This window comes from Rhinolophus ferrumequinum, chromosome 11 (assembly GCF_004115265.2).
Source record: "Rhinolophus ferrumequinum isolate MPI-CBG mRhiFer1 chromosome 11, mRhiFer1_v1.p, whole genome shotgun sequence".
Taxonomy (NCBI): Eukaryota; Metazoa; Chordata; class Mammalia; order Chiroptera; family Rhinolophidae; genus Rhinolophus; species Rhinolophus ferrumequinum.
The window spans coordinates 40,495,100-40,768,667 of NC_046294.1; the positions used below are offsets into that span (position 1 = coordinate 40,495,100).

Genomic DNA, 273,568 nt, shown 5'->3' on the forward strand with positions numbered 1-273,568 from the left:
CAAGAAGCTACAGTTGATTGACCTGACGCAAAGAACTGCTAGTGCTTGACTGGAGAAGTCAATCTGATAGTCTCAATCAAGAAGCCGAACTAAGCTAGAGAGACATCAAAAGTGGAGCTCGGAGTGATGAACATGCAGACTTAAGACTGGGGTGTCCATTTTTAGGCACAGGCATGCTGATGAGTAGTGAAACAAAAGAATGGCGCCAAGAAGTGTGCTCAAGAAGTCACATGGTCTGAGTGATGTAAAGCTGTGGGGTGTAGCTGCCTGGACCTTGAATTTCTTCCCAGTGCCCACCTGCAGTTCCTCAGAGGGCCAGCTGTGTGTCCTTCCCAGGACACATTCCTAAAGCCTTTTAATAAACCATCAGCCTTTACTGGAGCTAATCAGAAAACTAACAAGCAACAATTCTTGAGAACAAAAATGTAACAAAGATGGTAAATAGATTCAGTGGAGTGTGTGTTCATTTTATCTTTGCTTAAGATTCCTAATTTTACCTTTTTTGAAAACTTACACTTTAGCTGGTGCCTCTTAACAGAAAGCAGGAAAGTCATGTGACTGCTAGAACTTGTACTCAGAAGCAGTGGAAGATTATGACAACCACACCCCCTCCTACCACCACCCTGGTCAATCTTAAAGATGTTGAGAAGCCAAAATAGAATTGTATTTTGATTGCATCATCAATCATTCTTGTTCAGGATATTGTATACATAAGGAATCTGCCAAATCTGGTCTCCAGCCCTAGGAACTTTGTTAAGGAATCATGAGAAACAATAGCTATGTTTGACTTTGGGCAAGTTAACTCCTGTTTCTGAGTCTCTATTTCTTCATCTACAAAATGAAATGGTGGAAGAGAATAGTGGTTCTCAAACCTGACTGTGCATCACAATTCCTTAGGGGAGTTTGTTACAAAGATTCACAGGCCTCATCTTTAGAAATTCTGATTCAGTACATTTGAAGTAAAACCAAGAGATAGGTGTTTTGTGACAGAAGTTAAATCAGGTGATTTTGATCCCCACACTGATGTTTGGGCACCTAAAACCACTTCCAGCTCTAACATTCAGTGGATCTCTATTCTTCACCACTTGCTAATATCTGTGTGCAGGGCTTAGGTCCTAAAGATGGCATGGTCAAAATTATATTACATGGAGATCTTTTAAATTGCTCACGCATGCTTTCACATATACAACCCTTTTCGGTAATTTTTATGAGTACTGAAGTTTGGAAGAAACTGAGCAAGACTAAAAGGAGGAACAGAGGAAAGTCTTGATTGTTGAATGCTGGCTCCCAGAAAATACCAGCATAGTAAGTTGTGGAGAAGGCAAAAGTTTGTTGCACACTGTGATAAAGAGAGCCCTGCCTTCACAGAGTCTTCGCAGCATCTTGGACTGGGGAAGAGCGTGGGCAAAGTGGGTATATTTGTAAGGTTTGGAATCTGGTTTAAGGCAGGTCTTTCAGTGAGGTGGTGCTTAGTTAATTTTGGCGAAGGATCGTGATACCGTTGTTCAGGATTAGTGGACATAAGCCCAGGCTTTCAAAGAGGCTTGGAGATTAAAGTCTGTTTAATGCTATCTATTGAAAAGCTTAAGGGTTTTACATTCATTTCAATGAGATTTGAGGGAAAGGTTTTGAAAAGAACCATAAGGTTATTTGTAACTTTTACTTCTTCTATGAAATAAAGTCGTGTTGATAAAGACAGGAGAATGGTCCGTTTCCATTAATGTAGTCGTAAGCAAGGCATGATTTCCAGGGTCTCAACATTATGCAGATGTCTTTTTATTCAAAGCTTTCTGCCTCGAAGATAATTATTATTCTTTCTTGAAAGCACTAGGGAGAAGGGATGGTAAATTATAAATCAGGGCTATTCAATGTCGATCAGCAAACTGAGTTATTGGTGCCCAATGATACAAATATAGAAAAAGAGTGTAGAAACTTTTATAGTAACTTAATGAAATTTTTATTTGTTCAATTTAAAAATAAAAATTAGAAGCGTATAGTTTTAATGTCTTTTCATTTTATTTTTCTAATAATTCGTTTTTTATTTTCTAAAAATATTGGTCTACGATGGACTGGTCCTTCACCACAGGTTGTTTGAAAAGCACTGTTCGAAAATGCTCGTTTGCTTACAGAGTTTATATATACTCCCTTTTGATATTATGCTTTTATAGTCCTTATGGATATGAATTGATCTGGTTTTTATACAAAAGATTAAAAAGAGATAATATATGGGGGAAAATGCCTGGGACAGGGCCTGGCCCTGGAGTAGACTGAGTCTAATTCTAGTTTTCAGAGACACACATCGCACATTGTTCTTTGATAAGATGCAGAGAAGAACTTGGCACTGGCTCCCTCCAGTAGGAACTGATCTTTACAATTTTGTCCCCACTGATCAGCTGCCCTTCTTGTGCTTGAACATTAGTTAGTCTCATCCTACCCAAAACTTAGGTGGTAAGAACAGCTCATAAGTTAAATGTGGGTTCGTGAGATTCCGCTGAATCGCTAGGCCAGTCTGTCCTTGAAATTTAGGCCTAGACAAACTGCACAGGGAGAGAATCACCTCAGGTTCCAGTCCTTGTTCAGGGGCTGGGTGACCTTGGACAAATCTCTGCCCTTTCTGTACTTTCATTTCTATCATCAGTAAAGCAAAGCCACGGCTGTCCCTTATGATCCACAATTTCAACCCAGATTACACCCAACAAAAATGAGTACATTTGTACACCCAGATACATGTTCTAGAAAGTTCATAGCAGCATCATTCAAATGCCTATTAACAGTTGAATCTATAAACAGTGATAGTTTCACAATGGACTATTACACAGTGATGAGAATGAACAATATGCAACCATAATACAAGTAGCAGTAGGGATGGATCACACAAAATAAGGTGGGGTAAAAAAAAAATCAGACACAAAAGAACAGATACTCTGTGGTTCTATTCATGTAAAATTCAAAGACAGGCAAAACTAATCTCTGATGTTACGAGTCAGGATAGTGATGAGCTCTGGGCGGCGCCATTGGGGCGGAAGGCACGAAGGAAGCTACTGGAGCGGCTACTGTTCCATTTCTTGATCTGGGTACCGGTTACACTTTGAAAATACATGGCGTATGCACTTAATAATTTGAGAAATGTTCTATATGTATTTACTGAAATAGATTGTACTTCAATACAACATTTTAAATTTATCACAAAATGGATCAATGTTTTCATAATAAATCCTTGGGACTACATGCTCTGCAGGGTCCCTTTTATCTCTGTGGTCTCCTTCTCTAACTCTCTGGGTGGCCCACATCACTCAAAAATCCATACATCCCAAATTAGTCCGTCCAGTTCTGACCCCAGCCCTCCCCTTAGGAGACCGTTTTTCTAGCTATCAACATGTGCTGCCCTCAGCTTTCTCACATTGGTTCAACCCTGGTCCTGTCTTCTTCCCTCAGCCATTCCAGCAGGTGGGCCTTCATGATTTACAAGGCAGGATCATGTAGTAGTAAAGGCTGCGGGTTCAAATCTCCATTCTGCAGCCAAATATCTGTACAACGTTGTGCAAGATATTTAACCTCTCTGTGCCTCAGTTTTCTCATCATCAGGAGAACAAATGAGTGCTTACCTTATCAGATCGGTGGTGGATCAGGAGAGTTAGTGTAAATAAACAACTCAGCTCAGTGTCCAGCAGATAAAAAGACTTACCTCAATAAATCTTCATTATTACTTTCTCATTTGAGACTAATAAATGATATTATCGTTGCCTCTATTTTACAGATGACTAAATTGAAACCCGGAGAGTTTCAGATTTCATTGCCAGTAGCTGAGAGACTAATATTATAGTCCCTAGAATCCGTTCTCCTAAATATCCATAGAACCCACACTTTTTGGCTAGGATTGTGGTCTCTCGGAATAAAGATGGTATTTTCCAGGTAATTGCAGTCACATGACTACACTTTGACCAACGGACTATAAGCAAAAGTGTTATATGACACCTTCCAGGAATCTTCGTAACAAATAGATGGGAAAAGGCTATTTGGCTTTTTTGTACCATCAGACTATGTAATGCAGGCCAACACTCCCACTGAGAACAACTGGAAAGCTGGACAAAATGTCAAGTACATCTACTTGAGACCACTGGAAAGCTAAGGAAACTCACAGAGCCAAGATCTTAAAGAAGGAGGAGTTCCACAAAGGTGAGTCTGTTACTTGGGACTACTTTCCCCTAGTGCATCTGCCACTTTCAGAAGAGGCAGCTGAGAAGCTAAGAGATTGAGCAGGGCAGTTGTCAACCTCATAAGGGTAAGGAGACAAATTTCAGGTGACTCCAGACTTACCTCATCAGATTGTTGGTGGACCCTTGCTTTGGTTTGAGACTCCACTCCAGTAGACAAAGAGAAAATAAAGGCATTTACAGTTAAAAAAAATTATACATACATATATATATACATATATATATATGTGTATATATATATATGTATATATATATGAGAAAAATCGTTAATAGCAGATTCAAACCAAAGGAAATACTAAAGTATACAGCAGAAGGAAAGTTGTTCCAGATGGAAGCTTGGTAACACATGGAGGACTAAAACACAAATAAAAGGGTAAATATATGAGTGCATCTAAAAGAATATTAACTACATAGAATAACAATAATAATGTCTTATAAGGTTTCAAAATAGATAAATCAAATTAAAATACACAAAACCAAAAGCATTTAAATTGAGAAGTGAAGGGAAGTGTTCTATGGCATTGTCTGGGAAGAAATAAAAGTAACGATTTATATTGGACTTCGATAAATCAGGAATCATGTTGTAACCTCTAGGGTAACCATTAAAGCAATACTAACTATAACTTCTAAGATAATGGAGAGAAAATTGGAGTCTGTGTGCTCCATTCAGACAGATTTCATAAATTGCATTTGCAAGCTATAACTGTCATATTTAGTCTTTTGTATTCTGTTTTCTTTTCATTTTGCTGTGTTACTTTTTTTCTTAAAAACCCAGAATAGAAGGAAACCAAGCATCTCAAATCAAATTAAGGTAAAACTCAAACTGGAAGGGGCTTTCACTGGGAAAAGTGTCACGTTTCCTAAATATGAATACCATCTGTTATGAGTTGAACAGTGTCCACCTGCCCACCCCCAAAAAAAGACATGTTGAAGTCCTAACCCCCAGAAACCCAAAATGTGACCTTATTTAGAAATAGGGTCATTGCAGATAGAATTAGTTTCTGTTAAAACAACAGCATGTTAGGTCATACTGGAATAGGATGGGCACTTAATCCAGTAAGACCAGTGTCCCTATGAGAAGAGGAGAGCTGGGACACAGACATGCACAAAGGAAAGATGATGTGAAGACGCACAGGAAGAAGATGACCACTGGAGTGATGTGCCACAACCAAGGAACATCTGGGGCTGCCAGAAGCTGGAAAAAGCAGGCAAATATGGCCCCTAGAGACTGGGGAGGAAGCATTGCCCAGCAGATACCTTTGGTTTGCACTTCTCGCATCCAGAACTGTGAGAGAATATATTTCTGTTGTTTTAATCTACCTACTTTGTGGTACTTTGTGATGGTAACCCTAGAAACGAACACACCATTCCAAGGAACAAAATGGGAGGCCCCTGAAGATCATGAAGAGGGTTTTACGAAAGGTCTGCATCCCGGTCAATAATTGGAGGTTGTTTAACCACATCAAAGCAGCGGGGGTGGCGGGGGTGGGGGGTGGTTGGGGAGAGAAGCCAGCCAGCGCCTCTTGGGGATCTCTTTGATCACTGAAAGCAAGGTATACTCTCAGGATGAAAAGAATGTGTGAGATGAAATGGCTCTGAGTGAGAGCTTCAGTGAGAATTCTCATTGAGTGTCCTCCTTGGGAACTCTGGGATATTAGCAGTGGTCTTGAAGGCCAGGCCGCCAGTGAGCACATCCTTCAGGAGTCTTACTTGGCTGGGCTACGGCAGCCAAGATGGCAGGGGTGGGAGGGGACAGAGCTTCTCTGGGTGGACAGAGAAATCATTGGGGCAGGGAGAGCTTGAACAACCTCAGCCTTATTGCATGGTAGGCTTGAGGGTGGGGATGATTTTGGAGATCACAAAGGATGATGCCACTCAAATCACCTCTGAATCACCCATGGGGGAATGTGCCTCAAGTTCTTTGAGACAGATGAGCAGGTGACCTATCTATCCTTCAGGAGTCCAGTAATGAACTGTAGACATTAGTAGAGGGATTTTCTTACCTGCGCATGAGGACCGAGTGCCAACCACCTGTAGAGGTGAAGCTCTAAGATCAGTGGCTCCTGCTCGAGGTGTCTAGCAGAGGAATGGAGGACACCCCACAGGGACAGCGGCAGGGGCAAAGCTTTTAAGGATAGAGAGGAGCAGTTGTCAGCGACTTCACACCCAGCCAAGCAAGAGTACCAAGGGTCCCTGTGATTCTATTGGTCCATGTCTCAGGCCACTGAGATTACTCCCAAGGTCTCCCCTCTGCCTTCCCAGACCAGTGTAATTGGAGGAGCAAGGTCTTCTCTGTCACCTTGTAACCCACCTGGTCCTCTCACACCCACCTGCTGACTTGTGCATCCTGGAAGAGAAAAAGTCTCTGCTTCTATATTTGCTGGGGAAGAAATTAAGGCAATTCCTATTCAGATGTTTCCTTCGGGACGGGGGGAAGGAGGAGAGGTCAGAAGTATTACATCTAACAGTGAGATGCAACCAAATCACCAGGGCCAGATGGTGTCTTCAGGGTGAACTTGAAGAACTGTCGGCCAAAGGGGTCTGCAAAAGGCTGCACATTTGGTTGGTAGAGGCCAGTTCAGAGAGAGAGTCCCAAAAGAGGGGTGACAATGCTCTGAGAAGTGTGTTTCCTGGCCTAGTTTACTGCTTATATCTCCTCTTGTGGAGACTGCCCATTCTTACCTGTTCTGCTGAGGTCTGAAGGGTTTTTCCTTTTTGTTGTTTCTGCTGTTGGGATTTGAACAGTTTGAGGTTCACCATGGTCATTCCAATGACAAATTTATGTCAGAGCCTATTACAGCAGATGGGCTCTTTCAAGGAACATGTGAGGCAGGAAGAGAGGGAGGAAGGGAGGGAGGATCAGCCCTTCTTCATATGAAGACACTGAGGCACAACTGAGTTGTTCAGCATCATCTACTGAGCGGTGGCGGCAGAGCTGGAATTAGAGCCCGGAACTAGCGACGCTTAGCCCAGTTTACTGTGTTTAACATGATTATACTGGTTGATTTTTTTCCTTGAGGTATTGATTTGTTTTCAAATGACATACATGTTTCCCCGAAAATAAGACCTAGCCGGACCATCAGCTCTAAAGCATATTTTGGAACAAAAATTAATATAAGACCCGGTATATTATATAAAATACTGGGTCTTACAGTAAAATAATATATTAATAATATTATTTATATAATATTATATAATATATAATATAATATATTATATATTACTATATATATTTATAATATTATTATAATATATAATAATATTATATTAATAATATAATTATATTATATTATATTATATTCCCAATCTTATATTATAGTAAAATAAGACCAGGTCTTACATTAATTTTTGCTCCAAAAGACACATTAGAGCTGATGGCCCGACTAGGTCTTACTTTTGGGGAAACATGTTACTTCTGGTTTGGGGACTACTCTATGCACACACACACATTTCCCCCAAATCCTTATGGAAACGTTTTCTATTACCCTGGGGATGGGATGGGGACTGAATTCGTGTGCCACCGGTGCATTCGGAGCTGCTGCTCAGTATCAGGTTGTTTGTTTTAGTTTCTGCAGGACCATGGGTGCCATTGCAGTGACTACTGTCCTGTTCCCCACCCGCCTTGCTGCCCCTCCCCTCCCCTCTGCACAATCTCCCCAAGAGCCTGCAGAAAGCAACTCACTCTCAGCTCATCCCCGACACACTCTCTCGGTCATTCCTCTCCCCTACCCTCCGCCCTGTGCTCTTGGTTCCCTACCCTTGGGACTGGGAATTTAATTATGTAATGCCATGCTTCTCAATTTGGGACAAAAAGGTGTCCTGGGGGTCCATGGCCATATGTCAGGGGTACCTGGTCACTCTGGGTAGACAGGACCATCTTTCTAGAGCATCATGTTTATTGAAGGATGATTGTGAGGAGTGGCAGAGATTAGGTGATTGAACTGTTCTAAACGATTGTTTTCACGTGAGAGCATGTAAGAGGCAGTGCACAATACAAAACACTGCCAAGTGGCAGCTTTGGCTTCTATCCCCAGATTTCCCTGAGCGGGGCTCTGCACTGGTGTCATGGGGGAGGGCGGTAATGGGCACTGATCTAGGAAAGGAAGGGAAGGAACAGGTACACACAAGGCATCAGTCCAGGTGGGGACCAGAAGCGATGCCACACAGCCTGATGGTCTAGGGCCCAGGCTTTAGAGGCCAACATCTGGGTCCAGCCTCAGTTCCACTACTGTGTACCTGGACTACCAGGTGAGCTCCTGAGCTTCTCTGTGTCAGTCTTATCATCTCAAAATGAGGTCATGTGGATCTTAAGGATTTGCTTTCAGAATTTGCAAATCTTAAGGATTTGCTTTCAGAATTAGAATAGTGCACGTACAGAGCTTATGACACACCTGGCAGGTGAGGCGAGCTGAACTCACAGGATCCGTTACCAGCACCAGGGTTGGAGGGCTCCTCGGGGGAGCCATTACAGCATTGGTTTTGCTTCTTTTTATTTCTAGAAATGAGCTGGGAGAGGGAGTGGGCATGAAATTACCACGTGTGCCCTGCAGGCTAAGGGACGGAGACTTACAGCTAATAGATCAGCTAAAGGCTGAGAGTCTGTGACTCTGAGCAGGAGGAGGACACATGAGCCCCAAAGGTGGCTGGCCTTTCCTTGGCACTTTTCCCTTGGCATGTTAACGCTTGCAAAACAGGAGCTCTCATCTGCAGTTATATTTATTTTGGGTTGGATGTTCAGTGGAAAAAATGAATCATTTCAAATATTCTATCAGGAGACAAAAGCTTTCAAACAATGGGGGAACACAGCACGAAATGAAGGGGACCAACCACGTCAGTAACCTGACGTGGCAATTCTGGTGTATGATGAGCTCATGTTTTACGAATGTACATACACTCGGTTTAAGAACAGAAAACAGCAACAACAACTCAGTCCTGAAAGAGGGTGAGTTGAAGGAAGAAGCCAGTCCTGTGCACATGAGAGCATTCTTGTTGAGTGAATGAAATACAAAACCAGGCTACACAGCGAAGAAGGTAAGAGAAACAGGAGGTGGCTCTCAGCTCGGCTCCATCTCTCCCCTCCCCAGCTCTGAGAATACTTTCTTTGTTGAGAGAATACACCTGAGGTGAGCCTTCTTCATTCCTCCTCCGTTTGATTCCAATTTGCTGGTCAGGTAAGTTCTTCCAGGTGCCCCAGTGGGAATAAAGCATCCAACATTAACTCACAGACTCCCACACAAAATCAAAGCTTTGCCCAGGTCCTTCCACTGAAAAGAACGAAATGAAATGGACGCTGCCCTCAGAGGTGCCAGACCAAGCCAAAGTGAAAATGTTTTCATTCCTTGGACACAAAACCACTTATTTTTGGTTCATTGGAGTATTTATAGCTATGGACATGGAACATATTTCAATCTATATGACTCGTTCCCAATTGTGGGAGCGAATTGATCTTTTACAAGCTACTCAGCAATGAGGTTAGAAGATAAACAGTAGCTGAAATAGCACACGCTCCTCTGTACATGAACCTTCTTATTACAATAAACTACTTTGGAGCTCACCACATCCAACGACTGCCGCTCTCTCTGTTGATGCGGCAGCCCCAGCTGCTCCCTGCCACCTCTGCCCTGCTGAGGCAGTTGTCTGATCAGCCACCTCGGTGGGACATGCTGCCATTTTCAGTTTGGAAGGAAAAGCCTGTAAATCTGCTTCCTGGGAAGACAGACATTGCTGAATTGTTATTGGCCTCCAGAATGCAGAAAACATCAATTTCACTGCAGCTCATCAGAGCTGGAAACACCTGCCACTTCCTTTCTCAGTTGCAATTAACATGCGGCATCTCAGCATTGATTCCAAGCAGCCTAACACGGCCATAGTCAAGGTTTAAATGAAACAGTTCAACCTGATATTATTTTTCACAGTTTTAGAAACACGAACTTACCCATTTTTATTGCTGAAGAAGCACTGCAACGGTTGGGGATATAAGTCTTTATGCTTGGGATAAATGTGAAAATAGGTTGGGGCTTATAATAACAATAGTTCTTTATCTTTGTATTTATTTGGGAGTGGTACTTTGTGGAACAACAAACTTCTTTCTATATCCCAGCACCTAGCGCAGGGCTGCAGAACCCCATGGGTATTCCAAAAATGTTTATTAAACAGATAAATAAGTGGTTTGGGAGAACAAGCTTAAGAACTGTTCCCTGGGTCCAACTTTTGTAAAATTCTGAACTTATAACTATCATGAACCCTTGGGTTTAACTTAGAAGCTGTGTGAGACTACGAAATATGACCTGAGGCTGGGGCTTTCTGTCTGGGAGTCCTCAATTGTTCAGACTTCATCACAAGTGTTCTTTCATGAGACAATGAAGGCTCTGCCTGTTTTCATCATAATCCTACTCACGTTGTATACAAAGAAACTGTCTTTAAACATGTACAACATTATACATTTTGAGGGTCTTAGAACATTCTCTATTGTGAAGAAGGAATGGAATCATTTAAAATAGTTCAACAACCACAATATTTGTGTCCTTTGGAAGTGATCATTGAAATAGTTTTTATATAGTACTGGTAAAACGGAAAGCCGGTGTAAGTAGAAAGCTGTTAAGTATGAGGTTTATGTTTTAACTTGGCCAGATAAGACAGCCACAGAACACAGTCTTTGGAAGAGAAAGTAAACTAATTGCTTCTTTCAGCTATTAACGGAATACTAGGGCCAAGAACCACCTTCTTTGTTGGCCCTCTTGGGAGAATCTTCCTTTTAGATGGAAATAGAACAAATTAAAATAAGTGGCAATTAATTCTTTTGCACAATAACAACTCCGACCATGTTTCCCCGAAAATAAGACCTAACTGGAAAATAAGCCCCAGCATGATTTTTCAGGATGACATTCCCTGAACATAAGCCCTAATGCGTCTTTTGGAGCAAAAATTAATGTAAGACCCGATCTTATTTTCGGGGAAACACGGTACTACACAGTTGAGCATCATCTGTTAAATGTATGCAAGCATCCAGTAGTGCACTTTTGTATAACTGACAGAAAAAATGGGGCTTGAATATTTCTACATATTGTAGAATAAAAATTGAAGTTATACATCCCCGTCTTAAAATGAGTTAACATTCCTACACAGCTGTTGTCTTACCTCTAAATGCCCGATGGCTGAAAATATTTTGACTATCTCCATAAATCTAATACTATACAACACACTGTCCCAAGTATCTGGGGTATTTGTATATTAAATAGCTTATATACCAATATCTTAGTGATAATAGGTCTTCTCCAAATTATAACACAGAAAAACTGAATTATGAGGAAATCATGTTAGCAATTTCCACCAATCATACAAATAAAAATAGATAGCCATAAGTGGCACAGATTTCATAGATAAATAGATGATAGATAAATAGATAACTTGTACATATTTCCTAATAATACCATGCAGGCACTAAAAGACCTGATTCTGAAAGAAAAAGGAAGGGAAGGGAAGGGAAAGGAAGGGAGAGAGGGAGAGAGAGAAAAGAGAAGAAAGAAAGAAAGAAAGGAAGGAAGGAAGGAAGGAAGGAAGGAAGGAAGGAAGGAAGGAAGGAAGGAAGGAAGGAAGGAAGGAAGGAAGAAAAAGGGGAAAAAAACCTTACAACTTTAGGAACTTGATATCCCATAGAAAGCTTGCATTTTAATATCACTCAGAACATTGGCTGACTCCAGAAACCCAGTTACACTTCTAATTTCTGGCTTGTCAGCTGGCCAGTTCAACGTACATAGACAGCATCTTAGACGGAAATAGTTCATGGGCAAACTTATATTGAGGAAAATTAGTCCTCCGGTCAGAGCCCACTGTTGCAAAGCACCTTTTTTTTCACTGACACATTTAAACACTTGCAGAAATGAGATAGGCCAAACACACAACAAAGGCGTTCTTCAGCCTGTCTCTTGCCAATGACAGACTGAATCTTCAAAGAATCCCATTGAGGGAAGAAAACAATCACTTTATGACAACAGATCATCATTTTGAAATCTTGTCTTTGATTCCGTATGAACCAGCAAAATGTCCCAGAAATCCCATGTCAGTGCACAAACTCCATCTCCCAGCTTTCTTTGCCTTTCGAAAAAATGTCATAACAAAGCCATGACCCATTGGTAAAGAGGGTCACGGCACTCAACTTCCCCTTGAAGTCAGACGTGGTTTTGTCCTTGTCCCACAGGGCTCCTGGGGCAAGGAGATTGTAGAGTCTCAGAGGCACTTCTCTGTTTGGACCTAAGAAGACCACCATTGGGAGGTATACTTGCCTTGGGTCACTAGTGAGTTTTTAGTAGCAGCACCAACCTCACCCATATTTTATCAACACATGAGTTTCCCTTTTTGCCATTACCAACAGTTATAAAAAAAGCACTTCAAAATTATTCGTTTTCTAAAAACGCCTTCCAGTATGTTCCAGGGGCTATAGGACAGTGCTCTGAGAATAAAAAAAGCTTTTCTACGCCAACAAAAGCTTTTCCCCTTAGTTTTGGGGAAAACTAAGGATCCTGCCGGTATGAAGTTAAGGTTTTATTTCCTTTTTTCTTTCTTTCTAAAAATAAAATTAAGGCTCCAATGTTCTATTAGACTCTCATTGCATATGTATATTATATTAAGGCTTATAAATACACCTGGTAAATTAAATTCACCCTGGATTGAATTAACACCTGCTATATGAGTTATTTGCTTTCTGTAATCAGTAATCTCGAGGTTTCTCCTCTTTCTCTAGAAACACAATTTAAATATTAACCTAATCTTTAAACTGCTGCTGCTTCCTTCTGACATTTGGAAACCACTCATCCATGCAAAAAAGGCAAATATGGATATATTAATGAAAAGGCAGCTTCTTTAAAATCTTAAGATGTGTAACTCAATGAATTGGGAAGACAAATGCTAAAAGCAGCAGGAAAGTCAATCTCCGTGTCACTTTCTAGGGAAAACAATGCTGATCCTCTGCCAAGTCACCTCCAATCAGAGAGACCTGCTGAATTTGACTGCCAATTTCAAAAGCGTCTTTGTATTTTCTTCATTATAACCTCTGGAAGGATCTGGGGAAGCTGGAGCACATATGACAGAATTTTAATTTTTAAAAACATATTGCAGTAGTGTATAACTTAAGTTGAGGGTATAACAAATCCTGCAAAAGGAACTAGGAGTGTGTGAGGTGTGCTTGGCCGGATCCGGTCTTCGGCTTCCTTCAAGGGAGGGGGGACCCCTGGGCCTGTTCACGTCCTGCTCAGCTGATAGCCCCTGGAGAATATGAAGCTTTCAAAGTGCTGGTCTTCAGCCTTTTCTTTTATGCGTTGTTCCTCTAAGGAATTCACGAGTTTGTCCCTCTGCTCAATCACTTGCATCATCTCGTTGAATATTTCTCGCTCCTCATTTAGATCTTTCTCATCTTTCTGGCTCTCTGGAAAAAAAAGAAAGAAAGAAAAACACTGGCCATCAGGTAAGATTTGGCCCCAGGAGAACTCTGAACCTGGGCATTCTTGATTGTTCTGGACTTGTTCTGCCCTTTAATTTCCACAGAGAAAACAAGGAAATGAATGGAACACCTGCTTCAATGCCACAGATTAGAAAGGTGGGTGCTTTGTGCTACAGTCAGCTCAGTTTCCGTCTTGAGAATATATAGTGACAGGGGAGAACCCCTTTGTGAGAAAAAGAAGTTAATACCAGCCAAGCCCTACCAAGTCCTCCAACCTCCCCTCCCCCACAAAAAACAAACAAACAAAAAACCTCATGAAACAAGACAAAAGCTGTTTTTCCTAAACATATCTGAGCTACAGCAAGAAAAGTTTCTAAGTAAACTGTCTGCATCAATGGCTACTATTGCCATGATGAGAATACTGTCTTCATTTGTAGTTAATGACACATTGTAGCCCTTTGGATAGAGACCAGGCAGAAGCAGAGTGAGGCTATGGCGGGCCAGTTGGAGGACATTTCCAGAGACTATACTTTTCAGTTGTGCCTTTCAGAGTATGTGGCCTTCTTCCTAAATAGCGCGAGGTATCCAATTGCCTGGGGTGCTAAGATTGTTATAAAAGCTAGGGAAAGAGAAAGAAACAGCTACTGCAATGATGACTTTTTGACATTCAAATAGGATTTTAAAGCCAGATTTCTGTCTCGTCAACCAGATTATTGCCTTAGAAGAGGACTCATAAGTTCAGAGGAAAGCTAGAGAGCCCCTTCCATTTAACACACGGGGGGCGGGGTGGTGAGCTCCATCCCTCGGAGAGAAGGTGCCCCTGAGTCATGTCAGGCTAAGTCCTATGACAACAGAAATAAAACGGCATCATTCCCTTTGCACCTTATGTTTTATGGGAGGGTGAGAGCCTGCCTATGCTCGTCTCTCCATCCTGGGCCTTAGAAGACCTCATGGTGGCAGGAAAGGTCCTATCATTTGATGGGGACATTGGAGGCCCAAGAACTCTCACCCTGCTCCTTTATCAGAAGACTGGGAAGAAGCCAGCTGCAAGGGCATCCTGTGTGTAAACATGGGGTAGGACTCTGGTTGGGCATTGAAGTAGGGAGTGAAGGTGGCCCCCCAGATCTCCATCTGCTCTGTATGGCATGGGTGGAGCCCAGAAGTGTCACTTGTCCCAGAACTGCCAAATGTAGCTGGCCAGTGGGCCTGCCCTGAGGTTCCCCCGTGATGAGGAGTGAAGTGGCCCCCCCAGTGGAGACTGTATTGTAGAATGCCTGGCCAAGCAGAATGGAGGACGTGCTGAGGAGAGTCTGAGTGGGGCAGGGAACATTACCAGGCTCCAAGCAGGTTGAGAGAATGGCAGGCTGTGGATTACCCCAGCCACACACCTTAGCTGCAAATGCCAGCAGAGAGAGTGGCAGCCTGACGACAGGAGACAGCTGTGTGGGGACTCAATGAATCAGTGCAACCCACTTAGATTCCTAATGCCGAAGTCACATAAACCTGCCTCCTACCATTACCTGGCAGTCAGCTTAGGGAGAAAAGCAGAAGAAAGGAGTGGCCACCTGCAAGACTGAACATTTTCATCCCAAAGAGACCAAGCATCTCCCTCAGGGACTGTTTAAAATATTGCATCAGACTAAGTTTACCAGAGAGGGATAAATAAAGGGTTTTTTTTTGTTTGTTTGTTTTTTGCTAATTAGTGGGATGAAGCTTTTGTGGAAGATGAGCTCAGTTACAGACAAGATGAAGAAGTTACTTCTTTTTTTTTTTTTTTTTGTATACCTGAGAGAAGTGAGAAAATGTATGACCATCACTTCTTAGTAAGAATTTTTTAAACAAAGAATCGAAGGTGGCTGATAGAGTCTTGGTATTTATTTCATTACCTAGAAACAGAGCTAATTAAAAATGTTATCAGATGTGTAAATCAAATATTAGTTTATATACTATGGTTTATTAATTTAGGTATATTGCAGTGTTGGTGATACTTATTTGATAATCAACAGAGAAAAAATTTTAAATTCCTCTGTTAATTTGGCTTGTCATTGTTGGACCCATCTGAGCCCCTTCCAACAAATAAAAGAAGATGTTTACCACTTTCATCTGTCCTGTGTAGTGCAGCCCTATAAGGATTTTGTTAGAAATAGAATTCTGTTGCTCTAAAGAAACAGTTTACAAATCACTACTATACACGGGAAAAAACAGGAGACCCTGAGTATGTGGTGATCTGTTCTTTACCTTGGGCATGCTTTTGAATTTCTCAGACTTCATTTTCTAATCTGTAAAATGGGGATGAAATGACCTAAATAAAAATATTCATGATGATGATGTCTAATATTGACTAAGAGCTTGCCCTGTACCAGGCAGCCCCATAGGTAGGTGCAATGTTTGGTCCATGAGGTATAAAGAAATTATTGAACATATCCTTTTAGACCTAGGTCTTAGTGTGAGAAAGCCAGGCAGGGATCTGGCCTCACAAACACACAGACACAAAACAGTGAATATAATATGCTTAGCTGGCTGGAGCCAATGAATGTATAAATCAGTATATCGTTTCAATTGAGTTTATTTCAATTCTCTGTCCTTTATGGTGAAAATAGTCTTCTCACATGTGATGCCCTGGCCCCCCACCCATGCTGGGAAGGATGTCTCCTTTACCATCTCCTCTGCCATTACCTCTCCCAGAGCACTTGAGCCGTGGCCCTCATCTCACTGTGCGACAATTACTCACCTGGGTGTTGGTCTACATAGTGAGACCATAGGGCAGAGTTGATCTCCATAAGCCAGAGCCACACTAGATTCTCCCCGAATATTTGTTAAACGAATGTATGGATGGGAGAACGAACGCATGAATAATTTTGTTCCCATTAGCACTTGGGATGGAGCGAAGTTCTGCTCTCACAGTCCAAGTGAACAAAGCTACATGGGGACCTGCTGAGTTGGTAGTGGGAGAAGGAAAGCTGGCTTTGGGCTCCACCTTGACCCCCAGGCAGGAAGGGCACTCTGCTCTGCGATTTGCAGCGTGCTCTCCTCAAGTGTTTTTCTGGGGAAAACTGTCTTTAACAAGGACCCAAAACATATCACCATACTCACCCTCTTTGAGCATTTTCTCTCTTAATTTCTGCTCCAGTCTGCTTTGGTGATCTTCTAATTCTAATTCTTGGGCCCTGGGGGGTGAGAAAATGTTCAAACTTTGTAAATACTAGAGATTTGTGTGACACCTTAGTAAATAAACCCACTGACAGTAGCTACTGCTTTCTTTTTTCTTTATTATTAGGTCAGTGCAAAAGTAATTGCGGTTTTTGCAATTATTGTTAACCTTTTAAACCGCAATTACTTTTGCACCAATCTAATAAAACTGGGTTCTTGGAATATCTCTAAACTGCAAGCTTTGCTGCTGCTGGGGTCATTGATGGTGCCGAGAAGTGCTGCGGAGACATGCTGAACTCAAGAGATGATGGAGAGCAGCTGAAGATTGTGATGCAAACTCCGTAGGATTTTGGAAAGCCACTCGGGCTACCCTGTAGAGATGGATCATGAAGAAATGACTAGAATAGTCCAGGGGGGAAGCAACCACAATCTGGAACTCGTCTCTCTTTGGGGAGGTGGGCGGGGGGAAGGCAACATGATTTTAGCTCCTCTAACCACTCCCAAATCTCTGATTGTGGTGGACAAGAAAACACGAAGGCAGAAACAGGAGTGGGACGTTTTGTCTAGGTGGAGGCAATCCCACGCAGACCACTCTCTGGTTGTCGGAGCTGTGGAAAGGAGAGTCCGTGGGGCTTTGGAGTAGCCAAGCAATAGTGGTGGGCATTCATTGTTCCCACTGATCAGAGCAGCAACATCAAGAAATGAACTTAGTCCTCGGTGAAGATCAATTTGGAACTTTCTGACCTTTCCAGGCCTAGGGATATCCCATGTGACTCACAGAGAGTGTGTAAGCTCCCCACGTGCTAGGCCGTGGCATGAGGTGGAGGTCCCCTAACCTTTGGGAATGCAGCTCTGGAGTTCTCAGGAGCAATGAGGACCACAGACAGCTGGCAGGGAGCCAGAGGTGACAGGAAGTCGTGTGATCCCTAAAAGCGAGACTCGAAAGAAAGAAAAGTTTAAAGACGTAAGTTTGGGAATGCCTACATTTAGAAGCCAAGCAAACGCAGTGAGGCCACAAGCCTTCTTTGCCTGGAAGAAACAGGCAAAAGGTTGGAAGGATCAAATAAGAAATGCAGCATGACAGAAACCAAGAGGGGACATTTTTGAGAGAGAAGAGGGAGATCCAGCGCGTTCACTGCTACAGAGACATTGAAGAGGGTGAGGACTAAGGCTCAGTCTCTGGCTCTGACATGGTGGGGACTTTTCTTCCAGCCCCATCCGCAGCCTGCATGTGCATCTGCTATTGTCTCGGGGTCACTTTGCTATACCCCGTTGTTGCTGTCATTATTGTTACTGCATCTACTACTACTTGGGGCACGGTCCCGCCTTGTTCAATATTCTACCTTTTGCTATGAACACTGAACTTCTCTTGGCCCAATGTGGTAGCCAATGGAGTTGAGCCAGTCATATCTTCCTTTAAGATTGAACTTTCTTAAAGGAGGGTAATGAGCTGACTGGGGCTGCAGAAGTTATTCCATGTCATGCTGAGCCCACACTGTTCCCATGCAGGTCCCAGCCAATGACTGAGTTCAGTGGCAGTGCTACAGCTGGGCCATTCCTGCCCAACTCTGATCTCTTTTGCTGGGCAGTCTTTGCTCTGCTGTGCCCACTGGCCTGGCTGAGACTGTCTCAGGGTTGCACTGCCGTCTGAGCCTCCTCCTGCCCAATTCTCCTTCCTTTCCCCTCTCCTTTCGCAGGTATCAGGACTGTAGTGTGATTTGCAGATTTCCCTCTTACTGCTGCATTTCCCTTTCAACCTTCACAAGCGTTTCCCCCAATATATCTCTTGTACTTCTAATTCTGTCTTGGCATCTGCTTCCCAAAGAATTTGGGTAGACATTTCTCTTGTTCATTCAGATCTTTTTCCACACTAAAACCTGTCCTTTAACAGAGCTCCTACCTCCCTTTGTCTAGCTCACATGCCTGAATTCTTCTCTTTGGCCTCTTGTAGAGAAGAAAAGTCCCTCGGCAGTGCATGGGCTGCGGAAGCCCGAGTCCCTGAGCAGCCGCCAACACCTCCCTGACTCCCCCAGGTGGACCCCACGCACTGACTGCTCCTGCTGCAAACCTCCATGGCGCTCTTGCCATGTTTTCTTATGACTGTCATGCTATGTGTTTATATATCTGTCTCTCCTGAAACCATGAAATCCTAGAAGATAGGGACTGTGGCCTTTTTTCATTGTTATTTCCACAGTACCCAGCACAGCTCCTGGCACATAGAATATGCTTGATACATTGTTGTTGAATGAACTTCATGATTCAGACCTGACCCACAGCAGACGGTATGGCTGTGTAAAAAGGGCTTTGTGGTCAGGTGGCCATGAACAAATTACATAGTTGTTCTGACTCTCAGTATATGCATCAACTTGAAAAACAGTGATAGAAAAAGAATAACTACAGATGAACCTCTTTTCCCCATTTCTGGCATTTTCTTCCATGTCAGTGGACGTCAATGCATATAACCCCTGGCCATTTCCTTAGGCCCTATTCTCACCCACTCTCACCCCAGGGGAGGTAAATTTGGGAGGAACAGGCTAGGTGAACATCAGCTACATCTCCTGGGATCAGCCTGTCTGCAGGAAACATGTGTTCTTGACTACTCTGAGCCTTGCCCTAGGTCTAGGGCAAGCGTTCTCAATCTTGACACTACTGACATTTTAGGCTGGATAATTCTTAGTTGGTAGGGAGAGATGGGGTATCCTGTACATCGTAGAATGTTTAGTAGCACCCTTGGCCTCTACTCACTAAATACCAGTAGCACCTGCTAGTTGTGACAACCAAAAATGTCTCCAGACATTGCCAAATATCCTGGGGGATGTCATGGATTGACATCGGATGAATAGTGACCCCCCCCCAAATATATGTCCATATTCTAAACACTGAAATTTGTGACTGTGACATTATTTGAAAAAAGGTCTTTGTGGACGTAATTAAGTTCAGGACCTTGAGATGAGAACATCCTGGTTATCTCAGTGGACACTAAACCCAGTGGCAAATATCCTTATAAAAGAAGAGGAAAAGACACAGACACACAGAGGAGGCCATGTGAAGGCAGAGGCAAAGACTGGAGTGATGCAGCCACAAGCCACGGGATGCCGGGAGCCACCAGAAGACAGAAGAGGCGAGGGAGGCTTCTCCCCTGGCGTCTGCAGCTGGAGCATGGCCCTCCTGACATCCTGATGCAGATGTCTGTCTTCCAGAACTGGAAGAGACTACATTTCTGTTGTTTTAAGGCACCCAGCTTGTAATTTGTTACTCCAGGAAAAGAAGATAGTTAGCAAACACCCAGACTCTCATATTTAGCCAAGCAATTATCAGTAATAAAGGCAAACTTTTGATTTTCCTGTTGATGTGGTTGTCTTTTTTCTCACCTGGTTCAGAACCCAGCTAGGGGAGAGGAATAGACTGTATCACACTTCCAAGACCCCCAAAAATGTCTTTCAGGATTGGGGTGAAAATGAAGTGAGACAGCTGAAGTGAAAGCACCCAGTACAACTTATGGCTCTTAGTTGCTTTATACGAAATGTTACTTTCTTTCCCTCTAGAACGGTGACAGGTATGGTGACCTTCAACTTTTTCAGACCGTGTTGAGATCCATCTCGACTTTCTGATTTCCAAATCAGGCTGCTCCCCTCATTCAGAGGGAACATCCAGACAGAGCTCAGTCCTTCAATCCGTTAAAGCCACAAAGAAGTGCCCGGGCAGCTCTCGCCAAGCAAGCCTTTTCCATGGTTTACACTCAGAGGCCAGACACATGCTTCCCTATCGCAGGTGTGTGACCTCAGGTGGTTCTCCCCCCTCCCCCGGTCTGGGTGACAAGGATGGACTGAAAATACATTATCCAAATACCCTCCAGCTCCAGACCCATTACCTGAAATCTATTTTAGACATAGGACTCCATAGAACAGACAACTGAAAATTCTCTGCTCTAACGCCAGCATGATATGCAAGACATCAAATATCAGTTTGCCTCAATCACAATTCTGTATGCATAAGGAGAAAAAATCCTGGGAGCGCAACCTAGGAGGGGGAGCCATCCCACTCCCGACACCCCCCCCCCATGATTTTAGGACTCGCTGTTATCTGTTGCCTTACTTACATGATCAGTAGCTCCGACTCATATCGCATTAATTTATTCTTCTCCAGAACCAGCTTAAACCATTCCTGCAAAAGCTGTGCTTCATCCTGTGTGCCTGAATCTGCTTAAGAAATCAACGGCAAATGGGTTAGATTGGCGTTTCTCGCCACATGATCAAACTGCTTTGGAGCTACTTTAGCGGACAATGTTTGTAGCGAAAAGGGCTCAGCAGGCAGCGGCCCCATAACAGCCTGTTGATGCCCATTTGTCATGGGCGTGACAAATAAAACCCACCGGTGTACGCTCTGGGGGAGGTCCCCTGGGACATTTAGGGCATGAATACTTCAGTTCCAAAGTCATATACCCTTGATAATGTTCTGGCACAAATGACCCTTCTCCTGCCTACTTGTATGTTCTCCATAAACCTTCTGTGTTTGGGCATCACATCCTTCGCCAAAGAAAACCCTAATACCCATGCTGGTTACTCTCTCCTTCTCCTCCTTTTCCTCCCCCAAATCAAATGCTTACCGAGTGCCCAGGTGGGGTGAGGCTCTCTTCATGTGGCAGAGAAGCTGCCACATTTGGTCATAAAGGAGTGTTGATTGGCATTTTGATTTTTTTGCAAAAAGAAAAGGCAAATGATGGGGAAATGTTATTAGCTTTGAGACTCATAGGGAGGAAGTCATATCCATATATTCTTGTAACTTAGATTTAGACCTTTATTAAACAGAAGAATAGGATATTCAATGTTAGATGCTAAATATCGAGATACTAAAATGTTAAAGTCTGGATATATTTGAGAAGTAGCAACATTGAGATGGCTTTCTAGTATTTCACCCTGAAATGAGAACACAAGCAAAGCTTATAGCCATTCTAGAAGGATTTATACTGGAGGGTCCTGTAGGCAGAGGGGGAAACAATGCTGACAGAAGATACGTGTGACTTTGGGCAAGTTGTTTGACCTCTTGGAGGCTCTGCTTCTTGGTCAAACTAAGCAATAAGACACACAGGTAATAAGCATAATGGGTTATTGTTTATTATGTAATTGTTACGTGCCAGTCAATGGGCTATGTGCCTTATACGCAGCATCTCATTTAATCCTCACAACAGACTCACCGGTAAGTTCCCATATTATCACCACTTGACAGGTGAAGAAATAGAGGTTTAAAAGATTAACTTGCTTAAGCTTACAGGAAGTGGCAGAGCCAGGGCTTCAACTCAAGCGAGCCTTATCCTAAGCCTGTGCTTTTCACCGCTTGTGTAGCATTCCCTCCTGTCTCCTTCCCTCTCTCTCCCTCTCCTTCTCAGAGGCGTGTAAAGTAAATAACGCCTCTAGCACATTTTGTTGCACATAGCAAATCGTCCATAAAAGAGAGTTCCCTTTTCTCCCTGTCTCCCTGACCACCTTTTTATTGATAAGGAAAATAGGGTCCACAGAGATTTATATGCAATGTCCCAAATTACATATTTAATGTTCAAACTATTGCTACAGTGCAGATCTTAACTTCTGTTGAATTCATTCATTCATTCATTCATTCAACAGCACCTATTTATGAAATAGGTGTTGGGTACTCCTTTAGGTACTGGAGATATAGTGATAGATAATGCTACAAATCAGAAGAAATTTGGAGATAGTGAGGCATACTACCCACTAAAAAGGGTATTTATTGTTAGATAATCTTTTGGATGAGATGAACCCAAAGAGCTAGAATAAAACAGAACATTAGAAAACTGTTACCACAAGAAAGCAGCCAAAAGGACTCTGGGAATACAAAGGGAGTGTTTTCCTGGTCAGGGCGTTAGGTTGGGCTTCCCAAGGGAGGTGGTGTTTGCACTGGGACATTGAAGAATGGATAACACTCTGAGAGGAAATAATGAGGATGAGAGAAGACTTATTCAAGAAGAGGGAATAAATGAGCAAAGATGAGGGAATGGGCCAGAAGGTGGTGGAGACAGAGCTTGGGAAGAGCAAAGGGGGTATAGCGGGGTGGGGATGTATGGCGATCTCAGCACAGAGGTCCCTGAACATCCTGCTAAGGCTCATGTGCTTTATGCTATAGAATACAAAGGGACACTAAAGGGGGTTGAGTGGGAGAGTGATATGTGGAGTTTCATAAAGGAAGGATTAAAGGGAGAAAGGAAGGAGGGAAATGAGTGTGCTGTTATTCTTTCTTAGGTTTCTAGAATGAATGAATCAAAGAAAGATTGAACGAACGAACGCACTTATAAGCCTGTTGAGACTAACATCTTTGTGGTGCTGAAGGACAGGGATGAATAAACATTGGTTCTCGCTCTTCAGGAAACTGGGAGCTTGCAGTCCAGTGGGGGAAACCAACACTACATGGCCAAATAGAATACAATGCACCCCCTTGCTATGCAACACAGAAGAAAAGCAACTAATCTCGGGTGGAGGAAGTGGGGACGAGCCTCAGAGAGGAGACAGCAGGTGAGCTCGTTCTAAATGGACGAGTAAGAGTTTTCCAGGGAGAGGAAGTGAAGAACAAGGAATCCCAGGGCATTCGTTGTTGAATAAGAGAATGAAGTATATAGACTAGGGATCATATATGACACAGAAGGGAAGAGCATATACTTTGAATTCAGATCTGGGATCAAACTTCCATCCTTTACCTACCACTACTATGTGGGGGCTTGAGCATTTCACCTCCCTGAAGCTCAGTCTCCTCATCTTTATGAAGGTGCAGTGGGACCGTGCACGCAAAGACCTGAACCCAGCCCTGGCACATAGTATAAGCTCAATGCTTGGTAATTGTCATAGGGGCACAGAGGGATTCCCGGTACCTCCCTCCCCTTCAGCCTCCCACTCCTTCCATTGATGGCAGAATTCCCTGCCGCCTAAGACGCCCACTGCAGGGCTGTGTACTCAAAGTATTGAAAACTTCTCTCTGGAGGAAAATAGAGAACACATCTATGTATTTTACATGAAAGACATTCAGACATTTTAAGACAGGTCTCATGATCCACTGAAGTGTTCTTTTTTCAGAGTCAGCACCTCCAGGTTATTTATCACTTTGTCATAAAAGGGCTGCCCACCTCTGCTTGCCCTCTAATTTCCCAGGATACTGGAAAATGCAGAATCAAAATATCAACAGCCCAGAGTAGCGAGACCCTGTCACACCTTCACCCTGCACCCTGGGATTGCAGAATTCTTTTTAGCAGCCATGTCTTCAATGGGCTCTTACTAACTTGCCAACAAATATAGTCTTTCCACACCAGTGGTGGTAAAGTCTGAGGACTTCCTGTTTTATGTATGCAACTGATCATTTTATTAACCTAATTCAAGACTTTATGTGCTACTTGTTAAATATCATCTTGTTTATTTTGTTCTATCGGGGGAAATCTTGTGAGTATTTTATCCATCTGACACATTTCTCCTAGGTTTGGGATTTCTGCAGAATGTGATATTGAAAAACAAAATGTCAGATGGGACTGGACCAAGAACAGAGCCATCTGGCCCATTAGGGACCTCCTCAGCCTTTGGGTGAGACTATTCTACAGACTCTAAATGCACCCAACTGGTATCATCCAACCCACATTTCTACATCTTGTCCATTAGGCTGTGATAGGAAATTTTGGTAACAAAATAATTTCCTGAAATCAAGTTTCACAATGTCTGCCATGTCCATTGGTACTCCAAACCTCACAACTCCACCCAGAAAAGGAAATCCCATTTTTCACAGCTTCTCAGTAAACACCACTGGTACCTTAGTAATCTCTAAATGTCTTTCTAAATATTCACAATTTCTTTAATAATCCTTTCTAGAATTTTGACAAGGATCAGAATTCATGTTTCTTTCCCATGTGAAAAGTAGAAAATGTACTCATCTCTAGTCTTTCGGCTCTGGAATTCTTCATGTGTTTTCAAAGACTGAGGTTTTATCTGCAAGTTCTTTCAACACCAGGGGGCTAATTCAGTTCATTCAACAAATTCTGATTGAGTAATGCCACATTCCAGACACCATGTATGTATCATCTTTCCCCTGGGCTTAGAAACCTGAATTCATGCTCCCCCATTTTTTCTCACCTATCCAGATTTCACTTCCTCTTCTAGATAGTTGTTTAACATTTCTAGATTGAGGATCATTTGCCTTGAAAAAGAAAACAGAAAAGCTGAGAGGGGCCGGCCCAGTGGCTCACGCGGTTAGAGCTCCATGCTCCTAACTCCGAAGGCTGCCGGTTCGATTCCCACATGGGCCAGTGGGCTCTCAACCACAAGGTTGCCAGTTCAACTCCTCGAATCCCGCAAGGGATGGTGGGCTCCGCCCCCTGCAACTAAGATTGAACACAGCACCTTGAGCTGAGCTGCCGCTGAGCTCCCGGATGGCTCAGTTGGTTGGAGTGCATCCTCTCAACCACAAGGTTGCCGGTTCGACTCCTGCAAGGGATGGTGGGCTGCGCCCCCTGCAACTAGAAAACGGCAACTGGACCTGGAGCTGAGCTGCGCCCTCCACAACTAAGACTGAAAGGACAACAACTTGACTTGGGAAAAAAGGCCTGGAAGTACACACTTCCCCAATAAAGTCCTGTTCCCCTTCCCCAATAAAATCTTTAAAAAAAAGAAAAAAAGAAAGAAAAGCTGAGAGCTGAAAATCCTGCTTTTCCCCATCATGTAACATTATACCATCTGCCCCAGCACGAGGCCTATCCTTTCCTTGTTCCCAATCCAAAAGAAACAGCACTATTTTGCTGTCTTTAGAGTATTTTTTGTTGTTGTTTTTCAGATTCAGCCTCTTTGCTGCATTATACCCACATGTTCTAGGCAGATTTTTTTCCCCTGAATTACATGTCCCTTTTCCAAGCTTATGTATTCTTCTAAAATCTGGTCCATTAGAGAGTTCCCTGTGTAGTCACACTGATTTCTATTGATGCTCTATTCACCAAACACAGGTTGAATTGAATTAATTTCCTTTTTTCAATGGAATAATTTGCAATTCTGTAGTGTACCGTTCATTGTTTTAGAGTCTTCCTTTCCTTATTAGTCAAAAATCTCTTTTGGGGATCTTTGAACATGGATTCATTCCCAGGTTCCTAGGAAATTGGCCTTCCCGAAGCACCGGGTACAGGTGACTGTGCCTAGCTTAGACTTGCCTTGCTCTCAACCCCAATAATGTACTGAGACTTCGCTCCACGATTTCCATGAACTCACTACCATCCAGCAGATAGCTTCCTACAGTAGGTCCTGATGAAGCCTAGACCAGCATTGCCCTTCACTGTAGATGCAGTGGAGTGAATGACAGAAGGCCTGGGCTTTGAGGTCAAGCAGACCTGGCTAAGCCACTCATGAATGTGTGACCTTGGGCAAGTAATCTCACATCTCTGCCTCCGTCTCTTCCTGTGAAAAACGGGGATGATGATAGTACCTGCTTCATAATTGGTTATGGGGATTAAATGAGATGATGGGTGTAAAATGCTTACCAGTGTGCTTGGCACATAGTAAACATTCAATAAACTGTCCCATTGTTATTACGGCTTTGTGGTTTCTTCCAGTGTGTAATTCTATATAGTGCCACATAAATTACTTTCTGTTCATCTTTAAAACTCAGCCAGAGTGTAATCTCTGACTTGATTATACATGCCTAAACTTTACCTTGTAACTTCACTCGAGGTTAATAAAAACTCTTAAATCATTCTTCCTCTTTTTTGGCCCCATAGAAACGCAAAGGTCATACGACTGGCTGGTTCGTCAGCACCTGCTTGGGAAGCCTTTGTGGGTTCTCCGTGCCTGCGTGGGTTGTTGGCTCAACCACGTCTCCATCTGGTCCCACGGCTGCCGCTGAACTGAAAGGCCTTTCAGGGCAGACATGTGATTCCTACATCTGGGAACCAGGATGCAGAACTAGAATGGTGTGGCCAGAAGGCAAGCAGACCCTGGCTGGGACTAGAATACCTGGGTTACCTAACCCTTACTGCCAGCCCCGCTTGTGTCTGCCATCGACTGGTTCTTATTAGCTCCTGTGCCCTCATACCATGCTTTTTCCTAGACAAAATGCAAGGTTTCCACTTGCTCAGGTGAAACAAGGTAATCAAAACTCAATACACAACAACTTTTTATTAACGGAATTCTTTAAATTGACCCACTTTCCCCTGAGTGAGCTCTCAAAAATACAAAGCAAATTTGGTTCCTCTTTATCGAAAATTCTTCAATAATTTCTCACAGTCAAGTTCAAATCAGCTACCCTAACAACACTCAGTCCCTGCTTACATTCGGCACTTACTGGTCAATAACTTTTTTCCCCAGTGAATAATAGCAGAATAAATGAACAATCTGTTCTTTAAAGTCATGGCGTTTTAACCCTTTTCTTTTGTCGGTAATGCTGAATACTTCTCCGATTATGTATTGGAGTGTGGTTTTTCCAAGTTGGGTCTTGTTTTGCTGTCTGGTTTTCAAATATCTAACTCTTCAGATGTGATTTCCTGTCTCCTTAGAGTCTGTGAGAAGTCCTGGTTTGGTGTTTGCTGCAATTGTGTCAATGTCCTCAACATCCTCACTGGTGGTGATCTGGGGCAGGAAAGCGCATGAGAGTAACTGCAGCCAGAACCCTCGGTAGCAGTGTGCAGGGCATCTCCCTGAGAGGGGCTGTGTTTCAGCCCGTCTCTTGTTCTCTGGCCTCCGGTCAGCTCTAACCCTTGTGCTCATCCACAGACATATTTCAGTGAAGTCTCTGACCAGGCCTTCTGTACTCAGTACTCTGGGTTCATTGACATCCCACAGGCTTCTCACGTATGATGGTGATAATCCAGAAAGCTGCACTGTGGGTCCGGCCTCATTCAGTCTTGACAAAGCCAGGATGCTGGAAGCTAGTTCATGACTCCATTCAGGGAGCCAGAGGCTGTAGCTGAAAAACGAAAATTCTAGTCCTTCCTTTTTTAAACACTTTTTTTTTTTGGTTCTGTTTTGCTTTTAGCTACAAATCTATTTATCATCAAGTTTTTCTTGCTTTTGAATTTTATTGAAATGATGTCATACTGTAGGTAGTCTTCCAAAACTTGCTTGTTTTAAATTCCGTATTATGTTTCTAAAACGCATCCATGCTGCCATTCAGAATTTTCACTGCTGTGTATGTACTATTCAGTTGTAGATGCCACAGTTAACAATACTGTAATTTATCTGTTTTCTTGTTAATGGATATCTAGGTTGTTCTTAGTGTTTTGCTGTTAGGAAGAATGCTGCTGCAAATATTCTCGTGTATGTTTTTTGGTCCACGTGGGCAAGAGTTTCTCTAGAATATACATTTTGGCAATGAAATTCTTGAGTAGTAGTGTATGCAAATGTTCAATTTTACAGCATGAAGCCAAATTGTTTTCCAAAGAGTTGTGATTCTTTACACTCCCGGTAATGTTGAATGAGAGTTTCCCTTGTTTCTCATCCCTGCCAAAAATTTAGTATTATCACATTTTATAAGTTTTGATAATTTAAAATAGTTTTTCATTGTAGTCTTAATTAACATTTTCCTAATTAGTAGTGAGTATTTTACTGTGAAATGTATATTTGTATCATTTGCCTTTTTTTATAGTGAGTTGCTTGCCTACGTTTTATTGATTTGTAAGAGTTCTTTACATAGAATACTGCTTTTTTTTTTTATTATATTTGTTGCCAACATCTTTTCCAAATCAGTAGCTTATCCTTTCTTTCTTTTTAAAATTTTTTAAATAGTGTTACAGACTACCAATATGAGGTAAAAAAAAATTCTTTTTAACTTTTCAGTTTCGTTCTGCATATTAAAGTTTTTAAATCTTTATGAAATTGATTTGTTTGCATTGTGTAGGCCATTTGTTTTTATGGTGTATGCATGGTAAGGCTCAATTTCATTTTTTCCTGTATGGAAAACCAGTTGTCCCAGAATCACTTACTTCCTGCGATCTGCAATGCTATATAGCAGGCATACATCAGGTTTTTCATGTATGAGTATGTGAGATAACGTGTGGCTCTTTTGGTGGCTTTCAGTAAAGTATTAAAATTGGCTTCATAAAGGTTATGCATACTTTTTGTTAGATTTATTCCATAATGTTAACATTATGCTAATGTTAGTGATATCTTCTTTGTTATTCCATTTTCTGCTTGATGCTGAGATATAAAAAAGCAATTGCTTTTTAAATTTTGCTCTTATATCCAATAACCGTCAATAGGCACTTATTTTTAATAATTTATTTGTACTTTCTTTTGGGTGTTCCATGTGGATAATCCTATCATCTGAAAAAAACAAAAATGTGTTTGTTCCTTTCCAAGCCTTATGCCATTTTTCTCCTTGTCTTACTATATTGGCTAGGATCTCCTGTACAATGTTGAAGAAGTGATGGTAGGCACCCTTCTCTTACTGCTGATTTTTTAAAAAACGTTTCTAATAATTTATCATTCAACAAAATGATGCTGGCGGTAGGATTTTGGAAGATATCCTTCAAATTAAGAATGTTCTATCCTGTTCTATTCCTTTTTTGCTAAATTTTTTTTTTTTATCCCAAATGAGTATTGACTTTTGTCAAATGATTTTTCTTTTTCTATTAAAAAAGACCATGTGGTTTTCATTTTTAATGTTAATATGGTGATTGTTAAATCACCCTTAGATTGCCAAATTTTGAAATCAATTAGATTACATGTCCATTATATTATTTTACCTTTTTGAATATTTGCTATACTGTCGTAATATGTGCTCCTTTCATTTCTAATTTATTTATTTCTGTCTTCTATCTTATTTTTTTAAATCAATGTAAGAGATTGACTCTAGCCTTTTATTAGTCTTTTGAAAGAACCAACATGTGGTTTGCTTGATCCTTCTATTTTATCTTTATTCTGTATATCATTTACTCCTGCTCATACATTTATTATTTTGTTTCTTTGGGTTTATTTGACTTTCCTTTTTCTAAATTAAATTGGACACTTAGCTCATTAATTTTCAGACTTTCTTCTTTTCTAATAAAAGTATTTAAGGCAATACCCCTAAGCCCCACATCCACTGCATCCCATGAGTTTTGATCAACTGTTTTCCTTTTCATATTTAGTATATTTAAATTTCCAAGTATTTTCTTTTTGTCTTTGATTCATGAAGAATGTAAATTTTTACTTTCTAAATGCATGGGTTTTTAAAAATATCTTTTGGTTATTGATCTCTAAGTTAATAACATTGTAGTATAGAATGGGGTCTGCATAATACAGCTTCTCTGAGATTTACTTTGTGAACCAATATGGTCAATTTTTATAAATCACCATGCAAAACTGAGAAGAATATACATTCTCTAATTTGGGGGTAAAGGGTTTTATAAGTGCCCATTACAGTAGGGTTTTTAGTTGTGTAAGGCCATGGGGTAGGGCACGTAACCCTGAGGCCTCAATGACCCTGGAATCCACACCATGGAAAGGACCCAAGTCATCTTCAGGAAGAGAACCTTCATCTCAGTTAGAGTGGGCCCATCTGTGCTATAAGGCCACTGACTTTCTACTGGGTGGCTGCTGAGGCTGGAAACAGGTGAACTCATAATAACTAGATGACTGACATCTGAGTGAGACAGTCTGTCATAGGCCTCACACAGCCTTGTTTATCTTTGCTGAGTGCCAACCTGCAAGATCTCACCATTCTCGGCTGCTGAGCCATTCCTACAACTGGTGAGGCAGGCAATTCAGTAGTGGGTCAGGGTACCACTGCGTGACTACTGTGAAACTCCGTGCTTCCTGGGAAAGGGGGACTGACTTGTTTGCTGCTTGCTATAAAAGCTGCTGAGTTCTTTGCTGTGAGTTTCTCAGCTGTGGCACAATCCACTGTGTGCGCAGCTGCCATCTGAACCTATCAGGTCACACCACAGGACTTGAGTTGAGTACAGGGCAACTTGTACCCTGCAGCCACTCGTGCTGTTTCCCATACTGGAAGTAATAAACTTGCTGCTCTGATGCATTGCATTTCACTGTTCACTTCAGCACCTATAGAGTTGTGGTGAATCCATCCAAACTCCTTACTCGCGTAGCCCTCAACTTTGAAGTCCTGTTACTCCTGGGCATTCTCTATGAGGTTGGAGTTCTTTCCTGATCATAAGCCGTTGTATTATGTGGTGACATAATATTATCTGTGCTTCCAGTTTTATGGCCACCCTGTATTCAGACGATCAGACTCCTCTAGGATCAGAGAAGAATCTCAGCCCTTTCTCTGCTCTGCTGACCTTTGAGGGCACAGCAATCAGCCACTCATAATGGTTGACAAGCCTTGGACTCACTACCTTGCAGTACAGGTAGGGAACAAATCACTGTGGAAGGAAGGTGACCTAAAGGATGTCCATTCCCTGAAATTTGTCCCCAAATTATGGCAGAATTTCAGAGAGGCATGTCTTAGAACCAGAGTGTCGTGTTCTCATTGTTGAACCGCTTTTACTGAATCGGGTGTTTTTGGATAACAGTATGAGTCTACCTCTACGCTGAGCTCCTCTATAGACCAGGCACTTGGAATTCATGCATTGCATATATTTTAGAAACTAGTTTAAATCTCTTCTAGGGAGTTATAAATGAATGTGAATGAATACATGAATAAATACAACCTGAGAAATCACTGACCATTCGGCTCTTATGGTCATTATCACTTTATATTGATAGGAATATGAAAGAAAAGAGAAGGGCTTAATCATTTTGAACACCGATTATATGCCAGGCAGTCTTTTTAGGTGCTTTACTGACATTATTTCACTTAGTCTTGTTTTTATACCATCCCTATCAGGTTAATATTATTAGTCCATTTTACAGGTGAGAAAGTTTGGCAAGAGGTAAATAATTGTTGTATAATAACCACATTGGGATTCAAATTTAGGAGTGTCTAACTTTAACTGAATTATAGAGTTGTGGCAAACCAACCCGAATTCCTTGCTGTTTAGCCATCAATTTTGGAGTGTTGTTACTCCTGGCCATTCTCTATGAAAGGCATCAGGATTCAGACTCAGCATCTGATTCTATTAGAATACACAGATATTCTAATATCTGTGTTCTTTGCAGGACACCTCACCATTACATTATGCAGGAAATTATTATTCCTTCTGTTCCTCAGCAGCCGTCAAGATAAAAACTACAGAGTGTAAGCCAAACTACTTCCCTCTTCCTGGCTAGGTTTTCATTGCACTTTCTGTTGTTATAATGTGTGCTCCTGCTGCCACCTGCTGGCAGCCTTGCACATTCTGATTTTTCTTTATAAACCACTCTTTTGAAGGAGAAGCCATCTGTTTCTAAAAAAAAAAAAAAAAAAAAAAGGCAAGAAGTTCAATGCAGACAACCAGGTGATAAAACTTCCCAGAAGCTGGTAAAGTTATAAGGGAGGAATAGTTCCCATACACCTCCTCTGGGGATAAATACTTTCTCCTTCAAAATCACTCTGTTTTCACCACATTTCATCTGTCACCAGTTATGGAAAGAAAGCACAAATTCCTTTATCCAGATCATCTAAATGTGAATGGTGGTCTCTTGCTAAATTGGGGTATTCCATGGCCCCGGTACACAACACTGCCACCATGTTGACAACCAACAAACCAGTAGGTAACAGAGCCTTGACCAAAAACAGTCTAAATGACTGGCAAAGCTCGGGTTGGTCTCCTTACAGAAGGGCCCAGGGCAATCAGGTGACAGCCAGGACCACCAGGGGAATCCACTCCATAATGAGCGTGTGCATGTACACACACACACACCCTACAGAACAGAATGACTTGCCTTCTGGGGTGGATTGCTGGATTTTTGCTTTTCTTTGTTTCCCTTTCCTTCACAAAATGGTGAGAAACCTTTCCTGGGGGTGGGGAAGCCTATTTCTGACGTTGGGAGAAAAGAAAGCAGGAATCGTTGACACGACAATTAGTAGCTCATCAAAGCCTCATTTCGCTCATCAGCCATCATTGCCCTCCATCCTGCACCCCCGCACGTTCTTCTAATTCAATGCTCACCTAATGAATGACTCCTAGGAACAAAAGACCCTTTCAGGCGGGCACACATAATTATTAGAGGAGACTTGCATAACTGTCGCAGACTACTCATGTTTTCAGGCCTGTCTCTAAATTTGGTTATTCACAACCTTTATAACTCAATATTATTGCCTAACTGTGATCATTTTCTAATTATCCTAATAATACCTATTAAATAATTCCCATTAAATTACTTGAACCAGAGCAGCACAGGCCAGCTCAAATACAACTTAACCTAATAAGCATTGGTCATTCATTAAGCACAGGGTAATCTCTTAAAAGGGGCTGAATAGAATATTAAACCGTAAAGGAATATCATTATTGCACAAATGTTATTACAAGTTAGAGTGTATTAATTTGGATGCCTGGTTTGCACATCTCGCATTTGGTTTCCTCTGGGGCCGCTCTTCTTGACTTGACTCTTAGTCTTCAGCCCCTGGTTGATCTGTATCTGTCACTCACAGAAGGACAATCAAGGACAAAAAGGCTCATAAACTTCACAGGGGAATTAAATTACCAAGGATATAAAGAAAATGAATGAAATCTATCTTCTGGCAGGTTAGCACACCTTTGAAAACACGACAAGCTGGCTTGGTTTCTTCAGCTGATAACTCAACATAGCCTTTCTTTATATTTGGGGTGAAGGAGATTATCAGAAACTTTAAAAATTTGGTTTCTAGAATTCGAATCTCAAGCAGTAAAGATTAGGGTGTCAATTCTTTAAAAGCATATGTGTGTGGATGTGGGGACAGAGTCCCAGAGAGCAGTTTCCAGGCTCTCGGCCTCACGTGGAAAGGTGCTGGCTCGGTTATTAGATGGCCATCCGCTGTGGCTGGGTGGCCACCAGCTGTTACCAGTTAGCTATTAGCCATTAATACAACTGCCGTGGCTATGCTACGGGGTGTGTGGGTGGGTTGGTTGGCAGAGAAGCGGACAGCAGATTGCGGATCATGTGGCTCCTGCTTCCTGTGTCTCCAGCGATAATATAGTGGTATGACTCCCCTATCTATGGCTCCATTGGTGTTCCTTTTTGGCCTCACCATATCCTGCGTTCTTGTACGACGAGCAGGAGCTGAGACCCTGTATTACAGTGGATATTTAATATTATTTTGTAAAGTAATATCAAGCAACATTTATTGAACGCCTATAATGTGATAGACACTCTGGAAGACACTTTGCCCACCAATACCCTTAATTCTCAAAATGATGTGGTAATGTGGAGACTGTTCCCTCCATTTTTCAGATAAGGAATCTGGGGCCAGAGAAGTTAAGTGATTTTTCTAGGACCACACAGCTTAAATGCAATGAAACAGAATTTGCACCCAATGTTCTTCGATGCCTGTAATTCTACTTGCCCACTATGTCACACAGCCTCCCTAGCAAACTGAAACATGCCCTAGCTGTGCTGGGTTAGCCTTTTTATTTTTAAGGTTCCCACTGAAATCAGTGGATTCCTAAAGAAAAGTACTAGAGCTTTCTTGATGGGGACTGTGACCAAACATCAAACAAGGGCAGTTCATTGTACCAAAATTTCCAGCAGCAGCTGTAAAGACAGGCAGTGACTCTCACTCCAAGCAGCAAGAAACAGTTATAATTTTTGTAGTGAAGCCTATTTCTGATGAATGGATTTGAGTTTTCTTTGCAAGAAAAAGAATAGTGTATTTTAGTAAGAAAAGGAACAAATATTTATTAACTATCTATCCCATCCATCCCACAATTAGGCGCTATGCTAGGGCTTCCACATAAATTGTTTTAGCCAATCCTTACCACACATCCAAGAAACAGACATGCTTACCACTCTTACTGTACCAACAAGAAAACTGAGGCACACAGGGGGTAAAGGCAGACCCCCAAAATTCCCTTATATCCAGAGACAACTTAACCATACAACTAATCAAACTGAAACCACAGGCCCCTCACTTGGATGGACCATTGCAAGGCTCTGGGAGCCGTCCTCACAGTATTGTAGGCATGACTTCGTCATACGGCCTTTGCAGGTGCTTCTCCCTCTGCCAGAACGATCTCCTCACCTCATTGGTTAACTCCTGTTCTTCCTCTGGGTCTCATCTTAATAGATCACCTCTTCCAGGAAGCCTAGCCTGACTGCCTCTCTCCCCAGGACCAGTTAGGAACCTCTTGATTCTGTTCCCATTGCACCCTAATGCTTGTTCCTATAACAGCACTTGTCCTCTTGTATTGTGGTTTATTTCTTTACATATCTGTGTCGCTCAATGGACTATAAACTTCTCAAAGGCAGAAACTGTGTCACACTCATCATTTTAGACCCACCATCTTCATGTCCAACACATGGTAGGCCTTCACCAGGTAAATTCTGTTTGAATCTGAGAATCCAAAGCTATCAGTGGAATAGTTAACATTTAGTGCCAGACAATGTGCTAATTCATATATATGTATGAATTATATATACGTTGCTTGATATATATATATATGTATATATATCCTGTTTCCCCGAAAATAAGACCTAGCCAGACAATCAGATCTAATGCATCTTTTGGAGCAAAAATTAATATAAGACTCGATATTATATTATATTATATTATATTAGACTGGGACTTATAGTAAAATAAGATGGTCTTATATTAATTTTTGCTGCAAAAGATGCATTAGAGCTGATTGTCCGGGTAGGTCTTATTTTTGGGGAAACACAGTATAGATAACATATATATGTAATTTCTTTTTTAATCCCTACATCAGCTCTATAAGGTAGAAAACTACTATTATCCCCATTTTAGAGGACAAAAGTTCATAAAGATTTAGAATGTGATTGGCCCAACGTCATACAGTGAGCAAAAGGAGAAACCAGGATTATGACTCCAGGTCCAGGTTATGAATCACTACCAACGTTGCTTGAATGCCCAAATATTTCTCCTGAATTTATCTCAACCCATGAATTTCAAAGAACATTTCTACTAGCAGTGGATAACTGGGCAGCCCAGAAACCCGGTGACAAGGTCCTCAGGCGGACCGGTACCCCTAGTAATTTCAAAAGGTTGATTGTGAAAGTGTGAAGCACCTGTGGATTTAGCGCCATCTGTCTATGCTGACACACCCACAGAGCGTGACACAGTCTCACTGTTTTGCCCAGATGGTTAGACCAGCACTATTCTCAGACCAGAGACCTGGGCCCAGGTTTGCCGGAAGCCTACCTGCTTCTCCTCTGAGCGCCTTCTCCAGCCTCACACCCTGGATCTCGGAAGCCCTCTGTCGTTCTTCCACCTCTTCCAGCTGCCTCTGGATGGCCTGCAATGCCAGGATTTTCCGTCACACGGGGACTTTCAATATGCTGAGCCACAGGAGGGGGCCCATTCTGCCACTTACTTTCCAAGAGGAAGAAGCCCTTTAATTTGTGATGTCACTTCTTTGATTAATTGGATCAGGACCTCCAAATCTACAAACAACTAGAACTTGACATTTTCCTTCTTTACTATGAGAACATAAAGCAAGGAGTCTGTGTATCAGCGCAGTCTGCCCCCAAGTAGACGTTAAAATGGTCCCCTTTGACGAGGCCTATCCCACAGATGTGCTCTTAGGCAGAGGCTGCCCGGCTCGGTGGGCGGTGATCATGGCTCCTGGACCTCAGAGCCTCAGCCTCTGACTGTGTCATGGCAGAACCACCGGAGCTGCAGCCGCTACTCAGAGTAGGACAGTTTGCCTATTCTGGAGGCAAACACAGAGCATGCTTACATTCCATTTTCCCAAGAAGAGCCAGTAGAGCCCTCCAAGAAGCTGATCTGGAGCAGGAGACTGGGGCCAACTCCTGGGGCTGGGTGTTTCTTTCTTGGTTTGTCTGGCTCCTGTCCCCAGCTACAGATTGTACCTATTCTTTCATTGCACCACGGGACTAAATGCCCAGGGGCCTTTTACTGTGCAAGCGTATGGTGGCTTTGTTACTAGCAGGTTATTAAGACACAAGATATTTATCCCATTAAGGGACAACCTCACACTCTCCTTAGATTCACCATTGGCACCTATCAGTGTTTGGGCCATGACTGGGTTTGCATTTTTACGTTTACTTTCTCTACTAGCTAGTCCTCTCTTGTGTATATTAGAAAGGAAAACGAAGGGAAAGCCTTTCCTATGTACATTTTGTTCATCCTGTCAATTTTCTCTGCTTTCAGACACCATGCTGCCAAAAGGCACCTCTCTTGGCAGAACAAATTTTGCACCTGGCAGGCTAGGTATATTAAAGAAACTGGCAGTTGTTGGGGCAGGTAGAATGTGTGTGTTCTTCTTCCTCTATCTTACTCCAGCTCTGCTCACTCTGCTTCCTCCTTAACGCCACTTTTTTTAAGTCTCCCCTGGATTCAGGGGTACAATTGCCAAAACACCTCCAATCCTATGAAGAGAATTGAGCAGGGTTGGGTCTCGAGCAGCCACCTGGCTCTTCTTGTGCCGGCTAAGAGTGCTTAAGCCCCAAACATAAAATCTGAACTAGACGGGAATTCTATCTAAAACTACTTGTAATTTCATGCCCACTTCCTCTCTGTGTTTCTTTTAGGAATAATTATATCTTTATAAATCCATCTCTTGCTGGCATAGTGTAGAATTGCCAAAGGAAGGGAAACATTTAAATAACTTTATTACTGATTACTTTGCAATTATGGCTATGCGGTTGTTATGGACTGAGTAGAGTCCCCCCAAATTCTTATGTTGAAACCCGAACGACCAAAAGGACTGTGTCTGGAGACAGGGCCTTAAAGGAGGTAAAAAAGGTTAAATGAGGTCATGAGGGCGGGGCCCTAATCTGATACGAGTGGTGTCCTCATAAGAAGAGGAAGAGACACTGGAGATTGATCTGTCTTTCTCTTTCTCTGCATGTGCACAGAAACGCAGGCCACGTGAGGACACAACAAGGTGGCTGTCTGTAAGCTAGGAAGAGAGTCCTCACCAGAAACCAACCCTGAAGGCAACTTGATCTTGGATTTCCAGCCTCCAGAACTGTGAGAGAACAAATTTCTGTTGGTTAAGCCACCCACTCTGTGGTATGTTGTTATGGCAGCCCAAGCTGGCCGATATAGTGGTCATTCTTTAGAAGCTAAGGATGAAAATCTCAAAGACTAACAAGGGCTTCAAAATAGGACTCAAAAGGCCATTGTAAATCTTCTCTTATCACCACCTACTATCTGAAAATAGAAGAAGAGGACATTGCTGAGTTTGCCAATCCACATCAAAAAGACTTATCTTGTTCTCAGAAGGCAAAGAAACCTGTTTCAGAAGTTGAGAGTGGACAGAGGGGGTTGATGGGAATTTTCCCTGTCCACTGGGAGCTCTCAAGTCAGCCACTATGAAGGGTAAGGGAGGTTGGGTTCAATGACTTCCGTCCTGCCAGAAACGACATATAGGTCTACATGGTCGGATAAAGGGGATAACTGGAGAAAAGGATATAAGCGTATACTGGATTAATATGAGTGGTTGCCCTGAGTCCTTTTGTCCTAAAACCTAACTGTTCTTCAAGGATAGCTTTGGGGTCCTCAGGGAGAGGGAGAAAGCCTTGACTTTCTGCTCTATGTTGCCTGTCTGTGATAGAGGTGGGCAGATCCACTTGGGCAGAAATGTTTGCAGTATGCCAGGAAATGGGATCGGATGCTGGATGCTTATGGTTTCAACGAATTTTGAAATAGAGGCAGCCCCTAATAGTTGTGACTTTAGCAAAGACACTGTCAGGAAGATGGAAGAAGGCTGTGCCCTCACAGAGGACAAAACTAAGGCCACTGCTACAAGGACGAAGTCAAGATCTGGGATGGTTCTCAAAGCCATGTGTTGGCTGTCATTTCAGGCTCAGTTTGCTGGAAACATGCCTGCATACGGCCTGGAAGTGGGCCAGCTCAATAGCTGGGCTCTCCAAGCCCCAGGGTCCCACCAAGGAATGAACCAGGGTCTTTAGAATGGCCACACACCTGGTGGCTCACAGAAGAGGAATCGTCTTTCTCCAGCCCACCTCCCTCAGTGCAATCAATACACAGACCTCCAAAGGGCTTTCCGGTCCAGATTCCCAGGATCCCAGACCCCCTCATTCATCTCAAGTTTATTTTCTGACCTGAGCTTTATGAAGCCTTTTCAACTCTTCTTGCTTAACCAATTGTTTTGTTGCTTTTTCCAGCTTCCTTCTTCTTCTAAGTGTCTTCTCCTCCTATAAAAACCAACAGAGAAGAAAAAAATTCATGTTTGAGAAGAATGGGGTTGAAATTTATCAAATACTGTCATAGGCTTCTGCCCTCTCCAACCAAATCAGTGCTTAGCTTCTAGAACAATGACATCCAATAGAACCTTCTGCAATGGTCGAAATGTTCTATATTTGTGCTGTCTAAAAGGTGGAAGCCACCAGCCACTTGTGGCTATTGGATACTCGAAATGAGGCTAGTGTGATTAAAAAATTTAATTTAAAATTTTATTTCATTTTAATGGGTTTAAGTGTAAACTTAAATCACCACATATGGCTAGGAAGTACAAGATTGGGAAACTGGTGTGTGTGTGTGTGTGTGTGTGTGTGTGTGTGTGTGTGTGTGTGTGTGTGGGGAGTAGCTTTATAGAGCACTGACTTGGTTCAGTTGAAGGAAGGAATATTATAAAAATTATACTCTAGATAGGTGTTCCCAGAAGGCCCAGGGATGATGATGAGCCTGGGACGGACACACACACACACACACACACACACACACACACACACACTACCTGAAAACAAGTTAACAGCTTTAAGTAGTCCTTAGGTTGGGTCTGCATGGCCTAATTAAACTTAAACCTGGGAATAGAGGAGCATATCTAAATCAAATGAAAGGGTTTCTTGGCTGGAGAGAGGCATAAGATTGCTTCTCTTCCCCACTTCACTTTGCTTGTACAAATACATCATTAATGTCACTGGGTTCTCTGTGTGCCTGGGCTTGTAAAATACAGAACTTTCCAAATTGATGCTTTTAAAATAGATGTCTACATTGTAATGGTGTCACTTCCAGGTTTTAGATACCAGAGAAAGAAGAAGTAGCAGTGAGGCCAGCTCCACATATTTGAAAGTTCAGGAGATAACTTCTGACTGGAGAAACAGCAGACGATAATGGGTAAGCACTGGGCCAGGAGCAAACAAAGCTGGCATCAATCCCCAGCTGAGCTGCGTGAACTTCAGTATGTCACACACTTTCGGAACTTCAGTGTCCTCTTCAGAGACATGAGTACGATTTAATGCCTACCTTGTAGGGATGTAATAAGGATTAAATGAGATAAGGTGGATCAAGCCCTTTGCAGAATATTTGAAAAATATATATGATAGCTATTCAGTAAGTGCCATTTATATTAGTAGTAGTAGTATGATTATTATATTATAAATGAGCATAATTATAATTTTTTACTACAATCTATTATTTTCATCTATTATATGAGAGTTGGGGTGTAACAGTATATATATATTATATGTGTATGTGTGTAGGAGTATATATATTATACATATGTGTACAACCTAGATATACAAAATATATGTTCAAATTGGGCTAGTCCTAGTATGCATTTGCTTTCTCTGAGCATACACACCAATATTCTACATTAGGGTGAGGATTAAAGCATGCTAGAAATTCCTTTTTAATGCTGGCAGAAACAAATATGGAATTAGAACATTGTTACAGCTAGGCTGGTGCCTGGGTATTCAATAACTGTGGTTGAACTGAATGTTTGGTCATTCAAAGGACCATAAATTTACAAGTGGTGAATAGACCTACCAGGGCTGACCCCAGATACTGCCAGAGGAATCTGAGTTCATAACAGAGGTTGGAGATTGTGCCTGAAAAGCATGTGTCTTTCCAGGGCTTCTTGGATCATTGTCATTCTGTCATCCATTCTCTAGAGAGACCATCACTCTGCTTAGGAAAGCATCCAGCTTCAGGGTTCAGAATGTCTATAGATCATTGGTGAAAACATCTATCTCAATGATGAAACTTGATTTTTCTAGAATTCTTACGATCTAGAATCCTAAAGATCCCATCCTTGGAAGGAAATTTTGGTTCTCAGAACTCAAACTTATTCCATATAATATCATCTCTATCTCTAGGGGGTGACTTCCAGATTGACTGCCAACCACTTTGAAAAGAGGTTCTGGGCCATTTGGGTGGGGGAACCCCTCTATTAGGCAGCCAGTACCCTTCTGGAAATGCTGGGGAGGGGGGCATGGTAGAGATCACTGGTAATTGTCATCCAGAGATAGTCTAACTTAGTCTATGGGGAGTCAGCTCATTTACTTACCAAATATCTCTCGAGTTTACAATATACTAACCTACGTAGTAACGCTCAGCATTTATTGAGTGCTATGTTCCAGACACTGTACTGATTACTTCACACACATCATCTTATTTAGCCCTCAAATTAAACCTTACAGGTAAGGATATCAAACTCAGAGAGGTTACATAACTTGCCCAAGGTGACACAATTAGTAATTCGACCTTTCCTGTGCCAAATACTGTCCAGGCACATCAACGATCTGTGCTTTAGAGAAATGGCAAAGTTTTCCTCTAAATTAAGACCATTTTTAATACAATTCCAAGGGAGGATACTTCAACAGCCCTGTGCCGTCTTAGCACTTCCCAGCAGCAAAGCTGCCAAACCCCAACTGTTTTATCAAAAGTCAGCAAAACAGAACCTAGAGGAGGAAAGAAACTCCTCTGTGGCTTTTTATTAAAAGATGTTGACATAGAAATGAAGCATGATTTATTAACGCTCATATAGCCTTACGATGTGCCAGGCACAGTTCTTATATCCTCAGTGATGGTGATGACGATACAGAGAGGAAGAGAAAGACTAAGGACTAAAGAAGAAAAAGATGCTCCAGTCTCTCAGACCCAGCCATTGGTTTGGGAGTAGAAGCCCTGGGGATGGAGCGGGGGTGGGGTGGCGGCAAAGCAATGAGAAGAGTTGGAGTGTGCATATCCTGTCTCCAGTTTTCTGTGCAAAGCTTCATTTGAGCTACATGTGCTCTGTGCCACACGTCTGGGGACACACCTGAAGGGACAGAAGGGAGAAGGCAACTAGAGGGGAAAAAACTCCCTTCGTCCCTTCTGTGTGAGCCCTTGGGAAATCGTAAAGGAGTAACCATTTGGCCACCTTCTCTTCCTGCCAGAGCAAGCCATATCAGAAACCAGGCGAAGGAGGCAAGCTGAAGTGATGCCTGGCTTTGTTCTGGGCCAGCAGGGCACAAGGGGCTATCTGCAAGGTTTGCCCTAGATATCATTTTCTTGCTATTTTGATGTATTTGGGCCACGCCATTCTCTTATTTTCCAAGTGTCAGGATGGCTGATGCTGGGGCCTCTGCCTCATTCGAATACAGAAATAACTCAGGGTCACTCAAGGGGTAAGGGGGGCAGTAAGGAAATCCCTGAAATCAACACAAAACATAGAATTAATTTATGTTGAGTAACAAACTAATCAGAGACACCCAGTTAGAAAATTAAGAGTCCATCCATATTCTCTCATTCCTTCATTCTCTCTCTCTCTCTCTCTCTCTCTCTCTCTCTCTCTCTCACACACACACACACACACACACACACACACACACACACACACACTCATGCCATGTCCCAGCCTCCTCCTGACTTGCTCCAGGCAGGGCCGTGGGGAGCTGGAACCCCTGAGTGACTTGAGATGACGCCAAAGCTCCTAGTGCCAGATATGGAAAAGTTGACTCTAAGTAAATAAATTTGGTTCTCTCCCTTTTCTCTTCAGATCCTCACTGCTCCAAAAAATAAACACTGCCAGAGCAGTGAACTGTGTCTCTGTCCACCCGGGAATCATTTTAGGTCCAGCCATTCAGTGCCCCAGCCCCCTGAAACTGCTCTAGCCCCAGTGGATAAAGAAAACAATAGTGAGCTTTGGTCATGGGACGCGTGTCTCTGTGTATGTGACAAACACATTTAAAGACGTATAACAATTTTTGTGTTTTCAAATCCATGGGCACGGGAGTCGTTTAGAGTGTTCACCAGCAATATTAATGCTCATTAAGCAAGAAGGAGACCTGCCATCTCCCCAGCCAGTCCCGGCTAGTTCCTTCCACAGCAGGGATCCTTGAAGTATCCATGTCTACATGCAACCGCATGGTTCATTTCATATTTCTGATTAGAATAAACATAACATTTTCCATGCAATCTGCCTCGAGTGTTTCTTAAATGAAGCTGTGCTTCCCCCAGGGACATATGCATCTGCTTGTTGTAATTTTTTCGATAGTTTGCTTGTTGGACCACAAATTAAACCCAATGTAAGAGCTGCAGTCACCAAATGGTTTCAAGTCAATACGTGTTTTTTTTCCCCTTTTCAATTTTACATCTCTGAGAAAGGCAAGCTTATAAAAATTAACAATAACAACAAAAAAGAGATAATTCTTGGGGTAGTCCAGGTAGAAAGAGCAGTTGCTGTCAGATGCAATGAAACGTGATCCTCCTAATGAAACCACTGCAGCTGGAGCCCACATTGGGTCTGAAATCTGGATGGTAAACAGCCCCACAAGCCAAGGCCCTTTTTGGTTTGCCAAGTGTTGTTACCTTTGACTGCAAAGAAAGCTGGGGATCAAATTCTTCATCTGCAGAGGAGGAGGTGGTGGAAGAGGCAGGCTCTGTCACCTGCGCCCTGATGGGGACACGCTTGGGACCTGAAATGAGAACAGAAGAACTCACTGAACTCATAGCTTCTTTTCTTACTTAGTGACCCAAAGCTGCCTCTCCCTCCTCTCCTCTACCCCCATTCTCTCCCTCCCTGCCCTCCCCTCACTGCACCTGCCGTGAGCCTGAGGCGGCAGTACCTAAGGGCAACTGAAAATTTGGCCCTCCATGTTAATTACATCTCTGGGTCCCTGCCAAGAGCTTTGCAGCTCTCTCTTCACGTTAAAAATAAAGGTATTATGCAGAAATCAATTAATTCCTTAAACACCATTTATATGGTGTATTGCTTAGAATGCATTCAGAGATGAAATCTATTATTAAAATGCTTGTCTGAAGTTAGCTGAGTTACCTAAATGCTTGTATAAGGTTTGTTCTGCAGAGTAATTGAATGCAAAAAAGTCAGAGCCAGCTCTTAAACAAATCGCCCTTCTGCGGCTCACAGCATCTGGCACCCATTTTTACTACATGACATCTGCTCAGTGTAAAAGAGCTGGCGTCAGAATGTCTGGTCATAGAAAAAAAAAAATCCCAAATGTAATCAGAAGCAAAAGGACTCTAAGCCTAAGGTTTTATCACATAGTCTCATGCAACATAAATATTTCATTAATTATGGCTAAACAAATGCCACTTTTATTTTCCCAACTTGCAGATATTATCACATCATCGAAGTGATGATTCAAATGCCAGGAAAAGCGGTTTAAGATAGGGAGGGCTCCACAATGCAGGGCCCGCGGGACAGCTGAAGTCGACGGGAGATGCCAACCTCCGAACAAGAGGTAGATGGTCCGAGGCAGCAAAGTGCTCATGTTCACTAGCATCTCTTTGTGATCTGGCTGTGGACCATGTGTGATAAAGTCTTCCAGGTGCCACAGGAGGCTTTTATTCTTCTCGGCAAAAACATCTGCCCCTACACATCAACCTGATGCTGAGTTAATGATTAATACCTGGATTACCGCACTCTAGACACTGAATATCAGAACTAGCTAGGACTCCGTGGCAGGAAACGCACTACTCTTTACACTGTCCCAGCAGCTTATACCTGAACAGAAATATGTGTTGGGTGGGTGGGGAGGAAAGTGGAGAAGCAATTCCGAGCCAACTGACAGTTCTGGTCTGCCTTTTTCTCTCCATAACTTTCAACTATTTACCCCAGTGGGAGAGGCCAAGTTTTTTAAAAATAATAATTTTAACCTCCAGGAGCACATTTACATATGCTGTTATTCAAAGCAAAATAATGCAAAACATCTATATAATAACACGGTGTCTCTGGGGAGGGAGTTATCTGCTTTCCACTTTAATTTGCCAGATGGGAAAGCTCAGGTGAAGATAGAATCAGGGAGCTGCATAATAATGGAGGAGTCATTGTCAGGGTTGAACTGAGATTGTTTCCCAGCTGCAGCCAAAAATTACCACTGAATACTTTAGAGTGTGTGAGCTTGAGGAACTTTTACCTCCCTGAGTCTCTGGGGAATCATGATTTCTAACTTGCAGATTTGTTGTGCAAGATTAAAGATAATCAATGTAAAGAGTCTAGCACAGTGCCTGGCTCATTGGAGGTACTTAAATAAATGTTATCAGCATCAGTAGCAGCCACTGCTTCATCGTTATCAATGACCCAAATTAACAATACTGCAATATTAATAAAACTGCCTGATTAACCTTTCTTTAGTGGAAGAAGTATAATAACCTAAGGTTGAAACTTTTTCTAACTCTCAGAAACAAATTTAATATTTCCACTGAATTTCATTTTGAAAGCAAGGAGAAAATGTTTCCAAATATAATATATTTCTTAGACTTCTGGCAAAGTTATGTAAAGTTATGTATGTGCCTCTGCACCTCTTCCCCGTAACCCTCTTCCATCATAGAACTATCCATTCTAGGAGTTTACTGTTCATTTCCAAAGTTTAAAAGATTTGGCAGCATTATTTCACTCTGGCTGAAACAGAGTGACTGATTCTAGAATTGATCTGCCACCACAAAGCCCTAGAAGTCAGGACAAAATATACAAAGCAGCTGTTTCCAGGCACTGGAAAACAGGCAGTGCAGAGCTGTGATCAAGGTGAGAACAGAAGCAAATGAGGTCAGCCTCACAATTACAATAGCTTCCTCTGTCTAGAGGCACTTCCTTCCAGACTGCAGTACAGGTAAGAAGAACCTTACCAGAGCACAGCTGATTCATTGGGTTGAAAAGACAAAGATCAAAGTTTGGGCAGGCTGGGGCAGTTGGAATGTGTGAGGGAGAGTGCTGGAGAGGCGGGAGCTTGCAGAAAAAGAAGAGAAAAAAACACAACTTCAGAAATGAACGTAGAGATTCCCTTGAGTCTATTGCTTAATAGTAAACTATAGGTACATAGAGAGAAATGGCTTGACGTTGGGCAAATACTGCTGGGGAGTTATAGGCTAAATAATTTCTAAAGCTTTTGCAGGACTGGGAAATGTTCAAGTTCTGTCCAGCCAGGGTACAACAGACACTGGGGGCATTAGGAGAGACCACAGAAAGAGTCCCATTTTAGTAGTAGGGATAATTGAGCTCTAGAATAAAAGTTATTATAGACTCATTTAAATAAGCCTAAACACAAGACTTTAAAGAAATAAATTGATCTGCAAGTACTTTACTGCTTCTCCATACATTTATTTCCTACTTAATATTCTTTAAATGAATAAACAAAACCTAGATACTCTATATAATGTAATAGCCACAAAATCTAGCAGCTTATTTTTGGATTCCCCAAAAATAAGACCTAAACGGAAAATAAGCCCTACCATGATTTTTCAGGATGACATCCCCTAATGCACATAAGCCCTAATGCATCTTTTGGAGCAAACCTTAATATAAAACCCAGTCTTATTTTTGGGGAAACACAGTAGTAAACAATTACTAAATAAACAAACAAACAAACAAAAAACACCACAGGACAATGAGTCTGGTAATTAAGAGAAAAATCAATCTATAAAAGCAGACTCAGAAATGACAAAAAAGGCAGAAATAGTAGACAGGATTTAAAAGTAGCTGTTGTAAAACTGCTCAAGATTTTAAAAGAAAACATGAACAGAATGAGAAGTAAAAAGTATTTAAAAAGAACCAAATGGCCCTTATATGGATGAAAAATACAAAATCTGAAATAAAAATTTCACCGGATCAGCTTAACTAATGGTAGACTAAAAACTGTAGAGGAAAATATTAAATAGTAGCAATAGAAATTATCCAAATGAAACACAGAGAAAAAAAGACTGAAAAAATAAACAGAACCACAGTGATCTGTGGGACAATATCAAGGGATCTAAAATACAAGTGATTGGAGTGCCAGAGCAGATAGGAGGAGACAGGAACAGAGAAAAGTAGTTATGACATAACATTGCTCACATGCAAACTTAATAAAAATTATTAATCCACAGTTCCAAGAAGCTCAATAAGCCATAAGCAGGATGAACACAATTAAAATCACAGAGATATATATGTTTTCTTAAAAGCGAAGAAAAATGATACATTGCATACAGAAAAACAAAGAATGTCCACGGATATCTCATCAGAACCTAAATAAGCCAAGACAATGGAACATCATTAAAACGCTGAAATAAAAGCCTGTCAATTTATAATTTAGTGAAACAACACATTCAAAATGAAGTAAAAGTGAAGGCTTTTTTTAGAAAATAAAAAAGCGAGGAGGATTTGTTGTTGTAAGCAGACATGCAAACAAAAAAAATGCTAAAAGAAATTCTGTAGCAGAAGGAATATGAGGTCAGATAATTAAGTTTGCGAACTCATCCTAGAAAAAGTGCTACATACCTCACTGCTGAATATCACTATGGTCACCTTCAAAGTACTCCCCTTGGGAAACTGCACCGATGCCAGCACCTAGTTCACCCTTCAAAGCAATTTTGGAACTCTTTTTCTGGAATGGCTATCACAACTGTCATTGTATTACCCTTGATGTCCTGAATGTCATCAAAATGTCTTCCTTTCAATATTTCCTCTATCTTCGGGTAAAGAAAAAAGTCATTGGGGGCCAGATCAGGTGAGTAGGGAGGGTGTTCCAATACAGTTATTTGTTTACTGGTTAAAAACTCCCTCACAGACAGTGCTGTGTGAGCTGGCACATTGTCATGATGCAAGAGCCATGAATTGTTGGTGAAAAGTTCAGGTCGTCTAACTTTTTCATGCAGCCTTTTCAGCACTTCCAAATAGTAAACTTGGTTATTTATCCAGTTGGTACAAATTCATAATGAATAATCCCTCTGATATCAAAAAAGATTAGCAACATTATTGCAACAAGTCCTCAAACTTAATTTTCTGACCTCGTATACCAAGTGGAATGAAGAGCTCCAGTAATGGTAAATATAAAATAATTCTTCTTTGTGATTTTTAATGTCTTTTAAAGATAATTGACTATTTAATGTAAGATAGCAGGCAATAACAAGAAATACATATATTGGTCTCTGTCTCCGGTTCCCACTAATATTTGGTCTTTGACCCCAGTTCCTGACAGTGCTCCTAAAATCTTGTAATTTACTGAAAAGAATGTCTGACATAGAACTCGTAAGTCCCGTGGAATTTCCTGGGTGATAGGAGTGACTTTTGTTCTAATGAGGAGGCTCTTTATGGGTTCCTGAATGAGGGCTGGTCATCGGAAAGACCAAGCCATGATCAGAAGAGTGGGACTTTTAATCCTATCCCCCAAGCTCCAGAGAGAGGAGAGGGGCTGGAAAACAAGTTAATAATCGATCATGCCTATGTGATAAAGCCTCCATAAAAACTCCTAAAGAACAGACTTCAGAGAGCTTCTGGCTTGGTGAACATGTCCATGTGCTGAGGGTGGTGCACACCAACTCCACGGGGACAGAAGCTCCTGCACTTGGGACCATTCTTGATTTCGCTGTATGTATCTCTTCATCAGGCTCTTCATCTGTTTCCTTTATTATATCCTTTATAACACACTGGTAAGTATAAGTAAGTGTTTTTCTGAGTTCTGTACCATTCTAACAAAATATTGAACACAAGGAGGAGTTTGTGGGGACCTCTATTTGTAGCTGGCTGGTTAGAAGTACAGATGACAAACTGTAAGGATATAGAAGATTTGAGCAAACACTACTAATAAATTTGACCTAAGTGATAAGTATATGCAGAGCAACACCCCCCAATAACTAGAGAATATACATTCTGTTCTAGAGCACATGGAACGTTTACTAAATTGGTGCTATGCCAAGCCATAAAGCAAGTATTAACAAAATTCAAAGGACTGAAGTCATACATAGCGTGTCTTCTGACAACAGTGGCATTAAGCTAGTAATAAATAATTTAAAAATAAAACTAGAAAATCTCAACATGGACAATTAAGCAATACTTTTCTAACAATCTATGGATCAAAGAACTGAAAATAATTGAAACTGATGATAAAAATGTGGCAAAACAAAATGCCTAGGATGCAGCTAGTGCAGTGGTTGGAAGGGAATGTAGAGCTTTAAATACACACATTATGCAAACAACAGTTGAGAAGTAATGCTGTAAGATCTACCACCAATTGAATGTAAAGAAACTAAAAGGAGAAAGATAATCAAGATGAGAAGAGATTATGAAAGACAATAAAGATGAAGCAGAAATAAAACAGAAAATGAACAAAGCGAAAATTTGGTTCTTTAAAAAGACAAATAAAATTGATAACCTCCTTAGAAGAATGACTAGGAAAAAAAGAGACAGAAAACACAAATTACCATTATTGGAAAAAAGTCGTAGGGTATTAAAGGAAGGTATTATATAAACTATTTGATGACGATTTGAAATTTTAGATAAAATGGAGTAATTTACTGAAAAACACGATTTACCCAAACTGACATAAGAATAGAAAAATCTGAACAGTTATGTGTCTATTAAAGAAACGGAAACCATAATTAGAAACCATTTTACAAAGAAAATTTTAAGCTAGATGACAGCATTTGTGTCTAAATGTTTAAAAAAGAAATACCAATTTATTTTTAAAACTCTTTCAAGATGGAATCCTTCCCAACCTGTGTTACAAGGCTAGCATAAGTTTGATAACAAAACCTGACAAGGATATTGCAAGAAGGAAAAATTTTAGAACAACGTCTCTCACGAACATAGGTGCAAAACTACTAAAAACAGTTAGCAAAACCAATACAGTGATAAAAATATAATACATTATGACCAAATTGGATTTACCCAAGGAACTCAGTAATGGTTTAACATTTTCAAAATCAAACATAATCCATGTAATTCAACACATTATCGATTAAAGTAAAAAAAATGATTATCTCATTAAATGTAGAAAAACATAGTAAGCTAGCTTAAAGAACAATGTAATTCTATCAAAAGCAAAAAGTTGTATTTAATACATTTAATAGAAAAACATCTTACACTACTTCAGTTTTAAAATTTAAATTAACATTAAATAAAATTAACAATTCAGTTCTTTCACTCACACTAGCCATATCTGAATTGTGAAATAGTGGTTACCATATTGGACAGTGCTGTTCTAGAAGGTAACATAGAACAACATATTTATGATCTCAGGAAAGATTTCATAAACAGGATACGAAGTCAACAATAAAGGAAAATATCGATAAATTTGGCTTCATTAAAGTAAGTACTTCTTTTCATCGAAAGATACTTTCAGAGAGTGAAAAAGTGAGCCAAACAGTGAGAGAAGATATTTACAATACATATATCTGACAGAGGCTTTATATCCAAAATCTAACTGGATTACAAATCAATAAGGAAAGTGCTATCTACACAAGAAAAGCATCGGCCAAACATTTCATACAAGACAATATCCAAATAAGCGTGTGAAAAGTAGTGCATCATCAATATCAGATAAATGCAAATTAAAACCACTACAACTCCATAAAAATGGCGACATCGAAAAAACAAAACTGAGACTGTCAAGTGTTAGCAAGGATGTGGGTCAGTGGGGAGCTCCTATTTCCTGGAGGGCATACACACTGGCACAACCACTTTGGAAAACTGACAGTATCTTCTAAAGCAAACCATACATGTCTACCCCATAACCTATCAATTCTATCCCCAGGTATATAACTGACAAAGTTTCTCCCTTTGAACAAACTTTAGCCAAGCTCCTCTGACATGTTTTTTTTTTTGACTAGGCCTTAACCTTGGCCTATAAAAACTACAGACCCTCACCATAAATTATTTAGCCCACTCACTTCTTCTTACATTAAAAGACTTAAACACTAGCATAGTTTCTAACAGCTCAAGGCCACTTCCCTAGGATGGGCCTCGCCCTCCTTAAAGTACCTACTTGAGAAAACTCAAGGGTGACAAAAAAATTTAGCTAATGCTCTAGCTAACACATTCAAACAGGCCCCTGACCATCACCCTTTCTTAGAGTTCACTATCATAAAAAGGGCTTAGAGTTGAGAATCCTTCCTCTGTCCCTTTGAGATGTGTGAGTATATATATCTCCTACCCTTCAGGAGTGTCTTTCTCAAGAATCTGAAAGCCAGTCCTTTAAAATGCAACCATCAGGAAGGATAGGGCCACTCTCTCCCAGTCTCGGTGGGAGGATAGACTCCTAACCTCAATAATTGCCAGCTAGCAGACACAGCTGGCCTGATCAGCATTTATACTGACCAGCCCTTAGTAACGTTTCACTTCTTTGTCTGTGGGGCCCTCTATTCAGCCCCTCTCCCTACTCCCTCATTCTCCCTACAAAACACCAAGCCACTTCTGTAAAAATCAAAGTGGAGTTCAGTTCATGCTGGACTCTCTTCCCTGTCACAATAGTATACTGTAATTAAAATTTGTCCTTACTACTTTAACTAGTTATCTGGCTTTGTTTTATCTTTGACAATACTCAACAGAAAGGATATGTAGGAGTGCTCAAAGCTGCCTTACTCACAATAAAAACAACTGAAAACAACCTAAGTACCCAGCAACAGAATCCACAAATAAACTGTGGAATATTCATACAAGGAAATAAAAAAATGTAGCAATGGAAAAGAATGAACCACTACTGCATTTAACTATATAGATAAATCACTCCCTCAACATACATACCATGTTTAATGAAACAAGTCATGCACAAAAGAGTACATACTTGTATTAGTTCTCTATTGTTGTGGAAGCCATGAACACCAATTTAGCAGTTCACAATGGCACCCATTCGTTATCTCAAAGTTGTGTAGGTAACAAGTGCACACACAACTCAGCTGGGTCCTCTGCTCATCGTCTTCCAATGCTGCAGTCAAGGTGTCTGGTGGGCTGGTTTCTCATCTGCAGCTTAGGGTTCTCTTCCAGCTCATTCTGGTTGTTGGCAGAATTCAGTTCCTAGTGGTGTAGTACGTGGGGACCATTTTCTTGCTGGCTGTCAGATGGAGGTCGATCTTAGCTCCTAGAGGCCTGTTCTCAGGCCTTCACAATAAGACAGTTTACTTCTATGGAGTCAGCAGGATTGTGTCTTTCTCACGCTTCAAATTTCTGACCTCAGGAAGGGCCCAGACTGTGGTAACAGTTAACCTGATTAGGTTAGGCCTACCCAGGATAATCTCCCTTTTGATTAACTCAAAGTCAATTGGTTTGGAACTCAATTACATTTGCAAAATCCCATAACCTAATCACAGCAGAGAAACCATCGTATTCATATTCCCACCATACTCAAGAGGACAAGATAATACTGCGTAAGTACATCAGGGACGGGAAGCGTGGGGCCCTCTTAGAATTCTGCCGACAATACTCAATGATACAATTTTTATAAAGTCAAAAAACTATGAAAGTAATCCAAGATGATAAAAGTCAAATGGTAAGTACTTTTGTTTGGTGGCACCTATATTTGGGAAGAAGCACCAGGGAGGCTTCCGAGTGCTGGCCATGTTCTATCTCTTGATCTCAGACGTGATTACACAAATGTGCCCTTTGTAAAACTTCATCATTTGTGTCTGCCGTATTTGTGTACTTTATTGCATGTATGCTATACTGAAATAAAAGGTTTATTCAAAAAATAGAGAGGTTCTCAAGTGTCTTATTTCATTTACATAAGGATAATAATTAGCATTAAAATTGTATAAAATAGGCACTTGCAAGTACTTGAAATCAGTTTACATCCCTAAATAATTTAAACACTCTGAGAAGTTTATGTACATTATTAATTTTCCTAGAAAGTTGTATAAATAAGACAAATTAAACTTCAGCAGGCTCTCATGTGAGTGATCATAAATTCAAGGTACTACAATTTGAATGACTTTTAAATTTCTCACTTTCAGTTGGAATACTGTTTTCTCTCTCCATTGCATGGAAGTATACAGCTACAAGTTAAATGTGTCAAGAACAGTGTCTGTGTGTGTGTGTTTGGTGGGTTGGGCAGGGGCATGGGAATAAAAGGAGCTAATGGGCCTAATCAATAGGGTAGGTAAGACCTTAATATTCTTATGATACTTCCTAAAAACGTCTGAGAAAAACACAAAGCTCACGTATGATATGGGCCCAGGTACTCTTTCCAGAAATGGTCAGCCTTTACCTAACTCCATTTTCTACACTCGTATTCTGTTCCAAGCCAAGGAAATCTCACCATTGACTAAGGAACATAAATGTAGCTGTCCATGATAATTAAATCAGGAAAATACATTTACCCCAACTCATTAAAATCAGCACATACAGAAGTCATACAAATGTGATATAAATGAGCTCAAGGCCAACCTTACCTATGTATTTGAGGCAAAATCTTACATATTAGGAAATAGAGCAGAAAAGAATAGTAAAATAATAAAACATCATGACCAAGTGGTATTTATTTCACCAATGCAAAGATGGTTCAATATCAGTAAATCTATTACATTCATATTAGTCAAACTGAGGAGAAAAAAAATCACACAGTCATCTTTAAAAGTGCTGAAATGATGTTTGATAAAATTCAACATCCATTTGTGATAAATGTCGAGTTGACCCTGTTTAGAGATTAGGGGCACCCACCACCCATGCAGTGGAGAATTGGCATGTAACTTAAATCACATACTTGGATTCCCAATTACCAGTTAACCCTTGAACAACATGAGTTTGAACTGCTTGGGTCAACAGAAAAAAAATATGTGTGTAAGTGAACCTGTGCAGTTCAAACATTGTTCAAGGGTCAACTATACTTTTAATAAAATAGGATAAGATGGCTATTTCCTTAAAATGATTAAATATATCTGGGTCAACTCAGGAGCCAGCATCATGATTAAATGGGAAAACATTATTCTCATTAATGAGACACATTCTCATTAATGTTAGGAATGTAATAAGGAAACCATTATCACTACTTTTATTTAATAGTGTTTACTATTTAATAGTGTTTACTTTTATTTAATAGTGTTCTGGAGATTCTGAAAACCAAAGAAACTAAGGAAACAAAATAAATTAGACATACACAACTTTGAAACAAGAGGTAATATTATTATTTGCACATTATGATTGTACACTTGGGGAGGACACAGGAGAATTCACTGAAAAACTTTTACAAACAAAGAGATTCAGTAAAATGGATGGGTATAAAATTACTACACGGGAACCAGTAACTTTCATATACACAAATACAGTAGCAAGATAAAAATATCTTATTTACAATAGCAAAAATACCCTAAACATATCTAGCAATAAATATGCAAGAGTTATGTGATATAAAGTTTAGAATATTCCTGAGGGTCACCAAAAAAAGATATGAACAAATGGAAAGTCAAGTCATATCATAAGATTGTGAATTCTTGCTAAGTTAGTTTTTAAACTTAACTCAATCCCACAAAAGTACTCACAGGATTTTTTTTTTTTTTGATACATATCCAAGCTGATACTAAGTTCATTTCAAAAAAGCAAGAGGAGCCAGGAAATTTTTGAAAGAGAAGATCAATAGTAGAATACTCTTCCTACCTGATACTATAATACAGAAATTTATATATATAAATTAAAACAGTGTGATACTGATACATAACAGACAACTCAATAGAATATAATAGATAGTGTAGAAATCAATCCAAGTACAAGAATTTGATGTATGATCAAAATGTCATCTCACGTAAGAGAGGAAAAAGATGGATTATTCACTAAATTATTAGGATAGCCAGGGAGATATCTCAAAAAAAAAAATAAGATTGGATCCATATCTCATATTTCATACTAGGATAATTACTTGATGTAAATATTTAAATGCAAAAAAATTAAAAACAGAGGACTAGAAGAAACTGTGAGAAAATTATTCTATAAACTTGGATGAAACTCTTTCTGAACTATTACATAAAGCCCAGAAGCCATAAAATGAGAAATTGCTTACAACTACTATACAAAAATAAAAATGTATACTCGTATGACAAAAACCACCATAAACAAAGTTAAACACAAACAAGAAACTGGGAAACATATTTGTAATTCATATCACAAAATAGGGCTAACTTTCCCTTTAAATAGAATCCCTACATATCATTAAGAAAAATACCAACAACCCAACAGACAACTAGATAAAGAACAGAAACAATAGCTCACAGAAAAGGATATACAAACAACTCTTTAATATATGAAAAGATGCTCAATCACCAATCAGATTGGTAAAGATTAAAAACAAAAAATAGGTTGGGTAACACATTGGTTAATGCAAGCATAAAAACAGCACTCTCATACTTTGTTGCTGGGAGTATAAAATGGCATCACTTTGATGGAGGACAATTTGGAACTATCCATCAAAATTGTCAGTTCACATATTCTTTGTTCCACCATTTCCATTTCTAGGAATTTATCCTATAGATAAATTCATACATATGCCAAATGGCCTAAGTTCTTAATTATCGTGCACTGTTTGCAATAGCAAAAGATTTAAAATGACTTAAACTTTCCATCATAGGGGATTTGCTATATATAATAAATTATGGTACATGTACATAATGGAATACCATGCAGTTCTAAAACAAAGAAAGGAAAAAGGTCTTTATGTTCTAATATGGAATGACCTCCAAAATGAAATTAACAGAACAAAAAAAAAGTGTGTACAATATGCTAGTATGCTTTCTGTGAAAAAAGAAAGAATATCATATGTAAATTTGCTTATATATTTACAAATTCTGTCTGGAAGTAAGCCTAAGAACCTAATAACAGCCTCTGTCATCAGGCACAGGACCTGGATGGCTCAGGGACAGGAAAGGGAGATAGGACATCCTGTGCCTTTTGTACTCTTTTATTTTGAACCATGTGAGTGTACTATCTATCAAAAACTGCACAACACATTAAGGTTTACGATGTGCTGTAAAGAGTGTAGTTATAATTCAGCCTGTCCATGCTTATCCTAAACTTGGCTGAAAACAAAGTCTCTGGTTAATCTATACAGCTTGTTGATTAAGGCACCAAAGGAGAGAAATAATTTTTTGCTTGAAAACTAAAGTTCCAAAATAAAAGTTAAATAAGAAAATAAAATGTTAAAAAAATAAAGGAAAACAAAGTAGCTCAACAATAAGGATAGTAGAATCACAGTTTGTTTAAAGTAATCAAACACATAATAACAAAAAAGAAATCATGTGAGTTTTAATTAAACTGTCTTTAAGGATATATACCAAAACTTTGGCAAGGGGGTGGGGGGTAAGAGAATTCATGTTTCTTTTTTTTTTTTTTTAGATATTTCCATATTGTTGAATTATTCTGATTCTTTGAGGTATTAATTAATCTTATAATTTAAAAATTATAAACAGAGTTAAACATAAAAAGCCTAAGGGTCCATTGGTGACCAAATATACATAAAGATGTTTAAGCTAGTAATAAAAAAAAATACAAGTTCAAAAGAGGAACCATTTTTTGACTAGTAAAATAGCAACATTTTAAAAATATGATACTCAGTGCAGAGTGTACTCCTAAGCATTAGTGGTAGAATATAAACTGGCACCTTTCCCTTGTTTTAATGGACATTCACATCATACAGTTGTAAGAAATAACACAGATCCCATGTATCCTTTACCATAGTGATCTCTTTTAAAGAACAATTTGTCAGTGTAAGTTAAGAACCTTGAAAATATTCACATTTTCATCCAACAATCCCATTTCTTGGAACCTATCCTTAAAAAAGTAATTCAAAGGAAAGGAAAAGCTATATGCAAAAAAATGTCCATTTAATACTATATATCAAATATAAATATATTCATATATAATTTATATAATATATATGCATATATATCTATAAGTTAAACAGTAAGAAAACCATTCATCAAATGATAACACAGCTACTGGATAGAATGTTCTACAGCCATTAAATCACATTTCTCTAGACTATGAGGTAATTAATTGGCTTAATACCTATAATACAATGCTGATTTTAAAAGATACAACATTTTATGTACAACTTAGTAAAAAATATTCATACATGGACAATGAGTGGGAAAGTGGTGCAATCATGGTTAATACCTTTGTCTCTTTCTAAACTTTCTATAACAATTTCAAATTTAATTTTTTTCAGATTTTTCAAATTCAAATGTTCCTACTTTCATCAGAATTTAATATGAAAAGCAAAACCAAGTGAAAGATGCCTGCTTATTAATCCGATAAGGATAACTAACTGCCCAGCATGAACTGTAGACTTTCGTTAGGAAAGAGCCACTTACTTGCATCTCGCTCTAGAAAAGGAGGATGGATCCTCTGCCCCAGGCGGGTGCTACTGAAAAGCTGCACCTGCTTCTCCAGGGGCTGTGCATTGTCCACAGGCAGCACCTTCCCCTTGGGGCTGTTAAAGAAGTCCTGGAGGTCCTTTCTTGGTTTGGATTCTTGGAGGAAACTCTCAAAAGATTTGTCTTTGAGTCTGAGGGAAGAAAAGACTGAGGTTCTTTTCTTTGGAAGCCTAGAAGCATCCGGGAAGGTTTCTTGCAAACTCACTTTCTCGAAGAGTGTGGGGACATCTTCCATCTTGTTGCAGGGTGGGGAGGGAAATGCAGGAAACATCTTGGATGGCCGGCTAGGCAAACTATGTGTGCGGAGGATAGGGTCCGGAGGGCCAGAGTCTGAGGGCTGGGCAGCCTTGGCTGTTGGGCTGCGCAAGGAGAAGAAGGCTGCGGCCCTGTTTGCCATGTTTCTCCTGGGGGACTGCGGGTCCCAGTCTTTATTGGAGCTGATTTTCCGGAGGCTGAATGAGCGAGTGCAAGTGGGTGGATGGGTGGTGGGCAAAATCTTTGATTCTGGTCTGGCCCAGACCTTCCTCCCACCTTCGGAGTTGGGGAGCAGGGGCTCCAGAGACCTTCGGATGGCATTTGTTATGAACCGCAGTGGGGATTTAGGTGCAGTCACGCTTTGCTCCCCTGGAGTCCTTTCAGCTGGGGTCCCCATCTTCTCCTGAGTCTCTGTCTGCGCTGGCAGGGTCTCTCTCACTGTCTGAGGGAGGAGCAAGGGACGAACTGGTTTCAGCACCCGGCCTCCTTTACCATTCTCAGCACTTTTCTGGGAAAGCCGTGCCCCAGCTTCCAGGCACAAGCCCTCAGGGTTAGAGTCAGTCCAATCCAGCAAACTGGTCTTCTGCTCCTGAGTGAGAACCAACTTCTTTAAGCCCAACTTTGTCCCCTCTGCGAGCTCTGACCCACCCTCCTCTCCCCTCCTGGGATCAGTGCTCCCGTCTCTTGAGTCCTCTCCAGCCCTGGGAGACATCTCTGGGTCTGGCAAACATCCTTCCTTCCCCCCAATGGGGTGTGGGCCTCTGTGGATGCTTCTGGTGTCCCCAAGAGGGGCCTCTGCTTCCTGACACCCATCAGAAGCCGTATCTGCAGGGCTAGGTGTCCTGGGGCTTGTGAGGCCTTCTCCACCAGGCCTCACCAGGCAGTATTCTGCCCGCTCTAGCACTTGGCCGTGAGGCAGATATAGAGGGATTTCCTTCGGTATTCCTTGGGCTCTGGCTCGCCTCAGAAAGATTGGGGTGGAAGGACTGAAATGACCTCTTGAGACCTGCTGGGCAAAATATAGCAATGATTTAGAAATTTCCAGCATTGATCTATATGAGGAAGGCATATCTCAGTCTATGGCCCACTCCCTCCATCTCTCCAGATTTCATATACTCAAAGTCAGAAAGAGTTCTTCCTAGGATGATTTCAGAGAGTCACTCTTTCTTCAAGTGGCTTCCTTGAGACCTGCTGGGATCTGCCTGGAGCCCCTGTGTCCACATTGAGCAAAGGCTTTTCTGGGTCTTGTATTAGGTGTACAGGAAGCCAGAAGGGAAGGCAAAGACATCGACAAGTTCCTGGGCCAGTGAAGGGAGGGCTGGCTTGGCCCCTGTGCATGGTCAGACACATAGGGGAGGACAGATGCCCTGTGGCTTGCTCAATCGTGGTCTCTACCAACAAGGACATTGCACCCACATCTACATTCCTCCAACTACCAAGAAACCAAGGCTTCTTCCTTAGAGCCTATTGAGGCAAGGAGAGACAGCTACCCTTCTAGGCTGCCACCTGGAACTGTGGTGGCAGAATGGCCCTTAGGACCTTCCAATGACTTTTAAAACCTGACTCGTGCCTCGTACCACTGAGAAAGTAGACATTTCTAGCATGGCCCTTGGCCAAGGAAGATCATAGGTAGACTCTAGAAGGCGTGGCTGTGCCCTGCCAAGAGCTCTGGCCGAGGGGCAGGTCATGAGACAGGAGCTTCACAAGGGCATGCACTCCTCTGTCTGTGTACTCTCTCTACTTCCCACACCCTAGAGCAGGGTCTGGCAGGTCACGAAGGCCTGGTAAGTTAATGTTGAAGGAAAGGGTCTAACTCTGTGTTTCTCAGTGATGCCATTTTCTACTCAAGGAGGATGTTGCTTCCAAGGTTCTCAGCTGCTTCCAAAGGCACCCTCAGGTGTGTGCCTGCCATCCTGAAGCTGCCAGCTCCTCACACCCTTGGCGAGGTCCTCCAGGGCACAGCATATGTCCTAGCATCTCTGCATCCCACAGCCCAGCCCAGATTCCATACCCTGGAAAGTTTGGTGAGCGAGTGAGTGGCTGTGCCTTTGGAGGGGCTGAGGAGGGGCAGGAAGAGCTTTGTGAAAAGGACTCATGAAGGAGGCGTGGGGTGGACTCTTGACAGAGCAGCTCACCAGCTCTGGCTTTGCCCTTGGGTGACCTAAGAGTGCTAAGAATTCGGAGTTAAGTGTGGAAGTAGGAGGAGTAGAGGCAGCTCACTTTCATAACACCTGTGCAGGGCCCTGAGGGGCACTTACCTGAGGTGGGAAGGAACAATCCAGAGGATTCCCTGGGACACTGCCTGAAGAAGATGGTGGGGAAGACGAAGCAGAAGACAACGGGGAAGGAGAAAGAGAAGGAGACACTTCCTTTGGAGGCAACACAGTTCTTTTGTTATTCACTGATGTCAAACCTACTAAGGAAAGAACATGTTCTCCATTACAGAATTGTTATTGCCTTATTTTACCATGAAAACAGGAGGTTTTAAGTGAAGTGCCAACTCTATAAAGGCAGTCAGAGGGAGGAAGATGTCAGAGATGGATTTGAGGCCCCGGTGCCCACAGATTGGGACTTGGAGGAATGGGTGTAGGAGTGGCAGCTCCTGTGAGGAAAAGGGGCCCCAGGATCAAAAGTCTAAGAACCATTGTGTTTCACACTCATGTGAGAATATTCCTGAGAGATGAAACAGGAAACCCCAGGGTGTTTCTTAGAAACAGAATCTACCACTAAAGTTCCCCTAAAGCCATCATGACTGGGGCCGGGGACTGCGTTAAATCACTTAGTCAATAAACCACCTGGCCTCTTCCCACAGAGGCTGTGGGCACGGACAGGTGAGGCAGCCACTGCTACTGAAACGGACTCTTCCTTCTCACATGTGCGCCAAGGGTCTCTCAGATGAGATGGTTAGTTTGAGATTTTAAGAGAACACAAGAAAGGGAAGTTAGAACGAATATCAAATCATTTGAAGCATATGGAATGCCAAGCTCCTGTTGGTCAGGGAACAAACAAGATGCAGTGTATGCATTCAGAGCGGCATGAGGAAGGAGTGTGGACCTCCTGGAGGACGAGCCTAATTCTGAACTGTGAAAGCTGAAATCAGTGAGTCTCCTGACAGCAGAATTCTGACAGCCGTAGCCTATAAGATCAATCTCGTACTCTCTCTCACCATCTCTCATGAGTGCACATATGCACACACACATGAAAATGTACCTTAAATCTAAAATCTCAAGCCTTTTGTTCTCATATTGGACCATTTCAGTAATCTACCCTCAAAGGGATTCAGAAAACGCCATGCTCCATTTCGGATTTGCCCACTCAGGATCCTTTGACCCAGCTCTTCCGTGAACCCTCCTAGCACAGAAAGGCTGCCCGGGACCACTGTCTCTAACTACCCATTCCCGTCGGACTCCCTGCTTCTGGCCGCTCAGCTGGCTCATTCCAATTTTCCTCTGAGGTGGCCAGTCTTCAGATTTTAGCTCACTTCCTAACTCAACCCGATCCCCTGGCCTCAGTTTTCCCCAAAGCTTTGGGTGAGAGGCTCCTCCCCTGGGACCCACCCAGGCCAGGGCAAACCCAAACCCAATCTGCGACCCAAGAAGCGTTCCTTTAAGACCCATTCACACCAGGGACCACGCAAAGGGATTTTCAGTATTCTGTCCTGCGTTCCTCATATACACATGCAAGCATGTCAAAGCAAGTATCCCAGTCCTGGGCTCTGAAAAGATGGCCCCCACACACATATGGTCAGCCAGTTCCCAAAGGGAAGCCCTCCAGAATGTTTCAGAGGGAAAAGGTAACTCAGGGGAACAGATCTGAGGGTGGCAGGAAGATGCTGCTGGAGAGAAAGATCGCTGGCTGCCAGGAGCTGACACCGGGAGGTGGCTGGCTGGCCTTCCTGTTACCAAACCCCCATCTCAGCCTGTGAACCTCCATCTCAGCCCACAGTGAGATGGTTCAAGCCTAAAAAGGCAAAAGTTGTGAGTCAGTTATTGCCTTGCTTCCTGTCCTGGACTTGCCAAATTCCTGCCAAATTCCTTCTTCTCCTCTTCCTCGCCCCCTCATTCTTTTCTTTCTGCCACCTCCTGGATCAAAATTCTGAACTTCTCTCAAAGGCCCATCAGCTCAACAAACTGCCTTTTTGTTCCCCTAAGGAGCTCTCAGGGAACCTAATGACATGGAGCCAGGGACACCTTGGCAACCAAGCCTGACAGGACAGCCTTGGGATTCACAAGGTCATGACCCAGGAGCTGCTCCCTCTCTTCACCTTTCTCTAACCCCCCGTCCCCAAACACACACACTCATTTCTCACACACTGTCTCCAGGAGAACTTGGGGAAGGCTTGAGGAGACGGGCTAACAAAACACCTGCCATTCAAGCCTCTGCTTGGGAGGTAGGTGCTGCCCTGGAGGGGAAGGTGAGGCCAGAGCACAGCTGACAGGTGACAGGGAATCGCCCTTGCCTGAGGTGGCCGATGTTTCCTCAGAGGATGGTAAGGGGAGCCTGGAACCCACCTCCTTTACACCCACACTAGCTGCCTGACACCGAGCAACTTTCTTAACCACCCCTTTCCATTTCCTTAACTGAAAAACAAGAAGTCAACTGCTGCTTCAGGGGAGAGTGAAGAAAGGAGCGGAGAAGTGTCCATTGCAGGATGTAAAGTGCTACACACTAGCTAAATATTAATTCCATCCCCTTCCCGTCCTCCCATGCACACAGGTGGTACCTAGTAAAGACACTGCTGAACGCCTGACCCATTCTAGAGGGGGCTGCACACCCACCCCAGCCTGGATTTCTCCAACTCGTGGGCCTAGCAACTCCTCATTCATTAACTCAGACCCTTCTCTGTTGACGCTTTCTTTTCATTAAAAGCTGGTATGGCCCAGCCAGGGCCGCCCTGCCATGTGCAGGCGCCTCCGCACTGGGTACCACTGGTCCTTCCGGTCCTTGTGTGAAAAGAGGGTTGATGAGCAGACAAGGGCCTGGATTACAGCGCCACATCCTGTCTGGGTCAGGTGCCTGTTCTCTGGGTCCTCTGGCAATTATGATCTTTCCCCTTGATCTTAGAGGTCATCCTGGTGAACATGGTCCGCTGGAGTTCTGACATCAGTCACACAGAACCAGCCCTTGACAGGGCAATGAATGGCCAGAGGGGCTGGTGCCCCATGTTCTGTTCCCTACTGCAGGATCAGCCTTACCACTGGGGTTTCCTTTGGGGCAAAACAAAAATGACCAAAAAGATGGCTCTAGTGGCTTTCAGCCCTGGGGATTTTCACAAAGACTAGGAGTCTGGGGTGCAGCTTCCCAGAATTTTGAGCTTAGGCAATGGCTCAAATCTTCCCAAAGTCTTGGAGCGCCCTCTAGGGGTGGCAGCCTGCACAGGCCTCAACCCACTGGCTGTATCTGTTCCTCCACTCAGTCTAACCTGCTTAGTTGCTGCTTCATTTGTTTGGTCTCTATTCAGACATTCATTGGCTCGCTCATTCATTCATTCAGGAAAGAAGGACTGGGTGCCTTTTTTACACCAGGCCCATGCTAGGCACCAGGACCATAGAAATGATTCAAACTCAAGGCCTGCCCTCAAACAGCTTCTACGTCCACGTGAGAACCAACGTGACATTCCTGGGATAAGTAGACACAGCTGAGGTCCCAGGCCCATCCCAGAAACCCCACAGCCGGTTAGCAGTCCCCTCTGTCCTGTGCCTCCTTCAGCACCCTGACCTTGCCGGGAGGGTCCCCCACCAGACTCCTGGCTCTCACCCCAGACTGGGAACGTCTTGAGAGCAAGGATGACCCCCCCTTGCACTAGTGGCATTCAGTAAAGTTGACTGGAAGCACTGGGATGGACTCTGCACCCAAAGAGCAGACGTGGACCCACCCATAGAAGCAGAAATTCCCATGACTGGGGGAGAGGCGGTGGTGGGGCAATAAATGAGATGACTTGTGAAAAGGGCCTGGCCCAGGCCTTCTGTAAACATTAACCGGCTCCTTCTCCTCACTCTCACTGCCTGGGCTGCAAGACAATTCAAGAGCTATTATAGGTTGTCCCCAGGTGAAGTGCCCTGCCCAGGTGTGCAGCCCTGGTCCAGCTCCAGAGGCACCCACTGTCCCAGCCTGACCCAAGTGAAAGGGGCCGAGGGTCTGGGGGTTGTCAGGAGAATGACTCACTGGCCAGGAGTCAGCGCTGACTCAGACGGAAGGAGTCAACTAAATCAGCACTTTGTTCCAACTACAACAATGTTTCTTTTTTAGAAACTCTTGTCTAACCCAAGGCTTTCCTGGGTCCACCTCTCCTAGAGCAAGGCCCGGGGAAGGGCGTGGAGGCAGGAGGAGGAGGAAGGTAGCAATGGACTTGGAATCACATGAAGAGTCCCTGCCCTTCTCCCACAATCAGAGGGAATCACTGCTCTGTAATTGCTGCAGTGCCAGCAATGTGGGTATCCCGGAAATGCTGTACAACTGTGTGCACGGTCACTGCGCCCCCTGGTGGGAGCCTGCTGCCTTGGTACCCGCCGCAGGCCCTGGTCCACGCCCACCCTGCTCTTCCCAGGGATGCTAGGACCACAGCCTACTCAGAAAAAGAGCACAGCAGTGTGTATTTGTGCATTTGTGCATGCTTGCATGCATGCACATGTGTGTTTCTTCCTTCACTGCTTTGCCTGCAATTGCATGAGGTTAAGCTGATTCCCCCAGCACAACTCCAGGGTACTAAATCAAAACATACAGAGACCCTGCGTCTCAGTTTCCTCATGTTTCAAAAGGCTTGGAGCTGATGTGCTAAGGTCCCTTCCAAGTGTTAACTGTACAGTTCTAAGACTCCATGATTCCAGAGTGGGGAGTGCGGGGCTACCCACAATTCTTCCTCTAGTCAGCAGCGAAAATAAGGTCAACCTTATATTTCTTTCCTTGCCCCTCACATCTAGGAAGCTAGGTCAGAGAGGACATGTAAGGAATGAGAACAGCTGCCCTGAGAATTAGTCAGAGAACTCCTGCCCACCCCCACCCTCACTCCCACCGTCACCCCTAGAGAGCTCATGACTCACTCGACTGGAATTTTCTTCTCCAGCTCTGGTATTTGCTGGGTGTTGGACAATGGAAGCTGTTGGCCCTTTGCAGAGCTGTAGTGGAAAAAAGAAAGGGTCAGGGAAGATCGGGAGGGCGGAAGTCTGTTAAATGTGTAGAGTAAACAGAAATTTTTCTCCTATGGTCCATTTACCAAAAGTTAATCATCTAATAATCATTCTTTCCCTCAGACTGTACCTCCTTATTTCTATAACACACACCTCCAATTTCTCATTCATTCATTCACCAAATATTTTTTGAGACTCTGCTATGGGACAGGTACTGCAACCTTTTAGAAAATGCTTCAAATTATGAGCCATCATTCTAACTCACCCATCATTAATAAATGTATATGTTTACATGTCTATATGCATACATGTATACCCATACATATATGCTCATATACATACGTGCATATACACACACACTTTTTTTTTAGCACAGCAGTTCTAAAAAACTGAAGTCTCACATCAGCGTCCTATTTACTCATATGTAATAGACAAAACCAGAGCTGCTCTCCTTGAAGCTGCAGAAAGCTCTATCCCCTCTGCCCCTTCCTCTCAGAGCCTGGAAAACCCTTTGGGAACCTATTTTAACTGAATCTCTGGACAATCCATCGCCATGAGCCTCCTCCTGGCCTTGGTTCCAATGCAAACACATTTGCAGGAGGCTGTGAACAGTGTACTGCAGACCCTCCACACAGCTGGGCCTTGAGAATTAGCTGAGCAAAACGAACATCACGTGCAGAAGAAAATTCCTGCATTGGGCCCTCAGATTGGGCCTCAGCTCCAGGTCTCTGTGGTAGTTCCTTCACAGCCTTGAGACGAAGAGTGGGGATGATGCATGCCTGAATGCTCACACAGGTGGGACCAGCAGGCATGAAAGAAAGCACACGGAGTGAAGTGGGTGTGGAAGCAGGGTAGGGAAGACTTGCATGTAGTGCTTTCTGAGTCCAAGGCCCAGCTGGCACAGCCTCCTCTCCCTCTGTAGAAAGTCCTGGATTCCACTCCACTACCTGCTAGTGCTCAGAGCTGGGCGTCAACTCCTACCGGCTGGGCTGTGCAGTGCAGGTGTCAACCACTGCCTGGGTGCTTCCTTTCCTCAGACAAGATCCTTCAGCTCCTTAGATCCTTGGTGCCCCTCCCTCCCTTCCTCTATCTGGAGATGCTTTGAGCCTGCTCAGTCTGGCGGGTTCCCAACCCCACAGGCCTGCTTTCATAATCACGCCCATGGGTTTGAGGGGAGCCTATGTGGACAGGCTCGGGGTGCAGTCTCGCCATCTCCCATTACACGATGAACAGTCTGCCTACAGTTTTGGTCCACTCCCTCCCACCAAGTGCAGGTCAGTATTTTCCATGCTGGCTGTTTTGTACAAGGAGCAAGCAGGCCTCAAAAAAGCTGCAGACTTCCGATCAAAGTTAACCTCTTAACCACCTAGTGGGGAAATCAAGAAACAGAACAGTGCTGAAACCTCTTACTGCTTCTCCTCAGCTTTTCACATTGTAGAATGGAATTGTTTAGAAATGGCTAATGTTCATGAGAGATTTTTCCATCACTGGTGATCATAGGCCACACGTGCACACATTTCTGCCACGAGAGGTGGGTAGTAATAGGTGCCACAATAGGGTGGGTAGTAATTTGATCCGATCATTTTGAGCAGAATAAAGCAGGGCTGTACCCTTCTTTTTAGCTTGTATTTTACTAATAGTGACTTTATTTATTCATATTTATTTTAAGGGAGTACTTCTGGAGCTCTTAGTGCATGCCCTACTACAAAAAGAGTGAGAGAGTACCATATGCCACATGGTACAGATATCATTTTATTGTTACAAACCAGCAGTGTCCCTTATAGGCCATTGGAATATCCTGTTATCAAATTATTGCCAGGAAAAAAAAAGGACAATTACCAATTTTTCTAAATCAGAGTAATTTGGGGGCAGATTGCCCTCCTAACACTGACTGGCTTATGTACAAGAACCCAACGCACTAGTCAATTCATTTAGTTGCTTAGGCATGCATTTTACAACGAACTCATCCATGCAGGCCTCTAGGACGCTGCTCTTTTGTGACGCCCATGGTACAGGACTTGGTGGGCCCTCCTGCATGAAAGGACCTAGGAGGCTGATATAAAATGCAGACACTTGCCCCAGTCTAGACCCACTGATTCTGAATCTCTAAAGGTGGGAAGCTAGGAACATGACTTTTCAACAAGGTTTTTAAGAATCACTAAACTAGGTGTTTTCTGAGAACATTACTGAGCATTTTCTATGTCCTTGATGACACAGCTCTATTTCCAACCACTATCTTGGGCAGGCTGTCCGGTAAAGAACTTTGGGGGAGGCAATAGTTTCCTTGAGGAGCTGAGGTAGTCCCAGAGTCTTTTTGCCAAATTGTGTCAAAATGTATATATCATAAAAATGACCATTTTCATCATTTTTAAAGTGCCATTAGGGACATTCACATTGTTGTGCAGCCATCACCACCGTCCATCTCCAGAACTTTTTCTTCATCCCAAACTGAAACTCTGTACCCATCACTCCCCAGCCACCCTTCCCCCCAGCTCCTGGTAGCCTCCATTCTACTTTCTGCCTATATGACTTTGACTATTCTAGGTGCCTCATACAAGTGGAATAATAAATATTTGTCATTTTGTGTCTGACTTATGTCACTTAGGTTAATCTATGTTGTAGCATGTGTCAGAATTTCCTTCCTTTTTAAGGCTGAATAAATTCCATTGGGTGGATATGGCACAATTTGTTTATCTACTCACCTGTTGACGGACAGTTGGGTCAGTCCCCCCTTTTTGGTGAATAACACTGCTATGAGCATGTTGTACAAACCAGGATTCTTTTTAAAGCAATATCCTGGTCTTGCCCCGCATTTCCTTGGCTCACCTCTGAGCCATTTATCCAGGTGAAAATTGTGATTAATGAAGCTCCCTAACACCCACAACAGGATGTTAACCCTACATTACCTGGTAAAGTGATGGATTCACCACAACCAGCAACACGAAACAACCCTTAGACTATGCCAGGGATTTTAAGCTTACAAAGTGGTCTGCCTAGCAGCGATCAAAACCATGATGGATGAAGATGAAATCGATTGCTTGAAAACCATGAGGTCTATCCACTTCTCTGTCTACATTTTATTTTGGAATTAAACTGGGCTGTCAGAAACAAAATGCTTTGGCCACACTGCCTTGTTCTTTCAACCCAACCCCACCACCCTGGGAGAATTGGTCTTGTCTAGTCATGTTTTGTTGTCCTACCTTCAGCTGCCAGCAAAGGATCCTGTAAGAAACAGTCTCGGGGAAACTACGGCTGCATATTTTGCAAAGACACTGTTCAAGACATGATATAATACACCTCTTAATATCATCTATCTGACATGAGCTGGAAATTTTCTACCGAGTGAAGCATTAGGAAAAGTGGTACTTGCTCTGAGACCTGCTGCTGTGAACAAATATTTTTTCCCCTCATGAGCAATGAAAATAATTACCTACTTCCTTTTTAACTCTGGCTGCCGGGAAATTCGGGATGAAATGTATGATTCTACTAGCACAACTGTTTCGTACTACGGTCTTCCTCTCTGGAGTCTATACCTCCTAAACTGGTTTTGTTAACCTTGATCTTGAGGCTTTATCTTTCATTTATATAGACATACAACTTTGGTTTATGTCGTTCTTGTGAATTGCCTAAAATCCCCTGGCAATTGAGGAGAGAAGGGAAATGGAGGGAAGGAATGAAAGGCAGGCAGGCCTCCTATTTATAAGTGAGGCTGGAGCCCAGAGACAGAGGTGGAACTTCTGCTCTCAGCCACCAGAGGGAAGTGCAGGACAAGCTGAGCTCTGGCTGGCACAGGGCAGCTTAGGCGATCCCTCCCGCTGGCGGCAACTTTCTGTTAGTCCATTCTTCCCACCCAGAGGTCACGATTTGCTGTTGACTGGATCAAAATACTCTATTCAAGGCCACCTGTGTTAAAACAGCTGGGCTTCTAAGGACTACTTCTTAGGGGGTCCAGCACTGGGCCACACTGCTTACTAGCTGGGAGACCTTGGCAAAGCACTCAGTTCATTTGCTCGCCTGTAAACTTAGGCTTTATTATACTACTTAGCTCACGGGGATGAAATGGGGCCAGGCATGGGAAAACCCTGCCCATTACAGGTACTCAGTGCACGTGCATTTAGTATTGTGTGGGCAATTTAGTGCATTCCACAAGTCCCTGCACTGGTCACGGCCCTGTGCTGCCAGCAAGTAGCACCAGGGAAGCTGTGGTACCCAGGAGCTAATAGCAGCTGAGCCCACTTCCCTTCCCTGGGGGGCTATGGAATGCCAGAGGGGCCCCAAAGGAGATATTCACAAAGGAGACAGAAGGGAGACTGCTCTACACAAGAGGGTCCTGTGACACACAAAGCCAGCCAGTTCCCTCTGCCACCTCCTTATTTGAGATTCCAAAGCTTTTCATAGAGATGGAGGCCGGGCCTGGGTCCAGTCCCTTTACCCCCACTTGCATCCCAACCCTCAAAAGTCCCAGCCCCACTGCTTCCGAACCTGAGGGTAAGACCTCCTCCCACCTGGTCCTCCGTGAGGAAAAACTGGCTGTGGGGCTCTCTACTCCCTCCCATGTCTCAGGATCAAGCGGGCCTGTCTTGCTCCGCCAGGCTCTCTGCTCACCATGCAGAGCTCTGGGTTCCTCAGGGCACTGCGGAGAGCTTGCCCTGGTCAGGGCCTCCTTCAGGGAGGTGTGCTGGGTGAGGGGCTTCTGCAGGAGTGGGGGTTCCGGCCGCCGGGGTCTCTCTCCACCAGAGTCCTCACTGCTGCCGCAGTCCAGCTCTACCTCAGAGCTGGAAGGAAGGAAGGAAGGAAGGAAGGAAGGGAGAGTGCGTGAGTGAGGAGCCCTGCAGTTCACCCCCCACACCCACACTGTGCTCTGCCCACCACTGCGGCCAGCAGACCACGGGGTCTGGGCCAAGGGAAGTGATTTGGTTACCTCTGTTCTCAGCACCAGCGTCAGGCTTCGTTATGAGCTGAGCTCTGTTCCCTACAATTCATGTTAAGTCCTGAGCCCTAGTACCTCAGAATGTGACTGCACTTAGAGACAGGGTCTTTAAAAAGGTAAATAAGTTAAAATGAAGTCACTAGGGTGGGCCTAAATCCAATATGGCTGGTGTCCTTACAAGAAGAGGAAATTAGGACTCAGACCAGTATAGCAAGAAAAGGCCATGTGAACATGAAGACAGCTATCTAAATACAAACCCAGGAGAGGAGCCTGGAACAGATCCTTCCCTCACACCCTCAGAAGGAACCAAGCCTGCTGACACCTTGCTCTCAGACTTCCAGCTTCCAGAACTGAGAAAACAAATCTCTGTTGTTTAAGCCACCTAGTCTGTGGTACTTTATGGCAACCTTAACAAGTGGATACAAGTGTGGGTCAGAGCAGGAGAAAGAAGCCCAGCAAATGTGGGATGCAGTATTGGTGTGAAGGCTGGTCTTCTCACCTTCAACCGTATCCAGACATAACTTGTAAGCTCTCCGGGGTAAACTGAGCGCATCTTTAGGGACCTGGTCCTAACCTTCAGGCATTTAAATTCTGCTTGCCTCCCTGGGATTGGATGGGGGAATGGAAAAGACTACCTGGGGGAGGGAGGGAGTGGGAATATTTAACCTGGATCTCAAATGACTGGCAGGAATTTAAGTGGCAGGAGAAGTGGAAACAGGGTGTGCTCGGCAGTGGGGACATTGCTAGGCAAGCACAGTCCCGGGTGACAACGCACAGAACCTGACGTGCAGTGACATTTTAGTGAATATATTAATATTTACTCTCTCTCTCTAAGCCCAGCAGGTTTCTTTATGTGAGGTCTTGGCCTATTGCCCCCTACATGCTTTGGTGAACGATCCATCAGACCGCCCAAGTCCACTGGTCATGGTATCCCAGTCCTGTTTACCAATTAGCCCCAGAGGTGGGCCTGTGACATGGGTGGAACCAGTTGGAGCCCTACCTTGAAATCTTGATATATAGACATTCGTTCACGAATGTGTGCTGAGGCCCTCATTAACCAGAGTCCCACGTGGAGACAGCCTCTCTGTGTGTTGTAATCTGAGTGAAGAGGGACAGCAGCTATTTGCATCTCTGGCTCCAACTTCACTTGACGTGAGTACCACCCTCGCACTTCCCCATCAGATGAACCAATGTACTTGCTTTGTTACGTAAACTAGTTGGCATTGTTCTACAGTTTACATATTAAGCTTTTGATCTTACAACTCCCTTTGAGACAGGTGCTAGAATTGTCCCCATTTTACAGATGAGGAAATGGAGGCAGAAAGAGGTCATCCTGCAAGTGAGCAGACAGAAGACCAGCTCCTGAATGCTGTCCCCCTTGCCCAAGCCATTCTGCCTTCATCCTGCAACGGCCTGAGCATACCTGCTGTCATCACTGGTGACCAGGACACACACAGCCAGCACGTCCTGCCCGACCACATCCTCTCCAGGACTGATCCTCACTGAGGTCCACTCGGAAGGCAGGGGAGAGGTGACTCCACCTTCCACATCACTGGTCTCTGGCTCCGGGACACTCTTGGGCTTCTTGGGGGAGGTTGGCTCATCTGCTGAGAGGAGAAGAGGGTCTACAGAGATGGTGGGCATGAACAGCCCCGCAGGGCACCTGCTCCTCCTCCAGAGGCTCGGGCAGGCTGCTAGTAGGGCCTGGAATATGTCCCTGTGTCTCCACTCCCTCCCCGTAACAGAGTTGTGCTGTCCTGTGACCTTGCAGTCCTTCCCACTAGAGTAGGTGGGGTGTGCCTCCCTGCCCAATTGACGTGAGGCATCACCATGAAGCTTGTTTTATCCAGTGGAAATTAGTGGATGCAATGTGATTGGCAGCTCTAAATGACCTAGCTGTTTGGCTTGTCCACTCACACTCCTGCTAGTTTGCCATAAGAAGAGCTTGTCCCAGATGGCCACTGCCCTGGTACATATTGGTCCCCAATTGCGGGCACATGGAACAGAGCTGGAGCCAACCTGTGGCCTGGAGCCTGGCCTGGCCAACTCCCACCCTCAGACCTGCAGCTTGAAGCAGAGCCACCCAGTCAACCCACAGACCCATCAAGAAGGAAAAGAAATGCTACAAGCCACTGAAATTTCGGAGGCTTGTTGCACAGAATCACTGTAGCAGAGACCTGGCTTATATCTGAGTACAGGTATGTGAGTTTGTGAGCTGCATGCACAGATATTTATCGACAGATGCTACTGATCCAGGCCCACGCTGTAGATTTGGAGATGAATCAGGCATGGTCTCTGCCTTCAAGGATCTCTTTCTGCCCCACAGGGCAGATGAGGTACGTTCACCAATATCAACAACAGAAGGTAGACCGTCTACGCAGGAGGCCGGCACAAGGCGGAAGGGGAGGCTGGGCTGACTTCAGGCCAGTAAGTGCTTTCACTTGAAAGCACCATTTTAACAAGGGCTGAGGATGAGTGGCATTGGAACAAACAGAGAAGGGAGAGGTGGTGCTCCAGGGAGTGGACATCTGTGAGCGAAAGCAACATGGGGAAGCACTGCCAGCTGCATGGGAACAGCAAATCAGCCCATGCGGCTGGAGGACAGGAGGGTACGTAAAAGAAACCAGTGGGACAAGATGGCATTGACCTCAACCAAAAAGGGCCTCGAACGGCAAGGTGAAGAGTGGGTTTCACTCCAAGAGCAAGCACAGAAGGGCTGGAAGAAGGGGACGGGCATTGTCAGATTTCCCTCCTAGAAAGATTGCTCCAGCTGCAGAGTGGAAGGCAGACTGGAGGACCCACAAGGCGTGGGGAGGGAGACCAGTGAGGAGACCTACAGGCCGAGAACGTGCACCCGGAGAAGAGGAAAGTGAGGGAGTCGACAGCAGCCTGCCAGGATGGAGCAGCTGCAGGCAGAGATCTGTGCCAGGCTGCACTGGTACCAGACCTGTGTCCCCCACACCTCAGGAACCAGGCACACCTGCAAGGAACACCCCCGGGTCCGCTTCTCTCCTTCCTCCTCCTAGACAATTGGCTTTGCTCACCCAGGAATAGGGTGAGGGCTCAGAGTGGCTTCCTGGGCTTCTGGAGGGGTGGGGACATGGCTGCCTGATGACCCCTCAGTACTACAGGGCCGCGGCCAGCCTTGCTCCCAATGAAGCCAGTGCAGGGGTTGGGGGGCACTGGGAGGTGAAGACTTTATAGAAAAGAAGCTGCTTCTTCTTCTGGTCACCACCTTGCCTAGGCAAAGGCCCCAAGGGAGGACATCCCTCCTTCTGCCCCCCAAGTTCTGGGCCACAGGCTACAGCTGGGTCTCTGGGGTTCAGTGCCAGTCAATCCTCAAGCTTCCTTCCAGACACCTCTTTTGATTCCCAAGGGCTCCTGCCCACACGCACATACCGGCAGTGCTAGTCCCAGTGGTACGAGTGCCAGTAATAGAAGTAATCTAAAGGCAGTAAAAGCAATACCAGCTGATCATCCAATGCCCACATGCCCGGTTAGCACTTCACGTCCATCACCTCTAACATCCCAGCAACCTGAAAGGACAGTATTATCGTCTCTATCGCATGAATGGAAGAACATGGAGTCCAGAGAACAACTCAGCCAGGGCTATGCAGTGAGTCAGCTGGATTCGCTGCTGCTGGGACAGAGCAGCCCCAGGTGAGGGACCAGGATGGTCACCTGTACTGCCTGGCTCAAGCCTGGCTGCTCTTTGTCCTAGACTTTGTCTTAAGTTATCTGCGGTCAGATAATAGGGAGAATCCAGGACTACTGGGGGCTGCCAGGGGCAGAGGTACACGGGGTGAGAACAATCCAGCACCTCCCAGGCCAGCTGCCCCTGGCCTCCCTGAGGGAAGCAGGGCTGCTCAGAGCTGAGTATCTCAGTTTCCTGTCAGTGCTCAGGCCAGATACCTGCTCCGGGCGAAAGATGAGACTCAAGAGGCAGAGCCAGGCCATGTGGTGTCTGGGGAAGTGCCTGTCCTCGCAAGGCCACTCCCAGCAGCCACGCCCTGAGGCCCTTTTCTGGCTAGGCGGGGGCAGCAGTCAGGTGAAGACCCCTACCCTGTTCACTGGTGAAATTGTTCCTATTTCTACCCAAGCCTAGAAACCTGTCCACTCTCCCCCAGAACCCAGGGAGACAACAGAGCAACCTGTTCTCCTGTGTATTGTTATTTTACAGATTAGCAAAACTGAAGATCGTGCCCTTTGGAAGGCAAAATGGAAGCAAAGTCAAAACTCTCTTCCCCACTCAGTCAAAGGGCTCTGTGGAGGCAACAGGACTCACAGCGTCATACGTTTCTTTCTGGTACTCCCTCCTGTGCCATGAACCAACGCCAGCAAGACCTTTCCCAGCCCAAGCCAACTGCAGACTCCCCAGTCTGAGGTCCAGGCCCGAAGGCAGGGCCTGACATTCCTTTAATTCTACAAGTATTTATTGAGGGCCCACTATGTGCCAAGCGCTATGTTACCTGTTGGGGAAATGAGTATTCAAAAGAAACAAAGATCCCTGTCCTTGAGGAGCTTACATCCTAGCAAGTGGGAAAACATAAACAAACAATGCACATGATTAAGTGAATTATATAATATGGGTCTGGAAATACTGTATAGTTGGGAAAAAGGGATCAGAAGAGTGGGGCTGCAGGTTGCAGTGTTAAAGGTGGATCTCACTGGGAGGGAGACAGAGGAACAAAGATTTGAATAAATCAACCATATAGACGCTGAGGAAGGGTGTTCCTGGCAGAGGGAACAGCCAGTTCCCCCTGTGCAAAGGCTGTAAGACAGAGTGTGCCTGGCGTTCGAGGAGGTCAGCGAGGCTGGGACACAGTGTGTGAGAGAGCAGCAGAGCAGGTCTAGGCCATGGGGGCCAGTCCACATCGAGCTGAGTCCACTGCAAAACTAAAGCGAAACTAAAACTCCTGTTGGCAGGTGACAGGAGGGATGGCGGTGCCAGAGCTGAGGCCATGGTGTCTGAAGGAGGTGACCAGTTACCTTCAAGAGGCTGCGGTAATCAGAAAGCTAGAGAAAAATCGATGTTGCCACCCAGTGTGTACTGAGACCTCTGTTTAGTCCCCAACCTAAAGATGAACCGTCCGGCGCTCTGAGCCCCAGCTGATCTAGAATGCCTGCAAAAAAGTCTCCCTCAGGGCATCCCTGCTGCACAAAACACTATGCCTGAGGCATTGTGAGCCCCAAGTGACAGAGGGGGCTTGTCCGATGCCACTGAGTCAGTACAAAGGGTCTTTGGCCATGTTCAGGGCTCTTCCCACGGGCCAAGGCTCTTCTGAGAACAGCACCTGACTCCTGGCCTGGGCCCGTGGGACTCTCTGTTCCTTTACAGTTGAAGCTGCTGCTCTAATCACTTCCCTGATATCAGTGAGCTTCTTTAATATCAGCACCAACGTCAAGGTTGCCACAAGGAGGTGAAGGGCATCCGAGGGGTAGCACATGAAGCACTTGGCCCCGGGCCTGGCACAGAGGAGACGCTCTGTCAATAACAGCTGGCCCCGGGGCAGGAAAAGAAGAGTCACTGCTTTTACTTATTTAAGGAATTAAAGAAAAAGTTGCAAAATTGAATGAGTTCACAGAAATAAAGAACAGCCCACCCACTCTGCTTGTCCCACTTACTCTGTTTAATATTCCGGTTGCACGGAGATTTGTTTCTTTGGCTGGATGATTTCTTTAGGATCAGTTGCCTGGGGCAGGATTACTGGACTAAGAGGTCAGAGCCCTTTTATGGATCTTAATAACTGTTGCCATATTGCTTTCCAGACAACACTGTCCCCGTTTATTTTTCCTCAATACTAGTTACTAAGTTCATACTTTTTTTTTTTTTTTTACAATCTACTCTTTTCTTTACAAATTCGGTGGGTACAGTCTAATTCGTGTATATCCCTTTGAAAGCCAAGTAAGAACATTTTTGTAAATGCTTGCTTTTTCATTTTAGCATTTACTTTTAAAAGGTGCTTAAGTGGGAACTGGCCTTGCATGGCTTTTGCCCATGTATCATTGAGTCTTTAATCAACAAATATTAACCGATCCCTTACACTGTGCAAGGTGCCTGGAAACACCTGCTTTGCACAGACTTGTTAAATGCCGCAGCAACGAATGTCTTCATTATCACATCTAATTCAGATTTTTCTCCATTCTGACGGTCTACTGAATATTTTCATTTTATTGTTATACTTTAAGTTTTTAAAATGTAGATAGATTTATGTCATGGTTTTCCTCTGTAATTTTTTTCTGTCACAGGTTTTAAAGCTTAGAAACCTCCCACCCTGTGATCCAATCAATAGTTAATCCTATTTAATTCCATTATTTTACTTTTTTGATTTTAAGTCTTTAATCCAGTGTTCCTGGAATAAAGAATATTCTACCAAACACTTAATGCAGAACGTAATGTGCAACACAAAAAACTACTCCCAAACAAACAAAACACCCATTTCAAATAGGTAGGGGAAACCCTACTTGGGCAAAGTTAATTAAGCTTCTTGACTGGAGAATTCCTGAGACTTGAACCTACTAATCAAACTGTGGGTCTCTAAGGTTTGGGAGAACTGGCCTGATGAGGATAAAACATTTCGCAAATTCTGTGACTATGGAACCCTTTATTCACAAAGCATCTCTTGGAGCTAGCATTCCATTGCCACACTTTGGAAAATGTTGCTTTAACCCAACTTCAAATCAAAAAGTCAAAACCAAACTATGAGCTCCATGAAAGCAAGGACGTTTGTTTGTTTCATTCCCTGCTACACGCCTAGCACACCACAGACGCTCGGTAAGGATTGGTTAACAAATGAGTGCATGTACACATGAACAAAACAAGTCAAGTCTAGTACACAACACAGAGATCCATACGCGTACAGTCCAAGACGTAGGGAGGGGCAGGGACTTTGTGTGGTTCACTGCTGCATCCCTAGGACCTAGAATATGCCCAGAGCACGGTAGGCATTCCACAAATACTTGCACAGCTCAATGGATAAAATAATGAGTCACTTGCCTAGCCCAGCTTCTGACCTCACTCCCTAGCGCCTTTCCTTTCATGAAAGGGGAAGAGTATCTCACCTGGGTAAGAGTGCAGACCCCTTAAACTCTTGACCCCAAGCAGCTCTGAGGGCAGTTCCAGATGCCTGCAGCTGGGCGGAGAGGCCCAGGGCCCCAGAAATAACCCTGTGGAGAGGCAACAGCCCTTGTGAAGTGCACAGATGAGTTTTCATACCAGTGTCAGAAGCCTGGCTACATCCAGCCTGGCAAGGGCACGCATCCCATCCTAGGGAGGCTGAGGACCAGACTTCTGGAGGCAAGAGGGGCTTCCCTTAAGGACAGCCTGGAGTTGAGCCAGAGCCTGTCACACCTGTGAGCAGGGCCTTGCAGCCTAAGGCACTGAGTGAGCCTTTGCAGGCAGAACAGGTCTCTTAGGATCACAAATGGCTCTCCATCTGGATGACCACACCTGCCAGGCTCACCGCCATCCTGAAACCAATGTCCAGTCCTTCCTCCTTACCTTTCACCCATCACTCAGCGGGCTCAGCATGACACTTGCAAGAGCAACCTTTGTTATATAGGAACCTAAATTAGTGCACGGTTCCTAAGTAAAGCTCTCCTATAGGTCCATGGCTTGGATGATGGGGGAAATGGGTGCAACAGCTGGGGTGACACTGACCCTCACCAGCTATGTCCAGCATCTAGAATAGAAAGTACCATGAGTTTTCAAGAAAGAGACCCCAAAGCCTGGCCCAGGAGCATTGGTGACTTTTTCCAAATATTACCCTTGGGTAATATTTCCTTTGAGTGCCCAGCACAGCCCCAGAGAGTCCCACGTCACCACAAGTGCAAGTCCCGCCAGCAGTTTAGGGAAGACTGACCCCCTAAACCAACCCGTGTTTCAGGTTTGAGCAGCTTCCATGGCAAAGAAGAGAGGAAACAATGAGCTTTATAAAGAACCATATTTATTTTCATTTACAGCATCAAATACCATAAATAAAACTAAACATTGTTTGCTGTGTGCAAAATACAGGGTTCCATGTGGCACTGTGAATGACTACCAAAGGTCACAAACATGCATTTCCATGAAATGGGGGAGGCTAGCTACAGAGGAGGCTGAGAGGGGAGGAGGGCACTCTTTGGTTGCCATTCTATAAAGGGAGGGAGACTCTGCAAGAGAAGATAAGACAAGAGCAATGACTTCGTACTGGCTGGGATCTGCACCGATGCAGTGAGTAATGCAGCATGCAGGGCGGTACACACACGCCGAGAGGTCGGCGTGGCTCTGGGCCACATGCAGGACAGACCGCACTGTAGCCAGAGACCACGAGGCCTGGCTCCACCGTACGTGGTGTGCTGTTTCTCTGTAAAAGCACTCTGAATGTCCTGCTGCTCTAGGTAATGAGTCAGTGGGGGGAAGTGGGCTTTGAGCAGAGCCATGGGGGTATTGAAACTGGCCGCTCCATGCCTGGAGTTGCAGTGAGTCATTTCTCAAAGCCATCCCTGGCCTATGACGATGATATACTCTAGTTGCAGCTTCTGCATCATCGGGGGCTTTATGAGCCAGGAGAGATAAGAAGAGCCACTGCACAACCGTTGGGTCTATAATGCAGGCTGCAGTAGAGAAAGGATTTGCTAGGGAAACTGGGATGATGTATTCAACATACAGAGCATGGGTCAGGCTGGTGATGGAGCTTGGGAGTGTTTTTTCTTTTTTAAATCTCTCCAAAGAGAGTCATTTACTCTCTCCAACGAGAGCTAATATCATTGATCAATGGTATTAATAATCTTTATATTGGAACCAATTTAAGAGGCTTATAGGCATGTGCTTTTTCAGAGGCTGCTAGACAAAGGCGTTCTTTTCAAAGGTGACAGAGCCCTCCCCATGGTACTCCCTCACAGTCAGGGTTCTCCCTCCCAGGAAGGTCAGCGGCTTTGGAAATGCAACTGCAAAAGCATGTGCGCAGGCCACAAGGGGAACAGAGGGCAGGCGGGGCATGCACCTGGCACAGACTGGGCTGCCGGCTCATAGGTAAGTAGAATCACAAACGGCTTTCGAGCTGAACACCACCCCACGCTGTTCACCGACCATGCCACCGAATGAGTCCGTTAGTATGCAAGACACTCGCAATTAGCACAACCAGTACCACGGCGGGGAGGATAGGATGCGGAAAGCGGCTTAGGGGTTAGTCCCGCTCTCTGAAAATCGGCAAGAAAACCAGTCACCTCAGAGCAGAAGTGTGTCAGCCAAGAAGTGGGTGTAGCACTGGAAGGCTGAAATGAACTGATGGCCACAGTGTAAGGTTGGAAAGAGAGAGACAGAAAAAAGAATTTAGTTTGGGGAGAAAAAGGAAAACAGCTGACAGTAAGAGAAGACATGGGAGTTGAAAATAAGGCAACCATTAAAAAAGGGGAAACTTGCCCAAACAAGTGACTGCTTGCTTAGGACGGATGAACCTTTCTGGCGGCGACCAGCTATTTAGCCGCAAGAGCAGAAGAGTGGATGTGTGTGGCTTGCACACACCAACACTCCATTGCTCTCCGTTCAGGGCTCCATGTACCCCCAATTTCCTCTCTGCCCCAATTTTACTCTAGTGTCTCACATTCACTCTCGAATCCGTTGTGGAGCCTTAGAGGCATCTGCCCCTGGGGATCCACGGGGGGTTTGGTGCTGCCCACCAGAAAGATTCAAAGTCTCAAGGCATACAAATATCTCAGGCTTCTGACAGGCACACCCTGTCTCACCAGAGTAATTCAAACCAGTCTCTTTATGGCCATAAGTGACATTCTCAGAGATTCCCACTCTGGCTTCCTGGAGCGTTCCACAGAGCGTCTCAGCCCACCCTGAGCTGATGATAATAACAATAGCATGGCTATGCTTGTGTTCACATCACAACCTCGAGAATTTACTTTCTGGAATCAAACATAAAATGAATCAAGGGCTCCTCCCACCATGCTGAACATTCAAATCCCAGCAAAAATTTGGAAGAACACAATGCAAGTCATCAGACTGAGAGCAGTTCCAACAAGGACAGAAGGGCCAGTCCCCATGGACTTGGCCACAGCCACGCCCAGTTTTACCCAAGGACCTCAGGGAAGTGTTTGTAGAAATGCCTTCCCCCTTCTTCCCACCCTATAGAAATTTGTCATCTCAAAGCCCTCAAGAGCTCTGGCTCCAAACCCACACCAGGCTCCATCCTACTTCATCGAGAGGAGACCTCTGGAGTAACAAGTGCATGGAGCTGTCTCTGGCCCAGCAACTCAAGACACCTTTTTCTATCAGCCTCTCCATTGTTTAACCAGACCCAGCAGCTGTGCGTGACCAGGCAGAGTGGAGCAGCAGGGAGCTGTGGCCTCCTCCAGACGCCCAGAGCAAAGAATGCAGGTAGTCTCAGTGACTGTTTTTGCCCTTAATAGGGCATATCTCTTTGCATTCGTCAATAAACAGCTTCCACTCCCAGCTTCCTCTGCCCATCAAGACTCAGGGGAGCTTCTCCCTGGAGATCAGACACATTCCTTTGCTGGGACAGTTTGAAAATAAATGGTTTCTGACTGTTTTGACCAAATATGTGTGGTGGCCGAGTGGCTAAGCAGCCAGGATGTCTGTAAGCAGTGCTCAATGGGTAGGCCACACTTCCAGAAATAACACTCTGAGGTGTTAACAAATGCCCTCAGACCCAAAAGACGTGGTGTGAGAGGGCAGATTCTTCCGTCAGCCTGACCATTATAGACCCTGAGTGGCCTTGGCACAGACTGCAGCCTGGGCTGGGGACCCGACTGGGAGCCCCAAGGGTCCCAGCTCCTGGGCCATGCCACCAGCTGACACAGCTCCTCTTCAGCAGGTATTGCATCCACCTGATGGAGCCCTGCATGGGCAGGTGCCTGTGGGCTTTTGCTGCCGTGCTCATTAGTGGGGAGGGAAAAGGCCTGTTTGTAGCAATCTGCTCAAAACCCCCATGGTTCTATGTGTTCTGGCTGTGACTTAGTATGGGAGGGAACTTGAAGCTACTATTTTACATCATAAAAAGGGAGCAAAAGTCTCTCTCCCTCTGGGAGGACATGTAACAGCCAACTACACACTGCCATGTGCTTTTGTATGTTTAATTCTACTTTGTCCTACTCTTTTCTCATAAGAGATTATGCTTTCGTGTTACAGAAAATTGCCTCCTCCTGACAAGTAGCATCTACGTACATAAATCAGAAGGCACTGGTCAGGAGATGGCACACTCACTTTTGTTTATGTAAAAGCTGAAATCATGAATGTTGCAGGCAGTGATTATTACCATGTTTTCCCCAAAATAAGACCTAGCTGGACGATCGGCTCTAATGCGTATTTTGGAGCAAAAATTAATATAAGACCTGGTCTTATTTTACTATAACACTGGGTCTTATATAAGACTGGGTATAATATAATATAATATAATATAATATAATATAATATAATATAATATAATATAATATAATACCGGGTCTTTATGTTATGTTATATATTATATTATATTATATTATATTATATTATACCCAGTCTTATATTAATAAGACCAGGTCTTATATTAATTTTTGCTCCAAAAGATGCATTAGAGCTGATCGTCCGGCTAGGTCTTATTTTGGGGGAAACAGGGTACAATTGCCTGCAGTGTAGAAGGGGTTTGTAATACCAATTATAAACTTCAAACCCGTATTTTGAAAAATTGACACACATAGGAAAAACAATGCTTTCTCTTGGCTTATTAAAAGTTAAAAATTGAAATGTAAACCTAGAAATACGGCTCGCTTTGGTATAAAAGACGTACAAATCTATTCTTTTTAAAAAATCCTTCATGTGGTGCTGGCCCCAGCACCGTGAGCCACCGGCTGGTGCAGGTGGCCAATGTGAACCTCTTTGGCTTATGGATTGCAGAACGCTAGGCTTCCTGACCAGCGCCTTCGCTAACTACAAACACATCACCATCTACCCTGGAAATGTGAAGGCCCTTTGGGGCGGCCGCCCGTCAGTGGAGCTTGACCGGCAAGCACCTGAGCAGCCAGTCACGGATGCTCTGGAGGGACTCCTCAGACTCCCGGTACATGGAGCCCAGGACCTCTGAGAACACCCACAGGAGGGGCAGCCCGAGGCTTAGGAGCTCGTACGTGTAGCAGTAGTTGTGAGCATTGTCCCTGAAATGCTGGCCGACGGCGCGCAGGAGGCCCCGAATCCAGTTAAGCAGGCTCCGGGGGATACGAAGCAGGCCCCACGGCCTGAGAGGCCAGCTTAGCACCTTCCTAAAGGAGGAAGTGGTGATACCTGGGGGGCTGCCGGCTGGTGAGCCAATGGCAGCAGCTGCGCAAGAGCTTTCCGTGGGAGGGTCTCGCCGAGGGCCTTCTTGCTCCTTCCACATCCCCTCCTCCTGAGAAAGATCAAAGGGAGGGTATTTAATCCACGGCACTCACAGAGACCCCTTAAACGAAGCTGACGGAGAGAGCCAATAAAAATAGAACTCGGCAGGCCCAGCGCCCCCTCCCCGCCCCCCCAATAATCTCAATGCCATGTGCTGCTGAAGGAGGGACTGAATGTGGGCGCGACTTTCCTGGGGGAAGAAATTGACTATAGGGCTCAATGAGCCTTCACAACACCTGTCCTTTGACTCCGCAATCCTAGTATTGATTTATCCTAAGTGAATAATTTGAAATATAGGTAAGGATGTGCACACAGAGATGTTCAATATAAAAATATTTATAAGGTAAAAATACTGAACAATAGAAACGCCCACCAATATGGGGCTTGTTAAATAAATTACCGACCATTTTTTACAGGCATCAAAAATTATGCGCCAAAAGAATTTTTCATCTTGTGGGAAACTGTTCTCGATACAGTGTTAGTGAAAAAAGAAGGATATAAAACTATAGCAATAGGATTGCAACGAGGTTAAAATACAGTCACATAGAAAGAAGTCGGAAAGGAAATGTTACAGAATAATTATGGTTTTCTCAGGATAGAGTGATGATGGGTGATTTACCTTTCTTTATATATTGTCATTTATTTACCCATTTTTCTACATTAAGCCTATATTAATGAGTAATTGGAAAAAAGCTTTTCCAAGCTTTTTTCCAATTACTGGGTCTTTGCTGGTGGTGGTGATGAATCAAGCAGTGGAAGGTATTGCTAGGAGCTGCCAGAGGGGGCGCTATAAGGAGCCGTCCATACATTCAGCAGGCTTGTCACTTTGATGACGAATTCAAGAACTTGGGGAAAGGACTTAGAAACCACCGTAAAGGTCGGCTCCATACCAGGCATCCCTGCAAACGTTGCCCTGTGGTCACATGGCGGGAGTGTGGGGAAAAGACACAACACGGAGGACCATGAGGGGATGACCAGTGACTTTTGCGTGGCTGAACATATGGTTTCATCCTTGATGGATCAGAAAGCTCTTCTGGGCTTCTCATGAGAGGCCAGCACAGCCACTCCCCTGGGAGCTGGCATCTGGTGGGACACACCCCAGAGGCCAGCTGAACAGACTGAGGCAAAGGGACTCTTCACACCAGGGAGAAGAGCCCTCTTCTTCCTCAGTCTCTCCAGGGCCAGAAACCTTCATCTAACATGGAAGAACCCTTGAAAACCTTCTCCTATCAAAGGGCCTTCCATTTCACGAGCCCTTTCAAGACAAAACGTACCTCTCTTTGTTGCTTCAACTCTGCCCGTCTCTTTCGTTGTTGAGTATTGGTTTTACAGTGAATGAAATGAGGCTTGCAGAAAAACTTGCCTGTAGAAAGAAACACACATGCACAAAGGTTTTTCTCTTGCAAGCCAGAGGCATGGAAGACATAAGGCAAGTGCTCGCCACTGTCTAGGTCAGAAAATGCCGATAATGGAAACAAACCCATAACAGCTCATACTTGGGAAGTGGTTTCTGTCACCTGTATTAAAGAAGTGGCCCTGGGATGAGGCACAGGACACTTTGCTGCCTCAGAGGCAGGCTGCAGCCACAGGGACTCCCAGGGATGGGGCTGAAACCCTCGGATACGCCCCAAACCAAAGCGAGGCCAAGTCTCTTCCCAAAGCCAGTTGCCAAGCAGCAAAATGGACAGCTCTGAACAGCAGCGACATTTCTGGCTTCTTTTTCTGGGACCCCTAAGGGTGGCAAAGGCTCAGAACAGATGGCAGCAGTGATGGGGAGGAAAAGCCCAGAAGAGACACATACTGGGCCACTGGCCACTGCCCAGGACTATTGGGCGCCTTCCAGAAAAGCTTTCTTTGCTCACCGTTACAACAATAACAAGTGATGGGAATAACGATTACAATAGGAAAAATTTATGTAGGCCTCAGTGTACCGGGTACTATTCTAAATCCTTCCCGTGATTTAGCTCATCAACCCTCACAACCACCTTATGAGCTAAGTATGATTACTATTACTAATATTATTATTATTATTATTATTTTACAGATGGGGAAACTGAGGGACCAGGAGGTTAGGGGACAGAACCTGGACGTTTTGTTTGAGGGTATGCAATCCCGAGCACCGTGTTATACTTACTGCTTCTCATATCGGACAGTGCAAATATCAAGTGCTGAAATCTGGAAAATAACACTCACTCCAATGAGTGCAGTGCCTTCATCGATAACCTGATTGGCCACTTGTCAGAACAGACGTTACTACTATGGTTTTTCTAATAATATAGACTTTATAAATAACGTTCGTATGCCATCCTTATTACATGAGTGGTGAGGGGCCGGGCATGTGTTTCTCGACCACACAGGGGTGATGGAAGGTGGTGAGACTAAATAAGAAAACGTACACAAAGCGCTTGGCACACAGTAGGTGCCCCCCACGGCCGGTACACGCCAGCACTGGCAGCTTCGTCTTCCCCCAGGAGCTCCTGCCCCCCACAGGCAGCCTCTCTCTCTAGAGGAGCTCCCTCCCACCTTCCTGAACAGCTTTCCTGAAGGAAGACACTGTACTCCCTGGAAGCGTTGGACATCCCGGAGCCTCCAGAGGGACCAACGCTGTCCCCGGGGGAACAGGGTTACCTTCATCACCGTCGAAGGCGTAGGCGGCCAGGCGCAAGGTGGTAGCACACACACTGCAGCGGAAACACTCTCGGTGGAAGAAGTGGCCCTCTGCGCTCAGCCGCTCCATCACGTACACGCGCTTCTTACAGAAGTAACAGGTGTCACTGCCACCCAGGTTCAGAGGAAACACCTTTCGAATAGTTTCCTGGGGGGCACAGGGCATCCAGAGAGAAGAGCAGTGTGTTAGGGCTTGTGCTGCATCTTCAAATGTGAGGCCTAGGCTTTTAGAAATTCCGACTTGAATCATGGGGGGACCTGCTGGGCTCCTGTTTGCTGCTCGTGTCACTGCAGGCACTGCAGCAAAGAATGAGCGTGGGAATATATGCTCCCAACACCCGCCCAAAACCTGCAGCTGCTGTTGCGAATTGTATGTCCAGGCACACAGGCCAGCCATAAGGCAGGCCTGGGACGTGCTGCTCCCTAAGCTGGCCACTCAGGTTTTCGGATAGGAGTGATGCCTCCTGCTCTAATGGAGTGGGCATCCCTCGCAAATATACCTGCCCAGTGAAGCTCTCCCCAGGACTCTGTCCCAGGAGTTAGTGTTTGCCTGGGTCTCGAGGGAGGTAACTGACTTAGGTTAGGAAAGATTTTGGCATCAGAACTGTTCAACAGAATGGCAGAAAAGGGAGAAGCTGTGCCCCAGGGCCCACCAAGCAGCCAGTCAATTTTCTAAATACAAGGGGGGAGAGGGCCAGGGCTAGGGCAGGGTGCACCTGGATGATTCCAGGGGCATGTGCCAAAAGGAAACCAAAGGAAATGTCAGCTCAGCTCACTAGGGATGGCGGGAGAGGCCTCGCTTAGAGAAGGGGAGAAATCAAAGGAAAAGGGTGCTTCTCTATTACTGAATTCTCAATCCAGTGCAAAAGGGCTACTTAGCTTGGACACTAAATATTGATAGTAAGGGATGTCTGACTATGTGGACAGCCTTGTCTGGCCTTTTCACTGAGTTCTCCAGAGCCCCAGAGAGTAGGGAAGATGCTTGTGCAACCACCCCCAAGGGAGCCTAGTGAGGTTTGTCTTTAAGGAAATACAGCCTCCCTCCAACTCTGCTCTGATTCAGCCCCTCTGATTCAGCTGAGTCCAGGGGAAGGGGCGCCTTGGAAGGGCCAGGGCCAGTATCTGTGGGCAAAGGCTGAGGGGTGTGCATCCTTACCAGGTCTGGAGAGGTGGCCTGGGCCTTAGGTCTGTGATCATTCATGTACAGATTGACCAGGACTTCAGCTGCGGCCCCTATTCCGCTGGACACTTTCCCTACCGTCAGCTACCCCAAGAGCAGAGGTAGAGGAGAAGAGACAAAGGTAAGGCCAGTTAGCACTGAGAAGGAAAACACAGACAGGTTGGATGTGGGAGAGGACTCCACGCCCATATGCAAACAGCACCCGACACCCTGGGAAAGGCAAAACCAGCCAGGAGCAGGCAGGGGGAGCTCTGGAGATGGAGCAAAGGACAGAAATGGAAGCCTATAGCACTGGGTGGGCCAGGTGACTCAGAACTACATTCGCTGGGGGCTTTCAGGAGTCAATCGAGTTTCTCGGTGCATAGACAGGATAAACAAATCGAGAGAGGAAGAAGCTACCGACCACCATTTAGCAAATAAATGCAGGATTCAGGACTTGACGCTGGCCTCCTGACCCCACCCGGGCACCTCCACACAGCCTCTCACATCAGCAGCTCGGACTGCTTGGCCCAGTCACCACTGAAAAGGTGCATTTGCACCTGTGTCACCAAAGCCTCGAAAGCCTGGGAGGCACAGAAAGGTGACAACGAGCTAAGGAACCAAGACCTCACAGATAGACAGCTGAAGGGTTAGGACCCTTCTCTACCACGAGCCGGTTCTGAGACCAGGCACAAAGCTCTCCACTGAGCTCAGTTTTCTCGTCTAGTAAAATGGGGAGCGATGGCAGCGATTGGGATGAGAATGAAGCCGGCCCCCGGTGGGCAGGTGGAGGGATCATGATAGGGAACTCCACTGTGGGCTCCAGGTGGCAGTGCCCAGAGGGCCCCAGAGCTGGTGCCGGGAAAGGCCAGCCCAGAGTGGGGAGGGGGCGGTTCCATGTGAGCCCCAGGGACCACAGCCTGATGGGGTGTGGATGCCTGTGGCCCTGAGGGCATCATAGCTCATGCCTGTCTGCCTCTAAGTGCCTGGATCCCCTGCAATGTGTCAAGGGGCTGGGAAGGGGTAGGAGCTGGCAGCCTAGGCACACATGGCACAATTACACATACACCCCCAACAAACCCAGCCTGCTCCCTCTTCCCCCACCAGTTCTGAAAAACCACCTGAGAATGCTGCTGTCTCCTCTGCAGGGAAACAAACATGCACAGGATGAGATTCTGTAAATGCTGTTCCTGACCCCATGACCCTGGAGGGAGGGAGGGCCAGACGCTCCCCAGCCTCTGGGAGATGTAGCAGAGAGTGCTGCAACCGGGCCCTCTTCACAGGTTCATGGCCATTCCCAGGACCCGTGTGTGGGTGAAGAATGCCCTCAGGCTAAATCCAAGACTACTTTTGGAAGGCCACATTGAATCCCAGAACCGAAAGCCTCAAATATACAGCAGGAAGTTCAGGGAACAGCAAAGCAAATGGCAGCAGAGGCTCCCACGGCTCCCACCTCCTGGTAGCGGTGCCCATGCTCAGAAACTGAGACCAACTCATTGGATTCCAGCAAAAGCACAGGGACCACAAGGAAATGAATGGGAGGGGGTGCCAAACAGGCTGGGGAGAAGGACGACCCTGAGACGCTCACTCCCTTTCTCATTAAGATGGCCCCAACCTAACAGCAACTTTGGATCTGTCACTTCAGACTGTGTGTGTGGCTCTGGGGGATTGTAGAGAATGTGGCTGTAGGCCTGCCAGGGGTGTCTGATCCTACGACTCCGACAGATGGGACCTCCTGACTTTATAAAGCCTGCCCCTTCCCAGGAGAAGCAGCTGCCAGGCCCGTCACTGCCCTACCCCCAGCCCGTCCCACAAGCTGGCCCAGCCTGGGAGAACTTAGGAGTCCACTTCCAAGCATACTTTGCCATTTTCAAGATTTCACAAATGCCAAGAAACTTGGCTCCTACTTTCAAGAAATGCTCAGGTGCACCGGCTCAGGACAATACACCACTGTTTGCCCGATGTTCCATCCCCCTGAGGCCCCCAACACAGGCCCCTCAGAGGGGGCTGTAGAATACTAAGTACTTCCTGGGTTTCTATCAAAATAAAAAAGGGAGGTCCGATTTACCTCCCTGTCCACACTGCCCTTGTGTGGCCGCCTCCGCTGGCCGGAGTGGGGACTGGCTCTGTGGGCTTCTGCACAAAGGCACCAGGGCAATGTTGAGCACCCGTGGGCAAGTATTGCCTCCCCTGAGTTAGCAGGGATTGAGACTGTACTTTCTGGGGCTTTAAATACATGTCCCTGATGACACCTTATTAACTACTTAGCTAATAAGCACTTGCGCTGCTGAGCCTGTGCACAATCCTGACTCAGGGAGCGGTCCCAGAAGCAGGCAGAAGGGCTGGGAGATGGCTGGCGGGTGTCACCCAAACACATCTGCAGTCTTGAGCTGGCTCAGTTGTCCTACCAGCAGGGCACTGTCCAGTCACCTGGCCAGGGAACGAAGGGTAGAGACCACACCTGGTCTTTCATTATGGGCCCAAAAGACTCCTTTCTCCCAGTTGCATCTGTACCCTCTGTGTGTGACAGCGGCTTTCTTAAGAATAATGAAATGAAAGCATCCTTAAGGAAATCAGCAGTGGGTCTCCTACATACCCGTCCCAACCTGATGGAAACCATCCCAGAATCCCCAGTGGCCAACACCAAGAGTTGCATGGGGGACCTCCTAGAAAGGTCACAAGGAGACCAGGTTATGGAGAACTCATCTCAAGGGGTGAGAGGGGCCCCTTGCAGCCCACCCTAAAGACCAGAGTGAAGGTGAACATGACTGTTGGGATGTGGGTTATCTTGTTTCCTGACAGCAGGATGTATTATTGGCACCGTGAGAGTCAGGACGTGACCAGCTAGACTTGGGCAAGCTCAGCGCTCCTCACACTCTCAGCGCCGAATGACCAGTTTTTGCTTCTTCTTTTTAACCTCTAATCCCTTGGGGCCTGATACTTTTGAATACAATACAATGGGGTGACTAGGCATACGATCACACACTTGGCTGTGTGGCGATGTCACATTGCCCTGCAAGTGTCTAACGCTTGCTCTCACTTGCTGTGCTCATTGGGTCCTCAGATCACTACCTGCTCGTGGACCACTCTTTGAGTAGCACTGCTCTAGTTGACTGGGAAATTACCAGGCTCTCGGGATCCTGAGAAAGACAGATGCTCCACTCATGGAGAAACGTCCAGAAAACTCAGCCTGGTATTGGCCCCAGAGAAAGATCCACAGGTTCTCAACAAGGAGATTCATGCACTGAAAGGCAAGTCACACATGTACTTGGGGAGGGTTAGTCAAGAGGGGACCTTATGATGTGGCTGGGAATCGTATGTCCAAATGCAAAGTTGGCCAATCAGATGATTTGGTTAAAAATGATCATGTCTCAGTCACTCGTCTTATAAGAACTGGTAATTTTGGAGAATACGGGACTGGTTTTTTTTTTTTTTTTGCAACCCTTTAGGTATCTTTTAATATTCTTGTCAAAGAATTGGGGTATTTCGCATTACCTTTCCTTCACTGTGCATTCTAATTATTTTTCAGCTAATTAGTTAGAGCATGTTGGAATGGTTTAAAAATTCAGCAGGTCCATCATCTCACATTATATTAGATTAACCTCACATACACCATTCCCCTCTGGGAGCCTCAGCTTTCCCATCTGTAAAATGGGGAGATGTAAAATCACCACCATCCTAGCAGGGGTGCCAAAGAGAGTCATCAAAGAATCTGGGCTGTGTCTCACATGGCACTGGGCTCTCAGTAGGATGCATTATTGGCACCATGAGCATTTGGAAGACAGTTAACAAGTCCAAAGTGCCGCCACTGGTGCAGCTTCGCATTTCCATGTTCTAGGACTTCTTTTCCTCTCTTAGATGGCCTATACTGGGGGAACTCCCAGTGGCTTGGGTTCTGGGAGTAAGAATGATGTGACCCACCCAGGACGAGCGCACTGGCTTCTCTCCCCTGAGTAAACCCAGATACTAACATGGCGATGTATCTTGTCATAAGCACCGTCGCCAGAGGCTGCAGAAGATGGCTGGCTGCACCTCCACAAACAGGCATTCCTGAGGCAATCCTGTCACTCCCAGCTCGGAATATTGGATGTTGGAGCTTTTCTCACCCTTCTCCAGCCTGGCCCATCTTATCTCTGGTTTGCATCCCCTTATGTCATGACCCTGCTGCAGTCCTCTCTACACTCTTGGCACAGGAAGCAGGCTCCTGGGCTCTTTTATGTCCAAACGATGGTAACTTCCCCCCTTGGGCTTGGAACGCAGGCGTCCAGGCTGTGCTTCTCCACAGAGCTGGGCAACCTGTGACCACCTGGCCTGCTGTGAGCTTCATGAAGCTCACATGGGTCAGGCGGGGGTGACAGTGGAGCTTCCAGGGCCTCAGAGTTGGGGGTTCATGAGAGGGGGAGCTTTCCACAGGCAGGGCCACAGGACATCTCCTGGGCCTGCAAGGACATTCCTCATTGAGGAGTCCCTACATGAGAAACATCAGAGGACAGGCTGGTGGACCTGAGTCCTTAGCCATATGCCAACAGTAACGGAAAGGGAGGAAAAGGATGGAAACCTCCTTGTTGGAAAGGGTCTGGATATTCCATGCTCAGAGCTGAGACACACAGGCCTTTGGGAGTAGGACTTCACCGTGGGAGCCCATATCTGTGCTTTTGTCCCCTGGTGCCAGAAACCGTGCTGCTGATCACATGCACATATGTACCCTCATGGCCCTTGTAAGGTGGGTCTTATAACCCCCTTCTCAACCAGAGCTGCTGAGATTCAAGGAGACTCTAACTCACCTGAGGCAGCACTGAGGTTCCTAAGTGGCTTGGTTAGAAATAGAAACCTAAAGGTGACTACTTTGCCTTTAGAAAGAGAGGCATCAACATGCACTTTGGGTAAATGAGCTTTCTTCCAGAATTCTCCTCCACTTGGGAAAGAGCATATTTACTGGATACTTCAGGCATTTTTCGTCATAGGCTAGGTCGTTGCATTATTCCAATCACCCTCAGCAGTAGCTGCTGTCATCTCCATTCTACAGATTGGGATACAAAGGTGCGGAGAAGTCCAAGGTCCCGCAGTAATTGGCGTTCTGACCCCAAGTGAGACTCCAAGCCCATAACCTTCTCCCTACACCCCCCTGCTTCCCTGAGACACACCAGCACTGTGCATATTAAAAGCCCCCCAGGCTGGGACGCATGCCGGACACCATCCACAAAGCTGCCTAGCTCTACCCCTGGGACACAGAAAAGAACAATGAGGTTGGAGGCAGCCTTGAGATCTCTCCAGTGCCAGATGAAACAAAGGCAGATTACCCAGCCAAGACTGCCCAGCTTCCCTCTAATAAGCAAATATATACAGTAAACCCTGCATATCCAGTTCTAAAACAAACACCCCCAAGAGTAGAGAAAGCTCCTTTTGCAATGTGCATTGCTCTTCTGACCTAGGAGGACTACACCACAGTTCCCAGCCCAGGGAGGCCATCCTTCTCACTCACTTGTACAAACATTCAGCCGCCATCTTTGCTCACCAGCCTTGGCAAATGGCTAACAGTTATGGCAGGGGCCAAAGGGGCAGTGGCCTCCCTTCTTAAAGAAAGAAATTAATTCATAGATGATTGGGGGCTGCTACCATTACAGGTGGGCTGGTTTGATGGGATGGATGCGTCAAATGGTGCTGAGAACACAAGACTGGACATGATTCCATAGTCCAAGGTCTTGAAAGATAAGACTCTGGGGTAAGGATCTGGGCCATAAATGAGAGGTCCCCAAGATTCCCTGTAATTGTTCAGGCCAGAAAACAAACAAACAAACAACAAAAACCCAGCAGGATCACTCTGAACTTTAAGGCACTATGTCAAGGTGAGAGGGTGGGCAAGTGTAGTCTGAAGGCAGAATTGGTGACCCACGTTTGCGTGCCTGTGAGTAACACGTGCTCCTCATGGCATGTTTGGCTACGTGTGTTCTCATGAAGAAGTGATTGATTATCCCTGGATCCTCAGAATCGTCGTGTAGGGCTCTGGGGCAGGAACAGAGACACGCAGCCTGCCAGGAGGTTGCCAAACACTAAGCATCAGTTTCCAAGTACACTTTGGATCCCCTGAATTGAGGATAACTTGGGTCACTAGGCAATGAGAGCCGCCCATAGTCTGTTGAGAAGAAGCATTAAGACCCCATGCTCTTTCCAGGAGGGAGGCTCCCTCAGTTCTACCAAAACTGAAAGAAACTGTGTCACTGCGTTGTCACTTACTTTAAAAGGCAGCTAATTGTGTTCTCAGAGGAGACCATCACTCTGCCTGTTCTGCATGTGCAAAACCCAGTGTTGAATCAATGGTGGAGCGGGTTTGGGAGGGAGAGAAGTCGGGGCGGGGGGCGGGGCGGGGAGTGCAGCTGGCAATATCCTCTCCCAGAAGCTCACCATTCCGCCTCTCACTGCCTGCAATGGCTTCACAGTGAGATCTGGAGGGGTCAGTGGGTATCGAGTCCAAGCTGGGTCCTTTTAACAAATGGAGAAACTAAGGCACAGAGAGGGTAAGTGACTTGCCAAGTGTCCTAGGGTGTCCCTTTCTAAGCACTCTCTGATCATTCCCGGACACACTGAAAGGAACATCAGGGTGGAAGCTATTTAAATAGCCCAAGTACACCACTAGCTGATGGCCAACGCCGGCTTAGGAGACGGGATTCCAAAACAAAACAAAACAGGGGGCGATTGTTCTAGCACAACCTGGGAGAAATAAGGAACAAGGCTGGAGAGGTGGGGGCCAGGGGACCTGGGTGGGCCATCCCACAGCCCTCCCTGTGCAAGGACATAGCCGCTGGGCTGCTCCCTCTGAGGAGGCCTCCATTCACCCTTGACCTCCATGGTCCAGAGGAGAGAACACTGGGCTGGAGGCAGGAGCCCCAGGCTCTAGTCTCCTCCCCATACTTTCGTTTTCTTTTCTGTGGCTCTGCTCCTGCTCAGTTCGCACTTTCCCTCCTGCTACCCCATTAAAATGACTATTCTTCTCCCACATGCCAGGGCCCTGTAATCTGCTTTAATTTTTCCATAGGAAGGATCATCTTACATAATTTACTTCTATATCATATTATTGTTGGTTGATTATTTCCTGCTGCTGGGAGGCAAACCTCATCAGGGCAGGAAGGTAACTCCTGGTCGTTGATGCAAATCCCAAGAGCCTGAAGTACCTGACATGGAGCTGTCATTCAACAAGTATTTGTCAAATTAATGCATGTTTACACATTGGCTTAATGAGTGACATTGGTTTAAAGCTGCTTGAATAAGCCAGTGAAGCAGCCAGGGCCTGGGTGGAGTGTGCTGATGATATATCAGGGATATGCCCAGTGACAGGAAGTGTCTGTCATACCCAGAACCCCACATGTCCCCAGGCATGCTGCCTGTTGCTGTCACCTAGAGAACTAATGCCTACTGCAAACCACAGCAGGGAATTGGGAAGTGTGGTGGCTTTTCTCGTCCCAGCTCTGCCTTCAGCTCTGAGCAGATAGTGACTCAGTCAGGTCTTCCTGAGGATGAAAGAAACGCAGAAGCGAAGAAGGACCACAACCAGGGCCAGCCAGAGAGGGGCTGGGCCAGAGACAAGCGAGGTGTGGGCCCTGTTACCCAGCCAGGAGCACGAGCCACTGCCTGTCTGTGCCCAGGGGCCTCACCCCTCTCATCACCCTGTCAAGAGTGACAGTGACCTTTTCCACAGCAGGAAGTACTCCCCAGGAAAGGGCAAACACACTGCTCTGAAGCCCTGGTGACGATGATGACAAAAATGCCAGTCTCCACCCATACAGCTCACTATCACATGAGCCAGTAATCACTTTCTTATTGAGGAGAAAATGGAGGCCCAGACAGGCCAGGAGACTGAAGGTCAAACAGTTGGCCACAGGGTGATCTGGAACAGGATGCCGGCATCTCAGCCTTGGCTATTGTCAGTGGAGTTGAAGACAGAAAGTGCTTGTGTTTCTCTACGTCACCTCCTGCTGTCTTGCCAGGGATGTGTCACAGCCATGTCGGAAGCCTTGCTCCTTTCTTGGAGACTCTACTTGCACTCTTTTACCCACAGTGGTGAGGATCGATGGGTTGGGACCCCAGCTACATACCAAGAGACAACTCCTAATTTTCCACTAATGCAACAGCAGGGAGCTGGTTTGTGCATCAGTCTTAAGCATGGAAACAAACGATCAATAACTCTGATAGGGAGATATTCAGCACCGCCTGCTGAGCCTAGGTGGGAACTAGACAGACTGGATGTGTTCAGAGGAGCGCAGTCTTTGGGGAAGGGACGCCAAACCTACTTCCATGAGCAAAAGCTAAAAAAGTGGGCTTGGGCTTCCTGTCCGTTCTCAGGCTCATCCATTCCAGGGGCCAAGCTTCCCAGGAGGCTGCCTCTTTCCCACCCCAGCCTGGTAGTGTTTTCAGAATATTAGGTACGAGGAGGACAAGTGAAAAACATGAAAAGTGCCCCAGAACCCAAATTTAATAATTGTTTATGGTGCATTTCATTATCAACTTAACCAGAGTTAGCTCCCCACTTCCTTCCACCTTTCCTCCAAGCCAACTTCTGCACTGCTACCCGAGTCATCCTTCTAGAGCGCAGAGCAGATCCTTCAGTTGCTCTTTATAAGAGGATAGAAGGAAATTTCATAACACGACAAGAGTGGGCTCACTTTCACACTCATTCTCTGTACCCCCATAAATACTTTTACCCGCATAAATACTTTTACCCCCATAAATACTTTTAGACCTGGAGAAGTCTCTCCAGAGTTCTGCCTTTCCATTCATGTAAGTCCTGTCTGCCTCCTTTTGCACATACGGGACCCTTTCTAAAACACTCTCCCCTACACTTCTGTCCAGCCAATTATCCGGTACAACCTTCAACACTCGACCCCCATATTACCTCCTCTGTGACTCCTTCCAGGCTTTCCCCCTTTAGGTTCCTACAATCTTGCCTTTTACGCCTCTCATAGACTCAATGAATAGTATTGTATTAGGTTCACCAGGTGAAACTGCCATTTTGTTAGATCAAGAACAATGAAATATTGGCAATTTCATATGGTAAAAAGTTACTTATTTCTATTCTAATGTGCTGCTTGCCATCTAAACTATAGTAAGACAACTGTACCACAGCCTCTTTGTTTCCTCAGCACCTGGCATGGTGGTTGGCACACAGTAGGTGCCCAACGAATGCGTGCTGGATGGGCGAGCACTGCCAGATGAGGTTTTGTGTGCTGCCTGCTGTGCTATATTGCTGGATCCAACACAAAAACAAAACCCCATCCAGGACTGTTGTGAAGTATCTCACAAATTTTCATGTCAGCCAAGCCAAGCTCCAGATGTTTGCGCCGGTCAAGTAGAGCAGGAGACCGTCTCAGAACATGCAGGGGTTGGGGGAAGCTAATTGTTCAGGACAACTACCTTTCTGGCAGGAGAAAGAGAGTCAACAGTCGACGGATTGGAAGTGGCAGCTGGATCAGGAGATGGAAGGCAGGAGGGAGAAGACGGAGGAGGAGTATGAGACAGGCCTTTAGAGAGGAGTTTATTCTGCACAGAACAGAAACAGAGGAAACCATGATTATCCCCGGGGAAAGGGACCGTGACGCTGGGTTCAATGATGCAGCCCTATGCCCATGTATTCAAGGAGGGGAACGGACATCCAGGCCTGTGTCTCAGGACAAAACAGAAGCCTCTGTCTTTGGAGCCCAGCAGGATTGCCTAGTTCCTGGTTACGTTTTCTGCTACCCCGGTTCCGACTCCCTTGACACACCAAAACAGCTGGAGAAGAGCCACGTGTGCCTGCCTGTGTCTGCCGCAGGCACCAGCACTAACTCTCGAAGCCCTCACTCTGGAACTTGGTATAAAGTGCCAGCTGCAAATGTAGGAAAGGAGAATCCTGAGCTGTTTGGGGACAGATGGCCCGAGCCGGGGCCTCTGCAGCCACCTGGCACCTAAACACAAACTAAATAAATGCAAAGCATCCTTCCTATGTCAATGACTGCCGGATAGCAGAGGGCACAGGTTTGGAGGAGACTGAGAGGAGGCAGCAGGGAACGTATGTTCTAGAGACCAGGCTTGCTGCAAGCAAGGGGGCACCTTACATATACAAGTGCCACGGGACATCTCATCATTTCTTTCATCGCCTTGCGTGCACATACTCTTCTTTTTAGCAAGTTTCTAAACAAGTACCTGGCTTGGAGGGGGCTGTGCTTGGTATTCTAAGGCAAAGCCATTCTTGGCTCGATGCTGCCTTTTGGGAAAGCAGAGTACAGGTGATGGCATGTGGTTGACTTCCTCATCAGTGTCTCCCAGATCAGGCCACAGGGAGATTTCCCCAACAGGCCCCAAAATGTCATGAGCACCTGGTTTGCTGTCACCTTAAAGGCACTGTAATGCGATTCTCGCAACTGACCAGCTTTCCCTCTTTGTGTTGGCCCTTAGGAAGCTCAGTGTCTGCTCAGAAGCTATCTAGCATCTAACAGCATGTGTTTTTCTTCAGTAATGTTTTCCTTTGATCTGAGCCTACTTTTCTGCCTTGGTTTTCCCTTTGTCCTGATTTAGCTACTTATTTTGAATGTTCTCATTTGTGTCTTTTTAAGATATCAGCTCGAATTCTTTAGTGGCTAGAACAATGAATTGTGCCTCATGCTATGGAAGCAGGAGGAAGGAGGACATGGGCTCCAGAGACTGATTCAAGGTCACCTCACTGGATTTTCAATGTCTGGGTTCCTGGGGGCTCTGAAAGCCCCCCTGTTTACCTGCGGGAAATCCCCGTGTCCAAACATGGAGGCAAGGTGAGCCGCCTTCTCCTTAATGTTCTTTTTGTGAAATTCCCTGTTGGCCAAGTTCTGAGCCCTCTTCTGCAGTGAAGGTGAGAAAGGAGAGAAAGAAAAAAAAGAGAGATAGTGACAGAGACCAGGATAGTTAGCTCCCGGAGAGGCAGGAGACAGGCAGGCAGGTGTGTCTCACTCATACCACACATCGGACAGGGAGACAGGACACGAACAGTAAGAGAAGGAACCCACCCTGGGCAGGCGGAGGGACAGGGGGAATGAAGGCAGAGACAGGGCCGAGGGCGAGGCTTTCACCTGGAGAATCTTCTCCTCCACTAGCTGCAGCCGCCGCAGAACCCCAGAAAGGGCCAGCGCTCCCTGGCAGGTAGGAGGCAGGGCAGCACGATTCTCTGGGCCCCCCAGCTGCAGGTCAGACTTGGCTCTAGCTCTCCATGGCCGGCTCGGGCACTCTCCACCAGCAGACACTTGATTTAGCTCTCGGAGCACATGCCCTGTCACAACCACCAAGGGGAACTGGGAGAGAAGGAAAATCAAGCTTCCTTCCCTACTGTGGCCCTTTCACAGCCCCCCTAACATGAGGACTCCCCATGAGGACCAGGGACCAAGGGCACACGAGGGGCCACCTTGACTGAGATTCCAAACTCCCCTCAGGCTCTGCCCTTCTACCATCTGCATCAGAATGACCTGACATCCTCCTTTTATTTACTTTTCATTTTTCTTTTGTAAATTAACACATTATGGTGAATAATATTATGCACATTTGACATCCTCCTTAACAATAAATAGTCTTGGGCCTCACCCCAGACCCAGCGAATCAAAGCCTGTACAAGGCTGGCTGTCAATCCTAGACACACACTGACATCACCTAGGGTACTTTCAAAAAACAATCGGAGACTGGAACTGACTTCCAGAGATTCTAATTTCATTGGTCTTGGGGTGGGTACCTCATATTGTTTTTTTTCTATACCCATTTTTCATGGGAAAACTAAATTGCTCCTGAGGTAATGCTTACACATGCAGACATAAAACCACTGCCTTATGTCCACACTGACCTCATTCAACCTCCACCGGAAGCAACACGAGATTTCTCATGCTGATCAGACATCTTTGAAAGCTGTGGTCAATAACAGTGATTCTGTTCAAATTCCAAATGCAGAGATGCTCGCTGGGAAAAGCCACCGCCCGTGGCTACAGCTGGCCTCCCTGCCCACCAGGCAGGCCCTCGTCTGCCCCACATCCCAGCTTTACCCCTTCAATGTGTGCAGCCAATTGGACCTCTGAGCCCAGTCCACCATCACTGCCACTTTTTCATCCGTTTAGAAATCAGCCTATGTAAGTGGTCTGCAACTAAAGCTAAGTGTTCCAGGGGTATCAGACAAAACCATGTGGTGTGGTCTGTTTTCTCCCCCAGCAAATAAAGCACCAAGGGCAAAGTAGCTGGTCAGTCGATACCCCTGACTGGCTGAAGAATCAGTGGCCTGTATTTCAAGATGCTGCATACTTGGTTCTTCTTACCTATAAGGGTAGGGAGCTCAAGTTGGGTCTGCTTCCCAAAGAACCCACAATCAGCCCTACTTGGGGTGTGCGGAGGGCAACTGAGCCCACCCGTCAGCATCAAAGTCCCCTCTGGCTTCCCCAAGACCCCATCTATTGGAAGGAGCCCTACCTGCCTTTTCAGAGGAGGCGATGGGCTGGGCGTGGGCTCCTCCGGCTTGAGACAGCGAGAGTTAACAGGAGGGTCAGAAGATGAGCACAGGACAGGCTTACCTATCCCCGAGACATGGCATTCCTGGGAGGAAGAAGGTGAGTCCGAAAAAGCAGCCGCAGGAAACATGAAGGAAAAGCTGAGTCAGACTGAGACACTTGGAGGGAGGAGAGGAAGAGAGGTAGGGAGGGAGAGTTTGCAGGTACAAGGAGAGAGCACTGCACCGAGCTCCTGCAAGCTGGGCCCTACCAGGAAACCTGAACCCTGGCTCTCTGCCCACGTTGACAGCAAGTCCTGGAGTCCCCTCTTTTGGGACAGTGTGTGAATCTATGGAAGGTTTTCTTTTGGCTCAGACAGGGGAACTGGGCAGGCACTGTCAGAGCCCACTCCAGGCCAGTACCAGCCCCGGAGTCCTTCCAGAAATGGACAAGCTTCCTGCTCACTAGAGGACGGGGTGCTACAGTCCTTCTGATGGAAGATAGCCCTCGGCAACACTTGGGAACTGCAAGGGACCAAGCCTCCAGCAGGGGTAATTGAGAAAAAAATTCAGAGTTACAACTCCCCGGAAAATGGTCCCCTTATAATAAAACCTGGCTTCATGGGGAAGTCGGATTGTCCAGGAGGTACGGTCCACATCAAGACAAAGAAACTGTCTATGATCATCTCGATGCCCAATTAATCAAGAGTCTGTCTTCTTCCTGAGAGGAACCTATTTCTGTCACGTGACAGGTATTCTCCAAAGAAAAACCAAACCCTTTGTCTCAAGCTTTGGTAGTATGGCAATGGCATCCCAGAGGAATTTGGAGGTGCAAACTGAACCATGCAGCACAGACTTCAAGCCAGGGTCTGAGAGGTCAGCTCAGTCTGCTGCCTGACTGCAGCTGTGACTGCCTTCAGCCTCCCACGGACCCTGATCAGACACACAGCCCTGCCAATCTGACCCAAGGGAACGGAAGAAGGTTACCATGGGTACACCTGGGAGGTTGGTCCTCCTTTCCGGCAGGCCCACAAGGAGCTAAGACCCGTGACGCAGTTTCCCCTTGTTTGGACAGGTCTCCTCACCATGGACTTAGTGATCTTCCAGGCACCTAGCACCTCTAAAGCTCCCTCCAGCTGCACCGTCTCATGGATGGCTGCAAACCAAGTCATGGTTGCAAAGCAAAACCGAATTAGGGGAAGGATTTCGTCTCCGCTGCAGAACAGGCATTGGCAAACTAGTCCTCAGGCCAAATCTGACCTGCTGCCTGTTTTTGTAAATAAAATTTTATTGCAACACAGCCACGTGCATTTATTTAGGTATTGTCTATGGCTGCTTTCATGCTACAATGGCAGAGTTGAGTAGTTGCAAGAGAAGTCAGACGGCCCCCGAAACCTAAACTATTTGCTATCTGGCCCCCTTTACAAAAGTCTGCAAACTCATGATCCAGGAGAAGGCTCACCTGAGCCAGGCCTGGCTGGTATACCTGAAATCCATCACTAGCCTGAATATGTCCACTGGCTTCTCAGTTCTGGTCACCAAGAAGGCAGGTCCCGTGAACATTTGATGGGACTCACCTGCTTCAGGAGTGAGGGGTTCCGAGAGCTCTCCTCAAACTTGGCCAGCAGCTGACTTGCCATGGACTTGACTTTGTTCTGATTTCCACCTTCTTTACTGCTGCCGTCCTCTTGATTAGAGCCCAAGCTCCGGCTGGAAAATGCTGAAGGCTGCAAAGGCGAAATTGGTGCATTGGTTTTTGGGTCCCAGAACCTACTGGATATCAGGAAGGGGGCCTGGTGGCCAAGGGCACAGGACTAGTTTCCTGAAGAAGGATGCCCTCAATGGTCTGAGGAAATGAGACAGAAGCAGCAGGTGATGCCCAATGGAGACAATGTCACAGGAGGGGATGCATCTTCCCAAAGATGGCCACACCCATACTTGGGAGCCAGACCATTAGGATTTGAATTGTGACTTTTACTTCCCAGACCAGTGACCTTGGCAATTTAATTTCTCTAAGATTTTCTCACCTGTAAAGTGGGAGTGTAACCCACTTCACATGGTTGTTGCAAAAATAAAATATAATAACGAAGTAGTGAGCAAAATTGTTTTCAAAATACATCATGTGGCTGCCCAGAGGTGAACCAGGAGGGATGAAGGAAGCAAGAGGCGTGTCAGTCAGGCAAGGCACAGACTTTGATTTCTTTCTGCTCCCTCCTTTGCACCCAACTCCCAACTTTGACCTGTCCTGCTCTGTTGGTGTTACCTTTTTTAAAAAAAACTTCTAATTTTGAAATAATTTTAGATCTAAGTTACAAAGATAGCACAGATAGCTCTACATATCCTCCCCCAGCTGCACGTAATATCACACTGCTGTCATAACAAGGAAACGGTCACTGGTATGATCCCATTAACTACAGACTTGATGTGGATTATACCAGTTTTCCTGCTAATGCTCTTTTTTGGTTCCAGGATACAATCCAGTATCCCACATGACAATTAGTCATTGTGGCTTCTTAGTCTCCTTCCTTCTGTAAGGGTTTCTCTATCTTCCTTTGTCTTTCATGACCTTGAGGATTTTGGAGGGGACTGGTCAGCTATTTTGTACGAAGCCCCTTCATCTGTGTTGGTCTGACGTTTTCTCATGATTAGACCGGGGTTATTGATTTTGGAGAAGAATGTCACAGAGGTGAAGTGCTCTTCTCATGGGTACATGACATCGCTGTGACTAACCACTGGTGCGATGTTGGCTGTGACCTCTTGGTTATGCTGTTTCTACAGTGGGGTTCCATGTAAGATTCCTTTAGTTCATCCGCTAAATATCGAACACGGAAAACCACCAGTGTTCATGGAACGCCTGTTCCCCCATACCGTAGGATCTGCACCCCAGGCCCTGGAAGTGTAACTGGCACTGTCATGTCAAGGAGACAGTCCGATTTCCCGAGGCGACAACACATCTCCCTCAGGGACAGACCGCAACAGATTGTTCTGAAGACAACAGAGATATATGCACTTAGAAGAAATTCATGGGAAGCAGCCAGCTATATAGTCAACTGTTTTTTAAAAAGATCCCTCAGAGTAGCAGCCCCGAGGGAAACACTGTATGCACAGCCACTCTGAAAGGCTGGACAAACACAAACCAGTCACTCCCCACTTCAAAGTGGGAAATGTAACTGCAATACATACAAGCTCGAGTGCACAGGGGGCTGAGTTCACCGGGCTGGTCACTGTTTGTTCAAGGCCAAAGTTGGCTACGAGAGGGGGTCACGCAGACAGCACTTCCCAACGTGAAGGTGCCCATGAAGCATGGGGGCTCCTTCAAAACCAGATCGGGTTCATTGGTCTGGGTGGCCCCTGAGCCTGCATTGCTAACCAGCTGCCAGGTGATGCTGCTGCTGCTGCGTCTTGGACCATCCTTGGAGCAACAAGAATTGAGAATTCTTGTTTGGTTAAATCTCACCTGGAAGCAAAAACAACTGGCCTGGAAAACAGCCCAGAGCCACCTTAGAAGGGGCAGGTGCAACCAGATTTCCTCCCACACTCCACTCCTGTGTGCTGCTATCAACAGAAGCAGCACCAACACCCCCTCAAATAAGCCATGGATGAAAGACAGGAGAAGACTTCCACTTGAGACAAAGTATATCCAAGGGAAGTTTCTCGAAGGAGGCTGTAGCAAATTACAGACACCTCCGGCGAGAGCCATCCCCTGGGACGGGGAAACGGGACGTCTCTCCTGCCCTGTTCATCAGCCTCTACCTCCTCCTCTCAGTTATGTCCCTATTCGCTGGCTTCTGGCTCATACCAGAGCCCAGAGATAGGGAAGCAACCGCTCTTGAAGGCATCACCCAAAGAAGTTCTAGAAAAGATTCAGACAAGGGTGATTTCAACTCATGGGATAAAATGAGTTCGTGCACATTTTAAGATATGAACTGAATTCCTGGTTTTCGTAATCGGTGCTTCCCTTTGAGCATCCCAGAACAGGGGGTGAGCAGTAGGCCTCTCCCCACTCCCCCAAGGTGGGCCACGGGGCTCTGTTTGTTATAAAGTCCACTGTTGTGAAAGCCAGTGTCCGGACCCCGGTCAAGGCTTCCACCTGATGCAAGTCACAGACGTGAACAGCAATGTTAGATAAATACACAGCAGTAACACCTCTTCAAACATATAAGACAGAAGTCTTTTCTAAGTCCTAAAACTCAGATGTCAGTGTATCATACAAACGATTCCACAGGGCTACTTGTCATAATTATGACATCAACCAGTAGGCTAGCTAAAGCTGGCATCCTACAGTTCACCGACAATATCTGTGCTTGCTTTTGTGGGACTAGCATGGCTTTTTCACATGAAATGTACATCTCGGGTCTCTTTCAAGAGCTGCCTGGGGAAGTAGAACTGATAGTCTCTTTTTCTGCTGATCAATTTTACAGCAGCAGGAGAAAGATTCCTGCCCGGTTTTCACAAAGTAGCCTGTGATTTTCTTCTTTCACCAGCAGGTGGCACTTATGGGCACTGGGACATTGGCCTTGAAGACTAAATGTGCAGAAAACACAAAAGGTAGAAACATGAGTGGGAGAGAAAAGTGGGACAGCTGGTGCCTCTTAATACTCCCGACTAACAGTGATTATTCATTGATTAACATAGGTTCCAGACATCATGCTTACCATGCTATATAACGTCTTCTTATTTCATCTTTAAAAATCCTGCCAAGTTTCCTAAGTTTCCAATGTATCATCTGTATTGTACAGACATGAGCCCCACCCTGGGAGGTTCTGTTTCTCACGGTTACATAGAGAGTAATAGTGGAGCAAAAATCAGCACCTGTCTATTTTTCCATCAAGCCACGCTTGGAACTGAGTGGTTCATGAGAGAGGAAAGGAAGAAGGGCTAGTGAAGATGCCACAGTGGGGCGGGCCCGTGGCCACTGGCTGTCAGGCAAGGGGCCTTTGTCTAAACTGACACTGTGCGCACGAACCTCGTGCAAGTTGTTGAAGCCCTTCCGTCTCCGTTTGTTCATGTCATTGTTCTCTCCGGTTTGGCTGTCCACCTGCAATGGTCGAGAAAGCACGGTGAGCTCAGGACGATCAAGGACCGCGGGTCCACTACTACTCTGAGTGATCACTGGCCATACAGCCCTGCCCAACCTGGAGACAGATGGATGTCAAATACCCTTCAACATGACTAAAGCTATCACAGAGTTCTGTTCAGGTGTAATGGAGGGAGCCTCCCTCCACCTGGGGAGCCAGACGTTCTGTCAGGGGGTGGGAATCACAGTCCCAAATCACGTGGAAACATGCCAGAGCACAAAGACTCCCTCTGACATGGCAGGGCAGGGATCGTCTCCATTGTCAGTGTGACCTTGGGCTCAGGGCAGTCACAGCCAGGCCTGCTGAAGCCCCTTGGGGTACGGCCTTACAGAGACCACCTCCTACAAGGAGATGGCACTGACTCACCTGGAAGGCAGGATTCTGGGGACTCAGAGCAGCTGCCCAGGGATTAGATGGCAAATTACGTCTGCCATTCAGTCACCATCACAGCTACCAGCACACGATATTTTATTAAGTTCAAAGAAGCACCAGATATGGCCTGAACACTACGGTGAGTATACAGCCCCGTTTGCCAAGGACTGTTTTGATTTATTGCTTTGCCCCCCCTAGCGTAATTAGTTATCGTGCCCCCTTTCACTCTCAAAAATTTGGTTTAGACAATAAATTACACGGTTGCCCTACCAATAACCCTTTACAATTGACTTTCTGCTGCCAGCACATGGACATTTAAATCTGGAGAAACTCACGCTCCCTCCCCAAATCCACTGCATCCCCTCTGCAAGGAACACCAAAGGGCCACCCATTGTCAGGCTTGTCTCCTCAAGGAAATGAATGGGACTGCACAAGCTGAGCTGACGCTATGTGCCTGGGCCTGGGGGGATGGACTGAGTACTTCCTCTGTACCCTGCAGGGTAAGCCCATTCTTCACACTGGGGTTCAACCTCTCTTCCACCAGTCTCCGGCTGGGGACATCTCCAAACGGCCAGCCCCCTGCGGACCATGGACTCACCCCCGCCAACTATGCATCCCTCCCTCTCGGAGCCTCCTCACTCCCAGAGGGTCTGGTCCTTCATAGCCGGCCCAGATGAAATCCCAGCCTTTATTCCACTTTGGATGCAGTAGGAAGGGCTGCTGGCTACTCTCTCCCCTCAGACCCAGGCGTACGGCCCAATCAGTCCCATACATCCCAGACTTGCCCAACCACAAGCGATGTTTTACCTCCCAGTTGTTCTGGAACAACAATAACAATAATTTTGGAGATTATTATATGATAATATGTAACAACAAGAATAACAACATCGGAGCCCCTCACACACAGTCTGCTACGTGCTCACTTGTTTCCAACAGAAAGCACCTGCTTCCCCAGTTCTTACACTCCCCTGTTCCCTCTTCATATTTACCAGAATCTTTAATATTTTTAAAGACAAGATCCACAGTTTAGTTATTGATACTCGTTTAAAAATTCGACTCTTCTCTTGCCCAGGCGGCAAAACACAACAGATCAAAAGGCCCTGCTTTCCCTTCAACATTTTCCTCAGCTTCCAATAAATCATTATTCTGTGAATGGAAATTATTTCAAGCCCAAGGCTTGGGCAAGCACCAAGAGAAACAGATGACCTTATTTGCAACAATGTTGGGCCTTAGAGGCACAGGCTGCCTGGGCCCCCAACTCCAAGGCCTGTGAATGCCTCTCTGGCCTGGAGACCGGAGCCTAAGAAAGCACAGGACAGCCTTCCCAACAAGAACAACACTTGGTGCATAATCTTAGGATTTTCTGTTGTTTTTTTGTTTCTGCCTTAAGGGAGGACTGGGCTATTCCATCAAAGAGCAACGCGTCTTATTCTCTCTTCTGCATTCTACAGTCCCGGGTGTGACTGTTCCAATAATCAGAGCCTGTATAGATCCAAACCCAGCAATGTCAGCCATAGGTGCACAGAGAGCACTCCTGGGGGACGTGTGCCCAGGAGCGGCCCCTAAGAAGACCCCCAGATCCTTCAGGCGGAATAAAGGAAGTGGGTGGAGGCAACCACAGCTCCTCTGCTTCAGTCTGACCCCGGGGACAATAAAATGCAGTCTCTATGGAAAGGTTAGCAACATACATATCCAGTTTCTATTCTTCCTTATGCGTTTATCACGGAAGCACTGATTCTCAACTAAGAATGAGGTTAAAACAAAAAGGTGGAGAAAATGCAAACCTGAAGATGTACCTAATTTTTTCTTATCTGTGTGTCATTGTTTCGGAGCCAAAGCTGCCTCAGTATCCCCATCTCCTTGGGTTCTATTTTGCTCTACAAATAATTGGGGTACAAGGAGAAGAAAATACGTATTGTGCCCAGTCTGAGAGAGCATGAGAATAAATCAATAATATTCTTTTTTTCCCATTAATTTGTTCCATCCTTTTCTTCACCCTCAGAACACTTTCTTATCGTGATTTCCCAATGATTTGAAATATTCTGTATACCAAAAGACATTTATTAAACTAATTGGTGTCTCTATTAAAAAAAAGACCTATATCTGCCAATCTAATCATTTATTTGATTAGCACAAAATAACCATGTTCCCATACTGCCTGACTTGATTTTAGTCCAAAGCAAACACACTTTATATTTAGTTAGCCCGTGTAACCTAATCCTGAAGAAATTTAGATCTGGGTCATAAGGAGAGATCGGCCATTACAGGCAATGGCTCCAAGAGGAGAGCTCAGCATAAAAGAGGCGCCCAGTGACCGTGTGTTGAGTGGATGGATGGAGGCAGCCCTTTCTTACATAGCCCCGCCTGGCCCTTTGGAGAGTGTTTGTGCAGGATGGGCAAGAAGAGGAGAGCTGGGAGGGGGACCCGGGCTACCCAGACCAAACACTGACATGAGTCAGGCTTCGTGCATTCCTCTCTACCAGGGATCAGTGCTAGACGGGGACTGGGGTCAGAATCAATCAGCCGAGAAGGGTCAATATCCTGGGGCCACCCACCTGGCTTCTGGGATGGGCTTTTCATGGACAAATGACAACATCTATGCCGTGTTGTCCTCCAAGGAGTGGGCTCAGAATGGAGAAAACAAAGCTCAGGCACCCCGAGTACGTATGTACTGTAATGTGTGTAATGGCCAAAGTGGCCATAAATACAGGCATTACCCACGTGCAGCAGGTCTAGGACAGTAAGGACAGAGACCACATATGTATGTTCAGGCACCACCTGTGGTACATGGTAAGAGCTCTGGAGTCCCCAGGAATTGTCACTTGCCACGAGGCTTTTAGATGCTGACCAGGATCAGAGGCAGATCTGCAGAAGCAGACTAAGGGCTTCCTACGAGGAAAGGATAACCCCACGCTCTTCCTTTCCCAGGCACGGGCCACCTGGTCTTCAGAGCTCATCAATCAAACCCCAATAGTTACCAGAGGAACAACCCTCTTGGGGGATGGGGAGGAGATACTTTCTAAGTGGGAACAAGATCCTTGGTGGATGAAGAAGTCTTTTTGTTTTTTAACTATTTTTTAAAATTGTTTCTTTTTCAGTTACAGTTGACATTCAATATTAGTTTATATTAGTTTCAGGTGGACAGCGTAGGGGTTAGACATGCACATAATTTATGCAGTGACCCTCCCCCATGAGTCAGGTACCCACCTGGCACTCTACACAGTTGATCACAACTATTGACTCTATTCTCTGTGCTGTACTTTACAGCCCCGTGACTATTTTGTAACTACCCATTTGTATTTCTTAATCCCTTCCCCTTTTTCACCCAGCTCCCCAACCCCCCCCTCCCCTCTGGCAACCGTCAGTTTGTTCTCTGTATCTGCGTCCGTTTCTGTTTTGTTTTGTTTGTTCGGGTTTGTTGTTGTTGTTCTTTTAGATTCCACATATAACTGAGATCATATGTGACAACATGGATGGACCTGGAGGGTCTTATGCTAAGTGAAATAAATAAGCCAGACTGGGACAAAGTATTATTTTGCCTAATGTCGATCAGTGTTGCTGGGATTTTGATATTATCAAAATTAGGGATGAGAGAAAAATTTAACACCAACAGTGAAAACTAGGAGGGAGAGACTTTTTGAAGATTGGCTCAGAAGAGAAACAACGAACCCTCTTCAAACTCAGATGCCACACTGTGAACAAACGTGGGCTGCTCAGTGCCCGTATCATGATGCCCCTCCGGAAGTTAGTGAAGGGGCAGGAGATCGGTGTGAGGCCAACTACAGAAGCACCTATATGGACAGATACCGTGCGTGCACTGTGGTGGAGAATCATGCAAGCGTGGCCTGGCCCGCATCCCTAGACCATAGGGGCACGTGACCTGGGGCACTGAGGGTTGCGTATCTAATTGCACTGGTATCTTCTGGGAGTAACTGTGTGTGTGTGTGCAGTTTTCATAGTCTCCTTTGCAGACAGCCTGCTCTATGGAAAATGATTGGACGAGGTAGTCTTTGCTTATGAGAAATGTCAAGACCAAAGAGCATTGCAAATAAGTTCCCCAAACCAAAACACAGCCAGATACAGGAAGACATATGGTCGAATGGCGGGAAGGTACTTTGTGTGTGGCCGATCACTGCACCTGCTCTGAGTGGTGGACAATATGATGGGATATTTCAGTGACCCATGGCCTTACTAACTCTCATCCCATCTAGAGGAAGCATTCAATTGGTTTTAGGAGAAAGAGTAGGACAAATAATGGCCATGCCAAGCACTTAACGTGAATGACCTAATCGCTCTACCTAGCTGAAGAGCAGGACAAATTTGGGGCATTAAGTGGGGCTGTGAGAGGGAGCAGATCTATGGCTCTTCACCCCTCTGACGATGGACAGCCCACAGGCAGACACTGGAGGAGACAGGACAAGGTTCAAAATTGGCCAGCGCTGGCCAGGCAGAGCCCACCTGCTCCCCTGCATTTTCCAGCAGAGCCAGAGGCCAGTGAAGCATGGGAAGAGGCCCCAGCAGACCCCAGGGCCCGGCTGGCCTTGCTGAAAGCTGATCTTTGACCATTCCCACCTCCTGAGCCAGAGCTGCTGGCCAGGCAGGCTGTTTCAATTCGGTCATTCTGTAAACAGAGGTGTGGTGAGTGAAAGGTTTAAACAATCCTCTCCAGTGCCTCCTTCTGTTCCCAGCTATGGGCTATGTGTGGGGAGAAACCAGGTGAATGGAGAAAGGCGGTAAATGCTTGGCTCAGAGAGCTTCTAGAAAGGCTGCACAGGCTTGCTTGGGATGGGGCAGCCCAAAGTGGGGTCCTCGGCTTCAGAGGAAACACGCCTGAGCTAGGGTGGAATAAGCCGATGGCTAGTCTCTAGAAGACAGCTTTTGCTAAGTGGGACCTGTGGTGGGTGATGAGGTCCTTACAGAGCTTCTGAATGGGGCAGCTGGGGGAGCAGAGGGGGACAGAGTGGCTGGGGGCAGCTCAGCCTTTTAGCTACTCAGCTGAAAACCCTGGCAGACCTGTACACCTTCCTTCCCAGCCCTAGCCTGGCTCGCCCATTCCTTGCTACAGACAGGGCGTGGCAGAGCATTAAGGATCCTTTCCCACTCCTGGAGTTAGCACAACTGCTTGCAACATTCCAGGGAGTGCAGACCTCAATGGAAAAAGTGACCGCTGCTCACACAGCTGACAGAAAGAAAGGAGGACACATGGCCCAGCCCCACCCTGGGCGGAGGGGCTGGCAGAACATGGCACGACTGGCCAGAGGTTAAAAGACTGTCAGCAACCTAGGGAGACTGAGACATGTAAAGGCCTGCAGCCCTCTGCCAAGCGAGGGGAGGGCTGTCCTGCCACTCTGGGAAGGGAGGGCAAGCTCTGTGCCAGTACTTGCAACCCAACATCTCCGGGCCTCCTTTTTTAAATCTATAAAATGAGCACAATAAGCAAGATAACGTGTACTATCCTTTCCACAGAGATGCCACCATTTAGATAAAACTAATTTCTCATTAGGCCCATCGTTCCCAAGCTGTGTACCAAGGCACCCCATGGCACCACCGTCAACTCATAGAGGAGCCACAGGTATTTTCACTTTTCTAGGGACACACGATGAAGTCTGTCATACACCTTACCAAATACCCCGACCGAGTTATTTGGACTTAAGACATGGAACTTCTAGGTATTTCTGTTGATCTAGGGGCACGGTGCAAAAATTATTAAGACACTAAGTAAGGGTGCCCTACGTCAGGAAAGTTTGGAAACCTCTTTCGTAGGCCCTGAGCTCTTCAAAGGCAAGAACCATAGATTACTCATCGTTGTCTGTTTTCTCCCCTCGTCAAAAACAAACAAAAAATTCAGCCCCAATGTTGGCATACAGTAGGGCCCAATAAACGTGTGTTGAATGAATGAATAGAAAGAAAATAATGAAACAGAATGTGTAAATGTAGCACGACCATGTGCCTCTACCACTAAAAGGCCATTGTGTTCCAGATCTGAATAAGCCCAAAGGAGAGATCATCGCCTCCTCCCGCCCTGGGGGGCAGAGCTGCACAGCCGTGACCTTCCCATAACCACTTTAAGTCAATGAAGCAGCCACACGGGGACAGGGGGAGTTTCCAAAAACACAGTTACTAAACTGAATTTTACTCACGTCTTCGGTGAGCACTTTATCTACGTAATTTATCAGCCCAAACAGACTAAGAGAACATGACATTCTCCAATCTCCTTGGCCCACCCATGTGCAACGAGAAACAAAATTCAGGCCAAGACTTACTCGTGGAGTCCTCTTCCTTGGAAATGTCAGGTTCAGATAGTTATGAGAAAGGGATGATTTGGCCATGCCGAGGTCAGCATTTTCTCCATAGTTTTTGCCCCAAGAATCTGTCAGAAGTAAAAGTATAACTGAGATTTGGATCCTGCTACAGCTACCCCAGGACTCAGGAGGTATCATTGCTAGAAGGTCCCTCCAAAATAATTGCCCCACTAAAGGTGTAAATGGCCCGTGCAGGGGGCTGATGCAGTGACCTGCAGTGACCTCCCAGGGGGCAGGGGTCACATGGCACCTGCCAGACGTACTCACACACACTGGTCTGAGTGGGTGGAGTCCACCTCTATTTGGCCTCAAAGTCAAAGGGAAAGCACGCGTCAGTCCCAGAGCAGAGGACATCAGTGTGACGAGCAGCCAGACATGGGCATAGGGCAGAGCTGGCTCAAGGGCCGAGCAAAGCCTGGTCCCAAAACAGATCCTTACCCACAGGCCTCAGCGGGGTGCCCCGGAAGAGCTCGTAGAACTTGGAGAGGTACATGACCATGCTGAGCTTATCGGGCTCCAGAGCTGATGCCATCTCTTTGCCTGTGGTCACTGGGGGGATGCCAAACTCACGCTCGGCCACGTCAAATGCCAGCTGGTTGTTCTCTACAACATCGTCTTCATTCAAAGAGTCAAAGTTGCTAGAGAATCAAAACAAGGTGAAATTCAGAGAGAAGGGGCAGAGGTGGAGGGAGGGCAAGGAGCAGTGACCCCAATCCCTTCTCCCAATTACCTCCGCCACCCCACTTCCCAGGGAAGCTCAGCCAAGAGAAAATGCTAACCCTGTCCTTCTCACTCACGATGGGACAAAATCAGATTTGGGCCATGACAATGTCATCGCTGCCTGGGTTGAAAATAATCAGAAAATTATTTATACCACTTTGGAAAATGTGTGAGCTACTTTAAAATAGTGCCTTTATGTTCTTTTCCTTTTAATTACAAAACTAACATGGGCTTCTGGTCAAGGGAAAAAACAAAGAAAAAATCAAGTTATGAAACAACAAGTGTGAGTCCCACTGCCTTCTCAAGGCAACCTTACTTCCTAAAGTTACCAATTGATAACCCTTTGGTAGGTTCCCTCTGGATGAATTTGCTCATGGGTGTGAGGTTACACTACACACATTGGTTTAAATACATCAATAGATGTATTGTGCTTTCAATATCACAAGGTATTTCCACAAACATAATACAATCTGCCTAATAAATCTGACATTATTTTCAAGGCATAAATGAAACAAACTCAGTGAAGATAAGTGGTTTGCCCAGTGGTACAGAGCTAATCGATCTTGGTCTCAAATCTAATTCTTTTGGCTGTAAACCAGGGGTGTCCAAACTTTTTCTAACATTTTTTACCAAGGGCCACATGCGGTAAAATACACACACAGCCGGGCCACTCACTCGAGGTGAAGTACGTATTGCCTCACCTGGTTTATTTAAGTAAACTAAATATATTTTTGGAATTTGCTGCCAATTAGCAATGGATTGAGGACCGCAGTTGGCCCGCGGGCCGCAGTTTTGACACCCCTGCTGTAAACCCTCACATTGGTCCCCAGAATTAAGTCTTGCTCGTAATTCCTCTCTTGACAGTGGATCTCCAAGGTGTAAATGCTCAAATTTCCCAAGTGTGATGATGAGTGGGCAAGGGGGACGAGTGTAATCACTGAGCCTGAGTCACTTTTGCTCCTCACATATTAGGAATACAGATCAAACAAGTTGCAGGCAGAGTATCCAGTGCAAACGGACAAAAAATAAAAAATAAATTAAAAAAACTCAAATTGAAAATATGCAAAAAGGAACGAGAAATTCTGAACCAAGTTCTGAAGATTCTGCATCTAGTAGAACAGCCCTGGTTTCCCTTGTCTCCAGGGTCCCCTTGGGCCATGAGGGGCTTGGCAGGTCCACCCTGGGCCCCAGACTCACATCAGCTCAGGCCGGAAGTGGTGGATAATGGCACACAGGGCCAGGCCACTCCGCCAGGATGTGGTCAGGTCGGTGACGTTGACATGCTGGTAGCCCTCAGTCTGCTGCTGGCACCAGGTTAACAGCTTGCTGGGCCGGACGTCTGACTCTGCAGTAAGGGGAGACAGATGGTGGTAAAGTGCTCTGAGGAAATCTCAACAGCCCACCTGTGGTCCTCTGATTGCCATCATGGCTGGGGAGCAGGAGAAACAGCACCAAGGCAACGGGCCCTGTCAAGAGCACGGTGGGAGGGCAGGATGCTGGGATAGATAACGTGCTCTCTTGCAGCAAGGAGTCCCTAAGACCCGCTCTGGCCAGGCCCCCGTTACAGGCTAGGAATGTCTCATCTTGGGGGAGACACACACGGACGGACGTGGGTGATGATGACACAGGGTTGCAATGGCAGAGACGCAGGGTGCTGGGGGCGCATGTGAGCAGGTCTGCTCTGCGTCTGCCGGGGCAGGGGCACTCGCCAAAGAGAGTCACAAAGGAGGGATGCTTAAGCTGCTTCTTGAAAAATGTCTAGCAATTCATCAGGCAGAAGAAGGCATTCCAGGAACACAGACAGGACTGCCATGGCAAAGACTCTAGAGAAACCTGCCGTGTTTGTGTAAGATGATTGATGACAGGGGTGGCAGCAGAGGGTGGGGAGGGAGGTAAGGGAGGAATGGCTGGTAAGGCCGAGTGTGCCCAACAGCAGGGAGGACGCAAGGTGTGGGCAGGCGATGGAAGACAGAGAGGTCTTCAAGCAGGACGGTGACCCGAGCAAAGCCTAATGGTTGCTGAGGAGTTATTCATGTCATTATCCTCTCCGTCTGGGTCCGGCCTGGTGCCCTATACTGTGCCAGGCTCTGGAAGATCAGGACAAGAGTGGAACACGTGGAGCTTGTTAGCTAGTGGGGAGATAAGATCCTCGCATGGGCAACAGAAGGGGGAGAAAAGCAAGTCCCAGCGAAGTAATTCCACAGTTCACTTCAACGTGCTAAGCGCTTGACACATACTGACTCCTTCATGAGGATTATACTATAGGGTGTCAATGCCCTGGTTTTACAACAGGAAACTCACGTACAGAGGAGAGGAGCCTGGCTAAGGTCACACAGGTCATCGGAGCAGAGCCAGGCGGGCTTTAGGACTTATGCCCCCATGGCCACCCAGCAGGCCTCCTACCCAAAAATCCCTCCCAGTGGCCTCGCCGGGGTCCCAGGAAGGTCACTTACCCCGCCTAGAGAGGCCGACGGATCTCCTCATTGAGCCCAGCCTCTCGAGAGGGGATTGGTGCAGCTCCTTAGTGATGTACAAATGCTTCACCTACAAGGAAGAGAGACCACTCAGCTGAGCACCAGTGCTCCCCTAAATTCTAGTCTCAGCGGCTCTGAATCTGACCCACTCTTTTCTCCTACCACTGGACCTTCAGCAAGGGAACCCAGGCCACCTGAGACACAGAGCAATGACCTCAATTATCCACCCAAATGTGGAAGAACTCAAGTGTAAATATACGTTGTTGGCTAATTTTTAAAATTCATACCCTTCTTTGTGCTATTGACTACAGAGTGTGGGGGGTGTATGGCTCTGAATCAATGGGAGGAAAAAAATGGACTCTAAGACCATGGATGGAAAGGACCTGATATTCAGCCAAGTAGATTATTTGAGAGAGGTACGCTTACCAACACACATGCACGGTGACACACATATGTACCTATGTGGACATGGACTTACATGTTTTCTATTTCTGCCCCGTGGGCTAGAGAGAAGCTGACACTGTTACTCTCATGGCTCTCCTAGCGAGAGGAACTGGTCCCACCTTTGAGTCAAGAGGCATTGGTGGCCTTGGTCCCAGGGGTGAGCCAAGATTTTAGGTGACCCTTCCTTCCCACTGCTCAGTGCAGGGAGACCCAGACAGAGCCCCAGGGAAGGACTACCTGATGGGGCCGGACACAGTTGGAGTTGAGGTTTGGGTACCGCGTCCCCGGGTCCAACGTGTACTGCTCAAAGTTCTTGTTGATGTTCTCTGGGGTTGTTTGAGGTAACAGCCGATAAAGACTTTCTCTGGAGGGAGGCAGAGTCCAGGGTCAGCGACTGCTCTTGAAGCCTCAGGTCTTTATTCCCCACCACCCCCCACGCCCCTTCCCGGCTCTCAAGGGCTTCTTAGATGTGTTTGTATAACCCTTCCGTGCAATGCCTGGCCCTTGTGGTTTTTGAGATCTGCAAAGTAGGGGAGGTTCAAAGGGGCCGAGAGGAGGCACGCGGGAGTCCAGGAGACGGCAATGCTGGCCTCCTCCCCCTGGCAGAGCTGACAGCACAGCGACCTGTGGTTTTGCTCTAACTGCCACTCAGCCACGCTGCCTCCTGTGGCCTGCCCCCCACGACCACAGGTCTCCACACCCAAGACCAGCAAAAGCCTGTCCCCAGCCAACAGCTCTGACTTCTCCCAGTCCACCAGCTGTCACAGACACGTGGCAACAGCAGGGGCCTGGGAGGGAGCCCAGGATCTCAGCACGGGAAGAGGCCCAGGAGGTCAGAGATCCCAGCTCCCTACAGGGCAGGACACTCAGCACTTCAACAGAAGAGTCCCCTAAACCTCTTCTGGTTCCTGTGACTGAGCAGTGCAGGGAACCCCACCTTCCGGGCCAGCCCAGAGGAAGATTTCTCTTCAGCATCTAGTACTAGGTACTGGCTCTCTGAGAAAGTCACTGAAGGAGGCAGACCATGGTAGAGAAAGTTTCCTTGGGGACCCCAAAGATCAAATCAAGCCACATATGGGAAGGCCGATGAGAGGATACAGCCTCCAGGTTCATCCAGGAGCCGCCTAGTGCCAGCCTCACTCCCTCTCCTACCTGTGCTTTAACCTGGCCCTGTCCCCAGCCAGGAGCCCTGCTACCGATCCTCACCTTTCAGCCAGCAGCTCCAGGGGAGGAGCCCCCAGGTCCCAACTCTTTACCATCCATGCTGTGTCAAAGGCGGCGAGGAAGCCACGAGCACAGCCTGTACCCATGGGCCAAAAGGGCTGCAAAAGAAAACATGCAAAATTCCTATTGATTCTAAGGACTCCTTGCGTGCTTTCCCATTCTGTCTAGCACTTGCCGACTGCTAGGCGCATGCGAGGCCTGAGGGTAGAGAGAGGTGATAGGGCAGCCCGCTAGAGGCGACAGGGCAGCCTGTTAAGATTCAACACAAATACAAATGTCTGTGGCGTAGAAGGGTGCCGTGACACAGGAACAGCAAAACTGCTTTGGGACTCACAAAAGGCGGAGGCAAATTCCAATCCTTAGGGAGGGAGATGGAAATTGGGACTGCTTCATAAAAGATCCGCATTTATGCTGATTTTAAAGAATGGACAGTGTTCTGAGTAGTGAGCAAAACAAAAATAGTGGGCAAAAGCAGGGTGGCTGGAAATGACGGAGGCTGATGGAAGAACAGGCCCTCTGGTTTGGGTATAGCAGAGGTCATGGGAGCAGAGTCCTGTGTGGTAACACTGAGAAGTGGGGTGCGGGGCTGGGGTTCTGAGTGCTTAACCGAGGAGCTTAGGTTACACACAGCCCACACACAAGGACTCATTCACCAAGCACAGTTCTCACTTAACCGTCCCATGTGCACCCAAAGTGTGGTTTGGAATTTTAGGCTTAACTTGGGATAAATACATAAACACTTTTTGGTTAGTGCTTACATTAAAGATAAAAATGTATCCCCTCTGAAAGCATGTATTTACCGTCAGGGTAAAATACATGTGCCAATTTTCTGGGAAGAAGTTTGAGCAGGGAGGCAATGGAGAGAAACTGGACTTTGGGCCCACGTGCCTTTCTTGTGTCTTATACAATCTCTATGTTGAAAGGCCACAAAGATCCAGCCACATGAGGAAGCAGTCTTGGCCTCGCTGAGGGTCCACATGCTCTGAGAAAAAGGGCCGTGAAGTCCAGACCCCGGCCGCCTAATTTTGTACTTCAACAAAGAGGTCCGCCCAGAACAACCCCACAGAGGGAGAGAAAGCTCTCTTGCCAATACGCAGGCAGAACTGGCTCTCCTCTGAGTTTAGTGAAAGGGCAGGCTCCCAGGCCAGGATGCGCTTGCCAGAGTCCTGCCAACTGGCTGAGGGCCTGTCCTTCCCCCAGCTGCATGACAGCAGATGCCGCCAGCCGACGCATAAATGCAGGAAGGCAGCCTGTCTCCTCATAGGGTGTAGGGGCACCAAATGTAGGCAGTACCTCAAGCAAGCTGTCGCCCACCAGGGCCACGAGCAGCTGGTGTGACTGACGCTCACGCACCAGGGCTGCGTTCTCGGAGGCGTACATGGAGGTGAAGTCGAACATAGCCACATCGGGCTGCCCATAATGGTTCATGGCAAAGTCTAAAGAGGGCAGCTGGTAATTGGTGGCGAAGTCTGCCGCTTCCCGGGCGTAGGAAAGCAGGTTGTCCTGGTTCACATTCTCTGCACACAGCAGCCTCTCTGTGTCGATGTAGTCCTGGGGGTGGGGGCGGGGGGCAGAGAACAGGAACACAGTGTGGCAGCCTGAATTCATTGCATTGATACCCACTTCACAGACGGACTCGGAGTGGGCGTGTACAGTGAGGCGCATCAACACAGAAATAGGAAAGCAGGGCCAAGGGAACACAGAGGAACCAAACCAGCCGTCTGTGAGGAGTAACAGAGTTCTGATTAAGCATCAAACTTGGCTTTGAGCTTCCTGGCACCCGGGGCAAAAGGGAAATGTGATATATCACAGGGCTCCCTTATCAGAAAGAAGGAAGCATAGAAACTCCCAAGGGGAGGCAATTTTTTCCTGGCACGAAATTCTAAAAGAACGGTCTCACGTAGGGGTTTCAACAGAGAAACACTGTGTGGTAATGAACAATGAACTCCAAAATGGTCTTGCGGCAAATGTAGAAGCATATTTCCTATGGCTGGTTCTCATGATAATGTCAGTAAAAATCGATGACACAACAGCGAGTGAAAGAGTGATGGATTGTATAATGGACTAAGAGAGGCTCATGTGGCCCAGATACGCTGTGTGGAGTGGTCCAAAACGACCAGAAGAGAAATGGGTCCTTGGCAGAACGCAACCTTTCTCTCCAGAATCAGTTCCCCTTTTCCTGACAGACAGGGGGCTACTCAGGGCCTGCTTGGCTCTCACAGTGTTCACTGTTCTAGAGGATTGGGGTACCCATCCCGGAGGGACACTGCCAGTGAACTGTAGGAAGCCTGTCTCCCAAGGTCAACCCTGTCCGTCGTGCAGCTACAGAAACTAAAAGACTGTCTTTCCCAAAAGCTGACACAGAAAGCGCCCATCCCTGGGTGGGAGGCAAGGGGAAGACAGGGACCAGTGTGTATAAGATATAAGACCAACACAGGCCTCGGGTCGTCAAGAGCAACAGGTCGAATTCCTTTCTGCTGTTTAATGAGTGCGTAAGTTTGGAAAAGTTACGGAACTCTTCTGTGTTTCCATTTTTCTTACTTATAAAATAGGAATAAGAAAATCTCCTTCACAGAGCCCTGGGAGGACAAACTGAGACTCTTACTAAATGCCCAGGCTGACGCCTGGCACGTGGGAAGTGCTTAATGAATGGAACTCCTGTCACCAACAGTAAGGTGGCACGAAACGCAGCTTATGGTGAAGCTGGCACCTGGACCCACCCAAGGTGCCAGCAAGAGCATTTACGCAGGGCTTAGACGGCTCAGCCGCAGCTGCAGAGTGACCTGCTGGGTCAATTTTCCCAATCGCCATGATTTCAAATACCTTGTTCTGGGAATTCTGGTATTTCCAAACCCAAACCACGTCACCCAAATTGCACCCAGCACTGGCCCAAGACATCTTGTAAGGTCATGGTGTGCCGGCTGGAGCTCCTGTTACTGGCTTTTCTTTCTCATACCTGTTCCTACAGTCACATGATCACTTCCCCCCTTGAAGTGTGGAGATGAGATGGGAAAGAGTGAGTGGATAGGTCTCAAAAATCCCCATTTTCAAACATGCTTCAAGCACCCGAGGTGGACCAGGTGACAGGTGAATGTGGACACTACAAGAAAGGTAATGCCTGGTGCCGATGGCCCAAACAGGAGTGCAGGGACCTGGCAAAGGGAGCAGACAGCCCTGCACACCATACTGGGATGATAGCCCACCTGGCCCGGGGCTGCTCGGAGAAGCCATGGGGCTTTGTAGGGCAGGAGGTCCCAGGCAAGTGGGTGGATGGCAGAAGTAGACAAGAGAGAAAAAAGTGGGAATGGGGATACAGGTAACGTGAGTAGGCCTAGGGAAGCAGTTCTAAATTCAGATAAAGGCAGAGGAATGAATTTTGGGTCCCATTTTCCACAGGCCCAGGGTGCTGAAGAGGCTGGATCCTAGACAGAGAGGTGGGGCAGTAGAGGGAGGCAGCAAAAAAGAGCAAAGCTGGGTAATACAATCGGAAGAAGAGTCACGCCAAGGGTTGAGCTGGAAAGAGGCTGTAGACCAGAAGCAAAAGTCAGGCAGTGCCTGTCCAGTGCTTCAAACGAGGGTGGACTCAGCCTCAGGGAACCACTGTGATGTGTGTCCACCTCACACACCTGGCAGCCAAGCTTCCACCATGATGAGATCGAGCCTGCTGTGTCCAGGAACCCTAGTCTGCGTGTACGTGGGCCACCCTCCTTGTGGGGAAAGCAAGATGGGCACAGCTGGGAGCCCGGATGCACAGTTTCTTGAGGAGAAACTTTCCTCTCCCTTCAGTAACCACAGAAAGAAGCCCAGAGATCAGCAGAAAGAGATGAGGAAGCAGGTCCGTCGAGTCACAAGAACAACCATCGGCGCAGCACCTTCTGTGTGCCTCTAGGTAGATGCTGCCCCATACAGGGAGAGGAAAAGACAGAGGACTTGCCATTCCTCTGGGAGCAAGAGAAGAATGTTAGTTTAAGTGGCTCAGGGACGATGGGCCAGCTCCCAACTTATGCGAATGATAGAGAGCCTGGCTAGACATCTACAGACTCAGGCCAAAGCTCCTGAACCAACTGGGTACCCAGTTCTCCCATGTCCCGTTTTCCCATGTGTAGCCTCTGGCCTCCAATTTCTAGACAAGGGTTCCTGTCGTATACCTAGAGGCTTCTCAGCACCAGCTCAGAAGGAGCCACCAGTGTCTCTGCGGGAGAAGGAAGCCCTGGTGAGGAAGCCTGGTACTGGGATCGGCTGCCAGCTGCCCCATAGTTAGGATGGATGGGACCAGAGTGAGTCATTCTCACCCGCTGGTGCCATGCAGAGAACCTGAGACAGGTATGGAGGGGCTGTGACAACTGCCAAGGAATCAAGTCCCCAAGAGCAACGTGTCGTGACCTGGACAAATGCCTTGGGATGACCGAGGGAACCTTAGCGTTCCAGATGACTGGAGCACTCAGCCCGTGAAACAGGAAACCCAAATCACACTTTGCCTGATGCCCCAGGGGAGGGCTGACAAAAGCCTCCCCTGCCTCTGCAAAGATGCCCCCTGCACCTATACCCCTGGACGCCAAATGGTCCTTCACTATCTGATACAGGCAACATGGCAGAGGAGCAACTTCAGGAGGGACACCCGTGGAGCAGAGGGAAGAGGGAACCCAGCTTGCCTCCCCCAGACCGGGTCAGCAGTGGGGCATCAGATGTTGAGCTGATTGCTCACACATCTGCTGGCTGTGCTCAGCTTCATTCACATGTCCAGCAACTCAGGCTCTCAACAAAGACCTGACCAACACGGAGAGGGCCCAGGGGAGGGCTGGGTTACTAGTGCCACCTGGCAGGCTGCCAGCACAAGCCGGCGAGAAGACAGGCACATTCTTCTCTGACAAGCAGCAATGAATGGTCACCGTGCTGCCTGGGCTGTAGGCCCACACCCAGAGAGCAGGCTGACCCCGCACGGCCTGGTCCTTATCTTGAGGCCATAGCAGTGGCAGGAACAGGGGCTCTGGAAAGGTTGAACACCTGACCAAAGAAGCTTCCAGCCCAGGGCCCACCACTGCATGGTCCTTCCTGCCAACCCTGCTCTCTGTTTAAGCAGGAAAATGCAGAGGCCAGGAAGCCAGTTGCACAAAAAAGCAGGTGTCCAAATCAGGCAGAGAGTTATAAAGGGAAATCTATAAACCACTACATGCCAGGAACGGAGCTATGGACTTTGAATACGTTTTTTTAAACAACTCTTCCAAACAACCCTTTCAGACAGAAACTATTACTCGTATTCTGCAGATGAGAAGACTGAGGTTCAGAAAGGTCAGCTTTGTCACCGTCCTGAGTTAATACACGGCAGAGCCAAGTATTTTGAAGTCTTTTCAGCTGCAATAATAGAGCTTCTCCCCCATACCATGACAAGGAGGCCACAGCGTGAATTTCACAAGTGAAAGTGTCTCTGTCTCCCACTAAGACAAGGAGCCCCCATCTGCCTCCAAATGACATTTGATCTCCCAGAAAAGCAGGCAGGGCTGAATGAGATGTAGGGACGGAAAAGACTCAGCTGATCTCTTGGGAGTAATACCTGGGTAAGGGGCTCAGCACCCCTCCCCCACAGCTCTGCGAAAACATGCCTGTGTGTATTGGTGTGGGCTCTTTCACCCAACACTCATGCAGCACCAGGAGAAGGACAGTGGTGGGCAGTGGTTCCTTCTCTGCTGCCCCCTTGTTCAGTTTCTGGCAGGATGATGTCCGCTCCTACACGTGCTGAGGCCGCCCAGCCCAGGTCACAAAGGGAAAGACAGTTAGGACAGCATCGCCAAGGGGATACGTACATTGATGATGACCCCTTTGTCCAGCAGGCTCTGCTTCTTGGCGGTCATGACAAAATAGTGGGTGCTGTCCTTGTAGTAAACAATGTTCTCAAGATCAATCCCTGAAAAGAGAAGCGTTCATGGACTCGGTCAGTATCGCTTCCTCAGCACCCAGTGGTTCAGGAGCCCTGCTTTGCCTCTTTATCTACCCGCAGAATAGCATGTGAGGCAAGTATTGGAGACAGACAAGGCTGGAAGAGGGAAACGCGAGTCCCAGGATTTACCCAAGTCAGCACGGCTAGCTTCTACAGTCCCACCGGACACGATCGCTTTTCCTTTAAATTGAGATGTAACTGACATGTAACATTGTGTAAGTTTAAGGAGTACAACATGTTGGTTTGATACATTTATGTTTTATCATATGATTAAGGCCCTATTTCTTTTCAAATGAAACAATTCTTAGGGGCCGTGGACCAGTATTTCCAAGTTAGAGCTGAGCAAGTGCTACCTGCGCACAGTAGCCACGCAACAATGGGGCCAGGATTGAACCCTGGACCATCTGATTGCAAGTCCCACCCACCAACCCTCCATACGGCCAGAGATGCAAAGAGCTGAGGGAATTCTCCAAAGACTATGCGAAGTGATGTTTCTGACCATTTCCTTGCTGTGTGTGAAAACCCAAATGCCCTGGGAGGAGCACCTCAGGTTAGAGGGCTGGGCTATATCTTTGTGCACTTTCCACCATTTGCAGAAACTTTATAGATTGGCTTTCTGCATTTAAAACAATGCTGTGAGATGCTTAGCTCAGTGGTTCTCAAAGTGGGGTCCCTGGCTAGCAGTATCAGCACCACCTGAGAATTTATAGGAAATGTAAATGATCAGGGCCCAACCCAGACCTACTGAAACTCTGGGGGTAGGGACCAGCAATTCATGGTTTAACAAGCCCTACAGGTGAGCCTGACTCATGCTCAAGTTTGAGAACCACTGGCTTAGCTTCTTCGAAGAGAGAGAAAGGAATAGATGCATGGCTGCTTATCAGAGTCAACACAGAGGCGTACGGGGTAACCATAGGAACCTCTTTATTACCATTAAATAGGAAACAGCCATCAGTGCAGAGGCACCCCCTTCTCGCAGAGAATCAGAGGAAATTCATCCGAGTCACTGTGTGATGGGCACTGGTGTAAAACAATGGCCAAAGGTGACGAGCACAGCAAAGTTTAAAGGAAGCTCATCGAAACATTTGGAAAAACACACCCACTGTCCTATCATAATTTATGCTGGGTGATCTGTTTAAGTATTTTCTTGGTTTTTGAGGGGAAGTGAGTGTTGGAGGATTGTTAAGTCATACAAAGGGACATAATATGCCGGAAGGAAATACTTTTTTTTTTTTTTATTTAAATAAGATAATGCAACTGTGGTGAAATTCAGAGGGTCATGCAATGGGCACACATCACTGTGGCCAGTGAGAGGCAGAGTCTGGCTCAATAAGGAATCCCATTCCTAGAAAACTATCTTATCAAAATAATGCTACAGAAGCAGTTTTAGCTGTGACAATAAATAACTGAAAGGTCTAAGTCAGAGGCCAGCAAACTTTTTTCTGTAAAGGGCCAGATAGGAAATATTTTGGGCTTTGTGGGGCATCCAATCTGTTAACAACTCTTCATGGTGGAGCAGCCACCGGCAACAGTGTAAACAAATGGGCATGCTGTGTTCCCCTAAACCTTTATTTATGGACATTGAAACTTGAATTTCATATAACATTCAACTTTGTCACAAAACATTCTTTTGATTTTTCTTCGCCATTCAAAAATATTAAAAGCATTCTTAGCTTGAAGGCAATACAAAAACATGTGGCCAGCCGGTTTGCCACCCCATGGTTTAAATGCTTAAGCAGTGACAATACAGTCACTTAATGAGCTGTTGTGCCCAAACCAACCATCAGGCGAACTAGGTTGCAATATGGATAGTATTTAAAATGTGATACTAAATGTGAGAAGCAGAATAGCAAGGAGTACTGCTGTGGGGACAGAGCCAGGAGAGCGGTTTCCAGGCTCTCGCCCTCACGTGGAAAGGTGCTGGCTCGGGTAGTAGATGGCCATCAGCTGTAATTAATTGGCCATCAGCTGTAACCAGTTAGCCATTAGCCACTGATATAACTGCCGTGGCTGAGCTAGCAAGCGTGGATTGCGGCAAGTGTGGTTAGCAAGCGGATTGTGGATTGCGGATCGTGTTGAGCCTACTTCCTGTGTCTTGCCCGGCCACCAGCGAGACTGGGGTGCAGGAAGAGCCCTCGTTGGGGTACTGATGGATGTTTGCTTCCTGTGTCTCAAATGGCTGCCGTCGAGAATATGTAAGCATCTTGGCTGTGAGCCACTATTGTTCCAGCACGGTACCCTGAGAACCCTGGCTGTGCCCAGGAAGTCTGGCTGTGCCCAGAAAGTAGGTGGACATCGAGGGACACCCCCTGGGACATTACTTGAACTGAACTGAAATCTTTTCTCATGGGCTAGGTTCTTCACACAGGGCCCCTCACAGAAGACACTTTTCACGCAGGGTCTGAGGTGAGACCCTGGAGGGGTGGAGTGTGGGGACAGAGCCAGGAGAGCAGTTTCCAGGCTCTCGGCCTCACGTGGAAAGGTGCTGGCTCGGGTAGTAGATGGCCATCAGCTGTGACTAGTTGGCCATTAGCTGTAACCAGTTAGCCATTAGCCACTGCTATAACTGCCATGGCTACGCTAGCAAGCACAAATTGCGGCTAGCAAGTGTGGTTAGCAAGCAGATTGTGGATCGTGTTGATCCTACTTCCTGTGTCTCATCCGGCCGCCAGCTAGACTGGGGTGCAGGAAGATCCCTCGATGGGGTCCTGGCAGATGTTTGCTTTTGTGTCTCGACCAGCCACCATTGAGAATATAGTGGTATGACTCCCCTATCTATGGCTCCATGGGTGTTCCTTTTCAGCTTCACCATATTCTGTCTCCACCCGCTGAGAGCGGGACCAGAGACCCTGCATTACAATTGAGATGAGAGCTACTAGATCCATGTAAAAAGAAAGGATGCAGGTGGAAAATTACCTAAAAGGAGTACATGAAAACGAGGACTATTCATGAGCTAGGTGGTGCTTGGTGTGGATGAACTATTTTTAGTGTAAAGATTTAACACTGTTGTTACATTGCCTTTTCAAGGAGAAATATACATTTTTAAATCAGGTTAAAAACGAAACAAAAATCTGGGATTTACTGAATTGGGAACAGGTGTTTCATCCCTCACTTTCTTCTCACCCTGCTTTATTTCCCCCGACCCTCCTTATAGACCACTTGGCGTGTTAGTGACTTGTTTGTTGACGGTCTCCTCCCCTTATAGAATATAAGCTCTAAGAGTGGGTTTTTTTTTGGTTTGGCCACTGTTCTATCTCACATCCTTGAACAGCATTTGGCACTCAGTAGGCATTCAATACACATTTGTTGAACAAATAAACAGATACTCTCTTTCCTCAAGGCCCACGCCTGGGGGACAACTGGTGCCCCTGGATGAGGCTCATGCTCCCCAGGACTCGCTGGACACCCTCGGAGGAAGGGCTGCCAGCACACTGCACAAAAGCACCTACGCTTTTCCAGGGACCACTCACAGGTTACTGGCCGCCCCCTCACAGCGCTCCCCGAGTCTCATGCTGACCTCTGGCCACACACCAACAAGCATGCGTTAACATGGTTCATGTGGGTGTCCCTCCCCGGACACAGAGCCACTCGGGCGGGGACCGTGTCCGCTACGACTTTATATCCCATGCCAATGGGTACGAGCACACAATGAACATTCAGTAACTGTCTCCTGAATAAATAAATGTGTATCTATATTCATGTACAACATGGAGAACTCGCCCTCAAGAAGTCCTCTTGTCCTCAAAGGAATCCTGCCCATTCTTATGCTAAGGGGAAAATCTCTGCTTCCACTTAATCAGACTGAGTCTCCCAGTCCCAAGAGCTAGAAAAGCCAGCTGCTCCTTGGGTCACTTTAGGAAGCGCGGACAATGGCCTGGTTTGGAGAGAGGTGACGGTCTCACCTGTTTCTTCCTTAAGGTCCTGGAAAAACTTCTGATTGAAGATGAAAGCCACACCGCTAATCTCCTCCACCTTGGCCTCAGCTGTGCTGTTTCTGTTTATGAAGTTGGCGGTGATTGCAATAGCCAACTTCCCACGGAATTCTTTTCTTCTGAACCCTGCATGAGGAAAAGGGAAGACGTGGGTCTTTCTTCTGGATTTGGTGTGCAAACTGAAAAAGACTACTGAGAAAGCTATTCTCAGACGCTGATAAAACTAGAATTCTGAGTGTCTACAGAACAGGGGCAGGCAGAAACGCCGAGGTTTGCACGCGCAAGGAAGAAACATCACCAGCGGTCTTTCTACGTCAGTGAGACTTGTCCCGTTTCTTAAATCTACAGGACCTGTTATCATGGTTAGATTTTGACAAACTAAAGGCTAAGCAGTGTTCTCCAACAGGCAATCACAGGGTCACCCTGTTAAAGATGTGTTAGGCATTGCGGCTAGGTACATTCATGAAAGACCCACGTGCACTTGCAACTTAGACAATTAAACTACTTTGTTAGCACTTTTCATGTTTTTTTCTTTTCCTTTGAAAAGTAGGATTATAAGATTGAATTCCTGTGGAACAGGAATATGAACAAATTTTCTTTTTATCTCAAGTCCACAGTGGCTGGCACTTAGGACACACTCAGTAAATGTATGATGAATAGATGGCATTCTAACTTGCAATTAATTTAGTACAGTGATTCCTCGGGGTTCTTATAGGTTTCGATGGTTTACATTAAAATTGCTTTTTAATGGTGGTAAGAACTATGTACCCAATTACAATGTGGATTCCACCCCCTCTCCCCATACGCACACACCAACCAGCAATTCTAGGACACCGGCTGGGGGTTCTACAATTCAGCTCAACTCTGACACAGTCTCCCCAGAGACAACATCGGATTCTAGTGGTGAAGGACTCAGTACCACAAGACTGCCCCCCACTTCAGATACCAATTGCAAGCCCATGTTTCTGACCAACCAGGTATGGATGGGAGTTTCCAAGGACCCTCTGCTTGGGTTTGATTAATATGCTAGAGCTCACGACTCAGAGAAGCATTTTACTTACTAGATAACTCAGGAACAGTCAGATGAAGAGCTGCATAGGGCAAGGTATGGGGAAAGGACTCTGAGCTTCCACGCCCCCCTGGAGCACAGCACTTTCCCTAAATACCTACTTGTTTACCAACACAGAAGCTGTCTAAACCATCTTCCTTTTGGGTGTTAATGGAGGCATCATTACTTAGGCATGACTGGTCAAATCACTGGCCATTTGCTATGTTACTCCACCCTCACTCCCCTTCCAGGAGGCCAGGGGCGGGACTGAACCAGCCTCTCATCACGTGGTTGTCTCCCCTGGCAACCAGTCCCCGCCTCATCTTTAGGGGATTTCAAAAATCGCTTTATTAGCATAAACTCAGGTGTGGTGGAAAGGGGCTTGTTATGAAAAACAAGACACCCATTTCACCTTTACATGGCGCTGCAGAGATTTCAGGAGCTGAGCGCGAGAGACCAAATATTGTAACAAGATGCTCCCATTGCTCTTATCAGGAAATTCCAAAGGTTTTGGGAGCTCTGTCCCACAAAGGGATGAAGATCCAATATATATTCCTTATTATAAATCATAATCTCGCAGGTGGTCACACAGAAAATAAGCAGCAGGTGGTCACATTTCAGTGCACCACCTTCTAATTCTTTTCAGCACCTTGAATGTTCCCTCTGACCCAGACACTGCTGTTTACTTAACTCAAGGCGCTCACCACACTAGCAGACTCACTGGCCTTAACCTTTGCCTTCAGACACCTCTGGGAATTCCTCTCACATTCCCTCACCACATAATCAAGCCTCGTGCTGATTCCCAAATTCCTCTGTCAAAAATGCCTTTGACTAAAAATCTTCGGTTTCTATTCAATACCCACTCCTTTAAGTTGTTTTTCATGAGACCTTAGTCAAAATGGTCAGGAATGCCCATTATTTGCCTGACCACTGCACTGGACACCTGAAGCTGAATAACATTGTATGTCAGCTATAATTTAACATATACATGTATAGTCACAGGATGTGGAGTACAACATAGGGAACAGTCAACGGAACTGTAACAGCTACGTACGACGTCAGAGGGGTAGTAGATTGGGGGAGGAGGGTTATCACTTTACAAGGGGTGAAGTGGCTAACTAGTACATTGTTTTGTACACCTGAAACCAAAAAAGAAAGAAAGAGAAAATAAGAAAGAAAGAAAGAAATGCCCATTATTCTCTGCTATTTTTTAACTGGGGGTGATTTGCCTCCAAGGAAGGGCTTTTAGCAAAATGTGGAGACATTTCTGGTTGCCACAACGGGGGTTGCGACTGGTATCAGGTGGGTAGAGATTAGGGATGCCACCAAGCATCCTACAATGTCTTGGGGACAGTCCTCAAGACAATGAATTATATGGCCCCAAATGTCAATATTGCCAATGGAGAAACCCTGCTCCAGTCTACAGTTTTGGTCCTGAGATGCTGAAATGGCTCTCCTTCTTCTCACCGTTCTTTTCATGTTCATGAAAAGCCAAACTATACTGGAGCTGAGCATGGGTCCTGGATTTTCAAATATTCAGACTTACAGTTTCCTCAAGCCATCAAAATGGCCCCATAAACTAACAGCGCAACATTCAGATTGCAGCTTAAAAGTCCTTTGTCAGGTATCGGTTGTTGATTGCAGGGGGCAGGGAGTAGGTATGGAAGTGACGAGAGGAAAAGCACTGGTTGCATAACAAGTGGGAGGGGGCTTGGCTGGCCCACCTCACATCCTGAATTCTCTAAGATCAGCCCCATTTCAGGGCACCTCAGGGAAGGTACTTAACCAGTCAGACATCTGCAGTCTGCAACCCTTGAGCAGGGCAAGCTCGAAAAGCAGACCTGTCCCCAGTCGAAGCAATGACATGTGGGCCTACTTTATGCATAATCCATGGTCTCAAATTAGTACAGTTAGTGCAAATTAGTACAACCTATGTATCAGTTAATCTTGGGGCTGGGGTGGAGGTGATTGAAGGCATGTCCTGGCAACTGGGCTCCTCTCTCAACCTAACTAGATTCTACCCCCAAGAAAACATCGTTGTGCTTTCAAACTGAGAACCTAGAGAAGCATGGTTTTTGCACTTTGACAGTTTGGGCAAAAATGCCCTCAGTGAAGGTGCTTAAAAGTCATGAAAAGAGATGGGTTCCTCCTTCTGGAGTATTATAGTTGACTGTAAACTGATTCCATTAATAGTATAAAAAGTGCTTCTCTTAGTTAGATCAAGTGTGAAAGTTCTTAGTACCATGGCTTGTACATAGGCAGGTGTTCAATAAATGTATGTCGGGTTTTTTTCCTTTTAATTTCCATGGCACTTTATAAAGCATTTTTTACATGAGTCTTTTTTCCAACCCTTATAACAATGCTCTAAGAGCATTCTATGTTGCACATTTTACAGTTGGGAAAACTGAAGTTCAGAGAGAATTAAATGGCTGCTCTCTAAATGCTCAGCCTCAGGCATCAGAGGGCTGTCTGCCCTTCTATCAAGACCTTCAACCAGCTCTGGCACCTGTCATCTTGCCCTCTCTTCTCCACCCCGTTCCAGACACACCCCCTCCCACTCCCTTCTCCCCACCCTCAGCCCTAAGCAAAAGAGTCATCACCTTCCAGTGTGTTCCTGCGGCCATCGGCACCAATGATGACATCAAACTCAAACTCTGACAGAGAGTGGTCTGCAGGGAGGAATTCTGCCCGCCAGCCAATTTCTGTCAGGACAGAAAAATGAGGTGAGTTGCAGAGACAGGTGGGAAGAGAGAGTGACTATACCCCCCTCTGTGTTACCCGGAGAGATAGGCAATGCCATCAGGTATTGGCACCCCAGACCGAGAATCCAGATAAAAGACTCAGAGTGGTCCAGATTCACATTCGAATCTGGAGTCCTTCTGGCTTTCGTTTCAGTTCAACGCAGAACAAGGTAAACCAGCAGCACCAACTCCATACCTGGTTTTACTGGTTTCTACAAAGCTGGAGAGTCTATCCTCAGTGGTTCTCCAACCAGTCTCACTTGAGCCTTGTTTTTCTCAATAGATTCCACCATGTTCTCTTCAAACTCCCTGATGTTCCTCAGTGCCCTCCCATTGCTAAACAGACCCCAAAGGATGTCTGTTATGAAACCAGTTTGAATTCTTATTTCATTCTGCTCAAAATGCTCTGTTGTGCAGCACACACTCTGTGAAACCATTTTTAGGTAAAACTTTGCTGATTACTCATAATTAGGATTTCACATCCATGAGAGGTCTGGGAAAGGTAAGAGTACACAGGTCTCTGGAAGTTAAATAATGGATGCCCTGCTGCAAAAGCCAACTAACGCCTTCCCTAAATTCTCAATATTCTGGGCAGATGACAGGAGAAATCAGGGTTGTAATCAGTGTGAAGCTACCAAGGTCCGTGGCACTAAACTGGCTCAAAACTGAAAGCCCTGCCCAGGCAGGAGAAGATTTTGATAAGTAAGACGCGGAGGCACCATGAACACACTCTCTGACCATGGTGTATATAAGGACCAGAATTTACAAAAACATATTTTAAAAAAGGAACAAAAATTACTAAATAAGACATAACCACAAGGGGTGAATTTTGTGGTTTGCAAATTATAGTTCAAAAAGTTTTCATATATTATACACCAAATAATATTTTGAACACTTATTTCACATTTGGTCTAGAAACTACACTTTCTTTACTGGATTTCAAACACAGCATATAGGTACAAGTGCATCCACATATCTATGTGTGTACATGCATAGCTTGAAGAGCACGTGAATGAATTTCATTCACGTGAGCCAAATCTATGCCTTCTATCCTACTTCCTGATTAGACTTCATTTGTCAAAATACCACCTCCTAGTGGCAGGGTAACCAAATTACAGGTTTAATGGCTTACTGATAAATCCCCTGGGAGCTGAAGAGGAAACCTAAAGTGACAGCAATGGTCAAAAAGGTAAAATATCTTTTGATGAAATTATGCCCCCAATAAGAATAACTCTTACAGAAACATCCTCTGAGAGCTGCAAATGTGATTTCCATTTTGCAATAACTGATTTCTAGACAGAAAAGGAAAATTATACTGTACTCTGATTTTCTTGATCTTCAGGAGGCTCTAGAACTTTCACAAACTCCACATTCACATGGATTTCAACTCCCAATATCAGGGCCACCTTGAATAGGATGAGCTGCAACTGACGAATACCTGTTAGAAAGGAGGGGGAAATGAGGTGACTGTCAGTAGCAATGTCTGAGCACCTCCTGTATACAGAGCATTATATAGTCACTGCTCAGTGAGCTCTGAGTATAGCAGCACACCAACAATGGTCATTATGGAGAGCGAATTGTGTGCCAAACATTCTGTTTTCTCATTTCACCCTTACACTGACCCTTTGGGATAATTATTTTCATTTTATAGATGAGAAATTGAGGCTCGATGAGGCTAAGTGACTTGCTCAAGATGACACAGCAGCCAACTAGAATGTGGACCCAGATCTGTCTGATTCTAAGACTGTGCTCTAGTTGTTAGATAATGCTAAAAGGATAGAGGCTGTCTGTTTCCTGTGTCCTTCCTGAGTTGGGTGGTGGTTTTGATAAGATAAAGATGGGAAGAGGAGTAAACAGAGAGAGAGAAAATAAAGGGCCATAAGTAAAGTCAGCTATCACTTGGCTCATTCTGTGTGGGACGCGGCCTAATCTCTTAGCCATCAGGGTAAGGAGAAGGTAGGCGGGGGTGGGTGAGTGGGGGAGTTATCTCCACAAAGCTGGGCTTATGGTTCTTGACTCCTACTCACTATTCTAAACTCCTCCAGTGAGTGGCACCTTGTTTCTCTATTTTGTTCCCTGCCTTTCAGCACAAATGGCTATGCCTCCAAATACTTTTCTTCAGAGCACAAAGTTTCAAACTTTCTGTGGGTCTCTGCATTTTATGGGCTTCACTCATGTACCATTTATTGAACATGTACAATGAGACAGGTGCTGTGCTAGGCCCAGGGGACATGGAACACCCCCAGTAATGGAGGAAACACAGGTAAACAGAATGGGGCAGGGCATGGTGGTTGGGGAGCAGGGGAGTGGCAGAACAGTCCTGAAAGCCAAGAGAGGAGGAACCAAGAATATCAATTCTCACAAAGAGATTAAGGAATATGAAGACTACAGGAGGTAAGTCACTTGGGAGTTAGGAAGATTCTGGAGACTTTGGTGAAAATCTCTTTAGCTCAGTGGTGGGGGAGAAATCAGACCACAATGGAAGGAGGCATGAATGGATAGTATAGACAAAGTCTACATCTCTTCTTTCTAGAATAAATATTTTGAAGTAGAGACAACAGAGGACTGGAGAGGCATTGTGAGATAAGAAGCAGAAAGACTAAGCGATGGGGCAGGTGAAAAGGAGAAAAGAAATCCAAGAGGGACTAGAGTTGGAGAGGAGGTAGCCAGCTCTGCCTCTGACCGTGGGTTGACAGGAAGGAATGGGTACCTGGATGGAGGTGAATGCAGGAGGAAGAAGAAGGGGTTGGAAGGGGGAGTGCCCCCAGTTCTTCTCGTCCCCAGAGCATAGGAAGGAGAGCATCTGCTAAAAACAAGGAGGCTGTGGTGGAGGTTTGGAACAGCCATGGTGGGAACTGGAGGAAGATGCTGACACAGGACACGTTGAAAACTGCTGAGCAATGCTGAAGTCCGGGACACAGCTGGGGCTGGAGACCACGGTCGGTCTGAAAGGAAGCCAATCAGCTGGGGCTTAAAGAATCCAATGCCTGGAAACAGGCATTGGAGGAAGCCTGGCCTCTCCTTATAGTTTTAAGGTTCCTAGTCTATCTGGTTCCAGCACATAATAGGTGCTCAATAAATTCTCCCTGCTCTCTTTTCACAGATATTGGAAGTGCTTTTGACAATGATCACTCTGAATGTTTGAATCTCAGTTCCAGAATCCTGCCAGTGTTTCTGTACACTGGGATATTTCCAAGGAATAGGGGTTAAACGGGAACCCCACCAATGGGGCAGAGAGGGGCTCCTGGCCTAGAAGGCAGCCCAACAGGCCTGGGGCCCTCACAAGGCTTCCTGGTGCCCAGCTCAGCCTGATGAGAAAGTGGTGCTCAATGTTATTGTTCTAAATTGGTAACCAATATACATTCTTCCGTGGGTGGTAGAATATATCCTGAAAGCTGACACTGCAGCTTTCTGGGCAGATCCAAATTACTTTCCAAAGGACTCCTGGAATTTTCTCATGTAAGAGCAAGAATAAACTCTGGGGCCACGGCTGGTAAGTTCTCCTGTATCTGAACTAAATTATACCTCACGTGGCTACCAATTCCTTCCAGTCATTTCCTCTTGAACCCCATCCTTTCCCATCAGTTCTTGTCCTCATAAAAACATGGCCGTCAGGGTGCCCCTCCCACCCATGGGTTGAGAGACTATAGCTCTGAATTCTGAAGTTTGGGCACACTGGCTGCTTTTTGCTCACTGTACACCACTGAATAGAAAGCATTTCCTGAGCACCTACTGGGTTTCCCCGAAAATAAGACTGGGTCGCGTATTAAGTTTTGCTCCGAAAGACACATTACGGCTTAATGTTCAGAGGATTTCCTCCTGAAAAATCATGCTAGGGCTTATTTCCCGGTTAGGTCTTATTTTTGGGGAAACACGGTACTACGTGCCTGGCTCAGTGATAAGTACATTATGAGCTGACCTTATTTAATCCTCTGGGCAATCCTGGTAGGCAGGCATTAATGACATTTATGGGAAATTAAACTGGGGCTTGAAGAAGGTAAGGAATTTGATCCAAGTCACACAGAAAATGGACAAAACAGATTTTGGACCCAAGTCTGTTCAAACCCTTGAACTCTCCCATAGTATTAATTTCCGTGACTTTAGGGTAATGGTTACTATATATAAAACGGCTGAAGACCTCCTCCTGCACAGGGTGAGGAGAGAGGCAGCTGTCCCGAAGCCCGTCTGTGCAGATCTTGCCTTGAGAGACCCCGGCTTGAGGAACGCTGGAGCAGAAGTGCGCCTGCTCTCACCTCACCCCACCCAGGCATCCAGGGATGGCCCAGGACTGGAAATCCATGTCCTCTATTTCCTTTCCTTTTCTGGATAAACCCCCACCATGATGCCCCCTCTCTTTTTAAAGCTCAAGAAAACTTGGTACCAGATCTCTCAACTGTGTCATTTCTCTGCCATGGTTCCCCAGAACCAGCAACACAATGTCCAAACTCCTTTGCCCAAGAGGCCCTCGACAACCTGACCCATTTAATGCTATTGTGTGGCTCGCTCTTCTGAACTCCTCTAGCAAGTCTGACTACTCTATTAAAGCACATTTTACTATTGACAAAACTCTCAGGGAGTTCTCTGAGGGGCAGACTATATTATTTACCTCTGCCTCTGTTTTCCATCCTTCATTCATTCAGCAGAAGTTTATTGAGCCACTACTATGTGTCAAGCACTTTTTTATGCCTTGGAGATAGTCTGGTGAGCAAGGCATGCCACAATCTCTGACCTCCTGGTGCTTACAGCCTGGTGGGTCATAGGACAAGGCCTGGCACAAGGCACAAAGTGGGCTCTTCACTAAATATCTGCCAGTTCGAAGTGTGCAGCCCTGAGGGACTTGCAATATGGAACATGCTGGGGACTCCTCAATGTGGAGAGACTGTGTCCCACCCAGGGTCAGCCCCTCCCCTCATGGGGTGCCTCATCGGCTCCACTCACTGATGTGGTCGATGGAGCCAGCACAGAACTTCCCGTAGAACTTCTTGGCTCCCAGGCCCCGCAGGTCGTGGATGGTGAAAGGCCAGAGGTGCAGCACGTTGTTCCGGGAGAAGGTATCCCTCTTCTCCACCACAACCACTTTGGCCCCTAGGTAGGCAAGTTCAATGGCAGTGCGCAAACCACATGGTCCTCCCCCAACGATGAGACACTACAGAAGTGAGAGAGGAGAGAGACACTCAGTGACCCCCAGCATTGTAGATACAAACACCTAGTTAACAATGTAATTGAGGAGCAAACCCCTAACCACCTAAATCAAGCAAGTGCAAACCAAGCACTTGTTAGGGCTTGCCATTCATCAATCCCATGTACATTACCTGTGGGCCTACTGTGCACCAGGCACTGTGCCAAACCCTGTGAAGGAACCAGAGGTAAAGGAACTTGGGGGGAAGCACAGTAAGACACATGTGGGGTTCAGAGTCAGACTGAACTGGGATTAAATCTCTGGCATTTGACCTCCTAGACTTCTCAGCTGTGAAATGTGTCTACTACTCTTTCCTTGTAGGGTTATTGAAAATAAGATTGCTTTTCAAAAGCTTATGGTGCAACCTTGTGACCTTGGATTAAGTAATGATGTCTTAGATATGATACAATAAGCACAAGCAACAAAAGAAGAAAGAGATAAATTTGACTTCATCGAAATTAAAAATTTTTGTGCTTCAAAGACCACTATGAAGAAAGTGAAAAGACAACCCACAGGTGGGAGAAAATATCTGCAAATCATATATCTGATAAAAGACTATTATCAAAAATATATGAAGAATTTTACAAGTGAACAATACAAAGACGAATAACCCAATTAAAGAATGGGCAGATGATCTGAATAGATACATTTTCAAAGAAGATATATGCATGGCCAATGAGGACATAAACAGATGCTCAACATCACTAGTCACAGGAAATGCAAATAAAAGCCACAATGTGATGCTGCTTCATACCCACTAGGATGGGTATATAAAAAAAAAACCAGACAACCACAAGTGTTGGTGAGGATGTGGAGAAATTGAAACCCTCATTCATTGCTGGTGGGAACATAAAACGGTGCAGATCCTTTGGAACAGTTTGGCTAGTCCTCAAAAAGTTAAACATAGAGTTACCATGTGACCCAACAACTCTTCTGCTAGGTATATACCTAAGGGACATGAAAATATATGTCCACACAAAAACTTGTACACAAATGTTCACAGCAGCATTATTCATAACAGCCAAAACAACATACATGTCCATTAATTGATGAAGAAACAAAATGTGGTATATCTACACAATAGAATATTATTCAGCTATAAAAAGGAATGAAGTGCTGACATATGGATGAACCTTGAAAACATTATGCTAAGTGAAAGAAACCAGAAACAAAAGGACACATATCGTATGATTCCACTTATATGAAATGTACAGAATAGGCAAATCCATAGAGACAGAGAGTAGATTAGTTGTTGCAAGTAAATGGGGGAGGGGAGATTGGGAAATGACTGCTGAGGCATATGGGATTTCTTTTTAGGGGGATAAAATGTTCTAGAATTAGATAGTGATGGTGGTTGCACACATTTGTGAATATACTAAAACCATTGAACTATATACTTTAAAAGGGTGAATGTTGTGGCACGTGAATTATGTCTTAATAAAATCATTGAATGAGAAAAAAGCATGTGGTTCCAAGTTTGACACACGCTCGTAAAGATGTTGTTATTCTTATTGCTGAGATCTAGTCCTAGGCACTTTCAGTCTAGGTAAATTCAGACTTGTGAAATAAATAACTAGAACCCCATGTGGCTAGTTCTATTTGGATCCCAGAAGGGGAAAAGCTAATCCTGCCTGGGAAGCTGGAAAAGGCTTCACAGAGATCTTTAAAAATGATCATCACCACCTCTTCCTCCTCCTTCCTTCTTTTCTCCTTCTCCTTCTTCATCACCATCACAGCCTACATTTGTTGAGCATCACTATATGCCAGACACTGGTGTAAGTGCTTTATGTGTTTTAGCTCTTAATCCTTACAATAAATCTAAGAGGCAGTAACTATAATTATCCCCCTTTCACAGAAGAAAAACTGAGGCACAAAGCAGCTAAGTATCTGGCCCATAGTTTCACAGATTGAAAGGAGCAGAGGTAGGATTCAGACCCAGGTGGTTTCACTCCAGAGCCCACCATGCTGTACTGCTTCTGGCTTGCCAGGAATAAAAAGAAGAAAGAACATTTCAGCCCATTCAAAGAGAAAAGGAAAGAACTTCAAGGTTGAGGTAGAGAGGGATATTTTGCTGGAAGGGAAAGGAAGGAGAGAAAAGAGATGCGAGTTAGTCTAGAGCCAGATGGTGAAGGTCTTAAGTGCCAGGCAAAGCACTAAGGCCTTGGTCCTGTAGGCACTGGTGGAGAGACAAAACAGGATCTGGTACAAGTCCCATGCTAAGTTGTAATGGACAGTGTGATGTTGAACAAGATAAGTGTCCTTGCCCAAGGAAGCTACAGCCATTTAGGAGAGAAGGTAAGACACACAATGATCCAGCTAGTTATACTGGGCCAAAGCCCTTTATTCCAACCAAATCTTATAAGGAGCACCAGTACTATTTAAAAACAGGAAAACTACAGTTTTCACGCAGAATGAGTCAGAGACACCTGTACACAGCGCCCTGCCCTACTCCCGGGAAGCCCCTAAAGCAGCTTCCTGAGGCAAGAGTTCACCTGTGTGTGTGGGGGTGTGTGTGGTGGGGGTCTAAATAACAGGATAGCCCAGCAAGGCAAGAGGGAAGGAGGTCTGCACCCACACTTCACTGCTAGACATTGCAGAGGCATCCGGAAATTTCCCTCCTGCTCTGGATCAAACCTTATCTTATAGAAAGGCACTCGCCTTCCCCTAGCAAATGTTCCATCATCCAGTTATCACCCGGCAGGAGCCTCCAGTGTCTCAAAGAGAAAGCACAAACAAGCGTATCAAAGCTTCCACACCACAATCAGTGTGGCTTACTGGTTGGAACCTTCCAGAAAGTCTGTGGAAACCCCATGGGGGAAATGTAGTCACCGCTGAGATACAGCTCACTCCAGCAACCTCAAGGGAGCGGGTGTGCAAATCCCTCTGCTTCCTAAGTGGTGGGAGCTGACTGGAGAGAACCCACTCCCCCCAGCCCAGCTTCACTTCTTATCTTACACCCCACACAGCCTGGACATAGCCAGACCATGACAGGCATTCCAAAGCAAGACTCCAAACCCCAACGCTTGCGAGGTTGGCTTTGGGGTTAAGTCTGGATTCACTGCATTTCTTTGTAGTTAGTGCATCTTTTCCTGTTTGCCGAGTTCTGTCACTCTAGGGCCAGGGATGGAGAGGGGGTGGGAGGATGTGGGGTGAGCAAGGGCAGGAAGAGAAGGAGGGGAGTCCTGCATCCTTCCATCCACCAGGCCTGACCCGGCACTGCTCCCAAAGCGAGGCAGGACATCACCCTCCCACCCGCTGGGGGGCTGCTGTGCATTTTTTGTGGGAACAGTAGCCAGTGTCCTGTTTCTGACCCCCACCCCCCTACTCTATCCCCAGCTAAACCTGAAATCCCATTGGCGAAAGCTCAGTTTTCCCACCACCCTGGGCCCCAGCACATACTTCGGGCCTGAAATTTCAGAGACGCCAGTCATACCATAATCTAAAGTCAAAGTAAATACCAATGGGTCTAATTATATAAAGGGAGAAAATTCGGTGCAGATGTTATCAAGACAGGAGAGAAGGCGGTTGGCAGGGGCCAGGCCAGTTCCTCCCGGAACACTCTTGTTACGATTAACATGGGAACTCGGAGTTCTGACAAGAGGCCGAAAACTGCGGCTGCTACACGCGTGCGTAGAGGAGCCGGAGAGAAGAGGGCTTCCCCAGCATGCCCGCATTGATGCCGCACACGCCACGGATGCAAAGAGTTGTGGAAACTCCACCCCAAGGAGATCTCCACCTTTCCCAGACCCGGCTGGGCTCTCACTGCTGAGGACTGATTCCCCGGAAAGAAAATTCTTCATTAAAACTCAGCCCTGAGGCCTGTTTCCTTAAGCCCCAAATTATGCTGTGCGTTCCTCCCACTCGCTCTGTCCTTAGTGCTACCCCAGAACTAAGCTGCATGTGTTGGAACGATCTGCATCTGATTCCCAGCTCAGCGTTTCTGTATGCCCGGAGCCAGCACAGGGCCTGGCACACAGGAGGCCTCAATAAACAGCTGATGGATGAAGGATCTTCCCACACCCTCACCGCCCACCCAGGGCTGGCTCTCCGTCCCTAACCGGGATGCTGAGTGCATGTCAATCAGGGTTTATGTCTGCAGATTCCCACCCAGGCTGGGGGAGCTGGGGTCTGCCAAGGCCACCAGGATCACAGACGTCAGCAGATCTGTGTGCTCAGGCGACATCAATTTATTACCCGGTGGGGAACAGGGCAGATCCAACACCAGCAGGAAGTCCATTGTAGAGATAAGCTTGGCAGTACTTAGGCTTCCACATTCGCAGAGAGAGACAAACACCACATGGAAAAATCAGCTTTTTATTATCAAGGGGTGGGAAGAGGGGACAAGGGGACTGGCCCACAGTCAAGGCCTGAGGCTAGGGCGGCCCCAGCTCACACAGACTCCCGCACCATCCCAGGGGAGTCCTGCAACCACTACCCACCTCCTGGTGACATGACACATCTCTCAATCCACAAGTGGGCGGGTGTACTGGGCCTATGCCAGGAACGCTAACAGGATTCCGTCCCCAGAGGGAGCCGCCAAGGGGCCCAGGGACTCAGCCGGGGGTTAGCAATCTCGAGACGTGATTTCCAGCTCTGAATTCTGCCTCTGATTTCCTTGGGAGCTATGTGTGCGGACACTCGAGTGAGGCGGAGCGCCAAAGCCAGCACGTGGAGGCAGCAGGCAGGTGAGGTCTACGTTCACTAACCAGCTTTACTGGGCTCTGCGCCCCATTGACGGGGACGATTATAGTGTCACAGTGTCTCGCCCCTACTCAGCACTTTCCACGCGCCAGGCACAGTCCTAATCGCTTTGTGTATTTCATCTTCCAACTGTCCTGTGAAGCGAGTGCCATCATCAGCATCTCCACTTTGTAATCGAGGAGACTGAGGCATAGAAAAGCTCAGCAGTTTGCTCTAGGTACCTTTATTATCCCCATTGTTAAGAAATGGACGCGAGAGAGGGTCAGAAACTTCTCCAAGATCACATACCCAGCATATGGGCAAGTTTGGATCCCAACCTAGGCAGCGTGGGCCTCGGGGCCGTGCTTGGGACTGCCTGTCTGACAGGACAGCCTGACCTCGGGGGGTGTGGTCAATGAAGTGAGTGCACAGTGGCCTCCAGAACGGAGCTGGGGTTCAGGCTGAGTGCATGGGCCTCTGTGCAGAAGGCCTAAGCCTGCGTCTGCATCCGGGCTGAACTGTTTTGCTTTCCTGGGGTGGAAGTTTACAGGACACATGGAGCTAGAGCCCATGGACACAGTGGGAAACCACTCTGGCAGGTGCCACGGCAGCGAGGAAGGGGGGTGGGGTTGGGCACGGACAGTGCAAGCCTTCTCGGGTGCCCGGGCAGCGAGAGGAGCCAAGTAACACAAGGTCATGCGTGGTGCTGTTTCCCTGGTAGCAGTGGTCCTCCCAGCATGCTGGCCCGCAGGCCATCTCCCCGGGCATTGCTCTGGTTCCAGGGACGTGCCACCACACTTCCCGCTGTGGCTTCCCAGGCTCACTGGCTCTCAGGATAAGGTGCTTATCTAAACCCAGGCAGGAAGGCTCTGACCGTTACTGGGTTACCATGAGGAAAAACAGTTCACTTCAGAATCCCAGGGCTGAGAGTTTTCAAATCCAAGGGGCTAATCACATGCTATTAGGGGGGGCTTGGCTTCATAGCCCCACCCTGCAGGACTGTGCTGAGGGAGCTCAAGAAAGATGCAACCACCGAAGGTTCTACATATGAAGGGGTTTGTGCCAGGGGGGTGGCCAGATAAAGACTTCTCATGGGGACTTTCAGGGCTGCTCTGGGTGGGGCAGTAAATCCCATCTGACTTGATGTGGCCCTGTCCGGGGCCGACTCTCCCGTTTCTTGGTCACACCCAGTTATTCCTGAATAACAATTACACACAACTTACCTACCTCAGAAATTTAGAAAGGAAATGGAAGAATATACCCTGTTCTCTCTGCCTGCTCTTAAATTCTTCTGAGAAACATTCTATCCCTCTCTGCCCTTCCCCTTCCAGCCTGAGCTGGTATTCTCCTCTTACGAGCAACTGTAACCAGTGACCACAGGGTCTGCAGTTTGGGGGACAGTCTCCTTTGCAAACATTCTGTCCCTGGGCCCCGTAAGTACACTCGTATAGGACCCTTGGTTTGGAACTTGTGAGTACAGCCCTCAGGCTCGCCTCTGGGTGCTGCTCATACCTCACAGAATGAGTTTCCTAAAGTCAGGGCCCGTGTGTCACCCCCCACAGACCCCCCACCAGTGGTCTCTTCCCAGGAGAGACCAACAAGCAGCAGCTTAGCAAGTCCAGGACGCCTTTCACTTCAGATGTCAAAGTACGTAATCAACAATGCCAATTCCGTCCCACCTTTGTTGGCACCTGTACATCGCCTGTGAGGAAAAGCAATAGTAATAATAGTATTTATAACAGCAATCATAAAAGCCAGAGCCACAGCTTACTGGCTGCTTAGAAAGTGCACGAACTGTGCTAAGCACTTCCTAAGAAATGCATCTCTTTGCATTCCTAGAACAACCCTGACTTCGGCATATTCGCGGCCGTTCGGCAGATGAGAAAACCGGAGTTTGGGAAGGTGAAAGGACTTGACCACAGGTGAGACCCTAATCTCTGATGCCAGAGTCCGTGCTTGACATCACAATGTGATGTTAATTCTTCCAGGTTTCCTTGGGGGCATTCCGTGGTAGAGTATTAATATGTTCCCTCCTCAACTAAGACCTGTAAGGACCAGTGAGACCATGTGGTAGAGGACGCAGGAGAAGGCTCAGGAAAAGGTCCCTTTGGGGACTAAGGAAGAAAAACAGAGACAATGAATGCTACAGTGGAGAATTGCAGCTGGGGATTTGGAGAAACAGAAGAAATGGCACGCTGAGGTCTAGGCTGAGAAAGGGGAAGGTGCTTTGGAGGGAGTGGGGAGCCCTGGTTGAGATAAGGTGAGTGTGGTGCTGAGAAATGGTGAGAAGGATGAAACCAGACAGGGGAGGGAGGGGGAGCCAGATCGTGCAGTGTCTGGGATGTCTGACTGAAGGGTCTGAACCTCCCCCCCCTTTGGTTATTTTGGGGTTGGAGTACAATGAAACTGCTAGTTTAGGACAGCTGGTTCCAGAGCGGTAACACAGATGGTAAGAAGAGAGATGAGACACTAGAGGTAAAGAAACGAGTTGTAGCCGCATTTGAAACAGTCGGCCCGTTCTCTTGAATGTCTCGCCTCCTCACGGAGCACAGATGCTCAGGTGCGTTGGCGGGTCCCCCTCATCTCCCTGACCGCTACACGTGGGAGTGCCTGGGGCTCAGTCTCGGTCCACTTCCCTTCTTGACCTTTATTTTACATCATTCACTTCCATGGCCTGAAATACCATCTATATGTAGACGATGCTCAAAATTCTCCCCAACCCCACAGCTCCCAGACTCATAAGCAACAGCCCACTGACATTCCCAGATGCTCTAATAAGCATCTCACATGGAACAGATCCAAAATCAAACTTCTGATCACCCAGCCCTCCCCCCCCAAAAGCCCTGCTCCTCTCCTAGTCATTGCCATCTTGGTAAACACAGATCCACTTTCCACTTTTCCAGCTCCTTGGACTAAAAATCTAGAAGCAACATGGATTCCTTTCCTCTCACAATCCATAATAAATCCACAACCAATCCACCAATAAACCCTACTGACTCCACCTTCAGAATAGATCCAGAATTCAACCAGTTTTACCCCTTCCATGCTGCCACTCTGATCCAAGATACTGTCGTCCCTCCGCTGCTGTGATCTGAGGTCCCATCTCGTCTGCCTGCTTCTACTCGTGGACCCGTGTAGTCCAAACCCCCAGAGCACATGAGCGGTCCTTCTAAAGTCAGATCGCGTCACCCCCATGGCACACGGAACTCAAAATCAGATCTTATCAGGGCCTTGACACCCCATATGACCTTGCCCTCCAACTTCCCTTCTGTCTTTGGCTCCAACAACTCTCCCCTCTCTCTCTGCACTCCAGCCTTAATGTACTCACTAGGCACACGCAGGGTTTCCACTTGCTTTGCCTTCTGCCTGGAACATTCTTTCCCTAAATACACACACACACATGCACACACACACACACACACACACACACACACACATATATGTATATATATATTTAATACAAAAGTATATATACATACATATACTAATACAAAAAAGTCTATTGCAGAAAATACATAGGCCTAGTTTTATATTTCTTCATATTAACATCCACCTATAACCACATTTTAAATGTTTATAAATATTTCCAGCATCTACTTGTGTATTTTTCCATTGTGGGCTTTTTGTTGTATTTTCAATCTAGCACCTTTACAATATTTTCCCCAACATTTTATTATAAAATTTTTTGAATACATAGAAAAGTTGAAAGAATTCTCGTGAACACATAGATACCCAGCACCTAGATTCTAAAATTAGATGTTACTTTTCTTGCTTTATCACATATCTCTTCTTCCATCCCTCTACCCATTCATCAATTCACCTAGTATTTTGGTGCATTTCAACTAAATTGCAGAATCAGTACATTTCTTCCCAAACACTTCAGGCTGCATATCATTAACTAGAGTTCCATATTGTTCAAGCTGTTTTTCTTACGGTAAAACTTACATCCAATGAATGTACGTATCTTATACATACCACTTGATGTGACAGTTTACAACATATTTTACTTCTTAAAGCATCAGTTTTCTCCCTAGCAGTGCTCTTTCTTCCGGTCAGTCCCGTGACTTATTATTCCCTGGGCTCTGGTGCATTGCTATCAGCCAGCAGCTTCTAGTCAGTGTGGGGGGTGGGGGGTGGGTGGGGGGACGGTGGGGGCTGACCAGCCAGCTGTCTTGGCTCCCTTTCCTTCCTTTGGGAGAGCAAAAGTCACATGGTCTTCTAAGACCCCAAAGTAGGGTGTGGAGGCATCACACATTCCTTTAGCAGGAACGGGAAAGAGCTTTCTGAGATGGGCTGAGTCCAGATGGATTCAAAGCTAAAAACTCTAGGGCCAGTTATAATCCATATGTGGGGGAAAAATGTAGAGCTAAGATACACAAACAATCTAGCATCCAGAAATAGATAGACTAGTTCATTTTTATCACTTTCTCTTTTTGGTCACTCAGTAAGCTTTTGCTTTTACAAGCTCTGAGCTCTGTCATGTAGGGGTCCCCATGTTACAGTGATAACAGCCAGCACTCACAGTCCTTTATTCACAACAACCCAAGACCATGGTGCCATTTTCATAGCTGTAACTATGAAGAGAGGGAGCCAGGATCGAAACCCAGGTGGCTGGCTCCAGAGACCACGCCTTTCACCAGTGGGCCATAGAGACCCAGGGAGTGGGAGATGGTAGACGAGGTATCCACGCGGTCCTCCATTGCTCCACTTCTCAGTGAGTTTTAATTAGTTTTCAAGTCTGTCTGTCTGACTTCCTATGACCTCCTCAAAAGCAGAGGCATGTCTGGCTCACCTCTGCATCCCAAACAACTAGCCTGGCACAGGTAAGTACTCAGTGATAATTAGTAATAAGAGGCAAGAGTACTTGGAAGGCCCTGGTGGGCCAGCACTCTTGGAGGCCAATTTGGGGTGGTAGCTGTGAGAGCAGCAGTTACTGGCAGGATCTAGTAGGAAAACTACAACAATGGCAGGATTTCCCTTCCTGGCCAGGACTTAGTGACTTCCAGAAGGGACCAACATCGTGGGTAAGTGAATCCAAGAGGAAAGGTAGAGTGCAGGTGGAACATCCACTGACCTATATGTTCCCAGTTCAGATGACAATCTGTCAATCCACCCTATGACAAACATTTCCACTCAACAGGTACCATGACCTGGGCCACCCTAGGTCAGGAGAAGCATCTATGAGTATCTTACATATGCCAGCCCTGCAGCAGATGCTTTAAGTGCAGTAACTCATGTCCATTGTGAAAGTGGCGTGGCCTTTCCAGTCTGAATCTCAGAGGTGACATGACTCAGTAGAGCTGGCATTTGTTGAGCTCTGCCTGTTGGTGTCAAGCACCGATCTAAGTGCTTCCTATGTGTCAATGCATTCAAACCTCATGACATCCCAAGGTTAGGAAACCAAGACACAGAATCGTTAAGTTGAGTGCCCACGTTCACATCACGGTTAGGAAGGAGGAACAGGCATTTGGAATCAAGCGTCTAGTGCCAAACACAAACGCAGAGCTGCTATGTTGTTACACGTGCCTCTGATCAGCCAGCCAATCAAGGGCAGAGCCAGGAGTCACTACCAGGTCCTCGTGACTCCAGCATCCAGCCCTTCCTTCTACATTGCCCACTCTGCCACCTTCCTCCCAAGTGTTAGGGCCCACTGTCCCTTTCTGGCCCCTTGTCTCTCCGGCCTGGGTACTGTGACTCCTCTATTGGTGCCACCTCATCCCAAGGCCACAGGCAAGGCTGACCCTATCAGTGGATAGCATCCTTGCCCTGGGTTGGCCTCTACAGAAAGGCCACTCTGGGCCTGGCGATGCATCTGCATGAGGCCAGGTATTCCTTCCACATTCACAGGCTCCTATTGCTCTGAGGTTTGCAAAGGACAGGCTATTTACCTGAGCCCAGCAGCTATTCCTGCAGCCAGCCCAGAGCTGGGCTGAGGGCCCGAGGAGCACAAGGCTACTTCTGCCAGCCCACAGCCATATCTGTACCAGATAACAACCCCACCAAGAGCCCTGGAGTGTTCCCCAAGAAGGAGGTGGCAGGTAAGAATGAAAACGCTCTGAGAACTCACTGTAAGAGTATGCTGTCTCCTTCACTTTTTCCTTTTAGAGTCTCTAGCCCCGTAGGGAGGTACTGTACCAATACCACCTAGGGGTCTAGGCTTAGTCCAGTTATGCAAACAGGAATAGATTCATCAGCCCTCCACGGAACACCACCGAGAAGCAGTACATCCAGCGGTGAAGTGAGGGGCTGGGTTCTGAAACAGGCAGCCATGTACCAGCTGTGACTTACAGCACGGCAGCTTACTACACTCAAGGTACTTGACCTCACTTTCCTCAACCTAAGAGAGAAATAAGGGTAGTTCCTACCAACTAGCGTTGTTATGAGGATGGAGCCAATGAACTGCAGAGTTGTTCATAAAAGAACGTAGCACAGGACGTGGCGAGCATTCAGTAAACGGCAGCCATGTCCAACAGCTCCTCTCCTCCCGCCCTCCCTTCCTCCTGAGGAGGAGTCCTAGAAGTGAAGTCAGCATTCTGGCCTCTACGAGCTCGTGGTCCAGTCCGTTTAGGGATCCCACCAGTTCAAAGGCTATGGTTTGCATTTTTTGGGGGGAGTGGGGGCGGCAGATGTACTGCTTTTATCAGGGTATCTTCAAATGTGTTGGATGAGCCCCAACTAGAGCCTGGGCCCCAGGAGGCTGCTGGCCTGTGGTCTGCTGTACCAGGGAATTGCCCTGTGAACCCTGAGCTCATAGGTACATGCACTGTCCGATGCAGAAGGGACTTTAGATCAGGGGTTGGCACACTTTTTCTGAAAAGGGTCGGATAGTAAATATTTTAGACTTTTCCCCAACTGTTGGCTTCGATACGTCTGTCTGATGCGTCCTTCCCTGTAACTCCTTGCCCTTGAGGGGTCCAAGAAGGCCTTTATGGTAGCCCAGAGGCCATTTTCAGTATCTCCGGAAGTCTGGAAGACTTCCCTTGCCACTGCTGCGGTCTGGGACGCCCTCCACCCGGATCTTTGCACTCGATGCCTTCTCACCACTCAGGTCTCAGCTCGAACATCACGTTCCTTGGAGATACCTTCCCAGCCCCACCCATTTCCTCTATCACATCCCCCTGTTCATTTTATGCACAGTGCTTGTCACAACCCTAACTCTCTGTTTTATTTGTTAACTAGCTCACTGTGTGTCTCTCCCTCCAGCACGTGAGCTCCACCAAGGCAGGGGATACCCAGCTGTATCCCCAGCGGCCAGAATAGTCCCCGACCCACAGGAGGAATGTTGCCAAATGGATAAATGAATGAAATCAAATCAAAGCATACCTTTACCCCAAATCAGAATGCACGCGGAGGCTAACTGAAATATCACGGCCAGTATTTACCACAACATGCTGTCTTGGGGCTTGACATATATTATCTTAGTAAATGAGGCAGAAACTAACTCATGAGCTAGGAACGCATCTGTCTCCCTATTTCTGATGAGGACACTGAGGGTAAGGTCCCACTGCTCAAAGACACTTGTTTAGTAAGAGGTAGAACTAAATCTCAAACCCAGAGCTGTCCAACTCTGGGCCCCACGCTACTGACGGCTACTCTCACCTAACTGTACCTGGTGTTATGTCACTTTGGTGTGAATCCAGTTTATCTGTGGCTGGTTACAAATGCTGAGAGGTAGTGAAGTACCTATGAATTTACTACACATGGAGGGAAGAGATTATCTACTATATGTAAACTTGTTTGTTAAACTATTTTGAAGCATAGTTTGGGGGAGAAGAAAAGGAATCAAAGTTGCACAGAGGTGGGGATTGTCTCATCTTTTACCAATGAAACAGCTAGGCTCCCGTAGAGGAAACAACCTCAGATGTCACAAAGGCAGTTAGAGGTGACAGCAAATCCTCAAGTTTCCCAAGGGAAAATCCACTTAATTATTGCACCTTGATCCTTCTCCTGGGGGCGGGATACATATCTAGCACCCAACCCACAGAAGATGGTGATACAGGAAAGTCCCAAATCTGGATGTGGCTCTCCAGCTCCAGGAGATAAACCCCAGTGTATTTATATAGATGTCTTCCCAGCAAAGGAGCTTGAAGCCCTCACAGGTAACAGGAGAAAACTGAGGCCTTCCTAGCACCTCTCACATGCCTTCCAGGCCAGGAAACTCCTTCTCACTCGTGCAGCGTAGTTTCGACTCTACTTGCAGCTGCCACAAAAGAACTGAGTAAACTTGCTCGGAAGCGCTTGATAACTTCCAAGTGGGTCACCTTACACTACAAAGTGGCTTGTAATTAAAATATTTCAAAACTGTGAATAGATCACAGTGTCTAGACATTGGGAAACTCCAATCCTACACATCCTGCCCACCCATGGTTACAACCTGCCCAAGAACATGTTATGTTTTCTTTATCAGAGCATCTTGAAGGACATATTTCTGGAAAGCCTCTCCTCACGGCCTGCTGAGAGCTGCTTGGGAATTCTTTCTGCCACCAAGAGGAAGGCATGCCTGGGCATCTAGGGGACCTGCTCTGTGGCAGCAAGCCTGGGCCAGTGGAATGGCTGTGGCAGCCTCCCCTGGCTGGCTGAGGAAGTCCACATATGGAAGACGGCACTTCCGGGATCCAGGTATATTGGCTACAGCCCTCCCGGCAGAACAAACAAACTGCTTCCCCAGCTCAAACATGGGCTGGTGGTGGTGGTGAGGGGGCTGGAGGATGAGGGAGATGGTTCAAGCTCTGCTGAGCTATTAAATGGAAAAGAAGGCATCTGGAAACCACTGTCCTCGCTCCCTGTAATACCTGATCCTACCCATAAGCCAAGGAGAAAAGGGTATGTGTCATTCATTTGTTCCTTCATTCATTCATAACACACTTAACAAACACCTCTTGTTACGCATCATGTTGAGTGCTAGGGAAGTAGACATGGACACGTCACATTTCCTGACCACAGGTAATTCCTCTTCAGAAGAACAAAAAGAGACACTGAAGGTTCCTGAGCAAGCTGGAGTTCACCAACCATATACAAGGAGGGGTCAGGAAAGAAAAGAGGCAGGGACTTGGAAGGAAGCCGCTCACAGGCTGGGTGAAGTGGTAGGAATAGAAAGGAAGCTTGGAGGAGACACAGTCCATAAAGGTTAAGGGATTACAAATTTGAGTAAGGGGGTAGAAGTAGGAAGCGAAACTGACTCAGATTCTCAGAGTGGGACGGTGATACCACTGTGAACTAATACTGAAAGTCAGAAAGAAGAATAAATTTAGGGAGTGGGAGGGGAGAGGAAGAGAGAAATTATAAATTCAGCTTTCAATTTTTTGAGTGTCAAGTATCACAGAAAATCCAGAAAGGCATGTGGACATGCCATTAGTTGATCCAGAGATCCAACAGAGTAAAAGATACAGATTTTTAAAACAATAATAGTAACTTCTATTTAGTGGAGGTCTACTATGTATCAGGTATGGTACATGTCAATCTCATTTCATCCTAACTAGAAACCTATAAAGTAGGAAATATTGTGCCCATTTTACAGATGAGGAAATGGAGACTCTGAAATGTTAAATCACCTGACTGTGGTCACAGGTACCTGACTCTGGCCATTTACGCTCTTCCTACGATGCCCTAGGGCCTCCGATTTTGGAGTTACTGCCCATAAGAGAGGATTACATCATCCAAGGTGACAGTGTCCAGTAGAACCAGTGGACACTTTGGGTCAGGTCATTTTTTTTGTTGCAGGGGCTGTCCTGTGGATTGCAGGATGTCTAGCAGCATCTCTGGCCTCTCCTAACTAGATGTTAATAGCACCTCCCTATCCTTTGAGCACGACAATCAAAAATGTCTCTAAGTATTGCCAAATGTCCCTGCAGAATTGGGGGAAGGCAAAATTGCCACCAGTTAAGAACCATTGTAATAGAAATCTAATGTGAGCCACACATGTAATGTTAAATTTTCTGGTAGCCACATTTTTTGCGGGGGGAGGTAAAACAACAACAACAAAAAACAGGTAAAATTAATTTTAGTAATATATTTTATGTAATTCAATACATCCAAAATATTATCAGTTCAACATGTAATCAATGTTAAAAGTATTAATGAGTTACTATGCAATTTTTTCATACTAACTCTTTGAATCAGGCATGTATTTTACAATTTGGACTTGCCACGTTTCAAGTGTCCCAGCCATGTGTCTAGTGGCTTCCACACTGGACAGCACAGATTTAGAGGAAGAAAGAAGAGCTCACCCACATCTGTGAACAGTGCAGACACAGGAGCAAAAGGCAACACTGCACAATGGCCAGAAGGTATAATAGACAACTTCTGGGGATGCTGGTAGTTCAAGCTTCTCCTTTCACCTCTGAGAACTGCTTCTCCCCACCAGCAACCCACCTACCCCAAGGGATCAAGGGTAGGGACCAGTGGGGTGGGACAAGTGGGTACTGAAGAAAGGTATCTATCTGGTAAGGAGAGGCGAAGGGGAAACGAGAGCAAGCCCAGGGAGGGGCCCTGGAAAGCCCATCCAGGCAGGCTTTGGTGAAGTACAGGGGCCTTAAATGAAGGCTGCACTGACTCCAGCGAGGGAGGCAGAGAGGCGAGGAGCAGGGCTGCTACAGACTACTCATCCACGGTCAGGAAACACCTAGTCAGCTCTATCAGCAGCTGCTGACACAGGGCTGATTCCAGCCCCAGTAACCACTGAAACAAAGCCCTCAAAACCACAGCTTCTGAGTCAATCTCGAGTCAGATCTAGAAAATCAAGGCCCCTGCCTGGGACCACTCAGCAACGATCAGCACATCTCTGGGGTAATTCACAGGGGAGGGCTGGGGGCTTGCCACTGTCTGGACTTCTTTTAGTCACTCATTTGGCCATGACCACCCTGAGAGGAGCATTACTGTTGCCAGATGGAGACACACGTAGGAGCACACTTATGGACACAGCCAGGGTCAGGAGGCATTACTGATTATTTAAAGAAAAAAACTGGACTGAAGCATATAATTTAAAAATAAAACTAAGAGATGGTCCCCCCTTGAAACATTAACTGATCAATGTTTATATAGGGAACAAGGAACAGAAAACCCTCTACAGTTATAAAGCAAACAGCTCCATGGGATTAAGAGGCAGGAAGAAGATACAGGGAAGGCAATGGGGCAGAAAGAGGCTGGAGGTGATGGAGACAGAAGGGGCAGGGCTCCGGCCAAAGGCGGAAAGCAGGAGAGTGCTGTCCACCTCTCTTCTTCTGCTCTCTGAGTCTGGCACTGGGTCTCAGATTCTCTAAGGAGAAACGCCACTTGCCACTCAGTCTCCTCTTATGAGAATTGGCACAGTGGTAAATGAGGGACCCCACCAGATCGCCTCGAGGGCCAAGGTTAGAGGGCAGCCTGGGTGCACAGCCCAGCTACCCATGGGCCTTGGGGGCTGAGCCCTTCCAGCCGGGCTCCACCCTCTGCGTGGGTGGCTCCAGAAGGGAACCTCCTCTTAGCTGCTGTCTGGGGTCCTATCACCCCTGAACTGCCTACAATTCTCAGAAGCAATCAGCTCCCACTCTCCATACTCCTACTAGGCACCCGAGCTCAAGACAGGCACATTCTCTTGTACCATCTCCCCTAATAGGAGCTGTCATCCTCATTTTGCAGATAGATAAACTGAGGCCCAGAGACTGAAAGCCAAGCTGTGTTCTTTCTACTCTGTAACAGGCAGAATGAAGAGGGTGCGCGTGTGTGTGTGTGTGTGTATGTGATATAATAACCTTAAAGAGGAAGGTTACATATAGTATTTATACACATACACACACATTGCATGTGAAAAGAGCTTTATAAATTATAAAGCATTTTTACAAACGATAGTTATTACATTTACTCTTAATACAGATAATACATTGTCCTCTAGACAAGCTTATGGACCTCTTTCAAAGAGACTAAAGCCCACTTACAGAGTTCCTCTTAGTCTGTTAATCAACTAAGCCAAAAAAAAAAACAACACAAACATGTCTAACCTCTGCTTCATCCCTGCGTAGGCAAGGTCTTGTTTGTTTTTCAAAACCCACTTTTTAAGCACTGGAGAACTCTCTGTCTCTTCCCACAGTTTCCAGCAAAAGCGCAGGCCCCAGTTACTCCCATAAAGGAGAGACTCCCTGCAGCTGCCTAGAGGGCTTCCACCTCCCACGCTAAGTGGGTAGGACAGGAAACCCTACCAGTGCTAGGAACGGGGCCTTAGTCAAAGCAACTGGACCCGCCTTCTAGTTCCAGGACTCCTCTGCTAAGCACCTACTATGTGCTTGGGAGGATAGGCTGAAGAAGGTGTAGAATTTCAAAGTCTTTGGCAGGATTTTGGAAACAGGACTACAGGTGGTGGGTTGGGATTCCAGCTGCAGCAGCTCAGAGGAAGCATGGCAGGCTGTAAGGGTGTCACGCTTTGCTTTCTCCAAGCCTCCGGGGTCCTCGAGCTTCTGTTTTCACACCATGCATATGGGCTTGGGTATCCTTGCTGCCTGCCCTGGGAGAGTTGAGCAGCACAGTCAGGCCCTATTCTCCTCCAGCCTCAGTTTGCTCATCCATGGAACGGCACCAGTAATAGCTATACACATCGGAGAGCTGCCAGGAGGCTCCAACCCAGCCCTGGGCTACACAGCAGGGCATGGCTCTGAGATGGCCAGATTCTGTCATCTGGACCGGAAGGAAACAGGAAAGGCTTAGGACGAAAGGAAAGGACAATTTTACTAACAATTGTCACCCCAATAAATTTAAAAAAAAAAAAAGAAAGGAAAGGACATGGGCAAGGAAGGTCTTCTGTGTGGGGAAGTGCTCTGGAACCAGTAAAGTGTGAATATTTCTCCACTGTTCCCTTCTGCACTAAATAGTAATGGTTTTTATTCTAGCAGCCACTATTTACTGAGTGCTCACGGCTTTCTCTCCAGCATCTAGAACACTGCCATTATGGTCCTGCTGAATGAAAGCTAATCATTGTTCTCAGCCCTTTACAAACATGTCATATAAGCAGGAGGAATCTTGAGGGAGGCAGGTAAGGAGCCTTTCCTTTGGCCATTAGCCTTTTTAAAACTTTCTAGGCCACATGAAGCTTTCCTGCCTCTCCTCTTGCCCTGAAAGCTCCTAAGGCAAAAAGATTCCGAAGGCCCAGCTAACTGGAGAGATTCTGAGCATCTAGAGGCTGAGGCTTAATGGGCAATTAAAGACTACAGTGCCCAGTAGGGGTAGTTCCCACTGTTACCAGCCCCTAAATTAAACTCCACTCAATCCCCATCCCCGACAGACTGATGTGAGGGATCCCTAACGCCATTCCGCCAAGCTCATTCTTGTGTCAGGACAAAAACAGGAAGGCCAGCAGTGGGCTTGGTTTAATACAACGTCTGGAATGTATTTGTGAAACCTCTTAGAGAGCCTAGACAATTTCATCACGAAACCCAAATGTCAGACATTCTCTGGGACAGACAATGGGGAAGGACACTCAGGAGCTAGGTGTCCCGCAGACAGACTGAAAATTGGCCTTTATCTCTCCTGAGCTAGAATCTCAGAGAAGCAGCTGAGCACCAACTCTGCAGCCTCGTTAGGTAGGTATGCCAAGGGGTTAGGACCTGCAGGGAGGCCTTCCTCTGGGACACAGACACTCATACTTAACCACTAGGGAGAAGGTGGACAAGAAGCAGCTCAGAGGGCAGGAGGAAGCCAAGGGATAAAGACCCCCCCGTCCAGATTCCTTTTCCCCTGACAAACAGTAATAATGACCATGATGTGTCAGGCAGTGTTCTAAGGGCTTTATGTATAATAATTTATACAGGTCTCACAGTCACCCAATTAGTTGGGTACCATTATCTTCCCCATTTTACAATTGAAGACATTGTGGCACAGAGAGGTTAAGTTACAAGCCAAAAGTCACACAGCATAAGTGAGATGCATACCTAGGTTAGTCTGACCCCAAAAACCAGGCTCGCAGGCACAGCTCCACTGTCCCACTTTTTGGCATGAAGAAGTGAGAGCCTTGAGGGCAGTCTGTCTCCGTAGAACCCTCGGAACACCTAACTCCTACGTCCTGGGGCAAAAGGTCCCCTTTCACCTCAACAGTCCCCAGCCAGCATCCTACCAGCGATACTGAAGATACAAGACACACCATCAACCCCTCTTGCCTCAATTTGGTCTCAGAAACATTTTCTTCCTCCCGCTCCATTCTCTCAGAGGCCTATGCAGAGCATAGGTGGTTAGTTGTGGGCCCGGAGCTGAAGTGGAGACCCTATGTCTGGGCTGGGACAGGGAGGAGGACATGGAGAGTATAGACAATTTTCCTCCCCTGCTATCCTCCAAATGGGTGCCCATCAGGCTGAGACTCTCGCCATCATTTTAACAGATAGTGCAGTGATCAGCCGGGCACACCGTATATTTTCACCTCCTCTAAAAATTGAGTTGGAATAGAATATGACTTCAAGGACCAGGACAGTTAAATAACCTGAAAAACAAAACCACAGTATATGTCATCTGGACCCAGTGACCACAAAGGCTTTTTTGATTCAGAGCTTAATTAAGAAAAACAAGAAAGGAGCAGGATATGGTTTCATGATGGCATCCAGCCACTTCCCCCACCCCCGTTCCTAACTTCCTGCACAAAGAAGCATTCCGTCACTTTAGCACCTTCTCACCAAGACAACAATAGGCTCCCTTTTTTCCACCTAAGAACAGTCAGCATGAAACAACAGATGGAGAAGCAGTAAGAGTGGACGTGGGTCTGCAGGGCCACCGAGGACAATGATTAATGGGTTTCCCAGGTCTGCTGTCAGCTGTCCCAGACGCTAAGTGTGGGGACTGTTCTAAGAACATGTTCCACCAAAGGCCCTCTCACAGGCACTCCAGGGATCAGGGGATCGGCCTACGCATTCCCAACCCGTGAGCTCAGCCTGGAGGTGAGCCAGGGAAAGCCAAGGTGGACGGCAGGAAGGCCGGAAAAGTCTGAGAGCCTCTGGTTCTCACTGCTGCTCCGGGAAAGGAGACGGGCAGTCCTGCGGGCATGAAGACACCAGCTCTGACTGGAACGACAACAGACTGTCTGGTTTGACCTTAATTAAGAGAGAGAGACAAGCAACAACACATTTAAGAGAGACCTTAGAGAGGCCATCTACTAAAACCTCCCATGTCACACAAGAGGAGACACACGGAGCAGGGAGGAAGGGAGAGAGGAACTGATGTCCCTACATGTCAGGAATGATTCTTGTGTTAAAGCCAGTAAGGTATGCTTTCATACTGCTGCTTTACACATGAGGAAGTTGGGGCTCAAGCTACCAACGTGATTGGCCCAGGGTCACAAAGTAGTAACTGGAGGAGCCGCGATTTGAGCCGGGTGCCCCCTGGGTTCTTCCCTACAGGCCCCCCTGCCGCAGACAGACAGGCCACGGGCAGCTCTTGACCCCTCGCTCCCAGCTATTGTATCAGACCAGGGATTATTAACAATTTCTATGCCACGGGTCACTTTGGAAGCCCAGTGAAGTCGATGAATATCTTCTCAGAATAATATCTTTAAACACATAAAACTAAATGTTAACATATTCAACACGCATAATGGTATATTAAATAAGATCTAGTTGCAGGTCTAATACCTTACATAATTTCTGAATAGTAATAAGTGTAAATAGAGATTGAGATATCTGTAACAACTGCAAAGATAAATGAAAATGTCTGTGATTTCCATTGGTGACAAAGTCACAAGCTGCCTACATTCATGATTGGGGGAAGTGCTACATTTTAGTTAGAGGTTAGTAAGATAAGGATTTTTTTCCAGCATCCAAGTTCACAGACTCCTAAAATTAAAAAAAACTTCTTAACACTACAGATGGCAAATAAGCACATGAAAAGATGTTCCCATCCTATGTCATCAAGCAAATGCAAATTAAAAGAACAGTGAGATACCACTACAGGCCTGTTAGAATGGCCAAAATCTGGAATGCTGACAACACCAAATGTGGAGCAACAGGCACTCTCACTCACTGCTGGTGGGAATGCAAAATGGTACCAGCCACTTTGGATGACAGTTTGGTGGTTTCTTACAAAACTAAACGTACTCTCACCATAGGATCCAACAATCAGGCTCCTTGGTATTGTCCCAAAGAATTTGAAAAGTTATGTCCACACAAGAACCTGCACAAGGATATTTATAGCAGCTTTACTCATAATTGCCAAAACTTGGAAGCAACCAAAATGTCCTTCAGTAGGAGAATGAATAAACAAACTGCGGTGTAATACATCCAGACAATGGAAGATTATTCAGCCCTAAAGAGAAATGAGGTACTAATTCATGAAAAGACAGTGAGGAAACTTAAATGCATATGCCTATGTGAAAGAAGGCAATCTGAAAAGGCTACCTACGATATGATTCCAACTATAAGACATTCTGGAAAAGAATGTCAAAAAACTACGGAGAAAGTGAAAAAAAAAAAAAAGGTTGCTAGGGGTTTGGGCAGAGGGATGGATGAATAGGCAGAGGACAGAGGCTTTCTAGGGCAAAGACAATTCTCTGTATGACGCCATAAGGGTGGATACCTTGCATTCTACATTTGTCCAAACCCACAGAATGTACACCATCAAGAGGGAACCCTCACGCAAACTGTGGACTGTGGGTGATTAGAATGTATCGATGTAGGTTCATCTGTTGTAATAATGTAAGCTGCGGGAGGCTGGGCAACGGCAGAGGGAAATCTCTGTTCTTTCCCCTCAATTTTGCTGCGAACCTAAAACTGCTATAAAAAAAAATGAAGCAAAAAAAGTGATGCAACCACCATATAAAAAACAAAAACAAGCAAACAAACATACCGGACCAGCATTGCCATGAGTCTCCAGCATGGGGGACAGTGGTTAACCCTGTCCTTAAACCTCTAGGGTGAAATAGTAAGTTACCACTTACTGAATGTTTTGTCACATTTTTTCAAATTTTATCAAATTTGCCAATATTGTGGGCTCCCTACTAAGCTAAACAATAACTCTTTGAAGTGGGTAATTCACTTCACTAAGTAATTCACTAAGATTTCAAAGTTGAATCTTAAATACAGTTAGACACATGTACCTAGTACACATTTGAGTTTCTGGATTATTATAATTGGAGAGATTGCAAAGCAAGCTGTTAACTTGAAACTATTTTACTTGAAACTCCCTATTTTAAATCTGTGTAAACAACACAAAATAAATGAGATGCTGAAGCTGATATAAACCTGCAAATGCCATCCTTAACCCCAAATGTCCAACTACTTCATCCATCAGAAGTTTCATGGTGCCAGGATGTTAACTGAAAACCTCTAATAAGCAAACACTCAAATGTGAAGTTCTGAAATGGTCAATTCATAAATATAGAGTAATGCTGTTGCTCACCTTAAACATTTCAGGCAGGATTTCTTTTGAAAATAAAGGTAAGAATAATGTCTGCGCCCCCTGTATCCTTAACACCCAATAGTAAGGTTGAAGACATGGTGTGGTTCGAGGTACGATGGACTTCAGATCTTTCTGAGAGACACTGTCTACACTAAAGTCCGCAAACAAAGGTCTCTCACCTGGGCACTAAGGTCCGGGACCCTGGTTTTAAGCATTCTTGCATTCTTCCATTTATCCCCTGAAATTCCTGAATTGATTGCCTGACATTCTAGGCAAGTGATGGAATTCATTGAAATTATTGCCTGAAATTCCAGGCAACTCCTTGATCCCAATTAAGCCTCTGTTTCCTCATCTGTAAAGTGGGGATGATAATGTCAGCCCTTTGACCTCCCAGAGTTGTAGTGGAAATCAAATAAGATACTGAATGCAAAGCCACTTTGTAAGTAGAAAAGCTTTACGCCATTATGATGGATCACTAAATTCTTTTGAATGCTAAAGTCATTCAGTGTGATCTGGAGCCCTAGAGTAAATCTGAGCGGGAGAAATATCAGAGGCTCCTAAAGCACTGGAAGGGATCATAAATCCATGCCACGCACACCTGTCGCCGAGCTCGGCAGCATCAGCAGAGAGGCCAAGGACGTGCTCTTCATGGAAAACCTCCCTGCCAAGAAAATTATGACAACACTGGGAGAGTTTGAACCTGTTAATCCTTAGGTTTATAATTCCTTGCAAAGAAGCATAACCCACATTCTCCCCTCCTTCAGGGACCAGGGCTCCTGGCTATCCCTAGGCGTCTCTGTAAGGAGAATAATTTCAAAGAGATGGTGACTTCCCATGTCCAGTGTGTGAAAGAGGCCATGAGGTAATCACAGCCTGGGCTCACTCCAAGACCCCCCGTGACCCTGGAAAGAGCATTTCTGCTGGCGCAGTGGGAATACTTGTAAAGCCAGATTACAGTGGGTTGGGAATAAGAGGGAGATGAAGCCATGGGAGCAAGGAGTACAGAGATGATGTTCCCCAGGAATTTGGTCGAGAAGGGAAGAAGAAACAGAGCTGAGGACAACTGGTTTTCGTGAGAAGTCGGAGGGTTACTTAAAGGAACAGGACAGAAGGATACAGAGGCAGATAAAGGATGGCAACAACTTAGACAGACAATAGGCTGGCCTTTTTCAAAGGCTGTCCCAGCAGCACTGAGATGCTGAGCAGTGAGTCATCAGAGCTTGGTAGAGATCATCCTGTTGAGCGCTGCTACTTTCTCCAGCAGTGCCAGGCAGCCCTCGAAGACAGCACCGAGGTAGAGTCAGACCTCCTAAGGAAGGACTTTGAGAAGCTGCTAAAGACGACCGCACAGAGAGAACACAGGCTTCAGCTGGGTAAGAAAATGAAGGCAAGGGAAGGCGAGGCTGATGGATGGGTAGAAAAGGGAGGAGCTTTCAACCAAGGATGAAAACCTAGGTTGGCAGCAGGTTTGGTGAGAGTGACACAGTGACAGAAGCAGCAGCTTAAGAGTTGTTGTGAGACAGGAGCATTCCAAATGAGAGTTTAGGTGGAGAGTTTTGGTGGGGGCAAACGCCTGGGTGTGTCCCTGGGAATGGTTGCTGGGGTGACGTGGGAGGTGGAAGCTTTAAGGGTTGGGGGCCTCTGAGGAGAGGGTTTTCAGTAGGTTGGACACTGGAAATGGAGGAACGCTGGCCCGACGCAGTGAGGAGAAGGAGCTGAGAGCAAAGAGGGGAGTGTGGCTAGTAGAGGGCATGTGAGAAGGGAGTTCTGGAACAGGGCTGGTGGGGTAGGAGACGAGGAGTAAAGACAGGGCCCCAGGCCAGGCTGAAGGTGGAACCGTCACTTAGCACAGTGCTTGGGAGCCAGGAATTGAAGCAAAGAGCCACAGTCAGCTCCGTGCTCGAAAGGACGATTCTGCAGGGATCGGTGGCTGGGCTGGAGGGGAGGAAAGGCTCTGAGAGCTCAGAGGCTGGCAACTGGAGTCACTTGGGTAAGAGATTAGGGCCTTCACCAAAATGGGGGCAGTGGGGATGGAGGGAAGGGGAAGAATATGAATAAACGTGCAAAGGAAGGTGCAGCAGGACCGGGTGGAGACCAGCTGGGAGTCCTGCGTGACTGCAGGGTTTTGAGGTTTCAGGACTTGAAGAAACAGAGGAGAGAAGCAGGTTTCAGAAAGAAGATGGTGAATGTGGTTTCACGGTGCCCGAAGGCCATCGTGAAGATGTCCGTGAGGCACCTAAGTGAGGTCATAGTGTGCAAGAGGGAGGTAAGGGCCAGAGACACGAATGTAGAGAGTCATCTTCATGAGGAGGACACAGCTGGTAGCTGAGATTTGCCTCAGGAAGCATACCCGGTAGAAGCAAAAGGAGTCAGAGAAAAGCCCTTGGCGAACACTACATACGTCCCATGGAAAAGGAGAAAGAATGTGAAGGCAACTTTCAAATGTAGGTCAAAAAAAGACGTGTCCCCAATCCAATAGGCTAGTTTTAAGGAGAAGGGGGGCATTAACAGTAACCAGGATCTTACACGCTTTATGAGCATTGTGCATAGAACCCTCAGCCCTGCCCTATGAGGCAGTAATTTATTAGTATTATTTCCATGTCATAGGTGAAGAAACAGGCTCCAGGAGGCAAGGTCACATTGCTGAGTTGCTGAGCAATGGAGCTGGTGTTCCAAATGAGTGCCTGGAATAAAACCGAAACTTGCTACAATGGACTGCCACGAAGGGAAAGGCCCTTCCACGACCTGCCTCCTGCCTGCCCCCACCCCCGACCTCATCTCCCACCACTCTCACACTTGCTCTCTTCACTCCAGGTCCCTCTTGGCTGCCTGGCTGCTTCTTCCACCCGGCCAAGAGCTTTAGCTTTCCCACCTCATGGCCTTTGCTCTCACTGTCCTCTCTGAACAACCAGTCTTTGCTGGCTGGCTGCTTCTCACCTGCAGATCGCAGCTTAAATGTCACCTCTCTGCCACCCTGTCTAGAATCAACTTCCCTCCCCAGATCTCCCTCTCACAACAGCCGTAACACAATGTCCTTCTTGGGATGACATGGCCAAAGTATCTTTGTGTGTTTCTGTTGTCTCCCAACTGGACAGGAAGAAAGTTCCAGCAGTGCGGGGGCCTTCTGTGCTGTCTTCATCCTTCTGTCTGGTGCCCAGCACAGAGAACTGGCACTTAGATGGCAGTCATTCAATGAATGAGGGAATGCGTAAATTAATGAAAAATACTCCTTCTTGGGTAGTGTTACGTGCTGTGGACATTCAGGAGGATTCTCTCCCTCTGAGGAGACTGAACCAGAATGCCCAGGCCTGCCCCAACCTGGACAACAAGGCTGGTTTCAGCCCGTCCCTCGTCTGCTGGCCTATGGGGAAAGAACGAGCAGCTCCTCTAAGACATGACAAGCAAAGGATGCAATAAATTCCTTCAGCTTGAGATGGTTGTTGTTCACAGATGGGAGAGACTTTGGTCTACCTTCACTTTTTTCACCTCTGAGATTTCATAATTCCTTTCATGAGGAAGTCAGATCACGTGCCTCTCAGCTCAAAAGTCTCCTTTGACTTTACATCTCATTCAGAGTAAAAGTCCTTCCAATGGTTTTAAGGCCCACAGACCTGGGCCCCCCACACCCCTTCTAGACCCATATCTTACCACCTCCAGCCTGGCTCCTCCAGCCACATCGGGCTCCTTGTTGTTTCAAGAACACACTGAGCACACTGACACTCAGTATCTGTGCCTGCCGTTGTTTCTTCGTCTAGAAATCTCTTCCCTCTAAAAGTCACACCTTCACTTCTTCTAGGTCTCTGCTCAAATGTCACCATCTCATAGAAGCCCTCCCAGCACATGCAATGTAAGCCTGTGACCCACCACTGCTTGGGGCAGCCACGTCTTCCTCACTTTGCTTTGTTTTCTTCCCACCACCACTGCCACCACACACATACGTGCACATGCACCCAGGCTCACACACTCAGGCCACACACACTGGTTTATTGTCTGTCTCTCACGGAGAAGAATGTAAACTCTAAGAGGGCAGGGATTTTGTCTGTTTCCTTTACTGCTGTAGCCCTGATGCCTGGCACATAGCAGACACTCAAAACGACTTTTTGAATGAATTAATAATTGTGAAAATTTTGACTCAGAGTTGGCAATTTGCAAAATAAGAGTAAGTGGAAACAGCATGGTGGTTCCTCAAAAAGTTAGACACAGAATTACCGTATGACTCAGTACTTCTCCTCTTCTGTACATGCCGAGAACAATTAAAACCAGGAACCCGAGCAGATACTCACGACAGTGGTCACAGTAGCATCATTCACAACAGCCAAAAGGGGGAAACAACCCAAGTGTCCCTCAACAGATGAAAGGATAAACAAAATGTGGTCTGTCCATGTAATGGAGCATTATTCAGCCTTAAAGAGGAAGGAGATTCTGACCCATACTACCACATGAATGAACCTCGAGGACATTTTGCTAAGTGAGAAGCCAATCACAAAAGCACAAATACTGTCTGATCCGACTTACATAAGGTACCTAGAGCCAAATTCCATAGAGACAGAGGGTAAAGGGGTGATTGCCAGGGACTGGAGGGAGGGGAGAGTGAGGAATTATTGTCTAAGGGGTACAGTTTGAGAAGTTTCAGTTTGAGATGATGAAGAAAGTTTGAAAGATGGATGCCGTGATGATTGCATGACAATGTGAAAGTGCTTAATGCCACTGAACTGTATGCTTAAAAATGGTTAAAATGGCAAATTTTATGTCATGTATATTTTACCAAAATTTTAAAAAATCCATACTTGATTCAGTTATTAGAAAACTTTTAAGTCTGATTGGAATAACCTGGATATGCAAATCTACTTTTTCAGCTGTAAATTTTATGAAATCTAAATACAGATTAAGTATTTCTGATTCAAGTTTAGCATCCAAATTAAGATGTGCTAATAGAGTAAAATATAGACCAGATTTCAATGGCCTAGAACAAAAATGTAAAATATCCTACTAATAACTTTTATAGTGATTGCACATTGAAATGATAGTATTTTTTTATTTGTTGGGTTAAATAAAATATATTATTAAAATTGAAAAAAGAATTATGTTCTGCTAAATACTGCCACATGGATGAATCTTAAAAAGATCTTGCCAAGTGACTCCACTTATGAAATATCTAGAATAGGAAAATTTATAGAAACAAAGTAGATTAGAAGTTACCAGGTGCTGGGGAGAGGAGAGAATAGGGAAGTATTGCTTAAGGGTACAGAGGTTCTGTTTTGGGCAATGAAAAATTTTGCAAATAAAAAATGGTGATGATTGCACAACACTATGTGAATGTAATTACTGTCACTGAATTATACACTAAAAATGGCAATTTTTATGTTGTATATATATTTTACAACAATAAAAAAAATATCAGGAATGCAAAAAAAAAGAAAGAAAGGAAAGAAGAAGAGTAAATGAAAGAGTTCATTTTCTTAAAGCAAGAGAGAGCATGACATGGTCGATTAGCTCAGTTGGTTAGAGTGTGGTGCTAATAACACCAAGGTTGTTGGTTCGAACCCTTCATGGGCCACGTCCTCCTTAAAAAAGGAGGAGGACGTTCTCCTTTAAAAAAAGTTGCATCCTCCTTAAAAAAAAAAAAAGCAACAGAGTAATAAACTGCTGCAGAGTAAACATCTGGTGTGCCAGCTCCTCGGGTAAAGGGGTAAAGGAAACTCTCCTGACTTGTTCTGTAGATTTGGACGAAAAGGAATTGTCCCAGGTATGTTTCTCAGATTTAGACAGCTTTCCCTGGAGAAAGGATCCAAGAATAAAAATGTTGCCACTGCTGAATTCCCATGGACAAACCTTTGACGACAGCTTGCTACCTTGTATTTATATCTCATTAGCACATAAGAGGACAAGTGGTATATGCCAGGTGGCAGTAGAATATGTTACATACAGCTGAAGGCTCTGAACAGGTTCTGAAGTTACAGCATATTTGTTTTTTCTTTCCAAGATGCTGCGTAGAAGTTTAAGCTGAGATTTTATGTAATATAATTTTATGTATCATACATCAAAGAATACATGTAAATACTATTATATTTACAACTCACTCCCCTTAAGCACACAATTCTTTAACTGTTTGTTAGACAGTACAATACTTTTCTTGGTGTATATGTTAAATGTATTCTATAGAGAGCTGATAGCTCGTAGCGGACAGTCCCACACCGCCTGAGGTTTGTAAGGCCTCCCTCCCTTATCTCTTACAAAAACTCATTTGCTAAAAGGCCAGGGAGGAAAAGATCCAATTGCTTGAACCTGCAGGCATTTGGTTCTCTTGTACACAGTTTGAGTTCTTCAGCCCAGTCCTGTTTCCTCCCCAGTTCCTTTCACAGGTGTTGATGGCGAATAAACATTTTACTCTACAAATACATTCTAAGCATCTGCTTTTGAAGAACTCAACCTGAGGCAAATACCTACTATGCATCCGACTTTATCCTAGGTGCTGGGGAACAGCAAAGACTACGTAGACAAAAAGTCCTTCCCCCATGGAGTTAGTATCTTAGTGGGGTTCCTGGGAACGCCCTGGCCCACGTGATAAGGCAATGTGTGCAGCTAGAGCAGCCCCTACCTTCTTCCTGCCTCTGAAGCAGATGTAACGGCTGATTTAGAGGGGAAGATGGCTATCATCTTGTGACAACAAAGTAACAAGCATGAGGGAAAAGCCTAGAGCTGCTCGAAATCCATGAGGCACATGTAGCTATTTGAGCATCTGAAAGGTGGCTAGTCTGAAGTGAGCTGAACAGTAAAACACACACAGAATTTCAGAGACTTAACGCAAAAAGAACATAAACTATCTCAATGACTTTTTTTTATATTGACTACATGTTGAAATGCTAGTATTGTGGATATGTTAGGTTTAATAAAATATATTCTTAAAATCAATTTCACCATTTCTTTGCCCTTTGTAAATGTAACTGCTAGAACATTTTACATTATACTTTTATTGGACAGCACTGGCCTAGAGAATTGAAGAGGATATAGCCACTGAACCTCCAGCCACCATCTCTCTCCTGACATCTGGGTAAAAAAATAACTTATTTGTTGAAGTCTCTGAAGTCAGGTTTCAGTTACTTGCAGCTGAGTTCAGGCCTCATGTACTCAGAGGGAGAACAACCTAAAGCCTGGGTCCAGTGAACCGCCCAGGACCTGAGCCGTGATGGCGGGAGGCTGAACTCAGCCTGGAGCCTCACCCAGCTAAGTAGGAGATAAACAGATATATTAACACAAAGCAAAAAATTCCCTCCCATGGAAGACACTGATCTCCAAGGTATTTTTTTTTTTTTAATTATTGTGAAAAAAAGCAAAGCAGAGAGAGGATCTCGGATGAGCAGGAAAGAGGGCAGCCAGGGGATCCCTCCCAGTCTGGGAAGCAGAGCACGAAACGGCTTCATGGTTTCCTCTTGCCCTGCCCCGTGTACACATTTATTTGGATAATCTTAGCCAGAGATTCCCTAAGGCCTTGTGCTACCCTGGGTGGGCCAGGAACTGCAAGAGGGTTTTCTTTTTTCTCTAAGAAAAAGAAGGCCCAACCCTTCAGCCTCCCAGGCCTATTCGCCAATTTCCCTGTGCCCCTTGGAAGCTCCACAAATAGCCAGATGCTAGTCAAGGCCCAGACAAGGCTGCGGTCATCGTCCTCACACCACAGGAAAAGGAAGTTCAGAGAGCAATGCTTCGATGCCAATTTGGACAGATGCTTAAATAAGGCAATAAAGGGATTGGCTGGTACTGGCTTCTGCAAAGCCACTATCAAGGCTTGGAAATACTAGGACTCACCCAGTACAGCTCTAGAAAGAACTATGTATGTTACATTACATAGCATACTACCTGTACAGCTCCAGAAAGAAGCCTCTTGAGCTGCAGAGTTAATTTATCTAGTCCCTGAGCAGCTTCCCTGTCCAAGCCCTGGGCTGGGTGCTCAAGACACAGGGATGAGCCAGACATAGTCCCTGTTCACAGGTTGCTCACAGTGAGTGTGAAAGAGGAAAGAAGAAGAAAAAAAAAGCAGTCAATGAGGGGTGCTGATCTGTGAGATCTGGTAGCACTAGAGTCTGGGAGCCCACGTGGAGCCCCAAACCCAGACTGGGGTGGGATAAAGACGGAAGAAGTGGAAAAGAGTTCAGGGAGGACTCCCCAGAGGAGGTGATGCTTGCTAAAACTCAATCATAAAGAGAACGACTTAGCTAGGCCTGGAACAGGCCCCTTTTCAGCAGCACAAACAGTACTGGGCTCTCAAAGATCATCCCTAGGCCAGGGCTCTAAAAGCTCCCATTCTCTGATGAAATATAGTCTACACTCGTATGTGTTCTTCTTTTAAAGAGCATTCACCTTATTGGATAGAGCAAACTTCTTAATGAAACCATGTATATGCAACAATGTTTTCAATTACAAAGCACTGAGCAATGTTGGGTGGTAACAGTAATGCGGTGACCGTGAGTGTTACAGGGTTGACAGCGTCCCCACCATATTCCTGCTGGACTGCTCTTCGCTCAGTGGCCCCGTTCAAGGTCACCCAGCCCAGACTCCAGGACTCAGAGCGTGTCCATCCCAATGCCTCCTCAGCAAGGCCAAGGAAATCCAAGTAGCCAACATGTAGCTCTTTTTTAGAGAAGGACTCTCCTTAGCATCCTCCAGCTAAGGAGGGAGTGTCTGCTGGAAGAAGCCCCAGGAAGAGATTTTGACAATGTCTATAGTATCCATAATGCAATGCACGTAGCCTTTACTCTGAAATTCTCACAATCTATCCGGTAGCAACGCTTTGCCGTGCATACAAAGCATGTACGTCTGAGGAAGTATACTGCAGCACTGTTTAAAATGGCAATAGACTGGAAACAATCCAAGCAGTTAAATAAATTATGATCTAGCCACAAAATGGGAAGCCATAAAAAGCTGTGAAAATAATAAATGGGTTAGAGCCCTCTGTACTGATATAAAACAATCTCCAAGATACATTTTTGAGTGAATAAAGCAAGATACACAATAAATACGTAAAAAAAAATAATTCCATTAAAAATAAGGGGGATGCACATATCCATATGCACTCACGCACACACATGCAAGCATGCACATGTAGAGACTTCCAGGAAGAATACACTGGAAATGGGACAGTGGCTGCTTCTAGGGAGCGGACCTGGGGGCCTGTGGAAGACACTTGACAGTATATATTCTTGCCGTGCTTGAATTATTTTTCTATGGTGAGCATGCATTTCTTTTTTAATTAAAGAAAACTAATTAGTCATTTTCCTAAAAAGACAAAGAGGTCTTTTTCATACACGTATTTATAAAATGAACCACAGTGAACCCAGATCAACCATTTCTTATGAAGACAGCCAAAAATGAGTTTTTTTCAACTCAGTTTAATATTGTTAGGAATTGGTTTTACTCAAGCTCACATGTAATATCCAACACACACATTCACGCAAAGCCCACACACTCCATGTGAAGTTGCGATGACAAGTAGAGCAAAGGACACAACTGCATTGATCACCTGGGCATGACCGTGTCTAACGCAGCAGTGCCAGGAGTCCACTGTCAGGTAAGTGGACAAATGAAGAGTCCATCTAAGCTTTTTTGTTCAACTGGGACAGAATTTCACACCCCGGAGACTATCTTCTGCTCTACCGGTTTTGTCTGCAACTGTCCATATTAGGCAAAGCGGTACTTGGCATGCATGGCCCAGCGGTGCAGTGGAGCCTGGCTTTGGGGGCTGCGGTGGATGATTTCAGAGGTCCGGAATGTCAGATAGGCTTATCTAGGCCAGGAGATAGCAGCCTTCTGCTCCCAGCTCCAGCTCCAGCCCTCCCAATCTCCCACCCAGCCTCCCTGCTTCCCTCTGCAGCTCAGAAACCACAGCATGAGTTGGGCCACATGCATTTGGCAGCCTTGGCTAACCCCACTGAGGAGCCACTGCAGAGGCAAAAATGAGCAGGGGTCATGTTCAGGAGCAAAAGGTGTGGGGTGACCCTGCTGGATGCTCACAAAATACAGACATTTCCTTTCCACAGGTTAATGCAAGAGTTTTCATTATACAGGCTAGCCCCACGTTTGCTGGTGACAAAAGAGTCCATGATTCATTTCCTGCACGCGTGTTTTTATGACAGTGCTGTACAAATGCCTTCTAGCCTGAATTGGTTACTCATAATTATTGAGCCACACTAGGGAGGGTGGTGGCAAGAACCCTGGATTGAGAATCGGGGCTCATACTCAATGGTCCTCCAGGTCCTCTGTTTGACTGCAGGACTCCATCTTCACAATCTGGCTCCTGGAGGCCTTTCTCTCTGGTCTCCTCCTGCCATCCATCCATTCAGCTCTCTCTGGCTCTCACCCTCTCACATGTCCCCACATGCACCTTCATTTCCAGTTCATGAACACACTCTGCCTAGATTTGATCTCTCTGCCTGTGTTCCCTCTAGCTCTTTCCTCAGCAACGTATGGCTAACTCCTACTCATGTGTCAAGCCCCAAATCATACCTCGTCTTCCAGGAAGGATTCCCAGACTATCCCAGTCACCCATACTCCTGCAGAACAGTGTACGCACCTCTCTCACAACACTTAGGATACTGATGATAATAATGGCTAAACATTTACTGATCACTTGCTATGTACTAGGCAGCATTCTACTTATTTAGTCATCACAGCAAGTCCATGAAATACCATTATTATCCTCATTTTACAGAGAACGCTACTGGGGATCAGAGATTTATTTTAGTAGGTTGTTGAAGGCCATAGAGCTATTAAGTGGCTGATAGGTGCCTAGATAAATGCCTGGCACTAATAGCTGCTCAATAATTATTCAACTCATAAATCATTAAGTGAATAGATGATTACGTGACGGAAATAATGGCATTTCTGTCTCTTCTATAGAAAGTTCAAGTAAGAACCACTTCTGATTAATCTTTCAAACCATCTCCCCTGTTAAACACCTACTAAGGTAGAGGGCACTGGGAATATGTAATGAATGAGTAAACAAAAGTATATATGAGCAAACCAGTAAATAGAGCCCAAATCCTGGCAATGCCGCCCATTAGTTTTAGCCAAATAGCTTGTTTGTCACCCGTCAAATGCAGAGATTATACACACCAGTCTCTCAAGTACCTTCTAGCATTAAAGGTACATATAAAATAAATGATACGACTCCAATTCTGTGATTATAGTAATTCCCGTACCTAATTATGTATTGCACTTTCTTCCAGGTTGTTTTTCCCAGACACGTTACACAACTGAATGGGGCATAGGATCAGGTGCTCTCCTAGTACAGAGCCCATTATTAGTCCTGAAAGAGTTCATGTGGCCTGATCTTTGCTTCACTCCATTCTTATCCAAACGGATCACGCCCAGGGAAAGAATTCTTCTGTGCCTGACCAAACCCTCAGAAATAATAATCGATAATAAACACCGATTCCAAGTTCGATTATGTAATTGGCATCGAAGTCACTGCATTAGTCACGTTGCAGTTCTTCTCCCTATCCCCTGGCACCTGCCTTCTTTCCCAAACAGCGGTCATCAATCTGCGCCCACCATCAGCGCGCACACACACACACACACACACACACACACACACACACAGCTGGCATGAGGGGAACAGCACAGTCTTAGCACGTGGTAGGAGCTGATAAATACTCATGAAATTCTGAAGCTCAGATTCACTGCAGATGGTGCTGAGATGTGTCCACATCAACACCGAGTGGGAGTTCTGGCTGAATCTCATTCATGCTCACCCTACCTGTGGCCACGTGTCTAGGACCTGGCACACCTGGGTGCCATGGCGGCATGATCAGCTGATGTCCAGCATTTCCTGTTGGGCTGATGCTCAGTGTCAATGGCTATCCTGAAGGAGACCTACATGAGGGGTGTGAGCAAGACTTTGCCTGTTCATGTCGGAAGAGTGGGGTGGACCACTTTCTCTGTTTTGCCTGACTCACAACAAGGAATATAAGCTGAGCACTAAGTATAAGCTGTGCGAGGGCCGGGATGGAGAGGGCCTGTGCCCTCTGGCACGCAAACCAACAGTCACTGTAGAGGACACCTGTTGTTTATCAGTCTTGCACCTTCATGTCCCTGGGAACCTGCTCCTCCCTCCTGTCAATCATGTGATGCTTGAAAGGGCTGCCAAAGACTGTGGTGGCCAGCTCCGTTGACTTTGGCCACAATAACTAGCCCAGAAGCGAGCCTATTGGAATCCTTCCCTGAGATTTTATTTCAGTATCGAGCAGGCAGATATAGCTCTGGGTCACAGAGCTGTAAAGACATGGACTAGAGGCGAACAACATGGAGAAAATCTGTTTGCAGGAGAGAAGAATAGCACCAAAATAAAGCTAAACGTTCAAGAGATAGATGGAAGAAAAGAGGATGGGACAGATTTTGAGTGTCTGGACCTTCCTGTTTATATGAATTGTTGATTTCCCTGTTTTCTTTTGGTTAGTTTGAGCCACCTAAGTGGCCTAGCACGGTCATGACGATGCTTAGAGTGCATTTTCAAATACATTTCCTACTCTTCAGGTAGTTTTTATGAGATGGGCTACCACACATTTCCAATGTCTGTGTTCCTCCTCCTAAGAAAGGTGTAAAAATTCCTGGGTAAGAGTCACTCTTACTCAGCATCCCCAACTAAAGATGTTCATTCTTTCCCTTTGGATCTCAGGCATCAATGGACCTGCCAACCACAGGATGTGACGACTTTTCTATTTCAAGCCATCAAATCTTGTAAAAAAGGGGCTGGCCAGACAGGTGATTTTTGAAAGAAAGACATTTGCGTGGTGGTCAGCCCTCCATTCCATCCCTTTGCTGACTGACTCCCTCTGAAGGTCTGTCCTCAGATTGCCAGGAGAGTTCTCTCAGCAGGTAGAAACTGTTAAGTGTATAAGGCAATGACAAGTGGAACACTAATAAGACCTCGGAAAACCTTCCCTGAGAAAACCTATTGCAGTCCAGCCACCTGACTTCTAGGGGAACTTTTTAAAAGAAAGCCACTTTATATAATTACTGAGAAGGGTAATGTTTTTAAAGCTAAAAGCTCCCCTCCGGCCCCAAGTCTGAAGAGCTGCCCAGTGAACTATGAACCATGAAGTTACAACTAAGAAGGGAGGTGCTGGGTGGGGGTGGCACCCAGGAAGCTGACTTCACTCCTTTCTCCCACTCTTTTATATAACTCTTCCATCTCCTCTGTGTAAGGCTGAAGCTTGGCAGGTTATGGGCAGGCACTGCCTGGACAGCTAGTATGCTCTGGGCTGAAGCGGTTGGTCTGTTGCATCCTGATGCAATGCTCTTCCCATGCGCTGTACAGTTGTGCATCCCAGGCTCAGAGGAGCTTGGCAGCTGTCTCCCCTGGGGGCCAGGGAGAGCAGCCATATCCCACGGTGGACTCAACGGCTCCTCATCACGAAAACAAACACACAACAGTCCTGATCACCATGGAGAGTTCAATCCTCTTGTCTGGGATTGGCACCGACTAGAATTCCAAGGGCTCTGACTGAGCTATCTCTTGTGAGGTCTAAATACAGCACACTCACTTTTAACTTAAACATACAGCCTGGACCAGTGCCCAGGGCCGACAGCCCCCAAGGCCCAGAAGGGAAGTCTTGACTTCTGGCTGCCCATTCAGTGACGGGCATTGCAGAGATATCAGAGATGTGATGTGCTGGTCAGCCACATGTTCCCAGATGTTGCTTATGGCCAAACAGTGGGGGACGTCATCAGCTTGTGGAGGTTTCACTATAAGGATGATACTGAGCAGAGAAAAGCATTCTGGGGAAGGGGGTGGGGCGGTGGAGAATGTGGAAGTGTGAGGAGAAAAAGAGAGGCAGGAAAAGGCAGTAAGGACCAAAGACCTGTTTTTCAGCCAATGAAAGCCAGGGGATCTTTCTAAAACGTTTGCTCTCAGAGACCACAACTCTCTAATTATGCCTCTCCCTGGAATTTAGGGCTCAGTCCCTAGAATCAGGTAGACCCAGGTTGTCTTCTAATTGTGTGATCTTGGGCAAGAACATTGACTTTTCAGTTTCCATATCTCTAAAATGGCCCAGTGGACGACTGTGGGTGTTCAATGCGTACGTCAAGTGCCTAGCACATCAAAGTTGCTCAATAAATAGTAGCGACTAGACGTAGTAGTAGAAGGAGGATAACGTCAGCCTTGGAGAGGGTATTTTCTCTGCCTTGAAGAGAGTGCAAGAGTTGCTGAGGCCGCCACATTAAGGTGGAAATACCCAACCAGGATAAGTTGGGCACGTACAGACAAAAGAAACCGTCAACTTAGCAAGACATTCAAACACACCCATACCTGTTAAGAACCTTAAAATGTTAAAATGGCGACAGCTTCCTACCCTCTCAACAAGGGTCAGAAACGTCCACACAGGGGTTCCCTTACCTTGGTGTTCATACAGGACTTCCCTCGCTTATATTCTTTGTGGGATCCACGCTTGTCCAATTTGTACCACAGGGCTTTGGCCTTCCAGGTGGTCACCTTGGACTTGAGCTTGGAATAAAAGTTTCTGTGGTCTAGAGGGTCCAGGTCCAGGTGTCGTGTGAGGATGTTGAAGGCCTGGAGGGTACCTTTGCATGTGGAAGCCTGGACAAAGTTCTCGAAAACGTGCCCAGCGTGGAGCTGCTTCTCGTCCTCGTTTTCCCCCATGTTTCAGGAGCCGTGTGGAGCAGTGGTGTGGAGAGGATGGAGGAGGACACCATGAAGTACCGGGAGAAACGTCACACCTGCAAAGGTAGGTGGAGGCAGAGGTGAGCTCTGAGGGTGGGATGGGGATGGGAGGCAAAAATGAAACTCCTTTAAGATACTAAGCATAAGACTTGATACTAAACACAAAAAATCTATAGCAAATGTACAATCATACCTTCTAACCTGGTAATGCTGCCTTGCTATCGTGTTTCCCCGAAAATAAGACCTAGCCACACCATCAGTTCTAATGCATCTTTTGGAGCCAAAATTAATACAATATAAGATCCAGTCTTATATTATATAAAGCCCAGTCATATATAGTAAAATAAGACCGGATCTTATATTAATTTTGGCTCCAAAAGACGCATTAGAGCTGATGGTCCGGCTAGGTCTTATTTTCGGGGAAACATGGTAGCAACGTCTTTCTCCCCAACACCACACTCTTCCCACTGGGTGAAGAGAACCAAAGCTATACCATGGCTGAGGTCAACATTACCTGGTCAATTTTGCTATGAGCCAGATGGTTCTAGAAATAGTAACCAGTGAAAGGGAAAAAAAACAGAAAAGTGTCTAGATTTAGCACCATTAAAAACCTATAACTCTTGCTGCAAATTGGTTGACTAATATAATGTAACCTCACTACATGACATTAGTACACAGACCAAAAAAATCCAAGCACATGCCTCCCTGGGTTTCAGAACCACCTTACCTATGGTTAGACATCAATTTTTAAGTCGTCTTTTGCTGGTTACCAGAGAGCAGGTCTTCCCCCTATACAGACAACAGACAGCAACTTCTCAAAACCTCTCTCTATTCCTGTCGTCTGCGGAAAGCACAGCATTTATCCCCATCAGACATGAGAGACAGACAGGACACATGGGTCTCCTCCTGATGTACACAAGGAGCCTGGGCTTTGGAGGCCCAAGCTGTGAGCTATTTGGAACAAGTGCTTAGGCTGATGGAAGGAAAAATGTGATGGTGTTCATTTGCATCACAGAAATAGCTTGCCTGGGTTTTGGCCATCGTCCTTTCTCTCTGTACCACTCTAACCTCAGGCATTTCTTAGGAAAGTCATTTAAGTTTCAAAGGAACAAAAATAAAATTAGAGCTGATTTTCCAAAGCACTGTTTTTCCAGAATCCAAAGCTAGTGCAAGAAGACAAGCATGGAGGAGCTAGGGCTGGCCCAGCTGTCAGGAGGGCTTGAGAGGGTCTGTAAATAAGAAGATACAGCACAGCACAGGGAGCTCTCTCAGACAGAGGCCTGGCAGGAGGAGATCAGCAAACAGGGACAAGGCCCTCAGGCTGGGCGACTTCCTACTTTCCAGATGGGAATGCTATTATGGGTGCATTTGGATCGGACCGGCTTTATAATACTAAAAGCAGAGACCCGTGTTTATCTTCTTCCTTAATCCTTTATTTATTCATTCAGCAACAATTGCTAGTGTCTTAGCAAGAGCCATGTATCATCCTAGGTGCTGGGGATAGAGATGGGTCCTAGGGAGGAAGACAGGCCAGGCCCATAAAGAGTTGATTACAAGACAACAGGCAAGGGCTTGTGGAATATGAACACAGAGCGTGTCCAACAGTGGAGTCCAGAGGCACGTGAGAGGGAAATGCCAAAATGCTACAATTTTAGGAACGAGGTGGATTTTATTAGAAGACTGGGGAATGGACATTTCAGGTGAAGAAAACACCACACAATAGTGTGAGTCTGGAAAGAGCCAGTACAGCTGCAGAGGGACAGCAAGTTCAGGGTGTCAGGGATTAAGGACTCATGACAAGGGGTGGGGTGGGGGGTGTCTTCCAGGGCAGATTGTGGAGGGCACCTGACTTCTCCAGTGGGCCGTGGGGTGCAGGAGATGAAGCAGCAGCTGAGAAAAGTCTCTGGGAAGAGGAGCCGGCAGAGGGTAGACTGGAGAAGGAGGCAGCTAAGGGGCTGCCCCGGAGACAATGAGGAAAGCAGCTGGGAGAGCAACGGGAAAAGCTCTCGTGTGAATATTATGTGGCAGCCTGGCTGGGCACCACCTATGAGGAGCAGCCTGCTGGGAGAAGACAAGCTCTCCAGACACCAGACACTGAGATGCTGCCGGGTGAGGGGCACAGCATAGGGCACAGCTCCCTTTCCTCTTTCCCTGGAAGCTTCCAATATGCCTGGCACCATAGTTGGCTGAAGGGAGAATAGCACATTCCCTGCTCCAGGCCTAGCCGAGTCGTACTCCTCAGCCAGGCTTCCATCCTTCATGAGAACTTTCGTGGCTGCTCTGGTCCCCACAGCTCAACAAATTCAACAGACTTGGAAAGCTGGCTCTGAGTTTGGCCTGGCGCTGATAAAACATGGAGTCACAGATGCTCTCACAGCTTCTTCAATGTCCTCAGTGCTCACTTTGGCATCACTCACATAAACACTGCCTCTTCCTGAACCCTCACCACCCCCATCCCCAGCCAAGACTTGCCACCCAGACAGCATAACAGAGAGCAAGACCAATTTGCTTCTCAGAGTGTATGAACATCCTCAGTCTTCATCTTCGGAACCACTTCCCTGCTCAGCATTGAACAAAGGCTACAGTAGCTGATTGACAAATGCAAAGCTACTTGAATTCATCTGGTATCCTGCAGTCCTTGCTGAGGGTGGGCCGGTGGTACAGAGAAAACCACAGGCTTCGGGGCTATTGGAGCCCAAGTCCAAAGCTCTGCTCAGTCCCTTGCTGGCCTCACACAAGCCATGCCAATTCTGAGCCTCAGTTTCTTTTTTTGTAAGAGACGGGTAAGAATCTGCACCTTGCAGGGTTGCTATGAGATACACGTGTGATAGCAGAGCCTGGCCCGGGGAGGCACTCAGTAAATGTGGAAATGAACACTGCATCCAGCACATGGGTGTGTTTCTATCTGGGGAAGGCACCAGTTTGAAAAACAGTTTTGTAAATCAATTCTCCAAGTTGCCAACTCCTCCTTGTCTAAAATGGTAAACTGTTTAGAGTTATCAAGCCAGACCTGACTGCCAGAGAATCATTTACAAACTGGAAGAACCTGTCTCCTCCCAATCCCAGCTGCCTCCCCTCCTCCCCCCAAAAGGAAAATGAACAACTTAATCTTAGGGATCCAGTGGAAAGAGCCAAAGGTGGTGCTGAGGGCGCTGGGTGGGCGTGGGAGCTCCAGGAACTAGCTCTTATCTAGAGTAAGATAAGGGAGGTGGAGGGAGACGGCCAGACAGGAGAAGATAAGTGCTGCCTTGGACTGTACCCCGCCGCCGGTACCAGGCTCAGACCTGCCTCCCTGGGTCTAAAGGCTCTAGTCTCAACCTTTACCATCAGTTTTCCAATTTAAGTCAGAGACCTTAAAAGTGACTCTAACACCCACGCGGGGTAGGTTTCCTCACAGAATAACATCAGAATATTTAGAGTCTGGCAAACCTGGAGGAGAATCTGGTCCCAGGCACTTGTCAGCTGTGTGACCCTTGGCAAATTATCTAATCTATCTCAGCCTATGTTCTCATCTGTAAAATGGGGATACTACTACTCCTTTCCCAGGGTTGGAAGGATTAAATTCGGTCATGTAGGTGATGAATTCAGCACTTTGCGGCTACATGACAACTAACATTCATTACAATTCTTCAGATGTAATTCTTCATCAAACTAAAAGGAACAGACCGTATTTTGCCGTGTATAATGCTCACTTTTTTGGCCCAAATTTGTGAGGGAAAAATAAGGATGTGCATTATACATGGTGAGTACTAATTGTGTATCTATATCAATGTTTTTAATTCTTTCATTTATGCTTATGAGTTAAAAGTGTAACTTTAGAAATCATTAATGGTATCTGTATGCAAAATAACACCCTGGAATATGATAATTGGTTTTGTTGAACTTACGATGAAATGGCAACGATGAAGAGTTCTTGGCCTTCTATGATGCGTAAATATAGTAAGTTTGTTATCAGTGCATACATTTTTTGGTATCTTGTATCTGTTCTTGTGTTTTGTAATTATTTGTTACATAAAATTGTACCATAATGTTAAAATGAATATTTTAAAAAACATATGCTAAAATCCCTTTACAATACAAACAAGTACCTACATGTAAACAAATAAAAATTTGAATTAAAAAAATTAAAATGAAAGATTTTCTTCCCTGAAAAGTTTAGGCCAAAAACATGGGTGCGCATTACATATGGCAAAATATGGGAATTGGTAACTCCTGGGACCAGCTTCCCAGGTCAAGGAATTATGTACTTTAAAGTCAGAGGCTTTCAATTCAGAATATCTGGGTTCAAATACACTTCCTAGCTATGTCACACTGGACACCTTCCCAAACTTCTGAGTTTTAAGTTCCCCGTATATACAGTTCCCCATATATACAGGAGGAAATTTGAGTAATGAACTGAAAACATATATGACACAAGGTGGTTTTGTAAGTGAACTAAGTCATTTTGTAAATGACTTAGAAAGACTGAGTCTGAGTTTCAAGCCTTTTCTTCCAGAAACTGGCATGTGATACTTTTGGTGGGTACCCCTTCTTCCCCAAAAGTTGAAGATCAAGAATTAGTTAAACCAGAGGCCCCTGGGTAATAGCTCGTGTTAAAGATTTCCTTGTCAACCACTACCCAGCTGTTGCCTTTTTGGAGTTTGATCTGAAATATAAATAACCAACTACCCAAAAATATGAAAGGTTTCTGCATTTTCTGGGAAGAAACAAGACGTGATGCTTTAGTTTCCAAGAATAGCCTTGAAGCAATTTGTTTTTTGCCAACTGGAGTGCCTTATTTGCGGTTCTGCCTGTGTGACTTCATGAGTCACAAAGCAACTCCCTTCCCCTGCCTCTGGCTGCTACAAAGTAAAACTCAGGACCTCAGATTGTCAGCGACAGCACTGATAATGGGCTCAGCCCATGGCATGTGGGAGACAAGTTCAAAGTTTCTGTGGAGACCCTGAGTACCTCCCAAATTAGAGAAGGAGCCCATCATGAAGGGTCTCTGGTCCCGCTCCGGTTCTTGGCAGGTGGACACAGAGTATGGTGAGGCCAAAAAGGAACACCAATGGAGCCATGGATAGGGGGTTCATACCACTATATATTCACTGGCCGCTGGGTTGGAGATACAGGAAGCAGGAGTCACACAATCTGCAATCTGCCGTCCTCTTCTCTGCCAACCAAACAACAACCCAACCCCTTGCAGCATAGCCACAGCAGTTATATTAGCGGCTAATGGCTAACCGGTAACAGCTGATGGCCACCCAGCCACAGCGGATGGCCATCTGATTACAGCTGATGGCCCTGTACTGCCCGACCCAGCACCTTTCCACATGAGGCCGAGAGCCTGGAAACTGCTCCCTGGGACTCTGTCCCCACAGAGCCTCCTGGCCCAAGAGTTGCCAGTACAGTCACATTTAGGACTCTCACACCTTCTGCCTTCCCTGAGACTAATCACCTGCCAAACGGCATCAAACTGTGTGACCAGGAGGTAGACAAGTGGCGGAGTGCTATAAAAACAAGGAGGGCTAGAGGGACGCTGGGCCGAATCTTCCTACAAAGCAGCAGTTTGACCCAGGAGAGAAGCTCAGCCCTCATCCCCACCCTCAAGACTCACAGAGAGGATATGTTTCAGGGTAAATGCAATCTAAAAACCAAACCCTCCTGCCACTGACACCGCCAAGCTCCTCATTCCAACTTACCATCTCCCAGGTTTACCTCACTAAGAGGCCCCCGGGCAGGGCCAGTTTCCTCAGCAATGAACTGGGTGTGTACACCCCCATGCGTGCACTCACAGAGTGGGCAGAAGGACTAAAAGCTTCAACGCTGTGCCTTAGACACAGAAGACCCTCCGCTGTGGCGACCTGGAGCCAGCCAGGGCCTCAGCAGTGGCAAACACCTCGCACACATGCTGCATCTCTGCAGAGCCCAACATGGGCTGAACGTCTGCTTCACAGCGAATGACTGCAGATATCATCTTCTCACCCGGTCCAGGGATTGCCGGCGTTCCGTCTACAAGGGCATGTGGCAACCAACTTGAACCCAAAAGGGTTGGGAAGGGACTGAAAGGGCTCCCTTGTCCTCCTTGTAATCTTCTTCCACCAGGGCTCCCCAGCCTTCCTTTCGTCATCTCTGCAGATGGAGAGTGCCCTGCCTCCTGGGGCAGCAGGTTCCACCCTTGCCTCCTCTGACTAGAAGACAGATCTGACTAGAGATCAGCACTGTCTCTCCCTCAGTTCCTCTCTGTTCCTGGTTTTAGCCCTTGAGATCACCCACAGTAAGTCAAAGCCCTCCTGTGTGGGTTAAACTCAGACGTGCAGCCTTCTTACACACTCCATCTGGGGCCCCCACTAGGAAAGGCTTATGCAAACATCCAAGAGACAAACTGAAAACCCAAACAGGTTCCCACTCTGCAGCAAGGGTGAAGATAGTACCTTCTGTCTAGGCTGCCCTCTGTCTATACTGCCCCGGGGTGGGGAGCTCCGGAAAGAGGCTCCAGGTCCACTGCAGGCCCGGGCCTTCGATGCCGAGGACGGCTGAGGGCCCAGGGCCATTTGGCCCTTGCCCTTCTGGCCCCAGCCGTCTCCTCACTTTTTCTCAATGGAGTTGATTACATTAGTCTGGCTTAAAGTGACCTCACACATTTCCACTTCCTCACCTCCATCATGGAATCATTCACAGTAACGGATCCCAAGATGACCCCCTCCACCCCCACTTCCCAATGCGTCAGAGACCTGCACGTTGACCAGTCACAGCACCAGGAAGGAGCTCTTTCACCGGCCTTATCCTAAGGAGTCCTCACAACAAGTCTGTAGGATGGGGTGGTTTCTCTCTCTCTCTCTCTCTCTCTATTTGTAGTCTGTAAGATAGGCCTTGGGGGGGAGAAAAGTCATTCTAGTACTTGCCCATCTCTCTTTTCTGTAATGCATGTATAAGTTTGCCAAATGCTGTTCCTATTATGTATGTGTGTGTACACATATATGCATGCATGTACATGTATATATGTATGTGTGTATAGCTATGCATGTGTATACATGTATGCATGTATATGCATTTGTATATGTATATATGTATGTATATATACACATGTATGTGTGTATATCTGTGTATATGCACATATATATGCATGTATGTATATATGTATGTGTGTGCACATGTTTATATATGTATAAGTGTATGTGTGTGCACACATACACACACATACACACACACACACACACATACACACTTTAAACATTTTTCCATAAGGATTTCTAGCCAGTGCTCTATATTTCCTCTTGCATCAGTAAACCTCACTTCAAGAACTTTCTAGAAGAAGCCACGCCATAGAGGTGGCAGAACTCTGGCCTGGCATGGGGAGACTGAGCTTGCCCTTCTCACTGCCCTCATGATGACACCGATAGCCGCACTGCTCAGCTGCTCAGTGCCGGCCCCTGGCCCTGTCCCTTTCCATGTGTGATCTCACTTAACATCCTTGTTGGACAGAAGAAAAGACAGACTTACAGAGGTCAGTAACCTCCTCAGTATGCCACAGGTAGTGAGTGCGGATGCTGTGAAATGGGCCTGGTTCCATCTTTTTCAAAAACCCACACTCTTAGCCACCGATCAGTCTGAACCGTGTAGACAGAAATCACATGGCCTGCCTGTTCTGCAGCTGCTGGCTAAATTAAATGGGTTCAGTCTGTAGTCTCTAGAGTTCCCTCGGGCTCCGAGTGTCTTCAACTGTCAACAACAGGGCGTGGTTTCATGTGTTACGGTGCAACCAAACAATCAAGTATCAGACACTCCTTTAAACATAATATTTATAAAGACATTTGATCCATGGGGAAATGCTTATGCCCTAAAGCAGAGCGAAAAGAGCGGGATACAATTTGAGGGTCTCAATACAATCCAAGTCCATAAAGTAATATCTGTAGGGGAATTGAAACAAGCCCAATGTGGCAGTGGTTATGTGTGACGGATGGTATTTCAAACGATTTTTGTTTCTTAGCATTATGCTTTTTTGTATTTCCCAATTTTCTACCAGGAGCATGCACAACGTTTATAACCCCCTCCTGTGTACACATTCCAAGTCCAGGGGTCTTCTCTCCCTGACTAGACTGAGGTCTCGCCAAGCGGAGATGGGCTTCTGCGTCTTATCTTTCTCAGGTCTAACAAGTGCTTGGTCCCGTGTGGCCCTACCACACTAACAGTGCTATTTTTCTCCAGAAAAGGGGCGTCCTGCGAGAAGCCCTGACGTGTTAGCTTAATGAATTGGCTTCCATTCTAGCAGGTTGGAGATAAGGGGCCCAGGCGGCGCTGCTCTCCGGGTCACAGGCCCTCACGCCCCGGGCGGCAGGCCCCTTTCCGGGGGGGGGGGGCCACGCTGGGAAATGGGGAAGCCGATGTCTTCGACCCAATCTCAGCTGTGCGCACAGGACCCATTGCCAGTGAACCCACAAGAAAGAAACCTGCATACCTGGCTATGGGCCAAGAGGTGACAAGATAACGTACATCTCAACACACACACACTGAATCCATTTTGCCAACAAACACTGAGTCTATTCTGCATACACCCTGCATTATCTTTACCACACATTGGGTGCCTAGGAAAACTGTAAATTCCCATTTCCACAAGGCCAAGCTTCCTTAAAAATAATGATGGAAGGTATCCAGCATAAGCAAATTCACAGGGACAGAAAGCAGAATGGTGATCGCTCCTAGAAGGGGATGGGGCATGAGAGAAATGGAATAATTTTTAACCTTCTTTTTTGGTAAGTCATTTAGGCTTCTCTCACTCTTCCTTCCAAATCTCATTTGACCCCAGGAAGCCTATGAAAGCTCAGCTCTGCCAAGTTCCAAATTTTTATCTCTTGTCCTGCCATTCCCAGGCTCCCCTCACTGATGCCTCCCTCCCCGCCCCCGGCATCTGTGAAATCTTCAACACCCCAGGAAAGGCTGAGGACCAGCTCCCTGGTCCTGTCTCCCAGGGCCTACCTTCCATTTCCTGGAGAGAACAGTCTTGTGCTCCAGTGGAGCCTGTGTATGCTGTCAGTAGACTGCAGCTCCCTGAAAGCAGGGACCGATTCCCTAAAAGCTCCCCGAGGACAAGTCAGATCAGCCCGTATCTGTTGGACTTGTCATCAGGTTCAAATGAGTGCAAACAGTGGCTGTGTAATTAGATGAGACCTCTGTCCTTCAGAGTCAGGGAGTGGCACATTTCTCATTGACTAACATCAATTTCAGGGATACTGGGTATGCATCCTTTCTGATATTAGGAGAATCCTGTTGTAAGGCAAAGAAACTTCTCCACTGAAAAAAGTCCAGTAAGTCTAACATTACATACCATCCTCACTGTTGTTAAGCAGGGTGCATGGATGTGATCGAATTTCACCTCACTAATGACCTCTATTCACCTCACTCTTCCTTCAAGGTCCTCTTCTCTAAATACTCCCACCTCCTTAGCCACAACCCTTTCCCAAAATGGGTTGGATCCCTCCATAGGAGCCTGTACTTACCTCAATGATAGTAAGTTATTCTGTGTTGAAATCAATTTTTTTTATTTTCTTACTCCCGGTTCCTAGCACAAGGTCCTGTCTCTATACATTATGTGCTAAATAAGCAAATGAATGTTTGTTCAATCCTGGGGACTATACTCATTGTTGACATTTATGAAGTCTCAAGCGATGTGTTACAAGCTTTACATGTATTAAATAAGTTAATCATTGTAACAAACCAAGACATTGTTAGATACTATGATTATCCCCATTTTTTCCCAAAGAATTAGAAAAGTTAGCAACTTGCTCAATGCCACATGTCAGAAGTGGTAAACTCGTGACGTGAAGCCCAATAGCCGGAGTTCAGAGGCCACGTCCTAAAATAGCATACCGCTGGTGCTCCCTGGCAAAGTGGGTGGAAGCATTCAAGTGTTGCTTTGAACATGACATCAGGGACATGGTCTGTGGTCCAGACCCTTTAACTCATGATACACCCCTACCTGTCTTTCATCAAACTCCAAAATGCTAGGCTCTGGAGTAATGAGATGTCAACACAATACCAGATGAGGACAGTGGCTAATATGCCCGTAACGTTCAGCGGAGAGGTGACTTTCAAGCCTTGGTGGGTATGGCAGAGACAGGCTAGCTGACCACCAGATGCATGGCTCCTTCCTCCTGAGCACTTCCTGGCAGCTATGTGACCCCACATGACCAGGTTCCAGGTAATAGAATGTGAGCGGAAGCGACCTATGCTGCTTCTAGCACCAAGCATAAGAACCTCCCCTGGCGATCCTCCACGCGCTTCGCACTCCTGCCAGAGCACAGCAGCCTTGAAACCACAGGCCGGAGATGGCAAAGCCAGGAGAAGGAAGGAGCCAGACCCCCTGGATGCCCACCTGGAGGAAAGCCCTCCATAACCACAAACATTTGGACTTGACCTGTGCGAGAAATAAACGGAAAGTATGTGAAGTCGCTGAGATTCGAAGGTTTATCTGTTAGGCAGGAAACATCAGCTTAACTAACACAGGAGGTAAACCACAGCATGGTGGGCATGTCAAATAGGCCCCTGTCAGAAAACACTCCCTCCCAATAGGAAGACTGATCACACGGGATTAACGTCCCTCTCACTATCACCCACCACTGTCGTGGGCCAACTTCCTAAACATCCAGTTCTGTCATATCTTCCCTTCCATTAGAACCGCGCTATCCTGGAAAAGTTGCCTGACCCCCAGAAGGAAACTTGCCCACCCTTCTACCGGAGCACCTCACATACATACATATTCCCTAGGTTGAATCACTTCCCTATTTGAAATGGAATAAGACGGGAGAATAAAACAGGTAGGCTAGTGTACTTCCTGGGTTTCAATAACCCCCTGAGCCCTCAGCTGAGTCCCTGGAAGCCAGTGTGGTGTGGTGGAAAGAATGTGGACTTCTGAGTCACGGAGCATTCCCTGAGCAAGTCATAAACAAGAGTCCCTGCGAGAATTACATGAAGGCACCTCTTACGGCGCACGTTCACAGATGTGTCATTAACTGTCCTTCTGGCACACTGCCCTGGGGACAACAACCACCACCCAGAAATATCCCAACCCAAACCGAGACTGAAATTGGTGTATTTTTACATAGATGGCAAGGGCAGCTCCTTCTCCCCTTAGTCCACCCTATGCTGACATGGGGCAGCTAAAAGCTTATTTCCACCAAGTCTTTGCGCAGCACGCCCTTCGTGTCCCTCCCTACACGAAGCTTTGTATCGAGATGGCACTACCTCTCCTGACTTGCCAAAATTAGGCCTCACGGACTTGAACCCTAGTGCTTAGTCTGGAAGAGAGGGAGAGGGATGCTGGGGAGGAGGCCTAGAAGTCATGGCAAAGTGAACTTAAAAAGGAGAACTGACTCTGGGTGGTGAACACACAATGTAATTTATAGATGATGTGATACAGAATTGCACATCTGAATTCTATGTAATTTTACTAACAATTATCACCCCAATAAATTTAAAAAAAAACAAAAAACGGATTTTGCGATGCTGCCTGCTCACGCTGCACACAGCACCACACCCAGGAGGCTGGGACAGCCGCAGAGCACGTGAACTTGGGCAGCTCACAGCCCAGGTGTGTCTCATGGAATCTGCCTTTCAAAGCACCCCCCTCCCCCATTTTGAAGAATTGTGCCAAGTGACCACATTTTTCAAATAAAAAAACACAAAAAATGGGGGTGGGGTGGGGGGGGTTGGAACTCATTGCCTGACAAAAATCTTTTGGTTTTTTTCTGGTTTGTGAATTTACCCATGTGAAGCCATTTTCAAAAATGAGCACGAATTCAACCACAGTTAGATCCATATTTGCTTTTACTGGAGAAAATAAAATGGCACTCTCCCTCCTTCCCTTCACAACCTAGGTTCCCAATGGAAGAGTCTAGCCTGGCCATGTCTGTTTTCTCACCTACACTTACCCTGCACCACCTACACCCCCATCTCATTTCCACACACACACATAACCCACCCCGGGCTTTGTGTCCAAGGTCACCCCAGTTCTCTCTGCTGCTAAATCCAGTCATCACTTATGGGACCTTATCTTACTCAGAGTCTCTGCCCATTTTCAGTCTTTGCAAACTTGTCTCTCTCTCTGCCCCTGAACTTTTGCTGTGTCCCAAGGTTCTGATCTTCATCCTCTTGTAACTCTCAAGGACCTAAACACCCCTGTGGTTCACCCAGCATCTATACCTTGACTACCCACCAAGCTATCCCTTCTATGCAGATCTCTCCCTGTTGCATTCCTCGCCGTTCTGTCAACTGCCAGCTACACATTTCCCCTGACTCTCTAGCAGACGTCACAAGCAGTCAACCTACCTTTCTCCCCCACCTGTTTTCCCCCTGCATCTCCAACCTCAGTGACAGCACCATCTATCTGCTCCCCAACTCTCAAGCCAAATCCTTAGCAGTCACCTTTTCTGAACCCCTTTCCCTCGTCTCACAGAGCCAGCCAGTCACCCAGTCCTCATACCGCTCCATCCACTGCCTCCTGTCCTGTCCTTCCTTCTTGCTCTTACCTGAAACTCTCAAAATCTCCTCGTAAATGCCTTTTCTACTTCCAGATCACCTCTCTCCGATCCACCAGCCTACGCCTCAAACTGCTGCCAACGAGAACTTTATATCGAAAATGCACACAGATTCCATTCCTGTTTCAAATCCTTCAGCAGTTCCCTGACAATATTCAGGGTGAAGTCCAAACATCTCAGTAAAGCAAACAAAACCCATCACGATTCTGCTCCCCTTGCCTGCTCTCCAGCCTGTCCTCTCATCACTTCCCCACCTCTCCTACTCTAAACTTACTGAGTCAGCGCTTTTCCCTAATAAGCTGAGCTCTTTCACACCCCCTCCCTGTGCCTTTGCTTATGCTTATGGGCTTAATACAATGCCCATCCAGACTCTGTTTACTTGGTAAAATGCCGGACAGCTTTAGAACAGAAACGTCAAAGGCGGCTGTGTCAGGAGTCCTGGTTTGGCCTCTGGAGTCAAGCAGATTGCTACTTACTCGGTGTGTGAGCCCGGATGAGTTGTCTAACCACTTTGAACCTCAGTTTCCTCATCAATAAAACGGGGATAATAATAGTCCTGACCCCACTGGGTTACGTGAAGATGAAGTGCAATGACGCCTGGCTAGGCAGTATTTTTGGCTGCCCTGGTCTTTGAAGCCCCACCTTGGCTTCCCCTCCCCTCCTTTTCCCACACTGTACTCTGTGGAGCGTCCAAGGATGGTTTCATACATACTGTCGCTTTCATCTGCTTGTGGGTCTGCCTGCCTCACCAGACAGTGAGCTCTCCGATGCCAGAGGTGGCACGTCCCGGGGCCTGGCCCCTGTGCTTCTGGCAATGGGCAGTGGTGGATGCTCAATAATCATGCTTGTTGGTAAAATCTAATCAAGAACAGCACAAAATCCAGGCTATGTGGTGGCTCGAATTGTGACTGCCTTTGTTTCTAACCACAACCAGAACTACCGCAGGAGCCTCCTAACTAGTCTTCACATTCCCATCTCTTGGGCACAACCTCCATCGTGCCCAAACCCCTCACGGCTCCCTACACCCCACGGTATAAGTCTAGACTCCCTTACCGGGCTCCTCAGTCCCCACCATGCAGCCCCATTTCCTTGATAGGTTCAGTTCCTCAAGGTATTAGGGCTCCCCTGGGGCTGCCCCTGCAGACCTCCATATCCGGTCTCTGCCTTCCTCTTCCCACCCCACTGAAATCTTACCCATCCTCTGAAGCAGAGTCAGGCTACACAGTACTAATTGAAGACCTACTGTGTGCTGTCTCCTGGATGAGCATCACAACATATTCGAGGAATCAAATTCAAACTAATAAATTTTGGTAAGAGCTGCAGTTGAGGTGGGTACCAAGATGTGTGGGCACAGAGACGGGAGATGGTGTGACTGACAGCCTGAAGAGAAGCCCACGGAAGAAACGGAAGCAGAGCTGGATCTTAAGGAAAGAGCTGCAGTTTGCAAGCACAAAGCTTCCCTATCCCTTACTGACCCTTTTTTCCCATGTGTTCTTCTAACTCCGGGAGTCTATGCCAGAGGTCAGCAAATCTGGCTCTAAAGCAGACTCACCTGGGCCCACTCGCAAAGCAGAATCTCTACAGCCTGAGGTCCAAAGGGAAAATGTGTTTGACTCCCCAGGGAAGTCTGGGGACCAGCCAGGTTTAGGAATCACCAACCACACTTGCTTCCATTCATTCTCGTTATTCAGGTCCCACACCGGGAGCAGGACCTCGAGCGGCACTGTAGGTACTAGGTGAGCAAGTGCTTTGCCGCTTCTGGGAAATTAATTACTGTCTGGTGAGTAGACAAAGAATTATAACACAGGGTCACACAGGGCATAGACCACACTATTTGGCACTTCATTTAGCTTTGAACCCAACCCATTTTTTATGCACCAATCTTGCCTGGACAACTAGTCTACAAACTTCTTAAGGAAAAGCCCAGTGTCTTGTGTTTCTTTTCTATTTCCCGGAGTACTCAGCTCTGTTCTGCGTGAGCACTTGGCATTCAATCTATATTTAAGATTCAAACAATTCAACTTTATGTACTATGTCCCTTTTTGACTAATTCACCCATTAACAAGTTGTCTACTGATTCTTATCTTTATAATTTCAGTGCCAGTGGGGTGTCTGATCCTAATAGGTAGTTAGTATAAGTTAGTTGAATGAATGATTGTTTAGTAGTAAAAATGTGTTTTGGGAGGGATGGAACAGCTTACATTGTAGCACCTCTAGAGTTTACTTAAAAGATTTCTAAATTTTCCTTTGAATTATAGGCCTTTAATTTCAGGATTAATTTCCTGATACGCAATTATACAGGCTTTGTTGTTTATATGTCATTAGTGTTATTAGCAATGTAAATAATACCTCTCTGGATCTCAACAGTCGGGTGGCCTCTGTGTGGGGGGGCCCCAGGCAGGAAAAGGATAGATGCTTATCCATTCCTTCCATTCAGCCATCCACCCACCCAGCCAGCAGTCCAGCCGGCCACGCCCCTCCACCCAGCCTCCGCACAAGGGCCTACTGTAAACTGCATTCAGCCTTTATGAGCAGGTGTGTGCACCTGCACGGGCAGATAAACCCTTCCTGAGTCAGAAGAGCTTGATGGGCTGTTCAAAGCCTATTGATGTGTCAACATACTTGGGAAGCCAGGATCTATGATTTCAATAGAAAATCTCCAATGCGGCTTAGAAGCAGCACGGCAAAGCAAGAACACCCATCAGGAGGTTCTTGGGAGACATGTCTAAGCATGGGACATTCAGTCACGTGGGGAGTGGGCGGGGCAAGCTGAGGGAGCCAGCACAACGGACCCTACCCTGTTTCCTCTGGGCCCACATTCCCAGGGGTTTGCTGATGGGATTGTTGTTTGTTTGTAGATTTGCTTTAAGCCTCCAAACAGGACTCATAGTCTTGAGGAGGGGAATTTCTGGATGTGGATCAAAGATCGTCTGGCCCTCCTTCCAGGCCCCCAGCTTAGGACATGACAACTCTGTAACTCCCTCTGCACCAAGGACAAGAGGCGTCTTTCCTGGCGCACATACCAGATCCTGCAAGCTGACAGCACACAGGCAGCTCAGCCTGAGACCTGTTCACTTCTGTTGTGTTTCTGCTGGAAAATAGGAGGCTTCACTTGCTGGTGATTTATTTGTTCATATATTCATCCCCCAGATACTGATTACCACGTGCCAGGCAATGTGCTAAAGGAACACAGCTTAACGGTTATCAAATACAACTCGGGACTGAAAGGGTGAGACAGCTCTGAGAATGCATGTCTTGCCTTCACCAGGACCCACCCAAGGGGATCTCTGCCGTGTCAAATATGTTGACATCTGGAGGCAGTTCAGAGGTCTGAGCAGAAGTGAGAGAGGACAGTTTGGGCCACTTCCTTACTGTGCAGAGGAACTGAAGTCTCCTGGAACTCTTCCCAAAGCACTATGACACCAGTTAAGATTCTGGACAGTAAATACAGAAAGGCTTCTCTGATAAGACACAAGAGAACCAGTCCCTAAAATACACTCAACTGCTGAACTCACTTCTGAGGAGATTATTGGCTTGACAGGTTGGACTTCACATTCCAGGATGAGACATGCAGCCCTGGGGTTTGACAGTCCTGTAACATTTGACTGCTGGTAATGGCCATGGGGCTGGCACCGGGGGCAGTGTGGACCTATAGGGCAGCAGAGGTCTCAGGAGAAGGGTGCCCAGCTCTCCAGGTGACACTCAAAGGCCATGTTCCTGTGTGCTCAGAGATGCTTGGACAAGCACTCTAGGACCACTGACTGCCTTGACCATTGCCCCATTCAGTGGGTCAAAATTCTCCTCCCTGATCAAAAGCCCAACAGCCAGCAGTCTCAGGGGAGAGGACGGTAGAAGGTGTGACCAAGCTGGTGAATTTTCTGTGGCAGTTAAGAAGACAGACTTCCCATTAGCCCTATGTAGTAAATTTGTGTTGGCTCAATAAAGATGCTGGACCAAAGATGCTCTTGGTGTTCGGGCTTGTGTTCTGAAACACACATTCACTAACATAAGCAGCAGCTATCCCCAAAAGGATTTTCTCTTTCTCTATAAAGCGATGAAACCCAGCGGCTACAAGAGATGGACTGTGACATGAGACCAAGAAACCTTTGCCTTTAAATCACTCTTTGGGTTTTCGTTCCCTTCTTCTCCATACAGGAAGAGTCGGGCTCAAAGGTCAGTTTCCAAAACTGATTTCCTAGGTCAGACCTCAGCAAGGGATTCAGTAAAGAGGAGAGAGACAAGAGTTCCCAGAGGGCTCTCTCTCTTCACCATTACCCTCCCCACTCGAAAGACTTGATGTTTTTAAGGACTCTTCTGGCTCATTCTCATGGCAAATAATCTACTTCCTGGATAGTTCTGCCTTGCAAATATCCTCCTTAAAAACAGCTATATTTTTTCATTGGTCTTTATTTTTAAGTAGCCTTCTCACCCCACACCCTCAGCTCCTCCAGAATTATTGTGTGGCCCTGTCTGGAGCACAAAACCCTCCCTGGAGACACCCTCTGCACATGAACTCACAAGGGTGTTTGCTATCCGCTTATTTGGCAAAAGGAATCTAAGACATTTTAAATATGAACTGGCGTGTGGTCCATCCCAACCCCACGCCCTCACCCCATCAATAAACACTTCCACTGGCACGTGAGACACAAAAAATAGAAAATGAACACAAACTGTCTGAAAATGCGCCCCACCCACATTACCACAGGGAAAGGTACGTCCGGTGCCTGGAGAATTCTAGCTAGAGAATCTTTGCTGGTCTCTACCGATGTGTCTTCCAAGGACTCTCACATAATTAGCAGTTTACAAAGCCTGTGACAGTCGGGTTCCAGACCCCCCCTCCTCTCACCCCAACTTATCTCTCCACTGAATGCTCCACTCCTACCCTCCTCGGCGAGGACACAGGCACGTCACTCCTCCTTACTTCCAAATACCTAAAGAAGCCTTTCATACCCCCGTACCTTTGACTTGGAAAACCCTCTGCATCCTTCTCTGCTTAGCAAGCTCCTATTTAGTCTTCAATATCCAAGTCCCACAGCACCGGCGTGGCGTAGTGTTCCCGTACGCTGCACTCTTCTCAGTGTTTCCAGAGCACCTGGCATGTCTCCCTATGCTAATACTTAGAACGGAGATTGTGACTCTGTCTACATCTGTCCTGCCGCCAGGCCAGGCCACAAGCTCCTGGGAATAAAGGGACTAGATCTTACTCACCTTTGTATCCCCATGACCAAGCCCAGGGCCTGGCACTTAGACGACCCGTAATAAATGCTTCATGCCTCAATCAGCACCCAGCCCAGTGAGCCCCAGCCCTTCCTTCTCCGTGCAGAGAGGTCATGTCAAACATAAAATGAGAAAACGCTTTGGGAGTCAGACACCTTGCATCTTGTGGGACATGGACAAGTTATTTAACCTGTATCTGCCTCAATTTTCTCCTCAATACAATAAATAGCCATGCCTACTCCTCAGAGTGCTGCTGTGAGGAACAAACAAGATTAAATATGTAAACCCAGCGCCTGCCCAACGGAAAGAGCTCAAGATACATTTCCTTGAGCTCAGTAGGAAATGCTGAGCCAAAGGGGGCCCTATAGAAAAAAAGTAAATGGCTTCCGTCCGGGTCACATGTCATCAACACAGCGATGGGATGGCCAGCCTCTACCCAAAGAGCCCTCTCTTGAATCGAGGGACGTGAAGCCTGCACTCAGTCCCTGCCCTTAGCTTGAGAGTCTCAAAACAAGGGCTCCTTAGCAACCAAGGTGATTTTTATCTGAATAAGAAACCACAAAAGGCCATTACTGCTGAAGCTGTGCCGTCACAGCCTTCATTTCCTGCCTTGAATTAATCTTTCACCCCAAGACATACTATAAAACAGAATAATGCTGACTCAACAGCGTTAAATCACTAAGTATGAGTCAAACAGCCTGCACATGGGAAGCCTCAACCTCTCCACGGTGTTGCACCCTCGTTTTATTAGGCCTCAATAAACGATGAGGTGGGAGCAGTGGGGCCCTGCTCACACCTAAGACAACCAAGCTCAGGGTCAAGGAGAGGAGTGGAAAGCGTGGTGGCTGAACACGTGCGAGGAGGCAACGTGGTGCTGGGGAAAGAGCCACTTTGTACAATGCTTGTGATTTCCCCGGTTGGGAATCAGGAGGCTTGATTGCCATCTCGGTTCCACCACTAACTTGCTTCATGGGTTTGGTTAAGTCATGTCTCTGGATCTCAGTTTCTTTACCCATAAAATAGGAGAGTTAAATTAGATGATCTGTAAGTTCTTCCTAGCTTTACTGCTTTAAGATCATAAATCTTAGAGACAGATCGGTTTTCGTTTCCGCTTTCTGTGCTGGTGGTCTGTCTGAGATGTCTCAGTCTTAGCTCCGACTGAGTAGCCTTTTACCAGCACCAGGACCTTTATTGCTGCCGAGTGTCGGGTCACCCTGAGCATAAAGCCTGGCCAGGGAGGTAGAGGATGAACTTGGAGCCATATTCTTAACAGTTTATCGACTACCCTCTGATCCAGCAACTCAACCCAGTCCAGGTACCCTGGGCATCCAGAGATCGGCTCTCTCAATGTGGAGGAAAAAGGGGTGCTAGGAAAAGAAACCTCACCGAGTGATCTGATCATAAATTCCTAACAGGGCAGGACATGGTGGGTCGTCATGCCCCAGGTCTCTAACTTCTTCAGTGAAAGGCTGATCTTTGCCGTAAGCAAGGCCTGTCCATTGTTTCTGTGCATCCAGGTTAACACACCTACACAATGCCTCTTTTCAGACGCCTTCTTCTAAAGCATGACCACCTTCAAGAGAGCACATACTTTTAACTATCCTGTAATCCAACTCCCACTTTGCTTTCTCCCACCTTCGTGTAATCTTGCTTACATTCTCTCCTTCATTCCAAATGCATAAAAGATGCTGCAAACTCATTTCTTGGAAGCGTTTATCTCAGTCTGTTGAGATCTTGCTTCTACACGTACACTCTTTTTCATTCATGTAAATTTTTATAATATTTCTATACAGGTTTGGACACTCTTACATTGATACCAACCCCCCCTAAACATCTGGGCTGGCTTTTTTCCACTCAAGGATTTTCCCCAGTCCCCTCCTATATCAACCGACACCCACTAGGTCCCCAAGACTCTTTCAAAACATTAGATTTTTCCCCATGCTGTTTGGCAGGAGACTAGGGCAGCAACAAGCAGTTCTTATTTGCACTCTGGCATACCTCAGGGTGGGGCAGGGGAGAGGTGGCAAAGCTACAAAGGCCACGAGAAAAGTGTTTACAGAACCAAACTCAGACAACGTGAGGAGTAGGTGACCTGGAGCAGAAAGCAGTGCTGATTGTAAAGAGAGACAGAGTGGGCGCTGAGAGCCAGAGACGCCTAAGCGGTTCCTTTAAGATGCCACAACCCTCTATGCCCCCCTATTTCCTTAATAAGAAATCTGAAGGCAGGTAAAGTTCTGTGACTGGCCCAAAGCCATGCAGCTACACTGTGAGCAACCAAGTCTGGGACGTGGGCCTTTGGTCTCAGCCGACTCTTTTTTCCACTCTACTCTGTTGACCTCAAGAATCTAATTAGGTTGCTCTAATGAGGCCAGCTGGATCCCCTGCACACTCTAAGCAACATGACCCCAGTGTCACTTAGGGAAAGAGCAGGCCCAGCAAGTATTTTGATAACTGTCTCCCTTACCCCATACGTTCCTTCCCAAGCTGGCACGGTCCATTTGTTCTTTCTTCAGCCCTCACCACAAACTCTGGGGGAGTTCAGATGTCAGTGAGATGGGAGAGGTGTCTTTCTTGTTGCTACAAAACCCTGAACATCTGAGATAACCATACAATGACCCTCTTCCTTCATCTGGAAGAGGCTGGTGGGGAAGAGTGGCATGGGTGATGGAATTAATTCCCTGGATGTCTGACCTGATTAGGCCAAGAGTATATCCATTCGTGGGCAGTTAGATGGGTCATCTGAAGGTTTGTGACAACAAGCAATAAGATCAGCCACCGTCAGGGACCTTTCAAAGATCAATGTTGGACAGATCGTCTCAGCATCGGGAGCAGGAAGCTCTGAGTAAAAGATTCAAGGAATTAATTATTTAGTGTGCATGACCCAGTTCCCGGAGGTGAAGCTGGGTGAGAAGAGAACTCACCAGTTCCTTATCGTCGCAAGAAATTCAAATACTTCTCAGAGTAGTGTTCCTTTGCTGCCAAAGAGGATCTATTTATGGTTAAGTGTGGCCAAAAAAAAAAAAAAAAAGGCAAATACAATAGCCAAAGTTCACTCATTCAACAAATATTTATTGAGCTCCTCTTATGTCCTAGGCCCTCCGGGGATTTACGTATGGTTGGAACTTAGTAGAGTAGAAAGATCATGGAATTTATAAACAGGCGGCTGGACTATGTCCCAGCTCAGCCCATAGGCAGATACATTACCCTGGGCAGGTTACAGCCCAAGTCAAATTTCTCATCTGCAAAATGGGCGTAATTCCACCTGCCTTATTATGAAGATGAAATGATCTTTACAATGTAAATTGCAATGTAAACCTAAGATGTAAACAATAATGATATAACACTGTACGCTTTCCCTGCCCTAGAGAAGTTTATAACCTGGTCATGTTTTGGAAAATAATCCAAGGTACCTATTAGGCAAACATCACATTCTCTGTAATCTGGGCAAATTGTATGTTTCAACTTGTCAGTGTCTCAAGATGGAGACTGCGATCAGTCCCAGCCCCTCTGTCTGTATGCCCAGGAAGTTGCAAAAAGGGGTAGAGTACAAATGGAATGAGTAGCCAGCACCTACCTGGCCCTGCATCCAGCCTCCAAGGAGTGAATGACCAGGAGAGTCTCAAGATGCAAAGAGGGGGGAAAGACCCACTGAAAGTGTGGTCAATCAGAAACAAGAAAACAAAACTTCACTTGAGCACAATAGGGAGAAGCCAGCCAGAAACGCACACACTTCCCTCTCTGCACACATTTTAGAGCATGATGGGTTCAGTGTCCGTTGCCCGATCCTCCTCTGTGGATGCACGCTACAGTCTGTGTTTCTCCAGGAGACAGGATGGATTCTCAGGCCTCTGCAGGCTGGCTAAGCAGGACCTCTTTGCCCAGACACTAAGAATCAGAATTATCGGAGCAGCTTTCCCTTTGGTCCAGTCAAGCCCTTCTCACTCTGCTGGTCAGAACTGTCAAAATGGACTCATTACCCCAGCAGGCCAGCCCCTAAATGTCCAGACGTGCCCACCTGCTACCCCTCCCCGGGCTGTCCCCAGGATCCAGCCTCTTGGGTTACCCCTGAGGCTCTCTCCCCTTACCCTCTCCTTTTCTCCCTTCCTCCATCAAAGCCCTGCCCTGGTCTCACAGAACCAGGAAAATTCCTGGAGGGCAGGGCCAGTTTTATGCATTTCTACATTCCCTCTAACTCAGGGCATTCACTAAATTCTTTACCTTACTGTCAATGCAGAATGATGGTCCGCAAAGGTTCTCTGACGGCTGTATACAGAAGGGAGGCAGAGGAAGGGGAGCAGGAGTGGAAAGAACACTAGATTGGAAGTCCAGGGCCTGCGTTTTAATTCTCCATTTGGCACCAGTTAGTTATATAATCTTGAGAAAGTATCTTCAGGGTAGGCCTCAGTTTCCCTATCTGGTAATGAGGGGTTTGCTCTAAATTATCTCTTGGGTTCTCTCTAATTATAAAAATCGGTATTGCAGAAACCAGACTAGCCTGGGCCACGGGAGATGTGGGTTCTGGTCCTCATTAGGCCTGGGACGAGGTAGCTGACTGCTCGGACCTCAGCCTTTATGTCTAGAAAATAAGTAAGAATGATGTAACTACCCCTCCCAGGGTGCAAGGCTCCCACGAGACACTGAGACAGAACTTCATGAGCAGTAAGCCCTGAAGAAACCTCGGGGTTTGAACTTCTTGAATCCATAAACAGCTGCTGACCCCCTGCCATATGGCTGTACTGTGCCGCCAGGATGGCGCTGCCTGGCTCAGACAGGAAGGTTAGAGGACAGGTGCTCGCCCTCGAGGCTCCCACAGCTGGTGAGTGAGACAGACAAGGGAAGAAACCTTAACTCAGCCAGTGACGGGTCCGAAGTCTGAACAAACCGCTACAGGAGTGTCAAGGAAGAAGAGGCCCTGACTTGATCTGGGGAAGTAAGGGAAGCTTCTCCGAGGGAACGGCATGTCCTGGATGTGGAGATCTGTCCCAGGAGTTGGGAAACTGGAACCAGGGCAGAGAGGCGAGGCAGAAGAGGAGGCTGGAATGTGAGGCTGAGGTCAGACTGCTGGCCTGGAAGGCCAAGAGCAGAGCTACTGCCGGGTCTTCGAGGAAGGTCTCTGGAAGCATTGCGGAGAACAGGGCAGAGGGACAACATGGGGCGAGTGAGCAGTGGGAAGGCTCTTACAGTAGTTCATGAGGATGACTGAGCAAAAACAAGCCACTACTGATCTCTGCCGATACCTTAGCCTTCTAGACCCTCCGCTACATGGACCCGCTGAATCTACAGAAAGATGTCAACACGTTTGTTCTCCTCAGAATGAAACCCAAGCAGAGGAAGATGCTGCAATCACATTTTCAAATCTTGGACAAATGGTCTACAGTGCTCTCTCTGCAGTCACTCCCTGCAGAAGCTGCCTGGCCAGATTCTTGCCTTGGCACAGATCAGGGCCAGCAGGAGACTGAAACATCATCAGAGCCGGGACCAGAGTCAGGACAGCTGGGCTGCTGGTCTTACTTAGAGGAAGAAGGGACAGAGATCCCACCCACCCAAAGATCACCAAGTTAGACAGGTCTTTCATGTCCCCAAACCGGCTCAGTCTCTATCCCTGCCTGCCATCCTCTTCTGACAATGTAGGAGGGCTGTGCAACCTTGGAGGCTGTAGGCAAAGACAGGGCTTTCACTAGCCATTGTTTCTCCAAATGGGCTCATGGAGAAACAATGGGCTTGAAGAAAGAGTGCAAGCGCCTCTGCCCTTTCCAAAGCCTGAAGCCAGTCCCCCAAGAGCGACTCAATAGCATAGAAGATCCACTGTGACTTACTTGATTCTCAGGCATCGCAGTGACGGAAGTCCCCTCCTTCCAGGACCAGCCGCGCACAGATGGCCATGTTCCTTTAAAAACAAGAGCCCAACAATGAACGTCAGCTCTTTTATCTTATAGTACAGCCTCATATCTTCTCTCAGCCAAGAAGGCCCACATGTTTATGCACTTTGTCCCTTAATAACACTTTAGCCAATAGAAGGAAATTTCTCTCTGTGCTCCAAGATTTGCATGTGAACAAAGGAATTGTGAGACGGTCAAACCAATTTTATTGTCTGCCACTGTCTGGGCACCCTAAGGGCTTATCACACCTCTCTACAAAGGCTTGCAGAGAAAGGGAAAGGATCTGGAAAAAAATGCTTTATTAGGCACTTTAGTAGAAACAGAAAATGCCAGAATTTCTAAGCTTAGGACATGGTACAAGTAAATCAATCTGATGTAAAAACCCCATAACAAGTCAACAATGTAAAATCTGTTACGTTTCCCAAGGTGGAAAGGTCCAAAATGCTAAATAAACAAGGAAGTTATAAACTGGGCTACTTGGTCAGGGCTGAGTTTCCTAAACAAATTATTATTTTGGCTTCTGATGACCACCCAAATGATTTGGTGCTTACATCTTACTGCTTCTGCAGAAAATGCCTCTCCACCTGCTTGGGAAATGGAGCCCAGAGTCACAAGGCATTTCTAAGGATTTACTTTCACAATTCTAAATTTCTAAGAGGTAGTCTCAAGAAGACGAAACTAGCACAGATGTGAAATTTGAGACCTGCAAGAGGCAGTACCCATACTCCTTGGATACATACACTTTTGCTAAGCAGGGCGGTGTGTCTACTGGCCCACATAAACACACAAGTGTTCTTTCTCATACACAAAGACTTGCCTTTAAAGCACTGTTCAGAATTGTCAGACTATTCGTGGGAAAGAAGCTCTTTCCTGAGCACTGGACGTACGTGGAATGAGCACTGTTAGAGACTAGACAGACTTTGTCTCGGTGGCACCTCACAGACACGAACAGAGGCTTGGAGAGCAGAAGGCATGTGCCAAGGCCCCACGGCATGGCAGGATTGGAGCCCAGGTCCTGCTGACCCGTGCTCATAGTCCACCCCCCTGCTGAGGTGAGAGGTGTGCTAGTGCAGCTGCGCACCCCGTGAGCTGCCTGGCAGGCTCTCAGGGAAGCCACCTGGGCAGAAGCTGCCATCAGCTCTGTCATCATCATCATCATTATCAAGCCACACCTCTCTAGTCCATGGCAGCTGACAAACAGGCTGGCCCGCCTTGGTTACATTCTGTCCACCCTGTGCAGTCTGGAGCCAAAAGTCAGAGAGGCTGGAGGCCTCCGCTTCTCTGCTCCCTGATTCTCAAGAGAAGCTTCTGGGCGCAGTGGATGGGGGCGCTGGACATCCTGGCACAGAATTTACTGTCAGTCTAACCAGGTTTGAGAACCAGGGACCTCCACACACTCCCTAGATCTCAGGAACGGAAGCCCCACCCCCGGGGACATTGTTGCCCCCCAAGGATATTGCCGAGACCAGTAGCAGGGAAATGGGGGCTCTCTGAGGTTCTGCTTGAGTTGTCTGCATGGTGGGTGCACGTGGGCGTTTCTGGCCAATCTACAAGGGCTGACCACAGGCCTGGGCACACTGTGATCTAGCCACTCCAAGGGCCAACTCATACCCTCTGTCTCACCAACAGCCAAATAGACTTTGAGCTCCCTTTAAAACCCCAGTAAACCAGAAAGTCCTAGGGCCCAGTACCAGCCCTCCCTTAGAGGAGTCTCAGTTTCCTCATCTGTAAAATGAGAAGCTTGAACTAATTTGTGATTTCCTCACCAAAGACCCCTTCTGGCTGCCCTCTTCCATGGGCCTGGCTTTTAGAGATATTTTCAAAACTAGTCAATCCTTCAAAGGAAGGAGAGGGTTTAATTCATGCGTAGGCATTGTGACGGGTGGTTGGCATGAGCTATCTCAGATAATCCTCCCAGCAACCCCATGAGGCAGGTAGTACAGTCATGTCACAGAGGGGGAAACTGAGGCATGGTGCAGCCAAGTGCCTCCTTGCCTAGAGGCTCAATCAGCAATGACCACAGCAGTCTGGGACTCAAGAGTCGAGCTGGCCTAGTCCATGCCTGTGCTGGCTCCCTGATAAAATGTTTGCTTTGTAATCAATCAGAATGGAGAAACAAGTCTCCTCTTGGATTTGCCATCTTGCCACTCCCAAGCAAAGAAGCATGAGGTGTCCAGGCCCCTGTGGGGCTGAGTTGGGTGGTGCAGGAAAGGTTTCCTGTGAGCTTGAGTGGCCTCATGGATCCTGAGGAACATGAAAAGAACTCGAGGGACCTTCTTCTCTGCTGTTCCCCAAGCCTAGCTCCATAGAAGCGAGGTCTTCCCCAAGGGACACCAAGCACTTGGAACGGGGCCTGGCAACTCCTGGGCACTCCACCAATATGTGATGAATGGAGGAATGAAGAAATCCAGAGCTTATGCACTAAAGGCTTATTCAAGACCCTTTGGTGTGAGACATATCAAGACCAGCTCAGAACCACAAATCCGGCCCCTCAGCTACGTGCACCAAGCAGGGGTCTCCACACGCCAAGCCAGCAGGCAGAGGATGAAGGTGCAGAGGCTCAGCCAGGTCTGCTCTTCGTCCCAGTCACCAAAGGAGCTTCTGACAGAGCAAGAGAAGTGTCAGAATGCAGAGGCTGCTCAAAGTGATCCTGAACTCAGGCCTGGAAGCAAGCAAACCTGGCTTCCTATCCCAGCTCTGTCACTTTAAATGAGTCAGGTGACCCTGGGCAAGCCAGATAATTTCCATGAGCCTCAGTTTCTTATCTAAAAATAGGGATAATGTTAGTGCTTACTCCATGGGGCTGTTTTGAAGATGAAAGGAGATAACGCTGTAAAGGACGTAGCCTAGTGTGTCGTTCGGAGTCACTACTTGTAGCTGACATCTGTTGTTATTGTCTGCATCAGAGTGGGTGGTGAGGAGCACATCTGGAGTCCTCTGCTTGGGTTCAACACCAGCTCCCCCATGAGCTAGCTGTGTGACCTTGGGCAAATTGCTTAACCTCTCTGTGCCTCAGCTTCCTGATACATAAAATGGGGTTGATTGTGCAGATGAAATGAGTTATGTCGGTAAAGAGCTTAGAATAATGTCTGGCACAAAGTAAGCATGCAATAAAAGTGAGATTATTTTTACTTATTAATATTACTAGCATCTTTCTACCTTTGTTCTAATAGATTCCACCCCATGTTCTACTCCCCAGATAAAAAGGTGGGCATGGGACTCAAGATAGGTTCATCAGATATGTTTCCTTCTTGGCCACATTCATGGGTGCAAATAGTGTGTACGTGCTCCAAGCTGGACCAAGTACCAAAACGAAAAATCCTAGGGCTTGGTACTCTTGGGTCAAGTGAGGGCTGTGTGGGGTTAGCTGGGAGCTGTCTGCAGCCAGGGACCACTGAACAGGGGGTGCTGGTCCAGGGATGCTGAGGTCACCTCATCTCTTCCTGGGGCTGGATTCTGAAGTTCCTTCTTGGAGTTTCTGGCCTCCCCGAGAACCTTCCAAGGCGTCCCATTTTTGCTTAAGTTCCTATCACTGGACACCAAAAGAGCTCTGACCAACAACGGCATTCCATGATTCTCCGCGTTATCATCACTAAATCCCACTGAGGAAGAAAAGCCAGCTGCGCATTGAGTGAGACCCAGTTAGCCAAGGAAAAACAAACATGAGAAGCAAGGTGTCTCTACAAACTGAAGTTAAGAGGAGGCCACTGCAAGCCCTGGACCAATGTCTTTCCTGGGAGAGGAAGGGGCTGGAAAAAACTGAAGAGCCCAGGCCCGAGGTTCCCGGCTGGGAACCCAGCCTCAGATGTGCGCCCCGGCCCTTGCCATGAGCAAGGTACAACCACAATGATTGACACATAGCACTGTGCTAAACAATGTTATCTTTGCTTTGTCTCCTTCTCTAGCCACCTTCAGGGCCAGCACCCAAAGACGGTCTATTCCTGGACCTCCAAGCCTTCTGCTAGCACTCTCTCAATTCCTTCCAGGAAAAGAAACTCTACCTTCAGTTGTGTTTTAAAGGGTTTTAGAGAAACAGAAACAAAAAAAACGAACCCCTGGCCAGGTAACAAAAACAAAGCCCCAAACCACACTGATGGCCTCCCCAGCTCCTGCAGCGATAGCTGTGGGGTGAACCCGAGCATGAGCACCCACAGCCATCTTCCAAAGGCCCTGGGAACCCCCACGCCAAAGTCTGCACAGGCATAAACTAAATAATCAGTGGGGTGAGGACTCTACAGACACAAATCGCAGCTGGGACAAGGGGAGACTCCGTTGGAGAAAGAAGTGGCAGCTTCCAACATTGGATGGAGAGAAACTGGAAACCACGATCTGAAACGATGTGAAAATCATCCTGACCACAGTAATGGCAAGAGCAGCCACCCTTGGCAGGCCAGGGGCTGTACCTCTGGGTCTGGGGAAGTTCAGTAAGCCACCCACTAACCCCCACAGGGCACACACAATGCCACACACGCCGCCCCGGAGCCTGCCTGCCAGCTAGTGGCTTTTCTCTTTGTTTCCCAGCAACCAGCTTCACGGGGTGGCTGCCCCAGTCATGAGGGATTATCCAGACAGGTATTTCCCTTACTTTTTCTTTTCACAGCTTTAATGCTCTGCTATTTATAAATAAATAAATAAATGAAAAGGAACTGGCAGATTTCCCCTCAGGGCATGATTTGGTTTCGCGCTCCCTGGCTAGGTGCGATGTTGGAGCCACGCTGCCTGCACTGCCTGGTATTGGGAGTGGTATGCAGTACACTGCCAGGATCCAGGGGCAAGCCTGAAATCCGAAAGGGGCTGGAATGCTCAAGGGGTCTCATTTCCTGCTGCCCCAAAGCCCCCGCAACTTGGTTCTCCTTAAACCAGCCCGGAAAGACCATTCATGGGGCATCTGTGGCGTGTCCTCACTAGGACTGGAAGAACACCAGGAAACATGGGGATGGGCCGGCATGGGGGCCGCAGAGGCAGTGGAAGGAAGAGCATCGCCTCCAGCCTCACTGCCCACCCTGTCCTGGGACCTTGCACAAGTCGTTTCGGCACTGAGCTCGTTCGCTCCTCTTGGGGGATGAGGTCTACCTCATAAAGCTAGGGTGTGGATTAAATAAGACAATACATGTCAAAGAATTTAAGGCTGCCACCTGTTAGCCACTTACTACAAGCTGGGATCTGCGTGCTAAGTGCTCTGTGTGGACTATTTCAGCGGATCCTCACAACTTCCCTGTGAGGTAGGCATCATGTCCTCAAGTTCAAATGAGGAAACAGACTCAGAAATCACAGCACCTACCCAAAGTCACACAGCTCATAAGAATCGGAGCTAGGAACTACACCCAGGCCAGTCAGACTCCCCTGCTCTGATCTTTGTTCTGCTGCCTACTGTGTGGTAGTTGCTCAAAACACGTTACATAACATGTAAGTGCTGAGCTGGGGGCTGCTGGCTCTCCACCCAGGAGGCATATGGAGAAGAGGGCTGAGTTTTGGCTGAGAGGGTTTAGGAAGCCTTTCTGAAGCAAGAAGTGCTGAATCTCAGTTTTGCAGGATGAGGATGGATAAAGGCAAAAGAGAAGCAAGGCGTTGCAGACTGAAGAAAAAACAAAACAAAACAAAACAAAAAACAAAGTAAAGAGCTGGAGGCAGGGATGACCCAGGCAGATGGGCAGAGCATGGCAGCAGAGACTGGCCAGGCTGGAACTGGAACGAAGTGGAGACTGGCCTTAGTGAGGGATGGGCCATCTGAACCATTATCTTGGGGGCCATTCTACCTGGGATCTTTTCCACCCACACCCCGAGAGGCTCCTGCGTCTGCTCTTTGGGTCACATAATAACCATGGAGAGAATCAAGAACCACGACTATAAAGGCCCGATAGCCCCTCTCTGCCCACAGCAGGCTCAGAACCCAACTCAATGAGCAGGGCTTTCTGCCAGCAGCCAGCCGGTGTGGCAGGGCCGAGCTGCCAGGCCCAGGTTCGAGCCGAAGCTCGGGGTGCCAGGAATCTGCACGCTGCCCTATGCACATAAGTTATCACCACCATCAGCCTGGCATTAAGGTTCTCAGAAAGGAAAAGACGCAAAAATGAGGCCTCAGTACATGAGCCAGGTCCTCATGGACTTCACATTCCTTCACATTCCTGCTGGGATACTGTAGGTACTTCCTTAATAACCTCTTGTTGAGCGGAACTACACAGAAGATTCTTCCACTTAGGAACAAATCAGGAGCTTGATACACCTGGATTAAAGTCCGTCCTGGAGCCCGTGCTTTAGTCCCACCTTAGCTGGAAGGACCATTTGCCTTCAGATGAACTGCCCCCACCCACAGTCTCTGCTTCCGCCTCTCTCCCCGCACCCCACGGGCCCCCTGCACCTGGACTCCATACCTAGTGTCTGTCCCTCCTCCAGGGTGAAGCTGAGGAGATCCCAACCTCCTCCACCCCCAATTGCAGGTTCCCCGTGTGTGGCTGTGCCTGGGCACTGCTCCAAATGTTTAAAGCTACAGTGCCCTCCCCACCGTCTCCACTCCCCACCACGTCCAGAGTGCAGAGTCTCGGCCCAGACCTCAGACCCACGGAGAAGGGAAAATGGGAGTGGGGATGATTTAAACAACTCTGATCACTGGCTCACCTCCAGCCCACCCTCGGGTGCTTTTCTGGAAGTAACAGGACCTGGAGGAGGGAAGAGGATAAAAGCAGAACTGGATAAAGCTCTGTTGGTTCCATGGTCTCCTCCCAACCCTCTTCAGGAGAAGGGCAAGGGGGCAATGATGAAACGGCTTTGGGGGGATGGTCAATAGGAGCTTCCACACTAAAGCTTCCTGAGATGGGCACAGGGACACCCATTTCTTCATCTTCCACCCACAAGTCTATGGGCAAATCCGTTATCTCTGTAGAGCCCCCGTCTCCTTACCTATTAAATGAAGACAGTAACCAATGACCACATACAAAGACTGTGAAGACCGAGTGAAAAATGAATGTGCTTAGCAAACTGTAAACACCCTTAGAAATAGCAGACATTTTTCATAATCCTGGGAGGTAAGAAATTCAGGTTAGAATATGTGGCTTGAAGGAAAAAGAAGACCTAGGAATCCATTCCATTTGGCGAACTTCTTTCCACACATTCTAGGACAAGACACAAGTCCGCAGGTATTTAAAAAGCACTGATGGAGACCTATTCCCTGGTCTAAAGGACGCAGTCCAGTGAAGGGTAGAGCTCCACCCACATTTCTACAATAAGGCAAAACAAAATGTGTTACTGAGGGAATCACACAGAGAGGACGGGGCATTTCATTCTGGCCTCATAGATCAGCGGAGGCTTTTATAACATATTATAACAAAATAATTATTAGCATAATAACTATGAGTGCTTGCTGTGGCCCAGGCCATCCTAAGTATTTACATGGCCATTTCACTTAGTTCGCATGAAACCCTATGAGTGGGTTCACAGATAACAAAACTGAGGTACAAAGAAATTCACTCCTATGTTGGCCTTATAGCTCGGAACTGGTGGCACTGGGGTTTAAACCCATCGGCTCTACTCCTCTGGCACTCAAGGAGCTGGGTCAACCAAGACAGGTCTCAGACAGACTCTGTGTGACTGAAAGGCTCTGATAAGGCCTGCAGCGATACATCACTGAGGGAAGGAGGTGACTCACCCACGGCCTCTCCTGCCCATGGCAGCTCTGACTACTGGCCCAGGGTCCCCCATCTGACACTGCCTCTGGTCTGTCCTAGAAGTTGGCCATGCCTCTACATTCCCAAGGCTCCATGTGGGCACCAAATATCAAAGGAGATTGATGTACATACCTATATGTCAATGTATATTTACGTAACAGATTACCCGTAGACTAATTATTCTCATTATAAAAGGTAGTTCAATATCAGAGGGAAAAATACTCTCAAGTCCCAGCTCTGCTAGTCAAGGCTGTGTGATCTTGGGCAAATCTCAGCCTCTCTGAACCTCAGCTTCCTCATGGGTGAGATGTGGGTAACAGTGCTTATCTCGGGCAGTCATTGCAAAGATGAAAGGAGATAATATGTCTAGTGCAGCACCTGGCACACCATAGGCTTGATAAATAATGGTTGAATTGGATGACTTTACAAAGGATTTCCACTGGAAAATCATTTTCTTCACAATAATATTCAGTGGTACCAGTAGTACTTTTAGCTCGCATTCATCTGCCACTGAGCTAAATCCGTTACATGCATTACCTCATTTAATCCTTAAAGGATCATTTCGTCCTTTGACTTAGCTTCAGCACAACAGCAAGGATATGTCCAACATGTTACTCTTACTCTCACACACGTATATATGGAGAGACAGAGGCGGTCAAACAAGCTAATATTTATTAGGCACTTAATATATGCCAGGCACTGTTCTCAGTATTCTACATTCAGTAACCTATTTCATCTTCTCAAAAATGTGCCTGTAAGGTAAGTACTACTTTATCCCCATTTTACCAGAGCTTGAGGACAGAGAGGTTAAGTACCTTAGCCCAAGGTCACTTAGTCAGGATTCAAACCCAGGGCTCACATCCTTAAGCACTACACTACATGAAAATAATGGAAGAAAAGTCACAGCATGACTGTTTAACCAACCCCCAAAACCCAAATTCTAAGAACTTCAGTGTGTTGCTTGTCAATCCCCCTCCAGCCAAACCCTGCCATCATTCCCTTTCTGCCCGTATCCACTGGCACCCTCACCCCTGTCCCTCTGCTCTTGCTCCCTAGCTCTGCGCCCCCCCCGCCCCCCCATGCACAGGCGGGAAGTATCAAACTAGTGAAGTTTTTAAAGCCCTGGTCATCTCCTCCTGGGGTCTCAGTCTCATCTCCTGCAGCCCATCCTGTGCAAAGCCACGAGGGTCGTCTTCCCATACATGGCACTCTTCTGCTCAAGAACACTCACAGGCTCCCTGCTGCCTAGAGCTGAAGACTCTGTGGGTCCAAGAGGAACACCTGGGGACTCAAGATCCCCACTATTTGGCCTGGCCTCCTTCCCTGTGGCCCCGGGCTCCTCACTTGCTGGCTTATAAATCCCAGCGACAGGGCTGGTCATTGAGGCCTTTCCTGACCACGTATTTAAAATGACAGCCCTCCGCCATCTGCTTCCCTCCACCCGCACCCAGCACAGCCTATCTTCTTCCTGCGGCAGGTCTCCCACCTCTCCTCACCTGGCCTCGGACCTTTACCTTGTTCACTGTCTCTCCCTCCACACAGCAAGGGATGTTATCCTTGTTTTCTTTTTCCCTGCTGTAAGCACAGCACCTAGCACAGGTTCTGGCACAGAGTAAGAACGCATAAATACTGAATAAATAAATGAGTAGACATTTAAAATGCCTAAGCAGAAAATACCCAAACAGAACAATAATGGAGAAGGGTTCGCATGCCTCTGGCCGCCCTCTCTACTCCTGAGGATATTTGTGGAGGACAAGCTGGAGATGCCTGGATTCAATGTCTGGAGGCCAAAGCCCTTCTTTGCCGTCCTCCCTAGGATTTACAACAAGAGTTGCCCATGAGACCCTGGGCCCTCATCCTCTGTGTTCTGAACTGACACACACACAAACAACACACACGCACTTTTTCCTCTCTCTCTCTCTCTCTCTCTCTCTGTCATATTGAAGGTTGTCTGTATCAGTTCTAAACCCATCTGCCCAGCCTCATTTCCTCTACCCACCTTCAAAGCAGGCCATTTCCCATTTCTCCCGACTTCGACACCCACTAGAGATGCTCTCTTCTTCCTCCCACTTACCCATCTGCACTTCATCTACCCTTCAAGATCCAGAGCAAATGCAGCCTCCGGCTCACCCTCCCCAACCCCCTCCCCCAGGAAGCTTTCCACCCCCTGTCCAGCCCCTAGAAAGCACTCCTTGCACCCATTGCTGTCCCCCCGTCATATGGAAATTAGTCATGAACTACCTCGTGACTGAACTAAACTCCTAAATCTCCTCGTATTTAATTTTTTAAAACACGTATGTCTTGTTTCCCTAAGTATCTTGTGAACGCTTTAGGAGGAGAGGCTGGGCCTTAAACCATATTGTCACTCCCTTGGCAGACAGCCTAGGGCACACAGTAGGTGTTCAATGTATGCTTCTCAATTAACTGCCCAAGGTAAATAAGTCACCTTCCTAATCAGGTTACTTCCTCAATTATAGAAACCTGGGCTGGCTTTTCCCAACGCCATGAATTTTTTCTTCAGGGCCTGCCCTGACCTCGGTTATCTACAAACCCATCCGCCATGGGCTTGTGTTTTCAAAGGGTGTTAGATCCATTCTAATTGCACTCCCTGAACTGGGCAGACGAGTATGACTGGAAAAGAAATGATAATGTAAACTCCCATAGTTCTCAAAAAGGAAAGTACATAGTTGTTCCAGGCAAACCCAGACATTCAGAGAGTTTCAATTTCCTCAAATATTGGAGTTCAACAGAGGGTGGAAACATGGTATAAGTGTTAGGTGGGTCACAGCAGAAAACCAACACTTGCGGCCCAGCTCAAAGTAAACTGAGATTACAACAAAGGGTCAAAATCTCCAATTACTAGTGCGCTTCAGGGAGACGAGTCAGGGAGGAAGGACGGGTCCTTGTTTATCGAAGACCCTCCAGGTGTGGGACCATGCAAGCGCTACACACTGCAAGGTAAGTACGCCGTAACCAGCCCAGTTCACACCTGAGGAACTAACTGAGGTCAGTATGGCAGCACGAGGCAGACGGATGAGTCAACCCGGTAAGTCAAACTCCACAGTGTGACAATCAGGACTCCCAGATTATCTCTGCTTTCAAAGTGTTCGAATAGGAAATACAGTCACTAGCTTTAAAAATCAAAAAGCACAGAAGGTCACGGGAAATATGTCCTTCCTACTCCTGGTCCTGTCTCCCCAGTCTGTCCCCACTCTAGGACAGATAGTCACTATTGTTAGTTGCATGTATCTAGTCCCTATATATATATACACACATGCACTTTATATGCATGCAAATACAAATATATATTCTTTTCTTTATATAACTGGTAGCAGACTGTACACATTTCTCTGGGCCCACTCTTATCTTCTAAAGGAATGGACTTGGAGTAGGGAAAGGTGAATAGAGCATCTCTTCATAACTAAAAACATGTGCATCTGTGTGTCAAGCCCATGAAACAAAGCAAGGGGAATGTTCTGGAGAACACTAGTGTAAGAAGAACTGAGTCACCATGGACACCACTGATCTGCTGCTGATCCAGGTTCCAGGCCAACCAGAGAAGAGCTTGGTGGTTGGGGCAGGTGGAGAATCAACCACCCTGACAGTTGTGGAAGCCCCACTGACGAAAAGCTCTGACAGGCCTCGCTGAGCATTTCATCTTCCAGAAGAGAGAGGAAGCGTCCATAGAAACAGGACAACTAGCCTAATTCCCATGGCAATGCTCAAGTGGCTAGTGACCAGAAGGACACAGGGACTATAGAGGAAAAGCAATCGTTTCCTCGGAAACTTGTGAGACCAAGAGGGGGAAGTTGGTGCCTGAGGCTCTAAGAGAACAGACTTCAAATGGGTGGGAGAAGAGAAGGGCTGGGTTTGAGGAAGTAAATGATTCAGACTCTCTGACATGCAATTCTAGCTTTGCAATTGGGAGGAGAGGTGGGGAGGAGGGAAGAGTAGGGGGATGGGAGGGAGAGGCAGAAGGAAGAGGAGGAGGAGAAGGAGGGAAGACGGGGCCTTTTAGGAAGTGGGCAGTTGACCATAATGGTTGAAAGCTGGACTCAGGAGCAAACTGGTTAGATTCTAATTCCCCCTCAACCCTTTCCCAGCTATGAAATTTGGAGTAAGTCAACTAACCCCTCTGTGCCTTAATTTCCTCACTGGTAAGTGGGGAGAATGACAATATCTACCTCATGGGGTTGGCACAAGAATTAAATGAGTTAATATTTACAAAGCCCTGACCCCAGTCTTGGCTCACTGTAACGGCTCTGTAAATGGTACAGAATAGGAGCCGTGCGGTTGCACAGGAAAGCCTTGTTAAAAAGCCCGGGCCCATCATGAGGAGAAGGAGGCATAACCAAAGAAGACCCTGAGACAGTGATACAGGGCCCGTCCCAGAGTGTCAGCCAGAGGAGGCAAGCCTGGGACCAGCTGACATTGCACAACATGTCCCAGGGGGCAGGAAGGTTTAATAGTGGGTGGTCATCTTGCGCCAGGAAGTCCAGAGGCATAAAGGGTCCTGAGAAATTGGACCTCGGCTCCCACGCTGGGCACATCATAGCCAGTGTCAAAAAGAGTTACTGACGAGTAAAGATCAAATGTGGTGATAAGACAGAAAGCGGAGATGGGAGAAGAGCTTGGTTTTTCAAGAAGGATATTTAGATACTTTCAATGACTTCAAGTACGCTGGCCCAGAACGTTGGAAATTCTTGCAGATGAGACCACTGACCTGCCTATTGCATCGCTGTGGGGTGGGCAGGGAATACCTGAAAGCAGTCATGGAGCCCTCTGGGAACTGAGAACACGTGATGTCAAGACCTCACTTCTTTCTGTGACAGGATACTTGACGGTTGATGGAGAATTGCAATAGACTTGGCATATCTAGATTCAAGAAGGCAACTGGTCACAGGTCAGAAAAGAAAAAGGGCAGAGACTTAGGCCAGGGGCAGCGTGGACTACCATTCCCAAAGTGAGCCAATTAAAGATCAGGTCGGGGACTCCCTCATGATGAGCATTTTATCAGTGACTTGAGTGATGCTACGGAAGGCACACTTGAATAGGATCCTGAAAGAGCTCAAAACGGAACAGGGTTGCACGAAATTGAACAAATAGAAATTTAACAGGAATGGTTGTTCTGAATCAGACGGGAACAGAACAGACGCTCTCCATTTAAATTCTGAAACCACACATGTTCTAGGACACAGGCGAAGCAGCTTACCAACACCACATGTTTCAAAAATCTGGTCAGCAATAATGTCAGTGAGTCAACGGTGTGATGTAGCTGCCAGAAAAGCTGATGCGATCTTGGGCTGCATTAAGAGGAGTAGAAGGACCTGAACTAGGGAGGTGATAGCTCCCTTCCTCTGCGGTGGTCACACCACACCACAAATACCATATATGGTCCGGGCATTGCCCTCGCTGTATTAGAATATCGGATTTTGTTCAGAGAAGAACCACAGGGGAGGTAAAAAGATCTGATCCTACATCATGGGTGGTTAATCTGGAAGAAGACTCAGGAGAGAACAAAAGGGCTGTTTTTAAATGTCATATTTCATTAATTAGAAGATGTAACTTTTGTTTTCAATTATAAAATGTATGAAAGCAGAATGTACCTTACAATCCCCTATCATCTAACAACATCTCTAGGCCAGGATGCAGCTGTAGCACAGTTGTCATTGCCTCATTTCCATTGTCACATGGAAATTTTACTGTTAGTCTCGTGGCATATCTGGACAACAGTAACCCTCAATATTTCAGGAGCCAAAACATCTAAGAACCATTTGAGGAAGGAATCCTGGGTCTTGACTAAAAACCCCCCATTGGCACCTTCTGATACAATCAAGATAGCAACATCATCAAAACTTACATAATGTGTATCAGCAACTAGAAAAAAAAAATTCCAGAGACGAGAGAGATTAAGAAATACATCACCACTTTACCAGAATATAATAACGTGCCAGAAAACCACATTGATGACTCTGAGTGAAAAAGTGATTCAGAGCAAGGACCTGGATTCTGCAAGTGACAAACTTTAGAAATGCCATAACCAATTCGTTTTCCTTTTTATGTGCATGCAAGAGTGATATGGAATGAAAATATAGGTCTAAATTCTAAAATAATTATTTCAGTAAATATAAAATAAAACTTTTAAGTGATAACAAGACGTGGTTCCACAGTTTAACTGGAAGCACTTTTTCTTTCTTACCAATAAAATAATGGCACATCTTCTGATTGATGGTATCATAGATTTAATTTTTAAAATAGTATCTGAAGAGCTGTCCTGTGGAAGAGAGATGACACCCCCATTCTCTATGACATCAAGGAGGAAGAACTGGGAACAAATGCCAGAAGCTATGGGAAGCCATGAGGGAGGTGACAAGAGGAGCTGTCCAAAGAAGGAACAAGTCACCTCCAATCTGCAAGCCCAGGCTGGAACAGCCTTGCGGTTCTGAGGTCTGATTCGAAGACTTCACCATGCAGAGAAAGGCGTCACGTTTTCTTTGTTGCACACATAGGTGCTTTGACTGAACCATTTTCTTAAAAAGTCACTAGTTAAGGGTAAAAGACACTTAGGGAACAGGATCAACTGGGAGGCCTGCGGCAGAGAGGAGTCCTGCCCACATCTAAGCCTTTTGTGGGCCAGTTCGGGAAAGGGTGAGAGGGGAGGAGGCCACCTACCTGTGTGCCGAGCCCCTGTGCACATTGTCCCATTTAATCCTCACAGCCATCCTGTGAGATAAGAATTATCACACCCATCTCACAGAAGAGAAACTTGAAGCTTAGAGAAAGTTAAGTGGCTTGCCCAAGCTTTTATAGCGACTCTGAAAACCACGATCCGTCTGTGACAAATGGAGGAAACTCTGGAAGTTTTGGTTGGCAGAATGAATGACTTGAGTGATCAATTGATCAATCAATGAACCAACTTGGTCTCATATTGGTAGAACTGATGCTAGGAGAACAGAGACGAAAGCCATTTCTGTAGCCCCCACCCCCATCAATAGCTCTCACGGGCACTAAACTCATGCTGTTTGCTGTTTGCAGGAGCAATTTATTCCATCACAGAAAGCAAGGGTTTTTCTGAGACATCATCTATGGCAGAGAACAGGTGCCAGCGGCCCTGCTCAAATGTCAAAGCTGCAAGCACACCAGGTTGCCATGTCTCCCACCTGCTAGGTTAATACTGGAGCCTGCGGAAGCTGAGCTCAGCTTTTGGCCCCTCCCCATGGCCAGGACGTCCACGGGGCTGGGGGAAAAGCTGAGAAACAGCCAACCCACAAATGTGTTCCAGCTGTCAGGTGACATCAAGTCCAGCCCCAGTCCACCAGCATGCTCAAGCCTCCTCCTTTACTGGGGAAGTAAACTCAAAGTGTGCACCAGAGACCCAAGGCAGGACACACCTGCAGGGGGTATTCAGGAGCTGATGAGACCACGGAAGGGAGAAGCCATCATTTCAGGTCATGGCCCACAATGCTTGGCGAGAACAGTTCTGATGCTTACATAATGGATTCTAACAAAGGAGGAGGGGATCACCTGAGTTCCTGTCCCATCCCAGCTTTGCTGCCTCATCCACACGCAGGCAACTCCTGCTCCAAAGGTACCCCCTTCCCAGGGGTTCAGCACCTGACTCCCTTATGCATTCCTCTCAAACTCACCTTGAGGAAGGAGAATGATTGGTACAGAGGGCTTAGTTTATAGTGAGGTGGTAAAATGTGAGGCAGTCACCATTTTCTAAAAAGGACAGAGCCGCCGAAGCACAGAGCAGACATACTTGGTGGCACAGAAAGGGACAGATGTCCCATTTTCTAAGACCCGAACTGAAGACTTCTAAAATGGGCTGTTCTCCTTCTAAGCTGAAAGACGGGACCTCCCACACTGACTCTCTTCACACAGAAGGCTGCAGGCCAAACCAGGACACAGACAAGGCCTTATCTGGGTCCAGCCTTAACTGGCCCCTCCTGCCCCAACCCCCACCATTCCCCACTCCCCACACGCTCCTTGGTCCAGATAACAGCTGCTTTCTGGTCAGTGGACACGTCCAACTTACGGAGGGCAGTGCAGGCCGCCTGACAGATCGCTCACCCCTGACTCCCCCACAGGGGGATCTGCCTGAAAGACAGCTCCGACCATTCCTCTCCAATGGCTTCTCACTGTCTGCTTGGTTAGGGTCATGCCCCCACCCCAGCATTCAGGGCTAGCCTGATTCCAGCCTTGACTTCCACAGTTTCCCTAAACAGCCCCCACATTTCCACCATGTGGCACCCTGAATGTACCCTCACTTTTCCACATCTCTTTGTGCTATACCTCTGCCTTTCTCTGCCTGTGGGAATCCTTCCTATCTTCCAAGGCCCATCTCAATACCCAAGTGCCACCTTCTCCAGGAAATCTGCCCTGGTTCCCACATGCTGTGTGACTCTCCAAAGCACATTCCGTGCTCTGTCTCGATGTGCAAGCATCAGTGAGCTTATCTAATGCACCTCCCTCCATGAGTTAGACGAGCTGTGTTCCTGTCACTCCTCACAGCGCCCCCAGCATGGCAGCTGCCCCTGCTGTGAGCTCAGGAGCCTTGGCCAGGGGTGCTTGCTTGCCCTGACAGCACCCTATTACACCCCTTTCTGATTCCTTCCTCCACCTATTTCCAGATGACTCATCCCCCATTCTCTCAAGGTTCAGCTCTGAGCTGACAGCTAATCAGAGATAAACTAATCTCTGTTGTCCTTCCCAGTTAAATTATATATATATATTATATACATATATATATACACATATATATACATATATGTGTGTGTATACATATATATGTGTGTGTGCGTGTGTATATATATATATATATATATATATATATTTTTTTTTTTTTTTTTTTTTTTTTTTGCACAAAGGCGCTCTCTGGAGACAGGAACTAAAAACAAAGGTGGGAATTATAGCCCCAAAGGCTCTGGGGGAGGTATTGTTGATGAGGAAAGATCTTGTATCACATGGTCGTGTAAACCAGTGCTACAAATACATACATCCTAAATTCAAAGAATGGGAGAGTGGTTAGAAAGGGAGTGGGGAGTGGGTGAGGCTCTGTCCTTCAAAAGGGAAGGCCAGCTGTAAGTAGGGCTGCTGGAGACTGATCACAGGGTCACAGCCTGGATGGAGAATAGTAGACTTGACTCAGACCTGGCTGGGTGACCTTGAGCAAGGTACTGCACCCCCAGGCCTCTGCTCAGTATCAAGAACCCCGTGAGCCTAAGTTTCCCCATAGGTAAAACAAGGTGGCAAGAGTGAGACCTGGATACCAGAGGGCCCTTCCCATCTGACATCCCAGGATTCTGTGACTCATGGCCCCCACCTCTTTCTCCCTCCCGGGAAGTCAGTATCATTTCCAACTGTACTAGTTCCACTCCCTCTTTACCTTGAGCCCCACCTGAGTCCAAAGGGAAAGAAACCACTAGCGATCTCCCAGCCAATCAGCAGGTAGAATGGGTCTCTCCCACCACAGGTGGAAGGAAGGGGCAAGGTGTTGGTTTCTGTGGACACAGAAATGCTACTCTCATTCACACCATCTGTCTCAGCCCAGAAAAAGACAGTCAGCTTGTTGCCTTTGCGTCTCTGACCTACCTTTTTAAGAGATTACAACTGCCTGCCAAATTTAAATGCTACCCTAAAATCAGGACATATAAGGTCTCTCTGTCTGGATCTGAAGGGTTTCAAAATGGGTAGAGTGAGAGCGATGAAGAATGAAACTTGGAAGCTACGTAGACTGTATTGTGCAGCCATGCCAATTAAAGATCTTCAAAAATAGCCTCTCTCTCCTCTCATGCTGAAGATAAAGATGAAGTTTCAGCAATAAACAGACATCTGCTAGGAGCTTCTGAAGAGATGACAACATAAGGACCTCAGAGAGCGGCCATAAACAGCCCAGAGTCCTCTCCCAGCCGGCCGCCAGCAGCTTCCCGCTCAACAATGGTGGAAGGGTGGGGGGCAAAGGGACAGAGAAGGAGGTGACGCTGAGAGGCTGGGGACATTGGGAGACAAGGCTCTACGTAAGCAGGAGGAGACGGGGGAAGGCAATGGTAGAAAATGGAGAACGGGCTGCCTTCTGCAAGGAAATAAAAGCTCAGGGACCCACTGAGAGGATTTCCAGGAAGCCATCCAGAGGGTTCCATGCCAATGTCATTCATTCTGTAAATGGGTCACTCCTTCGAAGTAGGAAAAACATGACATGTTGGAGAGCCAACCGACGCTGTGCCCTTCGCAAACATTTTAATTTCATCTCTACATCAATCACTGGAGATAGGTATAAATACTTCCCTTTTATAGACTAAAATACTAGAGATCGTGGACTTGCCAAGGCCACATAGCTAGGATTCGAACCCAGGTCTGTCTTAGTACAATGTCTGTCTGTTTGTTTGTGTGTTTGTGCCTCTATCATCTGCACCTAGAACATGCCTCTGAGGTTTATTCTCAGTGCCCAGACTCTCGACACCCACAAAGGAGATTCCTAAAGGGGAGAGGTAGCAAAGTAGGGTGGAGGGGCAATAGTTGAGCTTTGGCGAATTCAAATAACTGCGGAGTCTCGGCAGCCCTGGAGGCTGTCACGTCACATGCTGGTTGCTTCCCAGGAGGCCTGACGAGGAGCAAAGGGAGAAACAGGCACAAAGTTATGCCTACAGATCCACAGGAGACTGGGACAGCAGGTGCTACTGAGGAAGAAAACCGAGGGATGAAGGACAGGGGAAGAAGGAAGGCTTCCTTTTCATTGAATTCCCTTTGCACTGAGTGACTATTTTACCATGCTTCCATTTATGTGTATGGGTGCACACCACGCATCTGCGCGCGGGTGCGGGGGTGCCTACCACGCATCTGTGCATGTGTCTGTGTGCACCATACATTTATGTAAGTATGTGGGGGTGAGTACCCTGTATCTATATATGTGTGTGGGTGGGTGAGTCATTTTGAAGAGAGCCCAAAATGTCAGATACAAGATAACAGACATACCCAACCTGGAGGTGGAAACCTGGACCAAGCAGGAACTTTTTGGTCCCCTGGTTATAGCAAGCCTGGGATCCAGAAGAAACCTGAGACTTTAGCCAAAGCCCCCTCCTTCTTTCACAACAGAAATGTGCCACAACTCCAGGCAAATGGCTGAGAAGCTCTCCCAGCATGGACCACAGAGTCCCCAAGGCCACATCCGGTTTCAGGAGCCTCACAGGACATTCCCTAAGGAGAGAGATTGACTGAATCCTCTCCCTGAGAATCTAGAAGGAGGCCTTCCTGACCCTCTGCTAATCATCTATTATTTTCCCTCTCATCCAGCTCTCAGACTCCTCCCTCCTCCCAGCAGGGAGCTCCTGACTCTTATTACCTTTGTTTGCATCAAGTTGTGAAAAGCCCAGCTGCCCGGATATATGGAGTGCCAGCACCCTGACTTTACAGCAGCCACGGCCCCCCACCTTCTGCTTCCCTGGGATGAACAGCTGTCCGACAGAAGGGTCAGCAGCTCTGCCAGGGCCCCGGCAAACTCCAGACACAATGTGCTCCAGGGAGCAGCTCTCCTTAGTGACCAAAAGTCCACATGACCCTCTTCCAGGCACTTCTTCATCCTTCCGTATACCTCATCCTCCTGGCCCCAGACACAAGTTAAACCCTGAGATCCTGCAAGTCTATACCAACACAGTCAATATTCAGATAAGTAGCCAAGGCCAGACATTCAGAGTCATGAGAGCAAAGACATAGTTTCCACATCTTAACACATTGATACTACAGTGGCCAGGCCAGAACGGGATGTCCCTAGACTCCCACTCCCGTCTCTGGCATGGCCGAGCTTCTGGACTTGGTGTGTCAGGACCTTGGGCCTGCAAATATCCCATAAACCTGCTGTTGCGGCAGCTCAGGGTCCAGGTGCTGCCGCCCAACTCCTTGCTGCCCCCTCCTCTTGCTGCCAGCATAAAGGGTATCTGTACTGGACATCCCCCACTGTCCAGGAAGGAGAAGAACCTCAGCCTCAAACCAGGAGGAAATAAGTCACTGTTCTTGGGCCTGCCTTTATTTCCAGATTCCCCAAAGAGAAATCTGACTAAGCCTTGGAAGGAAGACAAGTGCTACAAGGTATCTGGGCGGCAACTGGGAGGAGGGGATTAAGGATGGGAAATTACACCGACTTTCAGGGAAGAGAAATACTAGTGCAAGTAAAAAAACGCACTAAAAATCCCAATTCCAAGAGCATCAGCACCACCCCTCCATGCACAGCACTCCCTGCCAACCGCCACGGAGACGGCAGGTTTTCCTGTGATGATCACGATATTTAGATGCATAGATGGGGACAAAGCAATTGCACGTAAGACACGATACCATGCCTGGTATTTACAAAAGGCTCTTCCTTGGGGGCACAGGGATGGACGCTTCCTCAACGGCTGATAAAGAAAGGAAGCTTCTTAAAAATCAGACTCCATGGTGACACGATCCTGCAGTGAAGGTCTGTTTGCGACCAGAGAGCCCAGGTCCCCTTCTATTCCTGCCAGCTCTGAGTTTCTGAGACCAGATGATTAGAAAGGAGGAGCCTTATCAGCACAGCCCAGACTAACCATGTTTTCCACCTCTGGGGAGGATACAGGGAGGAAAACAGAAAATGGTGGAGGGAGGGGCCAGGGTCCCCCAAAGTGAGGTGACCAAGGTGTTTGGCTATTAGTCACTTTCCCGGGAAGCCAAGACTGGCCATCCGAGCCTGGAGCTTTGCCCTGCCTGCCTTGTCTTAACATACTACGTCATCCTGTCTTTCTCGGATAGCTCAACTTCCCTGAGTAAAAATAAATAAATAAATAAAATGAAAAAATCAAAATTGGGAGCCTAACATTGGAACAATTTCACATTGAAGAAATCAAAATGAAATTTTCAGGAAGGAAGGGGAGGAAGTAGAATGGGAGAGAAGGTGGGGCTACATGGGTTTTCATAGCTTGCCATCTCCTAGGCCACAGCTTTCTTTGTTTTCGAACTTTTAGGAAGTCCAGGTATGTTCTCTAAAATAATATCATAAAATAAATAAAATGAGTAAATATCAAAATTCCAATGGCTCGGTGACCTTATCCACACATATACCTGTATCAAATGCATGTGTAGTTTTGTCTACCCATCCAAATCATTTACAAGAAGATCTCTTTTTTAGGAGGAAAAAACCCAAATTAGGGTTTTTCATTAGAAAAATAAAGTATTTTTATTATAAAAATTTGGGAAAATACTGAGAAGTAAAAGATAAAGGAAAACAGTCAACCCTAGCCCTGACATCCAGAGAGAAAGACTTAATATTTTGATATGTTTCTGCCTAGAGGAAAAGACCATCTACAGTTAAGAAGAATGACGAGGAAGAGAACGAGAAGGTGAAAAAGAATCCCTTCAGTGAAGGGCTGTTTGCAGAGAGGGGTCCTTGCCGGGGGAGGGGGGGTCAGAAGAAGTCTATCAGAGTGCCCAGCACCCTGAGGAGCTGAGCAGGGAATCAGGCATGGAGCTCGTTGTCAAGGGAGGGAGCATACCCTTTCCTTTCCCCTGAGTCTCTGGTCTCCTTCACTAGGACCCCACAGACATGCCGTGATGATACTATTATATCTTCACCACGAATTCAGACAAGACACTGAAAGGTCAACTGTTCATGTTCTGTCACAACCTGCCAGTTGCAGATGCATCATGAGTTGAGAAAGGCTCCACAACTCACCCAGGTGTGAGGTAGGTTAGAGAAGTTTCCTGAAGGCACAAGGGAGGAAGTACTGTCCAGAGAGAAGACAAAGAGAGAGGGATACAGTGTTCTCCTCGCTGCCCAAACGCTAAGAGTTTGGGTCATAACATGGTAATCCCTGTGGGTAAGTCAGGATTCCAAGCTCCGGCACAAATGACCTCAGTCCCTGTGAGCCTTACATGTGACCTGGGGAGGCCAGTTGCTGATCAGGGCACAAATGTGGCTGGCTGGGCTCCCCACCACAAACCAGAGCGGCTCGAGTAACACAGCAAATAGTTCTCTTATTATTTCAGGATGTTTACAGACTGACGTTTGCTGAGAAAACATCCACACACGAGCGAGTCATCTTTTTTTTAAAACCTCTTATCTAAACACAGGCACGGGCAGTCATACAGAGACACGGCAGGATTCATTCATTCAAAATGCATTTCCTGAGTGGCTAGGACACAACTGGACAGATGTTCAGTGGGCGTCAGCCCCATCACAGACACAGCGCTGGGGATCCAGCATGGCACAGAAGCCAGCTCCAATCTCCAGGGGTTTGCTGTCCAACAGAGGGCATGGGCACCTAAAATGGAGGAGTAACGGTTGGCTAAAAGGGGAGACACTGCTCTAGCTTAAAATAGGCTTAAAGGCACTAATGACCAAATGCAGCATACAGACTTTGTCTACATCCTGATTCGATCAAGGGAACCTGAATATAGACAGATGAGACCCCCCAAAATTACTGTTAATTCTGTTATATGCAATAATGGCAGTGTGGTATGAAAGAGACTGTCCTTTCTAAAATATATGCATACACACACACACACACACACACACACATATACTATATTATATAGGGGCAAAATGACATTATGTCAGAGATTTTGCTGTAAAATATTTCAGGAAGAAAGAACAGAAGGAAAGAAATAATGAGAGAGGGAGAGAAGGAGGGAGAGGGAGAGAGCGAGAGAGAGAGACAGGAGTGCGAGAGGATATGAAACCAGTCTGGCATAATCTTGATGACTATTGAAGGTGGATAATGAATATATGGGGCTCATTATATTATTCTCTCTATTTTTATGTTTGAAAATGTTGATGATATTTTTAAATAGAAGCCTGCAATACATCATGGTGGATATCCTAATGAAGACTGGCGTAAAGACTAAGGGAATACAGAGCAAAGAGAATTTGTAAGAACCGGAAAATAAATCTGCCAAGTTCACGAGTTTTAAATGACATTTCATAGTGGAATGGGAAGACATATTCACAAATACTTGCAGCAGGTCCCTGAAAAACATTTCTTTCGACCTCATTTCGTTATAACGTTGAGGAGATGCCAAAGGAACTTAACCCTTGCTTAAATCAATGAGCCTATGATAAAGTGGTTTCACTATACATTGTTTCACTTAAAGTCACAGAACCTAATGATGACATTAAGTGAGGACTTACTGTACAATATAAGGTAGGGAATGGTGAGCACAGCAGGGGAGCTGCACACACCAAACCCCTGAGTTCAGAGGATGGCCACAAAGTTTTTCTGCTTTCCTTAGTGTTTAATTCACCACACAGACCTCTCTCAAGCAGACAAGGCCAGAATCCTAGGTTGATTACTCACTAGCTGTGTGATAGGTGCAAGTTTTAACCTTTCTGAGTCTCAGTTTTCTCAACTGTAAAATGGGAATGACCCCGCCTACTTCTTCAGAGGGCTAATGTGGGGATCAAATAATATGAAGAATGAAAAGTCCCAGCATAATGAACAGTATTCCATTTCCTGGCTCATTAAATACCAGAGGCCCTTAGCCCTGGGAGGGCTTCACAGATTACCAATGTTCAGTCCAAATCTTCTTATACACATACCCTACCCCTCCCTCCAGAGTCAAGGCTCACCACCAAGAAGGCAGGACTTCTACCCTTCATTAGTTGGCAGTGAAAGGGGCAGGCCCATGACTGGGGGACACACCCAGATGGGGGTGTAGACATGAGTGGAGAGAACAGAGACACACCCCACACCTTGGCAGAGAGGGATTACCCAGCTGTATCTCAGCTCCTTGCAGCTCCAGGGAATGGGCCTCCAATGACCACAGTTACAACCAGCCTTAGTCCTTGAGCTGATTCATGCTAGAGTGTAACTGGTTGGGTTATTAAAATAGTCACAGGGATGTAAAGTACAGCATAGGGTATATCGTCAATAATATTATAATAACTACCCAAAAATATGACCTAGCCAGGCAATCAGCTCTAATGCGTCTTTTGGAGCAAAAATTAGTATAAGACCCGGTCTTACATAATATAATATAAGACCGGGTCTTATATTAATTTTTGCTCCAAAAGACGCATTAGAGCTGATTGTCCGGCTACATCTTATTTTCTGGGAAACGCAGTATGTATATGGTTTCAGACAGGTACTAGGCTTATTAGGTGATCACTTTGCAAAGCATATAAATGTCTAATCACTATGTTGTACACCTGAACTGATGTAATATTGTATGTCAACTGTAATTGAAAAATAAATTTTAAAAAAAGCTTTTTACAAGCTTGCTACCCCCCCCACACACAGTCTCAGACCCCTCCCTAAAGATATAAATTAACAAATAAACAAACAAATTAATAAATAAATACATGTAACTGGTTAGTTTTAAGCTAATCGTGATTCTTTTTTAGAAGAAAGGGATGAACAGAAAGCCAGAGCCCAGGGTCTGAAGAAGGAAGGAGGTAGGGACAAAAGTGATGTCATTTTTTTATGAAGGTATAAAAATTGTATTGTAATTTTTTACTCCAATTGTAACTCTCAGTCACCTTATAACTATAAATGATATACTCCAACACCTGCCACCCGCCTCCCCCCAAAAAATACTAGAATCACTTTTAAGGTGGAGGTTATTTCAGCTAACACAGTACTCCAAGACCATCCCAGAAATCAACTGTCAGAGGTGAGACCAAGTCCATGGCAGAGGCGCGCTTCCCCTCAAAATAGCACCCAGTCAATCCCTTCCTATCCTAGCATGGCCAACACCAGCCATCACCCTTGACTGGAGGACTGCTGAGCAAGGGATCCGCGGTTAAACAACCTAGGATAACATGGGTCAGGTTCAAGTGCTTTACCAAAGAAGCGTCCCCTGACTCTTTGGACAGAATCTTTTCAGAGACCCGGAGCCTCCAGCCAGCACACGGTAGGGCCATGATCCTGCAGCACGGCATACCACGTTCCACAGCCACGGGACACTGGGCAGAGCACTGGACTGAGCTCCAGCAAAGCTAAGCTGGGCTTAAACCCTGGCTCAGCCACTTTCTGTGTGACTGTAGGCAATCACCCTACCTGAGTCTGTTTCTCCATCTCTAAAATCGGGAGGGCAAAACTGCGCTTTTGGAGAGTAATCATGAAATCGGCTGGAAAGTGCCACAGGGTAGGACCTGTCCCCCAGTAGGCACTTAATAAATCTGTCTTCTGTCTGCTTAAAGGCGAGTTCTTACTGCCATTAGAGTCACCAGAGCATCTGGTGCGCTACCCTGGAGACTTGAGGCCCACTTGTTGGTCCATTTGCCCTGGGAATGGGACAGGAACACAGCTGGCACAGGTGCCAGGGCACCCAGGCACACAGCTGGCACAGGTGCCAGGGCACCCAGGCATGCAAAAGTCAGAGGGCCCACCTGCCACTGGCTTTCTTACCTTGGGACCGAGTCAGAAGGGTCAGGTTAGTGACTTCACCTTCACCTAAACCACTGAAGATTGTAGTTGAGCGGGCAAGACTGACGACTGCAAGAGGGTCTGCAGGCTGCTGAATGCCCCTCCTCCCCCGCAGGGCCTGACGCGCCTCCAAAATAAAGCTCTTTGGCTTTAAGAACCCAGGCTTCAGAATAAACAATGTGGAAGGAGACACACGTTTACTCTGGTTTCAACACGCCTCTTCCCCATCCAGCAAAGGCCATTCCCAGCTCTGCTGGCCTAGGATAAAGTTAACCCCACCTGCTCCGGCTTAGAAGCCAGATCAGTGGTGGCAGAGGCTGCTGACAAGACCCCACTTCTCCCCAGGGCCAGTAGGGCACCTGCAAGGTGGGCGCCGCGGACGCCCCGGCAGGGGTGCCCCCGGGCCTGGGGTGAGCTAGGGTTGCTGTGGGGCGCGCGGCGCCGAGAGGACAGCGCCGCGGCCCCTCCGGCCACCGCCACGGCCCCCGGCCCCAAACCCGGTCCCAACCAGCAGGCAGCCAAGCCACTGACATTTGGCCCAACTTAACTTCCTGTTGTTACGGAGGGAGGGAGAGGGAGGGGGACAGTGAAATGTGAGGAAAGAACGTGAAAAGCGCGGAGCCCAAATCGTGGGAAGCAAAGTTTGGGGATGATCTTCCTCCCTGGTGGCAGGCGGTACTGCTGGCGCATCGCGCCCACTCCATGTTGACGTTTGGCGATTTTCTGGGCTTAGAATTGCCGCGTTTGGGTGTTGAGGGGCAGAGTAAGAGGTAGTTCAGGGTACGGATGGAAGGCTATTCGAATCCGTTCAGAGACCGATCCCGGCAGCGCCACCTGCTCGCCCCGCGCCGAGCCGGGTGAATTTGAGGCGGGAGATGCTGCAGCCGCACCTGACCCTGCCCGGCGCGGGCCAGAGTTCGGAGTCCAGTCTCGACTGGCACGATTCCCACTCGCGCCTGCCCGCCCGCCCTCCCCGAAGCCCTGCGCGGTCCCTGTCTTACCGAGAGCCGCGCTGGCCACTGAGCCTCGGGCCAGTTCCTGCCTTTGCCTCGGACGGCGGGCGCAGCGATCGGGATCCGCAGGCCGCCTGCGGAGCTGGGAGCGAGCAAGGCGGCCCCAAGCAGGCTTAGCCCTGCGAGCTCCCGCAGTTCTGCGCTGCGCGGCCCATGGGGCTGGGAGTGGCCCCCATCGGCAGCGCGGCCAATGACAGAGCAGCCGGGGCGCGACTCCGCCCCTGGCCCAAGGGCTGCAACCAATGGCAACGCGGCGCGGAGCCCACCCCGCTCCGGGCCCGCCCCGCCCCTGGGGGCCAGCTGTCACCGCGGCTGCTGCGGGCGCACGTGGGCTGCAGCTGGACCACCAGCTCAGGGAGGGGCCCGGCGCTCCCACCTTGACCAGCACAGGTCTGAGACCAGTGCAGGGCTGATAGGGGCGGGGCGTGGTGGTGCTGCGAGATGAAAACCCAGGTGCTGGTATTCTAGTGTCAAGGGAAAGGCAAGAGCTGGGCCTCATGCTCCTCCCGGCCTAGGCAACTGGAAAGCAAGCCTCGTCGTCCCCTGGTGGACTTGGGAAAGCAGCATAGCACTTTCAGTACCGGCTGTGGACCTCCCTCCTTGCTTTGCATCTTGACCACCCTGGGCTTCAGCGAACACCCTGCTAGCTGATAGGCTCTTCCCCTCACTTGGCCTGCCTTTACTTAGAATAAAGCTGGTGGGAAGAGGAGGCGTGGTGCAGACCACCTATGTTACCTAAGAACCGTCTTCTCCAGGCTGTCAAATGGCTGGCTGCCTTAATCTCTGCTCTGCCCCTTCCTGAGTTGCCCAGCGCCCACAGCTCCAGGAGCACCAATCACAGAAAACACAGCATGAATGGTGTGGGCCCTAGTGAGGGGTGTGAAGCAGCTTTGCAAATTGTAAACGCGGCAAACACCTTGCAGTGATCATGAACCAAGGATCCCGTGGGCAGGAGTCATGTCTTGCTCACCTGGGGCACCCGGGGCCCATCATAGGCTTGGCCCAATGTAGGCATCAATAAATGTTCTTGGAACTGAGCTGAGCCAGGGGAGGGGAACAGGCAGGCTTGGGCAGTGAGAAAATAGCGTTGTGGCTCCAGGCTGCTGGAATTTCCACTGCACCAGACCACCTTTTCCCTGAAAAGACTATGTTCCCTTGCCAAGTAAGTACAAACAAAGCAGTTTGCCCCCATCAAACGTGGGGCTTGTGTTTTTTTCTCTACTCCTTACCATGTGATACTGCTCCAGGACTTTTGGGTTTTCCCAGGGGTTGTCCTACCTGGAAGCTCTCTTAGCGTCTTCGGAGTTCAATCAACTTCTTGCAGATGAACTTTCCGTAAAAGCTGTCCCTGCTCAGTTTGCAAGACTCAGTCAGCAGTGAGTTGCAGAGGGCAGCTCTCAACTCTGATGGAACTCTGCCTGTGATGCCAGTGGATGGAGTGCTGTCTATGCTCATTATCTCCTTTAATCCTGGCAATGGCTCTATAAGGTATGCATTCTTATTATCATCCCTTTTACAGACATGGAAACTGAGACTCAGTGAGGTAAAGCAACTTGTCAAGGTCACATGGTTAATAAGTATCCGAGTGTGGACGTGAGCCCAGAGCCATCTGATTCTAGAATTTGCTTGTCTAACGACTGTGCACTAGGACCTCTACAGCCCTGCCCATACCTCTAGAATGCTGGACAGGCCTGATCTATTTCTGAAGGACCTGCTCTGGGGCCTGACCTGCCCAAACATTCTGTTGCGATCAGGACTGGGCACTGTCAGAGACAGAAGATGAGAGCAGCATGGCCCTGCTTTGTGTACAGTGATACAGAGAAGCTGAGCCAGAGAGGAGCTTCAGCAACCAGCATTACCTCTGCCGCCGGCACAAGGCCTCACCGGACACAGTGCCTCTTGCTTCTGGTCTAGGCCTGAAACACCCTTGTTGGCGATGGAGATGGAGCCAGGTCATTCATTTATTGCACAAATGCTATTGTGAGGTGGATGTGGTTCCTGCATTCACGTGACTCACAATACAGCTGATAAACAGTCAGAAGTACATGGTACTGTGGGAGCTGTATTCTTGATTACTTTTATTTTTTATAATTCCCATCAACTTATCTATAGCGCAATGTTCTCCAAGTTAAACAAATTTAACACTACTTCAGGGACACTGTCAGCCAACTAACTTTTACAGAGATAGCATTGCTCAGTACAGAAGTTCTAGGAGTTCAAAAACTAAAACTTATCAGTGTGTTCCTAGGACCTCTGCCTCCTCTCCCCTTCCTGCTTCCAAGCTTTCTAACTCAGGGACTTAGGTAAAAAAGACTCTTGCTGAGGGGTGAGATTTTCCTTGGATATAGGGAAAGCTGGGAGCTGCTGAGGGCTAACATGACAGGGAGGTAAGCCTCTTGAGCCAGTGGTCAGAGCCCCTCACACAAGCCCCCTTGCTGGCCATTTCCCTGGGGGGTGGAGAGGAATGGGGACAGGAGGTCACAACTCCCCCTCTTCTGGACAAAGCAGTAACCACAGGCTATCCTGTGTCTGAGCGTTTATAAAACGAAGATATTCAAAGAAAAAAATCATGCGATGTTAGAACCAACCTTAGAGGAAATATCTAAGCCCCTCACTTAACAAATTAAAGAAATAAATTTTTAAAAACTGGAACTCCAGAGATAGAAAGGCACCTGTGAGCATCACAGGGTGTGGGAGTAGGTCTCCAGAGCCCCTGCCTCGTTCTTAGCATGTCAGGCAAACTCAGCTTCTTTGTGCCACAGCCAGTATTCTATATTTAATGACAACCTCTTCCCAGCCCACTCTCCTAGGATGGCAAATGTGTGCTTGTGAAGGTTGTCTGGGAGATGCAGATGGCCACATTCGCATCAGAGGAAGAGAGAGAAGGCAGGCTCAGATTCATCCCTAATAGTACCTGCATCTCAGACTGGAAGCAATGGGTCTCAACACCACCACGTGTGCCTCCCCCTGGAAGAATTCCAGGTGGTGTTCCCCAACACCACTGGTTATCCACCTGATGGAGTTCCAGGAGGGGGCTGCAGCAGTGTTAGAGTTGGCTTCTTTTTATTTCCAGTCCAGCAGTTTGAGTGAAGAACGGTCAGAAATGAACTAAGTGGATTCCTGATGCAGAGATTTTCCATAGAAAACCTGTAGAAAATCTAGGGTGCTTCTCACAGCATTTGAGTGGCAGGAAAAGGAGTTACCCCTGTGCCTCCCCCTCCAAATGAAAAAGGGTCAATGCCCTCTGACCTCTTCCTCACGGGCAAATATTCCAGGAAGAGGTAAAATGCCCAAGCTGCTATCTAAGCGCTTTGGGCGTTCAGGAGGAGGAAGGCTGGTATCTGTCGAGTCCAGTGACCTTGTTAAATGAAAAGGCCTGAGGCCACCTTGGGAACTATCTTGGGGAAGGACTTTCTAAGCCAGGAAACAGAAACATTTGGAACTCCTGCAAACAGACTCAGGATTGTGTGAGAAGCAAGATCCCTGGGGATCTTGTTGCAGCCGTTATCATCCCGATAGACCACAGAATGCACTGTTTTTCGTGGATAAGACATAGAAACGTGTTCAAGGTCACTAGAAACTCATCAGGCCTACACACTTACAGTGGATTTTCCAGAGACAGTTTGGGCAAGAAATGGCACCTGTCAAAGTCAGAAATGCCCCCAGAGAAGGCACCACAGCACTTTGGAGAATATGTGCGTATTGGCAGCAATGATGAGAAAATCAGTGCTGGAGAGCTGAGGTGATGTGCCAACCAGAGCAAACAGAGATGGACAGAAAGTGGGTGTGCAGAACAAAAGAGGAAGAAACACAGGGTCACAAAAGTAGCCTAGCCCCAGCCCCAAGTAGCCTGGTGAGACACACACACACACACACACACACACACACACACACACACCACACACACACACACACACACACACACAAACAGAGCCAATTGTAAAATCCAAGGGCATAATTCTGGTCCCTAGAGACACAAGAGACTAAACAATGCCACAAAAACCATTGCACCTTACAGGGGGCTGGGCCACACCTGCAGCCCAGGCAGACTCCTGTTCATGCAAACCTGAAGCCCATTCTAGAACATACTGCTATAATTGAATGGAACTAAGGAGGCAGCTCCTGAACCCTCCACAGAGCAACTGGCCAGGGGCAAGGATGAGGATACTCTTCTTTGTTCTACCCCATGGAGGGGATTCACTCAAGCTTATTTGTCTATCCATCCATCATACCATTTCCCCGAAAATAAGACCTAGCCGGACAATCAGCTCTAATGCGTCTTTTGGAGCAAAAATTAATATAAGACCCAGTATTATTTTACTATAATATAAGACCTGGTCTTATAATATAATATAATATAATATAACATAATATAATACAATATAATACTGGGTCTTACATTAACTTTTGCTCCAAAAGACGCATTAGAGCTGATTGTCCGGCTAGGTCTTATTTTCGGGGAAACACGGAATATCTAACACATAAATATGTACAGTGCAGTTATCCTAAGAGATACCATAGCTGAGTAGTTAGCAGCACCGATTCTGAAGTCAAGATACCTGAGTGTGAGTCCCAGCTCTGCTACTTATTGTGTGACCTTGGACAAATGACTTAACCTCTCTGTGTAGCAGCTTCCTCACCTGTAATAGGGGCACAGTAAGAGGAAGCTATGTGTATAGAACAGTGCCTGATACATAGTAAATGATATATAAAAGTTTTTACATAAAATAAATTGGGGGCTTATGTTAATAAGGGTATAGAGAAGAAGAGTGGATAAGAGGCATTGTTTGAGCCACTCCAGGTCAGGGACATAAGCACTCTCACCACTAAGGTTGTGTGTATATCTCTCAACCACATTTTGAGGTGGATTCTATTATCACCCATACCTTGGAGATGAGAAGGTGGAATCTTGGAGGAGTGACGTCACTCTCCCAAGGTCTGCTAGGAGCCAGCATATATATGGCAGGGTGAATCTGACTGGCTGACTCCTGAGTCTGTGCTCTTTATACCCTCCTGGCTACAAGACTGGACAGAGCCCCCAGGCCTGGACAGCTGTATTGCCTCAGCAGTGACTGGTCCAACAGACATGCATTTGGTCCAACCAGATTTCTTCTCAGGATCAGCATTTAGATGTACTAGCGAGAGAAGCTCTGTCTTTCCATGGAAGTCAGGGTTACCAGTAAATACATTCCACAGGCAGTAGAGGGGATCTGTCTACAATAGAAGAGAAAGAGATGCCTGTGACTGAAGAGTCCAGAAATAAAAGCTCCAGCCGTATTTCTTTGCAATTCTCCTGGCTCTGCCTTCCTCTGTGTTGGCTTTGTCTTCAGGCTGGTTTTCCTCATTGTAGCCAGTGCCAAAAGCTCTTGTTGCTGCAAGCTACCTTACACAAAAGAGAACATTTCTGACCCAGCATTCCAAGCAGGAGTCCTGAGATCCACTCTGAATGGATTGGGTCAGTGCCCACTTGAACCCATGCCATAGCTGGAGGACGAGAATGTGCTGGCTGGCACTAGACCTGGGGTGGGCTCAGCTTCCCCTGCGACTCACAGGCTGCATGGGAGGGAAGTAGACACCTGAACGAAAGTCGAGTACAGTTAGGAAGAGAGGGCGGGTATAAATGTTTCTATGTTGGGTAGATATAGCAGATGCTGCTGGTTTCTCTATGTGCCACTGACTTTCTATTGCAAGCACCTAGGGCACTCTGCATGTGGGTTTTCTCTAGGTTCAGCAGTAAGCTCAGACAGTGCATGGGACTCGCCAGACTCTGAGAGAACAACCTTCAAGCAAGGGTGGGCATGAGTTGGTGAATACATACTCCAGATGTCTCACCACTCAGGTGGAGTATCTTGAAGGTGCGTGCTCTCTCTCTCTCTCTCTCTCTCTCTCTCTCTCTCTCTCTCTCTCTCTCTCTCTCTCCCCTCTCTCTGTTTGTTAAGAGGAACCTACTTAAAAACAATCTGCAAAGCAAGGTGTTTGTACCGCCTACTCACTGTTTCTCCAATGGGCCTGGACCATAGCCATCGGCTTGGGCCCAAATGAACTCACAAAAGAATTGATGCTTTTTCCCTCTTGGAAAGTTATGTCACCCTGACCTCCTCTCCTATTGTCGACTCCCCACTCCCACCCCATCCACAAGCCATTTCCCATTAAGCTTTTCTCTAGGTTCAGTGCATTTTGTAGCAGACAAATACATTTTAATTAAAGTTAAATTTCTGCCCAACTGCTTTTCTTTTCAAATCTCTCCCCTGGAAGCAGCTTGGATGGCAAGAGACTACCCAGAGCAGCCCAGCCTCTAATCCATTCAGAAGGCATCATTCTTTCCCTTGTCAAATAAATGGGGGCTGTAGGGACACTTAGAGTATTACCATGCTGGAGCTGGAGTCCCTGAATAGAAGAGCCTAAACCAGCTTCACAAGTCAAGTGCTGGTGGCAAACGCTCAGACTCCAACACCCTGGCTTCCAACCTGTGCTTTCCCAATATTGTGACTCTGAGCAAGCCAGGTAAGGGAGAAAATAACCTTAACTTAGTGAGAACAGAGTGTAGATCAGAAGAGATGACATACACGAAGGTATATTATTGGCCAGTGAAGTGTTAGTTTTTTTCCCCGTATTTGTGAGTGTGGTGGCTTTGTATTGTGGCAACTTCCTATGCTAGAACTGGGTTTCCCAGAACTCCCTTTCTTGGATGGTTCCAAGTGAGGCCTGGCCATAAGGGACATGTGCACAAGATTAGGAAGGTGGAAGTGACAGCAGGCTGTGCACTTGAAAGGTCAGTGCAGGGCCCCGGGCACTGCCATGGAGCGTCCGTGTTGTTGGTGTGGGGCAGTCGCCAGACACCTGGACACAGCCTCCTCCAGCTCACACAGGTCCTCCTTCTACTTCACTGAGTCCAGGGCCGGGGCGTACGCTTCAATTCGGGAAAGGTCCAAGTTGCTTCTAAGGGTCACTGGTTGTCAAGGGTGAGAAATAGACACCGATTCCAGCTTCTCCTTGGGGGTTCCAGGTTTTCTGAGTTCCAGTTTGCTCTTGATTTCTCTGACTTCACAGCCAAGTTTTCTTCTTAGCTGCCAACCCTGCTGACTGACTCAACTTCAGGCTCACCTAGGGTTTCCAGGCGGGAATTCCCGCCCATTCTCAGGAATTTTTTTTTGCTTTCCCGTTCCTGAATCCCAAGATATAAACTGTTTTCTGTTCTCCGTGATGAATCGTTTCCACAAAGTAACGGCCAATACTACCAACCACCCGGGTTCAAGGAGCCGATTTCCCTGATTTCCCGACCAACTTTTCTCGGGATTCGGGAATGGAAAAACGAAAAAAATTCCCCAGAACGGGCAGAATTACCGCCTGGAAACCCTAGGCTCAGCAGTGGACATGGAGGCAACAGCATTCCGTAGACCTGTTCACCAGCTCCCACAATTATTTGAACTCTAATTGCTATAATAATCCCTTATTCCATATCACATTAATGGTTCTGCTTTCTTGATCAAATCCTGATTCAATAAGGGAAAAAAAAACAAAACAAACTCTACTTCTCAGATACCTACAATGGGCCCATATGTGACCTTATTAATCTTCAAAACACCCACATGGGATTACTTCTAAGGGTTACTGATTAACCTCATTACGTCCATTTTACACTTGGTGTGTAGTCAGGTTTCTCCTGAGAAGCAGCACCAAAAGGAGATAGATAGATACATACATACATAGATACATAGATATAAATAGATGATAAATGGATATTTATTACGAGGAATTTGTCCATGGAGGCTGAGAAGTTCTACAATCTGCCATCTGTAAGCTGGAGATGCAGGAAAGTTGGTGATGTAGTTCCAGTCCAACTCTGAAGGCCTGAGAACTGGGGGAGCCAGTGGTGTGAGCCCCAGTCCAAGGGCAGGAAAAGATCAATGTTCTGCCGAAGCAGTTAGGCTGACAGAGTGAATTGTCCTTTCTTCTGCCTTTTTGTCCTATTTAGATACTCAAAGGATTGGGTGATACCCACCCACAACGGAGAGGGCCGTTAGCTTTACTCAATCCACAGATTCAAATGCTAATCTCATCAAGAAACACCATCACAGACACACCCAGAAATAACGTTTAACCAAATATCTGGATACCCTGTGGTTCCGGTCAAGCTGACACAAGAATGAACCATCACCCTTGGAGAAACTGAAGATCAAGGAGGTTAAAGACCGTTTCCTAGTAACTGGTAGAACTAGGAGTCAAAGCCTGCTCTGTCTCCCTCGTGTGCCTGAGTTCTTGTCACTTAGTCACCCTGGAACAGAAGCACATATCTCATTCACTATAAAAGTACTGAAAATATGATATGTACTTATTAGAAATAGGAAAGACTCTGAAACATATTGGTTTAAAATGTTTAAGATACCAAAGACATGGCGACAAAAAGAGATGGACGTATCACCAAAGATGTACAAACACTGTCAAGAGGGAATAAGTTGTGGACCTGCTGGTCATGGGGTAAGTCGCACGTTAGGCAAAGTGGTTGAGGTCATGTCTCAGCTGAATGGGACTGACCCCTCTCTGTACAGGCCTGTCTGAAAAGAAATTTGACTTCTGGCAGAAAACAAACGCAATAGCTGTTTCTTTACACAGTTCACAACTCAGCACCCTCCCACTGGCCAACAATCCTTGAGCGTCCAACTCGGAGAAAATCAAAGAAGCATTTGAGGGCTGCTCTGGGTTTGTGCCCAAGAGTCACAGGATCCCAGGACAAAGCGGGAAGGCATGGCCGCAGCGGCCTTCTAAGAATGCCTGAGAGGCCAGCCCTTGAAGTTTGCTATTTCCCTGAGGACCGAGGGAAGCGTCTTAGAACAGGCTGTGGCTGCCCTGTGGACATCATGCAACAAAGCAAATTTCTGTTGCATGGTTCACTCAGGGCTGAATGGGAGGAAAGGAACCCCGGAGAGGGGCAGAGAGAGGCTCAGGAAAGAGATGCGTTGGATCACCAGCCCATGGGATGCAGCACGCCTCTCCCCATTCCTCCCTCACCCCTCCTGTCCTCGGGGCACTATGCCTCCGTCCTCCTCCAAAGGACCCTCCCTCTTCTTCCCCCCTATGAGGACTGGCACTCCCTTTCGACTGTGCTCTCTCTGGATCACCACCTGGAGAAGTCTTCCTTACTGCCTTGGTACATGCTCCTTCCACGTTCTGCACTTACCTGGGAAGGTCCACATCCTCTCTAGGTGTTTCTTACACGTCTATAACATCTCTTTCAGAGAGGGCTGTACCTCAAACCTCTTTTGCTTCTGTGTATTAAAACTAGGCCTTAGCCTTTTTCAATCAAAGCTGTGCCCAATCAACACGAAGAACATAAAAAATACAGATAATTGCATCACCCAGAGATGTGGAGCAGCAATACCTAGGTGGCTGTGGATCAGTTCACATGATCAATATATGCACCTAGGAAATCATGTAGCTATAGACACAATATGAGAGAGGATTAAGAGTTTGGGCTTTGTAGTTAAATCAGTGTGGGTTAGAATCTCAAGTCTAGCTGTGTGACCTTGGATAAATTAATTAGTCTCTCTGAACCTCAGTTTTTTCTTTCGTAAAATGGGGATAGTAAAGTTATAAAGTTGCCATAGGGAGTTCTAAGGATTAAATGACATGACCCACATAAAACCCAATAAGGATGGGATATAAAAATCATTGTGTGCGTGTGTTAAAATACACATAACAAAAAGTTCACTATTTCAAGGTATCAACCTCAATGGCATTTAGTAAACTTACAATGTTGTGCAGCTATCACGTTCCACAACATTTTTATCACCCCAAAAGGAAACTCCACACCCTTTAGGCTGTCACTCTCCATTCCCCTCTCCCCTAGCTCCTGGCAACCGCTTATCTGCTTTCAATGTCTATGGAAAATCACTTTCTCTTCAACCTTTGTCTCTCTTTTAGTTTTTTCCTGACAGCTTGGTCAACCTCTCTCATCAAACAATCCAAATCAAAACTTTTAAAAAGGAAACAAACAGAAACAAATAAAAATAAAAAACCAAACATATAAAATGGGTTGGCACATCTCCTCGAGCCAGTGGCCTGACAGTCTCATCAAACCTGTTGAAGAGTGATGGACCCACGCTTGATCTGTCTGCATTTTCCAGACTTGCTCATCCTAAACCCTATAACCTGACTCTTGTTAGGGTGACACCCGCCTAGTTGTCAAATCCATGTTCCATTTCCAGCCTTCATCCTCCTGAATAATTATGCACCACATGATGCTGTGGACCATTCCCCCTACTTGAAACACTTTTTCCTTTGATTTCAAAGCCACCTGTCCTCTCTCTCTGGCCACGCCGCCTCAGTCTCGCCTACTGGTAAGCGCTCCTGCTCTTCTTCCTCCACATATCTCCTTCGGTGATCACATCCATTGCCCCTGCTTCAACTACCATATAGATACTGACGACTTCCAGCTTTTTCCTGGATTCCAAATTCGTATGTCCATCTTCCCATTGGACTCCTAAATGTCCTCAAGACGTGTCAAATGCAACACGTCCTAACTGAATTCTCCAAAACCTAATTCATGATCTATATTCTTAATCTCACTAATGGTATACAAACAATCCTATTTCTTAAACTAGAAATTTCAGAGTCCTCTGTGGTTCTCTTTTTCTAAATCTTCTTTTCCAACTAGATAAAAATCCTGTCAATATTATAGTTCAGAAACATCTCTTGAGTCCCGTCCCTCCTATCCTTATTGCCACTGTCTTAGTTTAGGTTCCTAACACCTCTTTTCTTGACAGCTACAATAACGTTTTCTTTTTGGTCACATGTGTCATTTCCATAACTGTCAGAGTTATATTCTTAGGATACAAAAGTGATTGTGTCATACTCCTATTTAGATATCTTCATCTCTCCTGGAAAATACAGCTGAACTTCTCACCCTTACCCCATCTGGCCCTGACTACACCCTTACCCTCAGCTCTCAGACATACCAGGATCTGTCACAAATCGTCTGCTCTCCACCATAGGCTTCTAGGTGAAGCTGCCTCCAATTCCTGGCCCCAGCAATGGGACATATGACTCAGCTGAGCCAATTAGCTGTCACAACCTCTCTGGTTCAAGCCCAAGTCAGAGCCAATGAGATGCAATTCTGGGCTTTTATTTGAGCTGCCAGGAATCATACCTCTTCGTTGCAGTGGACATGAAGAAAGAAGGTACAGAGACTGGAACTACTGCATCTTGCAACCGAGGGGAACCTGAGAATGGAGCCATCACTGGGGAAAGAGGAAAACCTCACCCTGGTGACATCTTTTGAGACCTGGATCAAATCCTACCCAAAAATACATTCCCTCCCACACACTTTTTGTTTTCTTAAAATAGTTTAAGTTGGTTTTGTGTTACTTGCAAACTAAACTCCCTACTCATTACCATTTGAGCTAGTGTTCCCCAAATTTTGCCAAACATTAGAATCACCTGAGGAGCATTTAAAACTCCCACTGCCAAGTAAATTATAACATCTGGGGGTGGGAGCCAAGCATCAGTAATATTTAAAGATCTTATGTTGACAATATATAGAGAGAACCCCAAAGATTCCAGCAAAAAATTATTAGAACTGATAAATGAATACAGTAAAGTAGCAGGATACAAAATTAATATTTAGAAATCTGTTGCATTTTTATACACCAATAAAAAACTATCAGAAAGAGAAATTAAGAAAACAATCCCATTTATAATTGCATAAAAAAATACCCAAGAATAAGTTTAACCAAGGAGGTGAAAGACATCTGTACTCAGAAAATTATAAGACATTGAAGAAGGAAATTGAAGAAGATACTAATAAATGGAAGCATATACCGTGCTCATGGATAAGAAGGACTAATATCATTAAAATGTCCATACTACCCAAAGCAATCTATAGATTTAATGCAATCCCTACAAAATGCCAAGGGCATTTTTTCACAGTACTAGAACAAATAATCCTAAAATTTATATGGAACCACAAAAGACCCCAAAGAGCCACAGTAATCTTGAGAAAGAAGAACAAATTTGGAGGTATCACACTACCTGCTATGGAACTATACTAATAGGCTATATTAATCAAAACTGCATGGTACTGGTATAAAAACAAACACAGATCAACGGAACAGAATAGAAAGCCTAGAAATAAACCCATGCCTGTGTGGTCAATTAATCTATGACAAAGGAGGCAATAATATACAATTGGATAAGGACAGTGTCTTCAATAAATGGTGTTGGGAAAACTGGACAGATACATGCAAAAAATAAATGAAACTAGACCATTTTCTTACACCACATCCAAGAATAAACTCAAACTGGATTAAAGAATTAAATGTAAGACCTGAAACCATAAAATTCCTAGAAGAAAGCACAGGTAGTAAACTCTTTGACATTGCTCTTAGTAATAGTTTTTTAAATATATCTTCTTGGACAAGGGGAACAAAAGAAAAAGTAAACAAACAGGACTATATCAAACTAAAAAGTTTTTACACAGCAAAGGAAACCATCAATAAAACTAAAAGACAACCTACTGAATGGGAGAAGATATTTGCCAATGATACATCTGATAAGGGGTTAATATCCAAAATTTATTTAAAAAAACTCATACAACTTAACAACAAAACAAACAAACAATCCAATTTAAAAAATGAGCAGAGGGCCTGAATAGACATTTCTCCAAAGAGGACATATAGATGGTCAACAGACATACGAAAAGATGCTCAACGTCACTAATCATCAGAGAAATGCAAATTAACAGCACAATGAGATGGCAGCTCATACCTACCTGAATGGCCATCCTCAGGAAATCAACAAACAAGTGTGAAGGACGTGGAGAAACGGGAACCCTCATGCACTGCTGGTGGGAATGTAAACTGGTGCAGCCATTATGAAAAACAGTATGGAGATTCCTCAAAAAATTGAAAAATAGAACTACCGTATGACTCAGCAATTCCACTTTTGGGTATCTATCTGAAGAAATCCAAAATGCTTATTTGAAAAGGTATGTGCACCCCTATGTTCGCTGCAGCATTATTTACAATAGCCAATACATGGAAGCAACCTAAGTGTCCATCAATAGACGATTGGATAAGGAAGATGTGGCACATATATACAATGGAATATTAACCGTAAAAAGCAACGAAATCTTTGGGTGGCCAGTTAGCTCAGTTGGTTAGAGCACGTGCTCTTAGCAACAAGGTTGCCGGTTCGATTCCCACATGGGATGGTGGGCTGTGGCCCCCACAACTAGATTGAAAATGGCGATTGGACTTGGAGCTGAGCTGCGGACAACGACTTGACTTGGAGTTGATGGGTCCTGGAAAATATGCACTGTTACCCAATTTAAAAAAAAAAAAAGGTTCTAGATTTCCTTTAAAAAAAAAAGCAATAAAATCTTATCATTTGCGACACACTGGATGGACATAGAGGGTATTATGCTAAGTGAAATAAGTCAGACAGAGAACGACAAATACCATATGATTTTACTTATATGTGGAATCTAAAGAACAAAATAAATGAACAAAACAGAAACAGACTCATAGATACAGAGAACAAACTAATGGTTGCCAGAGGGGAGGGGGGTTAGGGAGCTGGGTGAAAAACGTGAAGGGGTTAAAAAGTACAAGTTGGCAGTTACAAAATAGGCAAGGGGATGTGAAGTACAGCATAAGAAATATAGTGAATAATATTGTAATAACTATATATAGTGCCAGGTGGGTACTAGACTTATCCAGGGAGAATCATTTTGTGAGTTATATAAATGTCTAACTACTATGCTGTGCACCTGAAACTAATAAAATATTGAGTGTCAACTATAATTGAAAAATAAATTTTTTTTTAGATCTCACATGATTCCAATACACAGCGAAGATTGGGAACCACTGCTTTAAGCAAAGCAAGCTGCTTCCTCTGTGCTTCCCCAGCTCCCTGCCTACCAACTTCCCAGAGCTCTTTTCATACTGTATTATTGGCCTGCCTCCCTCTTTGGATTCTCAGCATCTTAATGGCAGATTCATGTCTTTATCCTTCTGCCTTGCACATGATAGGTTCTCAGCAAGTGTTAAACAATGAATGAATGAATGAATGAATGAATGAATGAATGAATGAATGGGACAAGTCCATGACTTCTTGTTTTGTATTTTTTCCTTCAAGGCACCTTATACTGAATACAAATTTAAGAAATGTTCAGTCTCTGGAGACAGAGTGCTTTCCCCAAATTCTGGTTCGATGTAACTCAAGCTAAACTCCATTTCTCAGTGCCTCCTTTCCTCATCTATAAAATGTAAATAATAATAGCATTTACATTACAGTGATGTCTGGATTTCATAAGTTAATACATATAAAATTCTTAGAACATTGTTTGGTATATAATAAATACACAATAAATATCAGTTCCTTCCTTCTTTCCTTCCTTCCTTCCTTCCTTCCTTCCTTCCTTCCTTCCTTCCTTCCTTCCTTCCTTCCTTCCTTCCTTCCCAGATGACCAATAAACATAGACTTCCTGAGCTGGCTAAGAGGTGAATGGGAGGTGAGGTGGGGCAGACAGTGAAGGTGGATGACTCCTTGCAGAATCTCATATGACTAGAAGGGGACACACAGTGGGAACAGGCAGAAGAGAGGGTGGTTTCTGGTGTTGTCATTTTTAAACTGAAAGCCTGAGCATGTTTAGATGCTGAAAGAAAGAGCCAGGTGACACGTAGCCACTGAAATGTCAAGAGGAGCAGATTCAACACCTGATAGAGCCAGATCACAGGAGATAGCCACGGACCAGATGGGGAAGGCTGTCTGGAGACCCGAGGAATCACAGAAAGGACGGGTGCAGAGATATTCACACCTGTATGTGCTTTGGATGTTGTTTTGCTTTGTATGCAGTGTGTTAATTTAGGTGTATTTTGTTCAGGTGGCTGGAAGTTTACTGTGCTGGGGTGGTGAGCCAATTACGGCATGGTGGCAGAACAAAAGACTTGTAAAGTTCTCAGCATTGCTGGGCTGGCCCTGCCCACAATGCCAACAGCGCACAAGCAAGTGTTTTCGTAGCAACCTGAATAGAGCCTGTTATTTGGACTGAGGCGGTAAAGGGCTATTGTTTTGTATTATTCATGGAAGAGAATTCTGTCTGTTTTAAAGAAACTCTTACTGCCTGAGGGGAAGAGAAACACTTTCTCATGAAGAAGGCGGCTTTATAATAGGATTCATTGTAATAGAACTTTAGGTCTTTAAAAACCTATGTGCTTATAAATTTGTTAGCAGAGGGGTTGCAGTGCTCTTTGCTGTTTGAGAGAGAGAGACAGTAAGCGTTCAGCTAAGGACGTCCTTGAAAGCATCACTCCCCCTCTCCAGCTCTCAGTATTCTTATAAATATTCTTGTAAAAGAATAGCGTGAGCCTGGGGCCTGCCTGCTTCCTTCCTCCCTGTCTTCCATCACCAGGCATTCACTGAGCTCCTAACAGATACAGGGTATAACTGTAGGTGCTGCAGGGTACACTGAGACAAACAAAACCTGATTAAGCCATAGTCCCTAACCTCAGATAATTTGCGGTTTTGCAGGGAAATTATAACCAAAATCACTGTGTTGTAGTTCAGGTTTCATCATGTTTCATTGAAACACTTTCCCTGACTTTGTTCCATTTTTCTACCACTTCCAGGAAGATCTTTCTGAAGCACGAGTCCCATCTGGATGCTGCCCTCTGACGCCATAACTCAACAGCCACTCCCATGCCTTGTTTTCTTTATTCGTGTTATACTCTCCTCATACTCAACTTCTTCCAAACTCCTATTCCACCTTCAAAGCCCAACTCCTTGCTTTCTCTGTACCTTTCTCTGTACTTTGGCAGAATGAATTGCTCCTTCCCACTGTTCTATCCTATACATTTTATTTTTTTAAAGATTTTATTGGGGAATGGGAACAGGACTTTATTGAGGAACAGTGTGTACTTCAGGATTTTTTCCAAGTCAAGTTGTTGTCCTTTCAATCTTAGTTGTGGAGGGTGTGGTTCAGCTTCAAGTTGTTGTCCTTTCAGTCTTAGTAGTAGAGGGTGCAGCTCAGCTCCAGGTCCAGTTGCCGTTGCTAGTTGCAGGGGGCACAGCCCACCATCCCTTGCGGGACTCGAGGAATTGAACTGGCAACCTTGTGGTTGAGAGCCCACTGGCCCATGTGGGAATCGAACCGGCAGCCTTCGGAGTCAGGAGCACGGAGCTCGAACCGCCTGAGCCACCGGGCCGGCCCCTGTACATTTTTTTTAACACACCTCAGTTTCAGTGTTTATCAGAGTACGGTCATTTACCCGTCTGTCTACAAGCTCCCATACTGGGGAGGGACAGACCTTAATTATTTTGTTTCCTTCGTACATGGCCCTTAGCTAGTGCTGAATCAGTGATACTGAAGTCATTGAATGTCATAGGTGAGAAGTGTGTTAAGAGAGGCACAATCTCTAGAAAAACTCCTGGATATAAATATAAACGCAAAAACATTTCTGCCTTTTGCTTTCCCAAGCCATAGCCATGTATTTGGAGGAATCTTGACGACCAAATACCCGGGAGGGGGGTAACATTTCAAACATAAGGAAAAAAAGTGTAATGCACCAAACACTCATGCACCCACCATACAACTTGAACAAATCTTGTCATTTTGCTATACTTGCTTCAGACAGTTTTCTTTTTTAAAGGCATATTATTGTTCACGCATGCTCTGTACCTCAAAGGGATCCACTCTCTTTCCTCATGAATTTGGTGTTTATCATTCTAACGCATTTTTATACTTTTACTCCATAGGCATATATTTCTAAACAATGTTTTGTACTGCGTTTCATATTTTAAAACATACTAACTTGATATAAACTCACACTAAATGTATGAAATTACAATTTGTTTTCCCCTTAAGATGTTTTCGAGATTTATCCATGTTTTATTTGAGATTTTTTCATGAGAATATGCTCATTTGTTTTGACTGTTGAATAGCATTCCAGTAAGTGAATATATCACATTTTATTTGCTTATCCCCGTTGATAGACATTTTCTTTTTTTGCTATTATAATTGATTTCACAAAAACCTCCTTGTATATGTCTCCTTGTGTATATGTAAGAGAGTTTCTCCTATATATATCTAGACTTGGTATTGCTGGGTCATAGGGAATATTCACTTTTAAATTCACTAAGTAGTATCCCATTGCTACCCAAAGTGGTTTTACCAATTTACTATCATCAGTGCTGTCCACAGTTGGTATTGTCACCCTTCCAAAGTCTTGCCAATCTGAAGGGGATAAAAATGATATCTGATTATGATTTTATTTTATTTTGTATTTTTTGCAAAATGTGTCTTTGTATTTGTTTGCATTTTTAAAAGATTTGTATTAAAATATAGCTAACATACAATATGGTATTAGTTTCAGGTGTACATCATAGTTATTCAACAGTACCCACCTGGCGCTATACAGAATTATTACCACATTATTGATTATATTCCCTATGCTAAAGAAGCGATCACCATGATAAGTCCAGCAGCCATCTGACACTGTACCATGCTGTCACAGTATTATCGATTATATTACCCATGCTGTACATTACATGCCCAAGACTTATTTGTTTTATATCTGGAACTTCGAACCTCTTATTCTTCTTTATCTTTTTCCCCCTTTTTAAAACTGTTTCAATTAGAGTTGACATTATTATTTTATATTAGTTTTAGGTGTACAGCATAGTGGTTGGACATTTATATAATTTAGGAAGTGATCCCCCTGACTGGTACCTACTATACATAATTATTACCATATGATTAATTATATTCCCTGTAATTTACACCCCCATGACTATTTTGTAACTACCATCGAATTATGATTTTAATTTGCATTTCCCCAATTACTGCGAAGGTGAAGCTTCTTATATTTATAGGGCATGTGGGTGTCATTTATTTGTGAATTTCCCATTTTATCCTTTGTTTTTTGTTCTACTGGGTGACATTTTCCTTGTTGATTGTAGGAATTCTTTATATATTCTGGGTGTAGTCTGTGACTAGCCTTTTTATTTGGTTTATTGTGTCTTTTCTTAAACATAAGTTTTAATCTTAATGTAGGCAAATTTATTGTTTCCTTTATGACCTGTGGGTTTGTTGTTGTGCTGTTACTCTCTTCTTTAAAAAATATTTTCTTACCCCAATGTCACAAATATATTCTCTTACATTTACATTCTCTTCCAAAAAGTCTTAACATTCTACTTTTGTGTATGTGTGGTCTATCTTGAATTTTAACTTTTCCATATGGATAATTCATTACCCAACACTGTTTATTGAACGGTTTATCCTTCTCTAATTAATGTCGCCTCTTTCGTATATCAGGTATTCAGGTACACGTGGTATTTCTGGGCTCTCTGTTCTATCCTATTGGTCTATTTGCTGATCCCTGCACTAATTCCTTCATACCAATGGTTTCATAATAGGTCTTAAGAATTGGCAGGGTCAGTCTCTCCTTCTTGTTTTTGAAAATCATTTAAGCCATTCTTTGGCCTTCTTGCTTCCATATGAATTTTAGAATCAGCTTGTAAAGGTCTAGGAAAATCCTTATTGAGATTTTGATTGCATTTCATTAAATTATATATTTGATTTGAGAGAAATTCTCATATTTATGGTACTGAATCTTCAATCCGCAAATCAGATAAAGCTCTCCATATATTCATGTTTCCTTTCTTGTAAGATATGGTAATGGACCCCAGAACATCATTCTCAAAGGAATCAATCCCTAATGAAAGAGTAAAGAACATCTGAGAAAGCTATCACTGTGTGTGGGCAGAGCCAAACCAGCAGGAAATGAAAGCACGCTGTTCCAAGTGACTGCCAAGATTTGGCTAATCCAGAGATGGCAAACAAGCTCCCACTTCCTAATCCCACTTAGGCAGGTACTGCTGGTCCACCATAGCAGGTCCTCTGAGCCTCGGGTTCTCAACTTTCTTTCCCACCTGGAACTTTAAACAAGCCCCTAAATTAGTTAGAGCTGGCACACTGAGTGAAACTAGACTAAACCTTTCTAAGCAGACAGGCATTTGCTAGGATCCTATGACAACCCAACACTGGTGGCTCCAAGGGACTTTGCAGAACTGCACAGGGCTCTGAGCTTGCTGTCTTCCACAAACACAACTACAGGCACATCAGACATAGAACCTCCTCCAGTTATTGAGATTGCACTCCCCTTGCCGAAAACAGTAGGTTTTAGGCAAACCAACTAGCTGAGTAGACTGAATGGAGATGTACTTTGCCACAAGATCTGGTTTTGACTTTTCATTCTGGCCACCAGGCTACTCTGTGTTTTCAAGTGTACAGAATCCCTTGAAATCTAGTCCCTAATTGCCTGGCAGTGGAAGCTCTTTATTTCCTTTATTTCCTTTTATTACACATTTTATGGAAACAAATTATTACAATATATTGTGAAAAGATTACAACAGAGTCTTGTTTAAGGATCTCTGCCTTGCTCCCTTCTGGACCTTTGCATCTGTCGCACAGTAGGTGCTTACCTGATGCAGATTCGAGTTGTTAAATATCCATTAAGTATCTATCATATGTTATGCACTGGGTTAAGTGCTTAAAAGATATGAATCCTTTTTGTCTTCATTACAGAGGCATTATTATCTCCATTTTGAGATGAGAAATAAAGGTTCAGGTTGCTAAAGTGACTCATCCGATGAAGGTCACACAGCCAGTCAATGATCGAATTGTGAGCAGAGCTCTATCTATCTGTGACTGTAGAATCCAGGTCCAGTGCCATGTACCCCCACTTCTGCCTATTATGGAAGGGAAGAAAATAGGGGAAAAGGGAAGAAATGGAAGAAAAGAGAGAGATGGGCAGGGAGAGACAGTGGAAGAACAAGATGGGAAGGAGGAAGCTGAGAGAGAGGAAGGAGGCTGGTGGCGTTAAAGGCTTCAGGCTTCCTCCTCCCTTTCCCAGGGTCTGCACCCTGGGTTCCTGGGAGTCCAGAAGCCCCATTACGACAGTCTTGCCTGAGTGCTGTTGTTTGTCCCTTGGAGGAAGGAGAGGAGAAGGAGGGCAGACTTTCACAGATGAGGATCCTCTCTGAAGGAGGAGGCATATTCTTTGAGGTCTGGTGGGGGTAGGGGAGATCCTGAGCCCATTTACTGAGGTACTCCTGCCCTTTATGACGGGGACAGAAAAACCATAGCAACCTCATGACCTCTGTAGCCTGGGAAAGCGGCTCAGCTAGAGACCAAAGGGATTAATACCAGGAGATGATCTGAAGAGCATAAATTGGTTCAACATTTAAAAAAAAATCTCCAGAATATAGAAACTATGTATCTCTGGGAGTGGAACTCAGGAAATTTCCTTTCCTGTATTGAAACATTCTATTATATGTATGTATTGCTGTGGATATAATTCCTTTTTGTCTGATTTGTAAGACGCTGTTCACAGATCACCCCCACCTCTCAGTGGATGGATGGGAAGGGTATGCAGGTGCAGAGGACGGGGCTGTGGGCATGGGGAGGCCACTACCGGGGGAGGGGCTGGAAATCTTGTGAGCACAGACACTCAGGTGAGCTACCCATTACATAAGGCACATTGCAGGGGCATTGCCTCAGCCAGGAAGGAAGAACTCAAGACTTCTGACTTCACTCTCACCTGCTTCTTGCCTGCCCCCAGAACTCTTCCTTTTTCTGATGGCGGCCGAAGGAGTTCTATGAAGCCATCTCTTCCCCCAGGCTCTCTGGGGGTATGGGCTTAATAAAAAACCAGTCCAGTTCTCCCTCAATAGGAAATAGGGCAGACAGGATGTTGGTGCCAAAGCAAGCCAAAAGCCCAGTGGGCCTGGGAGGCATTCACCAGCTTCCCGTCGTGGTCCACCGGGCGCAGCTACAAGGCCTGCGGGGACCCCCGGGGTAGCACGGGCGGGGGATCTCAGGGGCGTTGGCTGGTGGTAGAGCTGGCAGGGGCTCCTGGGCATGGGGGTGGGGCTCTGACAGGAAGAGTCTCTGGTATTTGTCAAGAATATTTGTCCCTGGGTGGGCAGTGGCATCTTGCTCCTGAGGGGGCTTCCTGTTTCAAACTTCCTGTTTGAAACAGGAAGTAGTTTGAGATTCAGGAACAGGATCTGGCTTATAAGAGGAAAGGTGGGAGACATTAGCAATCCCTTAGAATCCCAGCCAAATGGGATCCAGGGAACTCCCTGTTCACTGGGAAGCCTGTGAGAATCAGAGCAGGAGTTTAGTCACTCAGACTGGGCTGGCGAAAGGCTAGAGCGGAGAAGGTAGGCGAGGGCCCAAGGAAAAGGCTTCCACAGGAGCACGTGGATCATGAACACAGATCTAAATCCTTCCTCTTTCACTGCACAGATGAGGTTCCCACTGTGCGTCAGGCCTGGTTTCCCACAACTGGGTCATGGGCCTGGGCACAGCTAAACAGGACAGTTCAAATCTGATCTGCAGTTAGGCCTCGCTAGGGCAAGCAGAGACTGACACCTTCCCCCTCACTGTATGAGTAATAAGGTGAGACTCTCAACTTGGACCCGTTAATCATCTGACTTTACCCTCCACAGCACCTGGTATTGACAAAGCACTTGGCTGGTGTTGACCTATCTGTTCACTTCTGAAATCAGACAATTGCATTTCCTCATTCCCATGCTGAAGAGTCCTTAGAAAAATAAGAAAGAGGAAACCAAGGCCCAGCGGGATAAAAGGTACCAGCTAATACACACCAAGTAGGCTACTTCCTCCCCTCCTGGCCCTTGGCAGGCAATGATCACTGATCAGTCGTTGCGTTCTTTCCCACTGAGCCCAGGGGAGAGGACAGCGCTCAGGCCCTGCAGGTCTTCCTATCCCTTTGCTCAGCCTTTACCAATCCCTGTGTGATTACGTGAGGAGCCAGGGACAGAAAGCAATGCTATAAGGAAGAAGGGACCACGGAAAACAAAAATGTTGGTGTCTGTTATCCTTTGCCAAAATAACGCTGTGCTGCTATGGTAGATTTTATTTCCCAAAGATGGTCCCAACAATGTCTCCCATCCTACATTCTCTTTTGAAATGTGATCTTGTTATTTCTCCTTCAAGAGGTGGCATCTATTTCTTTACCCTCTCGAATCTGGGAGGATGTTATGACTGTTTTGATCAATAAAATATGGAGGAAGTCCTAGCGTCCATAGCATACCAGAGCCAGCATAGTTCTTAACTGGCTGGGAAGCTTCCCTTTGTTGCTTCTTGGAACCGAGAGGCCATGTTATAAAAAAAAGTCCTGCCACATAGAAAGGTCACGTGCACTCAATAGTCCCAGCTGAGCCCCACGATGACAGCCAGCATCAAGCACCAGCCATCTGCATAGGCCGTTTCAGATGCCCAGTCTGGTTGAAACTTCCGATGACTTCGGCCCCAGCTGACACCTGACTATAATCATATGAAAGACCGCAAGTGGGAATTAACCAGCTGAGACTAATCAATGCACAGAACCATAGAAGAGCATAATAAATTAGTATATAATAAATTGTTTTAAGCTGCTAATGTGGGGGTGGTTGTTGCTCAGCAATAGATAGCTGGAAGAGATACAGACTCCCCCAACACGTAGGCCATACGTAACTGCCATATATTATTTCTCATGAGTCTAATTGCTCATGTGTCTTCAGTCTGTTGGCAGGTTGGCTAGGGGCTGGCTGGTCTGAGGGGGCCTCAGCTGGGGCAGCTCAGATCTTCCTATCTCTCATTCCCCAGCAGGCTGACCGATGCTCTTCTCATGGCAGTATCAGGGGTTTAATAGACAGAGTTGGAGACACAGGCTTAAGACCTCAGTCTGGAAATGGCACATTATGACTTCCACTAAATATTGTTCAAAGCAAATCTCAAGGCCAGCACATATTCAAAGGGTGGGGAAATGGATTCTATCTCTTGATGGGAGGAGCTATAAAGTCACATTACAGGGTGTGGATATTGGGAGGAGTGGAGAATTGTGGCTATTGTTGCAATCTATCCCAATATCTAATGAGGTTATTAAGAAGTTTGCTGGGGCTTGTGAGATATAAAGCCCTCTTCTGTTCTGACTGACATCTTCAGTGAAATCTCCGTCACCCAGTGTTACTTTTCATGATTTTAACTTTCCAGCCGATACATGGAGGTAAGGAGAGAACGGACCATGAGGAGGAGTTTTTGGACGGCCAGCCACACTTGTCAAACTACTCCAGCGGTTTTCAAATGGTGCTCTGTGAAGCCCAGGGCTCCTGTGGTGGCTTCTCAGTGGCTGTCAGGAGGGGAATGGTGAGTGTAAGTGTGAGGTCCCCTCCTTAACTAGGGCAGCTCTGTTCTCTCTTGTGATTTCCACTGGAGAAATGTTATGCAGCTTGGAAAAACATAAAAGAAAAAGTTTTAAAGTCCACTGAGTTAGCCCAACCACCCCATGTTGTAGAAAGGGAAAAAGTCTTAGTGAAGTCAAGAGTCCACTCCAAGTTACTCAGCAAAGGAGTTCTTGGCTGGGACTATACCCCGCTTCTGCTGACCTGCCATTCAATCCAAAGCTAATTTTCCTAACTCACTCTCCTCTGCCCTCACTTAGTTCCACATGGGAGAGGATTGCTGTAGCTTAGTGGGTAGGGGAAAAACTAAGGCAAGCAGAAGGGATAGTCTAACCCCTTTTCAATGTTCTACTTCCCCAACAAGGAGATCATATATAGTGCTTGTGCCCTAAGCCTCAGTGACCCCTGTACACACACACACACATACACTCACACACCCTCACATGCGCCTTACTAAACTTGATCCCCAGAACCACAGACAATTCAGGGCATCATACTGGCAGGTAGGCTGGGCTGGCTGGTCAACCCCAGGGTGGCACAGGGCACACACAGTAGAGTTGACCCCTACAAGGGCAGATGGAGCTCCATCTGGGAGAAAAGCTCATTTCCCAGGAGAAATGACTGGTCTTGCTTGGAGCCTGTGATCTCCTTGTTCTCCTTCTCTTGTGTTAATTCCATTTCTTTCCAAGTTTGTTTTTTTCCTAAGGACAGGGGCTATTTATAGCTCCTCCTAAGCCTTTTCCAGTCTGTTTCCTGTTCAAGTACTGCATTAGTCACCAGAAAGTGTCTCAGGCAATCTCCGAGTGCCCGCCTGATGTCAGCAACAGGGAGCAGGGATGCTGAGCAGACTCACAGAGGGTCCCAGTGGGAAGGGGGCAAGCAGGACACAGGAAGCTGGGGAGGGAGACGGAGGGAGCATCTCGTCCTTCATCCTCTGTGACATGCAGCCCTGAGACCTTATGGCTTCCTGGTGTTTCCTTAGCCCTTGGAGACACAGAAACTCTGCACAGGCACCTCCATTTAGCTGCATATTTTTGCCATTACTTGATGACCTATTTGCATGCAGCTCCTTGCAGAGAATTTCCTCCCAAGCCATATACGGTGATTTCATTGCACCACAAACTGAGGTTTCTGTTTGCAGTCAGTGATAGATGCGCCTCTGCCTTCGTCCTGCCTATCCCCACATCCCTCCCTCTTCCTGTAGGCTGCCTAGGCTGCTCTGAGCCCTCTCCAAGCTATGGTGTCACCAGGAATGTATGGTCCCAGGAACTTACCAGCTTCATCTGAAGGAAGGGCCCCCGATCTGAGCTGAGCTTTTGTATCCACAGGCCCAGGGAGCAGTAACATCTAGGTCAAGGGGAGAAAAGGGAGATTTTAGACAGGTGAGTGGGTGAAGGGGGCAGTAACCAAGCCCTCCCTGCCTTTCACCTTTTCATGCCTTTGTTCATGTAGTTCCCTTGTCTGAAATGTAACACCTTCTGGATGGGGGAGAATGTATCAAGGGGTCCATTTCTGAAAATCTTCAGCAGGCCACCAACATCTCCTGGCAGCCACTGGCCACCTTGACAGCTTGGATCAACGCCTACGAATCCCTAGTGAAGGAGTTGAGTGCAGGGTTTCTGACTATGCCTTGCTGGGGACAGAGGAGGGAAAGGTAGAGGGAAGTCTGAGCTTCTATTTGCAAAGCAAGTCATCAGGTGGCCAGTAGCCCAGAGACTCAGGTCTTTCTAACTGTAGCCTCAGCACTCCTCAAGCCCCACAACGGCTCATGTACTTTGAACAAAGCTCTGGAGGGCTGCAGAGACAATTCACTTCAGGTTCTCCTCAGAGATAGTGGCCTTCTCCCACTATGATAGTCCCAGTGTCAGGGTGAAAGGACCACCAAATAAATACGAGACAGTCGCTGAGCACCTGCTCTGTGCCAGGCTGCCTGCCAAGTTCTACAGAGACAAACACTCCAAACACCCAGAAACGGTCTTGGTGAGAAGGTGCCTGTGCAAAAACAACCTTTCTGTCTAACTCAGAGAACTGGCATGCACCCCAGCACCATGAGCAGAGGAGGAGGAAGAGGAAGAGGAGGAAATTAGACATGAGATGTGCATGCCAGGCGCCAGCCCAGACCCAGGCCTATCAGAACAAACCCTGAGCTATGATGCATACCAGCAATCTGTACCACTATTTTGATTTCTGTTCTGTTCTCATCCTGGGGAATTTATTACAGACTGTCTCCCCACAGAGCATGCTCAATTACATCCTTGGGAGAGCAAGAGTCCAGAAGATGCAATCAGGGATGGCTGAGTCAGGCTTAGTCAAGGGTAAGATTTCTTCTGCCAGGGCTGGAGGCCTGGGGACTGACTCCCAAGGGATGGGTGATCCAGGAGCCAGACGGGGACACGAGGACCAAGTAGGGACGTCTCTCTTCTGGGATCGTATGGTAGGTTCTGAAGCAGAGAGCATCAGATGATGAAACCCTCATCCAAGCTCCTATTAAATGAAGCCCTCTTCCATTTTTTAAGTGATGAAAATTAACACACATACAGAAAAGTGCATAGATTATACATTCTAATAAAAAACTATAAAGCAAATGTCCATGTACTCACCACTCACATCCAGAAATAAAACACTGCCAGCACTCTGAAGACCCCTGCATGTCCCTACCTGATCATACTTTCCCTCCCCACCTAGACATTTATAGCATTTACTTCCTTTTCTTTTAGTTTTCTGACTTGTTTGCATTTCTAAAGAAAATAGTTTTATTTTGTCTGTTTCGAGCTATTAATATGTATGAATAGAATTGTATTTTGAGGATTTTGTGTGCCTGGCTTCTTTTGCTCGGTTATGTTTATGAGATTCATCCATGTTGTAGTGTGTAGCTGTAGTGCATTCTTTTTCATGGCTATATAGTATTCCAGTGTATGGATAGTCCATGTTTATTTATCCATACTTCGGTTGATAAACATTTAGATTGTTTCTAGGTTTTGACTCTTATGAGCAATGCTGCAATGAGCATTCTTGGTATGTATATCCTGGTGCAAATATGCATGTATTTCTCCAGGGTTTATATCTGGAAGTAGAATTGCTGGGTCATCAGATATGTGAGTCTTTACCTTTACTAGATGATAACAAGTGGCTTTCCAAGTGATTGCACTCCCTCTTGCTCTCTGTCTCCCTGTTGCACAATTGTAGCAGCTATGCTGAGGAAAGGAGACCCTGGTTTAGAATCGCTGGTCCCACAGAAATAGCTCCAGAGGAAGAACTTCTGTTGAGACATCAATCCACGCATGCGTTTGTTTCTTCCTCTGTGTGACTTACGGTGCGTGCCATCTCCTGCCTCACTCCCAGCCTCTGCTGTGGCAGCTCTCCATAGTAAGCCCATGACTCCCCAACCTGAGGTTCACTTCGCTGTGGTTCCCAGGTTAGTGTAGTCAAAGACATGGGGGGCACTTGTCATCTGAAGTAGTTCAAGGGTATTGGGACCCCAGCCAAATACCACAAGCCAAAGGAGAATATACAGGGCAGGGGCCTGAGCAGCGCTGGTGGCAAGATGGAACTGTCATGTCTGGGACCATGATGGTGCCTCATGGAATGCTGGAACAAGCAGGGACGAGGGGATACAAGGATCCTCACTGGCCCAGAGATTCGGGGGCAGACCCAGGACTGCCTTCAGCATAACCTATCACTTATGAATCTCATATTGCAGTAAAAATGCAACTTGACTACTCTTAAACAAAGAGGGGAATTTATTGGCTTGTGATAAAATATAATGATAGCCCTGCCTTCAGGAGAAGCTGGATCTAGAAACTCTAACAATGTCATCAATGGAATATCTTACCTCTGCTTTAGGAAACTCAGTAGTTACTAAGAAGTAAGACGAAGGGGCAGAGAAAAGATATGTTTCTGGAATAGGAATGGAAACAAGTAACACTGGCTGAGGCCAGGCCTCAGCAGGATGTGTAGCTGAGGACAACCCAGAGAGTAATCCTCTGTGTCTGGAGACAGCAGGAGCCCCACAGTTCCTAGTGCCACTTTCTGAAGCTTGATGATTGGCAGACTCACACAACACTATAAAGGCATGTTTGAATCCTCAGGTTCCTGAAAAAATAATGTATTTCTATTCTGAGCATCTGGGATGGTACAAGGTCGGACAATTAAGTTTGTGAACTTGTTCCAATGATGTTCCTGACCTTTTTTGATATCAGAGGGATTATTCGTTATGAATTTGTACCAACTGGAGAAACAGTTAACCAAGTTTACCATTTGGAAGTACTGAAAAGGCTGCATGAAAAAGTTAGACAAAAACGACCTGATCTGAAACTAATTTTAAAAAATAATAAATTTTATAATTCAAAACAAAAAAAAGAAAAGAAAACGACCTGAACTTTTCACCAACAATTCATGGCTCTTGCATCACGACAATGCACCAGCTCACACGGCACTGTCTGTGAGGGAGTTTTTAGCCAGTAACAAATAACTGTATTGGAACATCCTCCCTACTCACCTGATCTGGCCCCCAATGACTTCTTCTTTACCCAAAGATAAAGGAAATATTGAAAGGAACACATTTTGATGACATACAGGACATCAAGGGTAATATAACGACAGCTCTGATGGCCATTCCAGAAAAAGAGTTCCAAAATTGTTTTGAAGAGTGGACTAGGTGATGGTGTCAGTGCATAGCTTCCCAAGGGGAGTACTTCGAAGGTGACTGTAGTGATATTCAGCAGTGAGGTATGTGGCACTTTTTCTAGGATGAGTTCGTGAACTTAATAGACTGTCCAGCCTTCGTATTCTCAGCGAGGAAAGGAAAAAGATGAATGTTCTTACCAGACATGAAAATTTTGAATATATTTTCTTTACTAGAAACTGGGAACTGAGGTCTGATTTGAGATTCGGCCCTACTTCCAGGTAGGTAAGGAAATGTATATTCCAACACACTGTCAGAATTTCTGTGGTGTATGAACCAAAGGGACAGAATACTTGAACTCAGGTGTATCTTGGAAACCTTAGAGGTACAGTAGCTACACTAATTTTTAATAACATTTATTCATTTTTTGAATACAGAAAAAAAACAAATGTAAAAACCAATTGGTCCGAAATCCCACTGACGAGATAACCTCTGACATTTTTCAAAACTAACACCTCTGCATGTTATTTATACAGAAAGCTATAAAGTGAAAAAGCTAAATCCTTTTCCTGAGCACCCACCCCCTCCTTCCCACAGGGACCCACTAGTCAGACTTTATTACACGCTTTCTAGAAAATCATTTCTTCAGCAGCCAGACGCAGAGTAAAGGAGGACTGGAGAATTGCTCTCTTAGCTGTCCCACCTGAATGAAGGGAGACGCAAACCATTCCAGGCCCTCTGGCCCCCTTCCCTAGCTGGCCTGCTGCTCTGGCTACAGGTGATACAGACTCACCTACGTGGCTCCAGGGAACCTCCCCAGTGGGCCAGCTGCACTGAACCTCCACCCCCTAGCCCCACCCTCGCCACTCCCCTAAGCATCCCCTTCTGAGGAAGCTCACAGCAGGCGGACATTTACTGAATGAGAATGGCCTCAAGGGAAAGGTTTTCCTACTGATGACATGTCTGGAGCTGTAGAACATCTTCTCTCTGTTTTTTCCGTGGTGATTCATCCAGGGATCAGCGGCGACAGCCTGCTAGGGAAGATGCCCTCATTTTCCCCAAGCTTTCATCAGGGTTACACAACCCTATGCTGATTTCTGCTTGCTTAAAAGCCTCCTCACTTTCCCCTTGCCACCGGTCCCCAAACCTTGGGGAGGAAGACTGAATATTGCCTGGGGTTTCCATTACCATGAAATCCTTTTTCTTACACGTCAAGTCGTGTGTATCCACAAGCATGCCTTTGCATAACACTGTACCTGGAGGAAAAGTGCAAGGTTCTCGAAAATCCTCATTCTTCATTCATTATACAATTACTGAGAGCTTACCATATACTAGGCACTGTGCTAGACTTTTAGAACCTTTGTATTAGGGCTTAAAAGATAGCCAAGTTCTCCGGAGGCTGAGAGAGAGACCAATGGGCTCAGAGGTACAAATGTCTAAGGGGAAATGACTCCTGATAATTAAATTCCAGAGTAAGTGAAGGCCAGTGGCAAGAACCAAGCTGGAAAGGTAAATGGGGCTCGATAATGAAGGACCATGGATCCCAAGATCATTAATTTGGACTTTATTTTAAAGGCTATGGGAACCTTTGAAGGTTTTGAGTAGGAGAACTGAATCATTCAGGGACCCGGCAGGAAGAAATGGTACACTCAGAGGAAGACAATTAATAAGTGTTAAATGAAGGGGCTATTTACTAAGGTTTGGGCAGTGTACAGCAAAACTATAAAGTGTGATGTTATACCTGCAGCAAGCAACATGGGGGGCTGTTAGACAGGAGGGGCTGCAAGGAAGGAGCAGTGGCTATGAGTCCTGCAAAGGTCCCCTGGCAAGGAGTTGTGGCCTTTGCTTGGGGTGCATGCACAGTGAGGGAGCCAGGGTGTGAAGACTCCAACCTCACTCCCCTCCCCTTTGGACCTCCTGCGAGGATTCCCCATTAGCTAAAACCAACCAGAGGCCAGAATCCAATGGACCCTCCTAGGGACACTGAAAGCTTAACATCACCCGGTTCCCAAACTCCACCCAGTCCCCCACCTCCCCAAAGAACAAGAAAAGCAATGTCACGCCTACTCTACAATACTGGCAGACCCTAATCTGGCATTCCGTATTACTCAGGACTTTCGATGGTGGGTGTAAATTTTGACTTTGGCTTCTAAGAAGTGTGTGATACATTTGAGGATAGGGAGACCGAAACATAGTCTAAAACAGTAAGGCAACTTCAGAAAGCTTTGTGAGCAGGGTCTCCAGGAGGGCCCTCTGCTCCCCCCGGAGAAATCCAGTTGCCCTACCCACAAAGAGGTGGCGTTGCTAGGCAGCTGGCTGCTGTCTTGCGGTTGCCCTGGTGACGATGGTTTGTGTATATGAGGAGGGTGCTCACAGGTACTTGCTGGGTATCTGTATAAGAAGGCTGGACTTTCTCACCATGATGCATTCCTGGCAAATCATGTCATAACGTAATTTGTCAAAATTTCCCAGAGGAACAGCATTTGTTCTCCTTGAGGGGTGGTGTTCGTGTTCCTGACTAAAGATACAGCCAGAGATCATAAGTGTGTCCAACAATCTGCCATGAGCAGAAGACACAAGTGCCCACATATCCTCAGAGAGTCCTCGGGCTCAGATGATGCTCCAGGCCTCCCCGTCACGTGATCATTTCACTCCACCACATAAAGCCCCATGTACCGTGGTCATTCGTTCTCTCCTTCATTCTTTTCAGGGCTGTGGGGATCACTGTGGTTCACTTCCAACCATCACTTCCGATGGTTACTCTTCTAAGCCAGCGTTATGGGTGTAGCCCCCCAAAAAGATATGTTGACATCCTAACGCCTACCACCTTAGAATGTGACCTTATTTGGAAATAGGGTCTTTATACAGAGGTTGTCGAGCTAAATGAGCTCATTAAGGTAGGTCTCATCCTAAAAAGGGGGAATTTGGACAGACAGACATGCACAGAGGGAAGGTGATGTGAAGACACAGGGAGACGGCCATGTAAAGATGGGGGGTCAGAGAGATGCATCTGTAGACCAAGGAGTGCCAAGGATTTGGGGCAAACACCAGAAGCTAAGAAGAGACAAGGAAGGATTCCCCTACAGGTTTTACAGGGAGCATGGCTCTCCTGACCCCGTGATTTTGGACTTCTAGCCTCCAGAATTTTGAGCCAATTAATTTCTGTTGCTTTACGTCACCCAGTAAGCGGTACTCTATTATGGCAACCCCAGGAAACGAGTACAGCAGACCACGGTGATCTCACCCTCTTGGACCAATCCTGGCAAAGGAGCTGGAAGGGGAAGACTGCCAGGCTGGATTCTGAGAAAGGGTTCCACGTTTCCCTCTCCACATACTTGGATGTGACTCTGGGGATTGCTGCAATCACCGTGCTGTGAGCCTAACGGGCAAAGCCCTCGCTGAGGAGGGCAGAGAATGGATGGAAAGGGCCTGGGACTGAGGACCTTGCTGAGCGGCCGTTCCAGCCAAGCTGGAGTGTGCCCAGCCCCTGCACGTTCTGTCATGTGAGATAACATGTTTCCCTGTGGTTTAAGGCAAAAGGTGAATAAAGTCTCCTCACTGACACAGGTCCTCCATGTATGGCTCGACTGTCACCTGTGCTCAGCACTTCTCCCTGCCACCTCCGTCACGCTAACTGGGCCTCCAGCTCCCTCCCAACCTCTATTCTGTATCTCAGTGTTGACTGTGGTAGATTGTTTGCAAAGATGGCTGCAATAATTCCTCCTAGCCTGTACACTTTGCAAAGTGACATTGCCTCTCCTCCCATCAAAGGTGGAGCTTATTTCTCCCTCTCTTGAATCCAGGCTTGGCCATGTGACCTGTCCGGGCCAACAGGAATTAGCAAACCCCAGCAGTGTGACTCCAGAGCTCCAGAAGCTTCAGAAAGATTAGTGAATCAGGGCTTGCTCATTTGGCTGCAGTTGGGACCATAATGCAAATGGGCCTGAGCTACTAGCCTGCTGCAAAGGCCATGTGGAAGAGAGCAGAGGCACTCCAGGTGACAGCACTAACTGCCAGGTGTGCGAGAAGAGCCATCCTGGATCATCCAACCTTAATCAATTGCCCAGAACTGCAGCCACATGAATGATCCCAGGTGAGACCAGCAGAAGATCCAATGAGCTAAGCCCAGCCTGAATTGCTGACCCGCAGAACCACGAGCACATAAAATGGCTGCTGTTTTAACTTCCTAAGTTTGGGGGGTGATTTGGTACCCAGCAATAGCTACCGGATACACTGATAGGCAATCTCCATTCTGGCACCACCTCTCATGCTCTTGCACACGCCAGGCACTTGCAAGGCACAGCAGATACAGTCCTGAGAAAGAACAGACCTGGTCTCTGCTCTCGTAGGCGCACTTATGATATTATCATATGCCAGGCACTGAGCAGATGGCTTTTTTAGATCTATTAACCCACGTGAGAATGTTACAGTCATTGTCACCACCTTCCTGTTGAGGAAACGGAATCTCAGAGAAAGTAACAAAATTGCCAAATGTTATCATGTTTTTCAAAGACAGCTGCAACAATATCTGCAGTCTGACACATTTATTAGAACCTTGCCACTCTCCGTCAAGAGGCAGAATCTAATTCATCTAATTCGCCTCTTGGATCTGGGTGGGCATATGATTTGATTGTAAACTAATAGAATGGAACAGAAGGGACACTGCATGACTTCTGAGGTTAAGTCATAAAAGAAGCTTTAGGTTCTCCTTTATGAGCTGGGGCCCTTGCCCTTGAAGCCCCGAGCTTCCCCACAAGGTCACCATGCTACACGTGGGTGACAGCTCCCGCTGAGGGCCCAGCTGACAGCCAGCCACAGGAAACTCAAAATGATTCCAGTCACCAGCTGCTGCGTTATCCCAGCCTTTGAATCCCCAGCACCACCGCCCTTAAGGGCCAGAAATCACAGGTCAGAGATAAGTTGTTCTCACTGTGCTCTGTCCAACCAACAGAATGCACGAGCATAATACAACGGTTGTTTTACACCACTAAATTTTGGGGTGATTTGTTATGCAGCAATGATAATACAACACCTAAGGTTACTCAACTAGGTAACAGGAAGGGGAATGAGGTCAGACTTTGAACCCTTATAATTGGAACTCCAGAGCCCAAACTCTTAACCACTAGCCCTTCCACTCTTCCCCTTGGCAAGCCTTTCGCTCTCATGCTCCTCAGCTTCCTCCGCAGAATGGAAGCTGGGCTCCCCTGACATGTCTTCATGAGAAACCAATCCATTCCCCACATGCTGAGCTCAGAGAGTGACCAGGAAAGGAACAGGCACGCTTCTTACGCTCGCTTCCAAGACACCACCTCCCAAGTCTTCTGTTTGGAAGTGCAGTCCCCTCCCTTACTTCAGCTCCACGACAACACTCTCCCAACCCTTAGGACAGAGCCCCACCATCCTTCATGATTTCAGTTCCTGCTTGCTTTGCTCCCCATTGAACTGCATATGAAAATGCACCTACTATGGGTCAGGCACACAGTGGGGATACAAAGTACAATAAGCTCTGCATTCGCTTTCTGTGGCTTTGTAACAAATTGCCAAAAACTTAATGACTTAAAACAATACATTTATTATCTTACAGTCCTGGAGACTGGAAGCCCAAAATGGGTTTCACCGGGATAAATCTAGGTACTGCATGCCTCCTGGAGAGTCTAGAAGAGAATCCATTCTCTTGCTTTTCTAGCTTCTACAGGCTGCCTGCATTTCTTGTCATATAGCCCCTTCCTTCAAAGCCACCAGCATAGTATCATCAAACCCTTCTGACTTTCCTGCCTCTCTCTTCCACGTGTAAGGACCCCTGTGATTACACTGGGCACACCTGATCACCCAGGAAAATTTCCCGATCTCAAGATTCTTAATCACATCTGCAAAGTCCCTTTTGCATGTAAGATGACATGTTCACAGGTTCTGGGGATTAGGACGTGGACATCTTTGGGAGGCCATCATTCTGCCTACTACAAGCTCTTTGAGGGAAATATATGACCTGTGTTCCAAATGGTCCTTTCTGGGAAAATGAATGGAGGGACCCACATCTAGATGACCATGTGCCTGGTTAGAATAAGAGCTGAGGCTTCCTGACGTTGTTCATCAGTGAAGAGAACCTGGGACCCCTAGCGATGGCATACACAAACATTGAAAGAGAGCCTGGGGAGAACCTGTAACACCGGAGCAGTTACTTTTAGGCAGCGGTCAGCATCTCATCTGTGATACATCAGTCCCATAATTGGGTCTGTGGCCTCATCAGGATTGGGTGGAAGGTGAGTCCTGAGGAGCCCGTTCCCTCTGGCACCAAAAGAGGTAGAAAGTTCTGGAAGCCCAGTCAACAATCAGACAAGGCAAGGCTGAGAAGCGATCCCGGTGTGGAGAAGGCAGCTTCTCCCAGACTGGCCTGGGCAGCCCTCACCAGGAAAGACCCGCTGGGGGAAGAAGGACAGTCCTACTGACCAGGCACATTCTGTGCCAAGCTCTGTGCTCTGCCCTCAGCTGAACAATATGAACCTTGTGTGGTAGGTACTTTTAATCCCCAGGTTGGAGACGGGGGGAGTGAGTCTTAGCAACACTGGAAAGTCAGCCCCAGCCATGGCCACTGCCAGGGGTGGAGCTGGCATGCTAGCACCGTGGCGCCGGAGCCAGGCCCCTGTGCTCAGACACCTGCTGAGAGGGCTCCAGCTGCACCCTTCAGGCTGCTAACACCATGACTGCTGATCTTTTTCCTCTTGACTCGGCTCTGACTGAAATAGACCAGAGGAGGGAGGCACTGCGGCCCCCACTGCCACAATTAAAGCTATAACTGTTGCCAGGGGGGTGAAACTGCTGACCTTGCCCAGCCAGGAGTGAAATGGTGCTGCAAAGCCAGGGGACACGGCGTGCACTGGTAGCGCTCACCCCAGGCACCAGGGTGGCGGGTACAACATGCTCCCATCTTCATCGCCTTTGGGGTCTCGGATTTCACATTTCCAGTGTCACAGACCTTCCTGGACCAACTTGAGGGCCCTCAGAACACTCTGAACCGCTCATTGTTTACCCAAGTGGCTGCAGTGAGCTTCCCAGGGTTAATCATGGTGCAACTGTGAGCGTGAGAAGTGGAGAGACTGAAGCACCTAGAGGTCTGCATCTAAACCAGGACTCAGAAACTAGTGAGAGCAGGCCATGGTTTGAACAGTAGTGGTGGTAGTGAATACTTCCCGAATAACAGTCTGACTTTACCTCTGTGAGGAGCCCTGCCATTTGTGGACCAGGTGAGCAGTGGGTGGATGGCAGGGCTCAGAGTTCTGGATGTCAGGAGGTTGACTGGTGGTAGAAAGCACTCTCATCCACTCCTCAGATCTGGTGGTTCACCTGCCGGAATAAACACCTCACACACTCACCTGGCCACCTACACAAAATGGGGGTTCACTTCCATGGGTGGTTTTCATAAGATGCTGGTTTTCATAAGCCTCCAAACAACCAGCTGTTAAAGTTTTTGTGTGTTTGTTTTTTTGACAGTGCATGATTGTATGTCACCTTTTCTTTCTAAGTGACATTGACAGTTACCTGAGTCCCAGTTGCCCAATGAGGGTTTCACAGATGAAGAAATCCATTCTGTTCTTTTCTTTAATAAAGTTGTCACCCAAACCGTTTTCCCTTTAACTCTCCCTTATAAAATATGCCAAGCCATGGTATTTTCAGAATGATATTGAAGTGCATAGACCTCAGTGAGAAACGACTTGGGGGCAGTTTATTGGACTAGAAATGGACAGGAATGTGAAATTTTCTACAGAACTCTAGTTTCGGTACTTTAAATTTTTTTTTTGGAAAATGAAACAGCATTTATATACAATTGCCTTTTCCTAGGCATTTAGCTTTTATTTTTGAAATTTCTATTTAGAAATTTCCAAAAATTCCTTAGAGAAGGAGGTGAGGCTGCTAGAAGAAGAAAGGATGAGAGAAAGAACCAGCCTGAGCACAGTGGACTGAGAATACGTTAGCTGAATGAGTGAATGGGTGGGTGGGTGGATGGATGGATGAATGAATGAATGAATGAATGAATGAAATTATTATCAGTCAGTGAATCTAAGTGATTCTTGCTCTTCCCTCACTTCATTGTCACCTGCAAAATAGTATCCAGACATCTCATGTGCTTCACCCTAACACCCACTGTTCAGGCCTCAGGGATTGGGAGCTACCTCGGGCTCAGGCCAGAGCAGTGGCCGCTGTGGGCCAGATACCCTGAGGCAGCCACCAGCCCTTCCCCACCTGGGCACTGCTGGTTTATCAAGCCCCTCATGTGGTTCCCTCCTAGGCTCCTCAGAGAACCCTTCCAAGGCGGAGTGGGGCTCATTCCTATTGTATCCTTGGGGTCCCACACCTAGAACCAAAAGGGCCATGGCTGCCAGCTGGAGGAGGGGCAGTCGGGATCGACAACTGGACATCACTGTGGTTTGGCCGCCCCAAGCTGGGGGGAGCTGAGTGAGTGCAGTGTCCCAGCCAGTTTCCCAAGCTTTATAAACTCACTCTCCAACGACACTTGTACACTTTTTCTCCCTACACCAGGCAAGAAAACTGTTGAACTTTGACTTGTAGATTAAATTAGGAGAACGATAAGAAAATGGTATATCCATTTGCAAACGCTACATCCCCTTCGTCTCAGACTCTAGTAGCATCCCCCTAGGGGTATGAGACCCCCACTTCCTCATCTCTCTCTCAGGTAAGCACTGCCCTTACCTGCAGTGCTTAGAGAGGGTGGTCCCCATCTCGCCATCTCCTCTGGCGGGTGGGACCACACACTGTACTCCGCCTTCAGTGCCACACCCCTCACCCTGACCCTAAGAGTTATGGGAGGGGGCAAAGTCAGTAGAGTCATTTGTCCCCCGACATCCAGGGGCCTCTACTTTTCGCTGCTATTCACTGGAGAATTTGGGCAGAGGAGCAGAATGAGAACTGGTTAAAAGTATCAATCCTCACTTAAATCCACTGATTCTTTTTCTACCTAAAAACTCTGAGCAGGAAGAACGGAAATGCATGTTGCCGGGGGAGGAGGGTCTCCAAACTTGCAAGCTGCCACGTGGTTCCCTTATGCTAAGGGTCTCATAAGAGTAAACCTAACTTATCAAGGGGCAGAGACCCAGGCAAGCCCTTCAGGGTGACTGGGATGGCACTGATATGTGAGTGACAGCAAGAGAAATGGTGACATTCATCTTGGAAAGCTTGTGGGTGGCCGCGGTTTTCAAACCTCTGCATGACTCCGACGGGGGAAGAGGAGTGGGACTGTTCAGAGGGGCCCTACAAGGGAGGATACTGAAGAAGGCCGCATGGTGGTAGACAGCAGCAAACTGAGCAAGGGCCGATAGTCAGGAGCCACCCAGACATAGGCGAGGCTGGCCTGTACGGTGGTGAGTGCCGTGCCCCTGGAAGCATCCAAACATCCATTCATTCATTGACTCTATCAACATATAGTATTGAGGTCCAGCAACGATCTGAGTGCCAGACAGGCAAGATTCCTACTGTCCTGGAGCTGACATTTTAGTGGGAAATACAAACCACAAAAACCCATAAAAGAAAAAAATACAAAATACATATTCAGTAGAGATAGGGTTACGTAAAAAAAAAAAAAAAAAAAAAATTGAATAGGGCTATGGGAGAGAGCATGCTGGGTGTCTCCTTTAGGTGGGGTGGTAGGGGTGAATAGCAAACAGAGGCAGAATGGCCTCTTGGCAAGGAAGGTGTTAAGGAAGCACCAGGTGGAGGCCTTTGAAATTCCTTCCATCCTAAGTCCACAATCTCATATAATACTACTGGCCCATTCGTTCGTTAATGACCACGCCGGACTCCTCCCCAGACAGTGGATATGGCTAAAGACACCTTGAACCAAGCCCCACAGGGGTACATGTCTGGGGCCAGGGGTCCCAGGCACGGTGGGATGGTGGCTTCCCCTGTCTCCCATCTGCCCCCTCCTTGCATTCTGCCTGCCTCACAGGCTTGATTGCGTAACTGCCGGGCCTGCATTTAGAACCTAGCGCAGCGTGGAGCTTGTAAATCTTCTCTCACATCATGAAATGTCAGTAATTTCACAGCCAGGGATTCCTGTTCTCATAAAGTCCCCACACCAGCAGACTTGCATCTAAAAGTGTCCTCCGACTGATGAATTGATGTCAGAGCTGCTCTGGAGCCAAACACGGGGCCAGCAGCCTCCACCACCTGCTTGGCTCCTCCAAAACCCCCAGAAGTGAAGGTGGTGATTGCCAGGCCAGAGCTGGGGCTCTGCCTGCAATGTGACCCTCACATACGTCTCCCGTTGGAGCAGAGGGACAGAAATGGCAGCCCCACAGTGGGAACTGAGGCCATATTTATATTTGAGACTATTTGAGGGGAAAACACACTTCCAAGTAATAGGTGCAGTTGTAATCCATGTGAGGAAACATTCACTTATATTTATATTTGTCAGTGACGCTCAACCTTGGCTCCTGTTACAATGGCCTGTGGAGTGTTTAAAAGATAGACTTACAGAGAGAGGTAATTGCCACCCATGGAGATTCTGACCCAGTAGAATCTAGACTCTAAAAAGGGCCCCCTGCATCTGTATGTTCCAGGTACAGGTAAAGATTTGATACCTAATTCATAAGAAAAACAGAAAACAGAAAAGAAGGACATTGTGGCAGCCTTCTAAAATGGTCCCCAGTGATCCCCACTTCCTAGTGTCCATACCCTTGTGTAATCCGCTCCCCTTGAAAGTGTGCTGGACCTACGGATTCACCTCTGTGAGTAGAACGGTGCACAAAATAATGGAATGTCACTTCTGAGACGAGTTTACAAAGAGACTGTGGATTCTGTTTGGGTACCCTCTCTCCTCTACTCTCGGGGAAGCCAGCCACCATGTTGCAAATTGCTCTATGGAGAGACCCATGTGACAGGAAATTGGTGTTCCCAACCAACAGCCAGTGAGGACCCGACTTCTTCCAGCAGCCACAGGAGTGAGCTTGGAAATGCGTTCTCTCCCACTTGAGCCCTGAGATGGCTGCTGTCCCACTGACACATCGATAGCAGCCTTGTGTGTGACACGAAGGCGTGCAGAAAAGTGCTCCCAGATTCCTGACCCACAGAAACTTTGAGATAATAAGCACATCTCATTTTAAGCTGTTATGTTTTCAGGGTAATTTGTTAGGCAGCAATAGATGACCCAGACAGACATATGTGACAAGATATTAATAGTGGTTTACCTCTGGGCAGTGGCCTTATGAGTGATCTGTGTTTTCTTCCGTTTGCTCATGTATATTTTCTAATATTTTTATGTTACCCTAGATTGTATTCAAAATGAAAAACAAAACTCATTTTCAAATTATGTTCAAAAAAACTTGTAGAGTGAAACAGAGGAGAAAATCTTTGTGACCTTATGTTAGCTTTCTTAGACAAGTCACCAAAAAAGGTGATCCAAAAGAAGATAAATCATCTTCTTTTATCAAAGTTAAAAACTTTTGGTCTTCAACAAATATCATTTTAAAAATATGAAAGACAAACCTCAGACTGGGAGGAAAGATTTGCAAATCATATATCTGATAAAGGACTTGTTTTCAGACTCTATAAAGCATAATAAGATAAACAATCCAATTAAAAAATAAGCAAAAGATTTGAATAGATATTTCTCCAAGGAAGATACACAAATGGCTAAGAAGCACATGAAAAGATGCTCAACATCATTAGTTATTAAGAAAAGATGAATTCAAACCACAAAGAGATACCAATACATACATATTAGAACGGCTATAATCAAAAGGACAAGTGTTGGCGAGGATGTGAAAAAAGTGTAACTTTCTACATTGTTGGTGTAAATGTAAAATGGTGCAGCCAATTTGGAAAACACTTTGGTGGTTTCTTGAAAAGTTAAATATAAGCTTACCATATGACCCACTCCTAGGAACCTACGCAAGAGAAATAAAAGCATGTCCACACTTGTACGCAAATGTTCATAGCAGTATTATTCTTAATAGGCAAAAAGTAGAAACAATCCAACTTTCCACGGACAGATGAATGGACGAACAAAATGTGGTATATCCTTACAATGAAATACTACCCAACGATAAAAAGGAACAAAGTCCTGATTCATGCTATAACATCACTGGACCACAAAACAGTATGCTAGTTGAGAGAAGCCACACAGAAAAGAATACCCACTATATGATTCTGCTTATGTGAAATGTCCAGAAAAAGCAAATCTATAGAGACAGCAAGTAGATCAGTGGTTGTCTGAGGATGGAATGGGAGTGAGTTTGACAGCAAATGAACATGAGGCAATGTTTTGCGGTGACAAAAATGTTCTAAAGCTGGATTGCGGGAATGGTTGCACGACTATATAAACTTATTTAAAATCACTGAATTATATACTTACAATGGGTAAGTTTTATGTTATGTAAATTATACCTCAATTAAGCTGTAAAAAAGTTATATTTATAACCTTGGAACCGAGTAATTTCATGTCAAGGGCACAATCAGAAATGTAGACGAAGACTTACGTCAAGTATACTCATAACAGTGTTTGTTTGTTTTTTAAGTTAATGAAAAAGTAGAAACAACCTGAATGCTTAGTAATAGATAATAAATGATTACTAAGTGGTGATCCACTTGACAGAATAGTATGCAGCCATTAAAAAAGGTCTTTACAAATAATTTGTAATAACCTGAGGAAATGCCTAGGATAAAAAGTTGTTCTTATGGCCAGATTTCTCTGAGAGTAAAAAGAGTCTATATATAAATGTTCATTTTTAATCCTAGTTGAATTTGTTCTGTGAATGCATGTGTCTATATATACAGCATAACCAGATGCATATATGAATATAGTTTTTTTTTCCTTCTGGATACTTATAAATAGTAAACTGCTGGTGACTATATAAGTAATTTCTGTTTTCTTTTTTGTTCTTCATTATCTTTCCTGATTTTTTTCCCCCAGAAAGCATATATTCATTTTAAAATCTGGGGGAAAAATGTTTAAATAAAGGAAAACAATGGCAGGTCTCTCTTCTCCTGGTCAGAGGAGAGACTACGGTTTCCTCAACAAAATGATGTAGAAGGTCTATCAGCAGCTGCAGCTATAAATGGCGTGAGCTCACCTGGAGACTGCTGTCTGAGTCCCATTCGTCCCTCCTTGGACTCATCCGCCTGTCAGAGAGGGAGGAAGAGGGCAGGGCCTAATGCAAGGATACTTCCCTCATCGTTAGCCAAGAGGACGAGGGCCTCCTGACATAGCCCCCAGGGCTGGTTTCTTTGTCACTGCAGGGTGACAGGTAGGAAAAGGAGCAATGACCTTAGAAACAGATGCATGAAACTTAATAGAAACTGCTGGAAATCCAGGTTTATAAGCTGTGGCACCATAAAGAAATCCTAAACTTGGGGCACAGAGAGACCAGGGTTTGAAACCTGGCTCAGCGATGGAAGCCATGCTCTGTGCGGTCTGGGACAAGCTACTGATCTCCACAGAATCTCAGTTTCCCCACCTGTAAAGTGGAGACAGTCAGAGTGCTTATTTCCAAAGTGGAAATCTGTATCATTGGTTAGTAAGATTCAAGGAATAGAAGGGTTGTGTTAGTTCCCAGTGCTGCTGTAACAAATTAGCACAACCTAGGTGACTTAAAACAACAACAGAATTGTATTCTCTCGAGTTTTAGACGCTAGAAGTCTCAAGGTATTAGCAGGGCCAGGCTCTTTCCAACGGCTCTGGGGATGACCCTGTCTGGCTTGTTCATGGCAGAATTCCCAATGACTAGAACAGCAGCTAGTACATGCTAGATGCTCAATACAATTTGTACAAAGAGCAAACTGGTTAATAATTCAGAGGACAGTGGATTCTTTTTTGCTTTGTTTTATGATAACCTCTTTTTTCCTTAAAACAAAGGGACACATATTCATTTTATAAAATATCAAAAACACACACAAGTAGAAAGATCAAAACATACCAGAATCACACCTTTTACAGATAAATTACTGCTAATATTTTTGATAATAGCTATCCAACATTTATATAGTAACGTTTTTTAAAAACATCACACTGTAAACAAATTTTTGTCACCTAATTTGTACACTTAAGGTTTTATAAATGCAGTGGTCCCCCTTTATCCACAGGGGATACGTTCCAAGACCCCCAGTGGATGCCTGAAACCGCAGATGGTACTGAACCCTACACATACTATGTTTTTTCCTATACATCCCACTTATGATAAAATTTAATAAATGAGGCACATAGTTTAACAACAATAACTAATTATAAAGTAGAACGATTATAACAACACACATAATAAAACTTATGTGAATGTGGTTGTCATGCAGGGTCTCAGCCCCCAGTCTCCCCACAGAACGCAGGATAGCGTGAGGCCAAAAAGGAACACCAACAGAGCCATAGACAGGGGAGTCATACCACTATATTCTCGCTGGCCGCTGGGCAAGACACAGGAAGCAGGATCCATCCTCAATCTGCCGGGCGCGCTTGCTAACCCCACTTGCTGGCCGCAATCTGCCGTCTGCTTCTCTGCCAACCAACCCACCCCCTAGCGTAGCCACGGCAGTTATATTAGTGGCCAATGGCTAACTGGTTACAGCTGACGGCCACCCAGCCACAGCGGATGGCCATCTACTACCCGAGCCAGCACCTTTCCACGTGAGGCCGAGAGCCTGGACACTGCTCTCTGGGGCTCTGTCCCCACAGTGGTCTCTCTCTCAAAATTTCTTGGTGTACTGTACTCACCCTTCTTCTTGTGATGAGGGGAGATGATACAGGGCCTACGTGATGAGATGAAGTGAGGTGAATGACGCAGGCGTTGTGACGACGCGTTAGGCTACTGGTGACCCACGGACAAGTTACAGCTTCTCTTCGGCACATCCAGGTTGCCAGCATCGCTCCTCCTGCACTTTGGGGCCCTAATTAAGTAAAATACGGGTGACTTGAACACACGCACCGTGCTACTGAGACAGGTGACCTGACATCCAAGACGGCTAATAAGAGACTAACGGGTTGGGGGGGGATACTTTTTACGTCCAGGGCTCGCGAGATTTCATCACGCTCCTCAAAATGGAGTGCAATTTAAAATTTACGAATTGCTTATTTCTGGATTTTTCCAAATTCCGTATTTGGGGACTGTGACTGACTGCAGGTAGCTGAAACCACAGAAGGCAAAACCATGGAGACGGAAGGACTGCTATATCTTTCTGAATCATTATATATTATCCCAGCTTTCTTCCTTTCCCTTTCTCCTTTCCCCATCAGCTTTTCCTGGGATCACCTTGCATGAACTAACTGCATTCAACTTTTTGTGTCAGGTGTTAGTTTTAGGGATTAAGATACATATTATTAAAGAATGTGTCCAAACGTGAAGCGCACACACACACACCACAGGGGCACATTTGTGGCCAGCAGCACACATACTCCGAGTGCCACTCTCCCCAACTCCCACCACACCCCCACCCCCACAGGTGAGGCAACTGTGTCAGGTTCAAAGTCTCGGGGGCCTGGGAATCAGGCATTAAAGGACATCAGGAGGCAAGACCTAAAAGAACAGCTGGGATACAGGCAGGCCAGGATGCACACGTGTGTAGAGTGTGCACAGGCCCAAGTGCCATTGAGAATTTAGGTCCAAGATAGCTCTCCTCTGCTCCTTACCTGGAGACTCAGAGCCTCTGGGCCATCTAGAACGCTCTCACATAAATTAGTGTGCATTTACCATGTGGTCGATGCCTCTGAGATGTAGTACCTTGGAGCAGTGCAAAATCTGAATTCCTGAACATGAGCTGGAAGGCATTAGCATTACTCATGCAAGGTCTATGAGCTGCGCCCAGAGTGGCAGACCCCACCTGGTGGTGGGCTGCATCTCCCCAAGACCGTTGGGCCCTGCTCAGTGTAGTCCAAGGATGGAGCTTCACTGACTTGAGCAGGGAGGGACTAGGGAGGCAGAATCCACTCCAGGCCTCGGCCACCTCCTGAGATAGTTCTCTGGGCTCAGACCTGCCAGTTAGAGCCCTTGAAGATGAAAGGGAAAGGCTTTGCCAGGCAAGATGAAAGCCAAGCGCAAGTGGTGTTTCACAGCCTCCTACAGGGAGGATTCTTGGTGCTCCTTATTATGCACAATTAAGAGCTTGTAATTACAGAAACCCAGAGAGATTCTCACAGAGGATAGCCACTTGGCCTTGGTTTTCACTCCTGACTTGCTCTGACAAATCGCGTTTTCATCTCCCCACCAGCATGCATCTGCGGAACACACTAATTGCCCCCGTCTTCTGGCAACAGGACCCACCCACCCCCGGACCAGAGCCTGCATACCTGCCCTCGCCACAGGCCAGGAGCCCCTGAGCCTTAGTTGTCTGTCAGACCAGAGCCTAAAAGCACTGGACAGAACAGCCCTCGTCCTTCAGCCATGTGCACCTGGAGGGGCATGAGGAGTGGGGGTGCCCATGGCTGGGGGGACCCCTGACTGACAAGCTCCATCCAGCCTGTTCTGTGCTCAGCAGCCCAGCTCACCACCCATGGGAAGGAAAGGAAATGCTCACACACCACCTATTTCATGTATTTCCTTACTGCCTATCTTCCCCTATAAGAATGTAAGCTCCACGAGGGAGAGCTGGCATTAGTATTTTCCTGCAGCTACAACAAATTCCCCCAGTGGTTTAAAACAACAAAAGGTTTATCATCGTACAGTTCTGAAGGTCAGAAGTTTTACTGGGCTAAAGTCAAGGGCAAGGCTGCATTCTTTTCTGGAGGCTCCAGGGGAGAATCCATTTTCTTGCCGTTTCTGGTCTCTATAGGCCAACTGCATTCTTTGGCTTGTGGTCCCCTCCAACTTCAAAGCCATCATTCAGATCACTCTGGTTCATTATCACATGTCCTCTCTGATTACCTCTCCTGCCTCCCTCTTCTACTTAGCAGGACCCTTGAGATTTTGTTGGGCCACCCGGGTAATCCAAGATAATCTCCCTATCTTCTGGTCAGCTGATTAACAACCTTAATTCTTCCTTACCATGTAACATAACATATTTTCTGATTCTGGGGATTAGGACATAGGCGTCTTGGAGGGGAGGGCTCCATCATCCTACCTACCACAGGTTTCTTGTCTCTTGTTCACTGCTGTATTCCCAGTGTTTGGCACAAAGTAGGCCCCCCGTAAATACTTGTTGAATGAATAAGTGAATGAATACATGAATAAATCACTAAGAATAACATCTAATATCGTAGTATAAACAGTAATTGTGCTTACTAAGTGCCAGGCACTATTCAAATTGCTTTATGTATATTAACTCATTTAGTCTCCAACAGTTCTATGAGGTACATTTTATTATTATCTGTATTCTACAGATGAGGAAATGAAGGCACAGAGGAGTTGCCTGCCCCAGGCTACCCAGCTAGTGAGTGGTGAACCCGGGATCTGACCTCAGATTTATTGAGCGTTTGTGTCACTGGCCCTGACTGGGCACGTTACATTTCAAGTCTCATTTCATCCTCACGAGAGACCAGGAGGAAGATAGTCAGAATGTGAACCCTGATCTTAGGCACCGAATGAAGTCACCCAGTTAATGATTCTGAGGCATTCTGAGGCTCAGTGGTTGGGGCCATGGATTGCATATTGCTTCTCGAGTCTCTTTTGATTCCAATCAGACCGGGACCCAGCACCACCACGCGTGCTCATGTTCCCACCATGAGGCCGGCTCCTGCTTCGGACCCTGCTCTCTGGTTCTGCTCCTACTCTATGTAACTAGCACCCAGGGCCCCGGCAGGCCTGTAGCAGACCAGGACCTTCACCTCCAGCTGAGCCCGACAGCTGTAACTGCTGGAAGCCTGTCTTCCTCCATGGGACAGGAGCCTACTTCAAACCTCACCTAGAGCTGAAGTTGCGCTGCCCATTTTATTCATGACAACTCTGGGGACCCCCATAGCTGGTCCCCACCCATGTTTTGCATGTGTGAGAGCTGCTTGCTCTCTGCATGCTGGCCCATCACTGGCCCCCGTGACAGGCTGCCCTTCCAGAGCCCGCTCCCTAGTCACTTAATTTCCCCTGCTAGCCTGTTCTTCCAGGACGTGAACACATAGGAAACCCCCAGCCACGGGCTTCAGCTTCACCCAGCTCTTCGGGAAGAGTGTTGCTCAGGCAGGCAGGTTGCACTGTCCCCTCTCACTTGCATCATAACCTTTGCAATCAAAGCCAAGAAGAGTGAAACATGCTTGTACCTGCCAGCACAGTGGGGCACTGCATTTTCTGTTCCCGCCAGCATATTTTTCTAGGTCAGTGTCAGATCAGGGATATCCAATACCATGTGTCCCAACTTTTTATTTGAAAACAGAGAAGTTGCGCTCCAAAGTAAATAGGGTTTACAATAAAGCCTGGAGAAACCTCCATCTGAAACACACTCAGTGACCAGGAAGGACAATGTGTGGCTTGATAGCTGTAAACCCAACACCAGCCCCAGCTCCAGCCCTAGGAGGATAGGCCAGGTTGGGGGAGAACAGGTGTATACACGCATGTACGTTGATGTGTGCCTGTACATGTGTACACACATGCATGTGTATTTGCACCAATATGCATGTTTCTTTAAGGGTCTCTGGGCGATTATCATGCATATGTAAATTGGGAGGGTTATACATGTATACGTGTGTGTGAGTGTGTGAGTGTGTGTGTGTGTGTGTGTGTGTGGTGTGTGTATATACTCAGGCATGTGCCCATAGGTGGGTGTGTGTGTTTCAGCCTGATGATTTTGCACCCAGCCCTGCTTCTCAGATACCTGGTCCTCTCTGTAGACACTTTCCTCCTCTCCTCACTGCTACCCCAGCCTTAGCCCTCATCTTTTTACTGAATGAAGTGCTGGGGTTCAGATATCGATATGCCGTAAACGCATCCCCTCCCTCCTATCCCCTCTCGGTGCTCACCCACTGCCCACTCGCATTAGACGTGGTCCTACAGGCCACCTGAGGTCTATTTCTGGTTACCGTGTTGGGATCCAGCAATTTGAGCTCACCGTTTGTTAACAGCGCTTGGTGAATGGCACCTTGGGCTGCCCCAGGAAGGCCTCTGGTGTCACATCTTGTTGATGGTCACCTGGACTTCAGGATCTCCCTCAAAGACCCTCCTACTGGCGCCGCCACCACAATCTTCCCTAAGTTCTGCCTGTTTCTTAGCCCACGACCCCAGCTGCCTGGGAACCACCTGCTTCACGAAACTCAAGCAACTCAGCCTGACTTCCAAGAGCTGAGTGATTTCCTCAGCAAACCCTCCTGGCTTCTCCAGGAAAACCTCGGCAGGGCTGCCCCTCCCTGGGTGTTAGGTCAGGCTCCTCCCTTACCAACCTCTAAGCCTGCCTTTGCTCCTGCCAGTCTCCTGCCACCACCACATTCTCGGCTGCCACTTCTCTGCCATCAGCTCTGCCAGTCCCCACCCTACGCTGCCTTTCAACCAGTTCTACTCTCACCCCTCCCCCCAGGAGGCCTTCTCAAATAAACCTCCCAAACCACAAAACGCCTTATCCGTGGGGCACTGTATCACTGGATGACACACTGCCCTGTGTATTACCTAAGAATTGTTTTCAGGTTGCTTCATGGCACTTATCTCGCCTTCCCACCTAGATTGCAATCTCCTTCTAGGTAAGAGTCAAACCCTGTGCTCTCTTTGAAAGCTGTGGAACCCGACACAGGTCGGACACAGCATAGATCAGTGATAAGGGTTTGTGGGTGAGTGGATGCAAGACAAAGTTGGGATGGAGGTGGTCAGGTCATAAAACTGTGTGCCAGGCACTGGTCCAGTGACTCATCTACCCTACCTCATTTAATCCTCCCATAACCACTGGAGCTGGGTAACAGGATCTCCATTTCACAGATGAGAGAACGAAGCCAGACAGAGGCTAAGTGACTTCTCCTTAGGAAATGGCAAGGTCAGGGTCTAATCCTAGGTCTTCCAACTGCACTTCCTTATTACTTTGCAACAACCATATCAGTGGAGGGCTGCACACTAGAGAGTCAAGAACTTTCTGAAATTCTAAAGCACACCCTTCCCCGAAAAAGTGAACGGAAGCGCTAGATCAGTGCTGTCCAGTAGACCTTTCTGCGATGATGGAAACGTTCATCTATATGCTGTCCAATATGGTAGCCCCTCCCACAGGCAGCCATCCAATACGGTAGCCACCTGAAATGGGGCTAGGATAACTAACGACCCGGATTTTTTATTTTATTTTATTTTATTTTAATTAATTTAAATTTAAATAGTCACCTGTGACTAGTGGCTATCATATATTGGACAGCATAGCCCTAGGTAACTGCTTCCAAACCGTATTCATGCTGAGCAAATACAGGAAATAATAATCATATAATTAACGAGGCTGCCTGTTAGTGGGGGACAACAGGATCAAGGAGTCCTGCCCTCCTGGCCCCACCCAGCTGCCCTGAGGGTTATGATCCTGGGGGTCAGTGTTACAATAAACTTGTAATCCATTCTAGATGCACCAGCTCTTAATGATGGGCCAGTTCCCTGCCAGCTCCAGCCCCTACGCCCAGGGCACTGAAATCACTGTGGCCATGAGAAATCCCAGCGTAAGAAGTGCGCAGGACCTTGTCAGTCCTTGCGTGGCATCCTGTACCTCCATTTCCCACATGGTCAGTGCCAGGCCCTGGACGGAGCTGGGGTACCAAATGTGACTCAGAGCCCAGCCTCACGGATCTCAGGCCACAGTAATGAACAGGGCTTTCCTGGCCTTTCACCATCAAGGAGACTGCAGCCCCAGAGTTGTTGGAAAGCAGGACCCTGGTCACAGCAACAGAACCCAAGGCCAGCTCTGGCCCTGTGGGAGGGGAGCCCAGGAGCCCAGAGAAGAGGGATACGGGCTCCCACCTTTTTTCTTGGCAGCCCTTTGGCGCCACCTCCTGGGCCCCTTGCAGAATGCCAATGCTTACAAACTTGCCAGGAGGAAGAAAGGACTGGACACTGCTGACGGATGGGAGCTGTCAGAGACCTCCCAGGCCCCATCTGGCTGGGCAGAAACCGAACGCCTAGCCGCTCGCCTACCCACGACTAGGGCACAGCAGTGGGAACAACTCGCTTTCTGCAGGAAAGGGCATTTTGGGATGGAAGGGAAAGCGCAACAACAGCAGCTCTGGGGAAGTGGGAGGGGAGAGAGCTCCAGCACTCACTGCATGAGTCTGGAATAGGAACATTCCAGAATCCAGGATCTCATTCACACCTCCATCGTTAAACTGCCAGGCCCTGGATATACAGGGAGAAAGCAGACACCAGCCTGGTGGCGGCTGTAATCGGCTGACTCCAGGAAGCCGGGTGAAGGGTGTGTTGTCTGGGTTGGTCTCTGAGGGTGCAAAGAGCTGGGCACACATAGAGAAGGGAAAGAGAGAAGTTTTCAGAGGCGGGAGCAGCCTGGGGGGGCCAAGCCCTGGGGTGAGGAGGAGGGTGGTCCAGTGGAGAAGTGAAGTGGCTCGGGGTGGTCAGAAGGTAGAGAATGTGTGTGGAGAAGGGAGCTGGAGGTGAAGCCGCTGGGGTGAGGAAAAAGCGGCAGAATCCAGCTCACACAGGGCCTTGTTTTCTGCGATCCCTACCCTGCCTAGCAGACCCCCAGGGTCAAACCCCCAGGTGCTTCTGAGTTTCAGTGGTTTTGTCCATGGCTACCATGACAGATCCCAGGGACTAGCAAATGCAGCAGAGAGACACAGGCTGCATGGTTTGGTGCTGAGGAGAGGTGCGGGGAAGTGAGGGGAGAGCCCCAGGATGGGACATGAGAGACTGTGCCACTGACTAGCTCCAGGACCCGGCAACATTTCTCCTCCCTGGGCCTCGGTTTCCCCATCTGAAAACTGTCGGTGTTGACTGATGGTCTCCATCAACTCCCATTTAACCAGACTGGGTCCTAAAGTATAGGAAGGAGGTGAGGATTGGGACGTTTGTGCTCTGGCCAATGTCCCCCTACCCAGGTAGTGTGTGAGTGAGGGGTGTCCAGCCAGGCTCCAGTTACATGGAAATTCTGATGGGGCTTCTTAAGCTGACTGAATCTTGAGTTCTCTCACTAAGAGAGCTGGTGGAGTAGGGCCCTCATGGAAGGTTAGATACCTGGCTGAACCAGAGGCTTGTGGGGTATGGGTCTCTTGTTCAGACTTCAGCCTCACAAAATCTCTCCACAGCACAAAGGGAGGCCTTCTGTCAGGGCGCTGGGGTTGGGGATGCCCGGAGCTCTGCCTAGCTCTAAAAGTCCGAGGACCCCACTGTAGGTTTCCTCCCAAAAGATCCTCAAGCCCAGGAAAGATGGAAGAGAACCCCAAACGAGCCAGAGAATCCTCTGGGAGCGGCAAAGTCAGCGGCATCTTTAGCCCTGGAGTCTTCCAGTAAACAAATCAGGACAGCTTCCCGCCATCCGCAGGAAGCTGGGATGGGGAGACAAGGCCTCCAGTCACCAGGCACAGCTCATTCAAAAGTACTTCCTGGGTATCAGCGAGCTCTCCCAGGCTGCCCTCATCTGAGCCTTTCATCAACCCGTAAGGAGGGCAGGGCTGGGTTACGGACGAAAAACTTCCCTCCTGGAAGAAAAGCCAGAGGTCAGCAGTCCAGCCCCGTATTTCATAGAAAAGGACAACAAGAGCCACATTAGATAACGACTGGCACTGAGCCATGTGGGGTCCATTAGTGACTCAGTGACAGAGAAGTAGCCCCAGATCTCCTTAGGGGCCAGGACTGCGGAAGGAGGCATGCTGCAAGTGTGAAACACACACAATTTCAAAGACTTGTACAGAAAAAAAGGATGTAAGATACCTCATTACAAACTGATTTTTATTTCAATTACATGTTCAAATGGCAAGATATTGGATATATTGGATTCAATAAAATATACTAAAAGTAATTTCACCTGTTTCTTTTTACTCTTTTAATGTGGCTACTAGAAAATTTAAAATTAAATGAGTGGTTCGCAGCAGTGGCTCTAGTTATATTTATACCCAACAATGCTACACCAGGCTGCTGTGCTGGGTTCACTGCTGTCACCCCAATGTCTAATTGTCATGCGGGGTCTCTGGTCCCACTCCCTGCACAAGAACACAGGATATGTTGAGGCCAAAAAGCAACACCCACGGAGCCATAGGTAGGGGAGTCATACCACCATATTCTCGCTGGCGGCTGCGTTGGAGACAGAGGAAGCAGGAGCCACATGATCTGCAATCTGCCGTCCGCTTCTCTGCCTGCCTGCCTACCAACCCCCTTGCTAACCACGCTCTGCGCCTGCTAGTGTAGCCACGGCGGTTATATCAGTGGCCAATGGCTAACTGGTTAAAGCTGATGGCCCCTGATCACAGCTGATGGCCATCTACTACCCGAGCCAGCACCTTCCCACGTGAGGCCGAGAGCCTGGAAACTGCTCTCCTGGCTCTGTCCCCACACTCATCTACAGAGTGGGAGAGGGTGGGGACAAACATGGGAACCTTTGAGGACTTTTCATGTGCCAGACACTGGACTAAGTCTCTTACATCTTATCTTCCCAGCAACCTCATGCCAGGGATAGGAGGGCAGTGAGAGAGGCACTAGTAGGAGGGGTCATTCAGGGCCCTAACTGGGGTCAGGGTGAGGTCAAGGTGAGGGGTCGAGTCCTCTCTTCTTTGCATGCTTCTGGTTTTCTGGACAGGAAGATTGTCATGCAGGGTGTCATGCGGAGTCTCTGGTCCCGCTCCTCACATAAGAACACAGGATATGATGAGGCCAAAAATGAACACCCACGGAGCCACAGATAGGGGAGTCATACCACTATATTCTCACTGGTGGCTGCGTTGGAGACGCAGGAAGCAGGAGCCACATGATCTGCAATCTGCCGTCTACTTCTCTCTGCCAACCAACCTTACTTGCTAACTGCAATCCGCGCTTGCTAGCTCAGCCACCATCTTCTTGCTAGCCCCCATTTGCTGCTAGCGTAGCCACGGCAGTTATGTTAGTGGCCAATGCTCACTGGTTACAGCTGACGGCCAACTAGCCACAGCTGATGGCCATCCAATCACAGTTGATGGCCATTTACTACCCGAGTGAGCACCTTTCCACGTGAGGGTGAGAGCCTAGAAACTGCACTCCTGACTCTCCCCACAAAGATGCCTCTTCTCCCTCTCCCACTATGTACTTCCTGGTCAATCATCTTCCCACTTGGCCTCAGCCATGTCAGTTGTGCAATTTGTCCCATCTCCTTTAAGGCTCTGCCCCACTAGATACTGTCCCACCAGTGATAGCCCAGTTCCTTCAACAACCACATACCTGCTCTGGTAGCCTTCGTGGGCTCCAGCAGTATGGTGGCTTTCAAAGAAGGCTCCCAAATCAGGCCGTTGGGTCTGCTGCAAGGCAGACATGTGGCCTGGAACCCACCCTCTGGTCTCAGAAAGCCCCGTCCCAGTTATTTCGAATCCCCAGTTCCAGAAGTGCAAACCTCCAAGGACCCACCCTCAGCTCTGGGACCAATCGGGCTATGCTCAGGAAAGTGATCCCAGAAACCACAAGGTGGCGCTGTTCCCACAACCGTCCATTCCCCAGTAACCTCCTTTCACACCTGCATCTTAAAACATATTCCAGTATTTGGAAGTTTCCCCCAGACCAGCTGTTGAATTTCTTTCTCAGCCTTTAGCTGCCAATAGTTATTCACACTCATTCCGCAATGAAAATAGGTCACCTCTGAGTGCAAACTTTAAAATAAAAGTCAAGCAGGCTACTAATTCATCGTCAGTTCTTCTCTACAAAGGAATTCCGTACCCAGAGGCCCTCAAACACACCTCACGTGTACAAGAGGAATACACACATGTTAAGCAAATAACACACAGGTCCATGTGTGTGTGAACAAGATGGTCAGAGCCAGAAAGATGTTACAGATTATTTAGCAGTGGTTTTTTATTTTCCTATTTGTTTTAGTTCCAGGGATTTTTTTTTTTTGAAAGAAGTAATTTATTCCATTTCTTTTTTAAAAATATTTTTATTTAAAAATATAGCTAATATACAACATTATATCAGTGTCAGGTGTACACCATAGTTATTTAACATTTATATACCCCCAAAAAAATGAGCTCCAGGAATTTTTATTCAAAAAAGAAAGAAAAGAAAACCTTACATTGAAGCCAAATATGTAAAATGAGGGGAGAATTTTTTAAAATTATGGCTGCTTCAGTTGCAGGTGTGAGGGTAGAAGAATGTCCCCAGTGAATAGTTTTCTGGAGCATACCTTAACAACCATTAGTCTAGTCCCACTGCCTTACTCCATAGGAGGAAAAACCGAGACTCAGAAAGGAGAAATGACCTGTTCAAAATCACACAGATACTTTCAAAATGCTTTCATTTTCTATCTAAGCCCCAAGGCAGGTGTTTTCACTGAGAAATCAAAACAATTTCTATTTTCCCTGACTTATCGCCAGACTCTCTTCAAATTATGGTGCTAACCCAGGGCAGAATGACAGTAATGGATGACACTTCCACCCAGCTCTGTTTATTTCAAGCCCTTTCATTCTGCACAACCCTCACAATGCCCCTGAGAGTTAGGAAGGGCAAGTAGATATCCCAGGGATCTGAGGAGAAATAAAGGCACAGAGAGGTGACTTGACTTTCTCTCGGAGCACACAGTGAGTGAGTGTCAATTAAAAAAAAAAAATAAAGTAAAAGACTAGCACCCAGGGCTCCTGTGACAATTCTGCACCGTGGTCTAGAGTTGAGTTTATTCTAGCCTTGGTGGAAAAACTTTTTTTAAAAAAGAAGGAGGCTGTTAGGTGCTGGTTCTCAAGCTGACAAAAAAGCAGAGTGAGAACAAGAGACTCTGCTCCTGAAGAACAGGACCCTACCACCTTCGTTTTTATATCTTCAGAGCCAGGCATGATCGCTGGTACATTGTAAACCTCTAAATATT

At 46.4% G+C, this 273,568-nt stretch overlaps 1 protein-coding gene across 15 annotated transcripts; it reads right to left on the minus strand.

Annotated features, from left to right (window-relative positions):
• Positions 1 to 12,437: 12,437 nt before the first annotated feature.
• On the minus strand, positions 12,438 to 220,007 carry MICAL2 (microtubule associated monooxygenase, calponin and LIM domain containing 2). 15 transcript variants are annotated; one of them, XM_033121336.1, is made up of 36 exons: positions 219,838 to 220,007; positions 193,744 to 193,814; positions 169,911 to 170,251; positions 133,261 to 133,468; positions 129,644 to 129,760; positions 128,182 to 128,283; positions 124,504 to 124,659; positions 120,468 to 120,568; positions 115,960 to 116,217; positions 114,649 to 114,764; positions 113,680 to 113,806; positions 112,978 to 113,068; positions 111,722 to 111,869; positions 110,243 to 110,442; positions 109,766 to 109,872; positions 103,019 to 103,090; positions 99,630 to 99,779; positions 98,037 to 98,159; positions 96,665 to 96,883; positions 96,335 to 96,436; positions 94,998 to 95,123; positions 85,590 to 85,697; positions 84,395 to 84,581; positions 83,041 to 83,129; positions 81,674 to 81,776; positions 70,832 to 71,012; positions 69,084 to 69,253; positions 64,392 to 64,466; positions 59,610 to 59,764; positions 57,034 to 58,357; positions 43,342 to 43,448; positions 38,871 to 38,963; positions 35,980 to 36,073; positions 20,900 to 20,999; positions 16,744 to 16,817; positions 12,438 to 13,635 (listed from the first exon to the last, which is right to left on the minus strand). In XM_033121336.1, the coding sequence occupies exons 3-36, from the start codon at positions 170,172 to 170,174 to the stop codon at positions 13,451 to 13,453; spliced, it is 5,832 nt and encodes a 1,943-aa protein (XP_032977227.1). In that variant the 5' UTR covers positions 170,175 to 170,251; positions 193,744 to 193,814; positions 219,838 to 220,007; the 3' UTR covers positions 12,438 to 13,450. The 15 variants fall into 15 exon arrangements, with proteins under 15 accessions (XP_032977227.1, XP_032977226.1, XP_032977224.1 ...); XM_033121335.1 differs by having other exon boundaries at positions 20,900 to 21,002; positions 57,034 to 58,360; XM_033121333.1 differs by having other exon boundaries at positions 20,900 to 21,002; positions 70,832 to 71,015.
• Between the last annotated feature and the right edge of the window lie 53,561 nt (positions 220,008 to 273,568).

Excerpts from the sequence above, each read along its gene's own strand:
- MICAL2 (XM_033121332.1), bottom strand. The coding sequence starts at position 170,174 with ATGGGGGAAAACGAGGACGAGAAGCAGCTCCACGCTGGGCACGTTTTC. Across the intron at positions 116,218-120,467 it reads ACAAAGGGGTCATCATCAAT|GACTACATCGACACAGAGAG; the intron begins GTACGTATCCCC and ends CCCCACCCCCAG. Across the intron at positions 96,884-98,036 it reads CGCCTCCTCTGAAAAGGCAG|TTCCCCTTGGTGGTTGTGAC; the intron begins GTAGGGCTCCTT and ends CTTCTCTCCCAG.